This window comes from Topomyia yanbarensis, chromosome 3 (genome assembly GCF_030247195.1).
Source record: "Topomyia yanbarensis strain Yona2022 chromosome 3, ASM3024719v1, whole genome shotgun sequence".
NCBI lineage: Eukaryota > Metazoa > Arthropoda > Insecta > Diptera > Culicidae > Topomyia > Topomyia yanbarensis.
This window is the reverse complement of record NC_080672.1, coordinates 422,214,641-422,416,689: the sequence shown is the minus strand read 5'-3', so window position 1 is coordinate 422,416,689 and position 202,049 is coordinate 422,214,641. Positions and strand designations below refer to the sequence as shown.

Here is a 202,049-nt window from a genome sequence, read left to right as displayed (position 1 = left end):
TTTCATCAAAGCTGGACGTCGTGCCCCTTGCTTGATGAGGAAGGGACCAGCGTAATCTAAACCGGTAACGGCAAACGGTGGTGAGGGCACTACTCTTGCTGCGGGCAAGTTCCCCATTAACTGGCTAGTATTAGTTGGGTTGATTCGAAAGCATCGTACGCACTTTCGTGTAATCATGCGGATTGTAGAACGTGCGTTTAGAAGCCAGTATCGCTGTCGCATTGTGTTCATCAGGCCAATCTGCCCGACGTGAAGTAATTCGATATGCATTTGCCGAATCAGTAAACGTACCACTGGATCCTTGTCTGGTAAGATGATGGGATGCCGGCTTTCAAATGGTAAATGGGAACGATCCAGACGACCTCCTACTCGCAGTAGGCCATTGGCGTATATCGGACGAAGGTTTGCGAGACTCTTACATGTTTTTTTTTGCAATTACTCGATTAATCTCGTCCGCCAAATGAATGTGTTGAATAACGTGTATGATGATTTCTGTTGAACGACGCAACTCGCAGATGGTCAAATGTCGACTTGTTTGACGTTGGGGCGGACGTTTCCGGCAATTTTCGGCGAATCGTACTACGTAACCCATGATGTGTTGAATTGTACGAAAACTACTGAATCTGGAGAAGAATGGAAACGGTTCAATACTTAAAGCTGTGGTAACTATTATTCCCTTGAGCTCTGGCAATTGATCATCAGGGACGACCTCAGGGGAATCGAACTCGTAGTCCAGCGTTTGGAGAAATTCAGGACCGTTCCACCAGAGGTAACTGTTTTTTAGCACTTCCGGTAGCTGCCCGCGGGAAACAATGTCGGCTGGGTTTTGCAGAGATCGGATATACTCCCATCTGTAATCACTCGTATGCTTTTGGATCACAGCGATTCGGTTTCGCACGAACAACTCTAACTGATTAAGTGGCTTTCTTATCCAAGCCAGGACAATCGTACTGTCGCACCACAATACAATTTCCCGGAACGTCATGTCCAGGGCAGGTAGAACCCTTTCTAGCAACCGGGTGAGTAGGAGAGCAGCACATAACTCTTTGCGAGGGATGGAAAGGTCATGCAGAGGAGCCAGTTTCGATTTGCTGGTGAGTAGTCGTAGCTTTACTGAGCCATCAGCAAACAGGCTTCTCAAGTAGACGCAGGCTCCGTATGCCACCGTTGAGGAATCGGAGAAACCGTGCAGTTCAAACGCAATTACTCCGCCGAATGTTACACATCTTGGGATAGCGATTTGATGCAAATGGGATAGTGATGTTTGCAGTTCTTGCCACCTTTGTGCTGTCATTTCGTCGACCGGATCATCCCAGCCAGACTTGAGTTGCCACAATCGCTGAGCCAAGAGCTTCGCCAATACGATTACTGGTGAAACAAGCCCAAGAGGGTCGAAGAATTTCGCAATTTCCGAATATATCACTCGCTTAGTGACTCGTTTGTCGGCTGGAGCGGACGACTTCGGATGGTTGGCTATGGAAAGCATATCAGCACTCGGGTCCCAAAACAAACCGAGCACCTTAATAGCTTCGTTCACTCCTAGCTCTTCCATTGGCATCTTTTTCTCGCGGTCTTCCGCTGGAATCTGCTCGAGAAATTGTTGTGAATTCGAGCACCACTTATGGATGGGGAACCCTCCCTTTTCAAGGAGCTGTTTCAGCTGCCGCTGAGCCTCGATGGCCTCCTCCACCGAATCGGCTCCGGATAGTACATCGTCCATATACGTTTCTTCTTTCACTATACGAGCGGCAATTGGAAAGGCATCGCCGTCTTCTTTTACCAGTTGCACCAAACACCTCGTCGCTAGGAAAGGTGCCGATGCAGTACCATAGGTGACGGTACACAATTCCAGAACCCGTAGCGGTTGTGATGGATGAGGTCTCCAAAAAATTCGCAGGAATCGTCGATCTTGCTTCGCGTGAAGTACTTGGCGGTACATTTTAGATACGTCTCCAGAAAACGCTATTTTAAATTTTCTGAAGCGCAGAACGATGAAATACAAATCATTTTGTACTACGGGCCCAACTTGTAGCACTTCGTTTAGGGACAGCTCGGTTAGAGATGATTTTGCACTAGCGTCGAATACGACTCGACATTTCGTACTCGAGCTTAACGGTCGCAGCACCGCGTGGTGGGGCATGTAGTATGCAAGTTGGTTCGGTGGATCGTCGGATTCAAAGACCTCGTGGCAGTGTCCAAGGGTTTCATACTCCTGTAGGAACTCCACATACTGCTCTTGTAGTTCTGGGTTGCGGATGAGTCGCTTTTCTAGCATCAAAAATCTCTTAAGAGCTAGAGTGCGGCAATCGTTCAGTTGGTTGAAGTTTTCCTTAAACGGTAGCTTAACGATGAATCTTCCGCTAACATCTCGTTCGTATGTGGAAAGAAAATGTGCTTCGCATGCTAACTCTTCAGTCGAAAGTTTGGGGACGTCCGGCACTTCTTCGATTTGCCAGAACTGGTGCATCATCCGCTGAATGTCGTCAATGGTGGCATGGTTGGCTTGTTGAATAGACACGTTGACATTTTGGGGTTCGATGACAACACCAGACACGATCCATCCAAAATGTGTATCTCGCAACAGCGGAAGGTCATCCGCCAGATTGAGCTGACTCGGCTTCAATATGTCAAAGAATAGCTCTGCACCGATCAGTAAGTCCACCTTATCTGGCGTGTGGAATTCGGGATCAGCTAGAACCACTCCACAGGGGAGGTCCCAATGTTCGATGTTGATCTTAGACGATGGGATCGTACCTGTCACCTTCGGCGTTACCAGGCACTCGAGACTGGCGTTAAAATTAGATACTCGGGACTGAATCTTCAGTGTAACCTTGCTACGCGCGAGGGTGCGCAAGGCGTTGACACCAGTAATCGGAACATTCGCAGGTTTTTTCGGCAAGGCCAGGCGATTGGTTAACTCTTCTGTCACAAAATTCACCTGGGAACCACTGTCCAATAGGACGCGGCATGTAAAGCGTCGGTTCTTCTTATCGAATACATGCACCACTGCGGTAAGCAACAGTACCGTCTTTATCGACTGGGCGAAGTTAGACGAGCAGATGGTGGACACAGGTGGGTCCACGGTGGGAGTATTCTTCTGCTCCATCATGGGTAGAATCGGAGCAGCCAACATCGCTGGTGGATTTGTCACTGACTCCGCGGGAGGGGTTACATTCGTTTTCGTATCTTGGCTAGGTGCCCCATCGTCGTGGAGCAGCGTATGATGTCGACGATGGCACTTGCGGCACGACTTATCAGAGGGACAATCTCTGCAGCGGTGCCCTTTACGCAAGCAGTTAAAGCAAACACCTGCGGCTCTAATTCTTTCGTTCTTCTGGGAAAGGTTCAGATTGTTTAATGCTGTACACTGGATATTTCGATGAGCGCCACCACAAATTTCGCATGCTTGCGTCATATTGGTAGAAACTGTATGACTCTTCTGTGGAACATTCTTCGGAAGTTGCTGGAACTGTTTTGGCTTCTGCCCTGTAGGGTTAACTGTATGGAAGGCTGCATCACAGTTTTCCAAGATCTGGCACCTGGACTTTAGAAATTCGATGGTCTGTATATACTTGGGAAGTTGACCTTTCTTTTGGGTTCCTTCCCAGGATTTTCTAGTTGATTTGTCAAGCGCTGAGATAATCAAATACACAATCATGTGTTCCGAAACACCAGTCATTTCCTGTTCGAGGTAGCGGAGGCTTTCGACGTGGCGGGTTGCTTCACTCAGAAGTGCTCGTAGTTCTTTATGGGATTCTGCTGTCATCTTCTTCAGTGTCAACAAACCACAGATATGGGATTCCACGATAACTCGTTGGTTCTCGTAGCGGTCCGTCAAAATATCCCAAGCGTGGTCGTAGTCACCCTCACTTAGAACCTTGGTATCCAGCACGCCAGCTGCTTCACCTAGCAGCGCTTTATCGAGGTGATAGAGTTTGATAGCATCACTATCCCCCGAATTAGCCATCAGATCTTGGAATATGGCCTTAAACTTGGGCCATGCGGCGTAATTTCCATCGAACGTTGGAATCGGTGCTTTTAAGGGCTGTTGTTGAATGACCACTTGTGGAGCGGTAGGACTGTCTGGAGGAAGCGGGATGTCAGCAGCTTTTGCCGCCAATATTAGCTCTTCGATCACATTGGATACACCATAGTGTAGATTTTCGTAATCCGCGTACTCTAGTTCTTGTTCCTCGAGTGCTTCATCCGGTACCAGTCCCACTATTTTAGTGTGAAGTTGGCTGTATTCGGTATATGTAGACGACAGGCCCTTGGAAAGCACATTAAGTTGCGCTAAACCAATGGATTGATTGCTGACCAGTGTGCGTTTAATCCTCACTAACTTCATTTTCACTTGATTGCGCTGCCGAATTGCCTTCTCATATTCTTTCTTCGATAATTCATCCATTCTTGCTTCCCACTCGTCAAATCCGTGAAATGATTCGGTTGAACTGGCAACGGATGCGAGCTCTTGGTGCTGTTGGTCAACGCTCTCGTTTTCGTTATTTTGCTGTGACTGTACCACCGGCATTTACCACTGTTCTTTTCCTTTTTTCGCACTTTTTTTATTCAACAAACGTGCACTTTCGAAAACGTTTTAGGATTGTTTCTCGTCGCGAACACGCACGAACATGCTCAAACTTGCACGGTGCACGTACTTTTTTTGTTCAAACGCGCACGAAATTTTTCCGATCACTCTCGTCGACTTTATTTGCTTTTGCTATCCACAGCAACGGGAGCAGTTTTCTGTTTCAGTTTTCGGAGTAGCTTGTCTCGTGCTTCTTTTTAACTCACACACGAAAAATGCCAATGACGCGGACGGTCAGCGGTTCGATCCAGGCAGGATCGTCACTGGAATCTACTTCAGATCCGGTTCGGAACGGACCAGATGTTCGAGCCCAAACGGAATGGGTCGACAATGCAGCGGACTGTATAAAAAATTCTTCCTACAGGAGGGGTCGGAAAGGCAAACACGGACAGCTACTCTCACACTTATTTATTTAGCATTGATGTTGCGCTTCGGCTGGTTTAAACTAAACTAAACTATCGCTCGTGGCGGTTTTTGGGTTGAGCAAATAAAACGAATGGTTGAACAGACGTACGGTTTCGGTGTCGGTTAAATGTATCGAATGAAAGAGGTGAACATTACACTCGTTAGCCGATGATGTTTCTCTTGCTTACTCGAGTCGCACTCGCCTTTCACTGCTTCTGGCGGGAGACGGAACACACCCAATGAGTGAACGACGTGCCCTTTCTAAATGGCTCCATAGTCGTAGAAAAAGATTGTGCCATACTGTGGTAAAAATGTGCTTTAAATTCAAAAGACTAACTTGAATAAAATTACCAATAAAAATATCAGAATAAAACCGGTCGAATGCAATAAAAAATATACAGAAAAAATTTGAATTACAAATACTGAAAATCACTGATCATCAAAAATACCAACCTCAACAAAAAAATTTCGTTGCACTACAATCTTGAGAACAATTCGCTTAAACCACTGCACATAAATTTAATAAATAAATTGGAAATCATAAAATTTGCACTATTTCGGATCAAATAATTTCACAATTCGCGTGAGCCCACTGTGCCATTACGGAATAGTATCTAAAGCGCTCACATATTGTTTCACCCATATTCGCTGTATTTCGGTGTTATTCTGAAGTTAACTTATACCAACGGTAGCATAGAGCTACAGTGAAGTTATCGCGTGTGAAGGTTTGCAGACAATCGGCCAATAGGTGCCTAAAAACGTAGGAAGAAACCCAGTGATAACGTGTGTGCAAGCAAACAATCGCGCGCCATCGCTCCCCATTAAAGTGATACACACAGCAGCGCTGTTGTTCGACCGCATCGCTACGGTGCTACTGTAGGCCATAGAAGAATTATCTACCGAAAATAGTGCGCAAATATTTAAAAACGTGAAAAGTCGTTCTGCGTTCGTGGTGTTTTTGATAGAGAATTTGTTGGGTGCTTGATATAAGGAGTGTGATCGTGATAGTGCTTGTCATACTTGGTACAACATAATCGTCGCCCATGGGGGCGAATGACTCCCCCCCTCCCGGGGGGGGATTCAGCTATATCGACAACCTTACCTCCATGGATGCAGCAAGACGAGAACAGAATCGCCACCCAAACCTTGTTACTACAGGCGGTGAGTACTGCCAGTATAGATATTAGTACAGTCCTTACACCCACCCATCCCGAGACTAAACTTCCTTCAAATCCTTTTATAATAAACCAAACGCTACAAAAATTACTCAGTTGTGATCCAAGAACAGTTGTCAAAGCCTCCAAGGAAGGAAGAGGTAGTCGGTACGTTTTACGGACTTCTTCAAAGACCACGTATGAAAAGCTTCTAGGTTTGAAACAGCTAATCGACGGTACCCGCGTTGAAATAATACCACACCCTAGCCTCAACTTCTGCCAAGGGGTGGTATATGATGTTGATACCATTGATCTTGACCCTGAAGATCTAAAAAAAAATCTGGCCTCCCAAGGTGTAGAAAACGTTCGCCGAATAACTAAAAGAATCGACAACGAAATACGGAACACTCCTCTCGTAGTCCTTACATTCAAAGGATCAACACTACCATCCCACGTATACTATGGTCTCATTCGTCTGCCAACTCGTCGATATTATCAAGCACCATTGTTGTGCTATGGTTGTGCCAAATATGGACATTCTAGGAAAAATTGTTCGGAAACCCCAATATGCACTTCGTGCTCTCAGACCCACGAACGATCGGACACCAAAAAATGTGACAAACCAAAATTCTGCCGTAATTGCAAAGGGAATCATGAAGCCACCGATCGGAACTGCCCTGTCTACAAGGAGGAGGAAGCGGTCATAAAACTCAAAACCGACAACAATCTCACCTACGGTGAAGCACGAGCTGAAATGAAGAGCTACAAACAACCAACCACCTACGCCAACCAAACCAGATCCAGTGATATCGAAAAAGACCAACTAATCAAGGAACTACGAGAAGAGTTAAACGTAGCACGAAAGCAAAATAGTGAAACAAACGCCCTGCGTCAAGAAGTGATGAACTTACGCAAACAAATGGCCACCAGCCAGAAGAACAACCCGCAGGTACAGACTCTATTGGAAGAGCTAAGGAAGTACAAGGAAGCCTACAAAAAACTTGTTGGGGAACGATCCATCTCAAAAACCGCCATCAAAACCAGTATTAGCGAAATAGGGGTAAATTCACAACTAGTTTCTACCAAAAAAAACCGTCCTCCTAATCCTGTAGCTAGCGCAGAAAGTGCTGAAGAAGGAGAAATGTCTCGCCCCCTTCGAAAACAAACCCAGTGTGTCAAAACCGATCTCGACTCCTTTGCAACTCCAACCGGGCCGACCACCAGGGGCCGTTTCAAAAAGCCCAAACTAGATCAAACAGACCGTAATGTAAACGAAAATTCTAACATCCCCAGGAACCGGATTCACTACTTTAGCGACGGTGGAACGAATTTAAACATGGCAGATGTGGAATCGGACGCTACCATTTCCGATTAATCTTCGATCGAACGCAAAGAATCTCTGTAAGCAACGTAGTTCTCATATCGCCTCTTCCTATTATGATGATAATTCAAATTACTGCACAATCACCCCCCTCCAACTACCCAACCCCTCAGGCACTGAAAGTACCGAACTTCGATGATCTTGGTGCTGTTGGGGCCCCCGTTTGTAACCAACTCACCATCTCCCAAATTATATCCCACCATGTCCACGTACTATATCTCGCCACCTACAACGTAGAAAACACAGCTCCTGTAACAGGAAGAAAACAAACGCACAAACTACCAAAACGTACGGCTATGGCAGAAGGCCGAAAGAACATCGACATATGCCGGTTACCATTACACACGACTACAGCAGAAGGCCAACTGCACAATCTCGCACCCCCCAAACTGCAATCAAACAAATCCTCCACAACAGAACTTCAAAGCAGCATACCACTATCTCTCTCTCGGGGTAGCCGTGGCCCCGCCAGTGCGGACGCTACACCCCCACCGGAACTGACGGACAACCTGCGGCACCCCGAGAGTCACATATCGCTAAAGGAGACGCACAAAGGTGGCAACGCCTGTCCCTCCAAGAACCACTGCAGTATGTCAACAGACGGTTACAGTCATGGAGACCCGGGGGGCTCCCTAACGTGGTGCAAAGCATTACCCAGCCTGAACCAAGAAATAACCAGCTCAAAAATCTGGACTAACTACGTGGGAAGCCGGACGGAAAAGGGCACATGTGCCTATCCCCGAAGGGACTTCGCCGAATTTTGTTCTGGACGTCAAATCTTTTACAACAGCAAAGGTACCCCGAAAGAAAACAACCCTTCGAGAATCCAATCGCTCAACCAACCACAACATCGACCCACGACTATGGTAGAGGCCCAACCGTACAACGATAATTGCTGGATACGAGCACTCGCAACTATGGCAGAAGGCCAATTGAACTATTTTTCACCTCCCAAATTGCAATCAAATCAACCTACCATAACAGAACTTCAAAGTAGCATACCACTATCTTTCTCTCGGGGTAGCCGTGGCCCCGTCAGTGCGGACGCAACACCCCCACCGGAACTGACGGACAACCTGCGGCACTCCGAGAGTCACATATCGCTAAAGGAGACGCACAAAGGCGGTAACGCCTGTTCCTCCAAAAACCGCAGCAGTATGTCAACAGACGGTTACAGTCGCAGAGACCCGGGGGGCTCTTTAAAGCGTAGTAACCTATCACTCAACCCACACCAAGAAGGAACCCGCTCAAACACCTGGAACGACTACGTGGGAAACCGGACGAAAAAGGGCACCAACGCCTATCCCCGCAAGGAATTTGCTGAATTTTGCTCCAGTTGTAAAATCTCGACTACCTACGAAGTTAATCCAAAAGAAAGCCCATCGATTCGATTCAGCGACCGTGACCACATTGTTTTTAACAAAACTCTAGCCGGAGCTTGGAACGCCAACAGTAAGAGAAGGCAACGTAGTGTTTCGAAAACTCTCAAACATAAATGGCTTCTAACGACAATAAGACGCCGTTGAGAGAACTAAGCCCTATCCCGGGCTGCTCTTGGCATCCAGCGAGATTCCGCAAACGTAGCCCTAACTTCCAACCAAACAATACGTCACCTAAACAAGCCTCCGCACCGAAAATGCCCGTCTCCACACCCGCGTCGATCGTGGATCTACTGGCACAATCCGATAAACCTCCGACGACGACAGGAAAAGGTAAACTTAGTGTATCAACGAACGAAACAAACGAAATCCATCGAATACGTCATCAACCTGAACGCAATGCGGACCTTGCTCCACCTCCTACACCTAAAAGCGACCTTGCAGGGTCCGACACCTTAGCTGGTACAGAAACTGCGAGCAAGTTTACAGTCAATCTTTCGAGACGTCCCCACCATAGCAATCGATGTCTTGCGATTCAATGGAACATTAATGGAATTCGCAATCAATTGGGTGACCTGCAACTGCTAATTAACCGACTCGACCCTATATGCATAGCTTTACAAGAGACACATATCCGGGCTGACTTCGATCCTAGTGGTTGGCTTGGCGGACAGTTCGTCTGGCATCTCAAACAAAAAAGTAACATTTACCAATCGATCGCCCTGGCGATTCGCTCTGACTGTATTTCCACCGCCGTTCATCTCGACACCCCGCTGCTCGCCGTGGCGGTAAGGCTGTCTAACCCATTCCCGATCACCATGGTTTCAATCTACATCCCATCAAGCACAATAGACAATCTGAAGGGGAAGCTCCGGGACCTGTTCGACCAACTAGAACAACCATTTCTCATTATGGGAGACTTTAACACACACCATACAGCATGGGGAAGCAGAATTGATACTAGAAGAGGCAATGATATAGTTTCACTGATTGAGCAGTCTGGCGCCATCCTACTAAACGACGGCAACAATACGTTCACTAACGCTCGATCGTCATCTGCCATTGACCTTACCATAACTTCCAGCAACATTGTTGGCCTACTTAGCTGGCAAGTGTCTTCAGACACTCATGGGAGCGACCACCATCCTGTTCAGATTACCCTCAACGAACGACCACCCTCTACCACGCGTCGCAGGAGATGGCTGTACGACCGAGCCAACTGGGAAGACTTCGAAAATAATTACATAGACCTTACTGATCGGGACCTGACATACAGCTCGGAAGAACTCTCCCAAATCATTGTTAAAGCAGCCGAAAATAGTATACCCAGGACCAGCGGTAATCCTTCACACAAAGCTATTCACTGGTGGTGCCCCGAAGTGCGCACAGCTCTAAAAAGTAGGCGCAAGGCACTACGAATCCTGAAAAGAACTCCATTGGATCACCCAGAGAGGGAAACACATGCTGCAACCTTCCGGAAACTACGTAACGCTAGCAGAAAAGCTGTGCGTGAAGCCAAAGACAAAAGCTGGTCTGACTTCCTTGACGGGATCCATCCAGATTCACCTACCACCGAGCTATGGAGGCGCGTCAACGCCTTCAGCGGGAAACGCCGGCAGAGCGGGTTCACTATTTTGACCCCTGATGGCCCACTCGAGGACCCTAACCGAGTTGCCAACGAGCTTGGGAAACATTTCGCACAACTATCTTCCGTTAACGCATATTGTGAATCCTTTCAACGGCGCACAGTAAACAAACAGAATAGCTCGATTGATTTCTCTGGGAACCCCAACGCTCAATATAACCAACCATTCTCACCAAACGAGTTGGCTTTCGCACTAGGCACAGCTCGAGGAAAATCCGCTGGAATGGATGAAATAGGATATCCAATGCTACGTCACCTTCCCGCTCAAGGAAAACGAGCACTACTAAACAGTCTAAATCAAATCTGGTTAAGCGGCCAATTCCCCGCCTCATGGAAAGAAGCACTCGTAGTTCCCATACCAAAAAGATGTACCGGATGTCGTTCGGTGCAAGATTTTCGACCAATTAGCCTTCTGAGCTGCTTCGGAAAAATTCTGGAGAAACTAGTGAACCGTCGACTGGTCTCTTTTCTGGAAAATAATCAACTACTGGACGATCGACAATTCGCATTTCGTCAAGGAAGAGGAACGAGTATCTACTTCGGGTCGCTCGGCGAGACAATCACACAAGCTCGAAATGAAGGACATCACATCGATATCGCTGCAATCGATCTTGCTAAAGCCTACAACACGGTTTGGCGGAACGGCATACTCGAACAACTCCGCGATTGGGGTATCCGGGGCAATCTAGGTAATTACATCCAGGAGTTCCTGTGTAATCGGAGATTCAAAGTCGCTATCGGCGGTACTTTCTCTGACTATTTTCCTGAACACACTGGAGTCCCACAGGGATCAGTATTATCAGTTACGCTTTTCCTAATTGCAATGAATTCCATTTACCGATACCTGCCAAAAGGAATCCACATCTTCGTATATGCAGACGACATACTGATAGTGGTGACGGGTCCCCATCCCAAGCGAGTTCGACGCAAATTACAAGCCGCAGTCAGTGCTATCGGCCGGTGGGCCGAGAAGCACGGCTTCAACATTTCGACATCCAAAAGTGAAATTACACACCTTTGCGGATCGCATCATCGCGCTACTGACCGGCCTATCACCCTCAATGGTCAGACACTACGCTATCGTAAGGAGCTTACCATATTAGGTGTTTCACTCGACCGAACCGGAACCTTTGGACCGCACTTTCGTCGAATCAAGAAGGATTGCGAAAGCCGCCGGAGACTAATCCGTACGATAAGCAGCCGACACAACCGGAGTAATCGTCACACAATCTTGAATGTTAGTCAAAGTATCATAAACAGCAAAATGTTATATGGACTAGAGCTCACTTGCTGTTCTTCTGATTTACTCGTGCGCACACTAACTCCGGTATACAACGGATCCATTCGTAGTGCAGGTGGCCTCCTGCCCAGCTCTCCCACCGAGGCCTTATGCGTCGAAGCGGGCCTTCTCCCATTTCCTTGGTTCGTAGCTATCGCCATTATAAAACGTGCTGTTGGATTCTTGGAGAAAACCACTGGGAACGAGTGCTATCTGTTAAACACCGCTAGGAACATTTACAGTCGGTTCACTGGTGAAGAGTTACCTGAGATCGCTAGCTTACCCCGGATCTACGGCCGAAACTACCATGAACGCGGCCCGAATATAAACTTCTACCTGACAAAGAAGATCAAAGCCAGGGACGCACCTTTAGTAGTTCTTCCGGAGTTCAACAAACTCGCAAGCAAATATAGTAATCATATGAAACTGTTTACCGACGGATCAAAGCTGGATGACCGGGTTGGTTTCGGAGTACATGGTCTCGAAACTGATCTCGCACATCGACTGTCACCGGGATGCTCGGTTTTCTCAGCTGAGGCGGCCGCCATTTTGTTGGCCATTACCAAAAAACCCCCAGATATTCCGGTAGTCATATTCTCTGACTCGCTTTCAGTGCTTACCGCGATAGATAAGGGGGTATCCCGCCATCCTTTCGTTCAGGCAATTGAAGACTCCCTAGATCCACTAACCACGCTTTGTTGGATACCCGGACACAGCGGAATAACTGGAAATATCGAAGCTGATCGTCTAGCATGCCTTGGTCGTAGCTGTCCCACACCTATCAATAAGGAAGTTCCGGGAGCCGACGTCAACCGCTTGGTTAGGGATAAAATACAGCAACATTTCGACAACTATTGGTTAAGTTCTAGAGGTCATTGCCGGAAAATTAAAGTTACCACAGGAAAATGGATCGACAGGGAGTCACGATTCGAACAACGTGCTCTGTCCCGGCTCAGAGTCGGACACACGAAAATCACCCATGCTCATCTTGTTGCCGGCGGGGATCCACCAATATGCGCCTCATGCGACACTAGGCTTACCATCGAGCACTTAATAATCGAATGCCGCGAACTGGACGAACTTCGCCGACTCCACAATATCGGTTCAATACGAGAAGCCCTATCTAATGATCCGGTACGAGAGGAAACTCTTCTCAACTTTCTCAAGGATGCCGATTTACTCAACCAGATTTGAACTACACTAAGTGTCACTTTTACGATCTTCTTGCGAGTTGCATCAGCACAGCTAAGTATACACAACATAGTTGAAATGGAACTTCACTACCACAACGAACATACTGGACAACCAACAATCGAAACCGTTCGTGGTTCTTAATCTTTTTCCTTTTTTGCAGCATGTCACAGTCTTTCTGGAGATGCCTCACAGGAAGCCATTTCAACTAGATTGCGAACACCTATAACATAGCAGCATTTGCTTTATAAATATAATGTACTTTCTTACATTTTTCGCAAAATTAGGCGAATGACCCTCGGGGTTAAAGCCTAACAATAAACAATAATAATAATTTCACAATTAAATAAGGGCAAAAATATCCAAAAGGAAAAAAATTCACATTAGCCCAGCACAATAGTACTAAAAAAGTCAAAAAATAACCCACCGAGTAAATTAATCTCTCCGGATTACCGTGAATTCACTCCGAAAAACTTTTTTTTTATAAATGTCCAATCGCCGGTGTATGTTGCACAAGATGCCACTGGATGGTCGAAATTATTCAGCTGGACCAACTCGAAAACTCAAGCATGAAACGAAATTAAAATATAAAAGGCATTAGAAGATTCGTTAAAACAAAGACTTTTACATTATAAAAAACAAAAGCAATGAATGAAAACTATTGTTTTAATTATATTTTTCAAAAGAAAAAAAGCTATTGTTTTAATTATACTTTTTCTAAAGAAAACGATGAACAAAAAAATGCGCTCTCGCACTCACAATGGTGCATCAAAAGGAAAACCTTTTCAACACTGTACTTACGATTCTTTTTAACAAGTGTTCTGCCGAAAACTACCAAAAAAATCCGTCGGGAAAAACCTCCTGTTTTGCCGGGTTTTGGTGGTCCGCCGATTGTCCTGCGACTTCGTTCGCGGATGAAAACAAGAAACAGGCCGTACACACTGGTTCTGAAGTCCTCGTCGCCACTATTTTATCTCACCGAAACGAACTATTCGACGAACTTACTTCCCTACTCAGCAAAAGGAAAACTTAACTGACTGGATTTCGGATAATCAACTTCACTTGTCGATGGTTATCTGTCAAAAGAGACCTGCTCTATGTATTTCGTTGTATTTATGTTGCAGGGCTCGACTTATCGAGCCATGCACGCTAATTACTTGTCACCCTTAATTGGGTTTATATGTTCGATTTCGAACATTACACATTTAAGTTTGTTTAACCTCTTGGAGGTATATTAATATCGAAAGCGTTACATAACAAAAAGAAAGGCCAGAAACATCTGTGGGAGGCGGTAGCTTAGCAATTGCCTCGATTTTTCCTGGATCAGGCCGCAGTCCACGGCTGTCGATGATGTGACCCAAATAGGGAATCTGCTCCTTGGCGAACGAGCATTTTTCAGCACGGATGGTGAATCCAAATTCTTTGATGCGCTTCAGCACTGCCTTGAGGTTGCAATCGTGTTCTTTTTCGGTTTCGCTACCGACCACGACGTCGTTTAAGTAGCCGCAAGATCCTTTAAGACCGGCCAACATCGTGTCGATGAGCTGCTGGGAGGCACCAGGTGCGATTTTCACCAGGTGCGATGGGTATTAATTGTAAGAAGATGGCGGGACTGTTCATCGACCTCTACTTGTAGAAAAGCATCCGAAAGATCAATTTGACTGAACACTTTACAGTTGGCCAGCTTGGCAAAAATGTCTTCCGGAAGTGGGAGCGGGTACTGATGTGGCTGCAGAGCAGAGTTGAGACCTGTTGAATAATCTCCACAGATTCTGGTGGCACCATTTGCTTTGCGGACAACCACGATTGGCGCTGCCCACTCCGAAAAGTCAACTGAAGTGATAATTTTCAACTGCTCTAACCGGTCGAGTTCTTGGTCCTCCAAGTCGTACATGGCGTATGCTACCGGCCGCTTAGGGCAAAAAACTGGATTACACTGCTGCTTAAGCTCCAATTTGACCTGCATTTTTGTACAAAGTCCTAGCTGGTGACTGAAAACTCCGGAAAAATAGCTTTTGAGTGCCGTAAGCGACGCTGGCAAGCTGGTCATGTGACAGCAAAATTGGTCCATGGGCAATGACCACAAGCTAAAGCTGTCCACAAGATCAGATCCGAGGAGCTGTAGTGGTCGCTCGGAGACACGGATTAGTTCTTGGCGAATGCGACCGTAGATGGCGACGTCACAGGAAAACTCGCCTACGAGCTGCAATGCGTTACCGGAAGCTGTCATGGCCTTCACTGTTGCCGGTGCTAGGCTTGGGCTTCCCACTTGCCTCCAACTCGGCTTCCCGATTACCGTTATATCACTGGCGGTGTAACTGCTTTGCGCTACGGCATTGGCCTATACGAGGCTGGATGGCCCGGTGACTGTACCTTCCACATTTCGGGGAAATTTCCATCATCTAAACAATTCTGCAGTAGCATCCTGATCATGTCCAGATATGTCGGGATCGCAGCTTTCAGCGCCACGTTTGGTATTCCATCCGGAGACCGGGGGCATAGCAAACTGGCTTGCTAAGCTTTTTCAAGCGCTTGCTACTCGGGTGTATTTGTATTTGCTCTCTCTTCTTCGCAGTACGGTGTCGGTGACCAGGTAGTTGGATTGTGCTTCCGGAAGAGACCCTCAACAATTATCCTTAACTTACCCGGGCATATTTCTGCTGGTATCGAAGGGTTCTCATCTTCGTCATGACTCAGTACGCGTTCGTCAGAGATTGGCGTCTACTTCTCAGCACAGCTACTTATAGCAAACTGGCTTGCTAAGCTTTTTCAAGCGTCTCTAGTTTCTCGAAACGTCGCTTGCGCTGCTCTCTCACTCTCCGATCTTGCTCTCTGAGCCCGCCTTTTGGCTCTATGACAAGCAGCGTGTAGCGTACTGAGCTACTCGTCTAAGCAGCAAGCTGCACGCCGTCTACTACATGATTCCAGTTTTCGTGGCATTGTAACGTCAGAAGCCGTCACAATCCTTCATCAACATACTTGATTCCGCTGTTCGTTGAAGTGACTCAACAAGGTTTTTGTTAAAGGCTCGTCTTCCACTTTAGCTAGCCGGTTGTCCTTCTTCGTGCTGCAGCAGGGTTCCATTGGCCGATGCGGTAGCAAAACGCCTAGTGGGGATACTTCTCGCACACTCTCCAGTCCATGTTCGTCGTCTACAGACTACAGAATGTGACGGACTTTCTCTCAGTACCGATGTCCGCTTCGTGAACCAATAAGCTCCCAGTTTTGTCATGATACCAGGAGCCATTTAGCTCCCAGCTTCGCCGCGATCTACTCGTTGAAGTCCTCGACGGTAGACCTAACCTCCACAACGAGCCGACTGGTTGGTGTCGAGGCGCTTTAGAAGGCGACATGCACGATAGACTAATCTGCTTCAACGATTTTTTCAATATATCTCATTAAAGGACACTGGAAAGTTGACAGACATCTTGGAGCAATGGAGAGTTAGGTCGGTGGCTACATTCTATCATCCCGAAGGTTTTAACGAATCGTTGGTTCAGGGGAATGGATGTGGGTCTGGATTTCATTCGTGTGATATCTCGGTTCATGCCCGATCACTGCACGCTAGACGCTCATCTCCGACATATTGAATAGCGGTATCTGCGCTTGTGGCTATCACGATATCGAAAATATTGTCTAGGCATGCACCAAGTACTTTTCTGCCAGATCTCAACTATTCGATTCCCTTCGGGCTCAAGAACGATCACCCAATGTCCCGGTTCGAGATGTACTGGCAAGCCGCGATCCCATCTATATGTCCCTCGTATACACCTTCCTAAAAACCATCCATATTCAGATTTAACTGCCCCTATTATTTTTCTAATCATTCTCAGAAGTGGCCTTTTCCGCTTGTACCGTACACCAGATGGTCTAATGCAACTCCAAGACGACACAAAACATCTCTGTCGAATGACCCAACAAATACGAGACCTACAGCACATCACACGAGCAATGCGGTGTGTTGCCGACCCGCATCTGAACCGTAGTGCGAGATCGTCTGGAGGAACCCCTGCCGACGTTCCAACACATGATGCATCCTGATGAAGACCGTCCGAGTCTGTTAATCACCCTTATTCTTGTTTGCGACGAATGCGAGATTCGAACGAAAGTGATACAACCTATTCTCGTTTACGACAGCAAAATCAAATGGGCTTACTATTCGTTCGAACCCCTTTTGAACGGATCTCGCGTTCGTCGTAAACAAGAATAAGGGTGAATATCTTTCGCCCATCTGTCAGCTTTGTCCACGCTCTCTCCCCTGTCTCTGATACACAGACGTATGACTTCGAAACCAACAACCAGCACATGTACTGCTTAAACACATTTAAACAGCCAATCAATAATTCCGAAATCAACAGCCAGCAGTAATAAACAAGGAAGACAGTTTTATTATAGTGACCTTGAAATAAAAAAGCACGTGTTCTTAGCCCTGGTGTTACTTATGTCGTTTCTGCTTGACCCTGAAACTGAGTTAGGTTGTAACCCCAACTGCTGTCAGATATACATTTTAACAGCAGTTGGAGTTAGAACCTTACTCAGTTTCTCATCTTGCAAAAACTACATTATTTTTACCCCTTACAGCTACAGCTGTTACAGTTTACAGGGTAAATTTCCGTTACTTCGAGCCTGGATAGTGTTGGTTTTGCCCCTCAATCTTGCTCATTCATACTTATGTTTTCTTGTAGACGATGTGCCCAAGTAGCCCATCGACTCCTTGAAATTGACTTGATAATGAACTAACCTTCTCCGACTTCCTTGAATATAAGATTATATGCCTTCAGAACGCAGAGCTGCTTTATTAAAATTAACACTAACACATCAACTATCAAGATTTCCCGCTACTAGTCAGTAACCTAGTCCTTTTCGACTCAAAGAAATAAAACACCTCCCTCCCATTCCTTATAGCATGCCGGTAACGCTACGTTGGGCGTAATTTGCTATTAGCATTTCACCTACTTTCAACCTTAGCCTTGCTCTGCTGGTCAGACCAAACGAGCATGCTCCCACTCAATGGCACGTGTTTGCATTAGATTGGGTGGTGTCGAAGCAAAGGATTCCAAATGTGATATAATTAGGAAAATAAATTATAGCCTTAGGCATTCCATGCTGCGGCAGCTGCTGTATTATTTTTGCGTTGGCTAATTTTTCTGTCTATTTTATAAAGCAGACGGAGTTCTCCGTGTGCTCCGTGCTTTCTTAACAATTGACAGTCCTACGTACTTATGAGAATGTTTAATTTTTTGAACACTTCTAAAACTGGTTCGTTCGTCTGAGTTTTACATCTGACCACACTGTGAAATAACAACCGGCAGTTTCGGTTTGTTGTTCGGACCCGTTGGAACGTTTTCAATCTTTCGCATAATCAACAATCCGTCCAGCACTCGGCCAAACACTACGTGTTTGTAGTCAAGGAAGTTACACTTTGCGCAGGTAATGAAAAACTGACAACCATTGGTGTCTTTTCCACTGTTGGCCATCGATAGCAGTCCTGGGGCTTCATGTTTCAGCAAAAATCCCTCGTCTGGGAATGTGTTGTTACCGTAAATGCTCATCACACCCGTGCCGTCACCCTGTGAATCGAATCGATTGAGAACTGTTTGTCATCCGAATTCTATGGATCTTACATTCACAAAATCTCCACCCTGAATCATAAAGTCCTTTATTACGCGATGAAAACTGGAACCTTTATAGCCAACCGGGACACCATCCTTCTTGTACTCGCCGGTACAGAATTGTCGGAAATTTTCACAAGTCTTCGGAACCACATCAGCAAACAATTCAAACACCATGCGACCAATTTCCTGAAAAGGTGGGTAATTTTTAATTCACATATTTTTACGATAAATTCTAAAACATACCGAAGTTCCTACGGTGATATCCATAAATACCACCGGGTTGTTCGGATGCCGCAGCTGAGTCTGCATTTGATTCCAGGTCGGCATTGTAGCTTTGGACTTGAATCGTAAACTGCCGCGAAAAATGCAACGTTACTACAATATTATAGAGAACACCAAAATCAACTAATCGGACTCGAGAAGACACACATTCGCAGCGAGAATGCTTCCGTTCGTTGCGAGGATCTGTTTACAAGTGCCAGTCACCAGTGCGCAAACAAGAACGTTTGGAAAACGACGCGGAAAGTAACGTGTGGCCGGGATGCCAGTACTTTCGCTGAATAGATAAAAGATGGATGTTATTTTCACAAAATTAGCCGTTATACGCCGTATAAGCAAACTGTAAAAATTTTCTGCATAGGGAAATTTGCGACAAATCGTAAAAGAGAAAACTGTTTCGCTTTTATTCACCGTCAACAGCTGTGATTGGCGAGTAACGGTCAGTTCGCTTATACGCATCAGTAATCATTAGTTTGTCGAGAATTTTTTATAAGCTAATAATTATTTTTAACTCAAATATTTCCGGAGTAGGGTTTTTACATAGTATTAAGAATAATAATTGGAATACATTAAATTTAAATAAAACTGTGATATCATGATGATAAATTCAATGCACTAACCGGCATCCATGCCTCGGTTTCGGCGAGGCATATTTTGTTATGTTTTCCTTGCTTTGACGTTTTGTTTTACGCTCATCTTTCCATCTGCCCACTGGTTTTGTAGTCAACGTTCCGCATCCGCGAGCGCGACAGAAACTCCTTCTTTTTAGAGAAATTACCGACGCTCCTGAATTGTTTTTGTTTTCGTATTGCAGCTGATCCGGTAATCGCGTGCGTGCTTGTGCGGTGGATTCGATTTTTAAGATTTTGTTGGTTTTTCTTTTGAATTAGAATTAAATAGATACTAAAAATACTTTTCGTGTGAAGTGCTAATAAAGTGTATCTCACAAAGTGAAGTTTTTATTATATATAGTCATTGAGCTACTAAATTTGGAGGGAACGAGCTGTTTTCCTTGTAAGTACTACATATTCATTCCTAGACTATCTTTTCGCCAGTTCCACTTTTTTCGCGCGTTGTTCGATTGGGCGCTAGCCCAGAGAGAATCACAGGTGACTTGAATTCGATCTAATGGGCCATTGCATCTAACGTTGTAACTGCTCTGTATCGTTGGGTTCATATAAGCTAATTGCAAATCTTTTCTTTCTGTAATTAAAGCCAAGATAATATCAGGAAAAAATTCTGCACATAATACAACAAAACTGAATATTTCAGATAGTATACTCATATACAATCCATTAGATACCTTATAGTATCCTCAGATAAGCTAGCGCTGCACTTCTCCATCTTCTTTTAAAATCATTGGTGACGCTTGCTTTCCTTTTAATTTCGAGTTTTCACTTATTAAGTGAAGCTCTTGCAGTTTGGCGGAATGGCTTCTTGTGAAATATACAATTCCTGGACTAATTGTTCATAGTGACAAGAGCCTAAATCAGACCAAGCAGAGCTGAAGTGTCGCCTCTTTTGATGAACAATAGCGACCTTGTCTGCAGACGTTCTTATTTATACACATCTTTGCCTGGTGTTGATTTTTTTGGATTTTCGGCCACAACTACATATGGCCTGCCAAATCAATTAGTTTTGTTGAAAATGGGTAGCTCAGTTGTCTGGTATTGCTCGGTAACGACAAAACATTTTCCAAAGCATAAGTAAACATATTTTCCCATCAACAGTTCACAATAGGATTCCAATTAGATCATTTCCTCACATTTGTTAATCAGAGTTTAAACTGTCAGACATGCTAAAGTGTACTGTTCGCAATAGCTATACCCAGGCAGATGCGGGAACAGCTGTTAAAGATTTTCGAGAGAAAGAGTGATATTCTTGACCAGTAACAAAGTGCCAGGTAAGCAGAGCAAAATCCAACGATTGCATAAAAAAACTAATAGCGTTTTCGTTTTTTCTTGGTTCTACACCGGTGTAGTGCAAAGAAAGAGATAGACTGATTACACCCAAGTTTGAATGAGTGTAGCACCGACTACACCGGTGTAGTGCACTATCAAAAAAGAAAATTCCATAAGTTCACCGATTTTTCATGCGATTTTACTGCTGTGGGTTGTGGGCTCACCAGTGAATTACAAATAATTCCAAATATAAGTAGGCTATGCACAGAAAAAAATTGACAGCTCTATCATATCGTTTATTGCCGCCATTGCGAAAGCAGTGAAGAAACTACGTTCGATGGTTTGTAAGTACTACCACAGACTAACAGACATAACACTCAAAAACAAAGCTTCACCCGCTTTAACGGTCATTTTAAATATATTTGTAGTTGGGACTGTGGCCACATTTGAAATTATGGCGCCACTGACATATGAACAAGCATATGGGGGATAGACCACTAGTGAAAAATTGTTCCCAAACCTGAGGGGTAACCCACCAGTAAATGAGTGATTGGGACTGTGAATAAAAGGGAAAATTGTCGGATTGATGTTTTTTTAGGGAATTCCCTCATAGTGTTATGCCTGTTAGTCTGTGGTACTACCGTCTCCACTCAGGAGCGAAGGAGTTCGTCATCGTGGCGCACTATGTGTCAACCGGGTACAACCAAGCGCGCATATCTAAGATCCTGGCTCTCCTAGAGAATGGTGAGAGCTTCAAGCGCAAGCTGAATTCTGGTCGTCCGATGGTTTTGCTTGAACGGAAGGTGCAGCAAGCGCTGAAGTGGAAGACGGAAGGCATGTTGGCGAATTCCTTCTGCGCCATGAGCCGGGAGGTCGATGCAACCATTCAGTCAAAAAGTACGCTCAGATTTTTCACGCGGTTTTTTGCGCGGATTTAATTCACGTGGATTTTTTAATAAAAGTGGCTTTATTTTGCGAGAATTTTTGATTACCGCAGCTTCATTTTTGGGATTGTAATTTTTTACATTTCTTTTAAAAGAAATGTAAGGAATCGCTCTCACTTTTGTCCTTTTAAAGGCAAAAGACTTAGACGATTTCTCATCAAATTTTTTTGATCGGATTTCGCAATTAACACGGTTTTAGCAAAAATATTGTAAGTCCTTTTGAAGGCAAAAGACGATTTTTCATCATTTTTTTTGCACGGATTTTGCAATTAACACGGTTTTTGCCTTTATTCCAAGACCTTTTGAATGCATAGAATTTGGAAGATTTTTAGAAGAATTGAATCTTGAAGATTCCTTCCGGCCTATACTTCAACATTCTGGTTGCTTTTGGAACAGTATTAACGAATAGACGCCAAAAGTCCATGTCTGAGCCCATTTTGAAAATCGAAATGGCGACTTCCGGTTCCGTGGCATTCTCTAAAACCCCATAAATATGGGTATTTTTAGAACGGGATGGACGAGTAGTCGTTTAACAGGGGCGTTGCTAAGGGTATGCGGTGAGGGGTTGTCCCCCCTCTTCCCACATTACACGACACCCTTCACTAATCACCCACCCCCATCCTCAAGTTCCTTCCTCCATCAAAGCTCTCCGACATATCCCCCTCAAACGACCAAGATAGGCTGGGGGTGGTTTTGAAATGAACAAATTACGTAATACACAACAACCGCCTTTATTCAAAACCAGTGAAAAATTTGATTTAAAATGATTTTGAGTTTGAAACTACTTTAAAATGTCTTAACAAGTTGAAAATTTTCGGCGGGTCCGGATCCTCGGACCCTTCTCTTGGGTCCGTCTCTGGTTTCAAGTGTTTCAGTGTCGACTTATAGCATCTCAAGTTCGTGGCTGTCGATGCATTGCATGTATGTGAATATGTAATGTACATTTCCACCATTATATTGAACATAACCAGCTATGGAATCGTAGTTCGGACAAATAAGAAAGGCACAATTGCACCAGTAGGTGGATTAAAACTGGTTTTTGATTCGTTTTTGAACCTCGTATGAAAATTCGCTCGATGATCTCTAGCAGACGAACCAACGCAAATTCGAGTAAATCCGTTCCCATTTTCCTTTCGTATGAATGTAAAATATACAAAAATAAATGTACATCTGCAGTCAATCAAGTTCCAAAACACTCCACGTTGTCTGAGTTATACGGAATACCACTAAGCCGATAGTCGCCATTTTGTATTTCAAAATGGTCTCAGACATTGATCTCTATCATGCGCTCATTAGGCCCGCTCTGAAAATATGCATACTGATTGGGTTAATGAAAATTCCGTTAGACCGGAAGTCGCCATCTTGGTATTCCAAATCTAACGAACGCTACAGTGAAATGTGCACTATAATGCTTAGCGCGAGCATCTTTGTTGTCAGATAAATTTGTGTTATCATTTCGTTTAAATAAAATATCATTTTTTCGTGAAACATCAATTGTTTGAGTGTAGATCTACATAGAATGCTGTTGTCGCCGAAAAAGGATTCTTGGTTACATGCATTTCGATCAACGGTTGAGAAGAATAGAACGTAGAACCTAGTAACCAGATGAAACATTGTTTTTCTCGTTAATCAGTCGACAAACATGTGCCAATAACCGCGTTTTCGGCATTCATAAAGTTTTTCATTTGCGTTTCAAACGTCGCATCGTTTCGTCTGACCTTTAATCGCAGTGTCGATAATCAAGCCAGTTGAAACCTTGTATGCTTCCACCGGGAGAATTTCTTGTTTTGATTCGATTGTTTTGGATATAGTGGACGCGTAGCCGCTCCAATCAATTGGCATACTAATTGAGGTCGAGTACAATGATAAATCCAACACGCTTGGCCGCGGTGGTGGAGTAGTCATGATCAAATTGTCGCGTATATCATGCAGTAAGATAGATCGGTTACCAGTTGAAGTTTTTTTGAACCAGCGGAGGTGCGATGAATAGGGGAACAATGTCTGCCTTTGATTCGGACTTGACAACCGACAACTTCAATATCCAGTACCGAGGATTTCGGCCCTGGCGCATAATGTTAAAATTGTGGAAGATATACGTCGGAAATTAATCAAATACTTGGTGTGAAGTGAAATGTCATGGTCACTTGGGGTTTTGATGCCATGTGGAAATTCCTGTTAGTTTCCGAAACGAGAGGCCTCTTCTTCGGTTTTGTAATAGCACCCATTGAAGAACACTCTCCGGCCTTTACGAGGCAGCTTAGAAGAGGAAATGATTTTCTTTTTTTCGGAAATTTATAGGCACATTAGAACATGTTCCCTCAATGGGATTGTCAGACTCTCGCTCTTTAGTGGACAAGAGAGTGTAGAAATTAGTCGTGGTTTCTACGTTTCTAAATTGTGTAGCTGTATGGCTCAATTATTTGCAATAACATGCCCTGAGGCACAAAAAGGCGAACAGGTAGACGATCCCCGTTCAAAAGAACAAAGTTTGGAAGAGTAGACCCGGCGAAAGGCTCGTCATGAGACTGATTGAAATTAAGTTCTTATACTCCTCGATTTATGCTGAACGCATTGCTTGCCAACCAGAATTTGCACTGACTGAAGCAAAGGGTACTGGAAGGATCCAACCCCATATTTCGCAATTAAGGCCCCTGTTGGAGACTACATCATCAATCTCTACTTCCCAGATGGGCACGTAGACAAGATCCTTCTTCGTACACGGCCGAGTGTTGTTTAGTTAGATTACGCGATATATTGATGATGTTAAACTGGTTATATTCGGTTCGGAAGTAGACCTTCTAGTAGCCTGTTGTATTAGATGAATATAATTTATATTGAAAAGGAGTTTTATCGGCATTATTTTGCCATCGGATAAATGTTCAAATCGACCTCCATTGAGCTCTGTCTGTTGTCGGAGATACCTTCTTATTAGTCAACACTATCATGCGGGCTTCAGTACCCATTCAAAGAAGGTTTTATCAAAGGAAATAAAAAATTAATGCTACCAAATTTAAAACAATAGGGGAGCCCGGGGCTAGTTGGCGGTTGGGGTAAGTTGGCGGAATTTCTTTTTCTCTGTTTCTATTAGACATCTAGCGCTGCCTCTTCTTGTGTGCCTTAAGTTATGTGAAACCCGTTCTCTATTGTGGTTTTGTTGTAAAACGGTTTTTTTGGTGGAAGTTGTGGATGATATTGTGTTTTCGAGCATACCAAGTAAATTTTCTAAATTTTAAATACTTTGCGTTATTTAGGGTGATTTTCAATCTATTTCCCAAATGATTAAATAATTTTTTAACAAAATATGCGGTGCTTCACGCTGGGCAAGTTGGCGGTACTATTTACAATGCAAAAAAGTCATCAAAAATTTTTATTTCTGGAATTTACTCCAAAGTAAGAAAATCTTTGTCTTGTGTATCTCGCTAATATAGGAGACATTGATTCCGGCCAATTGCATGAAGAATTTCTAAAATTTGCTTTTGAATAGGGAGTACGTTTTTTTACAATGGAGAATACGTTTACGTACTAGCCCAGTACACGTGCTATTAGTAGGTGCCAAGCTACCACACGGGGTGTACTGGGGGCGAGTCCGGCTCGAATGGAGACGCTGCTATTAATACCGACTAAATTCCATTGGGCTCCGCCATCGTTCCCCCCAGGGACCACCTCTCGGTTTTACTTCTGGGGGGATGGCTGTACTTGATGTACTCATTCACTCTCACTCACGCGTTCATACGTCCTGTATGAGGCTTACTTGGATGCTCTCTCTATAACACTCCACATGAGGCCAAGGTGCTTAGAGTTCTAAGGTGATTCGTCTTTGGCAGTAACTAGGGGAGGAATGAGGTAAGCATGCAACAGACTGCGGGGAAAAAAATGACAGCGAACAACTTTGTTTACCGCCTGAAATCTAAGCAAACATATGGAGAGAACTAGTAAACAATGTTGTTAGCGGTCGTTTCTAAAACCAACATGGCCGATCGGCGTTTTTGAGGATCGGATCACCTGTGAATAAAAACTCCTTGCATGAGGCTGTTTTGGGTGCTCACCTTTTTCGTTACTTGCGAGGCTGACTTGTGTGCTCACCTTTTTCATTCCTTGCTAGGCTTACTGTTGTGCTAGCCTAGTCGAGACTGCGTTCCACTTCTCCACCGACTGACACATCCGCTGAATAAGGGTATCAGGGGTTGTGTCCCAGCCACAGACTTGACGTCTGTGCTGCTCTTCTTTCGACGTCGAAACGAGGACACGAACAGTATGTGTTCGGCAGTTTCGTCTACACCTGGGCAGTCAGGGCAGGCGGGGACTTCCGCGTGCCCGAACCTGTGGAGGTACTGTCGGAAACAGCCATGGCCTGACAGGAATTGTGTCAGATGGAAGTGAACTTCCCCATGGGGTCTTCCCACCCAGCTCGATATGCTAGGTATCAGCCGGTGGGTCCACCTACCTTTCGACGATAAACATTAAATTGTTGACATTTTTTGATGAGGTAACGCGAATAACTTTTAAAAAGAGCATAATTACACGAATTAATTGTTTTTGAAGTAGCAAAATTTCAAATATCTCGAAAACTATCGCATTTTGGAAGATTTTTGTTAAATGCATTATGATTTTAAATGGTGCTTAGAATTATATTCTGTAATAAAATTACAATTTTGTATGTCAATTAGTATGAAATTTTAGAAAAAACTTTTTTACCGATTTTTTCTCCATCATGCAATCACAATCAAAATGTTTCTTTTCTCTTTAGGTTTTTGGTAACAAAATATAAAAAATTTAAAAAAAATTAAATTTTTATCATAAATTTTTGTTTTTTTGAAAAATGACACATTTTTTTCAGTGTATATTTTTTTCGGACAGAAGTATTCATTCCCTGTAACTTGTTCTCAGATAGTTTTGCTGTATAAAATACAGTAATCGAACGAAAAAATTTTGAAATTCATACACGTAGAAACGTTTACGCCCTTTTGAAAAATTACTCTTGTATCAAAATATTCCAATTGCCAGAGAATATCATGGAGATTCATACAGCGAACACACCTGCAAAGTTTCATTCGAATCGACGATGGTCATATTTTACGGTCGGCCGGTTTCTCATGGAATCCCTCAAATACATAACGCTGTATTTGTCCAACATCATCTTTGAATGTCGTTTTCAAGGATGCAGAAAGGATTTTTGAAGGGATAAGATCACACAATCCAGATACTCGCCCGTAACAATAAATCGACAGTAGGCTTCATCCATCGCTGCACAGTTCGTCCATTATCTGCTTGATTTTGATTGATTCACACTTATTTCTGATCCTACTGTGATGGAAATGGATTCCATATATCACATTTTCTCATTTGATCGGAAATAACTGCACACTACCTTTAAGCATCTCAATCTTTTCATTCAAGATTACTAAAGAAGGTGTTTGCATTAAATTGATTAACTTCCATCGTATCAGAACAACGATTCCAATTTTGGACAGTAACTCCAGCAGCTGCGTTTAGTCCCAATTGTAATCTTAATACCAAAATTTCAGTTATAAATATAGCCAAGAAAAATCATAAAAAGAAGTTTATGTTGCGTAAACCAATTGCCATCTTCTGACAACTGCTTTAGGACATATATACATGCAATCAAACGGGTTTGAAAACTTCAATTTATTCTATTGTTTTCAAGAAAAATTTTCTCTTTTTTATTTTTCTACTGTATTCCCGGGATCCCGGGATTTCCCGGGAAATTTATTATTTATTTCCCGAATCCCAGGAAGCTGAAAACCGTCGGGAAATGGAAGCTCTAGGGTTAGCCTGTTGAGGATGATCCTCTCAAGCAATTTTCCAGTCGTGTCGATCAGACAGATTGGTCTGTATGCCGATGGGTCGCCTGGCGGCTTCCCGGGCTTCGGCAACAATACCACCGCCGGCCCTGATACCTGAATTTAGTATTCCGCAGTTATTTTCTTCTGTTCGGGTATGTATGGAAACTCGGAAATAAAATCTTTAAATCCAATCAAAAATTCCACAGTAACTCTGCCTGTACACCTCATAACTTATAGTCGCCTAGCTTATTTTAAAACAAACAGTTTTGTTGAAAATTGCATATTAATTGGAGGTTCCCCGACAAAGTTATGTAACTTTGAACACTGACCTTTTTTTTAAAAAAAATTTCCTTTTCTAAGCATATGCAAGAAAGGGAGGGAGCACATAACTTTATATGAGAATATCTTTTTACTGCAAAATCGTATCAATTTGCAGTCTTTGGCAATGTTGATCCTTACACCTTAAACTATATATCTGCCGATTTTGGGATGCACAAGATGATACTGGCATTTTGTACCGAATTTATTGTTACTATTGCCTATTTTTCATATATTTTCACATTGAAACTTGAAAACTCTTGTGAGGGTTTTCGGAAAAAGCTCATATTTGACAAATGGTATGTGAAGACAATTACCGTTCGATTCAACAGTGTTCCGAAAAAAAGTTAAAAATGTTGCCGGTCTAATAATTATGCTACTATATATCTATTTACATCTTTTCAGTGATAGGGGCACTTTAGTTCAATAGTGCTCAGGGGCTCTTAAGTGTTCTTAAGACGGACCACCTGAGACCCACGAGTGTTGTTTTGATGGACAAAATAGCATGATATGCGTTCCACCGGAGGATATGCATACACCACGGATTTCCCGGTGAGCCTGTTCCGTTTTTATCCATACAGGGAGTAGCATGATGATTTCTATTAGTGGAAGCTATTAGTCTCTATACATGTTTTAAATTGTTTTTTTCGATATTTTTTATTCATTTCGTTTATTTGATAGGCAGTTGAGCGCTGGAGGGTCCGACCAGCGACAGTCGTTTTTTCGCTTGTTTAGTGCTAATCCCTCATGTCGGAGACAGTGTGTATTATAGCGCATCGTTGTACGAATAATGCGCAATACTTCCGACGTGATTCCCTTGCTTAAAATAAAAGAAATACGATTGTCGCTAGTCAGATTTTTCAGTTTTCAACAGCAGCCAGAATAGTTTGGAAAAACATCCGGATTATTCGGCCGCAAATTAAAAGCGAGTAAAGGCGCTTTAACCAAGGCTTATTAGCCAGGGCAAGGTGTAAATACCTCTGTTCCATCCCAAAGGACCATAGGAGTGACATTAACCTTCTTAGCCAAGTCACTCCCAACGATTTTTATGATTATTATTATTATTATTATTTCTCCTTTCAACTGAAATGGTCGGTACGGTTGTCCTCGTTTCTTCCTCCTTTAATATTCAAAACAATTCGTTAATTGACTTATTCATTAAATGAATAATTTAATTGCCGTCTAATTTTGAAACATCTTCAAATCCAACTCTGCACAGTAGGCCTGGCCGTTTTAATATTTGCGACATATGAAAATATGCTTCAAATATTAATATTGACAAGAAAAGCACTACAGAATAACTGCAGTGTTTTCCAGGATGCTTTTCAATACTGGCTGTGTAAGGGTTAGAATAGAATAATAGAATAGAATAGAAGTGAAATGCCGAAATGCAGAATAAATTTGTATTTTATTTTCTTTTTGAATTAACGAATGAGTCTCTTACGTTTACTAGTTTGAGGGACACATGTCACATCAATTATGACTCTACTTAGAAAAAATACTGCAATCGAAAACTAAATTAAATTTGCTCGTCTTTGTATTACTAATTCTGTTAAATAATTTGTAATAATACGATCATATAAATAGCATCCAGACGATATATGCATCAGCAAACTTAACTACAACATCACATTTGCCTAATACTACGGCAGCTTTTGGACTTGCACTACTACGATACATCCATTTCGGTCGCACGCTGCCAAAGGCGACGATGGAAACCTACGGTTAACGACCCGCAGACGCAAGATCTGTCATGGTTGGCGGTGGTTTTTCGGGTTCCAACATCCCCGACCCTGCAGCAGCAGCAGCAGATCCTAGTCAATTGCTAACCTCATCCGTGCTGTCTGTTCCTCCCTCCTGCCTCGACGCTAACTGCAAACCTTCGAGAATGAAATCCGTGTCCATGATCACGATCGGAGTGGCACCGTCCATAAGTTGTGATCTGAAAACGTATGGATTAGTAAACATTCTAATTAGTCGTGACGGGAGGCGTCATCTTACCGACTGTTCTGACGTTCGTATATCTCGCGGGACACACTGCGGGTGAAAGAGAATCGAAGAGAGGCGCTGCGGGAGAGCTTCTTTGGAGGTTTTTTGCTGATAATTGGGGCGGCAACCACCGCCGAATCGTCTGCTACCAGAGTTTCCAGTGCGAAGAACTGAATCATCTTCCAGGCTTCATCTGTTGGGAATTAATAAGACGATTGCGTCAGTCACTTGGTGCAACGAAAATATTCCCTTTCCGAGAGATACTGTAAATAATATAGCGTGCAAACGGGATGACGGAACTGTTTCGATTATATGCAAACAAAGCGTGTATCCACATTTTGAGTGTATAGTTTTCGCGGCTTGCTATGGTTGTTTTGTATTAAGATTCATAAAGTATTGCCTTTTTGACACAGTTCTTGTCACATTAAAATAAACACTTACCTATATGTTCCGGGGTGGCATGTTCGTACGTTACGCAAAAACGAATACTATAGTGGCCCCTGACCATCGCCGGTGTCATGTGGATTTGCCTCGATTGATTTATCCGTGCCAGTAGATCTCTGTTGATGACATCACGTTTCCTATTTGAAAAGATGGGTCATTCAGTACACAATACTGTAGCTGTTAGTGTGCAAAGCAACTTACTTCAATCGGAAGCAAACCAATCCCAGATTAACATCGTTGCATACTTCGAACCGGTCATCAGAAGCAACGAGAGATTCGAACCGTTTTGCCAAATGGATGTGATTGCGGATGTACTTTTGTAGGCCTACGATACCGTAGGTGCGGAATACGAACCAGAGTTTCAGTGCCCGGAAGCGACGACTCAATGGTATTCCGTAGTGTCGGTAGTCCACCGCAGTACTGTGGTCATGTTGTAGATAAAGTGGATCGACAGCCAGCGCCTTTGTAAGTAGTTTTACATTTTTGACCCACATAGCGGAACAGTCGAAGTTAGTTAGCAGCAGTTTGTTTGGATTTGTGTTGAAGGAGTCGGCATATTCTAACCCTTTCGCGAAGTGTCTCATTTCCGGTAGAATGAACGAGTTCCCGGCGTACGCTCCATCCACATGAAACCAAATACTAGGAACTTTTCGGCAAACCTGCCCAATCTCTACCAAATTATCGAAAACACAAGCCGACGTTGTACCGACAGTAGCTACTACAAAGAACGGCGTCAGCCCACTTTTCATATCTTGATCGATCGCCATCTGAAGTGTGTTCCCTCGGAACACTCCTCGACAGTCTGTGTCTAACACTCGTAGCTTAACGATTGACATTTTAGCAGCCTTCTCGACCGAGGAGTGCGCTTCCTTCGAAGTATATGCTACCAATTTCGGTAAGTAGACACTGTCATGTACGTGTTTGTTGTCTCCTTTCAGTTGCTCTATAGCTCGCGTCCGTGCTGCCATCAAGCATACCAGCGTACACTCGGAAGCTGATCCTTGCAAAACGCCTCCACCGGTACTACCGGGAAAATCGCTGCAGAAAAATGATGGCAAATCCAGTGCCTTTGCGTACCAATTCATCATGATCGATTCCAGTTCGGTAGCCGCTGGAGATGACGCCTGTTGGCGGACAACGAGAAAAAAAGGTTATCAATCTCGAATTGTACAGTAAATGAATTCATAATCATACACTCCGTTTCCCATACGAGTAGGAAGGTACACTGTTTGATCGTCAACCGATTGTTCAAATATTGACGATGGCGGGTAGCTCGAGAAACGGACTATGACTTACCCATGAGAATCCAATTGACCCGATGGCACTGCTTAGCATATCGCCCAAGATGGATGGGTACGAGTTGCCGGACGGGAAGTAGGCGAAAAACCTAGGATGGTTCCAGTGAACCATGTGGGGAAGGATTTTTTCCTGAACGTCCTCCAGCGTCTGAGAGAAGTCTTCACCCTCCTGGGGAGCTTGATCTGTTGATGGAATGGAAACAAAATAGCCAGGTTCATTTAGCGTCTACAAGTATGTACTGTACACACACGGGGGTAGGAGGGGCTAAAAATAAACGCACATGCATTCCCTCACGGCGGGTAGTCAACGAATTGTCATGACGGGGAGCAAGAGAGTGAGCGGCTGGTTGACTTGAGATGGCAGGGGATTTGTTTTGCACTTTACTGGTTACTGCTTTTCGTTACTTGCTGGTTAACTGAAGCCGCGTATAAGCGGTTTTGTTGCGCTGGATGGGTTCTAACAGCCGAAAATTGAAATTTTATTCGTAGGTATTTTCAACGATTATAGGAGAAACAGTTCTGGATACGGTATCTGTTTAGGATAGATCCTAACTTAGATTAGCACATACGTCACTGAAAACCACCCTCACCGGGATTCAGCAAGGATTTGCGCGGAATTTCAAGCAAACGGCAGCAATCCCCAGCGAAAGTAAATATTGAAGTACGATATTTACAATACACAAACTGCTGAACGGATGATTTCGCGCTCGCTCACTAGATGCAAGGTACGCAGAGGCGCTCATGCGGTGAAGTACCATGCGCTTCCAGCAAAGCATTCTACCACATATACGGTTCGTCGCTTGTACCATCGTTGAACAGAGTGGAACCGTACTGTGAAATCACTCGCTCCGTTGCCCTAACGTTTTGCTGTACGCGATGTTTGCTCGTGATGACGGTTTGTTTTGATTCTCGCATCACAGTAAGCGGGTACCGTTGATCCGGTTCTTTTGAGCTTTTTTTTTTTTTATTTTTCACGTTTAAATGAATCGAATGTCATTCAAAGCTGCGCCTTTTTGGATTTTTTCTTCAATAGTTTAAAAATAAACATTATTAGATTAAGGGCTATGGAAAAAATTCTTTGATTTTTTGTTGGAATAAACAACTTCGTCACCTTGAAATGCAAATTTCGAGTAAAGGCTACGCATTGAAAGAAGCAATACACAGTGATACAAGTATGTACGAATAGTTTATGGTCTCTCCATAAGTGACGTAGTTTTATATAGGGGAGGAGAGAGTTTTGTCTTCTATGACGATATGTGACGACTGGGTGGTATGCGGTTATACCATGCTAAGTAGCTCCCTGTTAATATTCTTTAAAAGCTCGTGTCATTTGCAATCAATCAATCAATTAACAACACAGAATAGTGGAGTATAGAAAACCCACTGTTCAGTGTACAGTCGTGTTTAACAAAAATGCTCCATATCGTTATTTGAAGTAGTACTGAGCGATGATCTAACTAACTGGACTTTAGGGGAGCAGAACAAATTCAAATGATGTCAGTAGTTTAGGGTTCCAATTAAATCAATGTGGCGAGATTTTTGAAAAAAAAATGGAACGCGACTTCACACACACTCAATTCGGCTCAGCTGTGTAGTCAGCAAATTTAGAAACTGAAATCTCAGTAAAGTGAGATTAGTTTGCTGATTTTCGGTGAAATGTTTTCCGAGTCTCAGCAATCAAACGTCACTTTTACTGAGATCTCTGCAAAAAATAATGTTTGCTGAATCTCAGCTGTTGAGATTTCGGCAAAAGATTCAAAAAAAAATATCTGAGATTCGGCAGAAAAAATTAAGTGTGCAGTTTAAAACTTTTTTTTTGTGAAATTGAACACAAAAGCCCAGGTAAAAATGATAATAGAGATAACTTTGGAATGGGTCCTTCAAAAAATATTCGGTCAACTTAAGCGGATTGGAGGGCAAGGGCTACATTCCACCGGAACATATGAAACCTTAGTAGGACTAAATCCAATCCGCGCAATACTCCTATTACATTTGATATTGCCTATCACAGTGCAAACAAGCGAAGCGCACATGGTGTCAACGCCGACTGGCCAACCAGACAGACAGGTCGATGAATTCTGCTTTGTGCGTGAACATGAACATTTTTGACCATCGAATTTTTCCAACGAATTGTGTTTGGGAGCAGAACAAATTCAAATGATGATTGCGATCATTGGAATTTGTTCCAACTAAATTATGGTTAAAAAAAATTTTGAAGAGAAGATTGGTATGGGACTTCACAGTTTAAAACCAAAGTTTTGAGAAATTAAAAAAAAATGTCAGTTGAAAATGAGAATTTTTGATCGAATGTTCCCAAATAACTAGGCTTGGGTGCAGAACAACGTCAAATGATTGCATGGGTTTAGGGTTCCAATTAAATTATTGTGATGAAACATTTGGGAAAATTCCGGCGTTGTTTGTAAGAGTACATGGCTGATATGTTGGTGGTAGGTAAAACCTACTATTCAAATGCTGAATAGTGACTTTTTGCCAGTCGCAGATAACTCCGAACGTGTCAAACAAATTTTCCATCTTTTGTTTTATGCAGGATACGGCAACTAAAACAGCTTGCAAGGTTTTCTAATTAAAAACACTGTCATACACGTTACATGCACTCGGGCGTAATTGTTAATAGTGGTAGTAAATTTTTGTCTATTTTGGCGAAAATCTATCTATAAGGAGTGTGGTAATCGGAATCAGGAAGTATCAGCATGCTCCTCACGGCGTTGAGCACTTTCCCTCCCAAGCTATTCAGCAAATGATCCAGATTCTCATAGTTTGAGTAACCACAACCACAAGGTTGTGTTTTCAAAACTGCTAATAAACAGTGGCCATGTTTCCGGATCTCCCCGGATACCACCTTCCTCGTGGCAATCTGTTCTCTGGTTATCCGAAATACTTGCCCTTCCGATTCGTAGCGACTTCTGCCAATTTGCAGCTCGCGAATGTCTACCCAGGCTCATGTTTTCTTCTGGATCACCTTCAGAACTATCATAGTTGTCTTCCTCGGAAACCTTATCGACTTTCTTTTCGTTGACTGGCGTGAAACTTGTTCCGGAACAGCGGTTTCCCGCACCTTTGAGTACGGGGGTAACAACCGGCTTCCCACCCTTATTGTACGCACCGCGAATATCTGCTGCGGGCATTGTCACTCCCAACGAACTAGGTTTGGGAGCAGAACAAATTCAAATGATGGTAGGGACTTAGAGTTCCCACTAAATTATTGAGAAGAATTTTTTGGAAAAAAGTGGAATGGAACTCCAAAGTTTAAAACCAAAGTGTTGCGAAATTAAAAAAAAATCAGGCGAAAATGAGCATTTTTGAACCAGTTTCCGAACTGGGCTTAGGAGCAGAAAAATTTCAAATGATTGCATGGGTTTAGGGTTCCATCTAAATCATTGTGAAGAAACTTTGAAAAAACGGCCTTGTTTGTACGAGTACATGGCTCATATTTTGGTGGTAGGTAAACTACTATTGGGATGCACCTACCCATGGTACCCCGAGAGATGAAGATGGGTGTCTTGTGACGATTGTTTTGCTTGACACAGAAACGCACAGGTTAGTGATGGGCATTTTGAAAAATTAAATCTATTTTGCTGCCTTGTGCTTTAAAATGAAAAAAATCGCTGTTATCCAGAATCGAACCGGGGAAAAAACGGATGAAAAAAATCGATTTTCGAGGTAAAAAAATCGATATTGAAAAAATAGCGTCGTTTTCAATGGGAATTTGGCATGTAGAAAATCGATGTTTTTGAATCAACAAAATCGATGTTACCAAACATCGAGCTGAAAAGATCGGATGTAAAAATCGATTTTTCGAAGTGAAAAAATCGATTTTGGTGTGAGGTTCAATAGAATGACGTGCGGTCATGCGCCGTACAGTATAATGCAGTACCATAACTAAGCGGTTAAGGCCTTGCTTCACACTACCCGTGATGCAATACTAACGAATTCTCGTTGATCCTAACAGTAATATACGCTTGTCTCAGAGGTGCATGTCATGCATGTCTAAGTACAAACGGATTTAATGAGAAACCGCATAAGGCTCACCATAACAGCTATAATAAACAATATCATTTAATTATTTACTTGGATTTTTAGATTTAAACTGTGAAGGTACGTTCCAATTTTCTCCATAATTTTTTCACAAGAAATTATTTGGAACCCTAAATCCCTGCCATCATTTGAATTTGTTCTGCTGTCAAGTCGTTGGGAATTTTAATGGTCCAAAATGTTCATGCTCACACACAAAGAAGAATTCATCGGTCTGCCTGCCTTGTTTGTTAGCACGGATTTTTGAATGACCCATTCCAAAGTTATCTATATATTCGGTTTTCACCTGGAAGATGTTATTTTTTAAATTTCATCAAATTTTGGTTTTAAATTGTGAAGGGCACACAGGAGTTTAACAGACAGACTAACAGACATAACACTCGAAAACAATGCTTCGCCCACTTTAACGGTAATTTTAAATATGTTTGTGGTTGGGACTATGGTCGCTTTTGAAGCTATGGCGCCACTGACATGAACAAGCATATGGGGGATAGGCCACTAGTAAAAAATTGTTTCCATGCCCGAGGGGTAACCCACCAGCAAATTAGTGTTTCGGAACAAAAGGTGGAACTAGGTATTTTTGGTTGCCATTTTTTTCTAATAACGATGTAATGGTCATGTAATTTGCATATCTCACGGAACATTCCCTCACATCCATTGTTTTTTGTTACATCTGAATAAATGAGCTCCATGGAAGTTTTTTTTTCAACCTGTATAGGCTCGGATAAGAAAATATCTATTCTAGTCCCGAATGAGCTTGTGCAGTTTTTGATCATAATTGGTTATCGTTTTTATTGCCAGTAACGCTTCATAAACGCCTCTTAGAAGATCAGTTATTGTCTACTTTTTAGTGGTAAACCCAAAATAATACTGCACAAGACTTGTAACTTTACGCTTGGCAAGATGCACAAAAAGGAGCTTCACAATTTCCATAATCATACATATGTAAAAATATGAGTTGTTCTCCTCTCCCTAATTCGTTTAATCTAAGTCTAAGTTACATCAAAAGAGACACTATTTTATTTTACGTATCAGAATATGTAAAACCCTATTATTAGATAGGAAAACACGTCGCTCCGTTGTTAACGTCATATGTAATTTTAATATTTTCTAAGTGTGCGATAAGATTGGCTAGATCAAATTGCAAGAGTTCTGGCAATGTGCCAAAATGTAAGAAGCTTCTTTGCATCTAATGCAAAAAAAAAACAGAAAAACGAAGCGAAGCGGTTTTTCCAGGTCTTTTAATAATTTTTCCAGAAAACATTTGCGGGCAAATTTTTATTTTTAATATGTTTTAATTCAACTTCTATTGCAAAGTACATCTCCTTCTTTGTTCGGTTATACCTGTTTCAATAAAATTATCTTCTCTTCTAACATATTTGCTTCTCTATTAGCTTCCTCCAACACTTTACTTTTTTTAGCTTCCAGCTCCCTTGCATCAGCTTCACGTTGTCGTTTCATCGATGCCATTATACCGGCCTCTTCAGCAGCTTTCTTACGGCGATCCCGATCTTCTATGAACAGAGCATGTGCGTTTCTGGCTCGATGGAGAAGCGCATTGGGTATTTCCATTCGGTCCACGCTTCCCATATGTAGAACCGCATCGTACACCTGTCGACGTGCCACTAATGACTCTTCCCGCATGTTTTCTTGTAAACATTCGGAGTTAACGGAAAACCCACGCTCGACATGGGCATTGCCATGTGATAGACAACATGTCATTTTAATCACAGCAAGCAATTCTCTACTGTCATGTTGTGGCAGTAACTCTCTCCAGAAGTGATCAAGACGGGTTTCTTTTCGATCGTAATTTTTACATTTTGAAGCATATCTAGAATTAGTTAAAATGGTTCGGTATGGTCTAATCGCCAAATCTGTAGATGCGCCACTCATTCGCCCAGCATCCGTTAAAATAGTTGATAGCTTGTCAAACCTACTCTTAGCTATGCAGGAATCGGCAGTTATGACAGCTGGATCCAAACTAGCTGTCGTTCTTGTTAAAGGGTATGTTAGTGGAGAACGACTCATCATTTTGCACACCAACGCTTTAAACATCTCCTTACATCCTGATCGGAGCTGAAGCACATCTTTTTCTTTGACATTATGAGTCATTTTCAGAACTTTTTTGGTATCAAAGCCTAATACAACATCTTTCAGCGTTAAATGATTTTTCTCCTCCTTTACATCATTCAGTTTAATTTGGGAAACGTTTTTGTAGGACTCAGCTTTCATAAACCTTTCGACAAGGTTTCGAATCATTTGACACAACGATGTATAAATGAAAGGCACCGAAGGATCGTCGCTCTGATATTCACGCAAAAACGGTTCAACTTCTGAGGTAACCGATTTAAAAAATGCCAATTTCAGACCCAGTAGCGGATCTTTGAGGCAGTTGACAATATCCAGGTATGATTTGCACTTAGGTTCCTTCTTGTCCGACTGAACACCTTCTACAAATTTTCGTATGTGAGGGGTTATTTCAATCGCTCTCTGGGCTACATGCAAGTTTTCCAGCCATCTGTGACCGCAATACTTAAGAGGAAAGAGTGAACATCCTGAGTACTGTGTATATGATGCTCTACGGGTCGGGACATCTTTAAACATGTTGTAGATACCACGAAGATAAGTAACTACCTCCCAGCCGCTGGCTCGAACCCCATCCTTAAAGGCGCCGTGCAAAATGTGGATTCCGCAGCTCCCAATATCTAATAGCATTTCCTCTCCTTCTTTAAAGTCCATTTTGAGCTCTCTGAGAAAAGCCCAGTTAACATTGGGGCCATCCATTGATACCTGAAGTACTTTTTTGAGTGGAATAGTTGCGAGACCTTCCTTAAAGGAGCGGAGCAGATCCGAGGCTTTCGACCGCTCTAGAAACTTTGATGCCATATATCTGGTTGTTATCTCGTTACTCTCAGTGTCCCAATAACGAATATTTATGTCCATCTGCTGTTTTTTGTAATTTTATTCAGCGATTCGTCAAAACCAACCACAACAAATTCGGCTTTGTTAATCGATTCTTCCAGAAGCATGCTGAAATATGGGGCAATAGCAAACATCAGCACGTAGCTCATTTTGTCCCGCCCGAGTTGCATTTTGCTTGCAATAGTACTATCAGGAAACATACTTTTCATCACCGTAACATCTTTTTCCGCTGCACGTAATGACTTATGACTCATTATTGTCTCTATGCACCACAGAATTTCGGCTCTGGTAATATCGCTTTTAATCGTATATTTATCAATAGCACGAGAAGATGACGTTGAACTGGTGGAAGGTTCTACAATATTTGCTTGTGGGTTCGTTTCGACTATAGAAGCTGACTGAGCCACAGCATGTTGCTCTGCAAATGCCAAACTTTTTTTGTATTCAGCAGTCATATATCGAGCCATAGAGTTAAAATTCGATGCAGCTCGCTGAGTATGTTTTTAGCTTTCATATGGCTTCTAAGCGACTGCTTCCCCATGTTGCTCAAGGCAAAATCACAACTGCAAATCGTGCAATGAGCGTAGCCTGGCTTTTTGTCGATGCGCTTTAACCATGACTTGAAATCCGATTCAGTGAGCCACACATCCTGAAAAGTCGTCATCACAATCTAGGTCGACAAAGAGTATACAAACAAATTTAAATGTTATTTTCCAATTGTTTGGCCATAACAGAAATAGAACCAGCAGAATTGCCTTTAGCGCTACTTGATTCTCAAATCGGTTCCTACGTTAGTGACACGTCGTACAACTAGCTTCTCGGTACTGTTCGAATCACCAATGATGCAGGAGAAATAATTCTGCAGATCAAAAAAGGATAACAAACCATTTTGCGAGGCATTTTTACATTTAACAGAGACTGTCGAATCTTATTTAAATTACCTTACATCAAACTTATTTATAAATCCACACGTCGTGCAGCATATCAGAATCAGTTTAAATCCCTAGCGTTTAGTACCGGGCGGAAATGAAACAAGTTTACGAAACATTTTGAAAATATTCAATTTGAAAGATAAAAATGGAGGACGTACCGCGATCGCGACTGAAAACTATATTCTGTGGCAAAGTCGATAAAATCAAGTCACGTCGAGAATGAAGCAAATATTCGCGATCTAACGCTGGAGGTTGACTGTCAGATGGCACGAGAGTGCAATGATGCTGTATTTATTTTCATCTGTCAAAACGCATCGTCAAAACGTAAAATTTTAATTTTTTGAACTCAATATTCAAATGAAATGTTATTTCTTCTAATGAAAAGTAATTTTGATGAAAAAATATGTTTTTTCCACTGAAAAATATATAGAATGTAAATTTCTTGTACATCACTGAGAATTCGTTCTTTCAGTTTCAGTTTATACTAAAATGAAATTCGGAGATTGAAATCAGGATGGAAAACACGATAGTGGGCGAAAATCACTGAACCTTTTCCGAATCTAAAACAACCTACTCAACTTTAAAAATACAAAAATAATCCCGGATTTCGATTATTCGCACCAAATTTCGATTTCTATTGCATGTTTTGGTATCAAACGAAAAAACGAATGTTTTCCTATCGCCTGTACCGTACAAGTTTTTGTAAAACTGTAATGTTTATCCTAAAATAATTGAAATAGAACAACCATCCTACATAATCAACGCAAGAAAATACTTTCGTCATCATTCGGCTGGTATTGCACAGTTCACACCAAATCGAACTGAAGTGAACTGAAGTGTGATGAATCAAAAGAGTGATCAAAAGTACAACTCCTTTGACCTGACAGATTTTTGACATTGAAAATCGAAAAGCTTAATTTTTTGTTGCTTTTATATCATGTTTGTTTTCTTTTGTTTGTTTTGTTTATTGGTCATTCACCCGATATCATTTCATTTGGCAACCGTGAAAAAAGTATGATAGCGAAGTACATCAAAAATCCAACTTTCAAAACAATAAATAATACCAATAATGAAATTTAGTTGGCGCATCAAGTGGATGAGTTTCACGTTTGAGAACCAATTGATTTTTCGTCCACCTGCATGATTATTGGCAATTTAACGTCGGTAAGGCCTAAGAGAAGAGAAGACAATAGTGAATCTCTTTTATCGACTCTGTATAAGTGGAAGTCTACCCACCAGCGATGCCAAATGTGATTTTACATATTGAAGACAAATTTTAACGGGAATCTGGCTGATTTCTGGCACAAAACAAAAATATACCTGGTATCCCTGCTACCCACTGAGAAACCCAAAAAATTATTTCAAAATCGTTCAACACGAGTCTAACGATGGACGTCTGTTGAACGGTTATTTGGACCAAGATGCTTAGAGTTCTAAGGTGATTCGTCTTTGGCAGTAACTAGATAAGGAGTGAGGTAGCAGACTGCGGGGAAGAAAAATGACAGCGAACAACTTTGTTTATCCACTGAAATCCAAGCAAACGTATGAAGAGAACTAGTAAACAATGTTGTTGGCTGTCGTTTCTATTACCAACATGGCTGCTCGGCGTTTTTGAGGATCCAATCACCTGAGAATAAAAACTCCTTGATTTGGACATCTTTGAACGTTGATCCAATGAACGTCCTTCTTTGGATGATTTTGAAACCAACCGTTCTTAAACTGTTCGCAATGCTGTGGTGTTGTAAATCAGTTTCAAAATGACAAGCCGTCGAATAATTTGGATCTGTCAAAAATACTTCTAGAACACGGTGATGATTTAGCCATCTGTTCTAAATATTGTATCTTTGATTTTGTTATTGTTGTCACTTATTTTACATATTGTTTTGTCTGCTGTCAATCGTCACACATACTAATGAAAAGTATATGAAACTAATCAAGAAGATTTACCAGGTATCTGCTACGCCGCCATGTTTTGCAAGCCAAGATCTAAAGCGTCGTTTTAAGGTCGATCCACAATCAACGGAATCGATTCCATACGACACGGCTTATTGATACTCGAATTCGTTTTATTATCGATGTATCATGGTGTAAAGTGTTTGTTTTACATCAACATAACGAAACATGACTTTTCTTCCATTTATTGTCCAATATTTTAGCTCGATGACAAACATCTAAAGATCGAGTCATGCCGTATCGTTTTTATCTAGAGTGGATCGAGCTTGCAGCAAAACGAGCAGAGCAATCAGAACTGTCAGTGGGGCCCATAATTTGTGTGCCCGCAGAGATGTTGGCACATGTCAGTTCAATATAAATGGGATAGGGATGCCATATACGTGAGATTTACAAAAAAATGTCTTCAAAATATAAAAAATGTCTTCATAACATTTCAAAATTTTCACCGCTGCCATACATGTTCAATATATTGACATATTGACGGAATTCCCATCATTACATCAATTACATTTGAATGCACATTGTCAATCCAACCTTTTTCCATTATTCGTTCAATACTTTTGTCAATATCTATTGTTGACAAAAATATTAAACATATAAGGGCTATTGAAACTTTGTTCTAGTCCTGTTAAGTTTAATCGGAAAATGAGCCGGAATGCTTACTGGTTCTAGTTAGAATCGGTTAGGTCACTGGAGCCGGAATACTACTAGCCAGAATTCCAGCTCATTTCCGGTTGAACGTTACTGGGAGCCTACTCGCCGTAACTTGCCGTTTACTGTCAAAATAGTAGTAGTGTGCTATTTGCCATTTTCTCTGCTTGGGCAGAATGATAACTCGCTCCAATATTTCCTTAAGCAAACAAATTGTCTGTATATAGAAATGTGCTAGTCTGCAGTTTTCGAATATAAGTGTTTTCTTGGCATAGAAGAGGCAATTGGCAGTAATAGCTTTAAAAAAAGCTCGGTTCTCCGGGCTTCGATTAGCCAAATATAAATTCTGAGCGATTTTATCACGTCTATGAGAAAAACAGTACATCTGGCATTTAAATGAAATATAAATTCATAAACTAATGTGTTCAGTTGACTGTTTTGGATTTTTAAATAATGCTTTGTCAAAAAACCTGAGTTGTTTGAAAATTTTAGGAACCCAAGCCAAATAAGAAACGAATCAACGAATAAAAAGATTTGGTCAAAGCATTCGAGGGATATTCCTTAAAATGATTAAAAACTGGTGAGCTGTTGAATTTGATATTGTTTTAGCAGGCCGGTAACAGAAATTGAGCAACAATACGATTCGTCTCAAGGGCGCCGAAGGTGTTGCAAACGTTACTTCCGAGTTACTACCTGAAATTTTTTGATGCCAAAGATTGGTTTCAACGAGATTGGTTTCCCTTTGGAATTCAACTAATTTGTTTCGCTATTTTTAAATCGAAGTGTGAACACTTTGAAGGAGTGTTTTTTCGGTAAGGGACACATGTGTGATCGATTGTTGCCAATTTATTTGTAAAAGTTGGTTTTTCCTGATTTGGATAAAAATTCCCTGAAAATTCCAGGGTTTTCCAGGTAAAATTATATTCCCTGCAATTCTCTGATTTACAGTTTTTTTCCAGGAATCGCCACCCTGTATAAACACATGGACGATTTCACATTGAATGAAAAAGCAACGGACGCACACAGATTTGAACCCACGCTCTTGTGCATCGTAGCACTGACTATTAGCACTATTTTGTGCCTGCACATGAGAATATAGCGTTGTAACTCGTATAATCAGACGGAAAATGAAAGACCGCCGTACTTTGCTATAGCAACTAGCGTAGGCAGGTGAATGTAGTGGTCAGCAGGCATATTATTAGCTCACACAAAGAGCACAAAGAGAGAAATACACCGATGAGCAGCTCATCAACACGCACAAAGAGAAACTTGCAAACGAAAAAAAGAAAGATATGTGCAACTAGAGATGCACAATTTCGCACAAACAGTCACCTTGAAGAGAAACTTTTTTGTACTTCCCCTCACTGGAAAACAGCGAGGAAGGCGAATAAAACTACAATTCAGATAATGTTTGATCGGAAGAACGTTTTTATTATGTTTTTTGGTTACCTTCCCTGCTTCCGCCCACGTGGGACCAAGATGCACACTAAACAGCCAGGGAGTAAAATGCACACATGGGAGCAACCCACATCAGAGTGAAGAGATTTATTGTAAAAGAGAAGAGCGGTGGTTCGCACGTAAAGTGTAAAGAGCGTTTTTATTCCTCTCTTTATTCGCTCTGATGTGCATTCCATCTCTGGTGGTCATAGTAAAAAAAATGTCTTTTTCATTCACCAAAATCAGGTGAATATGACGAAAGAACGCCGCTACTTTTCATACCACCAGAACATTGCGTCATACAAAATAAGGCAACGGCCTAGAACAACGCATGCGTGCGACTTCAAAACAGTGTTTTCATGAATTTCCCCCGCACACTCGTGTTCGCTTTGAGATTTAGAAAGAAATTGGAACCTTCGATATTGAATTTAGTGCCGGGTAAGCGAAAACACATTGGGAATGATATTTATTTTATTGCCGCTGTTCGATGCCATGGTAGTGATGTTATCTGTAACTGAAGCATTATAGGTGTACATATTTCTCCTGTTTACTACTTTCTAGCTGTATGTTGTGATGCACATTACTTTAATTCCATAAATTTATGCAAATAAAAATAAGAATCGAAAATTACTGAGTGTAAATAAAAACGACATTGAATATTAGGATTGTCATACGGCAACGAAAGTCTCTACATCTGCTACTCGATTTCGCAGAGTAGTAAGAAGAAAGGGCTTTGGCTTTATTGTTTTGACTTTCTCATGTAAAGAAAGGCTATGCAATCACTCTGAAAATCGACGATTTAACCGAGGCCCGGACGGTTGAGATTCATATACTGTTCAATTCATTTCGTCAAGATTGTAAAATGTTTTGTGCGTGTCTTTTAAACTCACACAAGTTTCTCAGAGATGGCTGGGCCGATTCACACTAGCTTGGTTTCGAATGAAAGGTACGCTCACCAAAGTTGCTATTGAATTTTAGTTGATCCGACATTCGGTTCCGGAGTTACGGGTTGAAGAGTGCGGTCAATTTTTGACTTTTAGCTCCACCAGGCTTTACTGTCTCCTTTTATGGCCCTTAGTAATTGTGCAAATTTTGGTACCGATCGGTTGTGTCTACAGACCCTCCAAAAATTTCAAAGTTTATATGGAAGTTTGTATGGAAAATCGGTTAACATTGAAAATAAATTCTTAAAAAATCACCTCATCAATCAATTCATGAGAATACTATATATTTCTAAAGGTATTCTTCTACTGAACACATTCGTGGCACATTGAAGTGTGTGAAAATTCGCTGAGAAAAGTTATTAACTAAAAAAGCAACATGACTTCAAAACAAGTGGATTTTATTATTAATCATAGCAACCCTGTTTGAATCGCTCCATCGTTATACAAGTGTAAACTAGGCTTACCACCCACCACTCCCATATGACAGATGCAGCTGCTCTGTAAATCTAGCGAAATCGTCTTAGGACATCAGCGGCTGCTCGTTCAGTGGGCCATAAGCGCGACTTCCAGAGGGTTAACCGTCAAATCTCAAAATATATTATTTCACTCAGGACGCACAACATATTCCTTTCAGCCTTATTTTCCAACTTCACAGATTACCCTAGTGTTAAAAATCTTCGCGAAACCAAGTTCCTTCATACTCTTACGATTTATTTTTTAAAATAATTGCTCCTCTAATATTAAACAAGCAAGAACCATAACACGACTTTTCGGTTGAAAGTTGCATCTCACCGATCCTATCCGATTTACGTTACTGTGTACATTACACTGAAAATGTCTGCTTTTCATCCGCTGTCGATATACAAGCATCAAACGTACACATCAACTGACCTCACTGCAGCCGTCAACGGTGTACATAAACCTCTTAAGTAAACAAACGCGATAATCTAGTTTAAATATTCATCGGTTTCTTCTTCGCTCGTAAGGAAAAGGGTATGGCTAATACCGTTGGCCTTAGCCTTGATCGATTGACACACTGGTCGGCCGGTCAATCGAATCTAGGGAACACACGTCAAGAAAGTCATGCCACGCGGAGTACACTTCCTAAGGTCACTCATTTAACAATTTTCTTCACATTCCAAACGTGCCACAATCCACGTTTGCGTGGGATGGCAACAAGTTATTTTCGGAAAGAAAATAGAGAAGGAATAGGATTAGCACCATTCAGTACAGCTTAGCGCTAATTTCATTGAACATGGCTAACTACTTATTGCTAGGTTGGAAAAGAAAAAAAAATCCGATATCGTATTCAGTTTATGTGGCAATCATTGTTTACTAAATTTACGAGACAAGTGTTAATTTGATAATTGGCTGAACAGGCAGCCGTGAGTAACTGTGTGACAGGGGCTACAATTGCCGGAGCGTTCATAAATCATCATCTCCCATTTCGATGCAAGCAGTCTTCGATGATCTGTTCGTTGAACTGACCTGGTAGCATGGGTTGCAGAAATCCGGGATCCACGGGTGAGGCAACATCCCAATGTGCGATATTTTTCCTATAATCGCAGATGAAGTCGATCATCTGCATTCCGTATCGCCGGAACTCTTCGGTGTCCATCTTCTGACACTAGTTAATTCCTCAGAATTCCAATGGGATTAATATTCACTTTCTTCTGATCTCAACTGATCACCACCGTATTTCTTAACACGTGCTAATTCACACCTGTTTACTTTGCTTGTGTTATGCAAATTTCACTTAAACTGTCTGCACAAAGAGGACACAGGATATTTTTACGATTTTAACCGGTATTAATATTAAACCGTTCAAATTGTTATTCGCTCGGTGGCGCGATTCTCACTGACTACCGGCGGAGCCGAGCGAAAGCTTTTTATCCATTTCGCTGTTTGGCGCGAGTGCTTGTGTGCGAATTGTTCGCGGTTCATTCGCAAGTCGCTCGATTTGCACCATTCGCATACCTCTCGTTGTTACTGTGAACGTGCACCGTAGCTATCCTGAGGGGGTCAATCATATGCCGCATTTACGACGCCGAGTTCAGTTGGAACGGAGCGTTCATTCTTCTTCTGTTACATTGGTGAAAGAATGTGTGTGGCGGAAGTTAGTGCGTTCGATTAATGATTGGGTAAATATTTTATTCCTGTTCCAAGTACTCTACTAAGAAAAACTAATTATGAAATTCGCGTTTCGACTTCGTCTCATCAGAATCCGACACTAACTTAGTGAGAGGACTAAGCGTCAATCCGACGCTAGCTTAGTTCTGTCACTAAGTTAGTGTCGGATTCTGATGAGACGAAGTCAACACGCAAATTTCATAACTAATTTAGTTAAAGGTTTTGTGCTGTTCACACGCAAAAATAGTTTTAAACAATTTTTTCCTTAATGGAGAAAAAATATTCCAAGAGGTAGAATTGTAGAATTTTTTAAGATGACAAAGACATGATTTTGTATATATTATAAGATGGCTCAATTGGTCGGTGTTAAGCCAGACCGGACTAAGTCGCAAAACATCATAAAATAAGATAATGATAGCACTGGAAGGAGAATTTCTTCAACTACATTAGGCATTTGCCAGATTTGAAATATGTAACAATAAGCAGGAGCTATGGCGAAAATTGATTTCTAATTATAATGTAAAGGATGCTGCGATTTAAGCTTTAAACTCGTTTTTCTCGAAATCAATAAATTGTCACTTATTCCGGTCCGGTCCGGTCCGGTCTGGTTTCTTTATCCAATTCTGATTTCTGATTGTTAAACACATTTCTTTCAGTACAAGAATGCATTTATTCCTGTCTGATTTTTTTTGTACATTTCACTTATTTCCTAAAGTCACTTATATCTATAGAGATTTTTCAGTTATATTTATACAAATCATGAAGAAACTACGCTCCTTTCAAGTGATAGTTTAGATATTTTTTGGAAAAACTGATCCCGCAAAATTGTACAATTAGCGAAACTCTTCACCTTCACTTTCTTAATTATCACTCTTCATAGAGGTCAAACAGAAAGTTGAATTAAGATGTTTATGCAAATACGCCTCGATAGTGGTGTTTCGAGGAGGCCAGACGGCTTACTGGACTTTTTATGCTACATGCTTTTCAATGCTTTTACCTACTCAAATCCAAATATCAGTCAATAAATCAATATTAGAGTAGATGCTATTAGCGATAGTTAGTATTCGAAATCAAGGTGTGGTGTTCAGAGGATTAACGTATATTTGTCATATACTGATTTTTTTTGCTTTTCAAACTTTTCATTCCTATTATCTTATTGCCTTTCTACGCATAATTATTACAATATCTAATAGTTTTCTCTAATATATTGTCGTTCACTCGTACGTCCATCGAACCTTATCTGAATGCATGCAACAAATGTTTTGTTTCTCCTTTTGCTTTGTTTCTTTCTCGGCAACGATATTGATTTGGGGATGTTGTATTATTAAACACACCTACGCATTAGGGTGGGGCATTGTTATATGGAAAAACGTAATCATAACCACATCAACCGAGGATAGCACTTTTTTGGTTCCATTTGGGGTCCCAAATAACTGTGCAAAATTTGGGGTCGATTGGTTTTGACCCGGCGTAGTGCATTGAAATTTGTATGGAAATTAGCATGGGAAAACCTACTATTTTGCATTTTTAATTCTACAGACTACAATTCTTCCTGTAGTATGCCAACAAATAGCTAGAAGTATAGTCCAGGATATACTGAACAACTTTGCTGAAGGATGTATGGTGTTAGAACGTATCTAAATTAAGTTATAGCTGTTCAAAGTTCGATACATCGAATTAAATTCCAAAAACCAGTTTTATTGCCAACACTGCGGGTATACCAATGATATTTCATATAGCATTCAATAATAACATCATATATTTTAGATTTACCACAATGGTATGTTTGAATGAATTATTCAAAAGCCTTAGCTCAATTCCATGAGCGTAGGTAGTTTACACAGTGTCCTACGCATAATAGTAACGATGAAATAGGAACGCAACGTTTCGCCGCAAGGTAAATAACACGTTAGAAATAATGGTTATCATCTCCCTTATTACTTTTTTTAAACTAACAATTCTACATAATAACGTGCCCGCTTTACAGGCAGCAAAAAAATAAAAATTAAGAACCGAACTCATGTCCTTCAGATTGTCTGTTTATGATGCTCAAATCTGAACTATATAATCGCTTATGTCGATAGCTGTATAATTCGGTTTATGACTAGTATATCATGGTTAACTTTCTTTAAATATCAGCCAGAGTATTCAGATACATTCAATTTTCACCAACGATGTGGACACTTAAGCATTGTATAAAGAATAACGTTTGAACCAGAAGTCGTAGCCTATTACTCTCTTCCAGTATCTACAGGAATTAGCATTGCATATATTTTTAGAATACATAGGAACGTGTCCACGAAGTATTAAATAATGTGGATAGTTTATCCATGTTAAATCACATACAAACGTTGAACCATTTGTGCTAAAATATAGTGCAACCTATCAAACCAACATTTTGCATAGTTGAATGAGATCGTATTGCGAGTAGTTTTAGATCGGTTCCACCGAATTTTAAAACTTGTGCCACCCTAATACAGATGCAGATCGTATGCACACTCAATAACCCTCGGGACGATCACACGGTTATAAAAACGCATTACTACACGCTAAATTACAAATGGGTTAGCACACGTGACATACAAACACCCATACTATAATAAGAACGCCCACGATAACATGCAAATGCTCGAGCGTTTCGCGATTATTCACGCATGCCTACTAAGTCCGCGATTTTGCAATTATTAAAATTCCCCGGCGATCTCAAAATTAGACAGGGTCTCTCCATAAATGACGTAGCATTATACGGAAAAGGGTTTGATTTTGTGATTATGTGACTACAGGGTGGTGTCATGTGTGGTGTCATGTCATACTACTCGTGTTTTTAAAGGAGATATAGGAGTTGTATTCTTAAAAAAATTCTTTTTGCGTGATCTGAAATTTTTAAATTTTTGGAAAACATATTCAAAACAATTTAAAAAATTCTAACAAAAGACAAAGTTTCTGCTTTTCGTACCAAGCTTCTCGTGGACAAATATCATTTAGCGTGCAAACAGAATTGTCCAATAAGAAGATGAGGACAAAGTTAGAATTTCGAAAAAATCAATTATTTTTCATTTTCTAAAAGTAGATTTTTTTAAATTCAGACTCATCGAACTGTAATTTATTGCGTAGCGATGTGACGATGATTTTGGCGGATTTCACACTGACTTCATTATGTTTGACTGCTGATTATTTAATAAGAGTTGCTTAGGAAGTAGCAAGTAGGAATTTATATCAATCCGACCCATATTAAACCCTCAACAGCATCATAACCATCATTGCCGGCCGCCCCCAACTCCATCGTTCACGTGATGGCGGTGTGCCTATCGCAGTGTCCAACCGGCTCTCGTCCAAACATACAATTGACAGTATCGATCTTGAACAACTATAGGTGGATATTCGCGGCCGCGATTCTAATATTTAAGTGGGTGTAGTGTATATTTCCCCAGATTCTGCAAGTAGTATAAATATTATTCAGAAGCACAAAGACTCAGCACTTGACATTGCAACTTCTATTCAACCCAACACGGCCCATCTCCTGTTTGGTGATTTTAATCAAGCTGGACTTCTTTGGAAGAGTATCCCCTCCGGCTAGGCCTTCCCGGATCGTTCTGAATTTATATTTTCGAGAGCGAGTATTGCCTTACTCGACGGAATGTCTATATTGAACATGTTGCAAATGTGTACAGTAAACAACAGACGAAATCGAACCCCGGACCTCCTGTTCATAAATGAAGAAGCTTCTTTTAATTGAGCCGTTTCAGACGCCCTTGAGCCGTTAGTTGCCGGTTAGTAATGCACATCATCGTCCTCTTCTAATAACACTGATTTGACCCCAGTTGATTGTTTATGATGAAATGCTGGATGTCAGCGAGTTCAATTTTTCGACGACTCTAGGCTTTAAAACTCACTGTAGGCCATCGATTGGAAGACTTTGTCGAATTCCGCGATCGATTTTAATGCTGCCTTTCACTTTCACTGGCTTTATACTGCAAATATATTTAGTTTAATTAGGTTATACAATTTCTCTTATTACCTACACTTTCGGTATTTTTCACCGGATTGATGATCCACCATACACGTGGAGAATTCATGGTATAAATTCTAACCAAACTTTTAGTTCTGTGTTTTAATTAGAATAACAAATTAGGTTTTACAATATTAATTCATTGTTATTTTACTTACGTTTTTAAACTAGGATAATTAATTTAGACCTCGTTTTAGCAGTAAACACCTCGTAGGATTAAGGAATTTTAACTCTAATAAATTATATCAATTTAACTTTTACCTCTCAACCGAACTCGTCATGCGTCTGACATGAGATTCGTTGACGTTTGACGTTTCTAGCCAGCCTACACGCTAAACGCGCATATACCAGATTATGGGCAGTGCGCCCAGCAGCAACATTTCTAGCCGGCCCACACGCTAAACGCGCGTACCCCAGATTTTAATCAGTGCATGCAGCAGCAACATCCTCTCCCCCCCCGTAACACAGGCCGCCGGTCCCAGTTTTACCATCACCCTTTATCTCTAGGACCGCAAGTTTAGCGACAGGTCTACGCAGCAAACCCCCGCAGTTCTCACAATTGCTGATCCAACTATTCCTCTTTCCATCATCCACGACTAGTACCAGGTCTCCAACTGCTACCACCTTCACCTCATCGATCCACTTCGTCCTTTTCGTCAATGTCGGCAACATTTCCCTGATCCACCGCTTCCAGAAACAATCCAGCTCGTGTTTGATCATGTGCCAAGAACTTCTCACAGCTTGCACACTACCAGTATTCTCAACAGCAGAGCTACGAATACCGCTTGAGCACCCCAACAGAAAGTGGTTCGGCGTCAACGCTTCACTTTCTTCCGCATCCAAAGGTAGATAGGTTAGCGGTCGGCTGTTGACTAGGCTTTCGGCTTCTGTGACGAACGTAAGAAGTGATTCGTCGTCCAATTTCCGGTCGAAGTTGTACGAGCCCATCATCGCCTGTTTCACCGATCGCACCATGCCACCATGGGCCACAGAACGATTTTTTTGGTCGAAAATCCAGTACTCATAAACCGTAAGTACTAGACATTCAGTGTCTTCAGAGCAATTTCTCCAGAATAGATGCGCTTCATTTTGGTGGCAATATAATTATGGTGGCCCTTTTAATTTTAGAAATAAAAAAATTATCTCCTGAACCAGAAAAGATAAAGGAACATGATGTATTAGAAAAATGTAGAACAAACATTGCTGAGAAACTTTGCTGAAAATATCAAAACTCTATCGTTAACGGTTTTTAAATTACAGCGATTTCCCCTAGTTGGTTTAGGGTGACCCTTAAAAAATCAGTTTTTTCAGTATAGCATCTTCGGTGTTCATTTCTCATAAATTTTGTCTTCAGACAAAATTTAGCTTTTACAAATGCGCATATTTCTTCTTCAGAGTCCAACTTATTATCTTCTATATATTCGGAGATATTGATGATTTTATGTGAAAAAATGAACATTTTCAATATTAAATAACTCCGAAGGTGGCAAAAAGTGGCAATCAACCTTATTTCCATTCGATAGTACACCAAAAACACTACAAAATGAGGGGTAAACAGTTTGTCTCCTAATGATTTTTCACGATAAATTTCGGCTTGTAAACTCTCACAGCTATGGAAAATACTGGAGTCTCGAATTGAGAGGAGAGTTGAAACACAACCCATTGCTAGCGGAACTATACTGATAGGATGTTGCAATTTTTTTCGCATGTACATACTTCAATGGCATAATAGTTTAATTCAATTCTTTTATTACTAACTCGAATGGCTACATTATTGTATCCTACAGTTAACAGTTTATTTAATTATATTCTCTACCGGTCCAGTTACGATTCTTTGTCATAGACAGAGAAATCAATTTCCAAGTCTCGCAATCTTGTGAATAAATCTCGCTGCATAACATGTTTTGATTTTTGACTATTTATAACAGGGTCAGAGGAATCCATAGCTCTATAGAATACATCTTCCATATTTGCTAATCTAGAGCACTTTCGTCCATGGAATAAGCGGTCATACCGATATTTGTTCCGTGCTTCGGCTCCTTGTTCGCTCATAAATCCAGTTGAAAGCGGAAGGGTTGACATTATGGAAGATGAGTGAACATATATTTTGTGCAAAGTGGCTGACATTGGAAACCATTTGTAAATACTTATGTACAGATTATAGGTATATGCACACAAATTATCAAATTGATTTAAATCGACCTGCTCCAAGCTATTTACAATAAAAATGATAGCGGCCAAATTTTTTACTAGGGTTCTATCCAGGCCCAATGCATCTGCTAATTTGATTGGATTTTCCAGTAATCTTCTACACAACGAGCCAGTTGTTGTCGAGCCCGCCCCACCGTCTTTTGGGAAATCAACTCGCGCATTGAATTCATCAAGCAATATTTTTTGAACTTGCAGTTTCCGATCTGCTAATTGCGATTTGTGCTCTACTGTCCTAGCTTGCCAAACTTTAATATTAATTCTATAGGAAATATGCAAAAGACAATTAAAAATATTAATGGTGGCATGGAGTGGTTGACAACCGTACACCAACAATGAGTGGTTTGCATTAAAATCTTCTCTCTTGAGATTATTAAAAGTCGATGGCCTAGCGTGGCAAATTGGACAAGTTTGTGATGACTTCGTGCCTGTTATGATATTTAACACTTTGCCATCTATAACCGTTTCATGGAACTCGCAAACAACTTCAAGTTTGTTACAATTTTCAGTAAATATAATGGAATTCAATTTTCTTATCTGTTCGTTAAAGTTTCGATGAACATCAAGTACGTAGTGTGGTTCCTCTTTGGCATGTTCCAACATCAGGGGGCGAACGGATTTCATGGATTGATGTGCCTCGTTCTGCCATAGATTTTCACCACTTTTTGTTTTAAGTTGCAACGGCGTCATCGTGACTGCAAACAGTGAATGATCATCTACCACGATCCCTTCGGAACATGCCTGATTGTACCGAGATTGCCCTGTGGAGCCGTCCATTACCCATGAAAAAATCATTGTTGCTACATAAATAAATTATAGTTATATCAAATCAGTATATGGGTCATTCCACGCGAAGTGATCAAAAAAAGATGCAAACTTGAAATCGACCTTCACGGATTTGAACAAAATTTGGAGGAATTGTTCATCTAGGGCCAATATATAAAAACCCAAATTTTTGTGTCAATTGAACCACCCCTCGGGTCATGGGAGCACCCCCCATTTTGGCAAATTGCCAAAACCCTTGATTTTCTTTTGATCATATCTCCGGTGCTATTTAATCTAGAATCAAACCACAAGATGGCTTTTGAAGAAAATTGTTCAAGGAGACTATAAAAAATATTATTTTTTGCAGACAGTGTTGCCAACTATGCAATTTTCTCAGTTAAATATTAAAAGTTAATTTTTCTCAAAATACGTATATTTTAATTTTGAAAATTTTAATGCCATCGCGTTCCTCAGACATTTTTACACAAAAAACACTTATTGTCCCAATATAATATGAGCGCATCCTGAGATATACCGTTTTGAAGGGAAAAACTCCGATTTTCTCATATAAAAATCCATTTTTATTGGCCAAAATTGAGAAAATCTTCAAACTGTCATAAAAATCGACCCTGATCTGCTAGAAGCAAACCAAATACGTAGTTTTTCATCATTTCTCGTCTACTTCACGAAAAATTATGTTTGAACTCAGAATACTCAAGATGGTTTTTTAGTGTTGTGCGCTTGCGATTTTATATGGGAAATTGCGGTTTTTTCTCTTCAAAACGGTGTATCTCAGGATGCGCTCATATTATATTGAGATGATAAGTGTTTTTTATGTAAAAATGTCTGAGGAACGCGATGGCATTAAAATTTTCAAAATTAAAATATACGTATTTTGAGAAAAATTAACTTTTAATATTTAACTGATAAAATTACATACTTGGCAACACTGTCGGCAAAAAATAATATTTTTTATAGACTCCTTGAACAATTTTCTTCAAAAGCCATCCTGTGGTTTGATTTTAGAGTAAATAGAACCGGAGATATGATCAAAAGAAAATCAAGGGTTTTGACAATTTGCCAAAACGGGGGGTGCTCCCATGACCCGAGGGGTGGTTCAATTGTCACAAAAATTTGGGTTTTTATATATTGGCCCTAGATGAACAATTCCTCTAAATTTTGTTCAAATCCGTGGAGGTCGATTACACGTGCCTTGATCACTTCGCATGGAATGACCCATATAATGTAATGGACAAATATAATATCACCTTCTTCTGCTTTATCGATTAACGAATAATGATCAACAATTCGGCTAACTGTATGCTTAGCAAGCGCAGCAATTGTAGTTATTGATTTCGTCGATGAAACAGAAATTGATTTTTCATCTGGTCGACACTCTTTTTTAGCATCCCTCACCTAAAATACAATTTCCTGATATATATCCTTAATATCTCATAACGATATGTTACAAAAGCTGATCAACTCTGAATAAAAATAAGTTTGTGAAAATCGGTTCTCTGAGAAAAGTGAGTGAGATTGTGTTCGCGTACACACACATACGCACATACACACACATATGTACACACACAGACATTTGCCGAACTCGACGAGCTGAATCGAATGGTATATGTCACTCGGCCCTCCGTTAAAAAGTCGGTTTTCAGAGCAATTGAAATACCTTTCTATTGAGAAAGGCAAAACCGTTCACCATTCAACAAGCAAGCGTACTTGTTCACTACGCTCAGACTCACAATTCGCATAGTGTACGAATGTTTTCGTCGGATTTGGCCAGCAAAATCATACCTGATTATAAGACGGAAATATATCTGCGTCTCTCGCTTTTGCCTCTAACCTTACTCTGTTATATGTGGCTTTACTGAGTGATTCATCCAATAACAATCCCAAAGCTTCGTTTGGCGTTAATGTTTCCGGAGGCACCTGTTCTAACAGTTCCAATATACGACTAAGATTTTCAAAGTTGCCAATAATAATTTTAATTATTTTCCATAATTTGGTATTGCCCTTATTCCTTGCTGCATTTTTCACCGATTTCAGAAGTACCAACTCATGATTATCGTTTTTGATTGCCTGGCGGCTAGAGAACTTATTCTTTCTATTAACGCTTAGCTCTTCTACGCGCTTTTTCGGACGACCTGTATAAAATGTAATAGTAAGTACTGTTCAGAATGATTGTAACATCGAATTCTACATTCACATTAATTATAGTTACCTCTAGGCAAACTTTTTGGTTGACGTGGAAATTCAGATGTTAATACAAGACGTTCTTTAATATCTTTAGATAGATGAAATGGTTTATCAAAATACTTTGAATTATTTTGAAAAACTTTGGTTTCCGTTCTGTTATGTTTTTTCCACATTTTACCAAAATATTTGCAAATCAAGTTAATGCTCTTGGAAAGCTTTGTGATAACATATAGATCAGTGTTTTCATTTATGTTGTATTTAGTGCAAACTTTGTGATATACACAGTACGATTTCTCATATTGGCTTCCTTTTGCATTTTTCCATGCGGTAAATAATTCACGTTTATCCATAACAAAAACTTAAATGTGGTGAAAGGAAAATTTTTCACACAAATTTGTTTCCAAAACACTCCGGATTATTTGTTGCACTAGGCTGTGACTAACGATAGAAAATCAAAAACTTGTCACCGCATGCTACGATCTACATTACATAAAGGACATCCTAATCAATGAGTAAAAGCTATCAATAGACAAAGACTAGTTACACACACAGAAAAAAATCGTGTAAATTTACATCTTCTGATCATGACATATACGAGCTTCAAAAATGACGCAGTTTTACGTTTGATTTTAATTTTACATGTCGTTGAATTTTGCGAGTCACGTAATTTTACTCCACATATATCATTGAATTGAATTGTTGAAGGGTTTAATTTTATGGCACTGCGCATGGAAAGTACATCTCCCATGTAAAATTAAATAGCACTGTTATTTCGTCGTTTCGTCAATTATGGTTTGTTAGATTGTGGCATGTTTGGATTTACGTCAACGATAAAATTCAGATTTTTTTGGTGTGTGCTGAACCATAAATATTGTGTCGACATAGGAAAAATGCAAACAAACCTATACTGGATATATTTTAATAAAATTGACAGATCAAGTTTTTTAGCTTTTCTGATAAAATAGACTTCGTGTACACTCCATAAATTAATAGAGGGTACTATTGAATATGATTAGCATTGGAGTCCCGGAGAGTATGAATAACATATATACGACTCTAGTAGAATACCGCATATATTCCCTATAACAGAGGAACTTATAAGCTAAAATTTCTGATGAAGAATCATTAGGAGACAAACTGTTTACCCCTCATTTTGTAGTGTTTTTGGTGTACTATCGAAAGGAAATAATGTTGATTGCCACTTTTTGCCACCTTCGGAGTTATTTACTATTGAAAATGTTGATTTTTTCACATAAAATCATCAATATCTCCGAATATATAGAAGATAATAAGTTGAACTCTGAAGAAGAAATATGCGCATTTGTAAAAGCTAAATTTTGTCTGAAGACAAAATTTATGAGAAATGAACACCGAAGATGCTATACTGAAAAAACTGATTTTTTAAGGGTCACCCTAAACCAACTAGGGGAAATCGCTGTAATTTAAAAACCGTTAACGATAGAGTTTTGATATTTTCAGCAAAGTTTCTCAGCAATGTTTGTTCTACATTTTTCTAATACATCATGTTCCTTTATCTTTTCTGGTTCAGGAGATAATTTTTTTATTTCTAAAATTAAAAGGGCCACCCTAATTATATTGCCACTAAAATGAAGCGCATCTATTCTGGAAAAATTGCTCTGAAGACACTGAATGTCTAGTACTTACGGTTTATGAGTACTGGATTTTCGACCAAAAAATCGTTCTGTGGCCCATGGTGCATGCGTTCCCACGCTGAAACTTTCTGAATTTGCATGCTGAAACTTTCGGTGATATGCATCCACCATCAAACTCGTCACCCGATGATTTACAGGTAGGATAACTGGAAATTTGAGATCTTTACTCACATGCTTGGCCATTCCAATTCGCCCATATACTCGAAGAACGTCGGCACTGTCAACGAGCGGCGTTAACCGGTACAACAGGCTGCTTTTTCTAAAGCTTTTCTGTTCTGCTTGTGACGCGTTACGGTTGTGAGAAAGTACCGCGAGCTCTACCGGGTAGGCTTGCTGTTGTGCTAGTCTTACCAGGAATGCTTTCGCTTTTCGCAGCTCATCTTGTGTTAGATGCTCGATGTTCATCACACCGCCGTAAACTTTCTGCTTTAAGTTGAAGACGTAACGGTAAACGCACGCGGTAGCTCTGTGCATTCGTTCCCATTGCGAAAACCGGTCGCAGTCGATCATCGATGGTAGTGCAGAAACTCCATAGTGAACGTGACAAGCGCGTAACTATTCCTCGACAATCTGCCGTGCCACTCTCAGCTTCGGTCACTCGTCATAGGATAGCAGCAAAAACGCAGGTCCCTTGAACCACACTCCTTCAGCGTCCAGGGATGGACCACTTCCCCATTTTATAGCTAAATCTGCCGGATTCAGCTTCGATGGCACCCATCGCTAGAATCCGCTCTTAGGCACCCCAGAACCGTAGATGAATCAAACCACAAATACCGCTCCGTTACTGGTACTGTATGGGACTCCAGAACGAAACGCACCAATCGTACTCCGAGAACCGCCGCCTGCAGCACTAATCGCGGTATTGTCAAAGGTTTCAACGGAGCAACGTTGGTTTTCGCAGTTACCAGAGTGCATCTGGGAGTGCCATCCGCGTCGATTATGCGGAAATACGCGACCGCTGCATATGCGGCTTCGCTCGCATCGAGGAACACGTGTAATTGCAAACGATGATAATGTTCAGTCGTAACTCGTGGGAAATAACATCTGGGAATCCTTATGTCTGATATCCGCTGCAGAAGAGTAGTCCAGGTAAGCCATCGTTGCAGGTACGATTCATCCACCTTCTGATCCCACTGGATTCCTGCACGCCAGATGTCTTGTAGCAATATTTTGCCATGTACCAGAAGAAAGCTCAACAATCCCAGAGGATCGAAGTAGCTCATAAGGCATCGTAGAACTTGCCTTTTCGTTGGACGTGAGTCGCTGTAAATGATCTGCTGAACGTCGACCTTCAGCTGAGTGCAGAAACTGAGTGCGTCTTCATCAGTCAGCCAGAGCATTCCCAATACTCGCTCGTATTGCTTAGTCTTGTCAAGAAACAAGTGCTTGTCCGTTGGCTCGCCCAAATTCCGGAGCACGTTCGCGCTGTTAGATTGCTAATTGCGCAATGAAAACCCTCCTTTCAATTGAATCGCTTTCACCTGTGCCGCAGTCTCTCCAGCTTCGTAAGTGTTATCGACAATATCTTCAGCAGCTTTCGGGAAGTCATTCGTGAAATCTGCTGCATTCCGGTTTTTCACGTACTGCGTTGACGCTGGGGAACAGGTCGACCCAAATGTGGCTACATCCATGACGAAAATCTTAGGAGGAGTCGAGGGATCATCACGCCATAGGAACTGTTGCGAATGTCGGTCTACTTCACGGCTTCTTATTTGGTGAAACATCTCTTTGATGTCTGCGCCACGACAAATTGGCGGATGCCTAAAGATGCCAACTGATCTGCAGCATAGAGTTGAGCGAAACCCCGTTGACCGTGGCTGCCGCATCCCAAATTAGCCGCACCTTTTCCGGCTTTTTTGGGTTTACTACTGCTCCCAGAGGTAGGTACCAGACGCGCTTGAGATCAGCTGTTCTCAATTCCTCGTCAGTAACTTCGTGCGCATAACCCTTATCCTGGTACTCCTCTATTTGTTGGTTTAAATTCACCCTTAGCGACGGATTCCTAGCCATCCGACGTTCCAGGCACTCAAGCTTGCGCATTGCAATTCCATAGCTTTCTGGAAACTCGATATCGTCGTACTTCCACAGCAACCCCGTTTCATATCTCTCTTCCGAACGTACTGTGGTCTGCTGCAATATCAGCAGTGCTCGTTGGTCTTCCGCAGATACGAGTTCGACCGCTGGTTTCGTTCCAACATCCTCGAGTGTCAAATAATCCTTCACCAGCTCGTGTAGATTACGGTTGCACGAACTCGCGGACACGTCACCGCTCCCTTCATACACGCACCGTCCCAGACGAGTTTTTACGGCCACTGGCTCATTAACCCTTCCTTCCTTCACTTTCAACGGAACAGAGAGATGAAGATTATTCACTCCGATCACCAATCGTGGAATGGCATTTTCATACTCAGTTATTGGTAGACACTTGTGATATTAGAAATCATCTTCAAGATCACCGATTCGCAGTGTTTGCTCAGACAAGTCAAGTTTTTTTTTACTGTGCGTACATCGTTCAGTTTCAGTCGCTTTCCTTCATCGGTACTTAATACCAGCCGCTGCAATTGCTTCGAGTCTGGTTCTACTCTCGCAACATCGCCTGTCCACGTTAGACAGAGTTGGGCACTACTGCCACTAACCCCAAGGTCCTTGGCGAGTTGCTCTTCAACAAGTATAAGATGTGATCCATCATCGAGGAAAGCAAAAGTTTTAATTGCCTCCGTGGCCCATACAACGTCACTGGCAAGATAACGAAACAGCAACGATTGATTCGCTGAGTGATGGATATGATTTCCATTTGCTTCAATATTTCGCGGTACCGTTTCTCCAGACGTTCGGTCACTGCGGTTGGAGTGTAACAGTGGATGGTGGCGGAAGGTACATCCGTTGATTCCGCATGGGCTGGCATTGCGACACTTCTACGGCCATGCGCGTTCAGGCAGCTACTACACAGTTGGTGACTTTACGTCATCTTCCACCGATTGTCCACGAAAAGCGCTTTGAATGTTTGACGTTCCCGTACACGATGTCCTACGCCTTTGCAAACGTAACACTTCCTTTCATCCGTAATCGTTGACTCTGGCTGACTAACGTGAGCATTTATCGATCCTCGAACCTTCCGTTTTTGTTCTCTCCACTAAACCGCTTTTGTATCTTCCGCCGTTGTACAGTGTCACTCTGCTTGCTGAAATCACCACTCCATCCATAAATTCTCCAAAGGTTTTTAGATTCGCCTCTGGATACCGCTGCATGACATTTGCCCACTCCATCTTCACGTGGGCTGGGAGCTTCTCCACCAACTCTATCAGCAAGTATGGATTCGTAAGATGAGATTGTAGTCCCGCTGCTAGCAGATGGTCACACAGGCTTTGCACAGACATCCCAAACTCGATAAGTGTCTCGAGTTTTCCGCCTTGGGTGCTGGAGTTGATCGTACCTTATCCAACAACACGTTGATCAGCAATTCCTGTGGCACTAATTCCGGTAGGAGAAGACGGCTTCATACGCTGCACCTTTCAAACACCGCTGCAATCTCGCAAGATTTTTTACACGGGAATATCCACACGCGGCGGTCGTATTCGCGAAACCACTGATAAATATCGGCCAGTCCGCGGGATCACCGGTGAAGGGGGGTAAATCACGGGGCATTATCTGTCGCGCGGCTCACTGCGAGGGAGTAGGGGTTTGCTCAGACGTTATGTTTGTCGCCGAATGAAGAGCCGTATTCGCTTGACTGAAGTTGACATTGGGCTGTCTCATTGCCCTAGGAGCAAACCGTGTCTCATTTCCACTCAATGTGGGAAATGGAACGGAGGGGGTGGGATAATGGTCCTCAGGAGTCAGGTTCAGTGAACCTACTTGCGTTTGTAATTGATGGTATGGGTCTTCGCTCTGTTGAGCGGAAAATGCATTGATAAAGATGGGTGGCTTACCTCAGTTACCTCCATACGAATTCGAGCGGTAATACGGAACCTCCTTGGGAATCACCCCAGTATTTCGCTGCTGAACTTCCTGCTTTTCATTTCGATATGTAGGGCGCTCCACACCCGCTATCGGTGCCTTGCCCTTTTGGTTCGTTGCCTACGGCTGTACTGGCTCCTTCTTTTGCCGGCTGACCATCCTTCGGTCGGACGTTGCCAACTGACTGCTATCGGTTGGTTCTTGTAAGTCGTTGTTGTCCACTACAGCAGCGGCCGATGCTATATCCTCTGCCCCCTTCTTCTCGATCCAGAGATTAACACGCTGCATGCTGGTAAGACGACTTACTCTGCTATGCCGGCTCCAGAGTCAGCAACAGTTACAAGACATATAATCGCTTCCTCTTTTCAATACACGTAGCAGAAACCCAATCGAGCCTGAAACAAAATCCAAAGCAGTTTTGGTCTTTTATTAACGGGAAACTCAAAGAAAATGTGCTGCCTTCCAGTATGTTCCTTACAAATGAAAAATCAACCACTCCAAGCGACATCTGTGACCTATTTGCTCAACATTTCTGGGGTGTGTTTAAGAAAATTTCCACTAACTACAATATGGCCTTCAGGATATCGCTCATGATGTAATTCATTTAAGTAATATTAAATTTACTGATGAAGACATTCTAACTGACATGAGAAACGAGAACATGGTTAACGAATATATTTTTTCGTAATGTGTTTTTAGGAAACTTGGACACTTATTTCATATTTTATATAAAACATAATTTAGTATTTTCGCCCATTTGATTCACTCAAAACTGATTTTATTTGTTTAGGTTAAGGTAAGGTTAGCTTTAGGTTTAGGTGATGAACATATGTGTTCACTAAATTTGACAGCTACTGCATAAGTTATCATAAAATAGTTCCAGAAGAATAAATCCAAAAGTTCACTTTGTTCGCGCTTTCAAGGTATCTTTTAAAAATTTCGGTACAAGACGTGATCATATATGTTATCTGATGTATACCTACTCTATAAGCTCTGCTATCATTAGCAATGTTTCGTATATATAGTGGGGTTTCCCGGCAACGCAAATATGTAATTGGTTTTATGCTATTGTAAGATCTCTACTTTCGTGGGTTTGTAATCGTCAGTCATAAAAAATACATCATTATGCTTCATCATCTTCCCCTCGTTTTACGTATTTACAACTTCTCTAGAAGAAATTTAATTTGCTGATCCATCATTCTCCAGAGAAATCATGTAAACTGATGTAGATCTTTACTGAAATCTCCTGAATATAAAAACCGAACCTAATCCTTTACTGTGCAAGTCGATTTCATAATAATGATCTCAATAAAAAAAACTTCATAACTCAAGGCGCACTGTTGCGGAATTCCCAGTGATGTCAATTCAACTAGATGTAGGCGAGCAAATACAACTTATCCTCGGTCAGCAACAATTCCAACGTGAACTCATCACTTTCCATAGATTAATGTTCGACAATCACTCTTGTCCGAAGCGGCACTCCTCTCGAGTCTTGGACTTGGACTTTGACAAAGCCAAACTTTGGCAAACCTTCTTCGGGCGATGCTGCTGCTGTTGTATCTCCCCAAATGGGGTAAAATCATCGAACTATTGGAAAGCAGCGGAGGACTTTGCGCTGACACACCACTTTTAAACCGCGTGCACAATTGGCACCTTTTTTATCTGCCCGAAACCGGCACCGGGGTAAATACATACTTTTTGCCATAGTCATGCGGTCGGATTACGTATTTCGAAGCACTGGCACCTGGTTGGAGGCAGAATGGCGAAGCTAATCGGAAGGAATCACCTTTAGCCGATGCCGGCAACCGACGACCTTTCCACAGAAATAGTTGTCGATTCATGCTCTAAATCCGCTATGTTTATCGAAACGTTCCCCCCTCCCCCATCTTGCGCCGCACTATGCGGCGGGGCATGGACCGTCGATTGATGACGTCAAGAAGACGTTTCGGTGCTGATATAGCTTTGGGAACCAATTCGACTCTGACTTTATTCACTAACAGGTCAATATTTACTCTATTGAATAACGCGGGATGCTTAAACTGCTGTACGTGATACGTCTCTATAGTTAGTCGAGTCGTCGTGTTCGAACGCGAAGCGCGTGCCCTCCTCCACCGAAGCACATGGTCCACCAAATGTGAACTGACATATGCGAGGCGGATGTTGGAGGCGAGGCAGTCTAACACGTCATCACTTGAATAAATGCGGGAGCTGCACAGGGACAGCGGCGGCGGCGGTGTGCGCATGGTGTTTGATGAGATCGTTTTGCGAAATGCGTGAGAGCGGAAAAAGATTGTTTAGGTATTGGTCGGTCCGATCGGAGATGAATGAGATGTTTGAATTTTTCGACTTCTTGTTTATGGCTTCATTTGAAGAAGGATGAAGATTTATAGTCTTTTGCTGTTGGTAATTGATATTTGATAAAGGCAAGGGAGGGTCAAAGAAACCTAGCTTAGCCTTGCGCAAATAGGACAAGTAATTTACAACTGAATTGATGGACGTAAATTAGGATAAATACACATATGTTAATAAAGGACCTTGACCAAAGTAAATAATTATAAATGTTCTTTTCGTAGTATTGTTAACACCATACATTTATATACATTTATTTCATAAATTTCTTCCAATTCTGAATTGATTATTGATTAATCGTTTATAGTATTTATACTCATCACTTTCTTCTTTGTAAATTTGGTACCTGAAATCAATTAGGAATGAAGCACCATTCTTCGCGCCTTCCTAATTTTAGCCACTCTATTATCCTATTTGATAAATATTTAATTATACTTACGATATGCACTGCTTGGGAGAGTCAATCCAAAAAACAGAAATTCACAAGTCACATTCGTTAATTTTAAAACCTACAAAAGTGTTGATTTAATGTTTCCATTTTAGCATTTTTGAAACTGATATTATTGAACAAGGGATGGATTTCGTATTGGCGAAAGTCTGTATTACTTTCTTTCTGTTTTGTTTACTTCAATCTTCATCTATTGATATGATATACGAGTTTTATATAGAGTGGAAAACGTCAAATGAAAAAAAGTGCGTTCGTTCTCGAACACCGCCTACTAGGCTTTTACAAAAACGTTTATCTTCATTATGGACATTATACATGCGAGCCACAACATAGCTCCTACGCCACACACACCCCTCTCCCCTGCCTAACTATGTATCTGACATGAGCAAATATAAAAATACGTTTTTCAACACACTAACCTTGCTGGTGTGCCACGAAACTGCTACTTAAGGAAGCTAGAATATTTTCCTATGCAATCAATCCGAGTTTTTGACGGAATGCCATCTGTAGCTCCTATTTTGTGCGAAAATATCACCCATCTTCACTTGGGGTTTCTTTTCGAAAAAACTCTTCTTCTCGTTTTCATTGCACTTTTTCAAATGCACTTTTTTTCACAAACCACTGCAAAAACACTCGCGAAACTTTAATCATTTACTATCAAAACTTCAAATTTTCTGCCAATGTGCAGATGACCAAAGGAAAATGTTCGGAAACTCATTTGTGCGTTTGAATTTTCACTTCAGATTTCAGTTTTTGCTAATGTAAACAAGCGAGTCGGTGCCTAGCAACGTGGCTTCCACATATCTTCACCTTATACAAAAATAATGCCCTGAAAAAGACACCACAATGTGGTATAAGATATGGTTTACTTTTCTTGGCCTAGATTAGGACATGCATAGAAAACACGAATAGACTATGAAAATGACTACCATATGAAATAAACAGACGACTTTTTGGCTAGGCCAAACGCTAAACTGTTATCAATATGAACCCAAAAAAAAAATAATAATACCAAGGCTTCCCCATACTAATTAACTCCTCTAGCAGTTGGTAGATTTGATATGATAGCAACATACATGACAAAGCTCGAATATCCCTGATTTAGTTATCTCCGATACATGCTGCCGATCTTGTCCCGCGTAGTCACGATTAAACACTAAATCCAGTATGATAATATTATTTACTTTCGTTTTTATCATTCCATTGATAAAAGTTCTGCTTGTGACTAACGCGGTATGCAATCCGGCTCGTTTTCACTTATGTTTGATTATTGATTAACCGTCCAAAACGGCGACGTGATTGACGATTTGAAACATGTGTATGTGTCGTAAAAGTCGTGTAGAAAATGACACATGATGTATGTACAATAAATGAAATGATTGTATCCAAATTGACATTCATGTCATATGTCAGGTTTGTGTTCGACGGCAAAAGCCAGTACATACCAAGTTGCAAAAACTACAAGCTCGATCACATCAATTTTAATCCGATTTGTAGCCGGAAAACATTCCTATTGTATTAGATTAAATAATCGATATAACCAGTTTGGAACTATTGGAACTAGGGCATGGTGAAGGTATTGAATCACAGTTGTGCTTTCAAGAGTTATATATTAATCTCAACAGGACACCACCAATTGATGTTACATGATTTTCTTGAAAGGAAAAGTCGGAAGGACAATTCAAGCTTATTATAACACTTAAATCTTTTCGAGTGTAAAAGTCGTTTTAAAATTTCAGGCGTCAAACTGCATCCGAGGAACTTCGGCTCTATAAAATTTAGTGTTTCTATCGTGTTTTATTTTTTAAATATGTAGTTCAGTTTAATTCAAATCTGCCAAGGAGGAATACAACTTGTTTTCATGGGTTTGTTGAAAACATCAATTATTTGAAAATAGAAAATAGGCGGAGCTGCGGTCGTTGTTCCGAACATCCTTTTTAATTGCATTTATTTATTTTATTTAACACCTTGATTAGCTTCACGATCAAGATACAAATAATAATAATAAATCAAAACGATTAATAGTGAGAGTCTGTCTGATATAGTATGCGCAACTTGCCATTACGCGCGGAGATCCATTTTCGCGGTGGGGAAATATTTGCTTCCTTGCCGGAACTCAATGGCCACCGTGTTCGGCCGAAGAGCCCCGTATTGTTGATGAGACTCAGCACTCAGCAGTCATCTTGATAGAAAATAATAAAAGGAACAGTTTGCTTTGTTCTTCAGACAATGAACACAAGATTGGAGCGTTTATGGTGGCTTGGGTAGAAGCAGAAAGCACCAATGTATAAATATCAAATTTGAAAGACGGATGTTGGCACTACTCATGCTACTAAGAAGCTTCAATTGGCTATCATTTCCGTAATGTTTTTGCAATGCTTTATTGTGTTTTCTGTTCGGTATGATGAACAAAAACGAGGAATTTTAAAACACTGTTTAGTAATGTTAATGATGAATGAACCTGTCCTGATTCCGAAAATTTAAAATTTAAGAACCCGAACCAACTTCCAAGCACCACAGGTCGTATAAAAATGATACTCAAACCTGAACTAAAACCATACGCGTCCCCCTTGTATCAGCATTAGGGTATTGCAATTTTTTTTTAATCCTCGAAGGCCCCCCCTCGCACATTGTGACAAATGCCAAAGTGAGCTAGATGTAAAATTTCACATCATTTGGACAATTCTAGACTCCCACCCATATCGATTGAAATTTTTGAAATTGGTGCTATGGGAAAATATGGAGGAAAAATATATTTAAATGTTATAACTTTTGAAGTAATTACAGAAAATTACAGTTTATACCTCTTTTTAAAGGAAATAACCTTAGTATTTGAATGGAGACATTTCTGTTTCAAAAAAATACGGCACAGTGGGGTATTTGGTCTGTGATGCAAATCATACATATTTTGCAGTTTTTCTAATGGAAAAAAATCTCATAAATCGAACGGAACCTTTTTGACTTTTGTTCGAATACGAGAAGTTGGGGTTATAGGGCCTTTTGTCATTCATATTAAATTTTATCATTTTCTCGTGTATATATAACTCTATTATTCTTCAATCAATTTTCATAAAATGTACCTTGTTGAACGTGGAAAATTTTTAGGAATACAACAAAAATAGATTCGTTAGCGATAACCATAAGAAACATCGAATTTTTGACATTAACTCTACAAGTTTTTTTTATTAAATGTCCTAATACCTCAACTTCCCCTATTTTTCCAGGATGGAAACTTTTCTCATGTGATCTCCAAGCCTAATTTACACTAAAAGTAGTAAATTAAATAAGAATAATGCTATTAAATGGAAGTAATATGAGCGATTTTATGGTAAAAATGTGAAATCGAGACTATATGTCAGGTAATTTGTTGTTTCTGAACTTTACCGGTAACGAATCTATTTTTTATTTGGTTCCTAAAGATTTTCCACGCTCAACAAGGTACAATTTATTAAAATTGAGTGAAGAATAATAGCGATATATGCACGAGAAAATGATAAAATTTAATATGAATGATAAAAGACCCTTTAACCCAAACTTCTCGTATTCGGACTAAGGTCAAAAAGGTTCCGTTCGATTTCTGAGATTTTTTTACATTAGAAAAACTGCAAAATATGTATGATTTGCATCACGGAGCAGAAAAATTATTAAAAATAGGGGATTTTGAGGCCAAAATGACTCAGCACCCCACTTTCCCGCATTTTTCTAGAAACGAAGATATATCCATTCAAATACTAAGATTATTTACTTTAAAAAGTGGTATAAATTGTAATTTTCTGATTACTACTTCAAAAGTTATAGCATTTAATATATTTTTCCTGCATATTTTCCCATAGCACCAATTTCAAAAAATTTCAATCGAAGTGGGCGGGAGTCTAGAATTGTCCAAATGATGTGAAATTTGGCATCTGAGCTGACTTTGACATTTGTCGCAATATCCCTCTTTACCGCTCGGTTCTCACGATAAAGAGGGACAAGTCTGTCTTAACCGTTGAGGTATGTTGGTAAACTTGAGCGATTCGTAGTTACTAGGGTGTCCCAAAATGACATCATGTTAAAAAAGTCATCGGGCTCACTTCTTAAATGAAAGGTTAGGGTATTAGGACCACTTTCTTCTTCGGAGTGAATCTGATAAAATGCTTCCTACTAGTGACGAATTTTGATTTTTTGAAAAATGGGCCGATTTTGGATAAAATTTCAAATTTATGTCTGTTGAAGTGGTCCCGAACTGTCTTAGATTTTTTCAGCATTTTTTTATTTTTCTGGAGATCCAAATGGAGAAGTTTGGTTAGTTAGTTTGTACAAATCTTAAATTATAAGAGCGGCAGAGCCATTAAAACTTAGTAAAAAGTGAAATTTTTGGTGTTTTTCGGTATTTTTTCTTCAAAACTGGGTATCTAAAATATTTTAAAAGTAAAGAAAACACTTTATATAGTTGAGCCGAATACAGGGGCGTAATTTTGCTGAAGAAAGTGTATAGCTACGGCTAATGGGGCATGAGTTGTTTGAATTTTTGTTAGATAACCTTTGACATTTTTAGCAATTCATCAAAAATAATGCTGTTCCAAAAAATAAATCAGTTCAAATGTGCTTTGACCACAAATTGTTTTTCGGAAAATAGAATGTACGTCTTTAGTATGCCAGGTGAAGGTTTAATGAGCATCTGATGATTTTTTTTTGTAACTTACATTATAAAATTATAATTATTTTTTGAAGAGTTAATTCTTCATAATTACTCGTAGGAGGCATCTTCAACAAAATAATTGTGTCAGAAGAAGCGCTGTATTCTGTTGTAAAACGTTTTCGAGGATCTTTGCCCCAAATTCGACTATTTCGGAATTATGTGATCTGTGACAATAAATATCAGTTTTTCAACACTCACCTCACTCTTCTGCATTTTTCTCCACATTAAAGTTCCTAACATGGAAATAAGACCTTATATACAAAATGTGAATACGCCAATCAATTCAGCCTTCAAATATACGCCATAACTTGCCATTAACTTGACATATTTGTTCAATTTTAGCGATTTTCAAACCCGCTAGGTTGCTAATAGTATACAAAAAAATATTTTAAAAAATGGCCTATGCTCATAAAAACCGATTCTAATGTGCTAGAGACAAGCGAAAAACGCAATTTTTCATCATTTTCCTTCTATTTTCCGAAAAATAATATGCGGACTAAGCATACTTCAGTTGTTTTATTTTATAGAACAGAGTTATTTTTGATGAACATCATAAAATGTCAAAAGGTTATTTAACAAAAACTTAAATAACTCATACCCCATTGGCCGTAGCTATACACTTTCTTCAGCAAAATTACGCCCATGTATTCGGCTCCACTATATGAAGTGTTTTCTTTACTTTTAAAATTTTGTAGATACCCAGTTTTGAAGAAAAACTACTGAAAAACAACAAAAATTTCACTTTTTACTAAGTTTTAATGACTCTGCCGCTCTTATAATTTAAGATTTGTACAAACTAACTAACCAAACTTCTCCATTAGGACATTCAGAAAATAAAAAAAATGCTGAAAATAATCTAAGGTCGTTCAGGAGCACTTCAAGGGGCACGCATTTGAAATTTTACCTAAAATCGGCCCATTTTTCAAAAAAAATCAAAATTCGCCACCAGTAGAGAGCATTTTAGCAAATTCACTCCGAAGAAGAAAGTGCTCCTAATACCCTAACCTTTCATTTATGAAGTGAGCCCGATGACTTTTTTAACATGATGTCATTTTGGGACACCCTAGTAGTTACGCTGCCTAAGCTCGACTCCTGCCAACAGAAGACAAAAGATTAGCCTGATTGACCCTTCCATTTCTAGTTTTACGATCTGTATATTTCACATGCTTGCTCTCACTTGAGTGCTATGGCTCTAAATATGTATTCATAACTTTTCCTACCCAGTGATCTCCAGCTATTTGAATGTCGTTAAAAAGTAAAAAAGAAAATGTAATACATATTAGTCGAAATAAAAAAAGGAAAAAAATCACGAAAATTATGGCTTATTTGTGTTTTAATTGAGCCTTGAAGGATTTTTTATAAGAAACTTTATCTAGTTTTCTATTAAGTTACTATAAGTCGATAAATAATCCGACTTGTCCGTCATACCCACCGTAGGTTTCCGTCTTTCCCGCATTGTTTACGACATGCTAGATCTAGGCTCAAATTTCCAAATCAATAGTAAACAAGGAGTTTCCAGTTTTAAGGGAATCACTTCTAATTATGTTTACACTGATTCCGTTGAGATAAAGATACTAAAAATATCCTCAAACACTTACAAAAAACCTAAACCATAAAGTGTCCATCTCAGACACAGTTCTCCTCACGTTGTCTTTTTTCAACAACTTTATGCAAAAAAATTCAGCATCTCTGAAACTTCAGGATATGAAAGAAGGGACTATCCCCTTTCATTTGCATCTAATTTCAAAATAATCCGTCCGGGGGTCTAGAGCAACTTTTTTTAGATTTTTTCGCGAAAAGATGGTTTTATATTAGAACTAGTTCACATATCTGCCCCTAGATGGTGCTTTAGACATTCGAACAACACCAAATGTGAGAATCTGATAGATAATTTAATTGTCTACAATTTTGTTAACAAATGGGAAACGATCTGAAATCATCCGGAAAAGTTGTTTAAGATTTTGTCGAAGTTATGTCTAAATTAGTTTAACAGCAGGCCTAGTGGTTTGTAAGTCAATTTCCACGCACTTATTTTATTTTTATTTGCCAGTGTTGACCAGTGCATTCGGAGGAATTTGAGGTTTTGGGAATGTCTCATATTTAAGCCGAAAATTATAATTCCAGATTCTCTATCACCTTCTTCGTATAAAATCCATTTGTCATGAACTTCAACCGTTCTATTTGAACAAACTCGATGAAATTTTTGACAACATTACAATATTTGACGAATTTCATTTCAACACTTTGTTAAGAGCCCTTACTGTTGCAAAATCAACGTAATATAAGTGACAGTGAACAAAAATCTTTGAGTTTTTGGTTCAATATTACTTTTTTGGGGTATATTCAAAGATTTTTATGCATCTGAGGGTATAGCTGCAAACTTTTTCTTGTACTCAAATCATATTTTGTTTTCAAAAGGAATACATGTCGCAAAAATAAAAACATCAAAAGCAACTCGTTACTCGTCCAGCATGGATTACAACTGCAAACGATCAAGAAAATTTCGCACTGGACCATCTTCGCTCAGTAAGAAAAGGATCTCGCATAATCTATGAGGAAATAGTCGGAAATCCAGCTGCCACAATATACTTTAATGTGGAATTTAGAATTTATTGTTACATGCTACCCACAAATTTTGACAGCTGCAAAACAAAAGAAAATAGATTTCGTGTACTGTTGTGGGTTTCGTTCGGCTAGAAAAGGTTAGTCCTCCTTTCTTCTTGAAGAAACTAATGATAGTTGGCTTAAACGACCGTAACCTAAATTATGCAGCTAAGCAGTACCCTCCGATGAATGGAAGTTCCCTCGAATTTGTCGGGAAAGTTTGCAAACCTGAACCAAAATCAGGAACAGTTTTTTGTCTCTTTCAAATATTCTAATTTAGAGTAGGTCAATTAGAATTGTCGACGAAGAAGTTGCAATGAATTTGGTCAAATATTACAATGCCACGAAATGTGGAGATTCAACAATCAAGATTCAATTCAAGAAAATTTTCAACTTAAAAAAGTTGTTCTAGACCCCCCGACGGAATAATTTGAATTTCTTTCATTTCCTGAATTTTCAGAGATGCTGATTTTTTTTGCATAAGGTTGTTATACCAAACACACCGTGCCCCTATTTGTGATGCAGTCCTGCAGACCTCCTTGGATGAAAAATTTAGTTGTCTAGCAACACATGGCAACAGTCGCCAGTCATCGGTAGTTAAACCAATTTTTGACATATAATAATTTGTGACACCATCCACCATAAAATTGTATCACACCAACATACTCGATCATCAACCTTTCTTTCGTCTGATTGGCTGACGTAATGATCAGTCTAGCAGGCTCTTTTCGCCAACATAGGTATTTCATTCATTCATGAAAACGACCGCATGCGCGTAAGATGATGAAATGGTCACGCGACATGCGGCTGCCTGCTGTTCCAAATTTTTGGAAGAACAGGTTCATTGCAAAAAAGATTGAGACTATAAGGAACATTTGAAGAATGAATCATTTTAGTGGTATGCATCCGAATGGCGGTTTTGCCGGTCGGCATCGACTTTTTTGATGCAATGAGATTGATGTATGGGAGGTATCTTTTCTATTATTTTTACATGTCTCGTTTTCGCACGGTAATTACGTATTCCACACCATATACATTTCGCCCGTTTATGTGATTCATCGTGACAGAGCAAGTTTCGGTAGCATCTCTATTATTATTTTTATTATGAACTGCTTTTGCTCAATTATCCGGTAATGCGGTAGCTTAAACTCGTGGTCGGTCAGGTACGGTAGGCGTTTTGCAAAAAAAAACGGTTTCAGGGAAGGGAAACACTTCTGCCAAATTATATCATCCTTAGTCATTGTGCCATTACATTCTCGATCAGTTGCATTTCGTTGCGATGAATAAGTAGGGCAATCCTTGTATTATGCCACATTCAAACAAAATCTAAACTAAAATAGACGAAAATAAAAAAAAACAGTTTTTACCTAAAAAATGTTCTCCATTAAGGTGAAGATATGTGGAAGCCAGGAACGCACGCTTGTTGCTAGGCACCGACGCGCTTGTTTACATTGAGAAAAAATGGAATTCGAAGTGAAATTCAAACGAGTGTTTTCGGACATTTTCCTTCGGTCATCTGCACATTAGCAGAGAATTTGAAGTTTAGTTTGTAAACGATTAAAGTTTCGCGGGTGTTTTTTCAGTGGTGTGTGATTAAAGTGCATTTTAAAAAGTGTTCTGAAAGTGAGAAGAAGAAAAATAAAAGTGTTTCGAAAAGAAACCCCAAGTGAAGAGGGATGCTATTTTCGCACAAAATAAGAGCTACAGATGGAACTCCGTCAAAAACTCTGGTTGATTGTATAGGAAATTGTTCTAGCTTCCTGGTACACCGGCAAGGTTAGTGTATTGAAAAACGTATTTTTATATTTGCTCATGTCAGATACATGGTTAGGCAGAGAAGAGGGGTGGTGTGCAGCGTAGGAGCTATGTTTTGGCTCGCATGTATAATGTCCTTAAGGCGAAATATGTATAGCATAGTGTATCTTGCGTTGGTCTACTAAGCTAAACCAAGTTTCGATTTCATTCACTCTCATCAGCTTAATCAGCACTGTTTTTCTTGCGGGATATCGACGCAGGACTAGGAGTTTGCTCAGAAACACAAATAGTGTTTTCGTTTATGAAGCATGCGTCAAGCCGGCGTTTGCCTAGCTCTGTCATTAAAATGATGTTGGATTCTGATGAGACGTAGTCCAAATATAAATCCCATAACTAATTTAAAATAGACGAGTTAAAAAGTCTTCACGGACGCTCATACATCTTTCCATAGCCTAGAGAGAGAGGTAGCAGTAGTTAAGCACTGGTTTTAAAAGTTGGTACTAACTATAATATCAATAATTAATATGAGCGAATCCCAAGTTCAAGTTCGGTAATGTAATTTATGTACAAAGTTCGTGTCCGTGGCCAAAATTTATTCGATTAGACAATAGATAATAATAAATGTAGTCAATTGACTAACCAACTAAATCTGGTTTGTTCAACCATCTCAACAACATTCCTAGACTGTAACGAGATTAAATGATTCGATCAAAGATTAATGCATCATCACGTGATGCTTGATTTCTTCTCACTATCATATTTGAATCACTGGTGAATAACCAGACACTATCAGTAAGATTAAAAGCAAAACGCGAACGACGTCAACGATGCCTTCATTCTACAGTACCCTTTAGTGATTAAGACTAGAATGAAGCTGTAAAATGCATAGCGCAATATCAATACTGACGCTGACGCTGCTTCCTGGTAAGGTGATATTTTTATCCTTCAAATATACATATTCATAAAATCTCAAAAAGTTAGCTTGTGCCTATCGACCGACGAGTCCGGTGAAAAATTTTCACCGGAAGAAAAGGAAGCAATTCAACGACTGAAAACGCAGTTTGACGATGCCTGCTTGCGCAACAGTGGCTCGAATGTGACGTACGATGAAGTAATGGAAGCCGTTGCACTAACGCCAGCATGTGTCAGTTCTAAGATCAGTGTTGAGGAATTGTTCGGTGATTGGCTGGAGCTGAACAACGATACCAGAGTGGCGTTCTTTTCCAAATACTGCTCGCCGGTTAAGAGTAGCGTGGTAGAATGTTTGAAACCTGTTGAATCACTAGCACTCCAGTGTGTGCGGCCAGAAGGTCAAAGGGTAGAAGCACCCGACTTTCCGCTGTACATTCTACCCCAGGTGGTGGATTTGCTTTGTGAAGATTATGGGGCGATTTTGTTCGGTAGGTTAAATGTTAGTGTAGGATGCAAAAAATTGAGTCTTAACTTTTTTCTACAGCTAATAATGTAGTGAGTCCCATTGAATGTTTTCAAAACTACTACTCGTACATTCAAAGCTGTATGAAGAACTTTGTCAGTGAAACGAATGCCAAGGTCAGGGGAGATTATGGTGAAGTAGAATGCAAGTGAGTTTTTTTTGTTAAATTTAAAAGAATTGGGTAATATTTCTCTTCTTTCTATTCTAGCGTATTGAAAAGTGCGAGAGATTGTGTAGCGGAAAAGGTAGATGCTTGTGGGAACCGTGACCTAATAAGAATATTCGATTTACCTTATCAAGCTGTTATACGAGAGACTTTTTGTAAAAATATGATTTAAATCATTTAAATTTTATTTGATGCAAACTGTTATATAAATGTGTTTATTTTTAATTTTTAATTATACTGTAGTATGACCATATAGGAGGTTACTGTTAAAGGGGGTAAGGTATTTTCGGTGAAACATTTGATCGCTAACTATTTTTTTTGCTATGCAGAAAATGTTGGTCCATTCTGTCACACATGAAGACACCATTGCCCAACAACACGTAAGGCTTGTTGCATTATATTAAAAAGTGTGTTAATGCAAATACCGATGATTATTATATGATAATCATCGGCGAAACCATACGACGGAAGCCCAAGCTCATTAAGTTTCCTCAACAAGCCATCGGCGACAAGGTTCTATAGAATTGGTAACAGCACACCACCTTGAAGGCATCCGCAGACACTCAGTTTCCTTATTTCTACTTGTCTTAACGATGAGTACAGATGTCGGTTGCTAAGCATTGCGTGTATCCTGTTCGTGATATATGAAGGTACTTGATTACCCTGTACTGCTTCCAAAATGGAAAGAAACGTTGTCAAAAGCACCTTCAATATCGAGAAAAACTCCTAAACTTGATTGCTTTTGTGAAAATGCTTTTTTAATGTTGTAGGCATTGTGTAACAGGGTGGCAGTAGACTTCCTGCGCTGATAGGATTGTTACAATGCATACAGCGGGCGCTCGCCCAAGCTAATATCACGAATGTAGTCGATTAAACGTTCCACTGATTTGAGAAGGAAGAAGGTCAAACTGATTGGGCTAAAGCTCTGTGCCTCCTCACAAGTGACGCGACCACCCTCAGGAATGAATTTGAAAGTTATTTTCCGCCACCCTAATGGAATGTATCCTATTGCAAGACTGCAAGTAAGAACCTTTTTCAAAATATGCTTGAAGTGTTCATATCTTTTTTGTAGTAGAATTGTATTTTTTTATGATTCCATCCTTTCCCGGAGACTTACATATGGAGAAAAACTTTCAATCGCCAATGTGATCGATTCGGTTGTTACAATTCTACAAACCTAAGAATCAAACTACCTGGAAAGAGCTCAGGGGCAGTCGTCAGTGATAGCTCCGTACAGCCTGGAAAGTGTGTATCAAATAGACAATTGAGTACTACATCTTCATCAGTAGTCACCATTGGCAGTTCTAATCGAACTGGTATGAAAGTCTTTCGATTTCGAATGTAACCTATTTGACCTGCTAGTCTCGTTGAAGGATATTTGTGCACAGGATTTTTCAACCACTTCGCTCAGAGGATCGAAGGGCATTTTTGTATGCTTTGCGAGACAACTTAAATGTCTCCGACACGTCCCTGCGTCTGCGATTCCAAGCTCTTTTGCATAACTTTTTGAGCTGAACAACTTCGGTATTCCACCCAGGTGTTCCTCTAGAAGCGCGCATAACTCGAAGCGAACAAGCCTCTTGGTGTGCTGCTACTGTGAGTGAGTTTGTTCAATCCACGACCCCATCCAAGTCACTTCGAGATTCAATCGTCGATACCCCTGAAACATTGTTGCCAATCCCTTTTCGTAGAGGTCCCAGTTCGTAGATTTGGGATTACGATATGTGATGATATCTAGTGAGATGTTGAAATGATCAAAAACGATGTACTTATGATCGGATAACGACGGTTCGAGTTCGTTTGGTACGAGCCAGTTTGCCAACTCATGCGTAATACCGTCAGAGCAAAGAGTTACATCTAGCACCTCTTCTCTGCCAGCTCGTGCAAATGTTGGGCGATTTCCTACTTTAAGTATGTGCATACTTGTATACTACTTACGCATTCCATCAATTCGGTGCCTCTCAAACTTGATATATGGGCTGACATTTGTATAATCGCCGAATATGAGTTGAAACCCATTTCTGGGTCAACAAATCATCAGAAGGTGATGGACCATTGTGCGGTAAATATGCTGAACAATAGACGTATTTCTTGTTTATAATCACAACTATCACGAGTTGTGAGGTCGGATACAAGACATGAGCCAATAGCACTATTCGCATGTATACATGCACGAGGCATTTCACGTGGATTTAATCTGCCATTTTGTTGAAAATTACGAAGATGGGGTAAAGAAGCTTTCTAACATGGAAATTTCTTTCATGGAAATTTGGTTCTTGAATCAAAGCTGTGGAAGCTTTTCCTTCCTGTATAAGGCGGGATAGATTTATAGTTGCTGTACGTTTATGCTGAAGACTAATTTATGCAATTATTCACACGGCCTCTAGGCTGGTTTTGAACAGAGAAAGATAATAGACTGTTATCAATCTCTTAGTGAACCACAGCAACCCAGTAGGTTAGGACCACAGTCACACCTTTTGCAGTTTTTTTGCACCACACCGTAACGCGAGTGGCGTCGTGAAAACTGTCGGATAGAAGTTGACAACAGTTTAAATCAGCATCTGATGTTGCTCGAAATGTATTTAAATCAAGACGAACTTGGATCCGCCATCCAGCCTAGCATACGCTAAACTGAATGTTGTCCATTATGGCAATGACACAATACGGTTAAAATATATCCTTTCATTTATATTTTCAATAAAATGTTCGATTAAAGTAATGTACATCCACAACCGTATTGGCTCACATGTCTTTCAAATTTCACTATTTTATGTGTGTAGGCTTTTTCCAGTGTTCACTTCTTGCTATCAGATTCTCAAGAATAAACAGAAGCAGAAAAAATAACTCGTTCCTGTCAACATCGGCTTGCAACCAAAGCATGATAAAAAAGAGGTATCAAATTCACGAGCAACCTTTTTTTTCAGTTTGCTCAGGATTACTTCCAGTTTCGGACAATGGAACAATTCTATTTATTCATATCGAGTCCGAACTGAGCAAAATTGAACGAAAAATTAAATAAAATGCATTTCACAACGCTAGCATTACATTCTTCGAATTCCAATATTACGTGAGCTCATCTCGTGGCATGTGACGAGCAGCATTCCAGTTAGTAGAAAGACTTACTAAATAAACAACTTCGGAACATAGTGTGGTGAAAGGGTCTATTTCCCGCATTTAAAGCTGTGGCATATGTTTATTTACTTTTGTGAGTATATTCAATCAAAATGAGAATGTAAATATTTTAATATACTTCTAACAATGAGCTAAATTTAGGTCGATTTCACACCCTCCATGTCAGAGCTAAATTTAATTTAGGGGGTCATTCTATAATCGAGAGGGTGTAGTCTGTGACAGTGGTGAAGCTTGAGTTATTGGTCAAACTCAAAATTTTATCCATAACAAAGATATCGTGGACTCTCACAAAATTGCAAAGAAATTCAAACTTGCCGCACGAAGAGAGTTTTAGTCTCTGTTATAGTATTATTATTTACCAGTTCTCAAACTGAGCTCTTGAAATAAATCAATTTCATAATATTGTACATTGATAAAAATTTCTTTCGTAGTAAGACAATTCAACAGTTGTTCGTAAAATTACCTTAGGCTTATTAGAAAGTTTGTGATTTTGTAAACATCATCAAGTAATATCACATGAATTATTTATGGATGATGCGTTTCGATTTCGTCTCATCAGAATCCGACACTAATTTAGTAACAGCACCAAGCTAGGGCCGAATTGACAAAGCTTTTTTGAGCTAACATCAATCCAGTGCTAGCAAGTTGGTGTCGGATTCTGATGAGACGAAATCGAAACGCAAATTCCATAACTAATTTAGTTATAGGTTTTGCGCCCTTCACTCACAAATGTGGTTCAAACAATAGTCTCCTTAGTGCAGAAAAAATAGGTTTACCCAAATTTTCCTTCGCTAAGAAGAAATATAGCATAATGCCACTTTTAGTTTTATGTACTTTTTTACATAAGGATTTTAGTTTCTCTTGAGAATTTATTATATTTATTCAAAATTCATTTCGTTTGACTAAAGCAAACAAACGTATTGTGAATGGAATACGTTATTTCCATTTTTCTCTAACCTGCAAGGTAAAACAACCTGCAGTGAGAATTCACTACCAAGGAAAGTTCATACCCCCCGAAAGACGTAACACTCTATTAATAGGATACTTTATTACTGGCAGTAAACTGAAACGAGGAAATTTCACTACAGCCAGCCGTAAAGTTAGCGTAATCTGTAACCGGAATTATTTCGTCGGCCAGTTGCGCTTTCCCGTGCCTATTGTTTACATTCTCCGTTTCGGGGGTACTTATTGGTAAATCTTTTGCATAGAGTAAACATGTGGTGGGGCTGTCTTCTTCGTTCGTACGGAAAACGATCTTCCATTAATGGTGGCCGTTCTGCGTAAAAATCAACCCACCAGTAACATCAGGTGTGAAGTGGTTTCATCCGGGGTCGTCTTTTTGAAGTTTATTTCATTGTTTATCGGGTCTAGTTCACAGTTATTAATAACGTTGGGATTTGCAGGCCGCATATTTAGATTAGGGTGATTCCGTGGAACACTAGATGATACACGTCTAAAATGATATCTTTTCCTGCGATCAGATTGTAATTACAAGATTATAACAGAATGCAATTTTCGTTATAAATTATGCTATATATTAGATCTCGTTAGTATAACAGAATATTATAACAAATATTCAAATTCCCATATAGAAAGCATCTCTCTAAGAAATTGGAGTATTATGATATGCTTAAGGCGTATATTAAAACTCCAATGCTCTTTAATGGTTCTATAAAGTTTGAAATCTTGGAAACTATTTCAAGATATTTCCGATGCTGAAACAAATCCTAGCCAGTAGATGTGGTGCTTCCGGAGTGTAAAGGAATCGAAAAACAGGAGAGTCCAAAGGTCGAATACTGTAAAAATTTCCATGGCAAAGAATAGATTCAAAGTCCAGGCTATGTCTGTTGACAATCGGTAGGAAGATTGCGTCAGCAAATAAGCAAACCAAAACAACCCCTACTGCGAAGAGTTTTGTCAACAAAAACATCCATCCGCGATAAGAGTATTGAACCGATAAGCCGATATCGATTATGCAAATTGAAGTTGCAATCACGTGGAACATATTGCGCCTGGCGTTTCGGCCACGTGGTGTAGTTATTTCTCTGCTTATGCATAGCAGCGTGGGATGCTTGTAGGGCACGCCGAACCTAATAATATGCTGGCCGCTGAACTTTGTTGGAGTAATGTAAGGAGTACAGAATTAGTTATGGTGGACCAGCAAATTCCTCAGGATTGCATCACATTCTCTAGTTGAAAACAAAAACAAATCATTTAAATAATTGTGCTAGATTTCAGAAAGTGTTGCAATGAGACGTGGGAAGAAGTATACAGCTTATATTCAGATTGTTTCCCTGTATATCTACCCTATTGGCTGATCTAGCTTCTTGAACTAACGCTTATGACTATGTAGCCATCATATAATACACAGTAGTGCTTGATTTCGAGGACAGTATTGTCCTTCTACCTTTAGGCCAAAGTGAGCATTTGTTGATGAATCAAATACACCATGTTAATATTCAGAATATTCTTAAATTTGTTTGCTGCTCAAAAAATCGAAACATAGTACATAAACCACCAGATATTATATTGAAAACTAACTGTTACTTTCCATGGAAAGTAATAAATTGAGGAAATTTTCCCTGTTTTTGGATGCTATTCGAGTTTTTCTAACGAGTTTAACCAATCGTTAGATCGTTCAGCATTATCGGCCACGCTCAGGACACGCTATGAACATCTGCAAACCAAATTGCAAGCCTTGCAGCTAGAAAAATAGGTCTGTGCCCGGTACCTCTCATCCGACATTCATTTTTCATCATTTCAGAAACAAACAATCAGAGCGACGGATTCACAACATTACTATTAAAGTGACACCAGCACCAACTACATTCTGAACGTAATTCCCTGGAGCAAGCAGACTAAATGATCTTCCTTCAAACTAACTGTAAAAAATTATTCATCGTTTCTTTTTTGTTGTGTGTTGTTCGTTTCACACCTTTTTCAGTCATGGTTTGCTGATTCCATCAACTCTTCGTCCGTCACCGTCCAAACCGATTTTCTTGCCACAGGAATGGATTTCTTGCCAGATCATATTTTTGGCAACATAAGCAGTCATGAAGTTTGTTCCAATATCCGAAGCAACTGGAAGTTTTCAGCTACAGCAGAATATCCCTCTGAGAAGAATAACCACTACTGCAGAATATCGAGTTCGGCTGTGTCATCTCTGGGAAATGTTTGTTGGAGAACAATGACCGCACAGCGATCCACAAAAACGCAAGTTCAGAAATCTCTGCATGGACAATGAACTGGTCAACCGATTCTGGCAGTTCAAAGAAGTCCACTGTACAAAGATATGGTTTTCGTCGGAACGATATTACGAGGAACATTTCGTTAAGAGCAGCACCAAGACCGCTATGATGTCAAACTTTCTTAGTGAGATGAATACCTTTGGCTGCTCAAAGATAACAGATACAAATGTCACTCGTCGCTTCTTTTCTCTCGGTTGACATCTCGAAGACGATGTATCAGCAGTTCATTCGCGAGTACATCTGATTGGAATACATTGAAAGATTGGCTCTAGTGAAGCTTACAAAAGATAATATTTCATTCCACACCAAGCTGTAATGAAATCAGCACTGTTACAAGGCTTCGTAGCGTATTAGACACCTCGCGATGTTCGAGGGTACATCCTGATACAACAATCCATTATAATCTCGTTACGATCGTCCTCCATTTTCGAATTCAAGTCAAATCGTAGTCACGGCGGTCATTGCAAAAAGCGCACCGACATATCTTGGTCCACTCCATTGAGCAACCATTTCAGTGCATTCCCTGGCGCGACATCCCTGAGGATCCTGAGTCTTCACTGGAGAGCTATCAACTCTGTACCGTTACCTACGGCACAAGCAGAGCACCGTTTCTCGGAATTAGTGCGCTGCAGAAGCCAAAAATTTTGCTGGTGGAGCCCACTGTCCATCTCGACTTTGACATACCGTGGCTAACGGATTGATTCGCAAATGGCAGGAATTTTACCAGAAGCTATCAGCATTTACTCGCCTTCGAGCATCGTTGCGTGTTACGTTCGGGTTACGACGGTTTGGAGATTTACGGGTTCAACTATGCTTTGGAGTCTGCCTATGACGCATGCATTTATCTGCGGCCAGTAGCTACCGAGTAATGTTGATGTTCAAGCACAACACCTCTCTAATGGTGATTCAAACACGCCTTGAGCTTTGTACTCCTGTCCAGACTTCTGCGGTAAGTTAAGGACAGTATATGCATCGACTCAATATGTGGACCGACTCTTGAGGTGAATATACGCAACTTCATCGGCATGAAAGACTTTCGTAGCCAATTGAGTGGATGAAATCGAAAAGCTGGCCTCTCATATCGTTTGGAGTCATGTCCCATTCGAGAACAATCACGCTGATTGTGAGTCTTGTGAGCTGAAAACTCGTGAAATGAAAGTTTTTCAAAATTCCGCTGGAATCTTCAATCTTTTTTTTGTGAAATCGTTGAAATTTTTTTTAAGGAGACGAACCACTGTGACCGGTATTTAGGTCTGTTGTGGTAGTCTAAACTCCTAAAGATTTCTCTGAAAGAAATCTGATGAAATTACCTGAATTATTCGGGTATCTTCTGAAATGCGTACGAACCTTCCAAGCATTACAGAAGCCTTCCAAAAACTGCTGAAAACTTCCAAATGTTTGTATAATTTTCGAAACTCTTCTGAATTTCTCTCATGTCTTCTGATATCTTCTAAAATCACATGAAACCTCAAGTCATCTATGGACAATTTCCTGAGTTTTTTTGAGAATCTTCCGGAAACTGCTAGTATCTTCTAGGGTATCATCTAATATTTTCTCAAGTTTTCAAAACTGTTTTACAATTGCTTTAACATGATTATTGCATTACGCCTCGATAGTGGTGAATGGAATTTATACCTTGTTGTCCACGGAAAAGAAGATTGCACCCGCCTGAAAAAGCTTCTGGCTTTGCGGAATAGAAACTTCCGCTATTATAATTCGACTACAATGTAGATGGATGCAGATTTTAAAACTCAACACTGATGCTAATGGTGATGATAATGATAACTCAGTTGGTATCTATTTTGTCATTTTAAAAGTTTAAAATTAAAAATCATTAATAGAAAAATTACCCTTCACACGATACAGAAAACTATTTCTGCAATCGGTCAAAGCGAATTGAAAACTCATTGAGATAGTGAATCTTCTAGTCGATAACAACATGAGTATTTAATTTGATGTTTAGGCCAAAGAAATTTACACAATAAAATGAGAATCTCAAATTAGAATTTCATAAGATGACATCAAAATGTTATGTCAGACTGAACTTGACTAACTGGAACAAAGGCGCAAAGTGAACGACAACTGGCAGCCTCACGATCTAGCGTGCAACGCATAAAGAACAAAGAAAATATAGTTTTTATACTAGTCATTATGAGTCAAGTTTTCGAAGTTGCTCCGACCCAACACCGCGGATATTCACTTTAAATTTGTTTGTGTACTACTGAGTCTTCGTGAGATGGAGCAATGGAGGTTAGGCTAACGGAAATCAATTATCTTCAGTATTATCATCTACGCAATACGGATATCACTCCACAGTCCACAGATTATATCAAGCCGAAAGATTCGTTTTGCTGAAAACCTAAAACACCTGGTTAAACGTGACAGCGCAGAAATTAAGATTCACGTGTATATGGATAATGACAATATGGAGGTAAGGCTACATGACCTAGCATCACGTACCCCCGTGAGCCAATTGAAAAATACATGTCGCATTTCGGAGAGGTAGAATCCGTTACTCCTGATACTAGGAGAAACTTCTTTCCGGGTATGCCTAAGGGTGTTCTTTTGGTGAGGATGCAGATCGCAAGACTTTTTCCTTTCTACTCGACTATAAAACTCAAATCTCACGGAACCACTATTAAAAATGACGTTTTGCACCCATAAAGAGCAGAATCTTAATAGTGAGGCGAATGCATTACAACTGATTGCCCACTCATCCACAGTACACCAATTCGAAGTATAGGCTTCAATACCATTATCTGAACCACAAACCGTTGCCAACTTGGTGGCAGCTGTTCAAGCCATAATGTTAACTGCAAACGCAGCATCAAGCACCTCAACTTCAACAGCCAATACTATTAATTATGCAGATTGCTAGCAATGGATCTGTTTCGAAGGAGTACCGCGACTACGTACCTGCAAACGAAGTCGAGATCGATGGTGTGTTGTTTGCATAAAACCATCGTAGGCTGTGAATAAAAGAAAACGATTCTCTTAGTTTGACAGTTGCATCACGAGGAAGTGGCAACCTATTCGTGATTGTCCAGCATGCATTTGTTGCAAAAATACATTTTCAATCGCGGTTCAGTGTCCGTGGACCGTGGACCGCACGAAGTGTTTTCGATCGATAAAGGAAAAGACAATCATCTGCAAAAAGTCGTGTGAGGTCAGCTCAGATTCCGAACGTTATCGCTGCCATTAAAATGAAGATTAGGGTTTATCCTTTGCATTCTAAGTGAAAAATAGCTAAAGAACATGGGATCAGCGACTTTACGATCGTAAAGGAAGACGTAATTCGATGGGTGGGTGACAGAGCTAATGAAGACTGTCGATTTCTGGTCCCTTGTCTAGTTAACAGAGATTTGACCCGCCGTTAGAATTAAACAAATAATTCATTATTTGATTCTTGACGTAAGTGCCAATACCTTATTTGAGAGTTTTTGGTGATATCCAACGGGGAAAACAGATCGAAATGGTGAGTGAAGTGAAAGCAATTATGTGAAAAACATCTTTCCTCAGAGGCAGGATTCGAACGCGCAACCTTTGAGACTTCAGCCCAATGCACAAATCTTTATGCTATCCCTGAGATATGATGACGTCAAAGGAAGAACATATGATTATCGCATTGGCGACAGTGTGTGGTCTCACTTTGAAGGCAGGGCATGATCACTATATACGATGTATACATTGGATTACCATTACAGTGAAGACCCGATTTAGCCGGCTCCATGGTGTATTTTAACTGACAATATCAGGGCACTCACAACATTTCGAATAAATTGCCATAAAAGAAGTTGTTCAGGGCGAATATTTAAAAACGTATATTTGTTCTACATGATAGTATTGTGTTCAGAAAGTATGAGGATTTGGTTCGATATGTAAGAAATAGGGCATCATCAATCTAAGTGTAAAGTTGTATCAGTTGTACAAATTCAAACACGTATTTAAATGATAAGAGGTTTCAGGGGAGTTGATATTTTTTTGCAGTATGTCACTTTGTATGTTGTTGCTATTCAGTTTTAGCCATTTGTCGAAAATCTTTTTATATCTTAAAAATTTAAATTTTCCGTAATTTATAGATGTGACAACTTCATTCGATTATCATATAAAATTCAATCAACCGATTCTTTCAAATATGTAGTTTACAAACAATTAAGTAAGCCGAATAGAATAGGCTGACGAAATCGCACAAAAAATTGTGGCATAATTAGGCTATTCAAAACTGGGTCATCACAGTAATACAATTCAATGTACCTACCCTCTGTTCCCAAAGGCTAGATTAACTTTTTTTCCAGAAAAAAATCGTATTTATTTTATGGATTTTCTACTACGTTTTTACGAGGCAGGTGTTAAATTCATACTCGGTTAGTCCAGCACTAGTGATTAATTGTGAGACAGAAGCTAATCATAAATCATATCCGCTTTTTTCGAGTAGAAAATTCGTCGAACTAATCGTTGTACAGAATATGGGGACAAACATTCTAAACGAGCCCATCCAGCACATCACCTCAATACTGGAAGTATCACAGATCAAATTTATTATTTAACTTTTTGAATACCAAACGCATTCTAGTTTGGTGTATCCTTAAATAGTATGGCCATTAATGTGGTGGCTATTTATTATCAACGTATTTTTAAAAAAATACTTATTCATATACCTCTTTGGTTCATCTACCTGCACTAAGAGCAAAGGTAATCATAAACCTATTGCGTATGTTTAAAATGTACAGCCCGTTCCCACTTACTACCGATGATACCGAGTGAAAGCTTTTTATCGCAGTTTTCGTGTTTGTGTGTGAATTATCTTCGGACGGTTCATTCGCAAGGCACAAGTGTTCGCTTGCCTTATATGCGGTTCCTGTGAACGTACTCCATATTCGTTATGAATGATACTGTAGATTTTCCGTTATCGCTACGTTGTTCGATCTCATGTGAGACAATGTTAAACGTAGACACTTTTTTTTTCATTTCGTTTATTTGATAGGCACAAATGCGTTAGCTTGGCGGTGCCGAATTCTTTTGTTTTTACATTTTGAATATCTTAAAGAACGTAGACACTAGTTTCATTGGTGAGTTTGGGTGCAGTTATTGTTAGAGTTGAATTCAAAAATACATATATTCGTGCCGAAGATTTTGATTTTATCAAAAAACATTGTTGATTGTATCGTACATATACCAAACGCTATTTATCTTCATCCATCTTCAAACGAAGCCATAAACATGCTATAGAAATATTCAAATAATTCATTCATTTCAGTTTGAACCTAAACAATTAACATTTTCCGTATTTCGCTAAACGATCTCTCATAAAACATCATGCGCACACTACCGCCACCCGCTGCTGCTAACTGCGTTTACTCGAACGATGACGTGCTGATCGGCCTCGCCTCCTACATCCGCCCCAGATGTTAGTTTGCATATGGTATCTTGTTACCCTGTTCGACAGAGCATACCGTACTGATTCGAATGTCCGACTGCTTCGAGTTCCGGACACTATCCACATGAATATTCAAATACTTAATTGAAATCAACACATTTGACGTTAGTAATTAAACTGATACTATTATTGCAAATCGAACAGCGTTGCTCGAATAACTGGGTAGTGGGCCAGAAAAAATTATCACCTTGTCAACTAGCATTTGTCGTTTTGTGTTCCTGACTTCGTCAAAAACACTTCGATTTCGTTTCTTGGTTCTCGACAATAATATGTGTGTTGCACCGTACTTTGGAAGATGAATAATACAATCAGTGGTATGTAGCGTGTTTTAATGGGTGTAATGCATAGACGAGCTAAGAGGAATTAGGGCGCAGTAACCCTAGAATGGAAAGCTACTCAACTGGTTTAGAAGTCTTTTTTCCAAGTTTGGTGTTAATCAAAGGTGAGGAAGTCAAGCCACCACGTAGTTTCCGTGAACCGTTCACCGCTGCACTATGGGTCACAGGGGCGGTTTTTTAGTAAAAATCAATATCTTCCAAACCGTTCATTTTAGAGAAATTATGTCTGAGAGAATATTTGTGGGAATAAAATTGGCTTTCTTTTAAAGGAAAATGTAACTAGGGTGGTCCTCTCGAACATTCTTTTCGAAAAATTATTTTTCGAGCGAAACGGTATAGCAAGGTACTTACTTCAGCAAAGTTGTAGAAAAATGTTTTTCAAGAAACATTTTCAAATGCATCAAAGTTATAGCACTATCGGTTTTCATGTTATAATGCTGAAGAATGTGAATCGATATCATTTTTCGTTATCGAGTTACGATCATTTTTTTTAAATAAAAATGATAGTTTTCAATGACCTCTAACTCAGAAGGTTGCAAAAAGTAGCAACTAAATTTGTACTCTTTCGAAAATGCATAAAAAATACGATCAAATATCTCGAAATCAACTTTTGCTTTTTTGTCCTTCGATGTCATATATAAACAACAACACCACGAGTCGTGACAGTTTAATTGGTATCAATCCCATTCATGTATCGAATCGCAGTAGCCGACGACTGCTTTGATGAACGCGTGTAGTGCTTTGTATTATTAGTTCCGTTAAAATGGATAAAAGAAAATCATTCGATCTCTGGAAAGTGACCAAAGGTGAAAATAGAAATAAAATAAAGGCTGGGTTTGAGAAAATTATGAGATCATTTGATGAGAGAAAATGAAAAAAAGAATTTCGCTCGGAATGCAAAAGCTGTAGCAATTAAAACATGTAAAAGGTTTGATCAATTTTGGAAAGACAGTCATCAAGTTGAGACTCGTGCTCGATAAAAATTCGAAATATTTTGAGAAGCTGTTAACAGTTCCAAAAAAATGCACTTCCTCCTAAACCAGCATTCACAGAAATTCGTCGCTTACTCAGAACAGAATGAAGGGTAATCCTTAATTCATTCGCTTTTTAAAGTAACATGCTCTACATTTTATACTGTTTATATAATGTTCAAAATTATAGGCCGTCCAAAAAACCGAGTGCATGAGTTGTGCTTGAAAAGGAAAAGGAAACTTAATCTTTGGGAAAAGAAACACGATTCAGATAACTATAGCGACGACGATGCTGATGATGTTGATGATTGTGATTATAATAATTATGATTATGTCGATTATAATAAAATAGTTATGTAGAATAGTAAAATAAATATCTGCCTGAGCCTAACGTTTTCAATATTTGTGTACATATATTTGACAAGCTCAAAAAATCATTTAAAAACTTTTTGATCCATTAAAGCAAGTGCTAAATGGCGATGACTAGGCCCTTAACCCATTCATTCCCATGTTGTTTGTGGACAACAACGTTTTTAAACAGCTATAACTTTTGATTGAGGCGAGATTTGCTCATAAAAACAAGTAAGGCTCATTAATGTGATTATTGCCTTTAATTTGAGTATTAACAGTTACAAGGATCAGCTCTAGAACTGAAGTTATTGCAATTAGTCTGATTGGATTCCGATGGAGCAGTGCTGCCAGGGATAGTTTACGTTGACGACGGAAAATGATTTTTTCATATATCTTCGTTATAGTGCAATATTATTGAAAACTGATAAAACTTATCAATTTAGACTGTCGTTGGCTATGTTTTCTACGTAATTGGACTATTGTAATTATTCTAGGAGAATTGCATTGAGCATTACAAGGTGAAAATTGACCAGCTTCTAGCACTGCCATGGAAGCACCTATCTTTATGAAAATAGGCTTTTCGTGTTTCTTGACCCAACCGTTTTCAAGGAAAAATAGTTTTGAAACCCTACATGCACTAGAAAAAAGTTGGGCATGAAAGGGTTAAAAACAACCGTAAGCTGATGCCATTTGATCATAATGTTGATGTCAACATTTTTCGCTGAAGGATAAAAAAGCAAAAGATGATTTTGAGATATTTGATAGTATTTTTGATGCACTTTCGAAAAAGTACAAATTTAGCTGCTACTTTTTGCAACCTTCTGAGTTAGAAGTCATTGAAAACTATCATTTTTATTTAAAAAAATGATCGTAACTCGATAACGAAAAATGATATCGATTCACATTCTTCAGCAAAAATATGTGCAATGAAAAGTACTAAAATTGCTTCATAGAGAGTATTAAGATAGGCTAACTACTTAAAAAGTTATAGTTAAAAAACTGACTTTTTCAGAAACACCCTAGGTTAAAGAAGAAAAATAATTATAGCATGAAAACCGATAATGCTATAACTTTGACGCATTTGAAAATGTTACTTGAAAAACATTTTTCTACAACTTTGCTGAAGTAAGTACCTTGCTACACCATTTAGTTCGAAAAATATTTTTTCGAAAAAAATGTTCGAGCGGACCACCCTAGTTACATTTTACTTTAAAAGAAAGCCAATTTAATTTCCAAAAATATTCTCTCAGACAAAATTTCCCTAAAATGAACGGTTTGGGAGTTATTGATTTTTGTACCGAAAAACCGCACTTGTGCGCTGGAATGAACGTGAAAATCGCGGTCCCTTATACAGTGAAATCGAAGAGAAAATGTCGGAAAGCTGTTGACGATGTCGTGTAATAACTTGCCAGTGTTTATGGTGCCAAAAGTGGGAATAAGGCGGAATACATCTACTGTACGAGAAAAGGACGTGTCGATGATACTCGATAGCAGACCGTAAGCGCATTTCGCGTACGGATTAATTAGAAAAGTATTTGAGGTACGGATGAATATTCAACCCATTTCCATCATCGGTGAAGCCGGTGGATGAAGCTTACCAATGAGCATCTCCTAGTGAACAAATTCTCAAGCCTCCTACCAAGATACAGTTAAGATGTTTGAGGTGTGCGGCTGGTTACCCCATTTCCAAACGTTCACTAAGTGCTGTGACCATCATTTGTGGAAAGGATCGTCTTACACATAGCAACTATTGTCTCAAGCGGCCGGAATTTATGAAGAGTCGACAACGTTCATTCTAAAGAAGTGGCATTAAAAGCCTTTAAGCCTTTACATTGTGGACACTGGTGAGATCGTTTCTATTATTTTCTTTCCATTTTGCCTTTCTCATATAAAGAAAGGCTATGCAATCACTGTAAAAATCAACTTTTTAACAGAGGGAGGGCCGAGTGTCATACACCATTCAGAGGGAGGGCCGAGTGTCATACACCATTCGATTCAGTTCGTCGAGATCGGCAAATGTCTGTGTGTGTATGTATGTGTGTGTGTGTGTCATTTAAACTCACACAATTTTCTCAGAGATGGCTGAACCGATTTTCGCAAACTTAGTTTCATCTGAAAGCTATAATGCTCCCATAATTGTGCTATTGAATTTTTAGTTGATCCGACTTCCGGTTCCGGAGTTACAGGTTGAAGAGTGCGGTCACACAGCAAATTCCCATATAAACTGGTACCACCATGATGTTCAAATGATGTAAAACATATTAAAATTTATGTAACATTACTCTAGTTTGCGGGTCTGGATCACTAATGATCAATCAAAGCAGCTTTGACCACATTGGCCACCTATGACGGTTCATGACGCCCCCGGGGAACCCGCCAAGTTCCTAAGCTAATATCACACCCATTCCCCAACGAATTCTCTACCGATTTTTACAAACTTGATTTCAAATGAAAGATACAGTAATGCCATTGACTGCTGCTGAATTTCATTCGTTTCTGACTCTTGCTTCCGGAGTTACAGGGGTGTTAGTAAGGATACACTGGAATTTCCCATATAAATCGGTACAATCGTAATACGTCAGAGGCTAGAAACTATTGAAATGGTCACCAAATTACTTCTAATCGCAGATCTAGATCACTGGTTGCCAATCAAACATTCTTTGAATATATTGTTCACTATCGACGATTCCGGAAGTCCGGAATTCCGGGCATATTCCTCAATTAAAGTCACATCGGTTCATCGGTGATGACTGAACCGATTTTCTCAAACCAAGTCTCAAATGGAAGGCAAAATATGCAGTGGAGCATTGCAGCCCCTCCCTTCATCCACCCCGTATACCGAAATAAGATGAAGGATTTCTGACGCATCCTCCACTCCCACTCTACTAACCCCCATTCTCTTCACTTTTAAACCCATTCCACTAACATTTCAAAATATAATAACATGAAGATAACATTGAACTCATGCTGATTAAGCTAATTAAATATTATTCTTTTGCCTTTCTCATATAGAAAGGTTATGCAATTGCTTCAAAAACCGACTTTCTAACCGAAGCCCGGAGGGCCGAGTCTCATATAACATTCGACTCAATTCGCCGAGATCGCAAAATATCTGTGTGTATGTATGAGTGTATGTATGTGTGCATGTATGTATGTATGTATGTATGTATGTATGTATGTATGTATGTGTGTGTATGTGCGGATTTGTTAACAAAATGTCCACATCGGTTTCTCGGAGATGGCTGAACCGATTTTTACAAACTAAGATTCAAATGAAAGGTATAATATTCCCATAGGTTGCTATTGAATTTCATTTTAAACCGACATCTTGTTTCAGATTACGAGTTGAAGAGTATCGTTACAAGCCAAAATTTGTTGATTTGTCCACATCGGTTTCTCGGAATTTTCTGAACCGATTTTGACAAACTTGATTTTAAATGAAAAGTCCATCAGCTGCTGTTGAATTTTGTGTGGATCCGAGTTCTGGTTCCTGAATTACAGGGTGATACGTACGATCACGCAGTAAATCCCGATTCTAACGAATTCTGCGATGAATGTAAAAAGGTGGATTTTTTTTCCAAAATGTAAACACAACTGTTGAATTTGTAGATCTAGGTCATCAACAGTCATTCAAAGTCTCTTTTGCCACACTGGCCACCATCGATGGATCCGGAAGCATCCAAATTCAGAATAACGGTTATATTTGTTTCTCGAAAATGGCTAGAACGATTTGATCAACTTAGTCTCAAATAAAAGGTGTTGCGTCCCCGGAAACTGATATTAAATTCCATCTCCATCCGACTTCCGGCTCCAGAGTTACGGGTTGTGGAGTGCGATCACATAGAAAACTCCGATTCAAACTGATAGGTGCTCTTATATATACTTACAAAGTGTAATAAGAATGAAAGACAATTCCATAATGTTATATTGTACGAACCAGCTATTAAATCATAGTTTGGAGAAATGAGAAAGGCACAATTGCACCGCTAGGTGGATTAAAACAGGTTTTTTTAAATGATACTACTATATGTAACTTTATGTATTTATCAACATTATATTTTCGGTCTGTATAAAAGCGAGTAAAGGCGCTTTATCCTAGGCGCATTAGCCAGGGCAAGGTGTAAATATCTCTGCCCTATCCCAAATGACCAAAGGAGTGACATTAACCTTCTTAGCCAAGTCACTCCCAACGATTTACCATATCCCCTTTAATCTGAAACGGTCGGTACGGTTGTCCTCGTTTCTTCTTCCTCCAAGATTCAACAGGATTCGTTAGTTAGATTGTTCATTAAATGAATAATTCGATTGCCGCCTAATTTTGCAACATCTTCAAACCAAACTCTGCACAGTAGGCCATTTTAATATTTGCGACATATTACACATAATATGCTTCAAATATTAATGTTGACAAAACACACTAAAGAATAACTGCAGTGTTTTCCAGGATGCTTTTTAATACTGGCTGTGTAAGAGTTAGAATAGAATAGAATAGAATAGAATAAAACGTGTAAAGATATTGTCAAAGTACGAAAGTTAAAAAATGTATGAGAAAGTGTAGGGGAACTGGTGGTAAGCCCGACACTGTGGATAAGTCCGACACCCCGACTTTTCCCAGTTATCAAATTTTAAATCATACAATAATGACAGGATATTATTAGTACGATTATTTTAAGCATTTCGAGACACATCGATGCTATATAGGTTCATCAAACGTCAATAAAATCACCAGTTTTGTGTCGCCCGTTCTAATTTACTTTCCCTATAACTATTTGTGTGTGTGTTGAGGATAAATTTGACTATTTCAATACTGTTAATTGAGCATTTAACAAAAATGTGCACTGTTGGGATAAGACCGACAGTTTTTGGGTGGGGCCGACACGGTGTTTAGACGGTTGGGTTCATTTTTGATTCGATACAAATGACTGGGAATGTTTGTTGTGATCAATCTATCTATCTATATATATATATATATATATATATATATATATATATATATATATATATATATATATATATATATATATATATATATATATATATATATATATATATATATATATATATATATATATATATATATATATATATATATATATATATATATATATATATATATATATATATATATATATATATATATATATATATATATATATATATATATATATATATATATATATATATATATATATATATATATATATATATATATATATATATATATATATATATATATATATATATATATATATATATATATATATATATATATATATATATATATATATATATATATATATATATATATATATATATATATATATAACCGATTTTCGTAAAAATTTGCACACAGTAGGTATTTGGTATGGGGCGTGTTTGTATGCTATTAGTTGGAGGTTATCTGCCCGCCAGATGGCGCTTTGGAACAAATTGTGTTTTCCTCCTATTTCGCAGCAACGCGCGATGGGTATTAGCTAGTTATACTATAATTACGTTATGTTAATAATTGAAATAGACGGAAACTCTGTTTTTTTGCATTTGCATTGTCGGTCTTACCTGCAGCGTTTTTAAAATGTCATTTTTCTCCATTTTATGGCAAACAATAATTTTTAATGAATCCAATTTTTTGAAACGCTAAAAAAATTATATCTTGTTAAAAACCATCTAAACAAAGATTATGCGCAGAATATACAGTTCTAGGAGCTTTGCGGAGTTTCAGAAAAATGATTGCGCTTAAGGTGTCGGACTTGCCCCCGGTTCCCCTATCTGAATATATTGAACACGGTGTAGCATATGCATTTCCTTGTAAACATGCATGTGATATGAGTGTCATCAATAGTATTTTTCAGGATATCGAGTTATGTTCTTTATAATACTGACACACCCTTTAACCTGAAAATTTAATTTCTTTTGTTAAATACCCTATATTAAGTGTCCGAAATTCGAATAGGAGCGGTACGATCTGCATCGGACACGACGACTAATTAACTCTTCTTGACGTCATCAATCGACACGCTTTGCTTCGCGTAGTGACACAAATTGGTTTGATCTTGATAAATTTAACGGATTTTGAGCGTGAATCAAGTACCTCTTCTGTGGAAAGGATGCCAATCGTCCGAATCTACAAAAGTGACCGTTCCACTGTTCTTTTACCAACAAGATTCCGCTTCACAATACGTGATCCGCTTGCATCACTATGGCAAAAAATATGTATTTACCCTGATACTGGTTACGGGCAGGCAAAAAAGGTTCCTATTATGAGTAAATTGCAAAACTTGTGTGTCAGCACAAAGCCCGGTGCTTTCCAATGTTTCATTGACTTTTGCGAATGTGGTTCGATTTTGCTTGAATTGTTTTACCAATGTTGGAGAAGGATCGTTTTTCAAGCATCGAATCGAAAGAATTGCCGTTTCAATGGCAATTTTTGAACATTTTTAACATGGAACTATGTGAAAATTACTGAATTTATATTTGAATTGCTGCAAGTCAACTTTTTTGCTAATGCTAAGACTTCGAAGTTTGTGAGTTTAAAGCTCGTCGTGCAGAATTCGTTCGAGCCCCCCGGAGGCTTGGGGACTTGCTTATCCATGATTCAAGTTTCGTCGCCTGGGCCTTTTCCGAAGATATTTAAAAATGTGTCTAAAGTGGAGTACACTGCGGTAAAATTTCTATCAAAGTTGGACAACTTACGACGTTTTGCTCGAATCCTGTATAAAGTATCATTCCTGCGCGAAAGTATCCTAAATTATGGGAAGGACTGTGAACACAGGTACGGTTGCAGAATGAATCAGTTCCTTAATGCATATTCGAATGGAACGGTCAAACTGTTGTATGCATCGCCTTGTTCAAGGAATGCATGGAATGTAACTTTTTTGGATATTTTCCTCTTCCATTTTCGCGTGATCAATATCTATTCCAGCCAATTCATAATTCGTATGATTCATCGTGACAAAGCAAGCAATTGCAAGCAGCATTACTTTTGAATCGACCACCAAGCAAGAAGCATACTTTAAGATATAAGCGATCAGAAGTTTAGCAGGCGGGCTGATTATACAAATTATACAAAGTCAGTAGTGTTTTCTTTCTCATGAAAGTTAGGCTGGCACTTTCAAAACTGACTTTCCTTCATACACCCGGAAAGTATGTACACTCAAGTTTTTTTACGCGGTTTTTTTTGCGCGGTATTTTTTTACGCGGTTTTTTTAACGCGGTTTTAGAAATTTACGCGGTTTTCATTTACGCGGATTTTGGAATTTACGCGATTTTCATTTACGCGGCATGTATCCCCCGCGTAAAAAAAACCTGAGTGTATATGTTTTAGGTAGCATTCGATTCAGTTTGCCGTTTTTTGGAAAACAACTGTGTAAGAATTGTAGAAGATTGTTTTTGGAAGATACGATAAAGCCAATGAATTTGTTATGCAATCGTTATTGTTTCGTAATGATTCTCTAGAAATTTGTTACGCACTCAAAGCATCACATCGGCTTGAACGTGTTAATTATAATTTTAAAATGGCTTTGCATTCTTTTTTTGATCTGTATTATAAAACTTGAATGCACAGGTCGGACTCGATTATCCGTCACTCGATTATCCAGGTGTTTCAAAAAAAATTGAAATTTCAACTAGAATGTCTGATTATAGTGCTAATTCGATCATTGCAGTGAATAGAACTTTTTTTCGGGGAATGGGGGTCTAGGGTTGATCTCCTCTCAAATTTTGGTCTGCCTCAAAAATAGTTTATATATGGGGTATTCCGCGCAAAATGACCAAAAAAAAATCAAAACTTGGAGTCGACCTTCATGAAATGGAGCCAGTTTTGAAGTAATTGTTCATCTAAAGCCAATATGTTACTATGTTTTAATTGCCGCAAGGTTCTACTGTATCGATTTTGTTAGTTATTTTCTGCAAATTTGAGACTAAGAGAAACGAAAGCAATGAAATTGAAAAACGGATAGATATTCTAGAGCGAATCAGTTATAAACTTAGAACGGAAAACTAGGACAAGGCAGGCTCTATGAACATGATCGAAAGGAATTGTGAAGAATTCTTTGCCTTTGTCTTGCCCCAACTCCTACTTAGCAGAAGGCAAAGAATTCTTCACAATTCCTTTCGATCATGTTCATATGAGCCAAAAATCGATACATTAAAGCCAATATATAATATCCTAAATTATTGTGTTGTTTGAACCCCTCGGTCCATGGGAACACTCTTAATTTTAACAAATTGTTCAAAAATTGATTTTCTTCGGATAAAATCTCTGGTAGAGTAGAATTAGGTCAAATAGGTATAGGGGTACGTATAGGGCATTATCTTTGATATATTATTGCAGAGGTCGCTCATCTTGTGTGAATTAGATACACAGTAGAGAAGTTCTCTAAGAGAACATCGTTGACCACTGTCAACGGATGAACTTCGTTTGACAATTCTCGGTGGTTTCTTTACATGGAAGTTACGTGAGTTCGAATGTAATAGATGAGCACACGTTGCACTCGCACTCACGCAACTGCCACCGAGAATTGTCAAACATGAACTTTATTCACCATGAGTTCATTCGTGTCGTCATCTTGTAGAACTCAATTTCGGTTGTTATCGTGGGTCAGCTGTATTAGTTATGGCGTCGTTTATTTATTTTTCTTGCGTCGTTCCGCGAAAACGCATTGTTTCGTTCTCTGTACAGTACATTTAATCAATGTAAAAAACCTGTTTTAATCCGCCTAGCGGTGCAATTGTGCCTTTCTCAATCATGAACACGAGAATTTTTTAGTTGCTTATATTTATTAAAAGCTTTCAAATGTATACATTACAATTTTATTATATATAACTTGACAACTTTATACAAGAAAAGAAATCATTATTCGAGTTCTAAAATTTTGCAAAAGAAAAAACAGCCACGGTAATATTGAATTGAAAAAAGGAGCGAAATCGGCTAATTCCTAAAAGTCGATTTAAAAAAAAAATTCGAGATAACATAAAATCTCGACGTTTCATGTATTTTAAAGATGTTTGGCATCAAAAATACGAATTCGATTTCTGAAATTTCATGGGGTCCCCCCGTTGAAACAAATTTTGAGTTCCGACTTATATGGGAAATTCATATGTGACCGGACGGTTTAGTCTATATTTCCGGAACCATATAAGCGATCCGCACGAAATTTTATAGACATCTCTGGGAATATTATAGCTATCATTTGGATCTAAGTTTGTCAAAACCGGCCCAACCATTTCCGGGAAACTGATGTGAGTTCCTTAATTTTGAAAGATGGCCGCTTTTTCCTGGCACTTCTGGAGCTGTCTATGGTCAATGTAGTCAATGAAAGTTTGGTTGGCCGTCGATGACCTATAACTGCAAATTTAAGTTGTTTGAGAGATATTTTAGTGAAATTTTTACCTTTTTGCTTTCATCGGAGTATCGGTTTGAATCGCAATTTGCTATGTGATCGCACGCCACAACCCGTAACTCCGGAACCAGTAGTCGGAATGAGATGAAATTTAATGGCCATTTACGGGGGCGCAACACCTTTCATTTGAGACTAAGTTTGGTTGATTCGGTCTAGCCATCTCCGAGAAACCGATATGACTGTTATTCTGAATTTGGATACTTCCGCCGGGGCTTCCGGAACCGATGATGGTGACCCATGTGACCAAAGAGACTTTGAATGGCTGTTAGTGACCTAGTACCACAAATCAAAGCAGTTGTGGTCACATTTTGGAAAAATTTTCACCATTATACATTCATTGCAGAATTTATTAAAATCGACATTTTCTACGTGATCGTACTCATCACCCTGTAATTCCGGAACCGGAAGTCGGATCCATTAGAAATTCAAGCCTATGGGAACTTTGCACCTTTCATTTGGGACTAAGTTTGTGAAAATCGGTTCAGCCATCTCTGAGAAAAGTGAGTGAGATTGTGTTCGCGTACACACACAGACATTTGCCGAACTCGACGAACTGAATCGAATGGTATATGTCACTCGGCCCTCCGGGCCTCCGTTAAAAAGTCGGTTTTCAGAGCAATTGCAATACCTTTCTATTGAGAAAGGCAAAAATAAAGAAAAAAAAGCATCTCAATATTGTCGTCGGGCCTTTTTGACGCAATTTACTGCTGCGTGTTGAGGTCTCCTTTTTGGCGGCGAAGTTGCGTTGTTCGCTGCGCTGCGCTGGGGAGCAATCAGTCTGCCTTCTTTCGTGTCATTGTTCACATCCAGTTCGTTATCGATACAGCTTTCTTGCTGCTGTTTCTTGGTGCTGGTCGCTATTGTGAGTAGTGGTGGTACTGGTGATTAGCTTGGAGATATTTGGCGCCCTTGTTGTTTAATGGCTATTTGTTCCTGTCAAATCAGTAGATGTTGATTTTAACACCCGAGAAGAAGTAACTCCACTTCTTCGTATCATGACATGATTTTTTACTCAGAATGTCAGGGGTGTGCGGAGATAAATCATATAAGTAAACTTCTATAGAGTCATTGTTTATAGATACGCTGGTATGGTGATTTTGACGTTGCCGCACTCGGCGGTGTGCTGCATATTGTTCAGCGAAACGAATGACTCTGCTTGGTTAATGTTCTTGAACATAAACACTTGATGTGAAATATGGTGCAGTTGTAGCGTGTTCAGCTCTGCTAGATTCAGCTCAATCTGCACTTTTAATAATAATTGTTCCACTTGCAGAAGCGACAGGTATCATCCTCTATTTGACCTACCTGCTTGAGGTAATATTTACTCGGGCAGTGCCCTATTAATAAACCACTGAAAATACTTAAATTCTTTTTAGACATACTAAGCAGCCGTAGAGTTATTATTTTATTTGGTGAGATAAATATTTTAGGGCAGTAGTATTATTTTACCATATGTCATCTATTATTGTATTTTCCCGGTTCTTCAATTTCATTTTTATGGTGCATTCTGAGACCCCACAAAATGGTTCAGGAATAATTCTGATGATCCATGTCTTGCTAGCAAGTCTGCTTTTTCATTGCCTTCAATTCCACTGTTCTCAAGTACTTTTTAGCCACTTGTTGTACCAATTGAATGCATTCCCAAACCAATTTAGAGGAACACGTAACTGACTTCAATGCTTTAAGGGTCGCTATCGAGAACTTACTTTTATTTGTATGTCTGTACTTACGTTGTAAACGAATCGTGACACATTCAATAATTGCCTGTACTTCCGCTTGAAATACAGTAAGCCATTTACCCATAGATATTGATACGTTAACTCGATGACCAGTTACCCCAGCCCCAAATTTGTTGCTCTGTTTAGAACCATCAGTGTTGAAAACTATCGATCCTGGTTTAACAGTAGGCCTCCTGTTTCCCATTCAGTGCGGTTTGGTTCAAACACGTTGAATAGGCGTTTAAAGTTATATTTCCTATTCATCCAGTCAGTGTGATTTAATAACGGATTGATTTTGAACTTTTTTAGAAGATTTGCAGCATACAGCAAAAATATTATTAAAAATTGGGAATTTTGGGGACAAAATATCCCAAAACCCCAACTTTCCGTATTTTTCAAAAAATGAACACTTTTTTACCCAAATACTAAGATTATTTCCTTCAAAAAAGGTACAAACTAATTTTCCGAGCGCTACTTCTAAAGCTATAGAATTTAATTCTTTATAAGGCGGTGGCAACTATATTGCCACCTTTTCGTTTTGTTCATAGGGCATATGAAATTTACTTGCTAGGAGTCTGGTATCTCTTCTTATTACTTTTTATTGAGATACAGTGATTAGTTTCAGATTGGCGAAGAGTTTTGTGAAAAAAATACGGCGATTTTCTTTGGAATAATAAAATTAACACGAATTTGAAAAAAAAACTCTAGACCCTATAAGTTGGTGATGCAAATTTGTAAAAACAACTATTTTTAATCTGAGAACTTGGTTTATGAGTGGTAAAAATTACAAAGAAAAATATAAAATGAATATATGAACGACTGTAATCTGCAGTCTTATTTTTCAACTTTCCCAATAGAATCCATGGGTCACGGTGTTCCTAAAACCGTTATTAACAAAAAATGACCATAAATTTTGTCATACGGCATTCGAAAGATACAGTATCCAAGCATCTTTTCAGTGAATTTCAAAATGATCCATCGAGGGATTCGAGAGAAATTGCAATTTGAAGTTTTATGACACGTTTCATAAGGCTACCAGCAAACACCCACGGGTTTGGTCCTATCTCTACAAACAAACAAAATTTTGTCTACTTATTTAGTACATGGCATTCGAAAGATATAGTAATCAAGTATATCTCCTGCAAGTTTGAAAATATTTCATTGACGGAATCGAAATTTATAACGGTTTGAATGTGGTATGCGGTCATAGATGGGTTTTCTACCAGACTTCAAACGTGAATCCATGTTTGTCCATTGACTATTTAGATCGTTTATACGTGTCGCGGTTTTTAAAGGAAAACCTTACCATTTAATTACATAAATATAATGTACAAAAGGTGTTATTTATATGGTGCACTGAAAAAATATGAAAATAGGGTTGTCTACCAAACGTTAAATATTATGCGTAAATTAAAAAAAATTGATGAAAGTTTGAATGTTTACTTCAAAAGGCCATATCTCAATGCTTTGTTGACCGATTCTAATTATTTTTTCATTATTGAACAGGTAAACGTTTCAACGGGTGTTTGCTGGTAGCCTTATGAAACGTCTTATGAAACGTGTCATAAAACTTCAAATTGCAATTTCTCTCGAATCCCTCGATGGATCATTTTGAAATTCACTGAGAAGATGCTTGGATACTGTATCTTTCGAATGCCGTATGACAAATTTATAGTAATTTTTTTGTTAATAACGGTTTTAGGAACACCGAGGGGTTATTTACTGTTAATCAGGTAATAACTTTTAACCCACCTTTATTTCTTTCTGTATTTCTGATTCAGCTCGATTTATCATTATATTCGAACCAATCTCGTTGGAAATACATTAACCATTAGGAAGACTGACGTTTTCTAACGGGCGGTAGCTACAATATTTTCAAATCAGTTTTTATTACGAAATAAATGTAAATATATTCTAAACTAAGTGAAAGAGCCGTGTTTCTATTAGTATAACCTTCATTGATAGTCCCAAACTCTGGGCCTTATAAAGGGTTAATGTATATTTACTATTATATTTTCCCATAGTGCCAATGGCAAAAACTTCAATCGAAGTGGGCGGAGGTCAGAAATAGTTAGTGATGTGAAATTTAACATCTGTACTTAACAAAGTTATGGATGCGTTTCGACTTCGTCTCTAAATTCCTAAAACGGAAACACAGTTTGTGTTTCAATCGAACGACTGGTCAATAGGGTGGGACAAAAAATAGATTCCAGCTCCGAGCAACTTTTTGGGTACCATTTGGGTCCTAGAACATCTGTGCAAATTCTTAGCTTGATCCCTGAAACTATATTTTTGCGCCCACTATTTAAAGTTTACATGGGATTTTATATGGGAAAATTAACTTTCACAAAATAATTCCTCCAGGAGTCGCCCATTGCTTCTTAAAAATAAACCGTTATGCGGCTTTTGTAGGAAATTTAACACAGAAACAAAGTCTCGAAAACTACGAAACGATCTGACGCTTGAGAAAAAAGTTATTAAGCTGAAACCAATTGATGCTCTGACGATTGATAAAATATTCATTGTTTCTAGCACCACTGTTGTTGGTTGTCCAATCAGTGTTTCAAAAATCACTCCAATCAGCATGCGTTGAAAAAACCATAGTTTGACAAATCATTAAAATCCATGATTTCATCACTCATGGTTTTTTTGGCTCCTGAGGAGTGAAAACCGCCCAGGGAGTGAAAACAGGTTGCTAGATTATAATTGCAGCATACAGTTTAAAAGCCCGAGCTCAATTTAGATTTTCAATTTTCATTTTATCAAGCACAAAAGCAAAACAGATCCTTGGTACAGTTCATGGCGAAAGCTTCTTTTCGATAGACCTTGAAGGTCATTTAGTGCTATTTTAGCTATAAGTCGATTTACACCAAAAGAACGCGTTGAAATCGTAGCGCTTTACATTGAAAACGATCGTTCAATAGTGAAAACTGTGCGTGCTTATCATAAAAAATTTGGCAGGCTCACTCCACCCTTTCCGGCGGAGTAAATAAACAAAATTTTCGCTTTGTCTCAAAAAAGGCTGATTTGGAATGGCCTCCTCGTTCTCTGGATACGGTGCCAGACTTTTTTTCTGTGGGGTTACTTGAAAAGTAAAGTGTATTCTTGCAATCCTAAGTACCTTGACGAACTCAAAGCTAATATGTATACTAGCTGAAATTACTGCGATTTAGCCCGAAATGCTGTTCAATGTCATGCAAAATGCCCGCAAAAGAACTGCTTTTTGTGTATCAAATGGGAATGGTTATTTAACCGACGATGAATAATAAACCTGGTTTATAATAAATGGCATAAAATATCCTAAAAAAACTTGTTTACTTGTGAAAACGGCTAAAAAATGGCGGAGTTGTTCAATGTTGTAAAAGGATACATCCAGCTGGCGCACCCTGTACCTTCTGCTAGGATAATTGAGAAATTAAACATACAAATCTTGAAGACCTATTAGCAAAGCTTGAAATTAAATTCGGTCTATAAGCGGCGACAGAACAAGAATCACAAACCGGAGTGGACAGGAGGAGCCAAAACCAGGAGTGAAAACCAAAGAGTCAAAACCCACTTGGATTGCTTTGATTTTTTTACTCACTCCCAGAAACGTGCATAACAATGATTGGTTTCCACAGCTCCTTTGGAAACAGGTTCCTTGGTGTGAAATGTGTGGTTTATTTGAAACACTGTGTCCAATTATATGCAATTTTGTTTTGATCTTCTCTTAATGTCTCCAAATCATTTTTCTATACTGTCTGGCCACTTCGCAAGAGTTTTGAGGGATAAATTGAGTTTTCTTTTGTACATAACAAGAGAAAATTAAAGATTTTGTATATAATGCGACCGTCAGCAGCAGTGATGCTATGAAAAGTAAAATTTTCATTAATCTTCAGGGCATCAATCGGTTTTTGCTTAATAACATTTTCCACAAGCATCAGATCGTTTTGTGGTCTTCTAGACTTTGTTTCCTTGACAAATTTCCTATAAAAATCATACATCTATTTATTTTTAGGAGGTAACGGGTAACTCTTGGAAGAATTAATTTGCAAAAGACGTTTTCCCCATACGAAATCCCATGTAAACTTTAAACAGTGGGCGCAAAAATATAGTTTCACCGATCGAACTAAAAATTTGCAGAGTTGTTCTGGGAGCTAAATGGGACCCAAAAAGATACTCGGAGCGAAATTTTATTTTTTTCATATAACCATGTCCCACTCTACTGGTCAAACGTGATGTCCCGTCCGAGCAGAAATTCTGTTTATGCCGATGAGACTCAGCGAAGCCGAAACTTGTCTTGGTTTAGCAGGCCAATGCGAAAGCACTATACTATATTCCTCCCTAAGTAGGAAAAATTGGGTAAACACCAAAATTTCTTCCCAGGGGGAAAATTTTCGGTGCAACCACACTTTGTACGTAAAGGGCACAAATCCTAAATCCTTTACGTACAAGGAGTGGTTTCACCGAATTTTTTTTTATCTTTAAAATCTTTTTTAGAAATTTTAGAGTTTACCCCCAATATTGGCCTAAAACGTCTTACAAGGGGGCTGTCAGAGTCACTGATTCTGATTATGATGTCGAAAATGTAAAATTCAAAATGGTGGATTCAATATGGCGCCTGTGCTTAGCTATGAGTTTTATGCTCATTGTATAAAAATTCGCAAATTTCGTGAAAATGGCTGCCATTGTGTTGCCGCCATTTTGAATTTTAAAATTCTGTTATCAGAATCGTGATCAGCGACCTCGCAAACCACATAATCTATTTTTATGCTAGTTGAGAAGTTATCCCTGTCTCTCAGAATCTTTTATAGACCAACACAATAATAAACTCCAATTTTGCAAATTTTGATATTTTTGTTTGAAAGAACTGACCTACGAAAAATTCTGCAAAAAAATCTATTATTTAGTTCAATGTTTGACATACTTTTTTAGATCTACAGACTAAAGGACTTTTAGTTCAGACACGAATTTATTGTAAAAAACGAGATTTTCGAGTTTTAATTGTTTATAACTAATAAGTAATTAACAAATTCACATAATTTTTTGTGTTAGTTGTACTCCTTACATCCCAAAGAGTTGATTTAGAGAAAGAATTCGTATTTATATGTCAACGCTAACTAGAAATCCAATAAAAACATAGGAGAAGTAGGTGGGAAGTATACATCCCACTGCGTCGCAAAGGGTTAAGCACGTTGGGGTAATTCTCAACTTAAAACTAGTTTGGTCAGCTGACGTCGATTACAGAATCAAGAAAGTTTGCATGGCCTTCGGCCAATGTAGGCGGGTTTTCGGCGAATCTTGGGGGCTCTAAACCCAAGTACATTCAGTATATCTACACAACAATTGTAAGACCGATACTGGCATACGGGTGCCTTGTGTGGTGGCTGAATGTAGAAGTCACGACAATTCAATCAAAGTTAAACTATCTTTAGAGGATTCCTGATGGCAATGACTGGTGCGTTCGCGACGGCACCTACTGCTGCTCTAGAGGCACTCGTGAACATAAAACCAGTATATGTGCTTCTGAAACAAGAAGCACTTTCTTGTGCACACCGTCTTACGGTTACTGGGCTCTGGAACAGTAACATAATAAATCGCACAATTAGCCATAGAAGATTTTGGCCCCTAAGGGTTACTTGGGATGAGTATATACTTGCTCCCAGTGACTTCACATTCACATGAAGTCATCCTTTCAAAACTTTCAATGTGAGAATTCCTCTTCGCGAGGAATGGCCAGTGCTGGAATCTATTGTCATGAAACGAGATTAGACTAATCTCATTCTCTTGGTAGATACTGTACCGTATTCCTAGAGCGGGCGCTGCGACTGACTTCGTTGGTCCAGAACCAGTTCTACCACTGTCAATAAGTTGGATTAAAAACACAAGATTCGCTTTTAGGCTGCATCCGAACATGCCAATCATTGGCGTAGCTTGCAAACTTGCGTTCAAGCAAAAACTTTTCTTCCGGATGTGAGTTCGAAAATGTAAAAGAATTTGTTGCATTTTACCAAGCACAATTGCAATGTGTGGCACTGACTGGACATTGAAAACTCAATTATCACATGGCTACTATTCCACGTGCTGAGTATTATTCGTGTGATCTTTGTGAATCCGATTACGGAACTTCATATCATTTGATAAGTAACTGCCCTATAATAATGCAATTGCGTATCCGGATTTTTGGTTCTCCATACATAGATGAATTTATGGACACTCAAGGATATGTTATTGTTCCTAACCCAGTGTGGTAAAGCGCTATAAAGTTTACTGGGAAGCTCTGAGAACCAAGGCGATTACAGAAAAAATACAGCAGTATTGTTGCAATATCGACGACCGATCTTTTGAATTTCTGGCGAAAAAAGGGTTATAAACTATGCCATTCTGTTATCTCAATATCCCCTGGAGGTTGTTGATATATTCGCTCATCGAGACGTATTTTTTATACCTTTGGGAGTGAAAAATTCTGCCGTATTGTCTATGTATCGTTATTTTCCTTATCCATAACCTTACCACTTCCCTACTCCTTCCTATCAGGAAAATGACGAAAAGACAAATCACGGCAAGACCTAAAATTCCAATTAACAAGGGGAACGTGCCATTTGAGCCAGTCGCTACTGATTTCTGATTCCTGATTTCCATGTATACAGAAAATGACTATATAGAGGTAAGGCTACATGACCTATCACCGCGTTCCTAACCTGAGCTAATTCCAAAATGCATGGAAATACGGAGAAGTAAAATGCGTTACACCTGATGTTTGGAGAAACTTCTTCACGGGTATTCCTAACGGTGTTCTTGTTGTAAGGATGCGAGTCAAAAGACCTATTCCATCCTACTTGACTATAAATCTGAAAACTACCGGAACTACTACTAAACAAACTGCGCTATGCACCCAGGAGGGGCGAACTCCTACGTGCAAGTATTGTATTCATGCAGCGCACCATAGAGAACCTTGCGTGGAAGATGCAGAGGAGAACGCATCTCAACCGATTGCCGAATCATCAACTGAAAACCAGTCCAAAACAGCGTTTTCAATAACTGAACCACAAACGGTTGTCAAATTTTCTGCCGCTATCCAGGCCATAATCACTACCGCAATAGAAGTATCCAGCACCCCAAAATTAACTGTAAGCAACATCGGTAAGGAAGGTAATAACAATGACGACGGCTTTACACCGGTCACCCGTAAGTACATGGAGCAAGAAAGAACATCTCATGGCGGATACCAATACAAGAAAGATACGAGGGAATTGAATGATTCCCATGACGCAGTAGGCGAGCAGACGAATTTTCCCTGCCGCGAAAGAAGGTATCCGGGCGCAATAAGAAGTTGCACGCACGAGTTCCAACGGATAATAAATAACATTTGTTTTTATTTACATATTCTAGATATTATTAACGTATCAAATATCCACGGCTCCGTTAAGTTACCGCTTTGGGCCGTGTCAAATAAACTAATTAAAAATATAATGGGCGAAATATGTTCCAGGTAATAGAACAGGATATTTTCTATTCGTCGTACTCCTGGCCAAGTCTGAAAATAGTGCTTACCAAATTATTGAACTGTAAAACATTTTCAAACAAACTCGTTTATTTAACTTGGTCACTTTTTCTTCGTTCCCGAAAAATAAACAATTATAGCAACGGTGATGTTCTATATTCATTGGTTATCAGCGCTGTCAGTTTTAGAGAGAAACCTACAAACTGAACTGTCACATTGAGTGTTCTTTTCAGAGTACAGGTTTGTGTAAAACGTGTCCTCGAACAATTATCAGAGTAGTCCGTAATAACATATTTGTATTTGATGTTATGAAAGATGCTCCGTGTATTTTATGAAACAATTCGTTTAACTAATGAAACCGATTCATGCATTTACGAAAGTCGTTTCGTGTTTTTTACGAAAAACTCGTAATAAAGATAAAATCGTTTTCATAGAACTACAAACGGTTTATCATATGTACGAAGAATTCGTATATTTTACGAAAGTTTTCTATGAGAAACCTATTCGTAGCAGGTTTACGAATATATTCTTTCAGTGTATTAGCCAAAAAAATAAATTAAAGACGAAATCCTTATAAGAACTGTATAACCTTTCAGTCTCGCTTAACGAGATAAGAGAACTAGGTTGTATTTATGTTTGAACTGAATTAGGCCGCCGTAGAACCATATGCCAAAAAAGTGCTATTAGTAAACATAGATAATCCGTTTCCTGACCTAGGAACTTGTAGCATTATCGCCAGGTCAAAGAAGCATTGCTCTAACAGAGCGATAAGATCTTCCAAATCCCCCGAAAAAAAACCGGCTCTGGTTGCTCGTGCTCGCCAGTGTGCCGATGAATTAATGAAATCATTTTAAGTGTACATCTCGTCGCGATGAAAGCACCGAGTTCGGGAACGCTGCTAGTACTACTAATTATATTGATCGGCGCAACAATCCGGATTAAGGCTCAAACTACTGCTAGAAACATCAACAATAATGACGCAACCGAATCTCCCCTGGATCCGATGGAGTTTTCCTACTTCACCCTGTGGAAGTACACCGAAACGGAGTGTGAGAAGAAGGGGATCAATGGGTCGGTGATTACGACTACTTGGATCGGTGTTAGAAATTGTCTAAGGAAAACACTGGACGTGGTTCAGTTCAACATGGATTCTTTGCGGCTGGATTTGGATACACAGCAGGCGATTCTGCAAAAGTTTGGCTTATCGGATCTTCGGAAGGCCGGTTTGAAGTTATCTCATTTGCGCTCTCTTGCAGGCATTGTCCGAATTTAATGAAGGCGACGAACTGTTTCGAGCCGTTCATGAAAACCGTTAAATCCTGTGTTCCGGAAAGTAATTACGAGATTTATGAAGCACTGAAGGGATGGTTTTCGAGCGTCATGGAGCATGTTTGCAGGGATAATGGAACATACATAAGTGAGAACTTTCCCGTGTGATGGTGTTTTATTTGAAATTATCTCTCTGTATATTTTTTGGCAGAGTACGACAAAGCCAAGCATGAAAAGTGTTCTGCTGAAATGGGAGCTTACATTTTTGAATGCGCAGCGCTAAATATAATCGATAAACAGTATGAAGACAGGAAATCATTTACTGAGGAAGATTGCAGGTATATAAACAAGCCTCTGGCGTTATCAGTTGTTTTTGTAAACAGGGTGTGAATGACTTCTCAACTGCTATGTCATTAGACATTTACACTGTTTTATAGAAGTTTTAAAAACATCTGTTGATCGCCCCTAAAACATAACACTTATCATTTCAGCATGCTGGTACGGGTGAAGAATTGTCTAGTGAATAAACTCAACGACTGTTCTGTGTTTTCCATGATTGCTCAACTATTCTACGACCATTTTATAAAAATAACTTCATGTAACCAAAAGACGAGTTGAGAATAGCTAAACGAAAAATAAATGTATATGTTATTCGTATTTCCATGAGTTCATTTCTCTACAGTGCAACGCAAGATATGTCAGCCTGTCAAACAGGACAGATCATGCTTTTAACGATATGTTGTAAACAATCAAGGAATTCGGAACAAAGTGCATTAAAAGTGCCTGTTTCCCTCGTTGATTTTCTGGATTCCAAACATCAAGTCGATGGAATTTGTTTATTTGCTTACATTGGTATATTTGGAATCTGAATAGGAGCGAGATAGAGAGTCAGGAATAAATATTTTAATATGCTTCCAACAATGTGCTAAATTTAGATCGATTGCACGTTTCAGTTTTAATTAGAGAATTCACTTTGATCGAGGGTGGGTAGTTACGTATTAGTACTTTTGGTTCTGTCATTGCGTTCAAGTTTTGGTACACAGAGATTTTTTATCCAACTACAACGAAGCTCTGATTTTCCTTACTTAGATGCTCCATTGCCACTTCCTGGGCTTGGTGATGTACCTCGTCGTCGTACCATAATTGGAGATCGTTTGGGGGACTTTGCCAAAACAAAGCCGTTTTCACCTTCCGGTGAAGGAGAGGAGCCACCACCAGTCGCCGAATTTCTGCGAGAAGCGGTCAATCTTACCATTGTGTCCAAGTGCCGGAATCTGCAAGCAAACGCACTCGAAGTTATATTCACAGAGAATTATACCTGCGCTATGAGAATTACCTCAAGGGCATATCATTCTTCGGACCATCATCGGAGTTCGCAAATAGGAATGCCAGTGGCCAGCTAATCCAAGAAGCCGATCCAGGTGTTCTGAAATTCAATCAAGTGTACCATTAGCGTATCTTTCCTGGTAAAACGATAGAGTGACTCACTTTGGCGAATTGACGGTAACCACCGTACCATCGGTCGAAGGTGACGTCAATTCATTGGAAATTCTGGGCGTTTGTGCTTTATTTATTGCTGGATTATAGATCTTCGGGTCGCTAACCATACGTACGAAGAACGACCGTTTCTGAGCCAACGTGTGTGTCTTGCGGCGATCCACAATCTCGGTTACCTCATCCGCCTGCTCCTTCTCGAGAATTTCCGCAGCGAAATCTGTGATTACATCCCAGGCGTAGTCTACAATAAGCATTAAAAACAATTTAACGTGTAACAGATCGGACTTACGATGACCTACCAATATCTTCAACGGTTGCATTCTGAGCCACTGCACAAAATCTTATAACGTATCGTTCATTCACCGAAGCCGGTACCATATGAATCTTCCCGGAAGCATTAATACAGCTGAGTAATTTTTCATTGAGCCGATCCGTACCCTTGAGTCGGAAACAAACCAGTCCCAGTTTGACATCGTTGCACACTTCGAAGCGGCTATCCTTCAGTACTAACTTCTCGAATCGCTTAGCCAAATCGATGTGATGTCGGATGTAGTTCTGCAAACCGACGAGCCCGTAGCTACGAAGCACGAACCAGAGCTTCAACGATCGAAATCGTCTACTCAAGGGAACTCCCCAGTGACGGTAGTCGATCGCTGAATCCGAGTATCCATGTTTTAAGTACAATGGGTCAACCTAGAAAAGAATGCCTCGTCAGAATATGCGGTTGTAATGGAAATCAGATCCAAACATACCACCAGAGCTGAAGTAAGTCGAATTTTATCGCGAACCCACAACGTGGAACAGTCAAAGTTCGTCAACAGCCACTTGTTCGGGTTGGTGTTGAACGAGTCGGCATATTCGATACCTTTCAGAAGATACTTCAGCTCCGGACAGATGAATGCATTCCCGGCATATGCAGCGTCCACGTGCATCCAAACGTTTGGGAAACGTTGCAGGGCTTCTCCAATCTCGGAAATGTTATCGAATGCACAAGATCCGGTGGTCCCCAGCGTCGTGGATAGGAAAAACGGAATCAGCCCTTGTTGTTCGTCTTCTTCCATGGCCTGAAATTGGAAATGGGTTTTCGGTAGAAGTTTTTATGCCTGGGAAAGTTGATATTCCTAATTTATTTTAGGTCACTGTATAACAATAGCAAATGAGAATATTGTACTACACCAACCAGCACAATTAGCGACACCAGTTTGCTATGGTTGCGTTTATTCAAGATGTCTTAAGTCGCCCCTTGTATTTTGTTGAATCGGCAGTGATTTCTTCAATATTGTTTTGATATTACAATGTAGATTTGGGTACCGAATCTCTCAACAGAGAACCGTTATTTCTGCTCACGCTCGCGGTAACAAAAAACAAAATTCTCCGATTTTTCATGTACATTGTACTGCCACCTGGTGGTCGTGTCCTCCAGGGAATCGTTAATAAATATAAGAAGACTTTATGCAGCGTCAATAAATATAAGTAGGCTTTGACAGCTATATCAGTTCGTTTACAGCACTGCCCATGATCGCACCGTTTTCTATGAGATTTCCTATCTTTATGGGACTGATTTGCGATCATGGGCAGAGCAGCCATGACAACTACGTGCGAATTGTAATTTGTAATTACCGCCGATTCTATCCTGGAGCGAAGAAGTTCGTTATCGTGGCACACTTTGTATCGTCCGATATCCTGGAGAAAGGTGAGAACACCGCACGTACCGGGAGGTGCAGAAAGCGCTAAAGCGGAACATGACAGGCAAGGTGGCGAAATCCTCCCGCGCCTTGGGCCGGGAGCTCGGTGCGACCGACCAGACGATAAAAAAGTATTTGGCCACCATGAACATTGCCATGAGGAATCGAAATTTGAAGTCGGTCGTGTCTGAAAGGCAGTAGCGTTAAGAATGTCTTTTTTGCGAAGCGCAACTTGGTTGTGATCATGGACGACGAGGCGTACCTAACGCTTGACGACAATGATTGGCGAGGGACCGACTATTTTATGTCCCCAAAGAAAAAGGTAAATAGCGCCGTAAAGTACACTTCCTACACGAAGATCCCAAAGAAGGTCTTCTTATGGCTGACAGTGAGAAGATGATGTACTGGACCTCATTTTGTGGCAACTGGTACATCTCGAACTGCGGCCCGAAAGTCAAACTCAAAGCGGCACCGGACGAAGTTGACAAGCACGTTTTGCCTATTGGCTCTTCCTGTCGCAAACGCGTACAGAATGATTTCGTCTGAAGCGGTACACGTCATGGCCGGGATCATTCCCATTCTGGCCGAGGACGTGGAATCCTACCAACGGAGGAATACACGAAATGTAAGGAGACTGATCTAAAGCGAACTCATTAGCTAAGTGGCAGCAAGAGTAGGAAAACGCGGAGAAAGGATGGTGAACCCACCAACTCATCCCAAATGTGTGAACAAACCGGGGCTGGGAAATATTCCGCCGCAGGGGAGCTCTCCGCCGGAGAACACTAGATCCACTGCCGGGAACTAGATCGAGTAGACCCGGAATCGCTAGACAAACCTTGGCTGGTCCATTAAATAGGCTAGGTCCACCGGCGGGACCAGATTGCTAAATGGTCCAATAAAGCGGGTATCGGTGTCGGAAAAAATTCCTCCGTCGGGGAACTCTCAGTCGGAGTAGGGTGGGTTCACCGCCGAGGATTATCCCAGTAGATAGTGGTAAGGCTAAATGGATAATGAAATCAGCAAATCAGCTAAATGGCTCACTGAGACGAGAGCTAAATGGCGACGTAATAGATGGAAACGAAAAGCAAGAGAAGAGTCGAGAGCTAAATGGCTCAAAAGTCGACCCAGTTCATGGATCAAGTGAGGCTCCGACATAACCGCGGAAAAATCGTGGAGGTGCGAAGAAAGTATAACGACCCCTACGAAGTAATACCTTGTTGTAGTTCCGTGGGGAAGAAGGGCGAAAACAGAGTGAGGAGTGTTTTAGTCGTTAGGTACGAAAGTGAGTCGTGAGTCCCACACAGTACCAATTTACTACAGGTCAGGCTTTTGAAGCTTTTTCAACCTTACTATAATGCAATGAGGTATATATAGGTGTGGCAGAACACACGGTTTGCTAGTGTTGGCAACCAAAAATATGTAAACAATCCATAAGCACAACGGTTCGACGTCATAGCGTGTCGAGCTCAGGATCGCTTCACGGTACATATATGCATACGCTTGAAGTTGGCTGAAAGCCTTCATGTATCAACCAGTAAATTGCTCAAGGAAGCACTATATTGAGAGTGGGCGAATTACCCAATAATAACAAAAGGCCTCATGATAGCCGTAATAACTCATCGACGCTCGTGTCCCAAGCTGCATTAATTGCACAATTCCTACGGTGGTCTAAGCTTCCACCAGGGACGAGACTCCAGGTAACTGGTGAAATTTATGATAGTAAGTTACTTGGCAAGGACCATGAGGAAATGCGAAGAAAGCAATTATCGTCTAGAAGGGACGATAGTAATAAAACTCTCAGACGGTTGCCAAATAATACAGCATTGTGTACGTAGGCGATCCCGGCGAGGCGCAAGTACCGCCACGAAGGCCGTAAAAGAAAAAAATAATAATAAAGTGATCTAGCGACGGTCCTGAGAAAAAATCCAACGTAAAGGTATCCGGCCTAGACCGATACCAAATAGATAATTTTACCCGAGCCGAAAGACATAGAATTGATTTGTTTACCAGCGCAAAGGGTTTAGGATTTGAATTGTTTACCCACCCTAAAACAGTCTAGAAGGCAGGAACATAATTTGCCGGCCGTACCGAATGGACGGCGGAAGGGAATAAAAAACACATCACGGTAGGAGTGAGCGAAAAGGGTGGATAGCTAGAACTAAGTAGGTAGGTGAATAGTTAGATTAGGAATTTGTATATATAGTTTTAAGAATATGAAATTAAATCAGTCGTTCAGTCGCTTTTTCCCATAGCAGGTGTTTAGTCGTTTTTCTTTCTAAGTAGAAACCGATGACACGTTTTTTTCCTTTGTAGTGATTCGCAGTTAAAGAGGTCCCTACCAGCGCCCAGCAGACGTCAATCAAACCAACAGAGGAGTTGGTAGTGAAGTATACTTTATCATATAATCTATTTCTTTTTCTCCTTTCCAAGGTACAACCCGCTAGGAAAACCGTAGTCATCATAAGTCGTACTTCCGGCTTATGACCTGCTAGATTTCCCTCCGGGTAAAAGAAACTTTAAAAACCAAAATAAAATAAATTCTTTATCAAATCCATTAAGGAAGCAAGTGCGAAGCTCAGTAACACGTCGTTGCTAAGCTAGAACCAAGTCGGTTCTAAATCCCAACGACATAGCGGTTACACGATTCAATGGGAGCGGAACGACCGCTATGACGAAAGCAAGTCGATTTATACTGTGATCACTCACACCACTCATGTAAGATTCATCTTACGAATACCAAAGTGCCATCTTCGCCAGACCTGTATATACGACATTGACTATAATGTGGATCCACTCCATACAAAAGCTGGACAAAACCTCAAAAGTAGTTCTAAATTACTGAAAATATCATCTAAGGGTAATTTTGGTGCGCTGATCTCGATTATGATTAAATTAGGACGCTAAAATGAAAATTAAACAACCTAAGGTGCTATGCTATATTTCACCCTAAGGAGGAATTTTTTTTGGTAAAAAGTAGTGCTTTCGCATAGGCCTGCTAAGCCTACTTCTGCTCGAACGGGACATCACGTTTGATCAGTCGTTTGATTGAAACACATAGTGTGTTTTAGTTTTAAGGGATTTGCGTCAAGCCGGTGCTAATCTATTCCGACAATGTGTTAGTGTCGGTTTCTGATGAGGCGAAGCCGAAACGCAACATAGTAGGGAGTCTAAGGTGGTTCTAAAAGTTTTTTTTTAATTTGGAAAAAGAGAATTTTATTAACTTTTCAAAACGGATACTTCGTAAGTGAACATGGGAAAGAAAAAATGATGTAATTTTATACATTTGTTTGTAGATCTTCAGTCCAATCTGATTACCATCGTAAAAATCATCGCTTCATAGCTCTTTAAGAGATAATCCTAATATCTTGAGGTGTTTGATATAATGCCTTAAATTCTAGTTTTATTTGTTTATTTATTCATAGCTATCGTCAAAGCTATTAAAATATTCAGGTCAGGTTTATTTGATTTTGATGAAGATCTCAAATCATGCCCTACTATGCTCTAATGCATGCTGCAGCTAAGCCGCTCAGTATTTTTCCATTGATTTTCAATTCCAATGATGATATGAATATCTCTCCTTATGATTCTAACTTGGTTTTTCGTGCAAAAATATCCCGAGAAAACTTTCCCTCCCCAATGTTGTGGGGTTTGACGGTATTGCAAACATCATCAGGCATATTGCGTGCATCAGCGCTAAAGAACAACTGCTTTAAGAAGATGGTTATTGCATTACGCCTCGATAGTGGTGCATCGAGGAGACCGAGAGGGCTTATGCACCTTTTTTATGTTCTATGTTTCTTCATACTCTGCACCTGCGCATACAAACGCTCAATCACTGGTCTGTGCGCGGTGATGTGGCCGACTGGCGGGTCGACGTGGATTGACTTTTGCTGTGTGCCGTGTTTGCAAATATTGTTCCACAATTTGATGGCGGTATTCGTGGACGGTCTCACAGTGGGAGTCATTGTGCGTCCATTTATCGGTAGAATTCCTGGCCAGCATAGCATGATGGAAGTCTAACAGCATGCAATTGTTAATGGTAAATATACAATATTTGCTGAATTTAGACGAGTTTGATTGCATGTTACATGTGTTTTTCTATTCTACTTCGCTAGTCTGTTTCTTTTGTACATCTATTAGTTTGCTTTTCTATTATTGATGTATGCCAAAATAGTATCGGTCAATGTATACACTTATAATCAAGCTATTTACATGTTTTTTTCTTTATTCGGCATGTTATGATTCCTTTTATTAGTATATCTACTATACGCTATCTATACTCATATAGGTACAAACGCTCGGGGCCTTCGTGATAACACAAACCTGGCCACAAACGCGACCATTCAATTGCAATAATCCACACATACTTTCGCACGCGATTTCGCCTACATGAAAAAAAAACCCCGGTAGTTAAGTCAACGTAGCATCTTTAAACTCCCAAACGCGGTCTCAAACATTAACCCACCACTCGCGCGATCATGAAACCAACGACATGAAACGGTCACGTCCGAAAGTCTTACCTTGGTCCTAGCAGTCTGGACTAATGTCTTCAGTTGAACCAGTCAAAAAAGTGACGCTCATATTCACTAAACAATACGTTCCATGGTGACATGACCTGGAACTCTAGTGATATAGGGAAACGGACTCTCTTCTACCATCAGTACCATACACTAAGAATTAAGCATCAGTCACGGTTCGCGCGCGATCAAACAAGAAGACACACTACATCATTATAAAATCGAAATTATACACGCGAAGTCACATACACGTGACAAACACGTTAATATACAAATGCTTGAGCCCTTCGCGACCATCCACGGCACCTACACCCGCGATCTCGTAAACATAATAACATGAATGTCTCAACTCCTATAGATTTTCAAACGCGGTCTTAAGCGTGAACCTAAAAACTCCCGGGGTCGCACGATCATGAATCGGTCACCTCCGGATGTTTCTACCCTTGATATCAACAGACTAGGTCCATGCCTTCAATTGGATCAATTAAAAAATGAAAGCTTTCATATCCACTGGACACCACGTTACATGGCGACATGACCGAGGACTCGAGTGATATGGGGTAACTTACTCCCTGTCAGAATGTGAATTGTACACCAAAAACTAACTATCAGAATGATGGTCCGCGTGACCATCCAAGAACGCACGCGTATATAGGAATGGCCACATGGTTACAAAATCCAGTCTTGTCCACGCGAAGTCACATGAACGCGAGCACACGTGACAAACACGTTAACATACGAACGTTTAAGTCCTTCGCGATGAACCACGCACAGCTACGTTCGCGCAAACTTAATAACACCCCGGTAATAAGGAGGACGTTTTAGCAGGAGAAGTTTCAAACGCTGTCTCAAACGTGAACCTACAAACGTCCGTTTTCGCGCGCTCATGAATCGGTCACGTCTGGAAACCATTACCATTCCGAGAACCTAGCTCTACAGCTCCAGTAGGACAACACTCGAAAAAAAACCTTATCTGAAAGTACAACTCCTTGAGAATGTTTTCCCAATTTTTTATAGAGATCTGAGAAATAGATCGAAAGTTGCAGCGCTTCCAAGTGCGCTTCGTCTACCAAGAGCAGTGGTAATTTGAAATTTTAAACTCGATTATCTCGAAATGTCGTTTTACTAAAAATGGTTTTTCCGTGATCACGATTGCCGAAAAACTACTCAATCAATTTTCTTATTTTTTTCAATTGATCGTAATTAATTTCTCTTATACTTTATCGATTCATTTTTTATTCATAAATTTTTGTTTCATGGATAAGAATTTTTTAATTCAATTTTTAGAGCTTAAAACAGCGATTTTTTACTAAAAACGTTCTCGAATGCAGGAAAAAAATTATTATTTATTCAAATAATCCTTAAGATACGAGGAATACTCACATACTAATGGATTTTTTTAAGTTTTTGGATTTTAGATGATCTATTGGTCTCTAATCGTGATCACCGCAAGCCTCTTAAATAAAAAAAGTTTCGGGGAAAAAGCCATAACTCCACCAATTATCAATTTATTTTTATAAATGCTTGTTTATTTTACTGAAAAATTTACTACCAAAATATTATAAGTTTGATGTAATGAAATCATTGCTTTATTCATTGACGTAAATTCAAACTTTCTTGACATTTTTATCACTAAAAGATATGTAACCCCTTAATCAAGAATCCAATTGAAAAGAGTTTATGTCGTTAAACAAATATTCCATATTTTTTTGTTTTCTTGTTTATTACTGAGGAAGAATCAGAGAAAGAAATAACCACCACAACATTATGTATTGAATTTTACAGAATAATTTATTTATTTTTATATATAACATTTGTCTTAAAACTATCTTCATTTTGTATTATTTCTATTCAAGGAAAATATTTTTGGTTCATCTTCTGAATTAGAATACCTTTTCGTCTCTAATTTACCCTCAGGAATGGGCACAAAACTATGGAACTTTTGAGTTCCAGATATTGTTTTAACGTTATTATACAGTTCTTAGAGTGACAATAGTCTAATAAAAATCTATCTCGGCATTCAAAAGGCAAACAGAGATGAACAGCAGCAATCATCATTAAGATTGATGCTAATCTTCGACAGGTTTTCAGTGGTGATCTTGCGTGGCTTAATTTTTGCCGGTTGTCACGGTAAAGATAGATACGTCTACCTTTATCAGGACACATGTTAGTGAACTCGGGTGATTCGTAATTATTCTGCCTAAGCTCGACCCTCATTAACAGAAGGTAAAGATTAAGCCCGTACGATATTAAGCCTGTTCTTATGACCCTGCCACTTCTAGTTTTCCGATCTGTTTACTTCACATCCTTGCTCTCACTTGAGTACTATGGCTCTAAGTTTCATATCTTTCCCTACCCAGTAATCTCTAGCCAATTGAATGTCGTTAAAACGTAAAAAAGAAAATGTGACTAACATCCTGCACATACACCTACGTTCGCTATAATCCTACACCCGCGATATCGTTAACATGAAAATACCCCAGTGATTCAGTGAACGTATTAGCACGTATAAATTGACCAATGCGGTCTTGAGCGCGAACCTCCAAACGCCCGCGTGCGCGTGATCAGCATCCGTCACGTCAAGAAGTTCCTACCCTCGACTCTAGCATCCAATAAAAAAAACAATGCTCATACCCACTAGACAACATTCCATGGTGACATGACCGGGAAACCTAGTGATATGAGGAAACTCACTCTCCTGTAGTATCTGAACCGTACATTAAAAATTAAGTATCAGATACACGGTCAGTGCGCTTATTCACGAAAACACGCGAATATTCTAATGGCCATACGGTTATAAAATCGAATTCATAATCGTGAAGTTACATACTCGCCAGCACAGGCGACATAAAAAAGACCACCGGATCTAACACGTCAACATACAACTGCTCGAGCCTTCGCGATGATACACGCGATCGTGAAGTCCCTGCGCCCGCACAGCAACCTTTGCACTCAATATAGATTTAGCAGGAGCGGATAGGAGAAGAAAATTCACGTAATAAATAGTTCGTATATCTTTATAACTCGTACCAGATGAAGTTTGGTAAGGGTTCGAGGAGAGACAGCGAGTTGGTCGTGGTGGCTCTCGTTACGAACGGATCATATCATCGAGTGCTATGACGAGCTCAAACTAATAAACATTGCAAACAAATCGAGAAAGGTTGAGCGAAAAAATCTGTATGGCCTTTGCTTGAATAAGTACGAGCACAGTTTTCTCACCGTGACGATTTGATTCTTAGTGCAGAACTGTCAAGAATGCCATCATCACCTTTTGCACAAGGTAGAGTGGAATGTTTATAAATAGGCAGATAAGCTCTCGAACATTTGTGTTGCACGCACTTATTTGTGATGGTTTATATATGCTAATCACAGCATGCTGTGCGTTTAACTGCCACATTTTTTGCCATATATACTTTTTGGTACGGTTTGAATTCTTCGTTTGAAGGTTTTGGACACAGTTGGGTGAAAAGAAAGTAATCTCCAATTAAGAAAAATAAATCAATTTCAATACGTGATTTAGCCAATAGAGCGGGATCGTGTTAATGGATACTGTTAATCTGCTTGGTAATCCGTGCAGTGCAGTAACTACGCAATCATGCTTGCTTGGTTCGAACCACGGACTCATCGCAAGCCAAGATTGATTGATTTTGTTTTTGACAATGGTACGAATTTTCTAGGGACCAGTCAAAAAACTGGTGGCCAGTGGTGCAAAGTCGCAAATTCAGTTGACTGGGGGCATTCACCGAAACCAGCATTCAGTTTCAACGCCTCCCTATTTTATTAACTTTCAAGCTGACTGAAGTTTCATACAGAATCGAATGCCATCGGTTTAGTAGAAATTGTAGCATTTATTTGAACGAATTGAAGGCAAACGCAGAAGGGAGCATTTCATACATTTTCGAGCATAAGTGAGCTGCGTAATCTATTGCCATTTTCATTGAAAAACTCCGGAGCAGTGGATTGCACTGGTATTGCGCTTTCTAACAGAAATGGGAATGAGTCACGTCCAGTGGCCTGCTCTTCTGCCAGAAAATGCAACCCCCGTGCAATCCACTGGCCCGGGTTTTTAACGAAAACGGTATATGTCTAGGGAATTCCACTCAGAGTTAACACAGAAACTAAATTGAACCAAAAGTAACTGAATGAACGCGCTGCATCGAACGAATATTGGACGAGGTAAACAACTGAAACAATCCCTTCAGCTTGGCAGTCAGTATTTATGAGCTATGTGCGTCTGTGGGTTGAATCAGCTGACTAAGTGCAAGAACGAAATGGACGTTAAATTACGCCTTGTCTTCTCACGTGGGATGTGTACAGGAGCGACTTGTTTGGTCGGTAAAGGCAGTTTTCGTGGCGCTGTAGCGCGGTTTTCTTAGAGTTATCGACTATTTATCAAGAATCACTCTGTTCTATCATTAGATGTATACTTGGAATATCGATAAAAAATTGGGTATTTCATGGATTTTGGTAATCAGAAAATCAGTTCCAATAATGCTGTAATATTTCTAATAAAGCATACCTATCCTGGCTAAATTAGCTACCAATCTCACCTTAATCAACGTATCCGCCCGCAGCGAACACCTCTCGTCCGGCTCCAGGATTCGCAACTTAACGAAACAGATCATAGCAGCCTTTTCGACGCAACTGTGCGCCTCCTTCGAGCAGTAGGCCATCAGCTTGGACAGCAGATGTCCTTCCTCGACGAATGGATGCTGATGTTTGAGATACTTGATGGCCTGTGCCCGGGCAGCCAGCAGTGTCACCAGTACGCACTCCGATGCGGACGTCTGAGGTCGGGGCGATTTGTGGGAGATGATAGAGAAGATGATGATCGCTTAATATAATTAGTTTCGCAATTTGACGAATAATAACCGCGAGAAAATTACTGTACCTGAATGACACCACCACCCTTGCTGCCTGGTTTCAGGGCGAGGAACTCATCCGGCAGACCTATGGCTTTGCCTGTAGATTAAAATAAGAACGGTCATTAATGGGGACATTTTTTGTTTCTTTTTTTCTTCGCAGGACGATACAACAGCTTTAAACTATCCTTGAAGGTGCTGAAAGTTAGCGGGTAAGTTGAGTTAATTGATAAACTAATTGCTTCAGAGCAGGGTTTTAGTGGTCGTTACGATAATTGTATTAGAAATAATTTATTACAGTTGCTTGGCAGTCCTGGGGCTGCTCTTAACTACTCCCGGTCTGATGCACCGTGGTTTTTTTGTTCTGCTTATGGCATCTTCGTTTTTGAATGTTCATAGGCTACTAAGCATTTACCAAAATCCACATATGCTATTTGACGTGAAGGTGAGAATATATGGAAGCCAGGAACGCACGCTTGTTGCTAGGCACCGACTCGCTTGTTTACATTGAGAAAAAAATGGAATTCGAAGTGAAAATTCAAACGCACAAATGAGAGTTTTCGGACATTTTCCTCCGGTCATCTGCACAGTGGCAGAAAATTTGAAGTTTTATTTGTAAAAGATTAAAGTTTTGCGGGTGTTTTTTCAGTGGTGTGTGATTGAAATGCATTTGAAAAAGTGTCAAATCAATGTAGTAGGTACCAAAAATCGATTCTGATTAATATTTACCAATACTAACGATATACAGTCAAGTTGATTTTTTACGCGGGGAATTCATATACTGCGTAAACAAAACCGTCCGAAATGTTGATCCGTTGGCTTAAAACCCCACGAAACGAAATACTACTATGAAAAACCACGCATTTATTGAATTTAAGCTGATTGCAGTGCTATAAATCATCTACGTTGGCTTGCCTCTTTGTGGGTGGATCCAGAAAAACAAACTTCGATTTAGTTTATTTTTAAAGCTGTTAACGTGTTTGTTTTTAGAATTATTTACTCCGAGTCATACTCGTTGTTTTATTTGGGTTATGCAGACCGGCAACTTTTCATTGAGCGATTCATACTATATCGTAACACGACGTCATTCTCAATAAATATGTTTTGAACGTTTATCATTAGGAATTGTTGATTTTAGTATTGCGAAAATTTTTAAAATGATATAATTGGGCTATATTTAGTGATAAAGAGACAACAATAACTTACCCAACCAATCCAGCACGATCGTCTCCAGCTCGGTACAGGCGGGACTGGCCGCCCACGAGAAGCCAATGCAGCCGATGCCATCACTCAGCATATCACCCAGTATCGAGGGAAACGAATTTCCCGACGGGAAGTACGCATGAAACCGCGGGTGCTGCCAGTGTGTTACCCCCGGCATGATTTTACTCTCCACGTCGAGCATAATTTTTTCCCACGGTTCCGGATTTTCGGGCGCCTCATCCGGTAGCAGATGGCGCAGATAGCCTGGTTCCACGCTGGGCGTGACACGTCGCTGCTCCAACGTTTCCAAATAATTGCAGATGTATTCGACCATTTCCGTACCGCGGCGTCGAAACTCCTTGCTGTCCATATTCGGTAAACGGTTTTTGCCTGGATGGTGTTACGTACGTTTCCTTTATTTGGTTATCGGTGGCGAATAGACGAGAAAGAGAATATTTATGTGTAAGTCGTGGAATACCGGTGAAAATAGAGTCATGATTCAGTCCGGACCGAGCGTTATTTACACACTCCAAAATAGATGGGGGATGGTTTTAATTACTTTTCCATCAATACCCCACCAGACTCATCGCAAACTGGATTGCATTGTAGATCCGGTATGTGGTAAATTGCGAACTTGAAACAGCAATTATCACTGCACTTTTGCGTAGGATGAAATGCGTTTTTAAGAATTGAGTCAGTCATATGTGTTTGAGCGGAAGTCAAATCTTTCTTTGCTTCACTCAGACGGCTCGTATTTCTCCCTTTTGAAATAGACAGTGAAAACATAATGGTTTAAAATGAGCAAGCTTACTCATAATGAGTTTGTGGTAACAAACCACGCGCTTCCATTCAACTGTAGGTTGGTGGAGACGTAGGTTGCTGAATGGTTGTGATAACTGAGTTGCATGAAATATTTCAAAGTGAAATATCCGTACTTTATAACTAGTTTACTGTACCGCAGACAAGGAAGTTTGAAACATGAGATAATGTTTAATTTTATTTCAGTACATTTTGAGTCTGTTTGAGTACAGTTTTGGTTCATACCTTCATGTCGTATCGGCACAAGAAAACAATATTGGTGGACTAGAGAAGCAAATGTAATTTGAGTTTTACAGTAACCAGTGTGGTTATTTCCCTAACATTAACAAAATGAATTTTCCATTATTTTTTTCCTCTGAACTGTGGCTTTAAATGATAATTTACTAAATATGTTTTTGTTCGACAGTAACAAATTGTTACATAAAGTTCTATCTACTGGATTAATAATACATCGAACGTAGTAGAAGCTGAAATTACCGTAATATTTATTGTTCTATGATTGTACTATTGTTCATGTCTATTCGTTATAATAGCTTGATCGCAAAACTAATTACGATATTTGAAGTTTGTGGATATTAGGGTGGGCTATTTGTTATATGGAATAATGTAATCATAACGACATTAACCGAGCACACCACTTTTTTGGTTCCATTTGTGGTCCCAAATATGTGTGCAAAATGTGGGGTCGATTGGTTTTGACCTGGCGTAGCGCATTGGGTTTGAAATTTGGGTGGAAATTAGTATGGGAAAACCTACTTCTTTGCATTTTCAATTCTACAGACTACAATTCTTCCTATAGTATGCCAACAATTAGATAGAAGTTTAGCAGTGGTGTAGTAAGAAAAATTTTCCGGGTGAGAGGGGGATTATGGAAATTTTTTAGAGAACAGAAAAAATGTTGACGGCGCCGATGGTGGCGCGACCGCCACCCACCCCAGTTGGTCTGGGTTCAATCCCAGTCGAGGTCGTAGAGATTTTTCAGTGGTGAGAAAAATCTGAGGTCACGCCTTTCTTCGGAAGGGAAGTAAAGCCGTTGGTCTCCGGTCCATGAGTTGATGGGTCGATATCCAGTCCAGATAGTGGGAGTCGGTGTTTGGCCTCGTAGCGGAAATAGGCCGACGTAAAATAAACAAAATTGGAAGAAAAAATTTTTGAAAACACCCTGAGCAAGAAAAAATTGTACAAAAACCCGCAACTCAGGGAACTGGTTTGGAAAGCCAATCGACCCGCTAAAACAACTACTCTTGCCTGGAACCTGATTCCTCCCGGGAACTACGGCATTACTTCGGGGAGAGATTTTTTAATGTGTACAGCACACACACCAATCCAATAACTTAGTAGTTAGTTGTTTTTGGTTCACAACGTGGCAATTCCTGTATGACAGTAGGAAAGCTAGCTGTGGGTCAAGAATCAATCTCCGGTGATGTTTACGCCGACCGAGAGTTCCCCGGAGAAAGAAGTTCTCCCGGTACCGATTCTTCTTTGGTTTTCGCTATATTTCTCTCGGACAAACTGGTGCTGTGGTCGGTCAGGCGATTCCGGGTGGAGCGAGGCGTCTGGTTCGCTGGCACCCCGGTGACCCAAACCTGGTGCTCTGTCGCTGTTTACTCGTCTAGTCCCCGGCGGTGGATCTAGCGTACTCCGGCGGAGAGTTTCCCGGCGATGATTGCTCGTTGTTCATTTTCGCAGTAAGGCGGATATGATCTGCGTCACCACTCTGTTGACCGTGTTCCACGTGTTTACGTCGCTTGTCATTCTCTAAGACGACAAAATCCGAATTGATATCCGGTGTCTTCCCGACGTTCTCACACTCCATTGCATAACAGAGCCGCTGAAGTAGCCGTGGCCCGACAGGAGCTGTGTCTGGTGGAAGTTCATCCTTCCGTGCATTCTATTGACCCACGTCGACAGGTTTGGGGTGAGCCTGGTGAGGGAAGGTGGACCTACCCCTCTCCGTATTGTCCCATTCCTGCTACCACGTCGTTATCGAATCGATTCTCGCCATCTCACATTTCTGGTGTTGTGGACGATATTATTAAGCACGCGCTCGCGATTTGTACGGCTATCAGCCGGAACGTTCAGTTCAGCTTTTCGCTGTTTCGCTTGGTTTTCAGCGCCGTACCCTAGGCAGGAACCTCATTTCGCAGTATTAATGACGAAACACTAGGTAGCAGACGTTTCGTGCTGCTTCCCGGCCGGCCAACGTTTGGTATGATTTCTTGCTATTGTGTTCGTTGCCTTCGCCGAGCTTTCGTAGGCGTAGTCGACGTGGTTGTTAAAGTTCAACCGGTCGTCGATTATCACTCCCAATTGGGGATCATCCATAAATGACGTAGCATTATATGGGGAAGGGGGGAGTTTTGCATTTTGTGATGATGTGTGACGACGGGGGTGTAGGGGGTCATGTCAGGCTACGTAGCTTTTTTAAAGGGGAATAACTAACATCGTTCTTTATCTTTTTAAAAAAAATTACGGGAGCAGGGGGATAGTTACCGTCAAGCTACTTAATTACCAGAGAGGGTATTTAGAGGTTTGTGACGAAATACTACGATGGGAGAGGGGATGTTAAAAATTACTCAAAAATGCTACGTCATTTATGGATGGTCCCTTGCGCCAGAGCACGCTTCGATGCAATCACGTGCCCTTCGAGGTCGATTTTCATCCGCTTTGCAGTTGCTGACCAACAACACCTTCGTCTTGTGGTGAGCTCTCTGCAGGTTGACCCCGTCCATGCAGTTGTCGATCGCGTCTATTGTCTCTGTCACCGACTCCTCCACTATGTCTCACCTATCACTATTAGTGACACGTCGTATCAAGACCCTATCGTACATCCCGTTTCAAAGAGTTGGACCGTGAATGGAGCCCTCTGCTCTGGAAGTACCTCTTATGATCTAACATACACGGAAAACCCCGCGATCACAAAATTAAAATATTGCAGTTGTTGATTTTTGTCTTAGCTGTTTCAACTAAAAATTGCTAATGCAACTAAGTGTTTTGTTGATTTTCGAACCACCAGTTAGTTGAAAAAAATTGTTGTTTTCGAGAGCTGTCAGTTGCCTGGCAATAAAGACAAAAATTGAATTGCAAAGTAAACCATTTCATTAGCTGAAAAGTATGTCAGTTTGCTCGCTATATTTATTTTCATAGAAGGAGTGTGGTTCGAAGAATTATAAGTCAGTTGTATTACATCGAACTGAATTTCCCAAGACTATTTTGATGAATTAATTTAGTGAGGTAAATGTATATGTAAATTTATCGAAACATATATGTGTATAATTCATTTGGCAGATATTATTTTCTATCATGCAACAATCCGGGCAGGCATTAAAAATTAAGATTGGGTGATCCAGCCGACATGAACAAATTATTAACATTATTCAGCTTTTTGTTGGTGGCTGCGTTCCCAAATGCGCACTCCACTTTGACAAGTCGTCCGTCCAATGTCAATTTTGACAAATCATCAGTCGTGTCAATTTTGACAAGCCCTTCCATCAGTTTCAATTTTCACAACACGGTAGGCGTTGATTTTTGTTCTCGTCTCAAACGTTAAACATCAAAATAAAATTTCGGTTGTTTTTCCGTTAAAAATACAATTTGGGTATGTTTGCGAAATCGGCTTACAAAAATTGGACAACTAGCCACGCGTAATACGGTGATCCGGTTGATCGCGTCTTATAAAATTGGCAGATTGTGGAAAACCAATGATCAGCGACATTAGATTTAGACGAAACTAATGAGCCGGCTGAATTGCAACCGATTTCGTTTGTTAACGTTGCAGCTGTCATTATCCATTATGCTAAGAGGTTATTTTTTATCGCATTTTTCGTTGCGTTAGATGGTAAATTTTACTACAAATGTTGTTTAAAAAACGCGCATATCTAAATAAACTTTGCTAAGATATTACATGGTCAGAAGATTAGTGCTTTTCCGAATTTACACCGAGTTTCATTGCTTTATTACTGGTCATATCGTACGTGATTAATTCTGGTAAGAGCAGAGGCTCGAATCCCTAAATTCTGGTTCTAATTAGTATTCGTATTAGTAGTTTTTGATATAGGCCGAATGAAGCATCGATCGCTGGTCATTCTGAAGGGAGATTAATAATGAGAAAAGATCTTTAAAAAGTTCAAAATTTCAGTTTTGCAGTTCAGGTCAGGTCAAAACGAGCTTACGTTTGATGATATTGAGAGTCGCTATAATGGAACCATGCCGATTTTCCATATTTATTGTCCGAGCCAGCAGCTCCTTGATTGGCGCCTCCAGCTCCTGCTCCTCACATTTTTAGACCAAAAGCACATCGTATACTTTCGCAATCAGTGCTCTGATCGGTTCGGAGATTTCCTTCAGCAAAGATCCCAACGAATGGAGAAATTCTTTGTTTTCTCTAGCCAACACCCAGATTACTGTTGACCTAATCGAACGAACAGGTTAGTTCGGTAATTCCTTTTCTAACAATAATCGGCTTTCTAATAAGGTTGTTGTCGTTCCGAATAAAATTCTCATTTCCGCTTTCGGCAACTAACTTCAGGAAGGCTGCCAATTCGAGCATTTTCTTATCCTCTTCGGGATGAGTGTTGACACCAGCAGGCAGAGTCGAAGGTAATTCAAAATGTTTCTGTATCGAAACTGTAAGGAAGCCTCACTTTTCCAGTACCTGGCCGATCGATAATCGTCAAAGTTTTCCATTCGGACTTCATAGAAATACATTCAACCACACCCTTGAAGCACAATCCATTTAGGTTCATGAGTAGTTGTGAAAGGATTTTTGGGCTGTTCCTTCTCGGTTCTTGTTTGCAGTTGTCAAATGATAGAATTGACTTATAATTGAGATGTTCTTTCTTGGAAACGCCATACAAATAGGTAGTCATCCTTTCTTTCAACTGAGCATTTTCTCCACAGATAATCAGCAGCAAATACCAAGACGGAACAGAATAATCTTAAAACGCATTTGATTGGAATACGGGACGAACCGTCCTCTGTCAGTCATGACCGTGTCATTTTCCGCCTTGGGCAGTATGGTTTCGCCAATAGCCTTTGTTTGCTCCCTCCATTCGAAAACCGCGTGAGCCAAGCCTGACTTCCCTTGACAATGATTCGTCTAAAGATGAGATGGAGCTCGATAATAAACGACTTCTCCGCTGAAACTATACCGGTGCTCTGCAACCGGGTTTGTTATGATCACAAATTTTGACGTTTATCGTTTCAGACGAGAACAAAATTCAACGCCTCCCGTGTTGTCAAAATTGACACGACTGATGATTTGTCAAAATTGACATTGGACGGACGACTTGTCAAAGTGGAGTGCGCATTTGGGAACGCAGCCACCAACAAAAAGCTGAATATGACGTCTGTAACTCATAATATCGTGAGAGGTATTATTGGTGCTAGAAGAAAGGATGCACTGTAAGTACAATTGTGTTCCAATTGATCTTAAAACCTTTACTAAGTCCGCTCATTTGAACACATTAGTTAGAACAGTTTCTGTTATCTCTATTCAACACATTAGCTCAAATAGTAAGATGAATAAAAGCGCGTTTTACTTTTTGCTTCGCTCAAACGCGATTATTTTACTTTCTCCGGGTCAGTATACAACTTCTTAGAAATGAAGTATACTGCCGCTAGAAGCATAATTGTCCCATGTGTATAGGGATTCCCATAGCACATGGGACAATTATGCTTCTAGCGGCAGTATGGTTGTTAATAGGTATCAACTACTTTGCTTCGTTTCTAAGAAGTAGCAATCCAATCTCTGTACGCCGAATTATCAGCGAAATTGACATCTTTACTAATGAGATGAATAAGGGCCCGTCTACCATATGTGGACGATATTATCGTAAATGTAACACAAAAAAAATAAAATTTCTTTATCAACCGAATTATTTCTTTCGATCTGCTGTTATTAATTTTCAAAGCTCGGCAATCCTAACTCGAGCATGAAAAGTCGTCGCAAAGAAAAATTTGTACGACTTAAGCAGATGTTTGGTATACATTTTCTTTAGGCTGCATAAATCTCGTGGCAATGTATTTATTACAGGAGAACTCTGGATGAAATTCTAATAGGCTTTTCGATTGATGGTGCACCGGTGTAGTAAAGTGCACTGGTGTTGCACTTTTTAGCAGAAGTGCAGAAAACTGGGTATGTTCCATTGCCACTTCTGCTAGAAAGTGCAAAACCAGTGCAATCCACTACACCGGTGCACTGCCATTGAAAACAGCATAAGAGTCATATGTAACATTGAGAGTTTCTCATTGCTTACTTTCCCTTCTGATTATTACTCGGTCGCTTCAACATTTACCTTTTAAATCATTGTTATGTTCTAGTAAAAACCATCGGCTTTCGATACATATTGGAAAATTGGTGGTAAATTTTATAGTGACGTCGTAATCATTTAAAGAAAAAGTAAATGAAGGAAATTTGCATAGGAGAATTTCTTTTAACCTAAGTTCTATCAAAATTTTTCTCCGCGACGAACTCCTAAGTTAATGTTATGATTACGCAGATTTGAAAATCATTCACGCTGATACGAAAGGCAATCAGCATATGTACTAGGACTCAACGTAACGATAAAATGAACTGGGCTCACATTTTGCGGAAGTGGCTTTGGCTACCACATCAAAAAAAGCATTCAGTTGGTGATCCGCCAGTATTAGCGAAACTAAACAGTCCTCATTTATCCATAACAAAGAATTCGCATCGCCGAAAACCTCTACTTACCTGCTTAATGTTTAAAAAGGAGCAATAACTAAATTTTTATCGATAAGGAGAGACGCCAAAGAAAAATACGATACGAAAGTGATAAAATTTTAATATGAAATAAATTATTACTGTTAAATTAGCATGAAATGTCGTAGAAAATTAACATAATGAATAAAAATAAACAAAGCAGCATAATCAGCATAACATATTGACCTTTCTATTCCCGTTGAAAAAGAAAAGGCGCCGAATTATTTGGTGATGAAAACAAAATATTTCGCACTACAAAAATCGATTGAGGTTAGGTATTTCGTGATGAAAACAAATCAATTTCGTTTGACTTGAGTTTGCATCTGTTGTTGTAAATGAGCTGTCAGAAATCTTAATTGCAATTCTTGCAGCACAAGATCTCTATGTACTGCTATCATTATGATGGGAAAGGAAAGGGCAGCGTTCGCAGCGTTATGGCGTTTTCGCTTGAACCCGAAACTGAGTCAGGTTCTAACCCCAACTGCTGTCACCCGGTCAAACCATTCGGAATTTGATTCGGAATCCTGAATGGAATCAGTATGGATTCCAAATCAAATGCAACAACCGATTCTGAGTCGGAATCGGTTGTTGCATTTGATTTGGAATCCATAATGACTCCATTCAGAAATCCGAACCGGTTCCAGAATGAGTTTAACTAGACAGTTCATACATTTTGACAGCAGTTGGGGTTAGAAACTGACTCAGTTTCGCTTCAAGCAAAAACGACATTAGTTTAGTGTACAGTAGAGTCCCGTACGTATAGAGGAATGCGCACACATACTGAATAAAATTGTGTTACTATTCTGTTTCTGGTAACCCGAATATTTTTTTATAACCTTGAGGACCATGTAGATAAAATAAAATCATACGAAGTGAAACAAAATAGTTATTTTTTCGTGGTTTACTGGAATTTTCATATGAAGGCGGGTTGCGTCGAAAGAAAATATCGTAAAACACGAAAAATCAACTTTTTTCTAGACTCAGTATGAATTTATTTTGTACCATAGTCGATTCCAGTATTAATAATATTATGGTTGTTAAAGGGAATGGAATTATTTATGATTTTATGCTTTTTCTAGTGGACTGACTTCAATATTCAGTTTGTGCAGCTCCGAGCTAGTACCCGGGGCCGATTGGAACAAATACCTGCCACCCGGAGAATATTATGTACAGTGGTGATTCACTGGTTGGACACTTTTTAACTGGGCCGCTTTTTAGTTGGACCTCCGCTGGTTGGACCATTTTCCAACTAAAAAGCAACTGAACGCCAAAATCTTATGTCAAATTTATTTTAACAATCAATCTCACAATATTTAGAGATGTGAACAGATGCATTTACACTGCCAACATCTCTTTTGGAGAGTTTTTGACATTTGTCAGTCGGTCCAACTAGCGAATCAAATTCGTTAGTTGGACAAGGCTGTGGCCCAACCAGCGAATCACGACTGTATTTAATAAACAAAATAGCTCTTATCAGCGCTATCAAAACAGTCAAAATAAGTAAATTTGAAAATATTTTACTTCGCCAACTTTTATTTTCGATGGATCAAAAGTAGAATACACACAGACCCATTTGAAAACATCCGACCGATGCTCGTTCGTGATTGGATCCCGTTAATTTCATACATCGAGCCGCAAATCTTGAACAGAAAGAATTGTGATTTTTGTCGAATGCATTTATTCAACCTTGCCGGATGTACTCTTTTAAGAAGACTGCATATGAACACCGATAGGGAAGATGATAATTAACCGTGATATAAAGCCTTTATAGCCCTTATATATCGTATCCATCCAGAAAATGAGTACCATGGAAAAATGAGCCGCCTTCGTGAACTGCCAGGATTATTTAGCTTGTGCAACTCGGTGCTAGCACAGAGAACAGACGTCCATCTTCAGCATTCAACTTTTGTAAACTCCCTAACGTGTTAAGGTAGTTGGGATATCTCCACCAGGTGTGCTACTGTCGTCATTTTTTAGTGGCTGAGTTCGACTGAATTGACAGCGGTTTTACCTCTACCCAGTCAATCATTCTGAAACCGGTTCGGAATTCTGAGTGGATTCAGCATGAATTTAAGCTCAAATGCATCAACCGATTGAGTCGGAATCGGTTGTTTCCATTGAGCTGGAATTCATACTGAATCCATTAAGGATTCCGAACCGGTTCCGGAATAGGTTTGACGGTTAGTTGGGATAGTTGGTGTGGCGGCGCTACTGTTTTAACGTATATTATTTCTAATGTTTACACAAGTTTTTTAAACATATTTGTTCGATCATGGATGTCTGATCTCTGTGTTGCTAGTATGCTGGGTCAATTGGATTAAATATCTCCCACCCGAAGAATATTTTCTTTCGCAAACAAACTAGCCATTATCAGCATTATCAACCTATTCAGGAGCATTGAAATTTTAAAAATTTACATCCAACATGTAAAATCAAATTCACGAACAATAGAACATAGAGGACAGAAGTCAGCAGCATTCAACGATCTTTGATTCAAGCCATCACATATCAACGTTCAGGCCAACATCAAAGGTTCGTTACAGAACCACCATAATTATATTAGAGAATAATTTGCAAATTTCACAACATTGAAACAGTTATTACTAAAATTTGCGCGACATCGACCGCAATATCTAATGTTGGGGAGACTTCACCAAGATTTTATGGGGAGACATGACCAAGCGGCAATAAACTGAAGAAAGATAAGATTTTTTTGATATTTACTATGCTGTGGTACCTACTGTTAATGTTAATCACGTCACAAAAAATCCCACTTCAAATATCAGTCTATATATTTTAGTACTAGTAAACAAAGTTAGCAGTAATATGGCTGATTTCGTGACATGTGAACATGCAATGTAAGTAGTACAATTAGCAAAGCATAGCATAGCCAATACGACCACACTCATCATGGGTGGCTGATACAGTGAAATCTTTTTATACAATAGTATAATTCACTGCACAACTGGCCATGTCCTGACGTTCGCCAAAGGGAAGGGAATGTTAGTTGAATACCTACTTAAGAAGATACGGGGAACCCACGCAATCTCCATAGGTATTACGGATGTTAGATTTTGTTAGTAGGAAAGGAAAATAGGTTGAGGATTTGAATGATATTCAATATAATACGTATGTAATAAAAACAAGTATAAATTGGATTGATCTCACCAAATTTGCTTAGCTGAACTGCAACAGTTATATGTTTCAAGCAGTACCGTTCCGCCCCGCTTCTAGTATCAATCGTCAAAAACAAACTGCACAATTTCGAAAATCCTTCGGGTTACCGTGAACACAAAACTGATGGGCATTATTACGGTTTAATTTTGCTCGTTTTCACTCTTGCCAGAGCCTGCGTTATCTCGCTTCAATCCGTACAGAATTTGTTGTTCGAAGGAGTCTTCTGCAAAGCGTTAATAAGTTTGTATTGTAACTCCCAGATCGTTTTAAAACTTCGCTGGCAGTTGAATCGACCATCATTATCATTCATCGCAAAATCGCATGAAGTATTCGCCAGCAGGTATATCTTTTCTATCTACGTTTGGATCGAATAGTTCGAAGCTGGCTGGAGAGCTGCTTTTATATCGTAGGTGTATCTACTCCGTCGACAAAACACCATCTGCACTTCGCAAGCATAATTTTTTTTTTCAATTTCACGAAAAAGTTTTACGAATTCAAAACTTTTTTTTGGGACTATCAAATCAGGACACTTAAATTACCGAATTGACAAAATCTTGAATACATTTTTGAACATAATGATGTCACACTCTCCCTGGTAAACCCATGCAACGTAAGTAGTACAGTTGATCACAAAAAAGGAAATGCATTTAAAAAATCCAGATTTATGAAATGCAAGCCTTTTATAATTTTACTGGTACTTAAGGATCTCGTCAATATGGAAACAAAAGAATTACAGTATGTTTTATATCATTATTTTTGGTTCTGATTTTTCAAAATTCTCTTGGTTCATAACTTTTGAAAAAGTAAATAAAAAATTCTGCAAAAAATCATGTACACGCGCAATACCTTTGCACTTTATACCTCAATGACTTTGGAAGGATTGAAAACTTTTTTAGAGATTTATGCAGGTTTAGCTGAAAACCTGGTCAAGTCTCCCCATGTTCCCCTATTCCAACGTTTTCAGCAAATATTTAATCAAACAGTTTCTTACTGCAAAAAATCGATTCAAATTAATAACCAAGGGAAAATCCATATTTGACAACTGAGAGGCACTTTCCTACGTTTGTCAACGCAGAAGAGAAGGATTAGAGAGGAAATGCGAGAGTAACTCAGATATGTCGTTAGATTGGCGTGATTTACGGATCATGGGGATTTTTGTATAATTTGAACAACAAATCATTCTATTTGAGTGTGATCGTTGAATGGGGAAAAAATTGATACAAAGCAGATGCCGCTAACATTCGTCGGATTCTCCCGCTTCGTCAGATAAATTGTATTAGGTAATACCGAAAAAGCGACGGTGTAAACTATTTTGATAATAAAAACATCATATTTGTTTCGTTCAAGAAAAAAGCCTAATCATCGTTACGGTAATAAAGATCACTGAGACGCGATAAAAACCACAAAAATTACCAAATGAGAAATTAAGTTAGGTACCGCAAAACTGAACCATTGCGATACCCCTACAGCTCATTTCGGCATGTGTCACCGTTTTTATCAGTATCACAATCAATTTCACGTACCTATTTGGCGAAAAATCACTTCAACATTGTCGTCACTGTATCAGATTTATTGCAAAATCAGACTTTCTGGAAAACCAAAAAATGCTGCACTCCTGTTTTACTTGGTACCTACTGTGACAATAATCGATGTCCGGAAGGTCTTGTTTGAAGAATCGACTACAAAAAGATTTTCTAAAATAATTTCCATAGAGGAGAAATCTTTCAGTGTAAGGGTTTAGACTTATCAAATGAATGTATTTATAAAAAAAAGCAAATTCGAACTTGATCCGAAATTCACTTTTTGGTTACTGTCTCAACAAACGCCCTATTTCATATAATATTTTAAAATAGGATGCGACTTGAAATTAAATAAACCTTTTTTACATTAGAATTGTACGCAGTGTGATAAAAATTAGTACTGGCAAATTTATAACAATTTTCCAAAGTAAAAGCAACGGTTATCCACCTTATTTATCAGTTGCTTGTATTCCACGTTTATTTTTGAGATATCCAAGTGCTATTTTCTCACATACACCAATATTTGAAAGCTTAGAATTTTTCACAAAATCACCACCTTCCAAAATCCACAAACACTCTAATCTATTATCCTTTGCCCGTGTAGCCTTCGAGACTTAGCGATTCTAGCGACCGATCCGGACGGTACCCCGAGATCAACTGAGCTGCAAATTCATCTGCTAGCTAACTCCACATCCTAGTGCAAGCCTTCGAAGTCCTGCGAGCAACAGACAACGGCAGCATCCTCATCACCATCATCAACCCCGTCATCATTCAGTTATCATGCCCGACCGCATAAAAAAATTCCGTCATCGCGGCGTGTAGATTTCCATCCACCCACCCACTGCTAGAGAGATAACAGTACGGGAGCACGAGCACGATGGTTGGAAAGAGACGGCACAAACGACGTGCCGACATGCTCAACATTCTTGAGTGGTTTCTCGATTCGTTTGCTTGCGAATCCCGTTTGCACTATTAAACGTCGCCAGAAGGATTCAAATGATACCAAATATAGCATAACAGAGAACGATACAGCCTTATTACTATTCGGAAATGTTTTTAGTCTAGCGGATGTAAATGCTATACGTCATTCATTAACATTGGGTGAAAATATACATTTCAAGATCATTTTGCTTACAATATTGTTTAAAAATTCTTAAGAACTGTGATGGTTTAACAAGTAGATTCCGCCTTACAAGACCCCTAGACGTGGAATTTACACACAAAAGTAATGTTATAGTTCTCCATTTCGTATCGGAACTTGAAGGGTATTACGATCAAAAATTGGTCAAACAAGAATGTGTGTAAAACTTTCTATTAAATATCAAATCATGTTTCTTTTGCATATTCAATTCATACAAAATCAAGAAAAATTATTCATCCAAGCTTTCTTAATATCGAATGCGAGTTTCTGAGCATTTCGTTTGACACCTTACATCAAATTTCACATAACCTCCTTGGTCATAACACCAGTTTGTCTTGGACTGCATCTCGCTGACAACCATCTTTCGCATCTTCTTGAGGTTTCCCAGTCAGAAAGGGCAAGTTGCTGGCTAACGGGGGGCAATTTGCCAACTCGGATGCGCTAATTGCCCTTCAATTTGCCAGCAAATTGCAGGCAATTAGGGGGCTATTTCAAATGCAACATTTGGGCGATTTGCCGCCATCATTTTTTTGCCGCCCAACCCGCCCTTAAATCGCCCACGGAACGCGCCATTTAATCGCCCTTAATTGCCTAATATGAAAATTAAAATAATGCTTATTTTCGGATTCATTATCTACTCACATATACTTACCAGTATACTAGGTAATCACCACCAAATTATAGGAAGAATCAATGGTGAAATTGGTATTGCACTTCAAAACTTATCACAATCTGACGTTTATTAAGACTTTAGGTCAGACATCTTGTTCTACTATTTCCCACACTCGTTGGCTAAATGATGTGCACTAGACAAACAAAGTACAAGTGAAACACACCAATTGTTCAAAAAACAATTTTAAGCTTAAACCAAACATGAACCGCCATGTTTGAAAAACGCGAAAAACAACCAAGTTCATTTCAGCCGCCAGAAAATTTGTCTAAGTATTGAAATTGCCTTTAAATCGCATTCGCAAATTGCATTTGTTCCGAGGGGCAATTAGCACAGGCGAGTTGAGTCAAACGTCAAACTTTTTAAATCGCCTGACCATGTTCGTCCGCATTTTTTTTTTGACAGGGTCCGCTTGACGATTGCCCAATACTTTTCTATTGGGCGGAGCTCTGGCGCATTCGGATGGTTCATCTCATTGGGCACCACTCCATGGTTTTTTCCGTAATGGTAAGATGCCAAATGCCGCCAAAATAGAATGGAACAATTGTGTTGCTCAAGAAAAGGAAACTGACCTGAAATTTCCAAGTTATTTGTCCCGCTTACGATGTAAATGCCACAGGAACAGATGGTCTGCCACACGAGATGTTTTTTTGCGAACTTTTACAGTTAATGTATTTGAAAATCTCTGCCGCCATTCATTCCTCTTCCAGTCGATGTATAAGCTGTTTCAAGTCTGCCTTGACGTAGGTTTCATCACAGTGATACAAATTTTCATTTTCAAATACCAACATTCAGTTCAATTCAACCCAACTAGCTTAGCTTATACGCAAAATATGCTAGCTTAGCTAACATATTTTGCGTTTTCAAGCTTACATGACCAGTAAGAGGCATGTTCAGAGTAGTTTTGCTTGAAAAACCTGGTCAATACCCCAGTAGAAAGACATTCACAGGGTCAATGAAATTGAAAATGAATGGAAAATGAGTGCGCAGCTCGCCTGTTTGAATGAATGATGTAAACAAAAAACTGCGAGTGTAACATAGTAGAGCATGATTTGAGATTTGTTCCCCCTTCAAGATCAAAACAACCTGCTGAAAATTGGCAGCTCTGTTTCGTCATCCTGTACCACGCAATCAAACTTCATCAGCATCAGTTCTTCATGAACAGCTTCCGTGAGCGTTCTCTGGCTGACTTGGAGTCACCAACTGCTTGTAAGTCGACAGTCCGACTCATTTTTCAGCTCCATTGCACGGTTGTAGAAGACACTCCCAGCTTGCTTGCGACATCTCGGACGGAGAGGTTGATGGCCCGCTTGAAACAGGTGGCCATTGTTTTCGTTGTTTTTGCGGCCTCCGGCTTTCAATTTCCCCCCGATTCGATCTTCCTGGATGTCGACAAACGTTTTCCGAACACTTATTACGTAGGTGGCGGGCGAGTAGATCAGAATTTTGTGATCAAAATTTTGCACCGTTGCTCCTCTTGCTTCGATGCCATTTTCACAACTGAAAAGCAAATCTAGCCAAACATGTCAACAGGTCCTAAGTGGAAATGACAGTTAACCACAGTCGGTTGCATTCGTTGCTCAACTCATAATATATTAGTCAAAATCAGAGTCTTTCGATATGTACTGGAACAATATTCGAGAGTTCTATGAATACAGAGAAAGTAAAGAAAGAGTGGTTTTCATTTTCAATTTCATAAATAGTGTACATAGTCAAAAAGTGAGTTTTTCTCGTTTACTCAGTTTTGAGGTCTGGCTGAAAATGTCAAAATTTGAGTACCTTTCACTCAAAAACAGAGTATGGGAAAAACCGCAGATTTACGTCACGTAGTAACGGGAAAAATGCAAATTACAACGGGAATTAGTTCGAAGCATCAACAAAAATCGGCGACACTGGATTTCTTGAAAGTTTCCGAGTCAATTACTTCACAGCAAGGGTTTTTTTAATTTCGGCTCGAAGACCGATTTCATGCACTTCTTTGTAGTATTTCTTTCACCCAAAACGTGAAAACTTAACAGTTACCCAAGACATGAGATAACTTTACTCAACTTAAAACTCATTTTTGACAGATAGCATCAATTTAGGAATTTGAGTACACAGAACTCAAATTTTGAGTAGTTTTGAATGAGCGTGCACACTAGAGTAACAAGAAAAAAATGACCCATATCGGCCCACCCCTGAGTCAATTCTTAGCCGCCCCAGGAGTATTTGCTCCAAATTTTAAGCAAATCGGACAAGTCTAGCTACCGGACCAACGTTCCTGAAGTTTGTATGGGATTTTTCGACAATTTACATGGAGAAAACCCACTAGCTTGCATTTTCGCCGGCACTGTATGCATCGTGTTCTCACTGTAAGTGAAACTAAGAAAGATAATTTAATTGTCTACAACTTTGTCGAAGACTGCTAGTCAATCTGGCTTTGTTAAATGAAGTTATAAAACTTTTAACGAAGTGATGTCTGAGTCAGTTTTGCATGAAGCCTATCAATGCATGGTTGTGTATCAGTACTCGATTTGGTCGAAAAAACGTCTTTGCGTTCACTATGATTGACAAAAAAAATTTCAACCGATTTCAATTTTTTTTCGTCTGAATTTTCATATCAATGTTCTTCCCTAGTTTGATAGATTTGACGGTATTGCAAGAATCATCAAGCATATTGCATGCATCAGTTCAAAAGAAGCTCTGACACATAATTGCTATAAGTTGGTTATTGCATTACGTCTCGATAGTGGTGCATAGAGGAGACCAAGAGGGGTTATGAGCCTTTTTTATGTTTTGATTTTTTTTCATACTCTCGTCGTCATCGTGCACATGCTGTTAAAAAAATAAATAAAAAGTTAAGCCTTTTAGTGGTCGTTTGTAATAATTGTAGTCTTTAGTGCTAGTGTACAATTGTTATGTGCTAGTCATATGTCTATCTGTGTATGTGTTCGTCTGAGTATATGTGACAACTGGGTCAAGGAATGGATGCAGAGCTGGCGTATATGATAGAAAAATGGCTAATACTTCCGGTGTTCAATTTGTGCATTTGATTCTATTCATTCAGGAAGGTCAGATTGGATAAATTAAGGTACAATTAATTTACCGACGCATGTGAATGTAAATGTCGTTAATGGTAAATTAACATCAATTGTTGCATTTAGAAGAGTTAAAGAAATTTGATTGTATGTTACATGTACTCTTCTACTTCATTAGTCTGTTTTTGTTGTACTTCTATTATTTTGCTTTTCCACTACTCATGTATACCAAAATAGTATCGGTCAATTTATACACTTCTAATAAATATCTTTGAACGTTTTTCTTAATTCGGCATGTTATGATTCCTTTTTTATTATACCCTAAATTAGATTCATACTAACGTTCAATAAAACAATTAATTACACATTCGCTCATATACGTACAAACGCTCGTGGCCTTCGCGATAACACAAACCTGGGCACAAACACGAACATGCAATTGCAGTCATCCACACATACTTACGCCCGCGATCTCGTCAACATTGAAACACCCCGGTAATTAAGAGAACGTTTTAGCACTTATAAATTTATAAACGCGGTCTCATGCATTAACCCGCCGTTCGCGCGATCATGAATCAGTCACGTCCGGATGCCTATACCCTCGATCCTAGCATCCTAGACTCATACCTTCAGTTGGACCAGTAAAAAATAACGCTTATTATCACTAGACAACATTCGCCGACAACGTGGCGACTAGAGCTTCCATCCCGGGAATTTATTTCCCGGGAATCCCGGGATTTTTGGATTTCCCGGGATTCCCGATTCCCGGGAAATTGTGTATTCTCATTCCCGGGACTCGGGAATCCCGGGAAAAAAGATTTTTAATTTATTCCATAAGACTTAGATTCTCCAAATGAAATTCTGTAGGAAATCTTTACCGGCAAACATTTGGAGTGAGTAGTGAATGCAGATTGTGCTTTTCCAACTGATTTACAGATCAATGGACTATATATCTTTAGGCTCACTGATATGTTTTCGTGATTTTTTTAGGTATATAGTCCACGCCAGACTCAAAACACTGCTAAAGAATGTTGCATTCATTCAAATTTTCATTCAAAAATGGATTAATTTGCCAGCCTTTATACCGAACCATTTCCTTACAGTAGCGTTAGTGATGCGCACGATATATCTGCCACCGATGAACCATTGGTCAGATTTTTAACAATTCTTTTAATAGTTTATTTTAATAGTTAGATCATGAATTAAAGGGCTTGCAATCAAATTAGTAATGGAAATTGCGTTACTTTCTTAAAAAATCGATGTGCGTTTGTTTCAAAACTTGGGATGGTTTGTAGTGATATCATGCTTAACGCAAACGCTATTTAAAATAAGGAATGTTTCTAGAACGTCTGCAGAAATATTTGGTCGGTTCATCGAATGCATATTTCGTCTTATTTGTTATACTGTAACTGTAATATCTGTAAATTTTTGGATGTATGAAAAGAAATACATAACGTTGTATCTGTCCAATATCATGCGCATCCAAACTCTTTGAATGCTTTCAAGGATGCAGGCAGGATTTTTGAAGGGATACTATCAAACAATCCAGATACTTGTTCGTAACAGGAAATCGATAATAGGCTTCATCCATCGCTGCACAGTTCGTCCATTATCTGCTTGATTTTGATTCACACTTAATTCAAAATGATGCTGATCCTACTGTGACGGAAATGGATTCCATGTATAAACTTTCCTCTTTTGATCGGAAGTAACTGCACACTACCCTGAAGTAGCTCAATCTTTTCATTCAAGATTACCAAAGAAGGTGCTTTGCATTAAATTGGTACATTCCATCGTATCAGAACAACGAATTCCAATTTTGGAAGGTAACTCCAGCAGCTGCATTTAGTATATCGTCCCAATCGTAATCGTAATTACCAAAATTTAGGCTATACATTTAGCCAAATAAAAGTTTTGCGTAAACTTATTGACGAGTTATCAAATGATTGAATGATGTGTAGGCCACCAAATCACCATCTTCTGACAACTGCTTTAGGGCAGATATACATGCAATCATACGGGTTTGAAAACTTTTCAATTTATTCTTTTGTTTTCAAGAGAAACATTCACCTTTTTATTTTTCTTCTGTATTCCCGGGATTTCCCGGGAAATTTATTAATTATTTCCCGAATCCCGGGAAGCTGAAAACCGTCGGGAAATGGAAGCTCTAGTGGCGACATGGCCGGAAACTCTAATGAAATGGGAGAACTCACTCTCTTCTAGCATTTGATCCATACACTTAAAATTAAGTATCAGATTCACGGTCCGCGCGCGATCGTTTCAGGAATCAATATATTGGCTCAAATGGCACGTTCCCCGTACATAGTCGAGGATTTGTGCCTTTAAATCAAGTTGCGTTTTGATAGCGATCGTTTGAGAACATGCGAAAAGCCACACGATCAAGGAAATAATTTATACACGCAAAGTTACATACACGCTAGCACACGCGACAAAAACGTTAACATACAAACGCTCGAGTCCTTCGCGATCATCCACGCACACCTGTGCCCGCGATCACGCATACAGGATAACACCCCGGAGACTAATTGAAAGTTTTAGCACATAAATTCACCAACGCGGTCTCGGGAATGAACCTACAAACGTCCGTGTTCGCACGATAATAAACCGGTTACGTCCAGTAGTCCCTATCCTCGGCCCTAACAGCATCCAATACCTTCAGGTGGACCAAACAAAATGGCAATATCTACTAAACAATGCGCTCTATGGCCGCAGAACCGGGAAATTTAGTGATATGAGGAATACAACTCTCTTCTAGCATCTGAACCGTGCACTGAAAATTAAGTATCAGATTCACGGTCCGCGCAATAATCTAAAAACACGCCAATATGCGAATGAACAAACGGTTATAAAATCAACTTTTATATACCGAAAGTCACATACACGCGACAAACACGTTAATATACAAATGCTTGAGCCCTTCACGATCATCCACGCAACCTATACACGCGATCTCGCAAACATGATAATATCCCGGTGATGAGGTGCTCTTATAAATTTCGGTTTCAAGCGTGAATCTACAAGCTCCCGTGCTCGCACGATCCTGAATCGGTCACTTCCGAAACTCTATCCTCGGTACCAGCAGTCTAGGTACATGTCTTCGATTGGACCAATAAAAAAAAGAAAGCTCTCATATCCACTGGAAAACACGTTTCATGGCGACATCACCGGCAACTCTAGTGATATGGGGTAACTCACTCCCTGTCAGAATGTAAAGCTTACACCAAAAACTAAATATAAGAATGACGGTCCGCGTGACCGTCCAAGAACACACGCGAATATGTGAATGGCGGTTTGCAAAATCGAATTTATTCGCGCGAGAAAACGCGACAAACTCGTTAACATACGAACGTTTAAGCCCTTCGCGATCATCCACGCACACCTACGCCCGCGATCGTGCAAACTTGGTAACATCTCGGTAAAAGGTGAACGTTTTAGTACTTACGAAGTTACAAACGCGGTCTTAAACGCGAACCCACAAACGTACGTGTTCGCGCGGTAATGAATCGTCCTAGCAAATTAGGTCCATACATTCAGTAGGACCAATCAAAAAATAAAGCTCCACTAGATAACACGTTCCATAGCGACATGAGCGCGAACTCTAGTGATATGGAAGAACACACTCTCTTCTAGCATCTGAACCGTACACCAAAAATTAAGTATCATATTCAAGGTCCGCGTGCGATCATCCAAGAACACACGCGAATATGCGAAAGGCACAAGGTTATAAAATAGAATTAATACAAGCGAAGTTACATATACGTTAGCACTCGCGACATTTAAACGCACACGCGATCGAAGACGTTAACATACAAACGCTCGGTCCTTTCGCGATGATCGCGAAGTCCCTACGCCCGCACATATCCGAGCCGCTGTAACCAGTGTTTTAGTGGGTGACAAGTTTATTAAAGTTAAAAGTTAGTTAATTTTAGTGGGTGACAAGTTAATTTCCCGTATCGTCTGCGATTGTAGTGAGTGATACTGATGGGGAGACCTTCCGAGAACCTAGTTCTACAGCTCCAGTAGGATAACACTCGAAAAAAAAATTTACTTTGGAATTGTTGTTGAGTCGACTCTCTATAGACAATTTAGAAATAACGTGAACTAAAATTACCATTCTTTGACAAGAATTCCAGAGAATGTGAATATTTGACCAATCAACTTTCCCAAATTATTCAGTTATCATTGCAATATGTTAAATGAATTAATTAACGAGGATAAGAACAGGATATCAAACAATTCAACCCACAGATTAGAATGAAAAAAGCTGCCGATTGATGGGAAAGAATTCCCGAATCGCCTAAATCTATTTGAATTGATATGACTGTTAGGAAACGAGAGAAAACATTGCCACCAGTTTTCCTGGAAACCGATAAACACGCATAAACGATGGCGGTCAGCACCACCCACCATTCTACATTCCACAAGTTTCGAAGTTATCTTTGAGCAGCATTTTCGCACCCATCAAGTGGGAGGGTGTAAATGATATTTCAATAAATTCAATTAACTTCTCGTCGTTGTTGGTTGGGATCTTCTTGCTGCTGAATGGTCGACCATTGCCGGATAAATATCAAAGAATGATTGTTCAGCATAATTGCACCGTAACGCAGGATTTTTTTTTTTTGGTTTCGAAAACGCGCCAACGATTACAAGTGAACTTATAATTAGTTCAATATTTGTTGGAGAATTTAGATGAAGGTTCGGACATCAAGTAAAACTTTTAGAAATGCTGAAATACTGGGGATAGATTCGCTGGGAATATTTTGTCTATCGGATTCATTAGCCGAACAGCTTAATTTTCAATTGCAAAAGGCTTCATCTCACCTTATTTTCATCTTCAATCATTATCAACTTCAATCAACACTGCACTACATTTTCACCCTAAACATATCAAGCAATACCCAATACACGCAATCAAATTTGTCAGTAAAATGTCAAGATGTAATTGCTCCAGTTTAAAATTGAATTGCAAATAACTTAGTTTTGGGTCTGGAATATTTTATTTGCCACCATTCAAACCGTAGGAGCCTTTGGAAAACGAGGAAAAAAGTTAATTGAATCGCATCTATGTGCGAAACGGGACACTCACTCGTCTGAATCCAGTCGGTTGCTGAAATATATATTCGTCGCTGGAATCGAACTAGCATCGGGACCAGAAAGCTGAATCCCGCCTTCTTGGATACGCAATTCTGTTCGATTTTGTAGCTACCAGGCCATGCGTTAGATCAAAATTGAAGGATCTGTCAATTTTGTACAACGTATTGCCGCAAATGGGACGTCGAAAATTAAGGTGCTCGATTTGAGTTTTCGTTGCGCTCGAAATCGATTATTTCCATTTAATTTTTGTTATTATTCTAGTTCTTAGCAACGAAGCCAAAATTTATAGGGATGGATAACATATTATCGAAAAGTAATTTTAAGTTACCCGTCGAATGATGTGTCTACTAACCAGTATTCGATCCCACTACCTTCCATCGCTGTTTCAACCAAACAAGCTGGGCCACTACACCCTCTATCTATTGAGTCGTTACCACCATCATATTTATTTAATTATTCTCGGCAGCACTGGCAGCTTGTTGCTGACGTCGTCTTTTTCCCATCGATTGAGTGCGAACTTTCGCCGACAAGCTCAAGAGTTCATCCTCCTTCTTCCAATTGATGATTCCCGGCTATGATCGTTTTCTTATTGACTTGTACTCACTTATATTCATCCCCTCCTTTCAACAGCAGCAGCAAGCAGCAAGCAATTTGCCCATGATTATGATTCGAACCGAATCGTGTCTTCATTGTCATTGAAATCATCCCTCAGTTATTTAATTTGCCACCCACAACTGGTTAGACAGGTCTCATAAAACGAAGCTCCCTGCTATAATGTGCGAAAGTGGGTGATGCGAAAGATGTTGATGGGCAGAGCGAGAAGCGCGCCTTCTACCACAGCCACGGTAAGAAGGTGTTAAGTTATGTGGAAGACGCTAAAGAATTTCATTCAAGAATATTTCTCTTCAAATAGTTTAATGCAGGCGACCGATACCCATTGTCGGTAGGGAAGCGGTTCTGGTTAGGAAGAGTGACGTGGTCAAAAGTCAACTGCTATTGACTCTACCTAAGATGTGAACCCCTTCTCTTTGCTCCAATTTAAAACGAAAGCTTTTTTTTTTATTAAGTAATAAAACTATGCATCGTGGGTGCTCTTAATGTAATGGGTTAATGGAAGTTAATGGAAGATTTTGAGAATTCAAGTTTTTTTTAATTCGTTTATTCGGCACGGTTCATAGCAGTAGCTTAACGGAGCTGTTGATCTTTGATATGTTTACAAAGTAAAAATAATAACAAGTATTATTGATTATCTGTCGGATCTCGTGCACGCAACTTCCTATTGCACGGGGAGACTTTCTTTCGTGGAGGGGAAACATTTGTCTGCGCGCCTGCTGTGTAATGGGAGTTCATACATTCCTTATTTTGACGTGAGTCTTTGTTTTTTTCCCTTTTTCAAGGATTTTAATGAACGTGTCCACTGTAAAACAGACAGAGAAAGAATGACCGGAACGGTTAGAATGAAGAAACGGTGAAAATTCACTTTTTTATTGGAAACACTGAGTGAGAAAAGATATGTCCTCAAGCAGGAATCGAACCTGCGATCTCCCAGTCTCTAGTTGGGTGCGTTAACCACTCTTCCATCGAGGAACTGTGATAATGTCATCACATATTCCCAACAGTATCGTGATCACCGCCGCAGCCTCCAATTCCTTCCAATTGACCCATCGACCCCCAATGTCTCCTATAAGCATATAATTTCGCGCCAAATCGTATTCAGAGTTGGCAGCACCCTCTCAGATTATAATGAAACTTTATGTACATGAAGACTTTGTCACAAAAAGCCACTTTGCATATTTTGTTTTTCCAAAAATGATCTAGACTATCTTTTGAAAAGGGCCAAAATAAGTCTAAAATGACAAATCCTACAAAAAAATGTTGTAGGATTGGTTTTCACAAAATTAGTCAAATTTTCGAATAAAAATATTGAAAAAATTCTTCATTGATCGATTTTAAAAATTTAAAGTCGATTTACAAAAAAACCATTTTTGATTTGGATGAAATTTTGTTACAAGATAGATAATTATTTTCTCTACCTACCGTCAAAAATTTATGTTAGGCACTTTTGAGGAAAAAAGTTATTTGAAAAAAACTTGTCCTTGTCCAAACTTAATTTTTTTCTTCAGTGTATTTTTATTGAAAACTAAACCAATGAAAGTCATAATCATCTCAGAATCCAATAAAACTCAGTTTGCGAGAAGATATTGTCTAATTTAGCAACTAAGCATATTTTTATTAAGGGGTTAACTACTTTTTCATTTTTCATGAAATCGAAATTTTTTATTACTTTATCTGAAAGTACAACTCCTTGCGAATGGTTTCCCAAATTTTTATAAAGATCCAAGAAATAGATCGAAAGTTACAGCGCTTCCAAGCGCGCTTCGTGTACCAATTTGAAATTTTAAAATCGATTTTCTCGAAATGTCGTTTTAGACGAATTTCGCGCCAGCTCGAACAAATGTTGGCAGCACTCTCTCAGATTTTAATGAAACTTTCTGTACATGAGAATTTTGTCACAAAAAGCCACTTTGCATACTTTGTTTTATTCCAAAAATGATCTGGACTGTTGCCGCGCAAACGAGATTGTTTTTCATTGCCATCCTTGTATAAGAAATGCATCGATGCATCGCGTAGGGAAGGTTGACGTTGATCTTAAAATCCCGAAAATGGAATGAAAAAAACACAGAAAAGGGATCACTCTGTCTATTTACCAACCTCCCGCACCTAATTTACATAAGCGTGCCATACGCAGTCCGATTAGCTAGCTTTGGTTTTTCCTTCTCACTTTCTCTGCGGTTAGGATAGTAATAAAATCTTAGAAAGCAGTACAAATGTAGCTGCATACTTTGTGAGCCCATACGGGACTGGAATAGGATTGAATAGCAAGAATCTGTATTGGGGTTAAATACGTCAGTTTTGAAGAGGCAGGCCCAAATATATAAGTAAATAAATAGGAAATTCGCCCTTCTGAGACCACAAGAAATTTAAGTCGTAAAATAGGAGAATAGGGAAAAACGTTTTGACTAAAAGGGATAAATTTTCCCGTAGCGATATACGAATCGCGCGGGAAACATGTAGCTTTGAGATAACGTTTGCAAATATTTTTTGAATAAATTAAGTTTCAAAGTGATACTAACTCCGTAGTGTTTCAATAAGAGAAAACTCCTTAAAGAAGACAGCAATCAACGCCGGCAATAGGAGATGCAAATGGAGGATCAACGCAACTGGTAAGAAACAAGATCGTCAAAGGAGTAACGGACTGGCTCAGGTAAATCTCCTTCTCTGTCGTCGTATCAAAATGTGACACGAAACACATGAAAATCCTTATTATTATCCCATATTTCCAAGAAATTTAAATTGTGACGCTAAAAAAATTTGCATCTGAATAAAAACATGAAATTGTGCATCAATAATTTCTCAGGTAAATCTCAGGTTTTGGTTTGTTGCACACTTTCTGGTAGGTTATTCCCCCTCGGTAATTTTCGAGTGGGTAGTACCACAGAGAACAGACATATAAGCTGGAACAAACTTACCCGAAAAACCTGGGTAAACATTTGAATGAAAATACGTTGAAAGTCACCATCGCATATATGTTCGCATGCGTGAGCCACCATTGTATCCAAGTTTTCACACAAGTCCCGTATAGCGATTGCTGACCGGTCGAAGCGCCGGCCAGTGGCAAGTTGCTACTTGTTGTTGTCATTTCAAAGCGACAGTTTTATTTCTTACACAAGTTAAAAACTTTATTTGTATGTCAGTTTTCAGTGGTAGTACCAAAGATAAACTCAAGATAGAGTGGTCAAAGGCTTCCCATGCGTACCATCTAAATGTAACCCCTCGATGAACTCGGTTCACCGTCAGAGTGACAGATCAATTGAATACTTTACACTGACGTCACAAATGAACTCGAGCGTTCATTTTTGACAGTTTTCTTGTGCTGTTTACATGGACTTGGACATGCGGAAGAAACAAGTGGATGATGAACTCTATGAATTTTCTTAATCTGGATTGTTACAGCGATTCACCTGCTCAGGGTACGAACTGTTAGAAATAGGTATTTAGTAGTAAACATAGCTGAGCAATATTTTACTCGTCGATTTAGACAACATGTGTCATTCACAATAAGATTGTTTACGATTTAATTCGTTACCATAGCATTTTGCCGACGCATTCTGAAAATTACCTAGGCCTATTAACGAGGGGGTAACAAATGCTTACTATTATTGAGTACACCGGTTCACGATTGCGTACTATGCACCGGCTCTACCTGTTCCTTCGACGCCTTCCTGTTTTATAGCTGTTACTGCTTATTGCTGTATTTTTTCTGTTTGTATTGGCATTTGGTTTTCAAAAAAGTATCGGAATAAATACACTGTTCGACCGGTTTCTAAATAATTTGCTACTTGTTCCAAAGCAAATTTAATAATGTTCACACCGCCGCATAGATGGTCAAAATCGTTTGGAAATTACCGGTGTTATAGTAATATTAGGGAAAAAGAGAACTTTGACGTATTTTCAAAGACTTGTTGTATAAAAAATTAAATTATTACATAATAAAATAGGAAAAATACGAACAGGCTACTTTACGAACGACTTTAGAATAAAACTGTCCAATTTATAATAATATTCAATAAAAATTGGACATATTAGTGCGATTTTAGTTCTGGGGTACGAATGTACCCCCACAAAACCGTTTACGAAACCGTTGTAGGGTTAAACTTTCTATAATATCCTACATAATAAAGAGTATGGAATGTCGTGATCCACCAACAACCAATTTGCCACTTTTGATAAATTGAATCACGATATATCAATCGCTAAAAGGCAAATATTTTTAATCAATAATTTTTGTAGTTATTTCGATTCTGCCTCACGAGAGAGATTTCAAAGTAAACAAATACCTCATGTGATACTGTTGATGTTTCTGCTGTACTTCAATTCTCCAACATCTGCAGCCAGTTTTCATTGATTAGTATGAAAAGAGCCGCATGTGTATAAATCTGATGTAGTGCAGAAATTGAATGCAAAATTTTTTCATTGCCAAAAATTTTGAAAAAATCTGCCAGGTATGTTCGAGCAGGAAGTACCGTCAGATTGACTTTGCATCAACGCGGGTAGGATTGCCCTTACGACTGTCCTGGTTTTATAGCCGTCTGATATGGTCACCCTATTCATGATGTACATTGATCAAATAAAGTACCCATTAATGCGTAGAAAACTACGCATTTTCAATAAAAGTGGAATAACCCATTAAATGGGTAAAGAGTTTGTACCCATAAATGGATACAAACCTTGTACGTCAACCTGGGTATAGTTTACCCATTATTTTTCACAGAATTGTTACAACAAAATGCGTGAAAAATACCCATTTATGAAAATCGCGCAAGAATTAAAAATACTGTCAATAGAATTGTTTCTGAATTTAAAAAAAACATAAAAAACACTCATTTCACATTATTGTCTCCTTACAAAAGTATAGGAATCTAGATAGAGTTCCTATTCCAAAACTCATTAACAAAATAAAACCGCCAACTGGATATATTCTTGATGGCTGGATCTTTTGGCTGTTCTAAAAATGCCGAACTAGTGCATATTTGCAACATCCTCAGTAGTCTAAACAGCCGTTGTTTCCGGAGCATTGCCGAAATGTTCCGTTTCCACCACGGACTCCGATGCAGGCCGATAATTTGCAGGTTCCGCTACGATCCTTAGTTAGCAGGCAGTGATGGCATTTCACCCTAGTGATGCACTGGCGCGTAAGTGTGATGCCTACACAGAGGATACAATGATCACACACCACAGAAAAAAGCAGAACGCTCTTTCTTTCGGAGCTGTAAAGACCGATTTCAAGTGTGCGCTGGTGTTGAGGTAGTTGGGTGCGAGATAACCGTGCTCTCTTGCTCTTTAAATTCTCTGTGGCGCGCTCAGATAAAGTCACCACCGCGCGCGCCGCAGAGTCGCTGTGGTGTATTCACTGGCGTGTGATCTTTGGTTTGTTTTCGTCTTACAAGCGGCATTGCGAGTGAGATTGATTTGATTTGCACAGGTTGTTGCGTTGGTAAAGCGAACGAGTTTATAAAGTATTGTTACACTACCTGCAAAACTAAAAGTACTCGGTCCTCGGAGCAAATTGGGAAAACTTTTTACGTATCATCGTATAGAGTTTTATAATGACCAGAGGCACCTGATATGCAAACTCGTGTTATAAGTATTAATAGTTTTATTATAACTTAATCCTACAAGTTTAAAACGAAATCTTAGATTTCGTCGACAGGCTTGACATATTCAGTAAAATTAGGTATACGCTTGTGACGATGATTAATTTACATACAACATCACAATTGAGCGTACACCCGTTATTCATTTGTTTATTTGTCTATTATTTTGCGTGGAAATCGTTTAAACAGCAGGCGAAAGCGAATGTTTCAAGAGCATGGGAGCTAGGACCGGGATTCTGCGCGTCAATGAGCGAAATAAATTGGCTCAGTTTCGGGGTCAAGAAAAAAGGCCACTAGTGTTCACGCTTATTTTAAATGAACAATGAATCTTGTGTTCCATAAAAGGATGTTATAAATGGGTCAACAGCAACAATGTTTATTATACGTATTCTAGATTTTTGCGTCAGTTAGTATTTTAGACCGTAATTATAATGCACGGATTCATTGCACGTAATATCAACAGCAAAACAAAGTATTAGGTATCTGGTAGTATCTGTCGGAATCTCTGTCAATCTCTATGAAATTTTCGTATTTTCAAGTAACAAGTAAGGTGTTTCCTCAAGTTTAAACAAGCGATTTTTATGTGATAAATTATTCCTCATTATAACTTTCTTGAATGAGGTGTTTTATCAAAAAGTTAGTGTTGGGAAAATATCAAAATATCAATGTTCACAACAGAATCTTTTCATCGCCGATTTTCTAATAAAAAGTTCACTGATATAAAATATCACTACGGAAAAAATCGTCAGTGAACTTCAAGAGTGCCGATGTTTGGGAACATTCTTCGGTTCAAGCAAATATCGGAAGAAGAAAAGATCGCTTGCGAACTTTTATATCAATGAAAATATAGAAAAAAGTTCGCCTTATGAAAACATCTTGCACGATCTTCGAACAGGGGATTTCCGAGGAATTTCGAAAGATTCCAAAAACCTGTAGATAAACATGATATAAAAAACTACGTTCTATAATATTACGGCGATAGCTCAATAGGATAAAGCGTCAGGCTACTTTAGTGTCAACGAAGCTTTCTTCAGAAGCCATCGTGTAAAAAAAAAAAAATCATCAATCGACAGAATTAAAATGGGAAAGAATTAAAATGGTGCTTGAATGGTATGTTGTCAAAATATATATATGGAAAAAAGCAAATTCTGGTATGGTGGCCGGTTCTTAACAACCCGTTGTTTGTATGACCGAGTATGAAAGTTATATATAGTTGAGCTAATGTATATATAGTTGCATGTCCCATAGGAGCCGTAATTAGCAATGGCTATATTAATGATACATGGTAGTGGTAATGGTACAAGAAGTTTCACATACATAAATTGGTTAATAAACAATCTTAACATTTTTTTTATCATTTTTGGTATTAAATGCTTTCGTTTAATATATTGACATCGCCCATAGAACTTTTCATCGATTTTTTAGCAGGATTTTCACTCAAATATTCTAGTTCTCTGCACACATACCAAAGATACGTTGAACGATTTCCCATATTTGCAATTAAAATTCTAGGGCAGTTCATAAGACACGTAGAACAACTTTCAACATTCTGCTTTTATTGCACTATATTATTAGTCTAACTAATGCTATCGTTGTAATGCAGTACAAGTGTAGATTTTCAAAAAAATTATATTAGAATTAGAACGAAATATTTTTTTGTATCGCTTCGTCGCTCGAGAATAGCCAAAAAGCGTAAAATATTTGGCTTTTACTGACCCAAGCATGACTAAAATGCGACTCACACCTTAAGTGCGGAACTATTAAACTATTATGTATTTACTTTGTTAACATTACTAGAGCATTCGAAATTGATAAATTTAGAGAAGAAAATGGAATATGTTGAGGATAATTAGTATTGTCTGATATAATATTACTAAATATCCATAAAAACTTATTTCATCAGGAATCAAATCCTATATTTCTGTTTATCAGAAAATTTTAATCACCTAATTGGACTAAGAATAAATATCACGGAAGTGTACTCGATTCGAAGTGTATGCATGAATACTTACAGGTGAATTGATTAATATATGTATAGAATACGAAGTTTACGTTAATTTTTGGGATAAACGTAGATCGTATTCCTTTTTCGGATCGAAATGAAAACAAAAGCACATCCTCACGTCACGAAATCAACTATAGGTTCAAGAAGATTTTTATTCGGTGAGGTCATAATCATCCTCTGATACATAAACTTAATATTATAAGTTTTACAAATTATAAAATCACGGTAAACAGATAAACGTTCTTTGGAACAATTTAGTCTGTACTGCAAAGACGGTGGATTTGCCATTTTGAACTTCTTTGCTATACTCGTACCCGAACATGTTAGGTTTTAATTTTAATTCTCTCTCTTATTATTCCATCGCATGGAAATTCGAGAGAAAACCAGGTAATTTATTTAAATGATGGCACAGAAGAAAAATACCGTCAAAAGATTCCAGAACTAATTATTGAGGGGTTACACCACTATAGAGCACGAAAAATAGGCATATTTCGGGAATTTATCTTGACGCAATAATGAGATGAATCGAGATCTTGTTTAACTTTCCGGCAGTGCACGCTGCTCTGAAAATCTAGCGAACCCGTCTTAAAGCATTAGCGGCTGCTCGTTCAGTGGGCCACAAGCGCGACTTCCAGAGGGTTAATGAGATATATAACATTACTTCATTGCAAAAAAATGATTTATTCGAGTAATTTCGTCACAAGATGGCGGCTGTGCAGCGCTTTCCCGTCGGGGAGTTTTTTTTGGAAGGGGTCTACGGCCGGAACTCTATGTCCCGTAATTTTTGATCCAGAGCCAAAAACCAAAGCTTTTTAAACTTCTTAGAACGACAGCAAGCAGCATACGTAAGATTTTTTCTATGTCTTGATTTTTCACGAAATGGTACATTTTTTAGTCGAAAAACGCTGAAAATGTGTTTGCTTATTAAAAAATTATGCAATGAAAAAATTAAATCCCACGTACATCGCTGGAGAAAGTAATCTTGAACATGCTGTAAAAAAATTAGGCTGATCAAAAATCATTTGTTCGAGTTACATTTCCGGCCAGATCAAAAAAAATTATTTAGAGAAAAACACGGTTAACGTTTTCAGTATACTCGAGGTATACATAAGAGGCGTTGCGAAAAAAGTTGAATATTTATTTATTGTTTTCGCGATTCATTTTTTGGAATATCATTTTCAGCATCCTAAAGCACCAGTAAGCAAAATTCAACCAATAAAGAAAAATTAAATGTTTTAAAAAATCTACAGTGCTGTAACCTCTTGAAAGCACTGTACCGGTCAAATAGAAGCGCTTCTAATTGGCACGTCATTATTTTTAATAACGCGCTACAGAAAAAAAAAAAAAGCAACAATGTGAATTCTCGTGAACGTTATCTTGTTTTATGAGGACTTTATCTCGGAAAAGTTGGACATCGGATAAGCTTCTTCTCGCGTGAGTGAGAGAGAATTACAATGCCTGCGTATGATAATAATCGATAACGTGTGTAATACCAGGACATTACTTGTAATGGTTCACTTTACTTTTTGGCGTCGCCAAATTCGCAATCAAAATAAGTTAGCTTACCATTGAGTTATTCAGTCGAACAAAAAATAGCGCGAACAAAATACATCTGTTATACGATTAATCTAATACTACAGATCATTATAAAACTTTGTTTATACCAGCCGATACATTGATACGTAAAACGTTTTCCTTGTTTGCCCCTAGGCTTCCCACGGTAGTGTAACAACACTCTATAAACTCGCAAACTTTACCGAGCAACTATGCAATTTTCAGTAGAAAATCATATAAGCTTGAAATAAGCCACCGCCATCCACACAACACAACGCAACAACCTGTGCAAATTAAATTAATCTCACCCGCAATGCCGCTTGTAAGACGAAAACAAATCAAAGATCACACGCCAGTGAATACACCACAGCGACTCTGGGGCGCGCGCGGTGGCGAATTTATCTGAGCGCGCCACAGAGAATTTCAAGAGCTCTTCTCCACACTCTAGATCGTTCCAGTGTTGGGTGTATGAAAATTTACCTCTGCCATCAACGTGCGCCTACACATATCAAATACGGTGGTGTATATGAACGAAAGAGAAGCGCTCTCGTTTTGCTTGCCAGAGTGTGGGGAGTAATCTCAATTTCTCTTTACTGCACAGAGGATAGGGACATCACTGTTAGCAGGTTAACTTGCTTGAAATAATTCTTAAGGAGTTTTCACCCACTGTTAAGATCAATATACCCATTGACATTACCTTATCGAGTAGTTGTGAAATGGATAAAAAGTACTCATTGTTAGAAACAAAAAATACCCATTTTTTGACAACTTGAATAACTTCCGAAAATGGGCCATTTGAATACGTAAAATGGGCAAAGTTTTTTTACCGTGTATGTAAATTATAAATGACAGCCGTGCCACCGAGTTGGGTTTGCATTCATTGGCGAAAAATCAATATATTGTGGTTATCACTGGAAATTAGCAAAAAAAGCAGAAAAACAAGATTGCGAAACCACCATTTTTTAAGATTTAACCTCTACAATTCCGCAATGTAACAAAAATATTATTTTGAATTGATCTTTATATGAACAGTTTTCGAGTGACTATTCCCAAGTAACCATAAGCATTAAGCCATTGCACTATATTGGCTATACATTTGCACTAATGTTGTATTGAAACTCCATTACAGCAATAACAACGCAATAAAGCTCTATATTAGCATCAATAATGCATAACTGCACAGCCGACATATAGCATTATAGCTTGCTCTATATGCGTATATAAAGCTGATATAACGCGTACATGCTTCAAGGATCTTTAAAGCATGTAAGCTTTACAAGTGCATTTAATGCCATTATAGAGCAAATAAAAAGCTGATATAAAGCTATTGTTAAGCTGTGGGTTTATTTATTATGCAACTCTTCTTGAAGATTATATTCGGCATATTTCATCTCAATCGAACATATGCAATATAGTCCAGAAAGCAAACAGCGCACTTACCGTGAAGGACGAGGCAAGGTACCTCAGTTCGAGACTTACTAAAGGTAATTTTCGTAAACATTCATTTCATGTGAGAACGAAAACCCATTAAGGATACCCAAGTAACCACTAAGCACTAAAGCAAGCATTATATTCACCTTATAACAGCTTTTCGAAGCTTATGGGTTCTATACAAGCTTTGCAAATGTCTATAAGCTTTATACAAGCTTTGCTAATGCTTATAAACACTACGAATTTTAAACATTAAAACAGGTCGTATATGGGTATATGAGGCTCTATTGTACAGCTTATAAACCTTATAGCTATAAGCCAGATACGGTAGTCACCGATGCCATTTTAATGCCTGTTATAGTTGACATTTCCATTACTCTAAATAATAAATTCCAAATCAAAACAAATATGATATGAGACACATTGTAAGCATACGAAACCTTATCAGCTTCCGAGGTTTGGGCATGTCGTCGTAAACAAATTAAAGGGCACAAAACCTTTGAGCCATAAAATGATATGGTACATTGCGACGATTTGTTTCAATTTAGTACACATCTAATGATAGTTTTAAAAAATATGATCAAAACCTTGCACCCAACTATCAGTATAATCACAACAGAAATCCCTCAATTTAAGAACGCCAAATATCAGTTAGATTAGCCAACTCCCAAATGGATCAAACGTCAAGCGCTTTGGAGCAAAGTAACTTCCAAATCATCTAAAGGCAGAAGTTCGAGCCTGGAACGTACGCTGTACTGCAAAAAAATCAAACGGCGCATGCGACAGAAAGACCTTGAAAGAAAGAACGAGAAAACAAACTTTTTATTCCCTGTTTTTGTTTCGTTTTTTTTTTCAACCAGTGGGTTCTACCCACCACAAATTGTTATGACGTGTATCCATAGGCGCGATAGAAAAAGTAGAAGTAGGCAGTATATCAGCCGAATATTTCGCCAAAAGTGGCCTTTAAGCAGCACTAAAATACGATATTTAACCTACAAGCTCTGCTACCGTTGATCTATAAGCGACTATAGAACCGAATTGATGCCATTTTCGCGGCGTAGTGGTTGCTTGGATATTCATTACAATGCATTAGAACAGAGTCAATTACGGTTTTAAACAGAATATTTAATTTAAAAAAAAATCTTTTTACTCATCATACCGAAAGGAAACATAAGAAATGGTTTTAAAACCATGGCGGACAACCAACTGAAGCCTTTTAATAGCATTAGTTGTGCTAATATAAGGCTTTCAAATTTGACATTTGTACGCTTTTGTTATATAATAGCATTAGTACTGCAGAAACGAGCTGTCAATCTCTGCACAGTAATAGCACTATATTTCGCCTTTTCTGGCATAATATCAGCATTATAGAAGTATTTAGGGCTTCACGGCTTTTTAGGACATCTTTGTATGTGGATCTAAAGCAGATATTAGGCTACGTTATAATGCTTATTGTTTACTTGGGTTGGTCTTTAACCAAGAAAAAACTTAGGAGGATACAAAGGAACCGAGTTAGGAATCAAAAAGGCACACTAATCAATAAATTAAATGGGTGCTAAAAAATAATAACAAATATTTTCCAATTTGCGCTCAACAGGTAATGAAGGGGTGAAACTGTCAATTCATGACCGTCTGATTCCTGACCAACAGGGCCTATATATTGCTATATGTTTGTTCTAAACCGGGCAAATGAAGTAAATAGGGTGTATTTTCAATTCTTTCGCTATTTTGAATTGATTCCGTCGCATGCTAATCTTCGGTGAAAAGCACAATATTGAGAAAATCCTAATTAGAAACGAAATTTTAGTTTCTATATTAAAAATAAGAGTAGATTCCCAGCCGTAAACCTCTTCGAGAAAAAATGCGAGTACCGGCGATAAAATACTCGTGTCAAAATATCTGAAGCAAAATATTTTTCGCCCTTCACAATTAGTATTATGTATAAGTTTCCTATCGCAAATTTCCAAAATATATGTTTTCGTACTCCACAGTTGTGTAACCAATTATGGGAACATAATACAATCGGTTACCCTACTAGTACACTAATCAGAATTCATACCACAGACAAACAGATCCCATAACACTATTAGGAAATTCCCCCCAAAAACTGTTTGGTAACGGCGTCATTATCGAACACACGACAACTGTCTCAACTGAAAACGCACATAAATTTATCGTTAACATGAAGAGATATGTTCAAGTACCTATGTTTGTTTGTCTGTGGTCATACTGTTTTCGATTATTGCTGCTGTTCATCGCTAGCTAACTTCTTTCTACTTACCGTAAGTGCCAGTCTTTAACACATTCTCCAGTTAGAAAATGATCAAGCCCACCCATCCGCACCAATCAGAAATAGATGGTAAACGATTAAGAAGACAGTAATGAAAAAATACATTCCAGAGCGAATTCCAACCTCTAACTCCCACATCGGAGCACACAATATGAACAAAGTTCTCATAAGCGATTCAACTCGGGTTGAACGTCATTCATGACTGACCAGTCTACATCCAAAATTGATAAACATCAGATTTTTTTCTTCTTTTCAGCCCCGTGTGAATGAATTAAAGATGATGCACTACAAAAAGGGTAAAAACGTGGAGGAAGAACTTTCGAAGGAACAGATTCCGATCGAAGGTCTGCCAGAACGATTTCTGTGGATGCACGTGAAGGGCGGTTCGCGCATATTCAATCTAGTTGATTACGCAAAGAATGCCCTAGAAACGGGTGAGTATCGATCCATGGTCTGGAGTGGTTCCGGTGGTGGTACCGGGAAGACCATCAGCTGTGCCGAGATTATGAAGAAGGATTTTGAACTGCATCAGCTGACGCGAGTCTGCTATAGCAAGTACGTGAGGTAAATGGTTATCTAAGGGATTATAACAACGTAAGTTTTTTTTCTAGGGTGGAAGAATATTGGGACCCCCAGCAGGAAGGACTAGAGCAGATAGTGGCTACCAGAAAAATCCCCACAATTCATATCTTACTGTCGTTAGATGAAATTGATCCGAAGACAACTGGTTATCAGAACTCGAAAACCCGAACGACTTTCTGGTTGGAACCAAGTTCCGAGGCTAAAACCGGTGAGCACCGTAAAGGACCAAATTACTTTACTGGGCCACAGCTCAAGAAACGACCCAACAAACACTATGGAGACAGAAATGCAGCGGCCAATGGAAGTGCAACTGGTGCAAACAATGGTAACAGTAGCAGTAGGAGTAAAAACAAGAACAGGAATAAAAGTGAAAAGCCATCAGCTAGCAACGATCAAAGCAAGCAAGCTAAACAAGTTAGCGGGAATGGACAAAATAGTGGCAAGAAGAAGCGTGAGAATTCTGACAAACCAAAGGCAAGCACTTCTGAAGGCAACTCGTCCGGGAACGCTCCGACTGCAGGTTCTTGAAAAGTTTAATAATCGGTAAGTTCAAACTTCCAAATAAATGTTAAAAAATAATCATTTGGAATGCAATAGAAAGAAAAACCAGAATTATTGGGATAACCACGTTGCTTAGCAAAATCAGCATATCGTGCGGATAGTTCAAGCATGATTTTTGAAAACAGCGAAACTCGCACTACACCCAAACAGAGAAAACAGCGATGACATTTTCGAAATTTTGTTTTAAATGTTATTTAAAAACCATGCCGATTTTTACACCAATTATTCATCCAGAATGCTCACCAAAGACGCCTTTCCATTGAATGGAACGAACATTCGTGATCAAGACATTTAAAAGAGCGGATTGAAGAAAAATTAAAGTTACGATGTTATTTGTATCACGCTCACAGTTTCGTCGTTTTAGTTTCGTTGGTTTGGTATCTTTGTTGCACTTACGTTATTTCAGTTTCGTCAATTGTCGTGACTAATCTTATCATTTTTTAATCAATTCTATAACTGAACTGTTCGGCCGAGGCAGTATGCCAATGAGGACAACCAACATTTGTAGTTTGTCACTTTTGAGCAGTGTGTTGAAGACAAATAAAGGTTACGTTATTCTGAGCATCACTCTTACACTTTCGACATTTTTCAATTAGTCGATTTTAGTGTCTCATTTTTGCTCGCATTGTCACAAGTATTTAGATTTGATCTACTGTAGGATAGATTTAGATAATCAAAAATAAAAATGTGCTGAATGTGCATTAGTGGTGCTTAGAATAACATTACTTGTATTCTTTTTCTCTAAAATATTGGCTAGAATTAAGGAACTGCGTGCTCTTGTTCCCCTTATGGAAACATTACCTATATTGAGCATTTTAGTAGAAAGATTGTAGTAAATTTTAATAATTTAGTTACAAAAACCGATTAAATTAAAATAACGTAAGTGTTACAGCAGTACCAAACCTAACGTAACTAACATGACGAAACTGTATTTATGCACTGTTGACGTGTCAGTTGTTTGTTCGTCATTATTTCGATTGCGCATTTTTCAGCTGCATTACCGAATAATGAAACGAATGTTTGTCAGCATGTACATTAAGATGCGTAGAATGCGGGGGAGTGATAATCTCAGTTTGTTTACATTTGTTAGTTACGGTGTTTTCAAAAATCATGCTTGAGTTTTTTTTTCGTTTGCTGAGTAGCGAGGACTACTTGGATATGTTACACGTACAAAAAAGTGCAGTTTAGCGTCACAACTGTTTATTTCATCAACCAAGGCCCGATTCCGTTATCCTTACTGTCTTAAATATCCCTTTCAAAGTCTTGCAACCGCCCGGCATAACCATCAATCTCGGTGATCAAACTTTTCGTCAAATTACTCGGCGTCACTTCCCTTCCCAGGAAATTGGACACCAGTAATCTACTGGGTATACCTCCTCCGTAGGCGAGACATCCCCGACGATATTTTTCTCCCTGTGATCGACTAAGTGGATCTTTTTCAAAGTACGTTTGCCAAATCCACGATGCGATCGCTCTCGATATTAGATAGGAATAGTATTTCGCACCGTAGCCCACTAGGTGGCTAAACCGTAACTGCCAGGCGGTATTTTCAACGTACGGTAACCCGTAGAATTGTTCCTGTACGGTTCGCAATGTTTCCGTTGTGCTTTCGCGATGCCGGGAGGGATCTCCGTGATATACTTGATCCAGTGCAGAGTAGAAAACCTGCAGTTGTGTCTCACTAGCGGAACATAGATGCTTCGAGGCACACAAACGCTGAAGCATATCCTCCGGCATAGGTTCTTGCGTCTGAAAATGTTTTGTGAACGTTCTCAAAACGCGCGGATCACTGGCAAAATATTCCATAAGAACGGATGGTACTTCGGCGAAGTCCGTACTGCAACGAGTTCCGGTCACATGCTGGTACTCGGTTCGGGCAAGCATCGAGTGCATGGCATGTCCCATTTCATGAAACAGATTATCTACCATCGACGGTGTCAGCAATGTCGGTCCGGACCAACGCGGTTGTGGCAAATTCAGCATTACCACAACAATAGGATTCTGATAACTTCCGTCCGGCATTATCTTACCTCCCTGGATGGTAAAATGGCAGTCTTGGTTGGGTTTTCCTTGCCGTTCAAACAGATCACAGTAAATGTACCCGAGAAGTCCTTCGGATTCGTGTGTCACAGCAAGCTTGTAGATGTCATGTGACCAGGATTCGCCCGGCTCCATCTCAGTTACTTCTAGACTGATTCCGTACAAACTGTTCATCAGCAGGTTGAGTCCTTCCATGCAAGCTCCAAGGCTGAAATACGGCGAAAATTCAGAAGCCGACGTTCCTAGGCAGCGTTTCTTCAGACTAGAAGTAAAATAGGGGGTGTCCCACGTAGCCAATGGGGACTGGAAGCTACTTTCTGCGTTTTTCATTCGTTGCATCCGGGCAAAATCCTGTTCCGCACGAGGCGCCAGTTTTTCGTTGAGTGTGTGCAAGAACTCGTTCACCATTTCAGGCGTCTCAACGGTGCTAGCTTTTAATGCTCTGTGTGCGTACGTCTTAAAGCCACAGACCGTTGCCAGCTCATGCCTAGCTTTCAGCAGTTCTGATAGCAACTGTTCCTGATCCTGGTCCGGATAAAGAAACAATCTGTAGGCAGCTTCTCTAGCCATGTTGTTTGCCGAATCGGCATATAACCCGGAAACCAAAATATTATCACCGTCAGTTGAAAAAAATGGTCTGATGGTCTCCGGTAGAACACTTTTCTTTATCGTCCGTGGGTGGACTGCCCCGGCCATAAATCGCTGCCCAAGCTGCAAAATACAATCATTCAAGTAGACCACCTTTTTCCGATCATTTTCCGTCATATGAATACCACTCTGTTCGAAATCAAACAGGAACAATTCTGCCACATGTTTGTCCACGTCGGTTGTCTTCATCAGATCGTTCCCATCTACCACCTGTTTCAGCGCCCTGTACAACTTCTTGTGGGTGTTTAATTTTTCTACGATCCCACTGATAGTTATGCAGGCATCCTCCGCCGCGTGGCTATACTTGACCTGTGGGTGTGCCAGTCGGATAAATTCCGACAAATCTGCTACTTTACATAAGGTGTCCGACAGTTCGTCGAAAATGGTAACCATTTTGCGCGTTCGCTCGGAAGAAGTTGCTTCTTTGATCAAATCGTCTGTTTTGAAGATAGCCTTCTCCTTGAGAGCGTAGAATCCTTCAAAGCTGGTCAGCTCTGGTATGTTGAAAAGTCCCTGGGGAAGACAGACGAGTTCATTAGTTTACCTTCGCTGATGTGATAGTTATTTTTATTATTTCATCAGCCCACGTTTGTTTAAGTATTTTGGAGATAAAAATCAACATATTTTAAAAATAATATAACTGGAACGCTTTTGAAAAAAAAAATCTAAGCTTGTGCAATAGATATAATCATCCTACCACTTCATTCTTGGTGAAATTGATTCTCTTCTCGGGTCGAGTGTTGAACGCCGTCGTCAAGGGGGACCAGGTGCTGACCAGCTTCCGATAATAATCTTTTCTTCGTAACACCACCGATCGGTTGATTCCTTTGAGCATTTTAGAATAGTAACTAGATTAAATTATACCCTGATTGTTTTCACTCGAAACCGAGAAATATTAATCTGCAATCACGAATCAAAACACCAATCAAATCACGCAAGTGACAGTTTTGTTTGAGCTAACATCACGTTTCACCTCTGCAGCGCTCGTAGCTCCACCTGTGATTTTACACTCGAAATAACATCCTTGGTAACACTTTTTTAAAAAGGGTGATAACTGCAAAAAGGAGGTACCACATGTTTTGGTGAAATGTCTATAAAAGAAAATTTAAAATTCTCGACAAACATATGATTACGGCCTAAAAGCCAACTGCCAAATCCACTTTGAATGGAAATTCCAGACAAACCGTTACTAATCGAACACAGTTCACAACAGTTTATGAAAGAGAAAACTTTTCTCTTTCATTTACTACCAACATCTGTGATTGGCGTGTAACGGTTTGTCTGGAATTTCCATTCAAAGTGGATTTTGACAGTTGGCTTTTAGGCCGTAATCATATGTTTGTCGAGAATTTTTCTAAAAGCCTGTAGATGGTTGTGTAAATTCTAGTTAAATGCTAAGAAATGCTCATGTTTGCTTACACTAGTTTTATGTAGATTGTTGAATTCAGCACCTAGTGACGCAGGAAATTGGTATTGCCAAGGACAAATAATAAAGACGTAAATCGTCCTAACAAAGTTTTTAAAAATTTAGGCTCATTTTACAATTATAGAATGAGTGACTCCGGTCCTTTCAGATTTGACCGCACTCACCACTTGATGGCGCCTGTGAACAGACAATCATCAACGCAGGCGAGGGAATCCACAAAAAGTTCTATAGATGTAGTAGCCTTATAGCGTTCTAGTTTTTTCTTGGTGCTACACTGGTGTAGTGCAAAGAAAGACATAGACTGATGACACCCAAGTTTAAATGAGTGTAGCACCGACTACACCGGTATAGTGCACTGTCAAAAACGAAAATGCCAATAGTTACTCGTATTATTCAAAACAGGTAAAATGGTTTCAAATCAACAACAAATGGTAAGTACCGGAACATTTACAAATATTTTTAACAATCATATACGCTTATCATCTACTGAAAAAAATCCAAGCGTTAATTCTATTTGCTTCAAACCGCTTAAAATTAATATGAAGAAGAAATGCTATTGTTATCTCGCGCACACATATCTTCTATGTGTCAACTGTATAAACTATGTATACACACACATAAATTATATGTGGATATTGTTATAGAATGAGATTTTATGTGCCTAATAGTTATGAAATGTGAATGTAATATTTCTTATAAATTAATTATTAATATTTTTAATTATTAATTATTAATATTTCTTGTAAATACAAATATTAGGTTTATGTGCCAGCAAATAGTGTCTGTATGCCTCCGTTAATTGCAAAAATCTATGTGTAAAATCAATAGGCATAACGTTTACTTTTTTTGAGTGTCTGATTTCCAAACATGAATAGTATAGCTACTTCTCAATGATACCAGCCTTCACTGCAAACCTGTGACTGGCGGACTGCTATGGACACGCATTGCCGTCGAGAAGAAGGTTAGTTATTAAAATTGCATTTTATCGATTTTTTTGCATTTTTCAGATTGCCTGTTCAGCTAGCAGATAGTTCCAGCTAGCTCATAGTATGTACGCAAGAAGTTTTACTTCAAAGGCGAAAAATTTCCTGGCCAATAACCGAGCGTTTCAGCGTACGCATCATGTTGGAAATTATTCGAGTGTTTACTAATTGAATAAGAAGAATTCAATAAGGTTTACTAGTGTGGGGCAAAATGTATGGATCGAATAATGAAGGCAGAATTCCCTCATTTTAGGGTTAAAGATTTCTACGTGACGTTCATTGCCATTATCGCCCAGGTTAAATAGTAGATGACGATACGACTAAAGTGCTGGTGGAGCCTCATAAGCTAATCAGTGAGTGAGGATATACGGTTTACGTTGTGGTGTATTAGGCTGTGCACGCAGACGAGGTCGACATAAATAAAGACTTTTACTGTGAGCCGTGTTTACCAACACTGCCTTTAAACTGTGAAGCAATGTTTGTAAACACAGCTCACAGTAGAAAACAATTTATATCGTATTGCTAGTCGACTTCATCAGCATGCACAGGCTCATATGTCCTTGATAAGAAATCCGCAGCAGAAAGCGGATTTTTATCACCATAGTTTTCTATATATTTGAAATGCTTTTTCAGGAGATGGAGCCGATGTACAATCTAGTAACATTTAGGGTGATCTTTTAGATTCCATGGACACAGGCGAAAAGAAGTAACGTGATTTCTCAAGAACTTTTAGGCGGTTCTAAGTTCTAATCACCTCGGGCATTATATTTCGCGTTTTTTCGAAAATGTACAGAAGTAAACTAATCAAAATGAAAAAACATTTTCAAAACTTTCAAGCTCTTTACAATCCGAAAGATCTTAACTCCTAGTGGTTGCCCCTAGGGGCAGATCACTCTAAGAATGTATAACAAATTTGCATCAAATTAGAAAAAATGCATTTAATTTCCATTTTTACATCAGCTTGGCACTCCCTCGCAGAAAAGTTTGTTTAACAAACGTCCTACGCTGATCCACTTTGTTCGACGTTTTGTTAAATGTAGGGCTAGTTTTTCTGTAGGGTTTTGACGTCTTACACGCAAAGTAAACTACATTGCAGGCAACGCAAAAACATTGCACGCAACGCAAATACATTATGAATTTCTATTTTGATGGAAATAAATGCATTTAATTTCGCTGATTTTTAAAAATGCCCCTAGGGTTGCCCTCATTCAATTATTATATAATATGTCGAAATCAATTAACAGATGAGTGTTGAAAGTGTAATTAAGTTAAACTTGAATGTAAACCAAAAGCATCAGCCATCAATTTATTCTAAATCTAACTTGAAACCACAACGACGACCGAATTATTTGGATGACTATATTGTTCAAATATGTCTCAAATTTACATACGCGCAGAAATTTATTTATGCATCGATAGCATACTTTTATATCTGCCTCTCGTTTCTCCTGCTGTAAATTTTATGCATTGGACATATTCGGTCAATCCACACTTTAAATGCTTACTAGAAGTATATGCTAGAAAATACATAAAAATCTCAGCAGAATAAAAGAGATGGAAATAGAAGGTATGCTAACTATGCATATTTTTATTTCTCAGTGTAGGGAAACAAACTCATGTACTACTGCTCTTAATGTTGCTGCCATGTGGCGACAAGAGGACCTCAAAAAATAGCACCCGACTGCTCTACCATCATACCGACACCAAGTACAGGTGCCCAACACTTTGGAAGTGTTCTATTCTAACTCTTTCACAGCCAGTATTGAAAAGCATCCTGGAAAACACTGCAGTTATTCTGTAGTGTTTTTCTTGTCAATATTAATATTTGAAGCATATTTTCATGTCATAAATATTAAAAACGGCCAGGTCTACTGTGCCAAGTTGGGCTTGAAGATGTTTCAAAATTAATGAAAAATTTAATAACGAATTGTTTTGAATCAGTTTGATGGGGATATGATAAATCGTTGGGAGTGACTTTGCTAAGGAGGTTAATGTCACTCCTTGGGTCCTTTGGGATGGGACAGAGCTATTTACACCTTACCCTGGCAAATAAGCCAAGGCTATAGCGCCTTTACTCGCTCTGGATAATATTAAACAATTCCTATATAGCCTATGATCGCAAGTCTGTCCCATAACGATGGAAAATCTAATAGAAAATAGGACAAATATGCAATCATGGATATTATACTAATGAAACAAAAAAGTATATGTATTTCATTACCACCCGTTAGAAGAAAACATGTGAAAGAAAATGCCCAATTGCTTCATTACAGTTCAATTCTTTGCAATGTGGGACCCTGAATCCCGATCTTAATTTTTCGGTCCCTTTTATATATCGTGATAAAAAGTATTATTAATAGAAGAGTGATCTTTTAATGGCGAATGTCATATTATATAGGATTTATTTGAGAAGAAAAAACAAAAGTGCTATGTGAAATCCTACAGGAAAAAATTAATATACGGAAGGTATGTACCAAAGGCGTTGTTTACTTATATAAAGGCTTGCACAGAATGAAGCCAAATCTACCAATCGAACATGTCGCCGGCTACCTATCGTGCAAAGTAAACAAACATACTTCTTTAGCAATGCCCTCATGCGTGCTCGCAAGGGGAGTATTGTTATTGGCATGAAAAATATTACAATAATAGAAGTGAAAAACTATTTGTTTAAATATTTACCTTTTCTCATTTCTTATATTGCTTAAAAAAATCAGCAAGTTAACAAGAACGTGATGAATGCATATTTTAATTGATTCACCGAACCTCTACAGTGCCATTGAACGACTATCAGGCTTATTTTCCCTTTTTTGTATAGTTGATAAATTCACAAACGGAACGTTACAAAACACTCTATTATCTAATTGCGAATATTATGACATTCTTCTTCAAAGCTATTTATGGTAAGTGATTTCATGAGTGTTGCCAGGCTTGATGAAACGTTTTCATTACAAGTGACGAGACTCATGACGTCCCGAAATATTCTCTCCAGCGCGATAAAAAACAAATACGGCTTTGAGCCTCTTTGGTTCCTAGGCCTCGGTTATGCGTCTAAGCCGCTTTGAAATGGTACCCCTTAAACAGAGGTTCCTGAAGGGTATCGGATGGTTACCGGAACCCAGTAAAGTTCAACCGTAAAGGAGCCAGAAATCTAGCTGGTTCTAATTCGTTTTCCGGCACCAGTAACACAAGCGATTATAACTAGTCGATCCAGCACCCCGTTGAATTCTAACGATTTCACCACCTGGGCGCCAGTTTGACGATATGAAATGAGCTTTGTTTACTTTCGACAAGTTTTGATTCGAGCCAACAACATCCAGCCCCCTTAAGAATGTATCCTGCAATATGGTACACTAAATTACGTTCTGCGTTATCGAACACGCTATCGTCAAAAATCTTCAGAATACTCCAACTCCACAAGATCCACATTTTAGACCAAGACTATATTTGGTACCACCTGCTTTACTTTTTCTTCCATCTGTTCATTATACTCTTTTTAATCTGATCTGATTTGTTTGATTTACGGATGCCTTCGGTTAAGTTCATTAACCATTTTATATCAATTAAGTTTTGTTTTTTTTTTGTGTTTCGAATTCATCTTGTCAGTAACTAGCACCATCTGGCTGTCTAGTTAGACGATGTATCTAAACTAGTACCCAAATTAGCACTAGTTAGACACAAAAAATTCCAAACAGTTCACACGACATATGTGAACGCCTAAAGCCACATGTCCCAAGTGATGTCTCGGGAAGCAAATATAGCTCTGGTTTGCTGACGAGAAAGCGAAGACGAACTCTTGTCTTTTGGTTCAAGAAACCAAACGCCTGGTATTATGCAATAAAAATTGGACTAAACCGTTTTGCGCGTTAAGGGCACAAAAAAAACAAAACTTAATTAAAACTCATGATGACAATGAAATTATTGAGCTAGAGCTTGAACATTTGCATGGGATTTTTCTTCCTGAAATAAGGGTTGCCAGTTTTCCCGCTTTTGTGTCCGCCTAACTCTAAATATAGTAACTCTAGTTTAGATTTAATTAGCCCAAAGTCTGGTGCTGGTTACTGATGAGGAGAATCCGAAACGCAAAACCTTCCAACTATAATAAACAATAGTTTTGCCAGCATAATAACAAAATGAAGTGCAGTAGAACAGATCAAACGAGAATACGCAGAGGACAATACTGAATACAGTCAAAAGATAAGTTTTTCTCAAACTACTATAAAAATGTAAAAAATTCGAGTATTAAAAAACATCCAATCCACATCGATATAATCAGTAGATACAGTTTTCGCCTCGGAACATGTTTGTTTTGCTTTCGGCATATATCTATCAAGTTATCGAAAGTCTTTATAGTAAAAGTCTTTGATACGCACTTTTGGTACTGCTTGTAACCACAAACCGTTTAGTTGAACTTCAAATTAGTGAAATACAGAGTTCTCCTTTATTCATTTCAGTTTCATTTATTCTGCTGTGATTTTTATGCATTCAAGACCGAAAGTGTCCAATGCATAAAATTTACAGCAGAATAAACGATAGGCAAACAGAAAGATGATATGATATTTGCTATGAAACAAATTTCTATGTGGCATACTATTATAATTTAATTTGTTTTCACATGATATATATGCGTGTCAGATAAGTTTTATGTGCTACTACAAATTGCAAAAAATGATGTATGAAATCAATATATTCAATACAACGAATTTTCTCGGCGTAAATTTTGTTATTGTTATTAAATGAAAGAGTTTGTATATACGGCACAAGGAAATAAAAATTCATCAAAATTCAGTACAGGTTTAGACCATTTGTGCATTCTAATTAGTGAAAATACATCAGCCAAGAATGGCCATTGTGTTGCTGGCTAAAAGAAACAAAAATTAAAACGACGATAGAAGATTATTTGTTTGCTTTTTTATTTGGCCCATTTGACAAGTATATCTTGGAATCAAAACAATGATGTTCCTATCACTGATGCCAGCGACAATACTATTCTAGTGTTCTGTATCAGCTATAGAGATTTATTCGGCGCCTTTTTTCTTACCCCTCAAAATTGTATTCTCCCATTCACGTGTTCTATTCTGTTCTGTTCTCCTTCTTTTTCTTCATCAGTCTATCTCAAAGTCAGGTGGTCAATTCTCAATTCAATAACGCCGAATTGAATAAATTCACACTGAACTAATTTTCTACCCATTTCATACATCCAGACTACTATACAGTATCGGCTTACTAAATATCGTATGATTTAATAGCCTAACAACCTGTTCAGAGTATCATCCAAACTATATATGGAATCGTTGCACTATATGGGTTAAAGTACGTGTATAATTTTTTTTTATTAGGGCGGCAACATCATTTTGGCGATCTGAATACCATCTTATGAGTTATCATTTCCAGTAGTACGCAATTTTTTTGAGCTATTCAGTGGAATGTCACAATTAAGGGGAGGTTCTCGTTCAAATAACTAAAAAGTAAGCGAAATTTGGGGAAAAAACTTGGCTTCCTGCCGGTGTCATTTGAAGACAGTATTGGTGACTCTCGGGCTCAGTCGTACACTCAAAAAAAAGTAAACGTTATGCCTATTGATTTTACACATAGATTTTTGCAATTAACGGAGGCATATAGACACTATTTGCTGGCACATAAACCTAATGTGTGTATTCACAAGAAATATTAATCTTACATTCACATTTCATAACTATTAGGCACATAAAACCCCATTCTATAATAATATGCACATATAACTTATGTGTGTGCATACATAGTTTATACAGTTGACACATAGAAGGTATGTGTGCGCGTGATAACAATAGCATTTCTTCTTCATATGAATTTTAAGCGGTTTGAAGCAAATAGAATTAACGTTTGGATTTCTTTCAGTGTAGATTAACTTCCCACCAAAATTCTGTGTCGCTTGCACTTGGTTGTACTGTGCGACAGACTCAATCATCGCACTGTCGTGTTTGAAACTGGTCACATGCTGACGCTCCTCGGACAGCTGCTCCAATGTGATGTCACTATTGACTTCAATTTTCGTGATGAGACGAGCACGAATATTGATGATTACACACCGCGATACGGTTGTCCTCTCTCACTACAGTAACAAACAAACCAACGCCGTGCACGGGCAAATCGCGAAATAGTCACCGTAGAAGATTTTACGAGCAGCACACGGAAAAAGAATCCAAAATTACATTGTTCGGAATACGATTCCCACGAACGCATGATAGGTGCTATCGGGAATGAAATCAGAGCCATTGCTGACATTTGTCATGCCTTTCCGTTTGATCGCTTCGTTTTGTTTGCCATTCTTCTATACTAACATTCCGGTGCTAACACAACTAAACTTCCAAAAGTATTTGACTTGTTTTATTATTATTATTATTATTTCATCTTTGACGCTATGCGTCTACAGATCACAATTTAACCTACACACAGAATTTTATTTATGCATCGATAGCATACTTTTCTATCTGCCTCTCGTTTCTTATGCTGTAAATTTTATGCATTGGACATATTCGGTCTATCCACTCATTAAATGCTTACTAGACGTATATGCATGAAAATGCATAAGAATCACAGTAGAAGAAAAGAGACGGGAATAGAAACTCTGCATATTTATGTTTCTCAGTGCAGGTTACACATACATTTCAACAAATAAAATTAAATTCAAGACAGAGTTCATCTCGTTTCAACAAAAACATAAATAGAAAGCATTGGTTAGTGCTTTCTACTTACATTGCATATCGATTCCCACTTTAAATGAAATGAACTGCATCAAAGATTCCTCACTCCACACTGGAATAAGTTTCTTCACAGCGGCAGGGTTAACACCAAGTGAATTCTTGACAATTTTGGTGATATCATTTTCACTCACTGTATTTCTAATACGCGCAAAGAACAGCCAACACACATAAGCCGAAATACTATTCGGAGCTAACGAATGCATGTCTCTCGATTCGCTTTTTGAACCTGGTTTCAATTTAATCGATGAGAGTGGTAAAGGTGCTAATACGTCGAAATTCGTTCGAGCCAGCTCCATTCATTGTAACTTGAACCTATAAATTGCATACTTCATCTAACAAATCCAATTCACACACGTCGGTTTGGGATGCAGTGTTGACAGCGGAAGCAGCGTCTGATCGAGCTGGATTGGAAGCAGAAGCTTCAGAAATCAGTTTTCTCTTCTCGATGAATGCTTCGAAACGGCGAACATCGCACATGATCACTGTACATGGAGCACACATCCAAGCGAAATTTCGGTGCCTATTACATTTGACCAAATCTTCAACAGTCAGTGCAACGTATTCCGCGTGATACTGTTCAAAAGGAAAACCTTCACAGGTGATATAATTTTGGCCTTACAAGATAGCAGCGAAGCATTTGCCACATTCCATATTTCACTAGCTTATTGTTTTCGGGGAGCAAGCTAAACGGTAGTGTCTTGTGCATAGCACCGTCAGATTGTTGCGAAGGACAATAGACAATCACAATAATCGGAAGGACCAACGTTTAAGGTTGTACAGAGAATGCGCTAAATTCGCAAACGAAAAAAGCAGTTTTTTTCCACACCGTATGTCAGATCTTCATAAAAATCAATCAGCGTATGTAGAATGTTGTTACAGTACTGCTGATTGATTTTTATGAAGATCTGACATACGGTGTGGAAAAAAACTGCTTTTTTCGTTTGCGAATTTTGCGCATTCTCTGTGCAACCTTAACACAAGAAGTCAATACACAATCAATCAGAGATGCCAGGTACTTTTTTCAAATGTCTGCAGTAATAATTTTAAAAGTCTGGGAACGCCTAAAGTAGATGAAGCTGTAATTTGAAGCTAGTGTAACCAAACGCCTTTATTTTAAAAAATCTGTAAATATCTACAACAAAACTAAAAAATTAAAGAGTTGTGTATAGGACACGACCGCGGTGACATTAAAAATGTAGCTTTTTTTCAAGAGCGTGCAAATGAATTTTATCTATCACACATATCGACGTGAGTCCTGCTCACTCGCCTGTTTTCATATGCTACAATTTGCTATATACCCTCCCCATTAAAACATAATTTATTGAAGGTCATTTAATGGTAATCTTTTATTACAATTAATCAAGTATCTCACTAGGTGATTGGCATTATTTGGCTGATCCATCTAGTAGAAATAGGCTGGTCTGTCCAGAAAATATATTCAAAAGAAAAGTTCCATATTGAGAACTGTGATGAGGAAGCGCACGCCCGCCAACAGAAATATACAGATTCTCCATGAAATATGAAATTTCATTTTCCACTTAAATTTTCAATAATGTACTAATGAACTTAAGTAAACAATCTTAAGGTTAAGTATTTCTTGATCGATTAGTGGTTGAAAAAATGAAATTATTTGATAAATCACATTGTTATACAACGTTCGCACTACCCGTTAAAACGGGTTTTTATGCTATCTTGGTGACATTTTTCTTGTTTATAATTATAACGTGTTATAACTCTGTAGTGTAAACATTGTATTATTAAATCAATTCTGCAGCGTTTTATGTTATATAGGTGCTTTATGTGGTAATAGGACTGACATAATTATATCTTCAGTACAGCGGTTTGTTTCATAATTTAAAACAGATTTATTTTAAAATTTAAATTGGTATACCCAACCGTTCTATTTGTTGTATACTTTAAAACGCGATTAGAACTGTGTTTTAAATACATAGGGCAGGACAGATACTCTGACTGCATAAACTGGGAAAACAATTTTAAGTCCAGTAACACTTAAGACATAGCTTGAATTTAAACGAAAAAGAACACCCGCTTAAACTTCTGCTTGGACGGTAAGTTCTGTTTTAAAATTTTCCGTTTTGTGCAGTACGAAACGAAAGTGTTTGAAATTAGAAAACAAAAAGTTCTGCTGGGAATGTGATTGTTTCCGATGCAATTACACTCAGGTTTTTTTACGCGGGGGATACAGGCCGCGTAAATTTCAAAAAACGCGTAAATGAAAACCGCGTAAATTTCAAAATCCTCGCAAAAAACCGCGTAAAAAACCTGAGTGTACTCTCCTATATAAAATACTACGCTGCTGAACAGTGCTATAACTACAGAAGCACGTTGTCAGATGCCTTACTGATAAAAAACATATAACCGAAATATGAAACATATGAAGCCCATAGACTCTTTATCCTACGTAGCTACAAAGCGCCGTAAACATGGATTAACGCCGTAAACATATAACGCACACGCATGCATAAAAATAAATATTTTTTCAGCGCAACACTCTCAAGCAGCACACATAAGCAGGGTTGCCACTATTTTTCAAAGAAAATCTGGCAGTTCAATTTAAAATATCTGGCAAAATCTGGCACTTGACAGCCACCTCATAGTCATCGAAATTTGGCATATATTTTAGTTTTCGTAGAATGTGCATCAATCGATTTTTGTAAAATTGACATTTTTACCCAAATTTCCAAAATATGTATGTAGTCGCTTCCAAAACTTAAAAATCTGGCAGAATGAGAGATTTGTCTTTTTGTCTGGAAGCTGCAAAAACCTCTGGCTGTGCCAGATAAATCTGGCATAATGGCATCCCTGCACATAAGTCGCATCCTGCCGTATTGAATTAATTCCACACCATCCCACCCACCCACTTTGCAAATCATTCTGTGACACCGTGCTGGTACCTGAAAAATTCACACACGGCCACCGCTGCCGAAAATGCATAGCGTCTGCCGCTTAGTGTAGCGTCCTGAGGCTGCAGCCATGATCTTACCCGTTCGGCATAAGAACAAAAACTGATTCAAACGTGTATGCGTCACCTCTATTTATGAACTAACCGTATATGCTTTAGTCACTTAGGTGCGAGTGTGTGCAAATGCCAACGTTACCGAAAATCGATAGCGCTTATTGCGTCTCCCGGAGACGATGTTGCTCGTATGGGATATTAGTAACAACTGATTTAAACGGACATGCGTCGCTTCTATTTATGACTTTTCGTGTTTGACTGAGTCACGAAGGTGCCCTCTAATGACGGCTGTGTCTAAGAAATCTGCCTCATGAATGGCAATTTTCCCGTTTTTCGTGAACTTTTTAATTTTACCAATTTCCAAAAGTCTACTTTTATTGGGGAGATATTAAATTATTACCAATATTTAAGTTAGGTGTTTCTGAATCGGTTGGTGTATGAATGATTAAAATCCATCTAGTAATATCGGAGTTATAAGCGTGCAAACCTTACATAGTTTCGTTACATGGGAGATAGTTTGGATTTTAGAATGACACCTAGCCCCAGATAGTGGAGTAAGACATTTTTAATGTCAAAAAACTGCAAATATCTGCAACCAAATTCAAAAATCTGCAAATATCTGCGTCGTCGAAAAAATCTGCAGCTAAAATTAAAAGTCTGCGAATTTGCAGACATATCTGCAAATCTGGCATCTCTGATCAATGTTCCGGCAATTGTTCATACTATACTGGTTAAATGATAACTCGAAAGATGGTACTCAGATCGCCAAAATGATATTGCCGGTAATTTTCGTATACGTTAGATTCGACAGTGGAATATCTTGTACTCTATCGTCTTTGATTTGAGCTAACACCGCGCAACCTCTGCAACGCTCGTAGCTCCCTCTGCCGTATTTTTCGCAAAGCTACACTGCCTCGGCCAGCTGTCAAGCACTACTGTCATCCGCGACGAAGACGAGGAAAACGATTTTCAACCATGAAGATGGCTGACGGTTCTACGATCCTGCGAAGAAACAGACCCGGAACCAAAGCTAAGGTAAGCAGTGTTTCACGGTTAGGAATAGTGCAAACGGACGCTCAGGTTGTGCGGATTCTGGAAAGGTATGATAGGTTCCCTGTCGTACCGTGACATGATGTTAGATCGACGTGGATAAGTGCTGCGCTTGAAAGTGAAAGAAAGGCGATGACAATCGATTCGTTCGTGTCGTTTTGCTTTCAAGCTCTGGAATACTGATAGGTGATGGTGGGGTCTTTTTAGATAGTGCTGGGTCGTGAGGTTTTGAGAAAGCACTTACCATTGGTTTAAATTATGTCGATGGACCGAAGGAATCTTCAATTTTTATATTGAACATGTTCATTTTTTCCTTCAGGACTTCTCCAACTGGCCCGATGAACCGTTCGAAGAGATGGACAGCACTCTTGCAGTGCAGCAATTCATTCAACAGATGATCAAAAAAGATCCCTCCAATGTGGAGCAGATTCTGACGATGCCCGACGGGCAGGATGAAGGTGTTTGGAAGTACGAACACCTCAGGTAGGTTAACTTTGCTGTACGGTCCACTATTGTAAGTTACTGATTTGATGTTTATTTCCAGACAATTCTGCATGGAATTGAACGGGTTGGCGGTGCGACTACAAACGCAGTGCTTTCCCGCAACGTGCACTCAGATGACAGCAACTGAACAGTGGATCTTCCTTTGCGCGGCTCACAAAACGCCGAAAGAGTGTCCGGCAATAGACTACACGCGCCACACGTTGGACGGGGCCGCCTGCCTTCTCAATAGCAATAAATACTTTCCTAGCAGGTGAGGCGAAAAACTTGTTTCATGCAATTATATACTAATTTTATAATTCCCGTTTTGTAGAGTATCAATCAAGGAATCGTCAGTGTCAAAATTGGGTTCGGTTTGCCGGCGCGTTTATCGGATTTTTTCCCACGCGTACTACCACCATCGGCGAATATTCAATGAGTTCGAAGAGGAAACGTACCTCTGTCTGCGATTTACCCATTTCGTCACCAAATACTCTCTGATGTCGAAGGAGAATCTAATCGTTCCGATTCCCGAGTGCGAACTTACGCCCGGCGAAAGTGAAGCCTAAGTATGCGGGAAAGTTAAAGCTGTTACATGAAAGCTCTAAAATGGTTTAGATCCAACACACAAAAAATGCAGTGACAAAGTGTTCATCACTTCTTTAATTGTTCATTCTCGCACGCGTGAGATGCTTATTTATTTCACGAGCTATTTTTATTTTATGTATGATACTCTGCTACTTATAAAATTTATTTTTACGGTTTTCAAACAGCGAAGTTGTTTTATGCAAATAATTCCTCTATCACTCTTGAAATTTTTGGTTATAATCAACGGAAAATGTTGATATTTGCAAAATCTACAAAATTTTCTACTTTCATCGTGTATATTTAAACAAAATTATAATCAAGGGTAAAACATAATTATAAACACTTTATTAAGGTAAATTGCGAATACTAATCGTGCGTATTGGAAACAAGTCATTCGAAATATATATCCTACTCAAATCAAACAAAAAAAATGTCCAAAGGTAAAGCTGATCAATTAATAATCAGCAGAATGCAAACAATAACTATCTGTTAGGATAACCAAACACTGAAAACTTCCGTCTAAGCTATTGTTTCATCAATTTCCCGACCGTGTACCGACGGTTTTTCCTTTTAGCCTTTGTCGTTTGATCGTGGACAAACGCCAGTCTGTTTTGTTTTCATCTAAAAAGACTCGATAACAAATCATAAAAACAAACTGTATAATAAGAATCGTAAGAGGATTGTAGTAGGAGAACACAAAAAAAACAAGCAAAAGAAAACTACTGTTCATAGTGTAAAAATAACGGAATCTTATTCGAGCAACATACAGCATAATATGTGTCAGTTTTTTACGCTACTTGAGATTAGAATATAATAACTAATAGCAGAAACACACCGTTTGCAAATAATAAAATCACAAACTCATATAGGAACCACATAGTAAAAAGCGACCACCAATAAAACAAATAAATAACAAAAAGTGTTGAGCAAAATGACGAGAAAAAGTGTTTACACCTGCAAGGAGAATATGTAATCTAGAATTGGAAAACAGGAAAGTCAAATAAAATCATTAGTATTATATTGAAACAATTGGTTTCCATTTTGGTAAACAAGGTATCCATCCATGTAGACGTTTTGATCTTCTCATATAAAGCAAAATTTCCAGATTGTCTTAATTTACTGAGCCCTTCGGCCCCTTAGTGCCATTCAGCACCACAACTTCCCTTTACGATGCCATTTAGCATCGCACCTACTTTAGGCCCTTTGGTTCCCTTCTCTTGCCATTTAGCACTAGACTTGTTCGCGAACTACTCAGTCCCCGACGATGGACCTAACCTACTCTGAGGGAGAATTCCCTAGTGAGAGAAGTTCTTCCGAAACCAAGCCACGACTGGTGGTGTCTCGTCGCAGTCTAGTCCCTGGCGGCGAATCAAGCTTACGCAAAAGGAGAGTTTCCCGACGAAAGAAGCTCTCCTGATACCTATATTTCTCTTGGGCTAATCTGTAAGGTGTCGAGGTCGGTCCGGCGATTCCGGGTGCAGCGTGGTGTCCGGTTTGCTGACGACCCGACGACCCATACCCGGTGCTCTGTAGCATTCTACTTGATTACATCCCGGCAGTGGAGTTAGTCTACTCCAGCGGTGAGTTTCCCGGCGAAGATTGCTCTACCGAATCCGTTGCTTGTTGTTCATCGCGCCATTCCCGCTCTAAGGCGGTCTTGATCTGCGTCACCACTCTGTTGATCGCGTTCCACTTGTTTACGTCACTAGTCATACTGTAGACGACATTATCCGGGTTGATGCCCGATCTCCTACTTCAAGAATCTCCCTGCGTGTCGCTTCGAATCTCGGAAATTCGAAAACCACATGCTCCAGTATCTCCTCGACGTTCAAACACCCCGGGCACTAAGGTAACGTTGCGTGCCCAAACCGATGAAGATACTTCCGAAAGCAGCCGTGGCCCGACAAGAACTGTGTCAGATGGAAGTTCACCTCTCCGTGCTTTCTATCTTTGACAAATTTGAGGTGAGTCGTATTATTTCAATCCTGCTGCCAACTAGCCATCGAAACGATTCTCACCATCTTCCTAACGTTTCTGGTGTTTCTTTGATTGCAGCACTCGATATCCTCCGCCAGGGTGATGCATATGGGGATCATTCCGGCGATAACGCATACTGCCTCCGATGATATTGTTCTGTGCACACTCACAACTCGTACGGTCAATAGCCGGAAAGTTCTGTTCAGCTTTCTGCGGTTCCGCTGACGAAACACTAGATAGCAGACGTCTTGGTCTGCTTCTCGAACCGCCGACATTTGGCATGATCCTCGCATTTCGTCGCCGTTGTGCTATCTTATGACAAACGCCATTTTGGGGTAAACTTAGATATGCCACATCACTTGTCTAAAAAATCTCTACAAAGTGGCGTTTTCAGAATTTTGACATTCTGCTTGATTACTGAGCTATAGCGAAAAACATGCTACGAAATTTTATAATTTTTGCTTCGAATGACCGTGTCTGGGTATTGGCTCAAGTTATCTTGATGTATAAGATGTTTTTTATGTGTAAAACTATCTGAGGAACACAATGGCATAATCATTTTTAAAACAAAAATACACTAATTGTGAGAAAAATGCAATTTAAGTTTTAAACTGGAAATATAGCATATTTGGTAACACTGTAACCAAAAATAACTATTTTTTATAGATTCCCTGACTCATTTCCTTCAAAATGCATGTCACCGATTGTCTATAGATCAAATGAAACCAAAGATATGAATAAAAGTTAATAATTGATGATTTTTTTCTATGGAAAATTTTCCATGCACGATTATGGCACGCCATACAAATTTTGTCATCAATACACACCTATGACACGTGTGAGTGCGACTTTTGTTTACATTTATAGTCAAAACTCGCAACTTAGTCAACGGATCTTCGTAATATTTGAGAGATTAATACAGAATAGATAGAAGCATCGATTGTCTTCTTTGAATTGTTTATACCATTTATAAGTTTCAAGATATTCAATCTCAAACTTTAAAAATCGTTTTTCTCGAAATGTGCAAAATGGCGCTTGTCATAAGATAGCACAACAGCGACGATTTGCGTTCGTTGCCGACTTTTCGGAGGTGTAGTCGACGTAGTTGTTGAAGCTCAACCGGTCGTCGATTATCCGACGTCAATCTGCATCCGCTGAACCGCTCCGCAGTTGCTGACGAACAACACCTTCGTCTTGTGATGGACTAGCTGCAGCTTGACTCCGTTCATCCAGTTCTTGATCGCGTCTATTGTCTCCGTCACAGACACCTCCACTCCTTCAGGTATCTCACCACTCACCTTTAGTGACACGTCATCCGTGAAACCCACGGTTTTCACTTTCTTGGGCAGCCGCAGTGTTAAGACCTCATCGTACATCCTGCTCCAAAGAGTTGGAACCAGAATGGAGCTCTTAGAAACGCCCGCTGGCATTGTCCTACGTTCCTCTCGTACAGCAGCACTCTACTCTGGAAGTAGCTCTTGAGGATCTGGTACAGACAGTCGTGGACCGTCATTCCGCGCAACGCTGCGTCAATGGATTCCCAACTGGCTCTGTTAAATGTATTCTTCACATCAATCGTGACCACAGCGCAGTATCGATCTCCTCTTCGCTTCTGTTTAGATACCTTCGCGGCACTCACGAGCACTGTCCGAATTACATCCTCTGTCAATACTCCTTTGCAGAATCCGAACTGCACCTTGGACAGTCCGCGCTCACCCTACGTGTATTTACTCAACCTGTTAAGGATGATTCTTTCCAGGAATTTTCCGAGTGTATCCAGCAGACATATAGGGCCTATACGAGGCCGGATCGCACGGTGGCTTCCTTGGCTTTGGCAGCATTATCAACTTCTGTACCTTCTATATTTCGGGGAAGGTTCTCTAGACTTTGCAGCACCATTCTGTATTTCATCCCGACCGAGGGCTTCCTTTGATTTCAGTCGTTTCGATGCTACTGCGAGTTCGTCGTTATTCACTTGCAGATCGTCCGTGTTTGCTCCTTCTTCTTCGTCGTGCGGTGTCGGTGGCCAGGTAGTTGGATCGTGCTTCGGGAAGAGACACTCAACGATTAACTTTAACTTATCCGGGCACATTTCTGCTGGCGTCGACGGGCTCTTAATTTTCGCTATCACGACTCGGTACGCTCTTTTCAGCTTCACCCCCCAGGTTTGGTCCATATTCCTTGTGGCAATCTGACTGCCCAAAACGCTGCCATTCGCTCCTTTCCATCTGGCTCCGATACTGCTCTCTGAGCCCGCCTTCAAGCTCTGAGACAAGCAGCGCGTAGCGGACTGAGCATCTCGTTGCACCAGTAAACTGGATGCCGTATATTGCGTGGCTCCACCCAAGTAACCACTAAGCCGTAAAAATGGCATCAATTCGGTTCTATAGTCGCGTATAGAACAAGGGTAACTGAGCTTATAGGCATCATATTGTACATGAGTGCTGTTCAAAAGCCACTTTTGGCGAAATATTCGGCTGATATGCAGCCTACTCCCACTTTTCCACCGCGTCTATGGAGGAATGTCAAAACAATTTGTGTAATGGGTAGAACCCACTGGTTGAAAAAAAAAAAACAAAACGAAAATGGAGGAAAGACTGTTTTTCTCTCTTTCTATCTTTCATGGTCTATCTGCCACATGTGTTTGACTTTTTTCTATACAGCGTTTGATCCAGGCTCGAACTTCTGCTTCTAGAAGATATGGGGGATAAGTTGTTCCAGTGCGCTTGCTGTTTCATCCATTTGAGCATTTGGTCATATAAATGATATTTACCATTCTTAAATCGAACGGTTTTTGGTTCGATTGGAAGTTGATTTCACTCACCGACGAACAGAAGCATGGTTTTGGGAATATTTTATTTTTGAAATTACTTCCCTTCCTACACTAAACTTAAAAGTAATTCATCCCAGTTTCGTATCATTTTATAGCTCAAAGATTTAGTTAACTTTAATTTGTTTGTGCCAAATCTCCGAAGCCGCAAGCTTTTTCTTGAGCTTACAAAGTGCACCATATCATATTTGTTTTGATTTGGACTTCATTCCTTTAGTTTAATAGAAATGTCAAGCATAAACGGCATTATAAAGGCATCGCTGACTACCGCTTACGGCTTAGGGCCCAGATAAGCTGAAATTCCATTCCGATTCCGTTCCGTTTTGACGTTGTGGATCGCAGTGGAACTTATGTTCAACCCTGTGCATATGTCTAAACCAGAGCAAAACAAATCGATCATCTCTTTTTCTCCTATCAATTTTTCTTTCGTGTGTCATCATGCGTTGCGTTACCAGTCAGAAAGAGATAAAAAACTTTGTTTACATATAGTATTAAAAGCAGCAAACGAAAATTTCAATCACATTTTAAATCTTTCTGCAATTAGAAATATATATTAGCAAAAGTTTTTCACTACAATCGGAGCATAAAAAAGTTCCGGAAGTGCTTGTGGAGTTTTGTTGTTGTTTTTCCGAATAGTAAGCTAGCGAGAGTGGATATTTTTTAACACCATGTCAACAAAAAAGACAAATTGTTGATGAGCGATGTACGGTTGAAATAATGCCTGATGATAAATTCTATTCTAATGCGAACAATAAATCACCTTTGTGTATTGGTATTATGATGTGTAATTATGATGTGTAATTCGATTAATCCAAATCAGATTAGAAACTAGTGTAGGAAGATCTTGTGTAGTGTTTTAAGGAGCCAATAAGAAGATCATGTAGTGAGAAGACTTCACCCCGGAAGCTTAAACAAGGTTCCCACTGATAGTGATTCCATTGTACTGAAGATATAATACTTTATCATTTGTAAACTCATTCATGTCGTTTTTCATTGAAAAATACCGAGGCGGTGGATTGCCTTGGTGTTTCACTTTCTAGCAGAAGTGGGAATGAAACACGTCCAGTGGCCTGCTCTTCTGCTAGAAAGTGCAACTCGAGAGCAATCCACCGCCCCGGGGTTTTTCAATAAATTCAGTTTGATATTTGTTTCTTTTCTGTACTCTTTCAGTTGAAGGCTCTTTTGTATGGCAATACAAATTACGAAATTACAACGAGTGAAACGTGTTAGCATCTTTGATACACAGCTGCTATTTGGACCAGCGATCATGCAGTTTTGAAGGCTACACGTGGAAATGGATACCCTCGATACGAGATTTCAACGTGCCATAATGCGATTTGGAGCTGGCTGATAACTATTCGACTAAAACTATATAAGGAATAGACAAACGAATGAAATATCACCACACGCTGTTTTTACTAAAGATTATGAATGAAAGAAAGCCAAATTCCTTTCTTTTCTCTATAGAATGTCATTACGATTCAGTTTATTCTTCGTATATCGCTTTTGGCTCCCAGAGTGTGCACGTCTAATTTTAAGAGAGTTTTAAACTGCTGAATTGTTCCAAAGCAAGAGGGCAAACTTTTATAACTTAACTGGATATTTTCTTTCGATACATAAAGCAATTTACTTTAGAAACATAATTTATTCATTCGCAATATATTTGTCCATGTTTCTGTAAGAGTTATAATTCACTTCGATCGGGTGAAATTGCATAAATATTCTATCTTAGACTCTCGAGAATCGTGCCTCCCACTGAGAGGGTTACATCTCTTTATATCATCGTAGCCTATCTATTTATTGTACCTAACCGAACACATCGTCTGCTGTTCAAATTATGGGATAAAAAATTGGTATCCCTACTTCGCACAAAATCTCTACCTCTTCCAGTATATTCATCGGAACATAGTGTAGCACCCTAATAGTTTGAGAAAAATTAAATCATGTACCCTATATGTTTAACTGTTTCAATCTGGAGCCCTTTTATTCGGTTTGCCTTCGAATCACCAACATCGGCAGGAAGCACCACATTTCCACCAAGAATCCACTAAATAATGTTACGACGTTGCACCGATTATTTAAAGCTGCTGTCTGCCAATAGAAGATTGGGAACATGAGAAAAACTATACGCAGTGAATCATTCGATTAGTTATTTTGTCTCATTGACTATATTATTCTACATCGCATGGTGCAAACCCCAACGATTCATAGAACGGTGGTGTGTTGCTCTAAATCATGATGTCCCGCTGTTCTGTTTAGTCACCCAGTTGTTATGGTTGTCCTCAAGGCTCCTAATGGCACCTGTGAAATATCAAAGAAAATATTTATTGAAAGTTATTCAAATTGACTTGAAATAATCGTACATTGTACTCCCATCGCGTGGCGACATATACTTTTTCACGAAAATTCAGCCAACGGTTATAAAAAAAACATCCATACCCCTAGGGGGAAATCACTCTAAACGTTGGACTAAAATAAATTAGTGAACTTTGTTATTCCCAAAATAATCTCGACTAGTTTTAGCTAATCTTGAATAATCCTACCTATAGTTTTCAATAGTCTTGGTTTAGATAGCAGCTGTCACTTCGACCCATTACGCACTGCTGTTGTAAGGAATTCTCTTTCCGGAAGAAGCTGCCCTGGGGTTAATATTTTCTTCGGACCGAAGCAACATTGCTAACATCAATCTGATCAGTCTAATTCAAAATTGGAATCGATTTGTCCTACACCAGATGCACTAAGAACTGTTGGAGGCTATGAAGAAGGAATGTTTTATCCCCCACGATACGGTTAGTGGTATACGAAGAATCTACTATCCGTTTCACCCCGACCGTTCGTTCCGGGGGGCGTAGATGCACATGCAACACCCGGAAGAATGTCAGGAATGCTTGGACAGCGAAGTTCAACAGTATGACGCTAGCTATGAAAAGTTTCAATTCTTAGTGGTAAGTTGGGTGGTTTCTTTCTTTAAGATAAAATTTTTTTGAATTTAATATAATCTCTTCTCGTTAGATTACCATCCGACGTTGGCAGCCGAAACTGATATCTATGCTGAGATGGTAAAAGAAGCATAACCTACTCGTAGTAACAAGGATGAAACGGAAATCAATCCCCTGTTCGGCACTCAACAAACGTTGCCAGTAAGTACTCTTATCCATTACACTTGCCGGAAAGTGAGCGGCCGCTGAAATTCAACCAACGGTGATGGATAATAATAATTGAATATTGATCCAATTTTTCTCACCACCTCCAGACGATCTCTACACCTTGGAAAAGCGTGGCGATGACGAGTTCGGTGATGGAACAGCGGAAAAACCCTTCAAAACAATCCTACAAGCCATGAAGCACGCCGGCAAGGAACCTTTCCCAAGAATTTATGTAAACGCTAAGGATGCAAAATCGGAATAACCCTACGAACTAGTAGCCAAATCTCAGCTCAAGAAAATTCTTGAAAAGCGTTCTCAGCGATACCTTGTGTCAGAGGTTCCAGAAGGTAAGTCCGCTCCCGGTGGACATGAGCTGCACGTTGATTATTGGTAGCTAATTGGATTAGCTCCGGCCGGTGGGGCAGATTCTATTTTGAACGAGGATGCTTATCCTGATGTCTAGCTCGATAACAGACACATTATGATTAGAGGCGAAAATACTTCTAAGATTCTCAAGATGAGAGATGTCATTATGATGGCATTTAGGGAGCATTATCATGAACGTGGTTACACGGAGGTAACGCCGCCGACGCTGGTGCAAACACAAGTTGAAGGAGGGTCGACTCTGTTCAAACTGGACTATTTTAGGTAAATAAAAAATGTTCGCATTAGAAGTATTTGCTCAAACAATAAATACATTTTAGGGCGGAAGCATTCCTGACGCAAAGCTCACAAAAATATATGGAAACCTGTTTGCCGGCATTGGGCGACTATTGCATTTCTCAAAGTTACCGTGCAGAGCAGAGTCTTGCTCGCCGTGATTTAGCAGAATACAGTTATATTGAGGGTGAATGTCCCTTTATTACTTTCAAAGAGCTACTTGATCGGCTGGAAGATTTGATAGTAGATGTTGTCGATCGAGTATTGAAATCTCCGTGGGGTCATCTTAACCCGAATTTTATGCCACCGAACTATGTCGATGCTATTGACTGGCTAAAGGAGAACAACGTCACCAAGAATGATGGAACTTTTTATGAGTTTGGCGATGATATTCCGGAGGGTCCGGAACGAAAAATGACGGAGCAAATAAACGAACCAATAATGCTGTGCCGGTTTCCCGCGAAAATTAAATCATTTTACATGTCTAGATGTGAACACGATCGCCGATTAATTGTCGGAGGTCGATTTCTCTGAACAGTATTACTAAAAAGCTAGAAATTGACACTTTTACTTTAAGAAAATAAAATATTGTCATTCTATATCAATATATTTGTATTATATCTAATAAAGCAACATACAGAGAGATGAGGGAATTTTATTAGGCACCTAAAAGCCCGTTGACATGAACGCGTATTTTCAGTTGCAGGCAATACTCTTATCACATATCCTTCGGGGTCGTTCCCATTAACCAAAGTACGGCACTCTCTGATTGAATTTGAACTTCCTGGCTAGAGTGAGTGTTCGAAGTGCTTACCAAACAGCCCGGTTGTCGAGGTTCCAGTGCAATCCACTAGTGCTACATACGGCCCGTTGTCCAATAGGAACAAGCGAACACCAGATACGTTCGTGTACCAACCGAGGGGACATTTGAATTAAGTGGGTTCCCGCCGGTAGCAGCCAACTGAGAGTTACTGGATCGCAAGAATACAAATGCATTCGGTAGAATGTCACGGGCCAGGGACAAAGTATTAATGTTGGCCATGATTTGGTACAACCGGCCAGAACTTTCACACAACACCAGAATTCGACTTATTTCGCTATCGTAACTGGTGCTCTAAATCGCTTTGAGAGATTTTGTAAAATCTGTAGCATTTGGGTGTTTTGATTATCTGTTAAATAGACATCAGTAACGAGGGAAATTTTTTTTTTTAATTTGTAATGTTCTTACCTTGCAATTCAACCGCTTTCCTTAAGTCATAGATTAATCGGTGCAGGAATCGAAATTCCCCGTCACCGAACTGTTCTTCTGTGCCAATATTTTCCTTAAGAAAGTCAACCCATCGATTCGTACCCCCGTCGACGGCAATGCGGATTTTTGCTGGAATTTGACAAGCTCATCCCATATTCTATTATTCACACACCAATTAAACGAAAACAGTTGATAGTCTCGCCCAAAACAAGATATTGAATAGAAGATATTATCCAGTAGATCCAAAATCACGATAATGCATTTGACTTGATATATTGTTGTTGCCAACGAAAATTGTGTTTTTTGGCTTACACATTTTTCAAAAAAGCGCTCCAAAACAACATTCGCCCCCAGCGCACGCATACGAAAACTGAGAACCGCAAAATTTTGTGATATAAAACAGAGCTACATGACAGCCATGACAATGATATATACGCTTTTCATAATATTACCATAGCTGAGAAACAGCTGGGGGACCGAATTGGCCAGCGGTCCGAATTGGGCCACTTCCCCCTAGATGTGCACACATGCACACACAGACATTGACCGATCTCGACGAACTGAATCGAATGGATTATGACATTCGGCCCCCGAGTCTCAGTTGAAAAGTTGATTTGTGGAGTTATTGCATAGTATTTCTTTATATGCAAAAAGCACAAAGGTTTAGATAATTTCATGTGCGATCGCACTTTCCAACTCATAACTCCAGAACCAGATCCAAATAAAATTCAATAGCAGCCTATGGCTATGTTGCACCTTTCATTTGAGTATAACATTGTTTAAATCGGTCCAACCATCTCTGAGAAAAGTGATATTATTTGATACTTACATAGGGTTACTGTGCCCTAATTCATCTTAGCACCTCTATTCATCCCACCCATTTGAACACATTAGTTAGAGCAGTGTCTGCTATCTCTATTCAACGCATTAGCTCAAATGGTAGGATGAATAAGGGTGCGTTGTACTCGACTTTTCGCTTTGCTCTAACGCGAGTATTTTACATTTTCCAAGCCAGATTTTTTACTGATCTGCTTCTTAAGAGCGAAGCAAAGATGTTGATGCCTATTTAAGAGCAATCCAACCAGTGAGGGCTGAGCTATCAGCGAAATAGTGTGACATCGTGACTAATGAGATGAATAAGGGCACGACTACCCTACATACACAAACTCAGTTGAGAGCCATCGAGCGCGTCCACGGGTGGCGGATGCAGGAACGACTTGTATCCAGTGTAGGTTAGTTGCGAATAGCCAAAATAAGCAACTCTGGATGAGCAACGCGTTCAGAGAGCAAATCAGGTGACATTTCGGGCGGTCTGGGTCGCTTTTAAACGTAATATGGTGTTGAGCAAATTCACCTGCTACAAGCAGCTGCGGCCGTGGTGTATCCGGCGAGCTGAAATCTCATTGCCGCACACTGGAAGCAGATGGGCATTGACTCTTACCGTTTCGGTACGATTAAAATTCCCATGCAAGCGTAGAACCGGTGTAGCATTTCGTTCCGGAGCACGATCAGCGCGGAGTATAGCGGTTCGTGGTAACACACAAACGATAGATTTCAGCGGAATTGGTGTCGCTTCCGGTAGCGACTCAGTATCCCGTTTGGTACTTGATCGAGCGAGTCCGGTCGACTTTTCAGACAGCAGGAACAATTACACGTTGGTCGGTAGCCCAGTGGGGACGATACTGCAATGAACGGAAGTCAGTAATGATTTTTCATATTTATTCGCCATCGAACTTACCCGCACCGTTTGATGCATCTTCCCCCTCATTCGTTTTCGGTATGTTACAATTTCCCGTGCAAGCGTAGATCCGGTATAGCATCTTGTGCCGGACCACGATCAGCCCGGAGTATAGCGATTCGTTGTTAAGCACAATTGACACGATCGATCAACAGAATTTGCGTTGGTTCCGGTAGCGATTCGCTATCCTCCGTTTGTTGCCTTTGAACGAGCGAATTGTTGGACAGCAGGAACAAATACACGTTGGTCACAAACTGTAAACAGAAATAAACAACATCAATTTTCTTCTTTAGTAGGTGAGGCAAAACAATGATTTTACTAAAGCACATGAGGCAAAATGATATATTTACTAGCAGGTGATGCAAAACGATATATCGATAATTCAGCATGAGAAACAGATGCAGATTAGAATATCGCGAATGTTTATATTGTTATATCCCTCAACTACTCACTGATACTATGCAGATCAAATTAACCAACAGAATGCACGATTGTTTGCTAGGAACGACTTTAATTTTACTATCTACAATTGGGAAAACTGCGACACAATAAGCCAATGATTAGAGTTTTAATATCTAATAAAAAGGTTTCAGATGAACTTGTCCATTGCAAGTTATTCACAATGGTAGCCAATGAATAAATTTTGATACACATAAAAGCAGTCTATAATGCAATGAAACTTGACCACCACAAGAACTAGGTCATAACTGGAACACTACGCACTCGTTTTCAAAACAACTTATTTTCGTCGTCATTTTAATTACACATATATGTTGTCTTCAAATTGCATGTCTGTCCTTATACCAACTGAATAAACTTTTTTTTTCCTAAGATTTGGAACAACAGTGGTACAAAAAAGATTTAACATTAACTTTTTGTTTGTAACTATTTGAAATCTATCTAATAGCAATAATATAATATCAAATGTTTATATTCAGAGTAACAACAGTCAAAACAATGTTGACAGCTCTATGTGGAAGCTGTGGAACGAAATGTCAAATATTTGTGGAACGGAAGATTTTCTTCGAGTTTAACACAACCCTGATCACGAAATGGAATAGTTTTCATTCCGTTTTAGAGAGAGATAAAAATAGAAAAAAGGGCAGCCGGAAAAGGGATGCAAGAAAACGGAATTCCGTTTCTGAGCTTATCTGCACCCTTACAACTACAGGGTTTTTAGGCTCTAAAGTATAGCTTTATATACCCATATACGGTCTATTTTAATGCTTAATGCTTGTAATGCTTATAAACATTCGAAAAGCTTGTATAAAACTTATAAACATTTGTAAAGCTGCTATGCAGCTTATAAACATTTGTAAAGCCCATATAAAGCTTATAAACATCGGACAGCTCTTATATAGTCAATATGCTGCATACTTTAGTGCTTACTGGTTTGCTGAGTATACATAACATACGGGCGTGCTTTGAAAATTTTTGATTTTTTAAGATTACAATAATTTTGCGGTCAGGCGATGGCCGTATAAACCATCGCATAATCGAGTCCTAGCCTGGAAGGGTTCTTAGTGACCAAATAGGAGTTAGTACTAGCCTTAAAGGTCTCTACATTAAGAATCGGCTTCTACTCCTGGCGAAACAAAAAGTCGCAACGGAATGCAGTACCAGGAGTTTGCTTTACTCATTAGTATTGTACCAGGTGAGCAAATACTGAAATTTTATATGATAATGAACTGTAACGCTCTCAAACCATACATTTTTCGTTTTATTTTTTTAGCGTGACTGCAGAAAAATGAGACTAAAAAGGCCTTTTTTAAGATCATCATCGAGGATTATTAGATTAGATCGTCGTAAGTTTATCGAAGCTGTCCAATGCTACAATGAACTGTCCTACCGATCTATTGTGGAAGAGGGTGAAAGCAAGTACTAATATGTACCATTCTTGCTTCGGCTGGTCAACATAAATCGCGCATGCTGGCTACTCTTTTCAAAGATGAGCGCTGTCAATATCTTCCTGCGTATTCTATATTGGAGAAAATGTATTTGGACCGTATCATTCGTCGATCAGAGCAGTAGGATTTTGAAGCCTTGCTTCAGGCTCACCAGAAGGCAAGCACCACTGATGGTTCTAACATCCTCGGTCGAGCGGTATTTGGGCACAAACTATTGTCTGCTAGTAAATTGCCGCTGTGTTATTATCTAAATTATTATTTCAATAAAAAATATAATGGAACGCTTTAATTCACCCTTACCATCCATCTAGTTATATTAACAGGCGTCATTTCCAGAATAACAATATCCTTTCTCAAATTAACTATGTCAACAAATGTCAAAGTCCCAATGTTTTAGTTATTACAAACAGGCCTAGGTCAGGATTACTACGCTTATTGTTATACCAAGCAGCCCACTTATAATGGTCATTTTGACAACATAGTGTTCAATTTCACTATTATGATAAAACGTTAGGTCAACATAACTACGCATATTGTTACACTGAACATTCCACTCACAATAGTCATGCTTGCAACAGAATGTTCAATATCACTATTATGGTACAAACCTCGAGTTTAGTAAACGTGAGCATGAATATAGTTAAGGTGAGCTAATGCTATAGTCGGTTAAAAACCACTATACCCGCAGTCTAATTAACCTCTCATATAGTGTTACTATATAATTTTTCTTAGTGTAAGGTTTTGACGTCTCACACGCAACGCAAAATACATTATGAATTTCTATTTTGATGGAAAGAAATGCATTTAATTTAGGCGATTTAAAAAAATGCATCACAAGTGATCTGCCCTTAGAGTTAGCCCAAAATGCGCATTTGCGTGCGTGACTCATGGACACTGGAATTTTGTCAAGATATGGAACTTCAAGTCAAGCATGGTGTGAATATATGGTGCCAGGAGGGCTAAGGTGAACTTAACATTAATACCGGCGCATCTCTACCGTGTACGCCCTTTCGCACTGCGATGAGCAAGAGTCCAGCTTTAAGTCCCAAGCCGTTTACGAGATCCGGATCTTCTCCCTTGATGATACTGTTTCTGCAGCGGATCAAAACCCGCTTCTTCCGACTCGCTCGACACTCGATTCTGCAGTGAAAGCACCGTCTCCCTGAGGCAGCACTTTTCGAAAAATGGGTTTCCGTTTTGTGTGAAACCTCAAATTTTCTGGCAATGTTGTGCAATGAAACACCGTGCAGGGGGGGCTTTTCGAGTTACTCCAGCTGCTTCTGCTCCAGACGTGATCTTTACGGCTGTCCGGATCGGTTGATCTTCCTCTAACTGGCAACTTCATCACTGCAGACGGAAATGTGACCCTCTGGTGCAATGGGCAACTGTCACTGATCGCTGCTCAGCGATTTGATTCTGTTCGGATAACTGATCAGCAGAAACTTTAGCCACCGTGACTGGACGGGAAAAATAGATTTCTTCCCCCTTGCGCTATCGAGGTTGCTTCTGTACAGCGGAATGCACGTCCTCCTTTTTTCGAACGAAACTCTATACTGCTAATAAAATTCACGCGTGTCCGAACCAAACCAACTCCTTTCTGAATACAATATTTTACCCGTCGTTCTTTTCAAGCCACTAGCCCTTCAGTATTTCCTTCGTCTTTGGTTCAGCCGATGTCACCCTCGTTTTGATGGTTGAATTTTTATTACACATATATTACCGAATCATCAAAGTTGACTATTTTTGCCTTTCTCATGTAAAGAAAGGCTATGCAATCACTCCAAAAATCGATTTTGCAACCGAGGCCCGGAGGGCCGAGTGTCATATCCCATTCGATTCAGTTCGTCGAGATCGCAAAATGTCTGTGTGTGTATGGGTCTGTGTGTCAAATAATGCCACTCAATTTTCTCAGAGATGGCTAAACCGATTTGCACAAACTAACTTTGAAATGAACGGTATAATGCTCCCATAAGACGCTGTTGAATTTTTAGTTGATCGGACTTCCGGTTCCGGAGTTACGGGTTGAAGAGTGTGGTCACACAGCACATTTCCATATAAACTGGTAGCCCTATGATGTCCGAATGATGTAATACATATTAAAATACGTTCAACATTACTTGGATTTGCGGGTCTAGATCACTAATTGACCACATTGGTCACCTATGACGGATCTTGATGCCCCCTGGGAACTCGTCAAGTTCCCGAGCTAATGTCACACATATTTTCCAGCAAACTCTTAACCGATGTTTATAAACTTGATTTCAAATGAAAAATATAATACTCCCATTGACTGCTACTGAATTTCATTCAGTTCTGACTTTTTGGTTCCGGAGTTACAGGTTATTATTTATTCTGTTACTTTTTTGTGTGTAACAGTCAGTTTTGTCAACTAGTGCATGCATAAGATAATAAAAAGCTGGAAAACGAGCTTCAACATGCTAAAAGAAAGTTTGTTCGTTCTAGCATATTTGGTAGAACGTCGATACACTTTGATTTTTGCGTACTGTTGTGTTATCCACTAGGACTACCACGCGAACCATTATACAGATGCCGCTAGTGTAACAACGTATTTTAATTTAAACAATTAGGACAGCATCTGACACATTTTTTGTTCCACGTGGCACGTCGGTGGTTCGGTGTTGAATCCTCCATCTACCCCTCCACCTCCTATCCCTCAACCCCCCCCCCCTCTATCACCCCCACCCTCACAGACCAATCTCCCATATGCATCCCCTTCATCCACCCCGTATACTAAAATAAGTTAGATGATTCTCGACACATCCTCCCCCTCCTACCAATTATATCCCATCCCTCCACCATGAAATTAACATGAAGACAACATTGAACTCACGCTGATTAAGCTCTATAAATATTATATTGTTGTTTGTTTTAAGTGTGTCAGTATCGACATGTTGCTAATCAGGTCCGTGGCAGTCGTGCACTTATATATGCTTATTAGGTGTGTTAAGAATGTAATAGACATTTCCACAATGCTATATTGAACATATCCAGCCAGTAAATCATAGTTTAGATAAATGAGAAAGGCACAATTGCACCACTAGGTGGAATAAAACAGGTTTTTAACTAACGCAACAACTACAGAATGTGACGTAGATGATAAACTCCCTCCCGTCTCACCGAAATGTGCTAACGGAACCTTCATTGCACAATTGTACATCTAACTTCGCTAGAGCTTCTTGCACGATATATGGTCTTGTGATGGTTACTCTACTGCTTCACTCCACAGCCCAGGTGTTGAAGTCACCACCAAAAACTACCGGCCTTCGGCTGATCAGCTGCAAGGTTAATTGCTCCAGTATTAGGCTGAACTGCTCCACTTTCCACCTCGGAGGTTCGTGACAGCTGCACACAAAGACAGCGTCGATTTTGGCGAACACGAAGCCTTATTATGAGCGTTCAACCACTTCTTGAATGGGGAATTCGCCCATAACTTGTATCGCAGCCAGCCGTTCCCGTTCTATCCGCCACCCAGTTACCGTTATTAAGGGGGATTTTATACGGCTCTGCAATCAAAGCGACGTCACACATAGTTTATGTCGTAGACTGCTACAACAGTTTCTTTCGGCGTCACAGTGATTCATATTTATCTGGGTTATCTCTATTACCGTTGTTTTGTAGTCGCTCTCTTCTAGGTAGGGCATTTGAAGCCATCCGTCTGATGGTCGTTTCCGTCCGCTGGAGCGCAAAGCATGCACTGCGACTTTTGCATCCCAAAATGGCCCGTCTCCTCGCATATCCAGTACCTACTGGATCTATCCGGGCCTTTGCTGCTCCTACCAAATGTCCAAAGCCCAAACACTTGAAGCATATCTTCGCTTGTTTATTCGTTCGAAGGACGGCTCTCAAATGGCATCTCGACTATCCAACCGTAACTTCGCCTACCTCCAGGGCCTTGTCAGCAGCGGTTACCAGTAAGCGAATCATCGCTGTCTGAGTTCCTCCGTACCTCTTCTTTAGCCGGATTGTCATGTGCACCTCGCCCACGTTGCACTGCTGCTTCAGTGCACCTCTGAGCTCGTCTTCCGTCGTGATCTCATCCAGGTCTTGGCGCACAATCTCCGTATCCGGGTTTAAGGCTTTAACTTCTGCCCCTTTACCCAGTGATATGATAATAATCTCCTGCAATCGTGGGATCCTCCTTCAACTCGAAGAGTATCCTGTTTGCGTCTGCCTAGTTTTTATCAAGTTTCCCCTCAAATCCCTCAGCTCCGGATCTTCTCTGACCTTCTTGAGGAGCGCTGTATGCGTCGTCGCGTCATTGGCCTTGACAAGCACGGCTTCTCTCTTTGGTGCCTTCTGACGAGCCGAAGGTTTTCCTTTGCTCTTTTGATCCACTTTTCTCTCTTCCGTCCGCTTTTGCTGTTTCCCGTGTTTCTCCTTCCGATCTACAACTGTACTCCTGCTTTCTCTCGGTTGAGGACCCTTCGGCAGTAGGAGCGTCCTCGCGCGCCTGTCTCTTGGACCCGCCTGGTCTGCCGGTTCCTAGCGAGGTTCTTGCCCCACGTTGGAGTTTCGGAAACTGTCGTGTTCACCACTTCTCCTTCCCCCGCTTCGGGGGAGGCTAGGCTAGGCTAGGCCTTAGTCGACGCCAATGCTCTATCAGCTACATCAGGCCTCAAGGTTGAGTTTGAAAAGCTAAGTTTAAAGTCGCTACAAGTTTACCCGATGACTCGTCGAGCCAACGTAAATGACAGCAATAGCTTTCGAGACCAGCTGCTTTTGCTAAGTTTTGCCAAGAGTACCATTTCTATAAGTACTCTAATAGCGGTAAGCTTCAATCTAGTTGGTACCGCCACACGGTACTATCTTTGATTTTAGGCCCGAGTTTAGTCCGGCCTAAGACGTTAGTACCTGTCATTACAGAAATGGCTGCGTCCTGAAGCCAAATGAAAACAGTGTAAAAGGCCGCCATGTTCCTCTTGCATACATCTCAATAATTTGAATCAACTTTTCGAACTTTATGTGCAATATTATGGCCCATGTTGCACAAAAATCATATGAGTGCAAGTAAGCAAGTTTTATCCCGTACGAAAAACAGGTGTAATCGAATTTTAAATGCATTTTTTTAAATATTCTCTATCGTCCTATATCTAGAAGGTGCTACACGCTCATTTCAAAATGCCACATCGAAGAGTTATATTGTAGGCTAGCAGAAGTCGAATCATATTGAAAAAAAACTGTCGAACGAAATTTTATAATTGGATTCAGAGATGAAAATTGTTTTCGTTCGTTAGTTTACCTATGGCTATCAAAATGAGTGAAGTTTAATTTGCTCACATTTTTTTAGTTATTTTAACACGAGGAAAAGAATATATAATCACAATTTGTTCCCTTTTCTAGGTTTATCTTCTCTCAAAGAACACCATAAGCAAGTGGAAGTTTATTTATATTTTTACTGCTTTCGAAAGAGTTCAAAACTAAGATTGAATAAAAAACTGTAAATGAAGCCATGCCATATAGCCTAAGTAACACTTTTAAATATGACGGCAAACAAACTGTTACAAATATTATCATTTTGATCGTTATTTAAATGTTATCGGAGCTTATTTGTATTGTTTCGTAATTTATAATTTTCTAGCATATCTTGAACGATTTGCATTTCCGCTGTGGTATAAATTTTCGTTTAATTCTTTATGATAGAACAGATATGCTCAGGGTATGAAAGAGCTGTGAAAGCTGAGACTAGACAGATGACTTGGCAAAATTACGCAAAAAGTTGAATACGGAAAAATCGCTTAAATCGTGTCGGAACTTAAGAGGGGTTGTGTAAGGTATAATCGGCAGAAAATTGGATACTTTAATTTTTTTCGATGCAAAGATTGTCTTTTCAGTCTGACACCACATCGAAAACTGTACACCATAACTCAAAATCTACTGGACCAAACGTTGAGACATTTGCACAGTTGTTTTTCACAGCATTTCACAATTAGTCAAGGGAGCTTTTATTTTTTGGTCGATTTTTTCATAGTACTTTGAAACCAAAGTCCGATTATTGCTAAAACAACGATTAACATGTTATTGTAAAGTAATAATATTTAGCAGTTTGCAAAAAGCTCTTGTAGTTGCCTGGGCAATGATGTGAAGAAGAAGAAGAACTGTGCAAAATTCAGAACGATTGGTCCAAGAAATTTTGTCTGCATCCAGTATCAGGTTCAATTTGTAAATTTATAATTGTCAATTCATTATCAGACAGATGACAGACTATAGGAAATAACTAATTATAATTTTTATTAATTAAAATTACTGGACTTTTGGTATTTCAGGCTTGATTGGGTAGTCGTGCTGATAATTTGAATTACTTCATTTTCAGCAAAGTAGGTCTGCCAAATTCTATATGCATGGTTCGTAGACTAGTTGGGTAGGATGGTATAATAAGCCCCACCAGGCTAAAATTTCAGATTTCCATTCCATGGACGACATAATTATCTGAAGCAAATAAATAATTTTTATGGCATTTTTCATGTGTTGCAGACCAGCAACTGATACAAACTTTTCAAAAGATGTAAGCTTCCACTCTTTTTCTATAAGCATTTGATTTAATTTGGAACAGTCAGATTTGGCTGAACTGACTACTAAGTGTAATGTTAGAGAAGCTCTTCAAGCCCTTGGAGTGGCTAGCGCCTAACATTACAACTCTATAACGTTCTGGATAGTATGTACCATTATTAGCAAAATAACGTTTTAGTCAATTATGGATCTTAAATAATAAATTGTTTAAGCGGTTACTCCACTGTAAAATTTTAAAACAATCGATTTTTTATTTATTAGTCTAAAATGTGCTTTAGGATGTAAAATATGATATCCCAAAACATGGAGAACGAAAACAATTAAAAAATATACAAATCTCGACAAACATATGATTACAGCGTATAAGCCAACTGTCAAAATTCACTTTGAGAGGAAATTCTGGACAAACCGTTACTCACCAAGCACAAACGTTGGTAGTAAACGCAAGAGAAAAGTTTTCTCTTTCATTAACTGATGTGAACTGTATTCAGCCAGTAACGGTTTGTCCGGAATTTTCTTTCAAAGAGAATTTTGACACTTGGCTTTTACGCCGTAATCATACGTTTGTCGAGAAATTTTCAATTTTGCCGCAACGCTTCTTATGTATAACCCATGTGTACTGCAAACTTTACCCGCGTTTTTCTCGAAACCACTGGCCGGAAATGTAACTCGAACAAATGATTTTTGGTCGCTTTGAAATTTTCACAGTATGTTCAAAATTGATTTCTCCAGTCACGTACGCAGGATTAAATTTTATATTGCTTACCTTTTTATTGATTTTGTGTAGAGTTTTATGACATTTTCTACGTTTTATCACTCAAAACTGCGCCATTTCGCTTAAAATCAAAATATCGAAAAAATCCTACGTACATCGCTATTGACATAAGGAATCAGAAAAACTTTAGTTTTTGGCGCTAGGTAAAAAATCACGGGAGATAGATTTCCGACCATGGACCCCTTCCAAAAAACGCTCATGAGGTGAAAATGCTGCAGAGCCGCCATCTTGTGATGAAATTGCTCAAAAAAAATATTTTATTTGATACAATACTTATGTTATAAATCCTATTCAACAAGATGTCGATTCACCATTTTATTGAGCAATAAAAAAATTCTCGAAATATTCAGACTATTAAATAGCATTAACAGTGAATTTTAAATTAACTTTATTGTACGGTTTTTTAACATAGCCGTGTATTGCTGATCCGAACGCAGCAATGCAAATGGCAGCATCATGTTACCGGAAGAAGACAAAATATGCAAAAATTTGTCATGCTTCTCCTGCACACATTTCGTTATTTTCAATCCTCTCTTCGGCTTTCTTCTGGATAAATATGGCTCCCTTTGCTCGCAATAAAGATGGAAATAAATAAGCCAGTTTATCAGGTAGGAAAGACAAGCACAATCGAACTACACTAATAAAATAAAATACCAATTAATGCGTCGAAAACTACGCATTTTCAATAAAAGTGGAATAACCCATTAAGTGGGTAAAGAGTTCGTATCCATAAATGAATACAGCTCTTGTACGTCAACCTGGGTATGCTTTACTCTTTATTTTTCGCAGAACTGTTACAACAAAACGCGTGAAAAATATCCATTCATGAAAATCGCGCCAGAATGAAAAATACTGTCAATAGAATTATTTCTGAATTAAAAAAAAACATAAAATAACATTCATTTCACATTATTATCTCCTTAACTACTTAATAAAATAAAACTGCCAACTGGATATATTTTTGGTGGCTGGATCTTTTGGCTGCTCTAAAAATGCCAAACTTGCGCATATTTGCAACATCCTCAGTAGTTTAAACAACCGTTTCTACGAGCATTGCCGAAATGTTCCGTTTCCGCCACGTACTCAGATGCAGGCCGGTAATTTGAAGGTTCCGCTACGAACCTTAGTTTGCAGGTAAACTCGCTTAAAATAATTCTTAATGACTTTTCACTCATTATTAAGATCAGTATATCCATTGACATTATCTCATCGAGTAGTTGTGAAATGAATAACAAGCACCCATTGTTAGAAGCAAAAAAATACCCATTTTTTGACAGCTCGAATAACTTCCGAAAATGGGCAATTTGAATACTTAAAATGGGTAAAGTTTTTTTTACCGTGTTTATCTACCCGCATTTTTTTTATTTCCTCGTTCTTTCCTTCTCTCTACACGCTTGATTCCAATTGCACATCAAAGGGTTACAGTAGAGCACGTTTGGATAAATTGAGATCAATTCAGATCAAAGTTGTTTTTGTGAATTAGAAGCAAAACTACAATAGGAATTGTTTTGATTCTTTTCTTTTTGCTTATCGCTAAGAGAATAAGCGGGACCATTTAATTCGTTAATATATATCGATAACATATTTTCACGAATTATTGCCCATATATCTACTGTATCAAACATCAAAAAAAGTATATAACGGAAGAAAATTATTGTTTTAGGGGATAGATCCAAACAAATGACAATTGGATATAGATCGTAAAATGCAATATTTTATGAATTTTCCTACACTCGTGGTTAGTAAATTGAATCAGAATGTTAACAGCTTAGAAATTAGCTTCACAAATACTCTAAGCTAAGAGTAAATAATTGATTTTAAATATGTGCAATGTTCCAATAAGAATAAAATCACATAAAACATCTGAACACAAAATATTTTGAGATTTATTGTGAACACAACGGTGATCAATATATTTATTTCGATTTTTGGCATATGCATCAATAGTTCTGAACAACCGGTACATTATTCCAAAACATTGCTTGAACCGCGAATCAGAAAAGAATGCGACAAATATGGAATACGTCATATTAAAATATTAATTAACTCTATAGAAATAATTAAACAGGTATAAGATTCTGTCAGTTGTTGTAATGATCATAAGTTAGTTTGAAGCAAAATTGCGTATAAACGGCACAAATAGTTACAGGGTGTTGGTAAAAATATATTGCTAGGATGTTTTAAACTCTCATTTATGTTTTAATGTACTTATTATTTTATTCATAAAATCATAGAAATTTTGTTAGCAAATAAAATCGTTCCAATTTGCATTGATGCATTATAGAAATATATCTATATTCTATCTGCCAAAAAAATAAATATAACGCTGATCATTCTGTCAAAGTTTAATTTTTTGTTTGATCTTTGTTTACTTTTTATTTAAACCTCGCTGGAAAACGTGTATAATTTTAATTCGCAGGCCTTCATTGATAATTGATCTTTATTTCAAACTTGTGAAAATTCACTTGAAACGAAAATAAATGTTCTCCCCCCCGTCGATAGGTATCATGTTCAATTAGAATGACACTCACAGTTCATTTTAAATTCAAATTGAAATATTTTAACCAATTTTTTAATCAAAGTTTGAAATCTCGACAAACATATAATTCCGGCTTTAAAGCCAACTGTCAAAATTCTCTTTGAAAGGAAATTCCGGACAAACCGTTACTCGCCAATCACAGATGTTGGCAGTAAACAAAAGAGAAAAATGTTCTCTTCCATTAACTGCTATGAACTGTGTTTATCCAGCGACGGTTTGTCCGGAATTTCCTTTCAAAAAGAATTTTGACAGTTGGGTTTTAACCAGTAACCATATTTTTGTCGAGAAATAACTATCATGGCACCAATTACAACCGATGGTTCAGCCACCTCTAACTCGACGAGCGCCTATTCAAACTGAATAAAAACATGCATATGTATATCAATTTATTTTCTTTTGTGCATATTATGTCACTACAAAGTACTGTACATCATCGGCCAACTTTCAACTATCCAACACGTGAAACATATCGGCAACAAGTTGACAAAATTGTTCTCAAACCCTATGGAACGAGATATTTGACGAAGAAAAGCTATTTTACTGCAAGAAAATATCGGAATGAATTTACTCATTTTCTTTAACTTGAATTTGTTGTTTTTTAACATTGATGTGTAACGCAGATCAGAACGCAGCCATATAAATGACAGCATCGTTTGATTAAAGCTTACCAAATATTTTAGGCCGGTTTAAAAGTTAGTCCGGTTTAAAAACAGTTAGTACGGCTTTGTGCTTACGGCTATAAAAGCCCCATTCCCTCGACAGCCAACGAGTGTTCAACTATGTCTGATAGTCCTTTCACAGCTCATCCTCGCCTCACTGCTGTAGTTGCCCCAGGATTATCGTATGCTGCTGCTGTATCCGGTAATGCTGACGAATCTCCGCTCAGTACGGCTCTGGTGTTCGAGGTCATCGTCATTCTGCGTATGTGCAAAACCCGAACAAAAGAGTTCCTGGCGGCTATCTTCCTCCTCAACAATTATGGGTCATGAAGCCATTCACATCATCAATTGGAACGCTTGTTCATTGAGAAGTAAACATATCGCTGCTCGATTTCCTCAACACAAAGGAGGTCGACATAATCGCCATCACAGAAACTTATCTGAAACCGACTCGATCGATCCAGTGCTGGAGATGGGGGTTTGAACTCTGGTGAACACTTTAATCGCATTTTTCTCGAAACCATAGCTTCAAAGTCGGGATCATGGATATCCCAAGAAACACTCAAGCAATCTACTTACTTTTTTCGTTTAGAAGCTTGTTTAATTATCTAGTCTTTGATCCATCGTTTTGTGAAAATTTTAATTGCATTTTTTTATGTAATGAGATGCTTCTTCGACGAAAAAATATTTTTTGTTCGTAAGCCCACAATTTTATTAGAATTTGATTTTTTGAAAGAGGTCAATAACTAGATAATTTAATAGGCTTTAAAACCCTTTCAGGCTTTTGTATTCTGGTTGCAGTTGAAAATCGAAATAGTGAACTTGCGCCTTTCGGGTTTTCTCCTATTTCCAGCGTACGCAACTAAAGCGCAACTGGTAGATGATGCGCAACTTGATTCTCTAACATGTAAATATATCCGATCATTCAAAAAAAATGTAAACGTTATGCCTATTGATTTTACACATAGATTTTTGCAGTGAGCTGAGGCATATAGACACTATTCGCTGGCATATAAACCTAATGTGTGTATTTTACAAGAAATATTAATCTTACATTTACATTTCATAACTATAAGCTTAGCACATAAAACCCTATTCTATAACAATATACACATATAACATTAGTATTTCTTCTTTATATGGATTTAAGTGTTTTGAAGCATATAGAATTAGCGGTTAGATTTTTAACAGTGATGACGTACAATCGGCAATCCATGGTACCGCACATCATCTATTGTTTGCTTTGACAACTTCAAAGAACTGGAGGGGAGTGGTGAAGGGGTTTTCGTATGCAACTAAAAACTAAAGCGTGTTGTAATATGCAAAAATATCAATCCATTTTGCCTTCCCGATGTCTAGAAAAAAGTTGAAAATGTGACAGAAAACAGGATTAAAAAGCTGCTGTGCATCGTTAAACAAAAAGCTGCTGTCTATGGGCAGATCACTCTAGGAATGTATAAAAAAATGCATCAAATTAGAAAAAATGCATTTAATTTCCATTTTAGCTTCAACTTTGCACTCCCTCACAGAAAAGATTGTTCAAAAAATGTCCTACGTTGATCCATTTTGTTCGACGTTTGGTGAAATATAGGGCTACCCGGATAGAATTTTACAATAGCATTTACCCTACAAACAATCATAAAACAATAAATGTTATAGTTATTACTGTTTCAACATTGTTCTCACAATAGATTTTTAATAAAATTTCATATAACAATAAATTTCACTGTTCAGTAAAAACTGATACAGTGCATTCACATTAAGTTTTACTGTTCTCGAGAAAAAAATGTATGGAGAAAAATTGATTTTTTTAATCTTAAGATACATAGCCACCTCCCTTTTACACTGTAAAAGTCTATTTTACATTGAAATTTACTGTAAAAACGTTAAAGTTTATTGTTTTGGTATTGTAACATAACACTAAAACTTACTGTAAATTATTGTAAAATTACTGTACTGTCACAGTGAAAATCATGGTTTTGTTACTGTACATTTCTATTCGGGTAGTTTTTTCGTAGGGTTTTGACGTCTTACACGCAACTCAAAAGCGGCTCTTACGTTCAATATTTTTGTCAATACCAGTATTGACGATATTGTTACAATATTTCAGTCCCATTTGAAATCCACATCGTCAATACAACTTTTTTCCATTACACGTACAATACTTCAGTCAATACTGTCTAGTATTGACAAAAATATTGAACGTGTAAGGCCCGCTAAAAGACATTGCACGCAACGCAAAATACATTATGAATTTCTATGTTGATGGAAATAAATGCATTTAAGGT

The 202,049-nt window shown here is 39.3% G+C and overlaps 10 protein-coding genes, 1 long non-coding RNA gene and 1 pseudogene across 14 annotated transcripts; 6 read left to right on the top strand and 6 right to left on the bottom strand.

Moving 5' to 3' along the window:
- Positions 1-415: 415 nt before the first annotated feature.
- LOC131688396 (uncharacterized) lies at positions 416-4,531 on the bottom strand. The gene has a single exon (XM_058972602.1). It carries the CDS (start codon positions 4,529-4,531, stop codon positions 416-418), a length of 4,116 nt encoding a protein of 1,371 aa, XP_058828585.1.
- Positions 4,532-18,114: 13,583 nt separating this feature from the next.
- Positions 18,115-19,111, bottom strand: LOC131693956 (peptidyl-prolyl cis-trans isomerase H). The gene is made up of 3 exons (XM_058982256.1): positions 18,881-19,111; positions 18,647-18,823; positions 18,115-18,592 (listed from the first exon to the last, which is right to left on the bottom strand). Exons 1-3 carry the CDS (start codon positions 18,962-18,964, stop codon positions 18,299-18,301), a joined length of 555 nt encoding a protein of 184 aa, XP_058838239.1. The 5' UTR covers positions 18,965-19,111; the 3' UTR covers positions 18,115-18,298.
- Positions 19,112-19,740: 629 nt separating this feature from the next.
- On the top strand, positions 19,741-158,839 carry LOC131693953 (ribonuclease P protein subunit p25-like protein). Of its 3 annotated transcripts, XM_058982251.1 has the most exons (4): positions 19,742-19,930; positions 120,974-121,009; positions 157,935-158,233; positions 158,290-158,839. In XM_058982251.1, exons 3-4 carry the CDS (start codon positions 157,956-157,958, stop codon positions 158,786-158,788), a joined length of 777 nt encoding a protein of 258 aa, XP_058838234.1. In that variant the 5' UTR covers positions 19,742-19,930; positions 120,974-121,009; positions 157,935-157,955; the 3' UTR covers positions 158,789-158,839. The 3 variants fall into 3 exon arrangements, with proteins under 3 accessions (XP_058838235.1, XP_058838234.1, XP_058838233.1); XM_058982252.1 differs by lacking the exon at positions 120,974-121,009 and having other exon boundaries at positions 19,741-19,930; XM_058982250.1 differs by lacking the exons at positions 19,742-19,930; positions 120,974-121,009 and adding an exon at positions 157,664-157,747.
- Positions 29,362-46,355, bottom strand: LOC131693952 (aromatic-L-amino-acid decarboxylase). Of its 2 annotated transcripts, none has more exons than XM_058982248.1 (6): positions 45,995-46,355; positions 31,613-31,797; positions 30,518-31,440; positions 30,314-30,453; positions 29,885-30,065; positions 29,362-29,825 (listed from the first exon to the last, which is right to left on the bottom strand). In XM_058982248.1, the coding sequence occupies exons 1-6, from the start codon at positions 46,122-46,124 to the stop codon at positions 29,702-29,704; spliced, it is 1,683 nt and encodes a 560-aa protein (XP_058838231.1). In that variant the 5' UTR covers positions 46,125-46,355; the 3' UTR covers positions 29,362-29,701. The 2 variants fall into 2 exon arrangements, with proteins under 2 accessions (XP_058838231.1, XP_058838232.1); XM_058982249.1 differs by lacking the exon at positions 45,995-46,355 and adding an exon at positions 44,971-45,326.
- Positions 74,152-75,123, top strand: LOC131693955 (uncharacterized). The gene is made up of 4 exons (XM_058982255.1): positions 74,152-74,214; positions 74,268-74,690; positions 74,747-74,873; positions 74,934-75,123. Exons 1-4 carry the CDS (start codon positions 74,172-74,174, stop codon positions 75,061-75,063), a joined length of 723 nt encoding a protein of 240 aa, XP_058838238.1. The 5' UTR covers positions 74,152-74,171; the 3' UTR covers positions 75,064-75,123.
- On the top strand, positions 107,829-108,879 carry LOC131693954 (uncharacterized). Its single transcript, XM_058982254.1, has 4 exons — positions 107,829-108,161; positions 108,224-108,384; positions 108,448-108,574; positions 108,728-108,879. Exons 1-4 carry the CDS (start codon positions 107,839-107,841, stop codon positions 108,852-108,854), a joined length of 738 nt encoding a protein of 245 aa, XP_058838237.1. The 5' UTR covers positions 107,829-107,838; the 3' UTR covers positions 108,855-108,879.
- Positions 109,036-134,884, bottom strand: LOC131693951 (aromatic-L-amino-acid decarboxylase). The gene is made up of 9 exons (XM_058982247.1): positions 134,689-134,884; positions 122,004-122,413; positions 120,827-120,897; positions 120,486-120,722; positions 110,486-110,797; positions 110,033-110,426; positions 109,725-109,974; positions 109,573-109,662; positions 109,036-109,510 (listed from the first exon to the last, which is right to left on the bottom strand). The coding sequence occupies exons 2-9, from the start codon at positions 122,368-122,370 to the stop codon at positions 109,318-109,320; spliced, it is 1,914 nt and encodes a 637-aa protein (XP_058838230.1). The 5' UTR covers positions 122,371-122,413; positions 134,689-134,884; the 3' UTR covers positions 109,036-109,317.
- Positions 158,840-160,013: 1,174 nt separating the features above from the next.
- LOC131690726 (mitochondrial intermediate peptidase) lies at positions 160,014-162,447 on the bottom strand. The gene is made up of 2 exons (XM_058976683.1): positions 162,207-162,447; positions 160,014-162,022 (listed from the first exon to the last, which is right to left on the bottom strand). Exons 1-2 carry the CDS (start codon positions 162,342-162,344, stop codon positions 160,064-160,066), a joined length of 2,097 nt encoding a protein of 698 aa, XP_058832666.1. The 5' UTR covers positions 162,345-162,447; the 3' UTR covers positions 160,014-160,063.
- A 12,093-nt stretch (positions 162,448-174,540) lies between these two features.
- Positions 174,541-176,782, top strand: LOC131687329 (MOB kinase activator-like 4). The gene is made up of 4 exons (XM_058971407.1): positions 174,541-174,670; positions 175,005-175,168; positions 175,230-175,439; positions 175,500-176,782. Exons 1-4 carry the CDS (start codon positions 174,611-174,613, stop codon positions 175,732-175,734), a joined length of 669 nt encoding a protein of 222 aa, XP_058827390.1. The 5' UTR covers positions 174,541-174,610; the 3' UTR covers positions 175,735-176,782.
- Positions 176,783-181,201: 4,419 nt separating this feature from the next.
- On the top strand, positions 181,202-181,962 carry LOC131687331 (uncharacterized). The gene is made up of 2 exons (XR_009305204.1): positions 181,202-181,476; positions 181,731-181,962. It is a non-coding gene; the product is annotated as an uncharacterized LOC131687331 (long non-coding RNA).
- A 223-nt stretch (positions 181,963-182,185) lies between these two features.
- LOC131688394 (uncharacterized) lies at positions 182,186-187,046 on the bottom strand (annotated as a pseudogene).
- On the top strand, positions 184,188-184,971 carry LOC131687330 (asparagine--tRNA ligase, cytoplasmic-like). The gene is made up of 2 exons (XM_058971408.1): positions 184,188-184,354; positions 184,411-184,971. The coding sequence occupies exons 1-2, from the start codon at positions 184,188-184,190 to the stop codon at positions 184,898-184,900; spliced, it is 657 nt and encodes a 218-aa protein (XP_058827391.1). The 3' UTR covers positions 184,901-184,971.
- Positions 187,047-202,049: the final 15,003 nt, after the last annotated feature.

Coding starts and splice junctions, on each gene's coding strand:
- LOC131690726 (XM_058976683.1), bottom strand. CDS start 162,344: ATGCTCAAAGGAATCAACCGATCGGTGGTGTTACGAAGAAAAGATTAT. Junction 162,023..162,206: donor ATTTCACCAAGAATGAAGTG/GTAGGATGATTA, acceptor TGTCTTCCCCAG/GGACTTTTCAACATACCAGA.
- LOC131687329 (XM_058971407.1), top strand. CDS start 174,611: ATGAAGATGGCTGACGGTTCTACGATCCTGCGAAGAAACAGACCCGGA. Junction 174,671..175,004: donor GACCCGGAACCAAAGCTAAG/GTAAGCAGTGTT, acceptor TTTTTCCTTCAG/GACTTCTCCAACTGGCCCGA. Junction 175,169..175,229: donor TGGAAGTACGAACACCTCAG/GTAGGTTAACTT, acceptor GTTTATTTCCAG/ACAATTCTGCATGGAATTGA.
- LOC131688396 (XM_058972602.1), bottom strand. CDS start 4,531: ATGCCGGTGGTACAGTCACAGCAAAATAACGAAAACGAGAGCGTTGAC.
- LOC131693952 (XM_058982248.1), bottom strand. CDS start 46,124: ATGGACACCGAAGAGTTCCGGCGATACGGAATGCAGATGATCGACTTC. Junction 31,798..45,994: donor TCTGCAACCCATGCTACCAG/GTCAGTTCAACG, acceptor TTCCATCAACAG/ATCAAGCTCCCCAGGAGGGT. Junction 30,066..30,313: donor TGCCACCCCGGAACATATAG/GTAAGTGTTTAT, acceptor AATTCCCAACAG/ATGAAGCCTGGAAGATGATT.
- LOC131693954 (XM_058982254.1), top strand. CDS start 107,839: ATGAAAGCACCGAGTTCGGGAACGCTGCTAGTACTACTAATTATATTG. Junction 108,385..108,447: donor GGATAATGGAACATACATAA/GTGAGAACTTTC, acceptor ATTTTTTGGCAG/AGTACGACAAAGCCAAGCAT. Junction 108,575..108,727: donor TTTACTGAGGAAGATTGCAG/GTATATAAACAA, acceptor TTATCATTTCAG/CATGCTGGTACGGGTGAAGA.
- LOC131693955 (XM_058982255.1), top strand. CDS start 74,172: ATGCATAGCGCAATATCAATACTGACGCTGACGCTGCTTCCTG. Junction 74,215..74,267: donor GACGCTGACGCTGCTTCCTG/GTAAGGTGATAT, acceptor AATCTCAAAAAG/TTAGCTTGTGCCTATCGACC. Junction 74,874..74,933: donor TATGGTGAAGTAGAATGCAA/GTGAGTTTTTTT, acceptor TTTCTATTCTAG/CGTATTGAAAAGTGCGAGAG.
- LOC131693951 (XM_058982247.1), bottom strand. CDS start 122,370: ATGGACAGCAAGGAGTTTCGACGCCGCGGTACGGAAATGGTCGAATAC. Junction 120,898..122,003: donor GATCGTGCTGGATTGGTTGG/GTAAGTTATTGT, acceptor TTTAATCTACAG/GCAAAGCCATAGGTCTGCCG. Junction 110,798..120,485: donor GGGCGGATACGTTGATTAAG/GTGAGATTGGTA, acceptor TTCCAATTTCAG/GCCATGGAAGAAGACGAACA.
- LOC131693953 (XM_058982250.1), top strand. Junction 158,234..158,289: donor ACGCGAGTCTGCTATAGCAA/GTACGTGAGGTA, acceptor TTTTTTTTCTAG/GGTGGAAGAATATTGGGACC.
- LOC131693956 (XM_058982256.1), bottom strand. CDS start 18,964: ATGCCGACCTGGAATCAAATGCAGACTCAGCTGCGGCATCCGAACAAC. Junction 18,824..18,880: donor ATATCACCGTAGGAACTTCG/GTATGTTTTAGA, acceptor CCACCTTTTCAG/GAAATTGGTCGCATGGTGTT. Junction 18,593..18,646: donor AGGGTGGAGATTTTGTGAAT/GTAAGATCCATA, acceptor TTCGATTCACAG/GGTGACGGCACGGGTGTGAT.
- LOC131687330 (XM_058971408.1), top strand. CDS start 184,188: ATGATTAGAGGCGAAAATACTTCTAAGATTCTCAAGATGAGAGATGTC. Junction 184,355..184,410: donor TTCAAACTGGACTATTTTAG/GTAAATAAAAAA, acceptor AATACATTTTAG/GGCGGAAGCATTCCTGACGC.